Source organism: Pleurodeles waltl, chromosome 5 (genome assembly GCF_031143425.1).
Source record: "Pleurodeles waltl isolate 20211129_DDA chromosome 5, aPleWal1.hap1.20221129, whole genome shotgun sequence".
NCBI classification, from domain to species: Eukaryota; Metazoa; Chordata; class Amphibia; order Caudata; family Salamandridae; genus Pleurodeles; species Pleurodeles waltl.
The window spans coordinates 640,672,612-640,960,969 of record NC_090444.1 but is presented as its reverse complement, the minus strand read 5'-3'; the positions used below and the strand labels follow the sequence as shown (position 1 = coordinate 640,960,969).

Below are 288,358 nucleotides of genomic sequence, written 5' to 3'. Positions count from 1 at the left end.
AGTTTAAGAAGAGGAGGAAGAAAGTGGAAAAATCATTAGCTGAGGCTAGATGGGATTGGGAGCAAAAGGGATGGAGAATGGCAACACTTCAGGAGATTTAATTGTTTCCTGCCATTGCAGAGGGAGATGAGGCAGAGAAGGAAGACAGTGCAAAAGAAGATGAGAGTGGAGGAAGGAAGAAGAAGAGAAAGTCCTATGTAGATGATGATGATTCCGACGTTGAGGATCTCATTACGCAATTGTTGAGAGACAGACCTCCACCTTCAACCACCTATGCAGGTGGTCCAGGTACCAATGCTACTGCCCATACAGCTGCTCCGGCACAAGCCAAGGAGCTGAGGGAGGTGTACAGGTAGAAGGTGGGCAATTGCCAGGGGTACTACTACAGAGTACACCTAATGCAGGAACTAGAGCTGTAGTTCAGGCACAGATACCTTCAGTGCAGAGAATTTATCCGGATGTACCAGTTCTTGAGACAGTTTTGAATATCAAGGTACCAAGGGAGCAGGTGCTTCCGAAGCCAATGCTGATTCAGACAGATCTGACACCAATGTTATTGCCTTCAGCCCAAGCACAGGGTTTACCGAAGTTTACACCACTGACAGGAATGCAGTCAGATCTTACACCAGTTATGAATCAGGCAATGGGGGTGGCACTCACACAAGGTGCAGGTGCTAGAGCAGCCCCGGATGCAATATCGCTACCGATTACTGTTGATCCAGCTGTACCCTTATTTGCACAGAAGAAGTCAGAGACAGGAGAACAGAATTAAATGTCACAGAGTCTTGTGAGGAGGGGAGTGGGAGATCCCGCACAGTTATATCGTCTGCAGGACAAACTTTCAATGGACCTAGACCTTTAATGGATCTTAGTCCTCTTGTAGCACTTCCAGATGCAGTAAATGGCCTGAATGCAAGTCAGAGTTTGAGACTTCTGACTCCACAAACTTCAGGTACAGTGGTACACAGTTACCAGTGCCAAATGCAAGTAACATTTCATTACAGGGATTAACAGCTCAGCAATTAAGTGATTGGTTAGACAGTCTAAACACTCCTCAGAACATATCCAAAGGTGAAGGTCAGATAAATCGAGTGGGGTTGAATATAGAAGCAAATGAGTTAGTCGAGGGGACAATGGGGCTGAACAGATTAGAGTCTTACACAGAGGAAGAGCTGAGATACTTATGCCCATGGATCACAAAAGAAGTGAGTAAAATACATCAGAAGCTAGCCGAATTAGCAGAGAAATATGACATTGATATTAAGATGATGAAGCATCTGAGACGAAGTTTTAGACTAGATTTTGAGGCAAAGGATTTCAAACACATGAGATCAGCTGGGATGAAAGCACACTTGAGAGAACTACTGCAGAGTGTGCAGATTTGGGGAGCATTAGAGAAGTGGGAAGGTAGATGGACAATGAAGAAAGAAAAACGGAAACAAGATTTCTCAAGAAGGGGCGGAAGGTACTGATGAAGGGGCATCAGTTAAGATGCTTCCAATGAGGGAGATCCCAGGGGAGCAATTTGTTCATGTCCCGTGGCACAGGAGCGACATTTTATCTTTTACAGATGATTATCCTAAGCTGAAGGAAAAGCCAGTAAAGTGGTATCAACAGACAGAGAGGTTTGTGAAGCTTTCCAAATGTTTGTAGGAAGACTTGAACACATTATTGGAGATAGTCGTTCCAGCTGACTTGTGGGTCGAATGTAAGAGGGCAGTAGACTGGCCGACGAGTGAACCAGAGAGGGACAAGGTAACAGGTGCACCTTCACCCGAGGTAATGAAGAATTATTATAAGGTGATTGAGTTCCTGAAGACTAGAATCTCTCCCAAAAACATTGGTTGGCAACGGATTGATAGAACAGTCCAAGAGTCTAAAGAGTCAATACATACTTACTATGAGAGACTGTTGAAAGCCTTCAAGGAGTACAGTGGCAAGGAAGCAATTGAGCCGAAAGACATGTTGCATTTTGTATTCAGATCTGTTGAAGGCCTGAGACCAGAAGTGGGACAGATGATTAAGAATTATTTAATTTGCTGGCAGGAGGACCATTCAGCAGGATGCAGTTGGATTTCATTGAAATGCCTTTATGTGGTGGACTAAAGTACGTGTTGGTGATTGTGTGTGTGTTTAGTCATTGGATTGAAGCATACCCCACACGTAGAAATGATAGTCTTACAGTTGCAAAGCTGTTGCTCAGGGAATTGATACTACGGTTCGGATTTCGGATCTCTTTAGAATCAGATAGGGGAACGCACTTCAATAACGAAGTGATCAAACTCTTATGTGCAGCATTAAACATTGAACAGAAACTTCATTGTAGTTATCGCCCAGAAGCCTCAGGACTTGTAGAACAAGTGAATGGTACATTGAAATCAAGGATTGCCAAAATGTGTGCTGCAACAAACCTCAAGTGGCGAGATGCATTACCTTTAGTGTTGATGTCAATGCGAAACATACCTGACAGAAAGATAGGACGTCACCACATGAGATTCTCATGGGCTGAGCAATGAGATTACCAGCAATTCCAGCAAATGCTCTTGTCAATATTACAGATGATATGGTGTTGGACTACTTTAAAGGTCTGGCTGATGTGGTTCGATCTTTCTCTCAGCAGGTACAGGCTGTTACCCTGCCCCCCATCCATGACCCAAGTCACAACTTGAGAGCTGGAGATTGGGTCGTGATCAAAAAGCACGTCCGAAAGACTTGCCTAGAGCCACGTTGGAAGGGCCCATACCAGGTGGTGCTGACAACTACGACAGCTGTGAAATGTGCCGGTCTACCTAACTGGATACATGCGAGCCATACCAAGAGAGTGGTGAGTCCGCAAGATCATGAAGAAGTGTTATTGAGGACACCAACAGCAGCAAAACAAGTGGCCTTTCCTGAACCAGAACCGGAGCAAGTTGAGCCTGAAGTTGACCCAGAGTTGGTGGAAGATGGATCAATCACACCAGTAAGAGACGAAGGTGCAGGAGCACGAGAAACGGAACAAGAGCCTAACCCAACAGAGGCAACTGGAGAATCGAGCACAGGGGGGATTCTCCCAGAAGCAGACGGTGCCGAAGCACAAGCAGATTAAGTGCCAGACCAAGAGGGGGAAAGAGTCAAGACGGATCAAAGCCAAAGTGATCGACTCCTCCTGAACCCATTGCAGGTCCATCAAGAGAGAACACCATGGATAAGGGAAAGGAGAAAAGTCCAATCTTAAAAAGATTACTGACCGAAGGAACAAGGAAAGGGGACAACTGGCCTGAATCTCAAGTAGGCAAGAAGGAGGAATTGGTCATAAATGAGACAATAGAGGAAGAAATAGATACTACAAAAAAGACGAAATAAGTGAAGGAGAATTAGCAGGAGAACGAAGATTGAAAAGAAAGAGAGTAGCAAGTCGAAGATACGCAGGTCCTGAGTAGGCATATGGAGCAACAAGTGAATGGCAAAATGAGTTCATGTCCTTTAGCTTTGACAGAGACGTTCCAAATCAGTATTTTGATGCAACCTGAAGGGAATCAATAGACTGAGTTGTTGAGCTAATCTGAAGGAAATCCGAAAGGAAATTTTCTAAATAAACCCAGAGGAAGACAGTAATAACCTGATACCTGACAAAGGAAGAAAAGGATTCCTGTGTATGAAACTGAATTGTGAGAAAGAAACATATTTTTTATTTTTCTTCATTTTTAGGGTCGAGCCTATGTTGCATGCGCTCGCGCATGCGTATCGCAGCGAGAAGCTTTTGTATTTAGAAAAGGGCTCGGAGCCCTGTCAACTTCACGTCAGTGTTTTTTATTGGTTTGTGGGCTTGCCTAATAAAATCTGCTTGCTTTCATTAGTCGAAGGCACGCATATGTCATGCCTTTTCCAGTGGCTAGCCCTCCCCGATCGCAGCGACCAAGTACAGAAAACATGCGAGGCTCACTGTTTTCCATCGGGCTCGTGGAGTTCTTTTACTCTAATTTACGAGCGCGATTTCGCTTGGCAGAAGTCGAGCGCTTTACATAGTTAATTTCACTTTTTCGGGTTATGTACATAAATGCACTTTTGCCCGATAGGTGAAAAGTCGGGTTAGGAGTTTACAACGCGATCAGCTCTAACATGAGCAAACGCGAGACCCGTTGTTCCCGAGGGTAACCCAAGGCTCAGGATTACTTAAACGTAATCATTCTCTCGTACCAGCTTTATTCCTTCCTTTCTTAGCCCAATTAAGGAGCGAGGGACCACCCATCCCCGCTCTCTTATTCCTATCATGTATTTATTAATTTATTTAGTCGTTCTGTAAACCGCTAGATGTTTGGTCTGTCCTTCGCAACTTTTTGTTTCCTATCCGCTGGCCTGTTTCCTCGGTAAGACTCTCATCTGGTTGTTTACGGTCTCTCCTCAGATCACTGTGTATCTTTATATGAGTACAAGCTGTCTCACGATCTGCTGAGGTGCCACTGCCCTCTACAGTGCGAATGAGTAAAAACTCAACATTACTCAAAATGCGTGAGATGGCAGCAGGGAGTCACGCGAGTGCATCAGCGACTGGTGCGTGGTGGGAGGCAGTGATTAGAGAGCTGTAGTTCACGTTTGCGACTGGTGCGTGGTGTGAGGCAGTGATTAGGGCGCAGTCAGTGAATAGAGCGCTGCAGTTCACCTTTGCGACTGGTGCGTGGTGGGAGGCAGTGATTAGAGAGCTGTAGTTCACGTTTTCGACTTGTGCGTGGTGTGAGGCAGTGATCGTGGCGCAGTCAGCGAATAGAGTGCTGCAGTTTACCTTTGCGACTGGTGCGTGTGGGAGGCAGTAATTAGAAGGCTGTAGTTTACGTTTGCGACCGGTGCATGTAGGAGGCAGTGATTAGAGTGCAGGCAGTAACTAGAGCGGTGTAGTTCACTTTACGACTTGTGCGTGGTGGGAGGCAGTGATGAGAGCGCAGTGAATAGAGCGCTGCAGTTCATCTGTGCGACTGGTGCGTGTGGGAGGCAGTAATTAGAACGCTGTAGTTTACGTTTGCGACTGGTGCGTGGTGGGAGGCAGTGATTAGAGTGCAGGCAGTAACTAGAGCGGTGTAGTTCATGGTTGCGACTTGTGCGTGGTGTGAGGCAGTGATTAGAGCGCAATCAGTGAATAGAGCGCTGCAGTTCACCTTTGCGACTGGTGCGTGTGGGAGGCAGTAATTAGAACGCTGTAGTTTACGTTTGCGACCGGTGTGTGGAGGGAGGCAGTGATTAGAGCGCATGCAGTAATTAGAGCTCTGTAGGCTCCGCTTCCCTGCCGGGCACAGGGACCTTACTTCACTCTCGCTTCTCTCCTTTCTCATAGAGAAGAGATCTTCGAGCTCACCTTGTCTGCAGCTCAGTGGCCAAGTGCGGTTTATCTGGTAAGATAAAGGGCCAACGTGGGAGGGAGGCGGAGAGCTTTCAACTGGTGAGAAGCTACATGAGAAGAAAGCAGAGTGAGGAGGGGGCCAGAAGGGGTGTGGAGAGAGTACCTGGCGAAAGGGGGAGGGGAGGTGGACAGAGGGCCTAGAGGACCAGCGCTAGGAGCTGACAGTCTGCGGGTGAGCACGAAGACCAGATAGGGCATTTTCCTGAGGCAAGGTAGGTTATTGATAGAGAGATGTGCTTAATGATTAGGAGTGTGTATAATCGCTGAATTTTGCCCTTGTGAAATGTCACAACATTTTACCAATGTCTTGAAATGTGGTTTGCCTGTGACAGTTTTATGCAAGCCGTAAGTCACGCGAGCTACTGGTAGAGATGTCTCTCGGGGAGACATCTTCTGCTCAAACCAGTCTCACTCAAGAAAACAATGACTCACGGTTGTGCAATCCAACATTTGCAATTTTCACACATTTTCAGAAAGTAATTACAAGTCTGCACCGGACCAGTGTGGCCTTGAACTTGGATCTTAGGGATGCTGGGAAGACCACATGACCTGCGGCCTGAAAGATGAGGCCCTTGAAAAATAAATCAAGCATAAATGACAAAGAAAATACAGAACAGGCGCATATCTGTCAACTAGGCCCAAGCCAGCAACATGTAGTTCTGCCAAGAGCAGTAAGCATGAAGGGACTTTTATTTTTGCTTTCTCCAATCACAGTATAAGTCTTTACGTCAAACAAGTTTAATGCTGTTTGATAAAAAACAGGTCTGTCCCTCAGTCAATCTCGTGACTACTATCTGATTGAAAGCTATGTATTCAGACACATACCAGGGCAGTGAGGGACTAGAGACGGGTGAGACAACAAATCACAGGGAGGACCAAGCCACAGCCGATCCAAGGGACTGGTTCGGCTCCATGAGCCAGACCACGAGCCCAGGCATGGACATGTTTGGCTTGTAAATCATGCAAGCCACGTCGTGGAAATATATGATAAAGTCTGATAACAACTCAATGACGTGTATGTCTTTGACATGCGGAAACCTGTCACTTTAGTACAGAAACATGAACATGACCTAGATTCTTTTTATACATGGGCCAACATTAAATTAAATTAAATCAAGCACAAAATATATTTTTGTACTGTGCATATCCTGACCTCATGTATTTCAAGATGCTCAGGAAGCACAGTGAAATATTATATTTGTCAACGATCTTATAATTTGGTCATGCGGGAAAGCCAAATTGACCCCTGTTTTTAGGTCGTAGCCTACCAGACAGCACAAAGACATCTTGGGGACATTCAGAAAACTGACCTAGGATTGCTTTCTGCCTGTTGCTTACCATTGGCTTTGTGGTCTGTACCTCACATTTAACGTCTTTCAGTTTGTTGGCTTTATTTGCTTCATGTTGTTCAGCTTCAGTTCTCCCTCCTGTTGACCAAACTTTGTTCACTGTATTCTTCCACAAACTCGCTTTCTGTAAACAGGCCTTTAAATCTTGTTCTTATTTTGCCACATTTGCTGTGCATTCAAAGACAAAGGTAAAATGTCAGGCTCTCTCTTCCAGAAAGCTTGGTGTTTATTTTTCGTTTCCTGACTTCAAAGGGAGATATTTTATGTAACTGTCATGCTGAGTACCAATGTAAGACTAGAAGGGATGTTCTTTTTTCTCTAGCACAAAAATACAAGCATTGACAAAGCCAATGGGTCTTGCCTATGCAAGAGCTATTGACTTTGTCAGTATGTTTTAGCTATATTGTACACCAGCGTGGCTGGTGTTCAGCATGGCTAAACATTAGTGGGGTAAAGGAGAGTGGCATGGAATGAAGTGTTGTAAAGTTCAGTAGGGTGGAGTGTTATGGAGTGGTGTAGAGAGCAGCTTAGTGCCATGTAGAGAAGTGTCACGAAGTGGCGTAGAGTGTTGTGGAGGTTTGTGGAGGGAGTAGAGTGTCATAGTGGAGTGGCACAGAGTGTTGTGGAGGGGTTTAGAACAGAGTGGAGTGGCAAAGTGGGTACTGCCTGGAGTCAAGTAGAATGTTGTAGAGTAGATTGTCATAGAGTGGAGTCATGTAGGAGTTTGGAGTGGCAGAGTGGAGTGGAGTGTTGTGGCATAGAGTGGAGTACTGGAGTGGAATAGAGTGGAGTAGTGTGTCATAGAACAGAGTGGAGTAAAGTGGCATGGAGTAGCTTGAACGATTGAGTAGAGTGACGTAAAGTGGAGTAGTGTTATAGAGTGCAACAGAGTGGAGTGGCATAGGGTGGAGCAGAGTGTCATTTAGTAGAGTAGAAATTAATGGAGTAAAATGCCAGAGTGGAATATTGTGGAGTGGAGTGTTGTAGAGTAGAATGTTCTAGAGTGGAGTAGAATGACATAGAGTGAAGTGGGTTAAAGTACAGTGGTGCAGAGTAGACTGGCATAGAGTGCAGTGATGTAAAGTAGAGTGGTGTAGAGAGCAGTGGCATAGAGTGTGCAGAGTGGAATGCAGTGGCATAGATTATTTCAGAGTAGAGTGAAGTGGTGTAGAGCAGAGTGGTTCAGGGTAGAGTGCAGAAGTGTAGAGCATTCAGAATAGATTAGAGTAGCTTCGTGTGATGCAGAACACAGTGTTGCAGAGTGCAGTTGAGTGGCATTGACATGATGGTACAGAGTAGAGTACAGTGGGGTAGAGTGCAGTGGGGTAGAGTGGTGCAGATTAGAGTGGTGCAGAGTAGAGTGGCATAGAGTACAGTGGTGCAGAGTAGAATAGAGTGGCATAGAGTCCAGTGACCTAAAGCGTAATGGCAATGGCAGTCTTGCATAGCAGAGTGTAGTAGTGTGCAGAGTGACGTAGAGCAGAGTGGCTCAGAGTAGAGTGGTGCACAGAGTAAAGTGGTGCAGAGTAGAATCGAGAGACTTAGAGTGCATTGACAGACTGCAGTGGTGTAGATTGGGGTAGCGTGCAGTGGTGTAGAGTCTTGCAGAGTAAAGAATCAAAGTGGAGTGGCACAGAGAAGAGGGGTGTACCACACAGTGGTGTAGCATGCAGTGGTGTACAGTGTTGCAGAGTAGAGTATAGTAGTGTAGAGTGCAGTGCTGCAGAGTAGTTGGCATAGAGTGCAGTGGGTTATAGTAGAGTGGCATAGACAGCAGTGGCATAAAGTAGGGAGTGGTGTAGAGTGGCACAGTGTAGAATGAGCTGGCGAAGAGTGGAGTAGCACAGAGTGGAGTTGAGTGGAGCAAAGTGCAGTGGTATAGAGTAAATTGTTTCAGAGTAGAGTGAAGTGGTGTAGAGTGGAATGGTGCAGGGTAGAGTGCAGTGGCATATAGTAGTGGTGTAGATTGCAGTGACGTAGAGTGCAGTGGTGTGGAGTGGAGTAGAGTAGATTATTTCAGAGTAGAATGAAGTGGCTTAGAGTGCAGTAGTGCAGGGTATAGTGGTGAAGAGTAGAGTGCAGTGGCATAGAATAGTGGTGTAGATTGCACTGGCAAAGAGTGCAGTGATGCATAGTAGAGTGGGGTAGAGTGCACTGGCATTGAGTAAAGTGGTGCAGAGTAGAGCAGCATAGAATGAAGTGACATAAAGTGCAGTGTCATAGAGTGCCATGGTGCACAGTAGATTAGAGGGGTATAGAGTGCATTAGCGTACAGTACAGTTGAGTTTTGTAGAACAGAGTGCAGTGGCACAGTGTGCACTGGTATAAAGCAGAGTGTGTAAAGTTCAATGTTGGAGAGTGCAGTGTGGCAGAGTAGGGTGGCGTAGAGTGCAGTTGTGCAGAGCAGAGTGGCATAGAGTGCAATGCTATAGAGTGCAGTGGCATAGAGTGGTGCACAGTAAAGTGACATGGAGTGAAATGGTGTACAGTGCAGTGGTGTAGAGAGTTGCAGAGTAGAGCATAGTGGCATACAGTGCAGTGGTGCAAACTAGATTAGTGCAGAGTGTATTGGTTTTGTGTAAAGTGGTGTAGAGTGCATTTGCATTGAGTGCAGTGCCGTAGGGTGAAGCAGCAGCATAGAATGGAGCGGTTAAAGTTGTGCAAGGTAGACTGCAGTGTCATAGAGGGTAGAGGTGGAGTGCAGATTAGAGTGGATTTGGCATAGATTGCAGTGTTATAGAGTGCAGTGGTGCAGAGGGGGTTAGAATGCAGTAGTGTAGAGTGGAGCTATGTAGAGTAGTGGCCTACAGTGCATTGGTGTAGAGTGTAGTAGAGTGGCATAGAGTAGAGTGGTGCAGAATACAGTGTAGTGGTATAGAGTAGAGTGGTGCAGAGTACAGTGCAGTAGCTCAGAGTAGAGTGGAGCAGAGTAGAGTGCAGTGGCACAGAGTAGAGTGGTGCAGAGTAGAGCGCAGTGGCATAGAGTGTTCAAATTAAATATATAGTTTATTAGTTAATAAAAACCATAAACATACATAAAATGCACCAAGTGATCACCATACAATACTTATAATAAAACCAATAAATCTCTGCTTCAGGCAATCTAAACACCGTGTGGCCACACAGCATTGCCAAACCTAATCTTAAAATCATGAACAGAACAAGATAAAAAAAGTATGGGGGTTTTGTAGAATGGTATAGAAAGCAGTGGCCTGGGATACAGTGGTGCAGAGCAGAATAGAGAAGTGTAGAGTGCAGTGGTGTAAAGTGTTGCAGTTTAGAGTATAGTGGCATAGAGTGCGGAGGTGCAGAGTAGATTGGCCTAGAGTGCAGTGGCATAGAGTGCATTTGTTTTCTCAGTAAAGAGGTGAAGGGTGAATTGGCGTACAGTGCAGAGTAGACTGCAGTGGTGCAGAGTAGCGTGGAGAGGCACCGAGTGAAATGGCATAGAGTAGATTGTTTCAGAGTGGAGTGGAATGGTGCATGGTAGAGTACTGTGGCGTAGAGTGCAAATTAGATTAGAGTGGCGTAGAGTGGGTTGGCACAGACCTGGCATAGTGCACTGGCCTAGAGTGTAGTGGTACAGAGTAGAGTATGTTGGCTTGGAGTGGAGTGACAAAGAGTGCAGTGATGCAGAGTAGAGTGTCATAGAGTAGAATGGTGCAGAGTTGATTGGCGCATAGTGGAATGATGCAGAGTGAAATGGCACAGAGTGCAGAGGCGCATAGCAGAGTGGTGTGGTATAGAGTGCATTAGCATAGAATAGAGTGGTGTAGAGTGAAGTGGCATAGAGTGCAGTGGTGCAGTGCAGAGTGCAGTGATGCAGTGTGGCATGGTGTAGTGTGGAGTGGTGCATAGTAGAGTGGAGAGGGGTAAAGTGAAGTATGCATTTTGTGATAGCGCACTGCCGTTACAGACAACACATCTTCAATTGAAATGGCACAGACATACAGTTTTACTAATATAAGTTTACAGCACACAAACGATAATGTGTGGAATTAATGTAAACTATATGACAAATAAGACAGACAGGCCAACATTAGCCATAATTAACGTTTAGTCCTGTGTAGCACAGCTCCAAGTTAATTTCTGTTTTTCTCCTGGTGCTAGTTTTTAGGGTCGAGCAAACAAGCGCTCCGTCCCTGTTGTAATCTCTCTCTTTGGGCTTTTAACCATGCTCATTTAACACCTGTTACTTTCATTGGTTCGTGGGCTTGCCTTTTAAAATCCGCTTGATTTCGTTAGTGAAAAGCATGCATTTTCCGGTGTTTAGCCCTCCTCAAGCGCACCAGGCAACTACTGAAAACATACAAGGTTCCATGTTTTCAGCCTGGTTTCCAGACTACTTTATCTTTTTATTTTCCATGCAGCACAATTACGCTGGGTTTTTTGGTCTTCAATTTCAGTGCGATTGCATTGCGTTTTACATAACACAATCGTGCTCGTTTTTTTTCTTTCAATTTGTGTGGCAAGAAAAGTCCAGGAGGAGTTTACAACGCTAATAGCTCTAACTCGAGCAAATGTGAGACCCGTTGCATTACCAATGGTTGTTCATATTTGCCACAGCATATGCCTTGGTTAGTGTCTTAACTTGGGGCCCCTAAATATACTTACAGCACTAGAACAAAAAAAAAATCAATCGCTAAACAAAGAAGATGAAAAGCTACACAAGGTGCCCCAAGTCTCTGAATGCTCATAGATATCGCCTATCACTGAAATAGGAAGCAGGCGCAGTTCAGAGTTTCAAGGCACACATCTAAGTGACTCGCACCGTGATGGCTGAGCTCCATTTAAACTTATTAACCCATTTAAAGTGTGCCTCTCAGAAACAAAACATTCCTTCTCAGTGCGGCAAAAGAAGAAATATCACATGGAAAAGAAGCACATTACTGTTTCCACAGCATTTCAGATGCTTTGAGCAAACATGCCATATTTGTGAGTATCACTGAGAAGTCTCTACTGCTGTATTGCAGCCATGTGTAATTAAACATGCCATGTCTGTGGTGTGGTGTCCCGCAGACTCTATGAGGAAAGTAATCAGCATTCCTCTTTCCTGTAAATACTCTCACTTTGAAATCAGCATAAGCAAAGTAAACACCAACCTCCCTGGAAGACACAGCTTGACATTTGACCTCTGTCTTTGAATGCCCAACACGCTTGAATGTGACAAGATAAGAAATCAGATTTAAAGGCCTGTTTACAGGAAACAAGTTTGTGGAAGGACGATTTTGGCGAAGGGAGGAAATGAACCAGGATAGACTAAAGTAAATAAAGCCAGCAAATGAAAACCAAGAAAACGTGAATTACAAACCACAAAGCCAATAGCAAGCAGCGGGTGGAATGCAATCCTAGGTCAACTTTCTGAAAGTCCCCAAGATGTCTGTACGCAAACCAGACAGCCGCACTGTCTGGTAGGCTGCAACCTAAAAACGGACTGTGCTGATGTTTCAGAAAATATCAGAATTAGCACAAATGAAGCATATTTCTTTATAATTATGAAGTGTGGTGGAAACAAATATTTGATTATGTTCAAAATACATCAATGCACTTGGTGATTTTTGCACAGATTATCGTTTGTGTGCAGTACAACCATATTTTGGTGCAAATGTAATTGTCATTTTAATGGAAATGTGTTTCTCTAGTGGCAGTTTGTAACCACATTAAGCATACCCCACACTATGCCTCTCCACTCCTCCCTGTACCCTTCCACTCTCTGTCATGTCACTCCATTCTACAACACTCCACAACATGCCACTCCACTCTACGCCCCTCCATTCAAAGATACTCTGCGACACGCCACACAACTTGACTCAATGTCACTCCAATCTATGCCACTCACTCCACAACACAACACACCTCTCCACTCTCTGCCCTTCCACCACACACGTCTTACCCCACTCCACTCTATCACACTCCACTCAAGCTAACCCACTCCTCTCCAAGTCCCCTTCACTACATTCCACCCCAATCTACCCAACTCCACCCAGTATAACCCTCCCCACCCAACCCCACCTTAATCTACCCACCCCACCCCAATCTACCCCACACCACTTCAAACTACCCAACGTCAATCTTTCCCACTCCAACCCAATCTGCCCCACCCTAACTCAATCTACCCCACTCCAAACCAATCTATCCCACTCCAACCCAATATACACCAATCCAATCCACTAAAATCCAATCTACCCCAATCCACTATAATCTACCTCACTCAAATCTACCCCATACCACTCAAATCTACCCCACTTTATGCCAAATTACTCCACTCCAGTCCAGTCCACTCCTATCTCACCCAGTCAACCCCACCCCACTCCACTCTATCCCACTCCACCCCAATCTACTGTACTCCTCTCATATCTACCTGACTCTGCTCCTATCTACCCTAGTCTGCCCCACTCAACTCCAATCCACTCTAGTCTACCCCAATACATCCCACCCCAATGTACCCCAGTCCAACCTACTCCACTCCAATCTACCTGAATCCACTCCAAGCTGCCCCACTCCAAAGACTCCACTCCAATGTACCCCAGTCCAATTTACCCCACTCTGTTCCAATTTACCCCACTCACTCCAAGTTCCACTGCAATCTATCCAACTCCTCCCCACTCTATTCCCTCCAACTCCACTCCAACCTACCACAATCCACCACAGGGTATCCCACTCCAATCTATCATAATCTACCCCACTCCACTCCAGTGTACCACACTCCACTCCAATCTACCCCACTCCACTGCACCACACTCCAAACTACCTGTAGCTACTCCACTACAATCTACTCCACTCCAGTTTAATCTACACCACTTCACCACATGGCACTGCAATCTACCCCACCTCACTCCCCCAATCCAATCCAACCCACTCCACTCCAATCTACCCCACTCCACTCCAAACTACCTCACTCAAACTACCGACTCCAATCATCCCTCTTCAATCTACCCCACTCCAACCCAATTTACCCTACTCTAATCCACTCAATGTACCCCGCCCTAATCTACCCCACTACACTATACCCCAGTCTACCACACTCTATTCTCCTCTACCCAATCTACTTAACTCCACTTCACTCTAAATTACTACAAGCCACTCATATCTCCCCCACTCTATTCCAATCTAACTCAGTCCACCCCAATCCAATCTAACCTACCCCTACACCCAAAACTACCCAACTCCAATCTACCCCTTTCATCTGTCCCACTCTAATCTACCCCACTGTAATCTACTCTGCTCTATTATACCCCAATCTACTCCACTCCATTCTACCCAATTCCACTCTAATCTACCCGGTGTACTCCACTGCAAACTACCCCACTCCTGTCTATCTCACTCTAATCTACCCCACTCGATTCCAAACTATCCCACTTCGCTGCAGTCTACCTCACCATAATTTACCAAATCTATCCTACTCCAATTTACCCCAGTACATTCTACTCCACTACACCCTAATCTACCTTTTTAACCCTAATCTACCCCTATTCTAATCTATTCCACTCTGATCTCCCTCACGCTGATCTACCCCACTCAAATATACGCCACTCCAATCTACGCCAGTCCAATCCAATCTACTCCACTCCACCAGTCTACTCCACTGCATCTCAATCTACCCCAATTCTATATACTCCACTCCCCCATTCCGAAGTACCCCACTCCACTCTACCCCACTCTGCCCCACTTCACCCCACTTCAATCTACTCCAGATCACTCCGATCTACCCCTCTCTCCCAATCTATCCCACTCAACTCTACCACACTCCACTCTACCCAAATCTACCCCATTCCAGGCTAACCCACTCTACCCCAACCCCAATCTACTCCATTCCAATCTACTCTACCCCATTCTACTCCACTTCACCCAGAGACATTTTAAGACATGGGCAAGGTGGACTCTTGCCCAGGGCCCCAGCCTTTCAGGGGGGCCCTGATAGAGCCAGCTCTACTGTGCAGAGTCTTGCCCTGATGACCTTGAATAATTTGCAAACGTGTTGTTTTATATATCGTTTTCCTTTAATGTATTGATGTAGGTCATGTGTGAGAGTCAGTTACAGATACTTTGCAGAGAAATGTTGTGTTTATGTTTCATGTAACAGCCATTAAAAAGTTTCTTTAAGATCAGAAAGGACCTCTCATACAAGAAATGTAATAGAGAATATTTGCAGTAAAATTAGTGAGCTGCTGTTTTGTTACAATATTGAAAGCACACGTCGCTATCCCTGAATATTAGATGTGAACATAATTAGTATTTTGATGAGTATGCATGTGCGCTGTCAGTGACATGGCCAAAGAGGGCATGAAAGAGCTGAAACTGGATCATAAATTTGAATCTGTTCCAAACAGCGGCCCCAAAAATACATTTGTCACAGGGCCCCCAAACTCCTTCATATTTCCCCAACTCCACCCCACCCCACTGTAATCTACCCCACTCTGCCCAGCCCAAATCTACCCCACTCCAATCTGTCCCACTCCAATCTATCCCACGCTACCCCTCTCCAGTCCTGTCTACCTCACTCCAAACACCCATCTTCAATCTACCCCACTTTATTCCAATCTACCCAACTCTGATCCACCCAATCTATCCCACTCCACCATAATCTGTCACCCTACACTCAACTGTTCCCCATCTATCTCACTCCACCCTAATCTTGTCTCCACTTCAATCTATTCAATTCCACTCTACCCGAATCTACCCCACTCCAATCTCCCCAACTCCAATTCACTCAATCTACCCCCACTCCACTCTACCTCAGTCTACCACACTCCATTCTACTCTTCCCGATCTACCCCACTTCACTTCACTCCATACTACCACACGTCACTCAAATTCACCCCACTCCAGCCCAATCTACCTCACTTCACCCAAATTCACCCCACATCACCCCACTCCACCCCAAACTAACCTACTCTAATCTACCCCACATAATCTACCTACTACAATTTACCCCAATCAACTCCATTCCAATCTACTTCACTCCACTCCATTCTACCCCACCTTAACCCAATTTACCCCACTTCAATCTATCACACTTCAATCTATCCCACCACATCACAACCTTCCCTACACCATCCCAATTTACCCCACCACTTTATCTAACCCCCCTCCAACCTCCTCCACTGCAGCCTACCCCACTCCACCATAGTTTATCCCACTCCTCTCCAATCTCACCCAAACTAATCCATCCCAATTCCTTTTACCTCAAACCACTGCACTCCACTCTTCCCCAGTCTACCCCACTCCACTCAAATCTATCCCAATATATCCCATTCGAGTCAACCCTACTCCACTCCAATCTACCCCACTCTAATCTACCCCAGTCTACTCCACCCCAATTGACCCCACTCCACCCCAATTCAATCCGATCTACCACGCTAATCTGTCCATCTCCCTACTCCAATCTACCCCACTCCAACCCACTCCATTCTAACCCACTCTACTCTAACCCAATCTACCCTATTCCACTTTACCCCAGTCTACACCACTCCAATCTACCCAACCCCACACCACTCCGCACCACTAACCTTTAGCCATTCTGAACAGCAGTCACACTTTTGTACAGCACGGCTAAAACACAATTGCGTAAGAGAGATGTATTGTCTTTGTCAATGCTTGTTTTAGTTTAACATTGTGCAACCAGCTTCTAGATGGCCTCTTTCTCTCTCTCTTTCCTGCTTTACAACAATAGTTAACATTTGTCTTCAATTATTGGTGCGTTAGATTACAGCCTGGGTGACAGGCAGAACCACATGAAATCTCAGCTCGTTTTAGGTTTGAGGCTCCACGAGAAACTCGACCTGAACCTGGGGTAGACATCTGGCTCGAGTCTGCTCGAACTTTCAGTGGCTTGCCCACCTCTAGGGTTGACTAAAGAAGAGGGAGAGGCAAGGTTTGAAACAGGAGTAGCACATCATACTACATAGCTTGCTATAACGTACTTTATGTTTCAGGATTCCTTTTCCCGGAGGCTTGAGTACAGGAGAAGAACATCGAGTCAGGACACAGACAACATCAGGTGAGCTGGTGGGTAGGAGCCATCATAGAAAAGGTGTGAAAAACAAAGGGCAGGTCTTTGAGGTCAGTCGCCCCCTATAGTGTTGTACAGCTGCACCATGAGATGGTGCTGTGATGTGTAGCTGCTACCATGGTTTTGTGCATGGTAATAGTTGAAGTAAGTTGGTGGAGTACGATTAGAGCCATAGAATGGTGTAGCTTGGTTGGGCCAGTGGTTAATTTGTAAAAACAAAATAAGTGTAGGGGCCCAAAGTCTTTCTTACACCCTTGAAACATCCTCTCTGCTTCCCCCCCCCCCCCCTCCTCAGGACTGCTAAATGCCAGGAATACGCATACGGAGTAAAACGGCTGCCTAGTTTTGATTTCATCTCATGCCTCTTTCTTCCACCAGCCTACACCTCCTCTTGGTTTAGGTCATTTTTGCAGTGTTTTTTCTTTACTTCCTTCATTTGTCACTGTTTTCCAGTCTTTCTATAACTCATTTGTTCTCCTTTTTTGATCTTTTCTGTTTTGCACCGTGGCAAAGTCTGATGATGAAAAATAAGCGCCAGGGCCAAAAATGAGTGCCACTGACAACCACCAGAAACCACCAGCACAAATTAAGCACTGAAAGTAAATGAGTTCCATTTATTATATGCAAATGTATCATCTGTGAAAATTCAAAAAATCTGGTAAGGCTCAAGCCTTGATGTTGCATGCAGGAGTGTAAACGAGTTTGCCTTTGGTGCAACTTTGGTGCAACCTCAAGGCATTAGTGGCAACTAGGTAGTCGGCTAGGGCACCAAAAGACGGAAGCACCAGTTTGACTTTGGAATCACAAAAAGGCACTTTACCTACTGCAGAAAAAAGTCATGAAGCTGCCCCGCCTTTTGGTGTCCATCCTTTGTGTACATTTCAGTGCCATGCATTGGAGGTCTTTGGCTGAAGCCTCAGTGATGTCACCAGAATAAAGACACAGAGGCCTTTCTCTCTGTCAGAAGCTAAACAAGCCAGAATTAGTGTCATTTGCCCTTTAAGGTAAATCATTTATGAGCTAAGTAGAGTGTTTAGGTTGTGCAAAATTATTTAGCAGTATACTGACAGTCCTTTACTTTAGCCAAGGGCAAAAATTAAGAATAACAGACAACTTACTGTTTGGGTTTTGTTGGTGAAACGCAAAAGACACATTTTCTCTTTGTCTCCACCTCTGTTTTCCTTGGCAATAGAATCCATGGTGACAGGACTTAAATAAAATATTCAATTAGTGTCACACCACGTGGTTCTTTCCTTTTGCGCTTCTTCCAATTGGGTGAAAGACACAAAGCTTGTTTCTTGGTTGATGGATATTTGTGCAAGATTTGGCTGTGTCCTGTTGTGTGGTACCGCGCCATTGCCGCTTTATTTAACTAAATACATAAGACAAAAACAAGAGAGTAGCAGCAGCACATAACAGAATAGATATTGTCTGTATACAAAAGTCAGTATTTTACCTCTGAATTGATCCTCTGAGAATGAGGAGGTCCGAGTGCCTCATTTCTTACAAACATAAGTGATGGGGCTCAAAGTTTTTTTAGAGGTCCCCCAAAGGCACTGGCGGATATCAGATCCGCTGAACCCCAAGGCTCCCTCATCTTGATTCCAACTCTTGCCTCTTTCTTCGTCGACCTCAGGTTAGCTTCCTCTTGCAGGTTCTTTTCCATCTCTCCTTTGTCCCTTCGTCACTGTTTTCCTCTCTTTCTCCCGCTCCTGTCTTCCTCCGCTTACTCTTGGTCAAAGTCCGATGAAGAACAATGAATCCCAGTAACCAAAAATAAGTGCAGGCCACCAGAAACCACTGGTACAAACGAAGCATCGTCTGCGCTGAATGCAAAGTTTCATGTTTTTACTGGTGAATTGTCTACTATACTCCAAGCTCAGCTGTCCTCCGAGAGAATACCTTGGCCAAATTTAGTCCTAATGGTTTCAAAGTTCAGCGTCCCAACGTTATTTTTGTTTCCATTTGTCTCAATTTCAGTCCCATTTGCCTCCGAGTTTATTTTGATGTGCAGCCCGAGCCACCGGGAAGCCATAATCACACACATGTCCATGATAGGCTTTAAAAAAAGTGGTTCTATTCGCATATTTTGTATTTCCACCCTTGCTACCATCACCATTCAGTGCACTGTGAAAATTGGAGGGTTAAATGCAGAAACAGAGATACATGTTTTCTATGATTTCTGTATTTAACAGTTGACTTTAGGGTGATTTCAGTTGTTTTATTATAATGTTTCAGTTAAAAAGCACATCTGATAGCATTGTTCAGCGGCAATGAGACAAAAACAATCAGTGGTGACGTGTTTAATTGGATTGTACCACAGAATAGTGTTAGAGAACTGACCACGAAAAAAATAGTTTTCTTCAAATTTGAATTTTATCATGCTGTGTGATGTGAGGTACATTGTTGAAATCTGTGACATGCCGTACCTTTGTATTACACAAATAAATACCTTTGTGAGGAAAATGTTGTTAATTGCTAATTAGTAGGGTCGGACTGGCCACAAGGACAACAAGGCAGTGCCAGAAGGGCTGGTCTGACAGATCAGTGTATGCGTGGAGTTTTGCCTGTCTGGGTCTCTATTTCATGGGCTGTTGAGCGGTTTTTATTGTTGATTTTCCTGAATTTACCTCACACGTTGCCTAATTAGCAGTTATAAACTCCATGTTAAAACACAGGCTAGATATTGAGCAGAGCGATAAAAGGTTCCAATAGAATAATAATTTTCTTTAATCTTATCAAAAAGGCAGTAAATTTCGTTTGCCAGTTTGTTTGCAACTCGCTTATTACAATGAACAAGTGGCAGATGTTTTTTCTGCAAAGGAGTGCTTGCCATGGCCCTGTTCACTTGACCCCACTCGCCTTCCACCCAGGTTTGCAAGGGAGGGCGTGTGTTCCCCTTCCTACAAACCGGCGTCTTCTCATTCTCACGTCCCTGCCTCCGGTGAAGCTAGGCGTGTACATTTGCTTCATTTCTCTGATGAGCTCAAAGGAAGCATTTGTCGTGAATTAAGCGAAAAAGAGCGAATAAGTTAAAAGTGTAAGACTACAATACCGCAATTAAAGCTGCTGGATTTGTGGGATTCTGCTGCCATGGTGTTTTCCGCATACTCTTGTATTTAATGCTGCGCATCAAATATAGGTTTATGCCAAAACAAATCCACCATCTAAAGCATAATTAGCTGAGTTCCACACCGAAACTATTTCTAGCTCTTTCGATCTAAAGTTACTTTAAAAAACGGGCACACGCTGTACCACACAGTGGCTGACAATCTGGATAATGCTACTGGGGGCATTTTAGTTGCAGTGTATTGTATTCAGGTGTTACACTGGTAGTAATGAGGTGAAACATATGCACAGGCAGTATTAAATTGTTTTAATTTCAAATTAATATTGCCACACAATGTGCCATATTTGGCTACAGGATTTGGCTTTTGTTGCCACATAATTTAGTCCCTGGAACATACTCTGGTCTTTCTTTGCCACATCATTTTAGTTGCCTTGGCCATAATGTAGCCTATTGTCAAGGGAGAAATGTATAAATAAACCTGGAATTGCTTAGCCTCAGTTGAGGGAAACAATAAAGAAATGAGTCGAAAACTAGGTCATTAGAGCTCTGGCACCAATAGGATTGACAGCAGATGTCATTCTAGTGACAATCGTAATAATAATGGTAGTGTGGTATAAATGGGCAGGGTAAGAGTTGGGTTGTCATTGTAAAAAAGTGGTGAGGTAGGGTGCAGTCTGGTTTCTAGAGCAAAATGTTTAAGGACAAAGTCTCTCAGAATGTCTTGCCTGGGAGTTGTGGCACATTTAGGGGCATATTTATGAGCCTTGCATCACGTTTGCACCATGCAAAGTGGTACATGCATGACCCAAGGCTCTGAGTCAGATTCATGAAGCCACGCAAAGCCACATTGCATGATTTTGAGTGGCCTCATAAATCTTGATAAAGCAATGCAACGGAAATCGCTGTGTCGCCTTACTCTGCTGAAGGGAGGCGCTCCATGAGTATTGTCGTGTGGGTTCCCACCCAACTCCCATGGGTTTTGACGCATTCCCAGATTTAAAAGGGCCTGTAATCCTGGGAATGCGTCAAAATCTTACGCCTCCACAGGGCAGCCGTAACAAGGAGAAATATATTTATTTTGTCTCATTTTTTAGGTCAAGCCTAGGCAGTGGTTATGCTCTGTCTTGGAAGACATGGTGTATCTCTCTCTGTGGGCTTTCTGCACGCCCATCGATTCTCATTAGTTCCTTGTAGTGCCCTTTGTTCAATCTTGCATTTCTATGGTCCCTTTGTTGTCATTATCTCGCCTTTTGGTGTTTCATTCTCTCCCAGTGAGGCTGCCCCTGTTACATGTGGTCTTAATTGTTTGTTTATTTATCGTTTGTCTGATGCACAGTTTTTTTCCTTTATTAATGTTCATCATTGTGGTCCCACTTCATAGCTTGTGCTGTTTTGCCAGGATTCCGGGGAGCACATGAGGCATTGCAGCCCCTCCCACTTCTCCTTGTGATTCTTTCAAACTCGACCTCAAGATATTGGAGCACTTAACATGATTGTTTTCACAGGGCGATTAGGTTTTTTGCTCAATTTATGTGTTTTTGAGCCAATGCGGAGACTTGAACCTGGCCGCCCCTGCAATTTAACAATGCTTGGCACTTACAAAGGAATTGAGCCACTTGGCCTGTACCCTGTCATTAGGGTGACCACCCGTCCGTGAATTTCACGGACTGTCCGTAATTTCGCCCTGCTGTCCGTTGTCCATGATGAAAGCTTTAACGGACGGCATTTGTCCGTAATTTTAGCCTTTCACCTAAAGGGCAACGGAGGCAGGGCGAAATTACGGGCAGAGGAGTTTACCCAGCTGGGCTGGAAGGCAGGGGGTCTCCTGTGCTCTGAGGGAGGGGCAGACAGATAAGAAAAGGCCTTCTTGCCAGGGGGTCTCCTTCCCTAAAGACATGCAAATGTGGGCAACTGGTAAATCTGCAAATACAAAGGGGCTTGAAAACCTGCATTGACTTTACTAAAAGGAGTCACTTGAAGTTTTCTGGTGGCAAAGATATTTCTTTCAGAGAGGTATTGTAATGGTGTTCCAAGGTGAGCTGTGGAGTGTGTGGTTTTAATGGAGTGTTATAATTTTTTTAGCACTAGGTATAAACTGTATATTATTCAAATCTGTATTTGAGAAGCACTTTTTTTTTTATTTAACCGAAATGTATTTGCGCATTTTGTAGCAGCCTTTATTATGATGTAATTGTATTTTTCACAGTTCTTTCAGGTACCTCAGTACCTCATAGTACTAACAAACATTGGCAAAGCCAATAGGTCTCATCTACGAAAGAGTTATTGGCTTTGCTAATGTGTTTTAGCCATTAGCCATGTTATACACCAGAGTAGCTGCTGTTCAGCATGGCTTAAAGCTAGTGGCACAGTGGTGTGGAGTGGAGTAGAGTAGCATAGGAGCAGTGGCGTAGAGCCCAGTGGTGCAAAGTACAGTGCAGTGGGTTACAGTGCAGTTGTTTAGAGTGCGTTAGCGTAGAGTGCAGTGGTTTAGAGTGCAGTGGCATGGAGTGGCATGGGACAGAGTAGAGTGGCATAGAGTGCAGTGGAGTAGAGTGGCATACAATAGAGTAGCAGAGAGAGCAGTAGTGTAGAGTGGTGCAGTGGCATAGATTGCAGAGTAGACTCACATTGCAGGGAGTGCAGTGGTGTAGTGTAGAGTGGTGCAGAGTATGGCAAAGTGCTGTAGAGTGGAGTGATGCAGAGTAGAGTGGTATAGAGTGCAGTGGCATAGAATGCAGTAGTACATAGTACATTGGTGTATAGTACGGTGGTGGAGAGTGCAACACTGCAGAGTAGAGTGTCAGTGCAGTGATGTAGAGTGGAGTAGAGTGGCACAGAGCAGTGGCGTAGAGTACAGTGGTACAGAGTAGAGGGCAGTGGCATACAGTGCAGTTGTTTAGAGTGCATTGGCGCAGAGTGCAGTGGCATAGAGTAGCATGGGGTAGAGTTACATAGAGTGCAGTGGAGTAGAGTGGCATACAATAGAGTAGCAGAGAGTGCAGTAATGCAGAGTGGTGCAGTGTCATAGAATGCAGAGTAGACTGGTGGCATAGAGTGTAGTGGTGTAGAGTGGTGCAGAGTGTAGTGGTGCAGAGTGGAGTATTGTAGAGTGGTGTAGAGTATAGTGCCTAGAGTGCAGTGGCATAGAGTAGAGTGGTGTAGAGTGCAGAGTTGCAGAGTAGAGTGTCAGTGCAGTGGTGTAGAGTGGTACAGAGAACAGTGGCATAGAGTACAGTGGTGCAGAGTAAAGGGCAGTGCAGTTGTTTAGAGTGCACTGGTGTAGAGTGCAGTTGCATAGAGTGGCATTGGACAGAGTAGAGTGGCATAGAATGCAGTGGAATAGAGTATATTGGTGCAAAATGCAGTAGTACAGGGCAGATTGGTGTAGAGTATAGTGGCGGCCAGAGCAGTGTTGCAGAGTGTCAGCTTGCAGTGGTGTAGAGTGCATTGAACTAGAGTGCAGTGGTCAGAGTGGTATAGAGTACAGTGGCGTAGAATAGATTGTTTCAGAGTAGAGTGCAGTTGCATAGAGTGGAGAGGTGCAGGGTAGAGTGCAGTGGCATAGAATGCAGTGGCACAGAGTGCGGTGGCATAAAGTAGATTATTTCACAGTAGACTGAGGTGGCTTAGAGTGGAGAAGTGCAGGTTAGAGTGGAGTTGCATAAAGTGGCATAGAGTGTGAAGGCATAAAGTAGTGTAGAGTGCTGTGGCATAGAGTGCAGAGGTGCAGAGTAGATTAGAATGATGTCCGGTGTATTGATGTAGAGTGCAGGGGCATAGAGTTGAGTGTTACATAGTAAAGTGCATTAGCATAGAGTGTATTAGCTTAGAGTGCAGTGGCGTACAGTGCAGCGTTGCAGAGTGGCAGAGAGTGGAGTTGTGCGGATTAGATTGGTGTTGCCTAGACTGGAGTGGTATGGCGTGCAGACGAGCAGAGCGCAGTGGTGTAGAGAGGCGCAAAGTGCGGTGGCTTAGAGTAGATTAGTAGAGAGTAGAGAGGCATAGTGTGAAGTAGCATAGAGAGCAGTGGCATAATGTGGAGTGGTTCCGAATGGAGAAGAGAACAGTGGCATGGAGTGGCGTAAAGTGGAGTCATACAGAGTAGGGTGCAATTCTGATATATTCTGAAGTCTATTTAAATGTTGTCATGTGATAGAAAAAACTCTTTCCTAACCCCAGTATCCAGCAAGATTGTTGCATAAATCCTCTCACTTTGAAGTCAGAGAAAGGAAAGTAAACACTAAGGGGGTGATTACAACGCTGGCGGACGGTGTTAAAGCGGCGGTAAGACCGCCAACAGGCTGGCGGTCTTATTTTTGGAATTATGACCATGGCGGTTACCGCCATGGTCATCCGCCGCTTCTCCGTTCTGCCCGCCAGGGCGGAGACGACCGCTGGGCTGGAGACCTGGGTTTCCAGCCCGGCGGCCGTGACAATACCGCCGCCGGTATTTTGACCCGGCTTACTGCCGTGGATTTCCAGCGGTAGGAACCGCCATGAAATCCATGGCGGTAAGCACTATCAGTGCCAGGGAATTCCTTCCCTGGCACTGATAGGGGTCTCCGCCACCACCCCACCCCCACCCCGACTCCCTCTCCTACACCACCCACCACCACTGCCACCCCCCAAAGTTGGCAGGACCCCCATCCCCACCCCCGAAATTACTTTACACACACACCCGACACGCATGCAGGCACCACCAACACACATACACACACACACACCGACACACATGCCAACATCCACACACATAGGGGGTTATTCTAACTTTGGAGGAGGTGTTAATCCGTCCCAAAAGTGACGGAAAAGTGACGGATTTACCACCAGCCGTATTACGAGTCCATTATATCCTATGGAACTCGTAATATGGCTGGTGGTATATCCGTCACTTTACCGTCACTTTTGGGACGGATTAACACTCCTCCAAAGTTAGAATAACCCCCATAGTCAGACACGTACACCCACATTCACACATTCGCGCATACATCCACACAGACATACCTACATACATACACGCACTCATTCCCAAAACACGCAACACCCCCGCAAGCATACACGCACTCACACTCCCCCCTACATACACAGACGCACCCCCCCATGCACCCACACAACACCCCCCCACCCCCTCCTCTAACGGACGATCGACTTACCTGTTCCGTCGATCCGCCAGGAGGGGACGGGAGCCATGGGGGCAGCTCCGCCGACACCACACCGCCAACAGAACACCGCCGTGCAGAATCACAGGACGTGATTAGCTGGGCGGTGTTCTGTTGGCATGGCGGTGGAGGTGGAGCAACCTCCACTTCCCCGCCGCTCGCAAGTATGGCTGTTGGCGGCTCTCGGTCGGAAAAACGACGGAGGGCAGCCAACGGTCATAATACGCCGAGCGGCAAACCGCCACTACTGGCGGTCTTCCGCACGGCGGCCCCTCGGCGGTCTTGTTAAAAGTCCACCGAGGTTGTAATGACCACCAAAGTTCCCACCGAAGACAGAGCCTGACATTTGACTTTGTTCTTTGAATGCACAGCAAATATGATAAGATAAGAACAAGATTTACAGGCCTGTTTACAGAAAGGGAGCACTCGGCAGGATACTGTAAGTAAGGTTTTGGCAAGGGAAGGGACGAATTCAAGCTGCATAGCCTAAACAAATAAAGCCAGCAAATTGAAAGCAACAAATTGTGAGTTACAAACCACAAGGCCAATGGCAAGCAACGGGCAGAATGCATTCACAAGGAAGCACTATGAATTTACTTAAAGTGACAGCTGTGGGATACTTTGTGGGGAAAGTCCAGTATTTTAGTCCATATCTTGCAGAGGTTTGGCTACATCAATCACCCAGGTAGTATGACAAGAAGACCTGGAGTGGTTTCCATGTTGCAGGATAGGTCTGTACACCCATTCTATCAGTTTGCCACCATTTCCTATGGTACAGAGCTTCTGACACACCTCTTGTAGGGTTAGTGCTAGGTAGCAGACATGAAATAGGGCATTTAATTATTATTTAAGGTGGTTGTAAGTAAGGAGTTGACCGGGGGGAAGATGGTAGTCTGCCACAAGGGTTTGGAAATTTAGTAGCTCACTGTTCAGAAACAAAGTCCCTAATTTTAAAACACCTGCAACATGCCACTGGTGGAGTTGCTCTGAGCACAGCCATCCTGTGCGAGTGGGAAGGCTTAGCAAAGGTAGTGCAGGAGCATAGGGTTTAATTATGTCAGTGAGTTTACAGGTTCTGGCAAGGCAAGAGAAAGCCATGCATGTTAACCCCGGATGGTGATCGATAGAATGGTCAGTAGGAAATGATGAGCAGTGCATTAAGCCTTCCTTAAAAGTCTTTACTGGTAAACCCCATCTCATGCAGGGAGGTGGGCAGAAAGCCAGGGAGCCACCAATTGGACATCTGCAGCTGAATAAAAGCATTCTAAGTCCAGAAGATCTAATCCACCCGCAGTCACAGTTAGCTTTAGAGTGGAAAGAGCTCCCGATGGCGCTGCAGTGACTAAATCAGATGTGTGGCCTGTCTGAAGAAGGAATGAAGGACGAGCAGGGGAAGGTTTGCAAAATAATACTATCATTGGGGTAGCACACCATCTTCGCTAGTGCCACATGGCCTCTACAGAAAGCAGAAAAGACCAAAAAGCAAACTGGGCTTGGAGGGACCATTTGCTCTGCCGAGATTTTCATCCTGGAAATCAGTGTAAGAATGGTAGATATTAATCACTAGGTATCAAAAGGTAACTGGTTCCCTGTTCAATCTGAGATCTAATTGTGTAAGAAGGCAAAATCAGTGCCATATGTTAAAGAAACACTAATTAAATTTAAAAATGTTTAAATTTAGTTTGTGCAATTTACATCCCAAATATTTTGAAGATTCTATGTGTACTTGACACTTAGGGATAACCCAGATCTCTAGTTTGGCTTTTGCTCAATTGCAAAACCATATAAAGACATGGACTAAGCCAGCAATTGCCTTGCACAACCTTGCAAGGGGTCTGGCCCCTGCTCACCCTTCACAAGCACTAACAGCGAACCATTGCACCAGAAGAGTTTGCCAAGGTGGATGGGTGTTGATTGTTCAACCACTTGACAGTGCCCCTTCTGTTTCGCTCCTGTGTGCAGACAACTCCCCAGGTACCCAATAGCTTCAAATAGTCTTGGTGGACCCATCTTGTCTGATTTTAGGAATTATCCCACCTTGTTCTTCTCTTCTTTATTTATCCAGTTGTTAGCAACAACCCTTTGAATTACTTGCCGTGGATCTCCCATTTGATCTCGATTTCATCCTACTCTTTTATTATCTTTGATTGGTAGTCCGGGCTCCCATTTCTGAGATAAATGTAGAGTCCCAAACATACACTCTAGTGCAGTGAGACTACAGACAAGTTATGGGTACATCACATCCTGTCATTAGGTGTGAGACTGTCACCCACACCATCTGCCCTGCCTCTTTAAAAAAAATTAGGTTGAAAGTCCATGGGCGGTTGGGGTAAGCCAGATGTTTTTGTTCAATTTGTTTAAACTAGCATAAGGTTAATTACCTTAATGTTTCCCAAACTGTTTCCCAGGGATTTTGAAATGATCAGAAACATAATAACATTTTTGCTGTTACTTTCTCTTCAGGAAAGATCGGGTAGATTTGGGTAGGGGTGATGGCCTTGCCGTGAAGGGCATTAATTTACTACTGAACAAGGACGTAATGTGACACCTGAATGTAGCACACCAGGAGGCAATCACAAAAGGTCCACAGTGAATAAATAGTGCTATGTTAAAGAGTACATAAATGCGCTAACAACATAGTGAGGCATGGCCTCTCTTGCGTGTGTCTGTAAAACTGACATTTGTTCTTGAATTTTTGTCCTGAATTTTGACCCTTTGTCCTGAATTTCTGTCCTGGATTTTGACCCTTTGTCCTGAATTTTTTACAGTCCTGTCCAGAATTTGCCACAATGGCAGGTGGTCACCCTACCTGTCATAATATATGTCACTTCATCTGATAGCAATGATTGTCGAGGAATGTAGTGGTTACGGGATCCCTCGTCACGTTCCGGAGCAGTCCCGGACTCTACCTTGTTTTAATGTACTTCGAGACCACTGTCCAGGCTACACAAGTGGAGTGCATAAATCAAAGAAAGGCAGAAAGCTCTCAAGTTAAAATATATTTGAATGTTTGGTACTCATTTTAAAGCGTTTCCCAGTCTTTCTGTTTATTTTACTAGTTTTCAATATGTCAGTGTAAGCCTGAGTGAAGACGCGTTTTAAACCCCTTGTATTTCCTTAAGAAGAGAGGTAATTGGTTTGCGCAAGGAGTCCTGTCTCCATTGTGAATCGTGTTTTGGGAGAGTAGAAACCCTAAAGTGGAAATGGCTTAAGCCAGCTCATCACAGTACATCATGGCTGTGGGCCGTAGTATCTCTTGAGTGTCCATGGACATCATCCATTCCCTTAGTGACATAGAAAGGCTGGAGGGCGTGTACGCACAAATGTGCACGGAAGAGGTATTCACTTCTGCGTTGCTGCCCCTGATTACTGAGTGAGGACGTCTCTGTTTATCTTGTTGTCGACCTTCTAATCTAAATGAAATTGTACCATTGAGGTTTGAAAATGCTTTTTGTAAATTTCTATGTTGCTCCTCCTAAACTCCATATAATGCATCATGGTGATGTAGCAGTGCGTCCAATGTATCGCTTCACTGTCTCTCCTCGATATTTCTATATGTTCTTTGGTAATTTAACAGAGGTACCTACAGTGGGCTGCTTCTTTGTCACTCTTAGGTGGATGCCATATAATAAGTAATACTTCCTACCCCAAAAGATAACAAGTACCTGCAAATGTGGCTGCCATTTCTTCTCACGCTCTCTGCAACACCTATGTTATTGTGCACTGTGCACCCACCAGGTCCTCAAACCCCAGGAACGTCATATGCAAGTGGCTTAAACCATGAGCTTCAAACGATGCTCAGGAACCCGATGCAAATAGGAGGTTTTAACGACCTTGCCAGTGTTAAAGACTGCTATGGAATTATTGCAACCAAACTAGGGACTCTATTGCTTTAGGTCTCATAAAGGGTATGGAAAGCACTACCAAGAAACAAGGAGAACCACTTGTTTGCTTCACAAGTCCACAATAGTTACACTGCAATTTGGAGACAAGTGTTTGATAATCCTGAGCTTCACATATAAGAAATATGCATACAGCGTAAGCATTTCAGATACATCTGAATTCAAAGTTTGTAACTTCAGACATACAGGTCACTCCAGAATTTGTGCAACAGAAGCCGTGAGCTATCTACGTAAGAAAAAAGTTGTGACTTGAATGTTCCACAGCGTGCCTTGCAGCAATATTGGATTAACACAAACAAGAAATACTAAGGGCCTGATTCCAACTTTGGAGGACGGTGTTAAACCGTCCCAAAAGTGACGGATATACCACCTACCGTATTACGAGTTCCATAGGATATAATGGACTCGTAATACGGTAGGTGGTATATCCGCCACTTTTGGGACGGTTTAACACCGTCCTCCAAAGTTGGAATCAGGCCCTAAATGTACATATAACTACTGTAAAACAGAAACAACAGAAAAAGTCCCAAAGGAGAGACCTATTGGCTTTGCCAATGCTTTGCTTCTTTTTATGTGTACTGCAGATGCAGCACAAATAGAAATAGGAAAACGTCTCTAAGGATTGTTTCTGTGCAGGAAGGCGACCTTTCCTGCACGTAAACAATCCTGCCGACAACACAGGCACCCTTGCACTATGGTGCAGGGGTGCCTACATTATCACTGAGCTGCAGAAACGGTGCCAGCGCGGGGGGAACGACAGGAATCGCATACAGTGCTTCACAGGGCAGCTCAGTAAGGTGACTTGCTGTGCTTCCCTATGCAAAAAACCCATAAATTAGGGCCTTAGCTTTTGGTAAAAATGATGAGGGCTTTTTAATATTGCACTTGTGACCTCAGTTTAACAATTTCATAGTCCAGCAAATAGCATTACTGTTACACAACTTGGACACTTATGGATTGTGGGAATATGGGCCATTACAAGATTGTCCTTGAGAAACTGGAATGACACAGGGAATCAGTATTTCAGCACTTTTCTTGCATGTTACTTTCCACACGTACTGTTTTTCACCTGCCCATTTTGGCTGCTTTGGCCTTAAATGAGGGTCAAAATGTTGACCTTAAAAGGACAAAAGGCGGAGTTGCCCGCTTCGGATTTGAACCTGTGACCTACTAGTTACAAGAATTTCTAAGCAGCATATGCTTAAGTCAATGATGCATTTCATTGACACGAAGACGGGTGCGTTGGCAGGATTTTTAATGTGGTTATAGATTTTTGGGCAGGATTCGAGGCCTCGTTATTGGATTGTTCTGAGGCGCGTTTCCAGAACATTCCACTCTGCAGGCTGCGAGGCCAGGCGCGCTCCAGGGAGCTTGACTTGTCTTTCTTCTGGCGGTGCCAGAGTGTGCTGCTTCTGGTGGATTGTGAGTATTGTCTAAAACCTGTTGTTCTAGAGTATCAAGGAGAGGAAAGGGCATGACTCAGTGGTAGGTCGAGAGGGTTTTTCTGTTTCAGTTTATCTCAGTTTGTGGGTTAATCGGGACACAGTGAGTGTCACAGTGTTTATGTAGTGTAAAAGCCATTTATTTAGGACAGGATCGCCAGTTATACATAAAATTAGACATACTCAACTTCAAACTAACTTTTAAAACCCCACCCCTTTGAAACTTCTCCCCTGTCCTCCTTTTCACTCATTCCCTCAATTTGTCTCCGTTCACCCATACTCCACTTCAATTCACCCACACATCCCCCTTTTCTTTTCACCCCTTGCCTGCTTCGGGCATCTCCCACGCTATCTTCCTTCACCTGCTTCTTTCTCCCTCCTGGAAGGGTGACCAGGCCCGCGTCTGACTCTCCACCCTCTCCCATCTTCTGCCACACAAACCCTGTCAGCAACCTACCCTAACTGGCATTCACCCAACACCCACACGATCCACACAGCACCCCATCCTGAAACCTTTCCACATGTAGGGCGGGTAGGTGTCCAATCTTCCGACCACGCAATAGGCTGGCGCGGAAGAGGCCGGTCCATCCCACCTCACCCTATTTAACCCCTTGTCCCATTCCCACCCCTGCCACCCTAGCCCAATCCTGTCCCCTTGACGCCACTTCCCCTCCCGAAAGCTCCCGTGGAGGGACTAGACTGTGTCTGCTCTCCACGGGGCCCTCCAATGGCAAGCGGAGAACTCAACTGAACATTGGAGTGGGCCTGTGTTCACCCGAGTGTATGGGTGAGGAGACAGGTGATGGGTAATTTTGGGGAAGATTTAGAAAGAGTCAAGCGATGCACTGCTGAGTGCAAACCTGCTGCGTTGCATTGGACCAATGGCAAGAAAAATTGCGAATCATCTTATTTACAATGGGTTGCATTCCAATGATTTCATCGACCACATTAATGCTAATAAGGTCATGCGTGCGTCATGCTGAATACAATTTAGTCCTTTACAACACAGAAAACATGAGTGAAAATTTTTTAGGCTTACATGAGAACTGCAATCGAGGCACACTCCCGGTATAAGTTTCTTTGCACAGATATCCACCTAAGGTTCAGTCACATAATAGGAATAATTTACCTGTATTATGGGAGGAGAGATCACTTGTCCATTGTTTGTCCCTGCTTTCATTTGGTGCTACAATTCAGTACAATGCCAGGTTGAATTATTTGAAGGGACTAGCCACTATATGCAGTGCAGTACAAAAGTATGGGAACTGTGATGCTGCATGCAATGGGGTGAGGTCAGTGAGCGTGGGGGTCAAAGGTGTGGCTAAGAAAAACAAAATATTCTGTCAGTTTTTTTTGTTTTTTCACCACCAGGTAGCTACATATAAAATAACAGACAGCGGAAATGAAAAATACATTTTGAAAAATCAGTGGAAAATGCACTACAATACATTATGAAACCTCTACAAGTTACTGCACTGCAGATATCTGGAGAATAGTGACGTGTGTATTTTTAGTGCTAAGCGGTCTCAGAAATATGTCATTATTTTAAACTTGTATTACACACAGTATAATATACACTGCTACACAAGTCACAAAAAGATTTCAAATAAAAGAATGCTTCCTAAGCACACACTTCACAGCTCAGTTGTTCACTCTTTGGACTAGGCTCAAAAAGAATAAATCTTTGTCATCACATATAATTAGGTCGATTAAAGTCAGTATGCGCTCCAAAGCATCCTGTAAATCTGCGGATTAACCAGTTGCACACCTTTGCATTTTTTTCAGGCGAGAAGGCACCCTGGCAGGAAGGCTTCTTTAGCTGTCTGCCCGCCTTCGGTTTCACTACACCAGAGACTCACTGAATGACACTTTAGCTGAAGCGCGTTTTAAATTATTGGAAATGATGGCCCTGGACTGCTGTCTTTTTACAAAATGTACAGCTTTTCATAAATTAGAAAAGTAGGGGCATGCCATGCCCCTCCGAATCCGCACTCTTCGACCACTTTTTATATGGCATCCTAGAAGTGTTTGCCCTCCTTATGTCCACTGTACATGCATAGCTGCAAAGTTGCCCATGCATGACCTTCTGCACCAGGTCAGGGTTTTTTTTATTTTGAATTGCGGGGCTCGTAGTCCTGTTTAATAATAATGGCAATAAGCAAAACTACAGGTCCCAGAATTCAAAGAAAAAAGCTTGCCTGGAACAGCACATTACGCATGGACCTGAGAAACCTGGCAGGGCTGTGTACATGTGTTGCCTTGAGCTTCGACTTACGTGGTGCAGTGCCACTTAGAGGTGCACAGGCTTCAACTTTCAGCAAAAAAAGCCCAATTCTGTGAAAAAGCTGATAGATTATCATTAATGTGTCTTGCACAAGTGCTAAACTTCAGCCTGGATGGACCGAGAAATGAGCCTAATGCTATGGGTGCTGCGTCTGGGTGGAGGTGGGCAAACCTTGAAAGGTGCAAGATGTCTACATTCAAGGAGTGAGATTACTTTAGGTGAAGGAGAGGTGAGGCTGGCAGCGAAAGAGAGCGCCCACTACGGCGGTGGGGAACAAGCAGGTGATGCCAGGAAGTGGTGAGATAGCAGGCACAATCCTTCGGGTTTCAATTAATCTTTTGTAAGTGCGTGGTTTGATTATTTCTACTTTATTTTTGTTTTTCAGAGACAATGTAGTGAAACTTGTGCTTTATTATCAGCAGCTGAACTATGAACTCATTGAGGAGACCCCGGCCATGCAGGTGAGCCACTGAGACCCTGAAGCCATGTGCTGAATCTTCCCTCTCCATCCTCTGAACTCCAGATCCTGCTCTCTGTCCCTCACTCCCACAGCACCCCCCTGCACACACACACAAGCACACACCTCCTTACCGCAAGGGTACATCTCATGAACATGGCATCAAATATTTAGAACTTATTAAAAATGTTTCTTGCTATTAAATATTTTCAAGAAGAAAAGACACACTCACCTTATCAGAAATATTTAATCAATTTAAGCTTATTTGTTTTTCCTCTGTTGTCCACAGTTCATATTCCTTCCGTTGGTCTGGGGTTAGTCACCCTGTGTGAAAATGGCGTCTCTCTTCGCACTTAGGGCCAGATGTATCATGAAGGCCTTTTGCGATTCGGAAATAGCAATTTTTAAGAAATCGCAATTTACGACTCGCAAAATGCCATGTATCACATTTGCGAATCGGTAAGAGTGATTTCTTAAAAATCGCAAATGCTATTACCGAATCGCAAATTGCCCTATTCGCACCTATGGGCCTGTTGGCCCATATCTGCACATTTTTTGCATTTCCAAAATTGCGATTTCTTAACCAGAAATCGCAATTTTGGAAATGCAAAACCCCAGGGTGCTGGGGGCCTAAGGCCCCCTCAGCTGCACCCCAAAATTATTTTTGGGGACATGTAAGGTGCACACATGCCAAAAGGGCATGTGTGCTTTACATGTACATTTTAAAAATGCATTTAAAATGCATTTTTTAATTTTGCACATGTTTACCACCAGGTTCAACCTGGTGGTAAATAGCGATTCCTAAATGGCCAAATCGCATTTAGGAATGGCTTCATACATGTGCTAAGAAATCGCAAATAAGGAATCCTTATTTGCGATTTCTTATTTAGGGAGTCGCAATTTGCGACTCTCTAAACAGGGTCGCAATTTTAAGGAATCGCTATTTTAGCGATTCCTTAAAATTGCGTTCAGAATGTCTTTCATACATTCTGAACTGGCTTTTTGCATTTGCAAACGGGCATTCGCACCATTTGCGAATGCAAAAAATCTTGATACATCTGGCCCATAGTTTTCAGAATACAAGTTGACTACAACGCTTAACACAGAGTCGTGTTAACAGCAGTTGTGCCCGTATCACTCACCACTTTCAATCGTGCTGAAGTAATTAATGTGCACCAATGCAATTGCACCATGCAGGATTGGAGATTTTATATACTTAATTTAAATGTTGCAAGACAGTGGTTGTGTTTAGGCTTGTGTAGAGTTGTGGATGCAGGAGCCTTGAAACTTTGCAATTTTTAGGTCTTGTCTTTGAGAGAGCTTTAGCTGTTTCATTAGTCTACTGTTTTTGAAAAACATTAATACATAATGCACATACTCAGAAGGGCTTTTGGTCAGCAGGTTTCACACATTGGACTGTTCAACAGTCATTCACATTTTGTTTCAGCCCACCACAACATGGGACAACAGGTCAGCCTACTTTACCCATTGGCTCCCTTCACTTTGTTTTACTACACAAAGTCTGTGCACATAGTTCACAACCACCTAAAAATAGTTCCTTTCTCCTCAGTGACAAAGATGGTTCAAAATGTGATTTTTATTTATTTACCACCATTAAATACCAGAATACCTGATCCTCAGCTGCCCATTTGAATGGGGATTTATTATCCATCTGCTTTTTAAGTTGCTTTTATAAAGTGTTAAGGACCATTATACACTGTAGCAGCCTGCACTTTAGTGCTTTGTTAGGTTGAGATTAATTTGTTTCTTTCACAAACAATAGTACTAAAAATAATGTATGGAGCAGTTGGAAGGTCTGTTATTTAAAAAAAAAAACACAAATAATGTAGTCATATTAGTATTGGTTTTTACATTGCAATTATATAGGAACTGTATTATATGATGACATATTTTCTTTTTTACTTTTTGTGGCATATGATTGCAATAAATACATGTCCAAAATTGACCTTCATATCAACCTGTCAAGGCACACTTGCTGGCTTTGCCAATGCTAACTATGCCAGATTCACAAATGCCAGTGCCGCAGCAGTTTAAGTAAGCATTAGCAATGGCAATAGGTCTGGTTTATAAATGAAAATGTTTTTTCTGTCATTGATGGATTTAGGCACTTGATTGGTCACCATGGGTGCACTCTGGCACTCACTTTGTACTAATATATTAATTCATCCATCCACTAGCTCATTCTTGCATTCACCCACTTACACAACCACAATCAAACACAAACTCAACAATATATGCAAGGTAAATTAAAAGAACAAAAGTAGAAATAAGGAAACAGGCTGCTGTCTATACATGGAGGGCATATGCACATAATGACAAATACAATTAAGTATTGTAGTGGGTGGTCTTTTTGCAATGGCATTGTACATAATTTATCACTATTTTAAAGTTCCAGCATGGCTGCCACAATTGAAACCAATGCGTTGGCCAACTTGGAATGATAAAACACTGATACACAATGTTCAATACCATTCCAGAAAGGTTTCCTGATTTAGAGGAAGAGGATGGGTAGGATGTGGAGCACTGCAGATAAAATGAGCAACACACAAGCACCACTAACAGGGATGTTGTAGTAGTCTCTAAAAAATGAAAAAAAGGGGAAGAAAAGAAATGAGAAGGGGACCTATAAAAAGAGAAAATGGAAAACTAAAGAACTGGCTCATCAGCCCTATAACTGAGGTGCACTCATTTTTAGGTGCATGGACACCTGTGTTCAGACAAAGGCTGTCACTCACATGGCAAGGAAGCCAATGAAAGAGGTTGGCCGACTGATTTGCCCATGCATTTTGCTGCACAGATAGAAGCAGACTACAAAGGACAATCATACAGACCAGTCGCAGATGGTTGAACAAAAGTCGCTAAAGGCTTATTGTTTTTAACAAATGTATTTCATAACAAAAAAAATCAGGCCAACTGACTTAATCACAGATTTTCATTATAAATAGAGCAGACATATGACATCAGGAATACCTTGCCCAGTGGACCAATCAGGTTTACAGCTTGATCACTGGCTTTTCACCAGAACCAACTCTGACCTACTATATTGAGCTCAATCTTTCCAACAAGCCATCCACCGGGTATACTGTCATAAACACACATATATGTACAAAATTACAGTCTTTTAAACAACATAAAATCATCCTAAAACAGCTGGATAAGGATTTTCAAAGTGAAGATCTTCTATCCCCATGGTTTCTTTGAGTGGGACACCAAAACCACAACCCATGCCTACTACAATAATCTGTGAGAGTCCATGTAATAAAAAACCTGTGTACAGGCTTTAGCACAGTGTAATAAAACCACCTTTAAAAATCTATTGCCTTTAGCACATGTTTTGCACAACAAATAAGTTGGGCCCTCTGGCTTTGTCATATCTTTTCATAGTGACCCAATCAACTCTATTGAATCTGACATACCTTTTACCAAGGAACCAATGTGACCTACAGTACTTATCAACTGCTTAACACCATAACCCACAGCCCACTGAATTGAACATAAGATAGCAGCCATCATGTAAATAATTACAAACATGGGCAAAATTACAGCTGGTAAAACAATATGCAAACCCTCTCAAAAAAGCCTAACAAGAATCTTCACAGTAAAAATATTCAAACCCAAGGGTTTGTCAGAGTGCGTGACCAACACCAAAGCCCTTGCTTACTGTGGCATTCTTTGAGGTTACATGTCTACAGGCCATAACACATTGTGATCACAATCCTCTGTTAAATGCCTATTGACTTCAACAAATCTTTTTAACAATAAATAAACCAGTTCTACTGCCGTTGTCATACGTTTTTATTACAAATTGAAAAGATCTAGGGGATTCAACATACTTTTTCCCAATGACCCAATCAGGAATATAGCATTGATCATTGGCTTGTCACCATAACCAACACAGGCCTACTGTACTGAGTGTAAGCTATTCCACAAGGCAACCACGAGGCACACAGTCATACAATTACAAATGTGCAGAAAACTACAGCTAGAAGAACAAAATAATATGGGCCTCATGTATAAGGCCTGTGGCGCCGCCCTGCACCATCTGGAATGGGCATAAATGCACCGGTATCTACAAGCTACGGTGCATTTCTGTCCTCTCTCCCTGTGCTAGTGCACTAATTGCTGCCTAGCGCCAAAACAGGCGCAAACGCAAGCTGCACTGTGGGGATGATTGTTTTTTGTGCAGGAAGGGAAACCTTCCAGCACAAAAACAATCACAAACAGTGTTTTCCTCTTTCTATGTGTGCTGCAGAATGTGGCACACATAGAAAGAGGAAAAACAGGGAGAAATATTAAGTGGCATAGGAATCTGTGCATTCCCAGACTTGTAAATCAGTGTGCGGCTAGGGCCTCATAAATGAGGCTCTATGTCTAGGAGTACCTAACAAGGATTATCACACAGCCGACTGACTATTTCAAGCCTTGTTATGGGGTGACAAACATCAAAACCCTTGTCTACTAAGGTAATTTGTGAGATTCCATGTATAGGACACCTCTTTATAGGACTTAATAAAGAGTGATAGCAAATCCACCCTTAAATGCCTATTGACTTTCACATATGCTTTTCATAATAAATATGCCAGGCCTATGAAGTAACTTCTCATAATAAACAGACTCACACCTACAGCCATGACCAATAACCAACTCAATCCTGCAGTGTTGAACATAAGCATCCCCTCAAGTCAAAGAGTTAAATACAAGCACTATTTTTCTTTGGAAGCACATAACTTCAGGGAAACCAACACCTGGTCGGGGCCTAAGCTCCTGTCTCAGTGGTACTTCTGAAAGCTCTTCTGTTGATCATGTAGGGTATGACAGCAGCTACACTGTAAGCCTGTCCCATAAAAATGGGACAAGAAAGGGGCCATAAATTGCAGTGGGAACTTTCCCACTTCTGTGCATAGTTGGAAACATCAGTCTCTTAACATTTTTTGTCATCTCCTCTCTCCATCTCACTTCCCTTGATGTCATCAGGAAGGACTTCCTGAAGCAGAAAATGACAACGATGCAGCTGAGACAGCATCAGTGTTTCAAGGGAAACTCAAATCTCTTCAACCTTATGTCCCATCAAGCTGCATGAATGGATGAAGTTAAACAATGCCACCATCAAGCGAATTCAGGAAAACGCATGCATATTTTTGAAGTATGAAATTCCACAAATTAGTCAACTATGGGGCCGTAATTCAAACTTTGGACATTCCTAAATGTTTTGGAAAATCTAAACTAATGAAGAGCTGTAACAAAATTATTCCAAAAGGTTGGATTTTAGGGCAAAGATAACTGAGATACATGATCACCTGTTAGGGAAAATATTCAAATTGTTGAAATATGCTGTGAGTTTATTTCTAAAAATCAGTAGTGCAACGAAGAAGCACGTTCATAAAGTGCAAAGAGATTGTCAGGTTTTATAAACAGGAGGTAAGTTTTTCTGGTAAGTAGGGACATAAATTCTTTTGATTGCTGTGTGTCTTTGGCCACTAAGAATTTTTGTAAATGATCCAATGAAAATGGAGTGTGAGTTATACCACGATTGCACTCCTGCTCTCTCTTTTTTTTAACTTCATGCCAGTACAGTCCTGTTCGAGCTCTCACCCTCATTTTTGTCCACTCCCAAATGCCATGAGCCCACCTTTGATTTCTTTTCCCTCTTATTCCTCAGCTTGTGGATCTCGCCTCCAGCATTGGTGGTCTCGTGGGCCTCTGGATTCGGGTCTCTGTCTGTACTGTAGCCAAGTTTCTGGAGCTTTGCTTGAGCATCATCACCTTCAGTGTTCGCCAAGCCCTGTATCGCGAGGATGACTCCCCTCCGAACCCCTACACCATCTGCGATGCTGCCCTGCAGACTCCCGAGCTTAGTCGTTGCACGCCCAGCTCAGCTGTCACCCAGACCCCGGCCCATGATGCCACACCTCTACTGTGGTCACACCAGCCTGAGAAGCATCCGCAGGGTTGTGAATGCAACCCGTACATGGTCGACGACTTCTGAAGCCAGGAATGTGGCCCTTCTCCAGGACCAGTGCAGCAAATGTTCATGTCCCTGAGAGACTGGACAAGAAACTTCAAGTTTACAGATCTTGGAATTATTTGCTGGACCCTCCACTTTAATTTGGGCCTCATTTGATTTAAAATGGGATGTATGGATCTCGTCTGCATGGGTGATTCCAATCGCTAATAGCTCTAGCCTATCTTTCCGTTCTCGTCGTACGTTACTCCTAAATAATCTACTAAATACCCTACTAAAATGAGATTGTAATACTGTATCTTTCCCCCGTTCTAAGCTGTAAAACCTGGACTAGTGCATTTTTTCATGGTGCAAGATTTTCCAGGTTGAGCCTGGTGAAATTTATGTGGCAAAAAGTAAAATCACCAGGTATGTGAGATAATTTCACAGAAGTTATGATTCTGATTCGGACGCATTCACCCTTTTGAGTCCTAATCAGAATGATTACCACCCTCAGAATGAGCATGTGAGTCTTCCCTAGTTTCCGTCTCTGAGGATCCAAATGCAGCCATCCCTGACCTCCAAACTGAGAACGCCTTACCGACAAATGACACTGACCCCACAGTAGTGAACCTACTGGTCACCCGGCTCCACATAACTCACACAAAATGTTGTCAGAGTTACAGTACACCATTTTCCATTGTTTATGTTCTTCCGGTTGGAGTTAGCATGACCCCATATTAAACAGCATCCTTCTTTATCGCGTATGATTTTCTAATGTAACAACACGCTTGCACGCTGTTGCGCACCTTCATGACATCTGTCTTCAGCAAACATACTGTATCACCCACCAGTTCCGGTGAGCGATATAGAAATGTGTTGACGTCATGAATAAGAGTCAACGGAAACTGCAGATTGCTGCGATGAAATTTAGTTTGCTCTAATTAAATTTTGCAAGCGTGACGTTGTGCGGAGCACCTACCTGATAAGGCAGTTGTCTTTCTCCCAAAACTCACATTGAAAGTGGGTGATGCCAACGCAAGGGCAAGAGCGACAGCAAAAGCATGCCTTGTGGAAAGGTCATGAAACTCTGATACTGAAATATTTTGAGTGTCTTCGTTTACTTTTGAAAATCATTACCAAAGTGTTAGAAGGAAATCTGTTAATAAAATAAGACAGATCAATTTGACAAAGTAATATAGATTTAATTGATTTTCAGCTGGGAATGACAGGCAGTCTCAACATAGAGGCCATGACTGAAGTTCAAAGTTCTAGTTCACAAGCAGTGGTATTTATACTGTAAAAAATACAAAAAACTACGGTTACAAATTCAGCATTGACTTAAGCAAGAACAAGCAGTACAGATAAGATAATAGGGGAGAGGTACCTCTTGAAAAGAGCACATGCACGATTATTGGTCGCCTCATGGGTGGGTAAGTAACATTGACATCATTCAGCATCTCTATCTTTCTGCACGACAAGTGATTATATGTTACATGATGCTCATGGTAGCCCTACCTTGTGCAAATGCTTAACTGACCCTTACACAGTTCCCCTCACCAAGATATGAATGACATGTGGTTTTTAGGACCCTTGCGCTAAGGCAGGATACACCCTTTTGTTCCACCCTGTTCATGCTAAGTGAAGATTTTGAAAGTAACAGTTGGTGCAGCTTCAAAGAAAAACTCTCATTCTAATGTGGCTTAGGCCTCTTGTGTGTTTCAGCACAGCTAACTTAACAATGCAGCATGTGTATACGTTTCCTAAGTAATAAGTGTTTGTTTGTCCTAAATATGACCTGCCTTTTCTATTGAACCCACAGTCTGTCTTTTTTAACATGTCACGTATTAAGCCTTTCACTACTTACATTGGTCTACAACTATCTCTATCCTACAATGTTTGTATTGGGGTTTGAGAACTTGCATGTATGTGATGTATATGATGTGTTCCTATTCTTCCTACATCAAAAGATATAAAAGCAATTTTGGAACATACAAAAGTGTGTTATGTCATATTTCAGTGACAGGAGGTGAGTGCTGTTAGTATGAGAGTAGTAAGACGAAACATGTTCTGAATGTAAGTCAGTCACATTAGAAAGGGACGGTCTAGTAGGCATCCTAAAAGGTTTACCGGGAACAAAATGATGGAAAGCACGAGGAGAGAGATCCTTGTTCCACAGACAACAGAACGACAATGAGAAACACCGAGGTTGCTGGTGGTGCCAGATGGCAAAGTGTTGGGGGGAGGGAGCACGCAGATGAAGCATAGGCTTGCAAATAAGGGGAAAAGGGCTCTCTGATTCTTCTGTGGCTGCTTGGAAGTAGATGAGGGAATTACCGAATACCAGGAAATGTATGTCTGGGCGAGTCAATACTTGAGAGGTTGGCACAAATTTAAAATACAGATTGAGTGGAAGCCTATGATGTTGTTAGTACTTCACAGGCCTCAAAGGTCACTCATTGCGAGTGAGACTGGAAATGTAGAAGTTGATTTGAACTCTCACTCACGGGTAAATGTCACACCAATCACAAGGGCTAAAACCTGAACTTTAAGAAATCTGATTATGAGCCCAGCAGAAGAATTACAGTGTGTAGTTCCACTCCGCTTGATCAGCTGGCTTCCCACATCTGATTTTATCAGCCGTAAAATTGCTTGAGGCTTCTGGGGCAACAGCAGCCAAGCCTCAAAACCTGGACTTACTTGACCTTTTTCCTCTGGTATGAGGAGCATACAATGATCTGCCATGTCAGACCCAATATTAACCTTTAAGCCCCTGCCCTTGCTATGCCTCCCCTGCACCTCTGCTCCACACAACAGCTCCCGCAGTTACCACCTGCTTGGAGCAGGTGGTAAATGCATGCATTAAACCTCTCAAGATAGGGAATATTGTGTAGAATACCGCACAGTAATTCTGTGTCTGCACAGTTATTCCCCATTCTGGGGAATTTAACTCATAATTGCGCAAAACTGGTGGAGTGTTCCCCCATGAACAGTAATTATGTGTGTGGGGACGGCACACCACCAGTGCAATTCATTAATGTGACGCTTGCTCAGTGCTTTACTTTTTAATGGTGACCTTTTAGGCAATGTAGAGTCTTTAGGAAGCCATGTCATCAATTAGGGATCTCCTACACACCCCTTCAGTTGATGGTAGGAGCCATTTTGTATTTCTTAAGTGCTGCCCCACCACGTTTGTGAGCCAAGATGGTGAGGTTTTGGTATTATTTTATTTATTTACATTAATTTAGATTTGTTTTATCACTTTGCTGCTCTTAGCTCTCATATTGTCATTAATGTCAAAGGTTGTGTAACATCATTTCTAGTGATGTCATCAAATATGCTAATGGGGTCTCACTGCTAAGAATTTTCAAAACTTGAAAGTTCTGGTCCTGGGATGAGAAATCTGAGTCCTTGTTCTAAAATAAAAGCAAGTGCCTTGTGTACAGTTGTTTAAATTATGTGGGTTGCCATCTTGACTATTGTTTCATCATCAGTCTAACTTCCTCCACAAGTCATTGTCATAAACTGAAGTGAGATATTTACACCCTTGTAGAGGTCGATTCATTTAATTATACTGTAATGCAAATATGAAAAATATGAGACTAGCTTCTGTTTTTTTCAAGGTGCATTGCAGGAATTTTTTCAGAAAAATGTGATATACTTACAGCCTGATAAGCATACTGAAAAAAAAAAATAATTAAGACCACAATTATGGGGACTCTATCCCACCTGAAGCAGTAATCCAAGCAATAAGTTCATCACTCATCATTGTGAGTTGCCCAGTGTCTCCGAGTCTAGAATTAACGGGCCTGAAAACTCTGGACACAATAATTCGGGGCCAGAGTCACTGGACCCGGTATCACTGTGTAAGGATGCGCTCCTGGTGAAATTGTTGAAGGGACAGGGGCAGAAGCTGAGAGCAGGAGCACAGTCCACACCCTGCAGCATCACAGGGAGCCTGCAACATTCTTCCTGTCAGGCCCAGGCTTTTTGTGGATACCACTTCTATCCAGTACAACAAGACAGAATGGCCTTGTGGCCCCACCTCGTGCACAAGGTGTGAAGCCTACTTTCCTTCCCCCAAGGAGGCCCCAGACCCCTCTCTCGCCCCTCCCCGAAGAAAGAAAGCCCCTAGCCAATGACACAGGCTGAAGCTGTTTAAACCCTACCAGTCCTACCCCTGCCCAGAGCACAGCACAGGGGGACAGGCAATTTTCCCTTCAGTCTACTGTCACATATCATACACCCTCTCCCTGAGCCCCACCACCCTGCCTAATTACATTTTTTGCCTCCTGTGGACCATTCTGGCGCTAAAACTTGCAATTAGCAATTTTTGTTGTGGAAATGCCAGCAGTAATCGGACATTCCAGCTCCCAATATTCTCACACCAAAATCAGCAATATTCGTAATCGCCACTTAGTGTGTGCAGACTGGAATGTATAAAGAGCATGTGCAATGTAATAGGTCTTGCATTTTCTTGAGTTAAAGTTATTGGCATTGTAAATTTATAACTGGACTTTTCTTGCCACATAAATTGGTCAACCCTGCCTCATAATTTTGTCTTTTCCTGGCATATAATTCCAGTGGCCCAGCATTTAACTAAAGCAGTTCCATTTACATTCTTCCTCTATCTTAAAAAATATACAATTATCATATAAACCTTTACCAGAAATAAACTTTTGGCATTAGAGTGTAATGCCCAAAGCACCAAACACAAAAATATCACTTGGGATGGATAGAAGGGTAAAAGGAAAGAGGGAGTCGAGAGTAAAGATGGAGAGGACAATTGGCATGGTAACAGTGTCTTGGGCCCTGGAGTAAGAAAGGAAAATGGTTGAGTGCAATTTTTGTAGAAACATACAGCAGTAATTAGAGTTGAGTGAGGGCCATAGGTCTCTGGGCCCCAGTGCCACTGCACCTGTTGCTCCTTTGATAACTAGGGCTCAAGAGAGAAAGCAGATGAGGCAGAAAAATAGAAGCAAAAGGAATAAAACAGACAAAAGGAAGAAAGAGAAGGGGTGGCAAATAAATAAAGAAGGGAAAGAGATAATGAAAACACAACAAATTGCAAGTGGAGCCTAGCATGGCAGTGGCATTGCCTCTGAACCACAGAAGCGAGGAGTCCTGAAAGGCGTGTTTGTGACTCTTAGTATTGAGGAGAAATGTGCACTGAATGTTAGAATTTATGGGTTCTGGCGGAACAGTGGTGGTTCCCATCAACAGTGGCATTGCATGTTAGACTTAAGGTGCCCTGGCTGATCTGTGTTTTGTTCTTTTGGGTCCAGTATAGGCTTGGCAGTGGGACTGAATATTAGAACTAAGCTGCTGTAATGGAACTGAATGTAAGTGGGGTACCAATATAGGAAAGGACGTGACATCGCCGAGGTAGAACTGAGGTGCACTGATGGAACTGCATCTGTGGTCCCAGTACAGGGACACCAATGTACTGACTGTAAGAACTGAGGTGCTCTGGCAGACAGTGTGTGTGGGGTTCCTGGCACTGGCACGGCTGAGAGGCTTGGAATGTGTGAACTGAGGTGCACTGATGGAGCTGCGCCTGAGGTCCCAGTACTGGAGCAGCACAGTGTACTGAGTGGAAGGCTTGAGGTTCTCTGGTAGACAGTGTGTGTGGGGTTCCTCGCACTGGCACAGCTGAGGGCTTGGAGTGTGTGAACTGAGATGCACTGACAGAGCTGCTCCCGAGGTCCCAGTACTGGAGCAGCAGAGTGTACCGACTGGAGGAACTGAGGTGCTCTGGCCGAAAGCGTGTGTGGAGTTCCTGGCACGGCTGAGGGCATGGCATGTGTGAACTGAGGTGCACTTTTGGAGTTGCGCCGAGGTCCCAGTACTAGAGCAGTACTGACTGGAAGAACTGAGGTGCTCTGGCAACAGCATGTGTGGGGTTCCTGGCACTGGCCCGGCTGAGGGCTTGGAATGTGTGAACTGAAGTGAACTGATGGAGCTGCATGCAGAGTCCCAGTACTGGAGGTGCTCTAGCAGACAGAGTGTGTGAGGTTCTGGCACTGGTACAGTTGAAGGCTTAGAGTATGTGAACTGAGGTACACTGATGGAGCTGAGAGTGGGACCCCAGTATGGCGCAGAAATGGTCAATGTCTCTCAGGACTGTGGAGCCCTGGTAGAGCTGGGTGCCTAGGCTATATGCAACTACAAATGATCCTCCACCCTTTCTCAGCACTGGGGACCACAGGCAGGCACACTTGGTAAAGAAAATCCAAGCCAAAGAAGGGCGGAAGCCAGGCAGCTGAGAGAGGGTTCAGAGAGCACACACAGACCAAATGTGACCAAGATAACAGCCTGATTCATAGCCTTGTTTACAGCTGGGCTCAGAGCAAGAACTCTGCAACTGAAAAAATAAGCTTCCCTGGACAGGAGCAGGAAACAAAGGTAAAGAAAAAAGTCCCCTGCAGACCAGATAAACAGGACAAAGCAACATTATACAGTAGTTGGTCCCTGGTCCTACACAGAAGAAGGAGGAACAAAGAGGCATGACTGACCACTAGCAAGCAGTGATTTTTAAATGACACTGAAACTAACAAATGAAATGGCTGGAAGCTGGAGCAGGGGTGACATCACACACTTGCGGTAGCGGGACGCAAAAACCCTTTCAAAGTCAGCTGACTTTTAAATGGTCTTTTGGAAGCTTCCCCCTACCTTTGCCGCCTGCATCAATGTCTCTTCACTTTCCCTGATTTAAAGGTAAGCCCCCACGATCTGGTCCCCTATGCGTGGTCGGGGGGTGGTCAGGGGACCAGGGGGGATGTGTATAGTAATCAGTGCTTAATTTGTAAGTAAAAATGTGCCGGTGCCCAAATCCCTCCTCTTAAACATGCGGCTGCTGCAATTAAATGTGCGAACACAGGATACTGAGGCAGCGCAATCCTGAAGCCATCACGGGCCTCTTCAATCCATATAAAGCCACTCACTGCCCCTTCAGCTCTCTCTTGCAGCTTTCTACTTTCTCCCTTTGTGACGCTTTTTCATTTTTTTCTTCCTATGTCTTTCCCATATGGGTCTTTTGCTCGCAATAAATGCTTGAGGCAGAGAAATAAGCGCCGGGCCTAAAAAATAAGTGCCCGTGCTCTGCACAGGGAACAACAATCACAAATTAAGCACTGATCGTAATTCTAGTCTGCCTAATTTTTAATTATTTGCATTCTTAGAAACTGAAGCCTAACTGTAGTAATGGTGGTTGAAGTGCACAACAACTGCCGGTGTTCTGATGGGTTAATCTGCCAGTTTCATGCATCAGATTGCGGGGCAATAAGCGTGACTTCTGTATGTGTAATTATGTTTGAGTGTGCGTGCCTGTGATGCTATTAATTGTGTTTGACCAATGACTTTGTGTTTCACCACTGCGCATATTAGTTGCTCAGTGTTCACCAATAGCGCATTATATGTTTTGTTCAGTTTAGCTGCCTATTGGCTTTGACATGGCGTTAGCCATTACATTCTGTATTCAGTTTAGCTGCCTATTGGCTTTGACATGGCATTAGCCATTACATTTTGTATTCAGCTCAGCTGCCTATTGGCTTTGACATGGCATTAGACATTACATTCTGTATTCAGTTTAGCTGCCTATTGGCTTTGACATGACATTAGACATTACATTTGATATTTAGGTTAGCTGCCTATTGGCTTTAACGTGGGGTTAGACATTGCAGTTGAGACATTGCAGATGAGCGGTGTTTTTCCAAGCTGTGTTTTTCCACAAGATGGACCAAGCTGTTTTCTTCACACCAGACCTTAGCTGATAAGAGCACGTAGATTTTGTGTTTACCTCGCAATCCAGTCTGAGAGCGGGGGCTCAGGAGAATTGGCCACTCTCCACGGTTCTTGGGCTCTCACACTGAGTTTGCTTTTAAGGATGACTCTGGGCTACAGAGAGGTAGATTAAATCTGCTTGACTTCAGACAGGAACTAGACATCAGTTGCCTGTTTCCCGTTTGGGTAGAGAATCTCTTTCTCGCAGTTGACTGGAGTCATCAACTTGCAGACCCCAGAAAGATGAAGCTGAGCTATAGGCCCTACAGTGATGAATTTTGACTTTTATGCTTTGCTTTGAAGTTATGCTATGATAAATGTCTTCTTTAAACTCAGAAGTGCATTCCAGAGAGGTTCTGTAAGCTCGGTTATGAGATAAGAGGGAAAGCAGAACAGTGCCCCTGATGTGCTTATATGTGTGCCTTCAAGTTTGTGGAGTGGAAAGAGGTATCTATACCTATGCTTCTGTTTCTGCGGGATTCTCGAGCACTGCATCTTTCCTAAAATATTTATGTGTAGTATTTTCCACTTGAAGTCCCATGAAAGCAGTAGTTCTTGAAGCATCTTTTTCGGGGAAAGCACCAGTAGAATTCTGGAACAGTGTGCCTTCTGACAAATTTCGTGTTCTTTTTACAGTGGCCCAGAAAGTAATTTGTATGTTTGGGTCAACATATGTTTGTGAAAGTTCATTTTCCACGATGGGACTGTTGAAGAGTAAACTCAGAGATAAGCTGACAGACTTATATCTTACTCCAACTCTTAAGGCTTGCTGTTTCAGACATAGTACCAGATTACAGGACACTAACAGGAGACATGAAGTGTAAAATAAATTCTTAGTATAGCTTTCATCGACGTACCTATTTTTCGGTCTCAGTTAAACCTGTGCTGAATATCCGCTTAGCGAGGATTACCATGCAATGCCTCTTAAGAATGCTATTGTATAATAAAAATGTATTGTCAAAATATCTAGTTTCGTACTTACATCTGGCTTCAAAATTCAGCATTGTCTAGTAATTGTTTTACACCAGTAGCCCAGTCCCTTGGCCCCACCCCTTGACTCCGCCAACCCCAAACAGGCCCATCGGTGCGGCCCTTGGACGCAAACCAGACTGTAATTTTGGCTCCCGGCAAAACGTTTGTGAGTACCCATGCGCTATATTATAATGGCATATCAAGACATAAGGCTTCATTTAGAGTTTGAAAAAAACTAAAAGTCCTCCATATTCTGGAGGAAACTAAATACAGAGTAGAATCCTCCAGCTGATATTTCTCCACCATATGGATAATGCTATGAGGAAATTCAGCCACTCGATTCTATAACGTTTTTAGAGATTCTACCAGGTACTAGGTACTAGAGGATTTTCATTACCCTCCAAGCTCCAAATAAACGTCATAGTTCATACTGACTGGGAAGAATCAGTCTTGAAAAGAAGCAAAACTTTGTGAATTTGGTTTAATGGCCGGCTTTTAATAAGAGCACAGGTCAATGTGTTTCTGGCACCATCCAATTATCACATACAACTAATTTGCAGAACCTGCTCACTCCTAAATAAACCCAAAAGAAGGAAAACTACTAGAACCCTTATTGCTATTAAAATTGATTACTTCTGTGAACTGCTGGTGTGGTCACCTAAAAGAAATCAAGAAGTGTTTGGTCCTGCAGAACTATGTAGCCAGAATTTTAGCCGAGATCCAAAAGCATACTCATATTTTACGTATACTTAGGGCAACACAATGGCTGCCACTGAGAAGAAACTGATTGAAGACCACAATGCTTATCCACAAAATATTGGTCAGGTCGTAAAGAACAGCTCCCTTCTTATGATCTCTGTATAACTGGTGACATAAGATTGCTCAAGTTTCATAGGTTTGGACGGAGCAGAGAAGGGTGATGGGTATTCCCAGTGAAGACCAGTGCTCCTTGGAATAAGTTACAAGACAACTTGAGAACTATAGAACAGAATATGACATTTCAGGAAAGCACAATAACGTGTTTTCTAATGCTTGATTTCCTTAGTTCCTGCAAATAGAACTTTAGGGCCAAGGGAACAAAGCGATATATAAATCCAGCTGCTCTAGTAATTTTACCTTAAGGAAACGGGATTGATGACAAAATTATAGTGAGATGAATGGCTGGCAATGAAAGAAAACATTAATTTCACCCAAAAGCTATTTCTGTTGTGGGGAGATTTTAATGGGAGGCTAAGGGAGACGGTCCCCAGTGTGGTTAATGCTGGTCACATCCTTCAGTCTGTTTTCACTTTACTGCGATCCTGCTAATTGTAGTGTAGCACCTACACTGAAAAAGGCCTGAGATGTGGCCCGTTATGTCTGTCTTAGATCCTGGTTCTGCCCTAAGCAGAAGGTTCTTGAGGCTTGTAGGAAACCACTGATAATATCATTTTTGACTGTACCAATTGGTTCCTGAGATTTTTGGTCTTGAAATGTCACTGGTACACCTCATTGTCAGCTACCACTTTTCCAGGACCCGTAGTCTCAGGGGAACCAAAATACTTTGACTGCAACTAGGCAGTTTTAGTTATGAGCCCATTAAAACCCAAGTACTCTCATAATACTTACAAACCCAACTGCAAAAAGGAAGTTCCCAACTTGAGCTCCAGGAAGTCATATAGATGCCTCAATAGACAGTAGCAGCACCTCTCCTAGCTCGTGGTTCTCTGACTTTTTCAATTGGATGACTTGACTGGACGTTTATTGAAGGTGACTGTAAGCCCTAAACTTAAAGGGACACAATTGTGTGATCTAGAAAAGTGCATTGTGCTATGTTTTCTACATCAATGACTGATTGGCGCAGCCCAGTCTTGACAGTAACCCCAATAAGCATTTGCAATGCAAACGTTCTTGCATTTACTTGAGTTGGAGCTATTGGCATTGTAAATGCATAACTGGTTTTTTTTGCCACAATAATTTGTCAACCCTGCTTCATATTTTGGTCCTTTCTGCCACACAATTCTATTGGCGCTGCATTTAACTAAAGGGCTAGTAGGCCTACTGGAATATTTTTTTTAAACACGACCCTTAAAACACAAACCACTCCCAAGTGCAATACATATTTACTTGGCAGGTGGTACATGCGACATTGCCCACTGGGCAATGAATAAATAATTGTAGTCCAAGAATACCAGTTTACTGTCCCTTTACTGCAGTCTGGGGAGTCGAACAAAATGCCCAAGTTTGAGGAGAGCCACCTCACATGGAATGAATGATCCTCAGTCAGTCTTGAACTGAAATATTAGTTATAAAATATTGACCATTGTACAGCATAATCAACTGTAAGCTCTCCTCGAGGTTAGTATTATAAATACACGCACACACAGCTGATGTTTCACAGATTCAAATGTGTGTAGTTCATATAGTAAGGTTTCTGCTTTGTAATCACAGTTTGTATCACATTATAAAAATAAAACTACAAGTCCCAGAATTAATATGTATGCTGCAAAGAACGTGTGATAAGCAGATCAGAGTGCATATAATGTCAAAAAGTCAAAATAACCTTGGCTATTCATGTTCTTTTTGGAGAGAGAATATACTTTTGTCTAATGGAAGCTTTAACTCATTATAAGGTAGAACAGAGATTTAGGGCCTGATTACAACTTTGGAGGAGGTGTTAATCCGTCCCAAAAGTGACGGTAAAGTGACGGATATACCACCAGCCGTATTACGAGTCCATTATATCCTATGGAACTTGTAATACGGCTGGTGGTATATCCGTCACTTTACCGTCACTTTTGGGACGGATTAACACCTCCTCCAAAGTTGTAATCAGGCTCTTAATGTTCTTTCTGGAGAGAGAACTTACTTTTGTCTGGTGGAAGCTTGGTCTAATTATAAGGTAGCGCACAGGGTTAAAATGCCTGCTGCAAAGAACGTGTACTCAGCAGATCAGAGTGCATGTAATGTAAAAATGATGCCACCGATCGAGTTCGTGCTCCGAGCCCTGTAAGCGCCATGGCAGTCAGGAGAATGTACTTTTGTCTAGTTGAAGCTTGGGGTCATCAAAAGGTAGCATACATGGTTAATGTTCCTGCTGCAAAGAATGTGTACTAGGCAAGTCACAAAGTGTACGTAATGTAAAAATGTCAAAGTAACTGGTGATTTATGTTCTTTCTGGAAAGAGAACGTACTTTTGTCTAGTGGAAACTTGGAGTCATCATAAGGTAGCCCACAGGGTTAATATGCCTGCTGCAGAGAACGTGTACTGAGCAGATCAGAGTGCATATAATGTAAAAAAGATACAGCCAATCGAGTTTGCGATCTGAGCGGTGTGAGTGTCATGGCAGCCAAGAGAACATACTTTTAACCAGTGGAAGCTTGGAGTTATCATAATGTAGCGCACAGGGTAAATATGCCTGCTGCAAAGAATGTGCACTAAGCAGATCAGAGTTCATATAATGTAAAAACTACACCACTGATTGAGTTTGCGTTCTGAGCGCTGTGAGTACCATTGCGGCCATGATAACATACTTTTGTCTAGTGGAAGTTTGGACTCATTATAAGGTAGCGCACAGGGTTAATGTTCCGGCTGTAGAGAATGTGTACTAAGCAAATCACAACGGGCATGTAATGTAAAAATGGCAAAATAACTCTGTCGATTTATATTCAGAATGTGCTTTTGTCTAGTGGAAGCTTGAAGTCATCATAAGTTATCATAAGATAGCACACAGGGTTAATATGCCTGCTGCAACGGGTACTAATCAGATGAGAGTGCATATAATGTAAAAAAAAATACTGCTGATCGAGTTCACGCTCTGAGCACTGTGAGCGTTATGGCAGCCAAGAGAACATACTTTTTTCTAGTGGAAGCTTGGAGTCATCATAAGGTAGTGCAGACACAAAAAGTGTGTGGGGGATATAAAGAATAGGTCTCTTATAGCCTATTCAGGGTTCCGTTACCTTCATGGACATAGAGGGTGAGAGTGGCAGTTGGGTGTGTGAGGAAGTTCCCTTTACGGACTAGGTGGTCTCACACACATTATAGTGTCATGCTTCATCATATGACCACCTAGCCCCACCCAGGTAAGATGATACTACCTGGGCGGACTCAACCGCGTTGTTAAAAGAACTCTGAGGGAGTTCTGAAATTTTATCTTGCTGGATAAGTCAAGGGATCCAGCTGAAAGGTGTGATAGATAAAAAATTACCTTACAAATCACCTGTTTGATATAAGAATTTATTATAAGTGTTTGCAGGTAAGGTTAAAAGAACAGTGGGGACACCTTTGAGTTTAATGATTCAAAATGCCTTAAAAAAGTGGGGTCATCATAAGGTAGCGCACAGGGTTAATGTGGGTGCTGGAAGAACGTGTACTAGGCAAATCACAAAGTGCATGTAATGTAAAAATGTCAAACTAACTCTGGCGATTTATTTTCTTTCTGGAGGGAGAACGTACTGTGGTCTAGTGGAAGCTTGGAGCCATCGTAAGGTAGCGCACAGGATTTATGTGCCTGCTGCAAAGAACATGTACTACGCTAATCATAAAGTGAATGTAATGTAAAAATGTCAAAATACCTCTGGCGATTTATGTTCTTTCTGGAAAAAGAACGTACTTTTGTCTAGTGGAAGCTCGGAGTCATAAAAAGTTAGCCCACAGGGTTAATATGCCTTCTGCAAAGAACGTGTTCTAAGCAGATTAGAGTGCACATAATGTAAAATCGATATCGCCAATCGAGTTTGCGCTGTGAGCGCCATGGCAGCCACGAAGCGCAGACAGAATTCACAAATACCAGTTGCATACTAAGTTATAAAAACATACACCGGCTGCCTGAAGTGTTCAACATTCATTTGAGGGAGGCACACACATACCAGTTGCATACTAAGTTATAAAAACATACACAAGCTGCCTGAAGTGTTCAACATTCATTTGAGGGAGGCACAACATCTGTAGCATTCAATGCAGGTTAATCTTTGTGTTCATTCAGATTGCAGAAGAGGATAGTGGTGAATATGTTGGCGCTAGTTTCACTATGACACTGTGAGTCACGATGTTTATGCAATGTCTTTGAAGAAGTACATTACATCGTGTGCAATTGAGATGAGAGAGTACAGGAACACAGTGCCGGTGTGTTCTACAAATTACTGCAGCATATTATCTTTGTTGATTATTTAGGTGTTGTTCGATTTCACCTGACCTGTCTTGTGTCTAATTTAGTCTCTGTTTCAACAGGGGCAACTTTTTGTCACAGAGACTGGATTGCTGTGCCTTGAATCTTGTTTAATTGAACCGCCAACAGTTCTGGACTTAAGAGATGCAGCTGTCCTGAGCATCCAAGCGCAAACCATTGGGGTTAGAGTCACCATTTTTCTAAACATCAATCTACAGCGAGACATGTTTTCATTTTACTCCTGGAATAAAATGACCTAATGAAAATGATAGCAGATTAACATAAGAAACAGCTATGTTGGTCAGGCGATAAACTTTACTTTTCACAAGGATCACCAACATCAGGAAAGGAAATGTTCCTTAATATGAGACCTACTTTGAAAGCAGTAAATGCTTTTCATTCATGTATCTTTAAACAAACTACAACTTATGGCGACCCAGCTAATTTCAGAGACTTTATTATATAAAACATAAAACATCAAGAGCATAGAGTCCTTTTGCATGGTTTTCAGAGAAGTGTTGATTGTTGTTCCGGTGTTGTTGATGTCCTGACCTCTATGTTACCAAGTACAAAATACCGATGTCAGTCACTCATTCGTCCCTTGAAGATCAGCCGACATCCCGCAGAAAAAATCAGGACAGTGGGAAAACCCCAAATGGAAGGGGAGAAGGGGTTTGAAGACCTGGACTGCAGTTGCAAGACCAATAGTAAAGGCAAAGTCTAGGATGAAATAGAGGGACTGTGGCTTTGCTGCAAAAAGGGGAAGAGCACAAGATAAATAAAGAAGCATGAGTAAATAAAGACATGGAGTAGAGCAGGCATATAAAGATTTGACTTTCCTGGTGTGGAGTGCAGATAGTCTGTGACTAGCCAATAGGCAAATCAAGAATATTGCCCAAGAACTGAAGTAGAATTGATGAACTTCTTCAGCACCAGTCCAGTAAATAGATGTTTGCAAGAAGGGAAACACACATCAAAGTCACTACAAAGAGGAACAGAGGGACCGATGAAAGAGAGAAATAACAAAGGTGCCGGAATGAAAGGCCGGATGGGAATTATAGCGAAAGGGAGGGAGTTTGTAACAACTGCTCACTTGGGGAGAACTTTAATTTAATCTAGATTGATATTAAAAGGTTCTTCACTTTGGCCACCCAAATAGAGGCTGCTGTGGCTGAGTAAACTAGACTGCACCGGAAGTGTTTGTCCTGCAAATTTGTAGTTTCTACTGTCTTATTCTCCATCTCCTCCACATATAAAGTCTTGTAGGTCTCTCCTAAACTTGTGCATTTAGCGACCTGACAGCAGATTGTTAAGTAAAGTTATCTTTTTTTATAGTTTAAATGTATACTAAATCATTTATTTTCTGGTTTATTTATACAGGCTTGTCATCTTTGTTCTTCCATAGTTTTGTGTGCAGTTTATTGTCATGGCGTGTCTCAGGAAGTACCTGATTCAGTCATGCCTTTTACTTTCTATCTTTCTATTACTATTGCTCTCTTTATTGTCTTTCTTCCCTCAAATGTCTCTTTTGGTGTGGCATCTATTTTTTTTCTTTTTTTACTTCGATTGCTGTTTATTGTTTGTTTTTGTTATTCTTTTCTTCAGAATATGTTAGATATGTAATGTGCTAGTTGATTACTTTCTATTTATAGATATTCAGGGTAACTTCATTGAATGTTACGAGGTTAGCAAAACTTGTGAAAAGGCAGAATTATGTCAAATCTATTTTTATTACATGTGTGTATTGTCTTTATACAAATTCACACTATCAGAAATCAAAGCAGCTAAGCATAGGAGAAATTGGTTTGGAAACAATTTCACTTCATGATTCTTATGGTAGCTAAATTAAGCTAGCTATGAAGAATACATATAGGCCCTCATTCCGGAGGGCAGAAGAAGCACCGCCAACAGGCTGGCGGTGCTTCCCAGGCCATTCTGACCGCGGCGGTAAAGCCGCGGTCAGAAAAGGGGAACCAGCGGTTTCCCGCCGGTTTTCCCCTGGCCCAGGGAATCCTCCATAGCGGCGCTGCTTGCAGCGCCCCCACAGGGATTCCGAACCCCTTCCCGCCAGCCTGTTCCTGGCTGGCGGGAACGGGTGTCGTGGGGCCCCTGGGGGCCCCTGCACTGCCCATGCCGCTGGCATGGGCAGTGCAGGGGCCCCCTAACAGGGCCCCACAAAGATTTTCAGTGTCTGCTTTCCAGACACTGAAAATCGCGACGGGTGCCACTGCACCCGTCGCACCGCTGCAAATCCGCCGGCTCCATTCGGAGCCGGCTTCCTCTTTGCAGGGGCTTTCCCGCTGGGCCGGCGGGCGGGCCCAGCGGGAGAGTTGTAATGACCCCCGCGGTCGGTCTTTTGGAGGCTTCCGCCCGGCGGGCGGCACCCGCCGCCCGCCGGGGTCGGAATGACCCCCATAGTCTTATAAGTATTTTTAATGTTTATAGGCCAAATCAATCTGATACAAATTTTTGGAAAGTTATTGGTTCTAAATTGATGAAATACGCTGAAATTAACCTGGTTTTTGGAAGAGGTTGAAACCAGACTGCAGATGCCTTTCTAGACAGGAATTCCAAATTTACTTTTAGTCCTAACAAAGAGGAAACAAACTGTTTGAAGAATCATTTGCCAAAATTCCCAGGTTGATTCCTGGAGGATTTGGAGAATCCAGAGAAAGAAGAGTATTACTTTTATGCTCCTTTTTATAAATCCCATCAAAGACCGACAATATTTGTATTAGTAAACAGTTGTCTTAGTCCTTAATAAATGGAGAGATTGGTTCCATTTTAATACTCAACCATGCACCACTCAGAACTGACATTGGTTTTGATCTATCCAAAAGGGTTCTTGTAAATGGAGATTTAAAATTCACTATGGATGGATTTTGATTTGTCCTATAGCTTCCAAGCATTTTGTGAGAAGTGTCTTGCATTTAATATAACGAGATACTTCTTTCCAAATACTTTGGGATTCATTTAAGGCAGCATCAAAAGATCTGAAAAACTAGAGAAATTGGAGCATACATAGAAACCCACAAATTCTACAATGGCATCAGATCATTTGATACAAGCTAAAATTCAGTTTAACAAGATTACAACCGAAAATGCTTATGATTTTCTTTCTATGGCAAATGCAAGATATAGTGGAAAACAAGAGCTAATTGAATGTCAACAAGACTGCCCTTTAGCTGAATCATTGGTGGTTGAGGAGGGCAGGAGTGTTTTGTAAAAATGTAAAAAGATGTAAAAACATTTCAAATTATATTCTGAAAAATTATATAGCTCTTTAGTCACAAGAAAATGTCTATAGTAAGGATAATATTTGTCATTATCCTCAACCAATAAAGAAAATCACACGTTAATATATCTTTATTGAGCAAACTATATCTTTAGCAGATATTGCTAAGGAAGTTCATATGTTTTAAGAAAGGAAAACACAAAGTCCCAGGTGATTGTACTACCTCTAGACGATATCACTGTTTTTTAATTTGATTTTTTAAAAGTTATTCACAAATTGTATGATCTATATAGTTTTCTAGAACAGAAAATACAGCTGATGGTATTTTTGTGAAAGTCACAATATGTATCTTAGCAAAGGATGGTAGAAGCTGTAAGCTCGGTAAGAATTGTAGGCCTGTGTCACTTATAAATGTTGATTGTAAGGTTTTTGCAAAGTTGTTTGCCATGTGCTTAAAAACATATTTCCCACTGTCTGCTGTAGCAGAACAAGCTGGATATATAAAAGACATACTGGGCCTCAATACGACTTTGGCGGTCTTTTCGCAAGACTGCTGCGGCTGCTGAAAGACTGCCATGTTAGCGGTATTCTGACCGCCGTATTAAGAGTCAAACACTGAAGGCCGCCAAAAACAGGAACAAATCTGACACCGCCAGGACTCTGGAGGGCGGGAAAGAGGCGGTGCCTCCACCAGCACCGCCAGCCCGACAACCTTCCACCCACCAGATTACGACGAACAATTCAGCACAGCGGTTCTTCCATGGTGGAAAACCATTGGCAGTGCTAACCGCCGCGCTCAAAAACTCACCTCAGACAGAACACACCACCACATTGGACAATACGAATACCCCACACCTGACACACATACACACACCAGACGCACCTACTGACTGCATTATGTAACACACCCCCACACAACCCACAATCCTTTGTGACAAAAATCACATACAGAGACAGCGAGGACCTACAAACTTATAACTTAGCACTTATGCACATATACACTTCACACTCTGAACACACCACACAACTGCACGATCAACACTATGCACACATTACTACTGCACCCAAAGACCACAACCAAAGAGCCCCACCCCACAAATCACCCTAAACTACACCCTACACACACAACACCCACCCACACCCACAACACAATCACCATGTCCAGTCAAAAGCACCCACGTTTCAGAGACGATGAGTTGAGGATCATGGTCGATGAAATCATCAGGGTAGAGCCACAACTGACTGGAGCACAGGTACAGCAAACCTCCATTGCCAGGAAAATGGAGTTATGGAACACAATTGTCGACAGGGTCAACTCAGTGGGCAACAATCCATGCACTAGGGAGGTCATCAGGAAGAGGTGGAACAACGTACGGGGGAAGGTGCGTTCCATGGCATCACGCCACCAAATTGCCATGCTGAAGACTGGTGATGGGCTCCCACCTCCTCCCTGTGAGTTCACATCATGGGAGGAGAAGGTCTTGGACATCCTGCATCCAGAGGGCCTGACTGAAATACCCAGAGGACTGGACTCTGGCCAGTAACTAACACTCCCTTGGCACAAATCGTCTGGTCCAGCATGCTTCCACATCACTCCCCAACTCATCCTATCTTCCACTAAACCTCCCACCTAATCCCCTAATGCCCCTCCCCTGCATTTCACACCACCACCAAGCCCCAATGCCCACATAGTCCCTGCCAAGTGCACGGATAGCACTGCCAATCACAATCACTACTACTCCCATAATGCATCTGCCCATCACCATCAAAACCTGCAATGTGCACATCACATCTCTTGCATGTATGACCATTGCACCAGCTACACCAACTGGATACTTCGACTGAGGACCACTACATGGCAATGAAAGCAATGCTATGGCACAACACAATGCCAAACAAACCAAACACAGACACAGCACTGTCACAAAACCTAAGGGACAGCTATCCAGATCAACACCCCTGAAATGGAGTGATCATGGCCATGAAAGTAAGAAGGTATACTCCATGCACAACATGCACAGACAGGACAAGCAATCCTGCATACACAGTACCCTCCCCCCACTTGGACACCATGCAGAAATATACAGCCATGCCCACTCTCAGCTAGCAAGCCTGAATTGCCATCTGCTAACAGGGCACACCTGTCATGTGAAACATCACACAGGAACCGAACCCACCCATCGAGCTAAAGTTGCCAAGGCTGACCGATAACAACCCCTATGGTGCATGGTACATATGTCACAATCCACTACCCACAAACTGTGTTAACAGTGTTGCACCTGTCATAGCCATTGCTGGGAATCAATTCAAGCCACTGCATGCATCAGACAAAGAGACAACTATTCACGCCTCCACCATTTAACCCTCTCTTATTCCATCCACAGGTACCCCTGCCAGTGCCACCATAGAGAGGATACCAGAGACTGCCCTCCTCAGGATGAAGGCCCCAGTAAGGACAACGCCGCTGGATGTCTGGACAGTGACGACCTACCTGGCCCATCTGAGACCCCTGGTCAGTCTACCAATCCCTGCCTCAATCTGCCCACATTAAATCCCCCCTTCCAACCTGTGGCACCAACATCACAACCAACCCTTTTCCCCAAATCTGCGTCCCAAGGACTGTTCAATCAATTATGTGCCCCACAGTACAGGAACCTGAGTCGACCCCTCACACTGTAGTTCCCCACCTAGTTGCCCGTGCCCGCTCACCCAGGAGGGTAGGTGTCTCCTTCTCCTCAGGCACCTCTGCCCCTGCCCCAGTCAGCCCTGCTGCCCTCAGTGAGGAGGCTATTGACCTCCTGAGGTCCATCTCTGTGGGGCAGTCCACCATTGTGAATGCCATCCAGGGACTGACAGCTCACGTACAACAGAACAATGCATTCCTGGAGGGCATTCACAGTGCCGTGGCTGGCCTACAGAGACCCTTTCAGGCTCTGGCCTCCACTCTGATGGCAGCCAGTGTCCCTTTGTCTCTCGTCCCCCTTACACCTACCTCTTCCAAATCCCAAACCCCTCTCCCCAGACCCATCCAAAACACACCTAAACACAGGCATGCGTCCACCTCAAAAGAAAAGGGTAGCTCAACAAACACAAGCACTACAAGACCCACCACCGGCATGCACACAGGCAACAGCCATCTGCAGACACACCAACATCCACTCCGTGCACTGACTCCCCCGCCACCCACTCCTTCACAGACATTACACCAGACACACCTGCAACCACCACACCATCATTCACGGATCCAGCCACCAGACCTATCTTAACCACAGTCAGCACAATAGCAGACCCGCAGACATCCACCCCAGTCACCACATCCACAGCCACCACAACCACCAACACCCCCACATGCAGCACAAGTACCATACCTGCAGACACCACCCCAACAGACAGTCACCCATCCACCACAGCATCTCCCAGAACCTCCACCCAAAACACCGAAACACCCACACTCACCCACCCAACAGACACCCAGCACCCACAAGCATTCCATGCATGCACTTGCGCCCAAGACATCCATGAAGACACATCTTACAACCACTCCCAAAATATTTTGCCATGACCAACCCCAAGTGTCTAAGAAGCATTTTCTCTCTGAGTTTTCCCTGTTCCCTACCCCTCTCCCACCCCTTGATACCTCCAAGCGCTCTGAGTCAATCCCCAAGTCCAGCCCTTCCACCTCCAAGTCCTCCCCTGCCCCCCCGGTAGTGGCCATGCCCCTCCACCACCAAGAAGGCTACCCCCCAAGCCCAGGTCCAATGGCCCCCCTCCAAAGCCCAAGCCCAAGGACCCCTCTCCCAAACCCAAACCTAAGGCCAAGGACCCCCCCCCTCCCACGCCCAAACCCTCCCCCGTAATCCCCTCACCCCTGAGGTACCTACCTGCCCCCTTGATGCCCCTACCCTGTGAAGGTCATTTTGCAGTCAGGGGCACAGTGGAGTGCCATTTGTGCCTTTGGCAACATATACATTGGACTGTCCAGTGGTCTTGTGATTATAAATAGTTATTTATTTGAATTCCATTTCACCTTTGTAATACATCTGGGCCAACCTGGTGTTGAATTCGATCGAAACATACTTGTCCTGCCTTTCTTTTTAATTGGCTGTTTAGTGTTTGTGGGCTTTGGTTTGTGTGGGTGTGTGACGTGTGCGTGTGAGTTGGTTGTGCTAGTGTTGTGCCTGGGCTGCATGTGTGGGTGTGGCCCTGCCATTAGTCCGCTGTCATTGATATGTATTGTGTGTAGGGTATGTTTGTGTTTGGTACATGCATGCATGTAGCTAAATTGAGTATTGCTTGTGTTGTCATGTGTTATGGTGGAGTTGTGTGCCCTTGTGTGGTTGTTGTGTGTACGTCCGTGTGTGTGGTGATGGCTATGTCACACTCATTGTGTGTTGTGTGGGTGTGGTGTGACATAGGGAAGGTTGTATGGCAGTGTGGTAGTGCTGATTGGTTGTGTGGTGTTGTTACCTGTTGTTGTCAGTATGTGTTGTTATGTGTAGGTGTGTAGTGACATTGTTTGCCGAAGCGTTTGTGTAGTTGTGGTTGTGATGTCATTGTGTGACTCGGTGGTGTTGTGTATGATTGTGTTAGACAGTGGCTGTGATGTGTGCGTGCGAGCTGGTGTGTGTATGGCACATATGTGTTGGCCGTGGTGTGTGTAGTTTGGGTGTGCATCTTTGTAGTATGTGTGTGTGTGTGTATGTAGGTGTATGTGTGTGTTCGTATGGGTGTGTGGTTACATGTGTGTGAGGCCGTCACAAGCCTTCTTACAGTTGTTGTCTTTATCGTTGGTTCCGGAGTCATTGTACAAGCAGGAGCAGTGGGAGGACTTTGAGTTCAGGTTCCATGGGGGCTCTGAACGGGTATGGCTTCCAGAATGTGTCTCCTTTTATTCTGTTGGTTTCTGCCAGGATTTTGCTGGCAGTGCGACCACAGCGGAAGCCTTGGTGGTGTGCAGCCTCGTAATGTGTCCAGCGGAAACATGGTCCCCGCTGGTCTGACGGTGCCTACTGCCGTCTGCGGCGGCCTGACCGCACTGGCCGTACTGGCGGACGCTTGGCTGTGTTCTATTGGGAACACTGCCATGGTCATAATTTGGCAGTCTTCACCACTGGGCAATCGGCGGTGTGACCGCCGCAGCCAACATGGCGGTCTTGAGACCGCCAAAGTCGTAATGACCCCCACTGTCTTTACACAATCTGGATTTATAAAAGGTGGTCTGTCTTATGATAACACATGATAACATTTTTCATTTTTTTTAAGCAGGGCTATTAAGATTTTACACCCATTCGCTGCTATTGCAATGGATGAGGAGAAAGTGTTTGGTCATTTGAGTTGGAGTTTTAACTTAAAATTCTTGAATTAGCACAGCTTTGGTTTCATATTTTTTACCCTGAATTATTTTCTATACTTCTTCTCAAGAGTCAGTTTTTGTTAATGGCCTATTTCTTCCATATCTTACACTTCGTAGAGGTACTAGAAAGACCTGACCCCTTTTTTAGGTCGAGCGCGCAAGCACTTTGATCTGTTGTAAGAACTGTGGGCTTTTAACCATGTCCACCACGCCCACTGCACACCCATCACTTTCACTTGGTCCTGCTTCTTGCCTTTCAAAAATCCTTTGTTATCGTTGGTAAATTCTTAATCTTTGTCCCTCTTTGGGGTGGTTTTGTTACCGCCTTGCAGGCGGCCCCTGTTACATGGACAATTACACGATTGCCAATACGTTTGATTACAAGCAAACTTCTTTTTCTTTTTGTGTCTCTCCTTCAAGCTCATTGCGGCCATTGTGCTTTGAATCGACTCACTTATGTCAACTGTTTTACTTTTCATTTTCAATTTAACTGACAAGAAAAGTCCAGTTAGGAATTTACAACACTAGTAGCTCTAACTTGAGTAAATGTGAGACCTATTGCATTGCAAATGCTTGTTTTTTTTGTTATTTAATCAGTCACTAGAACACTTTTGTGCTAGAAGTAGGCAAAGTAATAACTATGGAGATAACTACATTAAAATGCTAGTTTATGTTGATGATATAATTTACGTTTTGAATTGAGATAAAGCCATGCCATGTTTCTTTTGTGAGATTAATTATTTTTTAGATATTTCATAATATGTGAAATCAAGATAAATCAGAAATATTATCACTTAATAAACTCTTTAAATTGATGTTTGATTCCTATGGATGATCATGGATTAACATAAGGAAACCACATGGTTTGTAGTTTGATGGACAGGCTACTCTGCTACAAATTTGGTGCAATACCTGCCCATCAAACCGTCAGCCCATCCACTGTATTTTGAGTCACAGTGACTATCAGGTTATCATTGGTGGTCCCAAGCATAAAAAATTCTAATGATCTCTAAACCCTGTGAGACAGCTCCTGGGGTGTCAATTTCATTTACATTGTGTCTTTCAAAAACAAATCCTTGCTTTGGGAATTTGTTTATGAAAACCAAAACAGTTTGGTGAGTGGCTACCTGAAACATGGCAGCCACTTACTATATGTACTGTTCCTTCACAGGAGCAGTTGGAGCAGCAGCTCCTCTGAAGACAGAAAGATCACTATAGTGCCAGCGACAGTCTCAATAAGGCAAGCAGTAGTCCATCATGGTGGCTGATGTAATGTCCTTTCACCAGCCTGATGGACAGCAGACCGTCACCAAACAATAAATCCGGCCCTAAATCTTTAGTTTAATGCTGCAATCCACTTTTATTTATCTTGTGGGCCTACTTAGATGTAAAAAAAACAGCTACAGTAGTATGGAAGCACTTATTTATGATTCGACTCAATATAACAGAAACATTTTTCAAGAAAATAAATTCCATTTTAACTAAAATTGGGTAGCATAATAAGAAAGTCCTTGTTTGTTTACTGATAGGAGTACATCTACGTTTTTAACCCCTTCTGTGCCGCGGACGTAGTGGTTACGTCCTGCGGCACAGTGCTGCTGTGCCGAGGACGTAACCACTACGTCCTCGGCACACAGCCCAGAGGGAGCGCTCTCGCTCCCTCTGTGGGGTTCCCCCCCACCCCCCCAAGTCAGGGATGGAAGGCGAAGCCCTTCCCCTCCCACCCCCGACCCCCCCAACCCCCCCTGTGACGTCAGCGCGCGAGCGCGCGCTGATTAGTCACAGGGTCTCCCCCATCGCGCTGGAAGCAGAGCTTCCAGCGCGATTGAAAAAGAAATGCTTTTGCATTTCTTTTTCAATCCCATGGGGGAGGCCCCGAGAGGCTTCAAAGGGAAGGAAATGTATTTCCTTCCCTTTGAAGTCTCTCACAGGTTTCAAAAGCTGGATTGCTTGCAATCCGGCTTTTGAAACCCCACTAGACACCAGGGATTTTTTTTTTTTTCTTGAAATTGGCAAAAGGGAGCGACCCCTTGGGCAAGGGTCGCTCCCAGGGGGGCATTTTTTTAGGAAGGCCTTTTCTGCCCCCCCTGGGGGCAGATTGGCCTATTATTAGGCCGATCTGCCCCCAGGGGGGGCAGAAACCTCTAGGCACCAGGGACCATTTTTTTTTTTTTTTTTTTTTTTGTGATGAATTCTTTTTTTTTAGGTGGGGAGCGATCCCTTAGGCAAGGGTCGCTCCCCTACGGGGCAATATATATTTAGGCCATTTCTACCCCCCTTGGGGGCAGATTGGCCTATTTTGATAAGGCCAATCTGCCCCCAAGGGGGGCAGAAACCATTAGACACCAGGGAGTTTGTTTTTGCGCGCGAATGTCACGCAACAAAGCGACCCCTTTGGCAAGGGTCGCTCCCAGGGGGGGCAATTTTTTGGGAAGGCCTTTTCTGCCCCCCCTGGGGGCAGATCGGCCTATTATTAGGCCGATCTGCCCCCAGGGGGGGAAGAAACCTCTAGGCGCCAGGGCAAATTTTTTTTTTGTGTTTTTTTTTTTTTTTTTTTTTTTTTTTTTAGAGATGGGGAGCGACCCATCAGGCAAGGGTCGCTCCCCTGGGGGGCAAATTGTATTTAGACCATTTCTGCCCCCCTGGGGGCAGATTGGCCGATTTTAGGTCAACACCACTAGGCACCGGGGATTAGTTTTTTGGCGCCAATGTCACGCAGGGGGAGCGACCCCGTAGGCAAGGGTCGCTCCCGGGGGGGGGGGTGGGGGGCAAATTTATTTTAGGCCATTTCTGCCCCCCCGGGGGACAGATCGGCCTATTTTTAGGCCGAACTGCCCCCGGGGGGGGGCAGAACACTCTAGGCGCCAGGGCAATTTTTTTTTTGTGTTTTTTTTTTTGTTGTTTCTTTTTTTAGAGATGGGGAGCGACCCATCAGGCAAGGGTCGCTCCTGGGGGGGCAAATTGTATTTAGACCATTTCTGCCCCCCTGGGGGCAGATTGGCCAATTTTAGGTCAATCTGCCCCCTAGGGGGCAGAAACCACTAGGCACCGGGGATTTGTTTTTTGGCGCCAATGTCACGCAGGGGGAGCGACCCCGTAGGCAAGGGTCGCTCCCAGGGGGGGGGTGTGGGGGTTGGGGGGGCAAATTTATTTTAGGCCATTTCTGCCCCCCCGGGGGACAGATCGGCCTGTTATTAGGCCGAACTGCCCCCGGGGGGGGGGGCAGAACACTCTAGGCGCCAGGGCAATTTTTTTTTTTTTTTTTTTTTTTTTTGTTGTTTCTTTTTTTAGAGATGGGGAGCGACCCATCAGGCAAGGGTCGCTCCCCTGGGGGGGGCAAATTGTATTTAGACCATTTCTGCCCCCCTGGGGGCAGATTGGCCAATTTTGGGTCAATCTGCCCCCAAGGGGGCAGAAACCACAAGGCACCGGGGATTTTTTTTTTTTTCTTGAAATTGGCAAAAGGGAGCGACCCCTTGGGCAAGGGTCGCTCCCAGGGGGGCATTTTTTTAGGAAGGCCTTTTCTACCCCCCCTGGGGGCAGATTGGCCTATTATTAGGCCGATCTGCCCCCAGGGGGGGCAGAAACCTCTAGGCACCAGGGACCATTTTTTTTTTTTTTTTTTTTTGTGATGAATTCTTTTTTTTTAGGTGGGGAGCGATCCCTTAGGCAAGGGTCGCTCCCCTACGGGGCAATATATATTTAGGCCATTTCTACCCCCCCTTGGGGGCAGATTGGCCTATTTTGATAAGGCCAATCTGCCCCCAAGGGGGGCAGAAACCATTAGACACCAGGGAGTTTGTTTTTGCGCGCGAATGTCACGCAACAAAGCGACCCCTTTGGCAAGGGTCGCTCCCAGGGGGGGCAATTTTTTGGGAAGGCCTTTTCTGCCCCCCCTGGGGGCAGATCGGCCTATTATTAGGCCGATCTGCCCCCAGGGGGGGAAGAAACCTCTAGGCGCCAGGGCAAATTTTTTTTTTGTGTTTTTTTTTTTTTTTCTTTTTTTTTTTTTAGAGATGGGGAGCGACCCATCAGGCAAGGGTCGCTCCCCTGGGGGGCAAATTGTATTTAGACCATTTCTGCCCCCCTGGGGGCAGATTGGCCGATTTTAGGTCAATCTGCCCCCAAGGGGGCAGAAACCACTAGGCACCGGGGATTTGTTTTTTGGCGCCAATGTCACGCAGGGGGAGCGACCCCGTAGGCAAGGGTCGCTCCGGGGGGGGGGTGGGGGGGGCAAATTTATTTTAGGCCATTTCTGCCCCCCCGGGGGACAGATCGGCCTATTATTTGGCCGAACTGCCCCCGGGGGGGGCCAGAACACTCTAGGCGCAAGGGCAATTGTTTTTTTGTGTTTTTTTTTTTTGTTGTTTCTTTTTTTAGAGGATGGGGAGCGACCCATCAGGCAAGGGTCGCTCCCCTGGGGGGGCAAATTGTATTTTAGACCATTTCTGCCCCCCTGGGGGCAGATTGGCCAATTTTGGGTCAATCTGCCCCCAAGGGGGCAGAAACCACAAGGCACCGGGGATTTGTTTTTTGGCGCCAATGTCACGCAGGGGGAGCGACCCCGTAGGCAAGGGTCGCTCCCGGGGGGGGGGGTGTGCCGGTTGGGGGGGCAAATTTATTTTAGGCCATTTCTGCACCCCCGGGGACAGATCGGCCTATTTTTAGGCCGAACTGCCCCGGGGGGGGGCAGAACACTCTAGGCGCCAGGGCAATTTTTTTTGTTGTGGTTTTTTTTTTTTGTTGTTTCTTTTTTAGAGATGGGGAGCGACCCATCAGGCTAGGGTCGCTCCCCTGGGGGGGCAAATTGTATTTAGACCATTTCTGCCCCCTGGGGGCAGATTGGCCAATTTTAGGTCAATCTGCCCCCTAGGGGGCAGAAACCACTAGGCACCGGGGATTTGTTTTTTGGCGCCAATGTCACGCAGGGGGAGCGACCCCGTAGGCAAGGGTCGCTCCCGGGGGGGGGTGTGGGGGGTTGGGGGGGGCAAATTTATTTTAGGCCATTTCTGCCCCCCCGGGGGACAGATCGGCCTATTATTAGGCCGAACTGCCCCCGGGGGGGGGGGGCAGAACACTCTAGGCGCCAGGGCAATTTTTTTTTTGTGGTTTTTTTTTTTTTGTTGTTTCTTTTTTTAGAGATGGGGAGCGACCCATCAGGCAAGGGTCGCTCCCCTGGGGGGGCAAATTGTATTTAGACCATTTCTGCCCCCCTGGGGGCAGATTGGCCAATTTTGGGTCAATCTGCCCCCAAGGGGGCAGAAACCACAAGGCACCGGGGATTTGTTTTTTGGCGCCAATGTCACGCAGGGGGAGCGACCCCGTAGGCAAGGGTCGCTCCGGGGGGGGGGTGTGGGGGTTGGGGGGGGCAAATTTATTTTAGGCCATTTCTGCCCCCCCGGGGACAGATCGGCCTATTTTTAGGCCGAACTGCCCCGGGGGGGGGGGCAGAACACTCTAGGCGCCAGGGCAATTTTTTTTTGTGGTTTTTTTTTTTGTTGTTTCTTTTTTTAGAGATGGGGAGCGACCCATCAGGCAAGGGTCGCTCCCCTGGGGGGGCAAATTGTATTTAGACCATTTCTGCCCCCCTGGGGGCAGATTGGCCAATTTTAGGTCAATCTGCCCCCTAGGGGGCAGAAACCACTAGGCACCGGGGATTTGTTTTTTGGCGCCAATGTCACGCAGGGGGAGCGACCCCCGTAGGCAAGGGTCGCTCGGGGGGGGGGTGGAGGTTGGGGCGGCAAATTTATTTTAGGCCATTTCTGCCCCCCCGGGGGACAGATCGGCCTATTATTAGGCCGAACTGCCCCCGGGGGGGGGCAGAACACTCTAGGCGCCAGGGCAATTTTTTTTTTGTGTTTTTTTTTTGTTGTTTCTTTGTTTTAGAGATGGGGAGCGACCATCAGGCAAGGGTCGCTCCCCTGGGGGGGGCAAATTGTATTTAGACCATTTCTGCCCCCCTGGGGGCAGATTGGCCAATTTTAGGTCAATCTGCCCCCAAGGGGGCAGAAACCACTAGGCACCGGGGATTTGTTTTTTGGCGCCAATGTCACGCAGGGGGAGCGACACCGTAGGCAAGGGTCGCTCCCGGGGGGGGCGGTGGGGGTTGGGGGGCAAATTTATTTTAGGCCATTTCTGCCCCCCCGGGGGACAGATCGGCCTATTATTAGGCCGAACTGCCCCCCGGGGGGGGGGGCAGAACACTCTAGGCGCCAGGGCAATTTTTTTTTTTGTGTTTTTTTTTTTGTTATGTTTCTTTTTTTAGAGATGGGGAGCGACCCATCAGGCAAGGGTCGCTCCCCTGGGGGGGCAAATTGTATTTAGACCATTTCTGCCCCCCTGGGGGCAGATTGGCCAATTTTAGGTCAATCTGCCCCCAAGGGGGCAGAAACCACAAGGCACCGGGATTTGTTTTTTGGCGCCAATGTCACGCAGGGGGAGCGACCCCGTAGGCAAGGGTCGCTCCCGGGGGAGGGGGGTGGGGGTTGGGGGGGCAAATTTATTTTAGGCCATTTCTGCCCCCCCGGGGGACAGATCGGCCTATTATTAGGCCGAACTGCCCCCCGGGGGGGGCTGAACACTCTAGGCACCAGGGCAATTTTTTTTGTGTGTGTTTTTTTTTTTTGTGTGTTTCTTTTTTTAGAGATGGGGAGCGACCCATCAGGCAAGGGTCGCTCCCCTGGGGGGGCAAATTGTATTTAGACCATTTCTGCCCCCCTGGGGGCAGATTGGCCAATTTTAGGTCACTCTGCCCCCAAGGGGGCAGAAACCACAAGGCACCGGGGATTTGTTTTTTGGCGCCAATGTCACGCAGGGGGGAGCTGCCCGTAGGCAAGGGTCGCTCCCGGGGGGGGGTGGAGGTTGGGGGGGCAAATTTATTTTAGGCCATTTCTGCCCCCCCGGGGGACAGATCGGCCTATTATTAGGCCGAACTGCCCCCGGGGGGGGGGCAGAACACTCTAGGCGCCAGGGCAATTTTTTTTGTGTGTTTTTTTTTGTTGTTTCTTTTTTTAGAGATGGGGAGCGACCCCATCAGGCAAGGGTCGCTCCCCTGGGGGGGGCAAATTGTATTTAGACCATTTCTGCCCCCCTGGGGGCAGATTGGCAATTTTTGGTCAATCTGCCCCCTAGGGGGCAGAACCACTAGGCACCGTGGGGATTTGTTTTTTGGTGCCAATGTCACGCAGGGGAGCGACCCCGTAGGCAAGGGTCGCTCCCGGGGGGGGGTGGAGGTTGGGGGGGCAAATTTATTTTAGGCCATTTCTGCCCCCCCGGGGGACAGATCGGCCTATTATTAGGCCGAACTGCCCCCGGGGGGGCAGAACACTCTAGGCGCCAGGGCAATTATTTTTTTTTTTTTGGTGTTTTTTTTTTTTTTTGTTGTTTCTTTTTTTAGAGATGGGGAGCGACCCATCAGGCAAGGGTCGCTCCCCTGGGGGGGGCAAATTGTATTTAGACCATTTCTGCCCCCCTGGGGGCAGATTGGCCAATTTTAAGTCAATCTGCCCCCAAGGGGGCAGAAACCACTAGGCACCGGGGATTTGTTTTTTGGCGCCAATGTCACGCAGGGGGAGCGACCCCGTAGGCAAGGGTCGCTCCCGGGGGTGGGGTGGGGGTTGGGGGGGCAAATTTATTTTAGGCCATTTCTGCCCCCCCGGGGGACAGATCGGCCTATTATTAGGCCGAACTGCCCCCGGGGGGGGCAGAACACTCTAGGCGCCAGGGCAATTTTTTTTTGTGTTTTTTTTTTTTGTTGTTTCTTTTTTTAGAGATGGGGAGCGACCCATCAGGCAAGGGTCGCTCCCCTGGGGGGGCAAATTGTATTTAGACCATTTCTGCCCCCCTGGGGGCAGATTGGCCAATTTTAGGTCAATCTGCCCCCAAGGGGGCAGAAACCACTAGGCACCGGGGATTTGTTTTTTAGCGCCAATGTCACGCAGGGGGAGCGACCCCGTAGGCAAGGGACGCTCCCGGGGGGGGTGGGGGTTGGGGGGGCAAATTTATTTTAGGCCATTTCTGCCCCCCCGGGGGACAGATCGGCCTATTATTAGGCCGAACTGCCCCCCGGGGGGGGCAGAACACTCTAGGCACCAGGGCAATTTTTTTTTTGTGTGTTTTTTTTTTTTTTTGTTTCTTTTTTTAGAGATGGGGAGCGACCCATCAGGCAAGGGTCGCTCCCCTGGGGGGCAAATTGTATTTAGACCATTTCTGCCCCCCTGGGGGCAGATTGGCCAATTTTAGGTCAATCTGCCCCCAAGGGGGCAGAAACCACTAGGCACCGGGGATTTGTTTTTTGGCGCCAATGTCACGCAGGGGAAGCGACCCCGTAGGAAAGGGTCGCTCCCGGGGGGGGGATGGGGGTTGGGGGGGCAAATTTATTTTAGGCCATTTCTGCCCCCCCGGGGGACAGATCGGCCTATTATTAGGCCGAACTGCCCCCGGGGGGGGCAGAACACTCTAGGCACCAGGGCAATTTTTTTTTTGTGTGGTTTTTTTGTTGTTGTTTCTTTTTTTAGAGATGGGGAGCGACCCATCAGGCAAGGGTTGCTCCCCTGGGGGGGCAAATTGTATTTAGACCATTTCTGCCCCCCTGGGGGCAGATTGGCCAATTTTAGGTCAATCTGCCCCCAAGGGGGCAGAAACCACTAGGCACCGGGGATTTGTTTTTTGGCGCCAATGTCACGCAGGGGGAGCGACCCCGTAGGCAAGGGTCGCTCCCGGGGGGGGGGATGGGGGTTGGGGGGGCAAATTTATTTTAGGCCATTTCTGCCCCCCCGGGGGACAGATCGGCCTATTATTAGGCCGAACTGCCCCTGGGGGGGGGCAGAACACTCTAGGCACCAGGGCAATTTTTTTTTTTTTTTTTTTTTTTGTTGTTTCTTTTTTTAGAGATGGGGAGCGACCCATCAGGCAAGGGTCGCTCCCCTGGGGGGGGCAAATTGTATTTAGACCATTTCTGCCCCCCTGGGGGCAGATTGGCAAATTTTAGGTCAATCTGCCCCCAAGGGGGCAGAAACCACTAGACACCGGGGATTTGTTTTTTGGCGCCAATGTCACGCAGGGGGAGCGACCCCGTAGGCAAGGGTCGCTCCCGGGGGGGTGGTGGGGGTTGGGGGGGCAAATTTATTTTAGGCCATTTCTGCCCCCCGGGGGACAGATCGGCCTATTATTAGGCCGAACTGCCCCCGGGGGGGGGGGGCAGAAACCTCTAGGCGCCAGGGGAATTTTTCTTTTTTTTCTTTTTTTTTTTCTTTGTTTTTTTTTTTTAGAGATGGGGAGCGACCCATCAGGCAAAAGTCGCTCCCCTGGGGGACAAATTGTATTTAGGCCATTTCTGCCCCCCTTGGGGGCAGATTGGCTGAGTTTAGGTCAACCTGCCCCCAAGGGGGCAGAAACCACTAGGCACCGGGGATTTGTTTTTTGGTGCCAATGTCACGCAGGGGGAGCGACCCCGTAGGCAAGGGTCGCTCCCGGCGGGGGAGGGTGGGGGTTGGGGGGGCAAATTTATTTTAGGGCATTTCTGCCCCCCCCCCCTGGGGCCGGCTGAGCTACAGGCCAAACACCACAGGTAGGCACCTTGCAAAAAACACCTCTGTTTTCTGTGAAAAAATATGTTGTGTCCACGTTGTGTTTTGGGCCATTTCCTTTTGTGGGCGCTAGGCCTACCCACAGAAGTGATGTACCATTTTTATCGAGAGACTTAGGGGAACGCTGGGTGGAAGGAAATTTGTGGCTCCTCTCAGATTCCAGAACTTTCTGTCACCGAAATGAGAGGAAAAAGTGTTTTTTGGGCCAAATTTTGATGTTTGCAAAGGATTCTGGGTAACATAACCTGGTCAGAGCCCCGCAAGTCACCCCATCTTGGATTCCCCTGGGTTTCTAGTTTTCAAAAATGCACTGGTTTGCTAGGTTTCCTCAGGTGTCGGCTGAGCTACAGGCCAAAATCCACAGGTAGGCACTGCTTTTTATAAAAAAAATTGATGTGTCCACGTTGTGTTTTGGGCCCTTTCCTTTCGTGGGCGCTAGTCCTACCCACACAAGTGAGGTATCATTTTTATCGGGAGACTTGGGGGAACGCTGGGTAGAAGGAAATTTGTGGCTCCTCTCAGATTCCAGAACTTTCTGCCACAGAAATGTGAGTAACATGTGTATTTTTAGCCAAATTTTGAGGTTTGCAAAGGATTCTGGGTAACAGAACCTGGTCCGAGCCCCGCAAGTCACCCCTCCTTGGATTCCCCTAGGTCTCTAGTTTTCAGAAATGCACAGGTTTGGTAGGTTTCCCTAGGTGCCGGCTGAGCTAGAGGCCAAAATCTACAGGTAGGCACTTCGCAAAAAACACCTCTGTTTTTTTCCAAAATTTAGGATGTGTCCACGTTGCGCTTTGGGGTGTTTCCTGTCGCCGGCGCTAGGCCTACCCACGCAAGTGAGGTATCATTTTTATCGGGAGACTTGGGGGAACGCTGGGTGGAAGGAAATTTGTAGCTCCTCTCAGATTCCAGAACTTTCTGCCACAGAAATGTGAGGGACATGTGTTTTTTTAGCCAAATTTTGAGGTTTGCAAAGGATTCTGGGTAACAGAACCTGGTCCGAGCCCCGCAAGTCACCCCTCCTTGGATTCCCCTAGGTCTCTAGTTTTCAGAAATGCACAGGTTTGGTAGGTTTCCCTAGGTGCCGGCTGAGCTAGAGGCCAAAATCTACAGGTAGGCACTTCGCAAAAAACACCTCTGTTTTTTTCCAAAATTTAGGATGTGTCCACGTTGCGCTTTGGGGTGTTTCCTGTCGCCGGCGCTAGGCCTACCCACGCAAGTGAGGTATCATTTTTATCGGGAGACTTGGGGAAACGCTGGGTAGAAGGAAATTTGTGGCTCCTCTCAGATTCCAGAACTTTCTGCCACAGAAATGTGAGTAACATGTGTATTTTTAGCCAAATTTTGAGGTTTGCAAAGGATTCTGGGTAACAGAACCTGGTCCGAGCCCCGCAAGTCACCCCTCCTTGGATTCCCCTAGGTCTCTAGTTTTCAGAAATGCACAGGTTTGGTAGGTTTCCCTAGGTGCCGGCTGAGCTAGAGGCCAAAATCTACAGGTAGGCACTTTGCAAAAAACACCTCTGTTTTTTTCCAAAATTTAGGATGTGTGCACGTTGCGCTTTGGGGTGTTTCCTGTCGCGGGCGCTAGGCCTACCCACACAAGTGAGGTATCATTTTTATCGGGAGACTTGGGGGGAACGCTGGGTGGAAGGAAATGTGTAGCTCCTCTCAGATTCCAGAACTTTCTGCCACAGAAATGTGAGGGACATGTGTTTTTTTTAGCCAAATTTTGAGGTTTGCAAAGGATTCTGGGTAACAGAACCTGGTCCGAGCCACACAAGTCACCCCTCCTTGGATTCCCCTAGGTCTCTAGTTTTCAGAAATGTACAGGTTTGGTAGGTTTCCCTAGGTGGCGGCTGAGCTAGAGGCCAAAATCTCCAGGTAGTCACTTTGCTAAAAACAGCTCTGTTTTCTGTGATGTGTCCACGTTGTGTTTTGGGGCATATCCTGTCGCGGGCGCTAGGCCTACCCACACAAGTGAGGTATCATTTTTATCGGGAGACGTGGGGGAACGCTGGGTGGAAGGAAATTTGTGGCTCCTCTCAGATTCCAGAACTTTCTGCCACAGAAATGTGAGGAACATGTGTTTTTTTAGCCAAATTTTGAGGTTTGCAAAGGATTCTGGGTAACAGAACCTGGTCCGAGCCACACAAGTCACCCCTCCTTGGATTCCCCTAGGTTTCTAGTTTTCAGAAATGTACAGGTTTGGTAGGTTTCCCTAGGTGCCGGCTGAGCTAGAGGCCAAAATCTACAGGTAGTCACTTTGCTAAAAACAGCTCTGTTTTCTGTGATATGTCCACGTTGTGTTTTGGGGCATATCCTGTCGCGGGCGCTAGGCCTACCCACACAAGTGAGGTATCATTTTTATCGGGAGACGTGGGGGAACGCTGGGTGGAAGGAAATTTGTGGCTCCTCTCAGATTCCAGAACTTTCTGCCACAGAAATGTGAGGAACATGTGTTTTTTTAGCCAAATTTTGAGGTTTGCAAAGGATTCTGGGTAACAGAACCTGGTCCGAGCCACACAAGTCACCCCTCCTTGGATTCCCCTAGGTCTCTAGTTTTCAGAAATGTACAGGTTTGGTAGGTTTCCCTAGGTGCCGGCTGAGCTAGAGGCCAAAATCTACAGGTAGTCACTTTGCTAAAAACAGCTCTGTTTTCTGTGATATGTCCACGTTGTGTTTTGGGGCATATCCTGTCGCGGGCGCTAGGCCTACCCACACAAGTGAGGTATCATTTTTATCGGGAGACGTGGGGGAACGCTGGGTGGAAGGAAATTTGTGGCTCCTCTCAGATTCCAGAACTTTCTGCCACAGAAATGTGAGGAACATGTGTTTTTTTAGCCAAATTTTGAGATTTGCAAAGGATTCTGGGTAACAGAACCTGGTCCGAGCCCCGCAAGTCACCCCTCCTTGGATTCCCCTAGGTCTCTAGTTTTCAGAAATGCACAGGTTTGGTAGGTTTCCCTAGGTGGCGGCTGAGCTAGAGGCCAAAATCTACAGGTAGTCACTTTGCTAAAAACAGCTCTGTTTTCTGTGATATGTCCACATTGTGTTTTGGGGCATATCCTGTCGCGGGCGCTAGGCCTACCCACACAAGTGAGGTATCATTTTTATCGGGAGACGTGGGGGAACGCTGGGTGGAAGGAAATTTGTGGCTCCTCTCAGATTCCAGAACTTTCTGCCACAGAAATGTGAGGAACATGTGTTTTTTTAGCCAAATTTTGAGGTTTGCAAAGGATTCTGGGTAACAGAACCTGGTCCGAGCCCCGCAAGTCACCCCTCCTTGGATTCCCCTAGGTCTCTAGTTTTCAGAAATGCACAGGTTTGGTAGGTTTCCCTAGGTGGCGGCTGAGCTAGAGGCCAAAATCTACAGGTAGTCACTTTGCTAAAAACAGCTCTGTTTTCTGTGATATGTCCACGTTGTGTTTTGGGGCATATCCTGTCGCGGGCGCTAGGCCTACCCACACAAGTGAGGTATCATTTTTATCGGGAGACGTGGGGGAACGCTGGGTGGAAGGAAATTTGTGGCTCCTCTCAGATTCCAGAACTTTCTGCCACAGAAATGTGAGGAACATGTGTTTTTTTAGCCAAATTTTGAGATTTGCAAAGGATTCTGGGTAACAGAACCTGGTCCGAGCCCCGCAAGTCACCCCTCCTTGGATTCCCCTAGGTCTCTAGTTTTCAGAAATGCACAGGTTTGGTAGGTTTCCCTAGGTGGCGGCTGAGCTAGAGGCCAAAATCTACAGGTAGTCACTTTGCTAAAAACAGCTCTGTTTTCTGTGATATGTCCACGTTGTGTTTTGGGGCATATCCTGTCGCGGGCGCTAGGCCTACCCACACAAGTGAGGTATCATTTTTATCAGGAGACATGGGGGAACGCTGGGTGGAAGGAAATTTGTGGCTCCTCTCAGATTCCAGAACTTTCTGCCACAGAAATGTGAGGAACATGTGTTTTTTTAGCGAAATTTTGAGGTTTGCAAAGGATTCTGGGTAACAGAACCTGGTCCGAGCCCCGCAAGTCACCCCTACTTGGATTCCCCTAGGTCTCTAGTTTTCAGAAATGCACAGGTTTGGTAGGTTTCCCTAGGTGGCGGCTGAGCTAGAGGCCAAAATCTACAGGTAGTCACTTTGCTAAAAACAGCTCTGTTTTCTGTGATATGTCCACGTTGTGTTTTGGGGTATATCCTGTCGCGGGCGCTAGGCCTACCCACACAAGTGAGGTATCATTTTTATCGGGAGACGTGGGGGAACGCTGGGTGGAAGGAAATTTGTGGCTCCTCTCAGATTCCAGAACTTTCTGCCACAGAAATGTGAGGAACATGTGTTTTTTTAGCCAAATTTTGAGGTTTGCAAAGGATTCTGGGTAACAGAACCTGGTCCGAGCCACACAAGCCACCCCTCCTTGGATTCCCCTAGGTCTCTAGTTTTCAGAAATGCACAGGTTTGGTAGGTTTCCCTAGGTGGCGGCTGAGCTAGAGGCCAAAATCTACAGGTAGTCACTTTGCTAAAAACAGCTCTGTTTTCTGTGATGTGTCCACGTTGTGTTTTGGGGCATATCCTGTCGCGGGTGCTAGGCCTACCCACACAAGTGAGGTATCATTTTTATCGGGAGACGTGGGGGAACGCTGGGTGGAAGGAAATTTGTGGCTCCTCTCAGATTCCATAACTTTCTGCCACAGAAATGTGAGGAACATGTGTTTTTTTAGCCAAATTTTGAGGTTTGCAAAGGATTCTGGGTAACAGAACCTGGTCCGAGCCACACAAGTCACCCCTCCTTGGATTCCCCTAGGTCTCTAGTTTTCAGAAATGCACAAGTTTGGTAGGTTTCCCTAGGTGGCGGCTGAGCTAGAGGCCAAAATCTACAGGTAGTCACTTTGCTAAAAACAGCTCTGTTTTCTGTGATGTGTCCATGTTGTGTTTTGGGGCATATCCTGTCGCGGGTGCTAGGCCTACCCACACAAGTGAGGTACCATTTTTATCGGGAGACATGGGGGAACGCTGGGTGGAAGGAAATTTGTGGCTCCTCTCAGATTCCAGAACTTTCTGCCACAGAAATGTGAGGAACATGTGTTTTTTTAGCGAAATTTTGAGGTTTGCAAAGGATTCTGGGTAACAGAACCTGGTCCGAGCCCCGCAAGTCACCCCTACTTGGATTCCCCTAGGTCTCTAGTTTTCAGAAATGCACAGGTTTGGTAGGTTTCCCTAGGTGGCGGCTGAGCTAGAGGCCAAAATCTACAGGTAGTCACTTTGCTAAAAACAGCTCTGTTTTCTGTGATATGTCCACGTTGTGTTTTGGGGTATATCCTGTCGCGGGCGCTAGGCCTACCCACACAAGTGAGGTATCATTTTTATCGGGAGACGTGGGGGAACGCTGGGTGGAAGGAAATTTGTGGCTCTTCTCAGATTCCAGAACTTTCTGCCACAGAAATGTGAGGAACATGTGTTTTTTTAGCCAAATTTTGAGGTTTGCAAAGGATTCTGGGTAACAGAACCTGGTCCGAGCCACACAAGTCACCCCTCCTTGGATTCCCCTAGGTCTCTAGTTTTCAGAAATGCACAGGTTTGGTAGGTTTCCCTAGGTGGCGGCTGAGCTAGAGGCCAAAATCTACAGGTAGTCACTTTGCTAAAAACAGCTCTGTTTTCTGTGATGTGTCCACGTTGTGTTTTGGGGCATATCCTGTCGCGGGTGCTAGGCCTACCCACACAAGTGAGGTATCATTTTTATCGGGAGACGTGGGGGAACGCTGGGTGGAAGGAAATTTGTGGCTCCTCTCAGATTCCATAACTTTCTGCCACAGAAATGTGAGGAACATGTGTTTTTTTAGCCAAATTTTGAGGTTTGCAAAGGATTCTGGGTAACAGAACCTGGTCCGAGCCACACAAGTCACCCCTCCTTGGATTCCCCTAGGTCTCTAGTTTTCAGAAATGCACAGGTTTGGTAGGTTTCCCTAGGTGGCGGCTGAGCTAGAGGCCAAAATCTACAGGTAGTCACTTTGCTAAAAACAGCTCTGTTTTCTGTGATGTGTCCATGTTGTGTTTTGGGGCATATCCTGTCGCGGGTGCTAGGCCTACCCACACAAGTGAGGTACCATTTTTATCGGGAGACTTGGGGGAACATAGATTAGCAAAACAAGTACTATTGCCCCTTGTCTTTCTCTACATTTTTTCCTTCCAAATATAGGAGTGTGTGTAAAAAAGACATCTATTTGAGAAATTCCCTGTAATTCACGTGCTACTATGGTCACCCCGGAATTCAGAGATGTGCAAATAACCACTGCTCCTCAACACCTTATCTTGTGCCCTTTTTGGAAATGCAAAGGTTTTCTTGATAGCAATTTTTTACTCCTTAGATTTCAGCAAATGAATTGCTGTATACCCGGTATAGAATGAAAACGCACTGCAGGGTGCAGCTCATTTATTGGCTCTGGGTTCCTCGGGTTCTTGATGAACCTACAAGCCCTATATATCCCCGCAACCAGAGGAGTCCAGCAGACGTAACGGTATATTGCTTTCGATAATCTGACATTGCAGGGAAAAGTTACAGAGTAAAACGTAGAGAAAAATTGATGGTTTTTTCACCTCAATTTCAATATTTTTCTTTTTCAGCTGTTATTTTCTGTTGGAAACCCTTGTAGGATCTACACAAATGACCCCTTGCTGAATTCAGAATTTTGTCTACTTTTCAGAAATGTTTAGGTTTCTGGGATCCAGCATTGGTTTCATGACCATTCCTGTCACTGACTGGAAGGAGGCTGAAAGCACAAAAAATTGCACAAATGGGGTATGCCCCAGTAAAATGCCAAAATTGTGTTGAAAAATTGGGTTTTCTGATTCAAGTCTGCCTGTTCCTGAAAGCTGGGAAGCTGCTGAGTTTAGCACCGCAAACCCTTTGTTGATGCCATTTTCAGGGGGAAAACCACAAGCCTTCTTCTGCAGCCACTTTTTCCAATTTTTTTGAAAAAAACGAAATTTTCACTGTATTTTGGCCAATTTCTTGGCCTCCTTCAAGGGAACCCACAAAGTCTGGGTACCTCTAGAATCCCTAGGATGTTGGAAAAAAAGGACGCAAATTTGGCTTGGTTAGCTTATGTGGACAAAAAGTTATGAGGGCCTAAGCGTGAACTGCCCCAAATAGGCAAAAAAAGGCCCGGCACAGGAGGGGGAAAAGGCCTGGCAGCGAAGGGGTTAAAGGAGAAGTTAGATTTGCATATTGGTATTCCTATGATGCTTTAGACAGGATTTGTTGTGGCTTGTTGAATGTCAAATAATGTCCATCCAGTTAGGGTGAATATAAAATATTTTTTAAAAATTATTTCGTTTTTTTCTGTTAAAAAAGAGTCTAATGGCTCAAAGAATAGCCTCCATGTCTTTACTAGTGCGTGAAACATTTGAAACTATTTCTATGTCAGAATCTTTCAGAACGGATTGTGAAAGATTCACCTGAATGCAGATAGCAATATGGTAGATCAATATGGTATGATAACAGAACTTGTAAACAAAAAAATATTGATGATTGAGAAATTCATAGACAATGATTCTGTCACCTCCTTTTCTACTCTTTAAAATGCTTTAAGTTTACCAAGTTCATTTAGGAATAATTGTTCAAAGATGTCTTTTGTAATTCCAGATTAGTTGAATAAGTTAAATAATAATGCAGCGAGATATCACATAATTCAGAGTTTCTGGATATTTTATCTATGAATTCAAACTTTTCATTGAGTTATAAAAATTTTGAAATTAATAAAAAGGCTACATTATACTCTAATCATCAATAATTATTGAAAAATCATCTGAATATTTCTTGACACTTTATATTATGAAACAATGCCTGTATAAAAATCTAAAGCACATTTTGACTTGCCAATAGAACACAAATATCATTCTTTTTTTATAATAGATTATCAACTACTTTTTGTTCACTGTGTAACACTAACCAGGGAAATGACAGTAAAATATTATCTTAAATTGCAATCACTGGTAACTTGATGCTTTTGTTTCTCACTAGCACCCGGGTTTTTGATCTTGGCTAATAACATGGGCTTAGATTAATCTACTTTTCATACTAATTTTCATTTCTATTTTTCTAATGCTGTTTTCTGATAAGTACAACCACAGACTGTTATTTATTTCCTGTAAAGGAAAAATTATTTGATTTATTGTTGTTTGCTGCTTTTCAAAACATTTGTTGTAATTGGAAAAATGCATTCAATATTTCTATCAAAGCATGATGGAATGGGGTTTGCTAAAACCGTGGATCAGAGATCACACATGTAACTCCTATGAATTTGGCTATTAAAAGAGGTTTACTGTGGTTGCAAATCACATCTTTCCTAAACAATCTGCCTGTCATTGTAACTTACAACAGATTTACATTAGGGAAGTTCCTAAACCCCCTTTACTTTTTGTCCATAATATTTAGATATCTAATTTATAATTTATAATTTGACCTATACATTGTACACATGATTAATACTTCTCTTTTTAACCATGAAGATACATAACTTACTTGCTATTTAGGGAGTCATTTTTTTGTCATCCGTAGTACTGAAAATAAAATGTTTCATTAATATTGAACACCAATACCTTTCATTTTCCAATTCCCTCTCCTTCTTTTTTTCACTTTTGTAAATAAAAATGATGAGCATTAGAATATAGTTATATATTGACATGTTATTCTGTTATATAATTTCACTGCGGGTTGCTATTTATAAAGATGGTTTAATAGTATTCATTTGTATACTTTGACATAGCATCCATTTGCAACTTGTCACTAATTGTAATATTGAAAACACCAATAAAGCTTTCAAAATGGGGTGGGCATAACACATATAATTCAGTGTAGCGTAATCACACAAAATTATCTAAAAATTTTGTGAGATTATGCAGGATTTATGTGAGAAGACTAATTCTGCATTTAGCGCTGTTGTTTAGCACAAAGATGTCCCCGGGCATCCAAAATGGATGTGAGGATGCATTTTGCTCCAAGAAACAGTGCTAAATGCTCCAGAACCCAAATTGTGGGTGCGAGTGACTGCTCACACTTGCTAAATATGCTCTTGTGTTAGAATTTTCCCCTCATATTACTCTTAATTACACGAGGAAGGTTAATCACATAATTATCAGTAATTCCACATCAAAGAGTAACGCAGAATTGCCAACATTACTCCAAGTTTATACATATATATAATTGAAGTCCCACCTAGGTCTATTTTAAATTTATGAAATGATTGTGTTTGTGGTCCAACCTTGGCTACTGTAAGAATTAGAATTTGTTTTCACTATTGTATTCTGATTATTCTGTTATGTTTCTAAACCTGAATTAAAGAAGTATTTCTCACCAGAACATAGCTCTATCCTAACATTTCTCTTTATTAGGTGTAATAACAATTGTGCTACATTGAACCTGAACTCAAAACCCTAGTCACTGTCTAGAGTAAGCCTTGATTAGTTAGTCACAGCTTCTCCTGAAGGGTCAAGGGAAATAACAGAGTCTAGGCTAATCATTGCAAGGAACAGGACCCAAGCCTAATGTTTAGACACCACACTACTGAACACTGATACTGCCCAGTACTGCCCACTTGCATCAGGATCTTAAGAAATGCCTTTCAACCATTGTATGACCATATATAAGGTAGACAGCTAAGGAAGGCATTAAAAGAAGGAAACACAAGAAGACATTGTGTATTATCTGACTCAAACTGAGCCTTGTTGCATCATGTGTTGAAAATGTTCCATCACCTCAATTTATGCACTCTGGCTCAAACCTTTTAGGTCGCAGTCTACCAGGCAGCGCAGTTTTCTAGGTATGCAAAAGACATCTCAGGGAGTTTCAGAAAGTTGACCTGGGAATGCATTCTGCCTGCAGCTTGCTGTTGGCTTTGTGGTTTGTAACTCATGTTTTCTTGTTTTTCATTCACTGGCTGAGGGTCTCCAGGTTCACTTCCTCCCTCCTATGCCAAAACCTTATTTATAGTATAATTTCTGTAAACAGGCCTGTAAATCTTGTCTTATCTCCTCATATTTGCTGTGCATTCAATGACAGAGGTCAGATGTCAAGCTGTGTCTTCTAGTGTGCTTTTGACTTCAAAGTGAGAGCGTTTATAGGAAAGAGAAATGCAGAGGCCACTAGTGCCCCTTTTATGCTCAATTTATGAGGCTGTAACATGACCCTTAATTAGCACATCATGTAACAAGAGGATGACAAATTTGTTTTAGGCACTGAGAGATAAGTGACTTGCCCAGAATCACAGAATGTTGCAGGTGTGACGCAGTCCATGCTTGTTCTCTGCCTGACCCTTAGTGACTGGATCCACCCGAAACTTTGGCTTGGAAAGCGCTTCAGTTTGTTGAGAATCAACATGTATATAGGTAACAGAGTACAGGCCGAAATACGTGATCATCATATTGTCACTAGGATTTTGAAGCCTAGAAAAAAGGATTTGGTTTATTCGTTATAAGAAATAAAAGAAAAATCCCCTTATCTGCTATGGGGCATGATAAATCTAACGGTGCCAGGAGGAAAGGAGAGCAGGACGAGGATGATGCTGTAAGGGGGCACAAGATAAGTTGGCAGACCAAACTGTATGCTTCTGAGCAAAACAGTTTTTCTGTCACTCAGTTCATTTCTTTGCCAAAGTTGATAGCTTTGAAAACTAAACATGCTAGCACTGGGTGGGTTTAACAATGATATACATAAACATAAATCTCCTCTATTTGCTAAAAAGCAGCTTTTCTGTTGGCATATCATCGCCATTTGTGAGCAGCTGTTTTCATGCAGTTACAACCAGTGTTTTTATGCATTTATGTATCTAGTCAGCATCCCGCACTACGTAGGGTGCTACACGCCTGATAACACGCCTGGGTGAGGCTTGAGACGACTGGCCAAACACACATGTGCACTTCGGTGCACTCTCTCCTGCTCCATACCACCTCCCGTGGCCCAGCCCGCCCCTCCCTTCACATGTCGCTGGCTGAGCCAGCAGCTTAAAGATAAAACGATAATCAAATATCATTTTATCTTTCAGCTCCCGGCTTAGCCAGGGGGGTCACGCTCCTTCGCTATTTTGAATGAGCAGCCCCTGGTCGACAGCGCTACTCTTTATGCCAAAGCTAACAGGCAGGGCTGCGAAGCCCCCTATCTTGAGTCCTCTAACTTTGGTGGTTTTGGGAGGACTTTGTGTTTGATCGAGGCATCGAGGAAAATGTGCTTGTGAACGAATGACATTTTGTAGGAAGAATGGGAGGCCAGGCAGGAAGCAGCCTTTCACTTGAGCGCCATCAGTAATACCCCATCTGAGAGCGGCAGCCGACAGTGCACACCTCGGAAGAACTCATACGTGTGTAAAAGAATGTAAATTAACTTGATTTTTTCTCGTGTTGGGACAGTCAGGTCTTTGATGGTGGTCTCTTTGCGGGCGTAAGGGGCAATTCAGGGGCCAAATTGAAAAGACGCAGTTGCACCATTGCCATTTTCAAATTCTTGGCTGTAACTAGAATAGCTGGAAAGCTTTTGCACTGATCTTCCTGGGTATAAATGTGCTCTTTCATCCCATTACAAGCTCTAGCGCCTGGTGTCCCCTTGTGCGTATTCCACATACACGATAATCAGTGATATTGAAAACAAATCAACCAGCCCACTCAATTTTAATATTAGTGGGGGGGTAATTTATGGTCAATCCATGTAATCAGCAGAGTCAACCAATGGACATCCATCTGGCAAAGCCAGATTATCTGGGCGTCTATTTCATTGTTTCTTTTTTATTTCCTAACTAATCTATTTGACATGGTTTACCATCTAGCATCACCATTGAGGTCACTACTCCTGTGCAAGGTGGAACAGTCACCAGGCTTACTGTTAGCCAGGATTCTAAAGGTCCCTGAAAGGGTTCATGGATGCCATTGATTTTATCTCAATGCCAGGCTATAGTGCCCCGATAAATAACCTTGTAAACGCCTAAAATGTCCCTTTCTGGCCTATATTTTAACTTCAGTGGTGCTTGGAATCTCCCTGTAAATTTGCATTGCTTTGTTATTAAAGAGGACAAGTAGCAGCATATTGACTTACATGACAGCGGCTGAGCTTTTGCATCAGCTAACTTTGGTTCGCCCCTCCAAGTGTGGACATACAGTCCAGTGCAGATTATGTGTAGGTGCCCTTCCCATACACCACTTGAACATCAACATTAATAGAAGACAAAGATATTCTGTGGAGGAGAGAACACTGAAATGCTATACTTTCAAATATAATATGATATTTCATTCTTACCTGATGTAACAAGCCTAAAGTCATCACTTTATTGATGACAACTGTCCTTCTTAGGTCTCAGCCTACCAGACACAACAGCTGCCTGGCTTGCTAAAGACATCTCGGGGACTTTGAGAAAGTTGTATTTCCATTTAGCATTTATAAAGCTTGTTATGCCCATAGGCGTCAAAGCACTACCAGCAGGCAGAGGAAACCCTAAAGGAGGATAAAATTATAAGAGAGGAAAATAATCATGTCTTCAGTTGTTTCAGGAAAGCCATAGGGGAATCCAAGCTGGCTCTGTGAAGTGGCAGCATGTTCCCGAGTTTGGCAGCCGCTACAGAGAAGGTACTGCCGCCCCATCTGGTCTTCCTAAACTTAATTAACCGCCTCATCTGGTCTTCCTAAACTTAGGTAGCTTAGGTTAGCTTCCTCAGAAAGAAGGATCTTAATTGTCTTGAGGGACACTACACTGAAAAGTTGACCTCAGGGGAAGAGACCTTTGCTCTTGCACAGCCTTGTGTACCATACAACGGGCTTTAAAGTTCACCCTCTGTGCAATAGGTAACCAGTGAAGGGAACGCAGGCCTTCTCTCACCAAGAGATGTTCAGGTATTTTAGAAACAAATCTGGCTGCATCATTTTAAATCACCTGAAGTTTCTAAGAAAGAATTTGTTGCTGTTTAAATGTAGTGCATTGCAATAATCAAGCTGAGAAGTCACCAGGGCAATAGCCACTGCAGTTCTAAGTTCTGGTGGAATGAAGGAAAATATTTTTCTCAGTGTCTTAAGGATATAGAAACAAGAGCTAGTTGTCCTATTGGCCTGCAAGACAAAGATCAATCTGTTATCAAAAATAACCCCTTTGCTGTGACAACTGGGGTGGGTAGTTGGCCACATGTCTCTGGCCACCACAGCTCTGACCACACTGAGTGTTGAGCACCAAAGACCAGAACCTCTTTCTTTCTGCATTTACTTTTAAGCAATTCTCTTTCATCCAGCTACCAATGTCCAGCATACATTGTTTGAATTTTTCCGCCACAGCATGCATATATTCAAACATTGAAACAATGATCTGGGTATCACCTGCATGAGATGTTGCAAGTGGTGCCACATATAAATTAAATAAGATGGGGCGAAGGGAGGATCCTTGTGGAACTCTGCATGGAAGAGGGGGTGCCCTGTAGTTGCTTCAGCTGACCGTCTGGGTTCTGTTGGTAAGAAAAGATCTCAATAAGGCCAGTATGGCGTCCCTTTCCCCTGCCTAATGCAATATATGCACCAAGCAGGTTGGGGACACTGTATCAAATGCTGCAGATGATTTAGCATCACTAGGATTCTTGTGCCGCCCTGGTCCACTTGACATTGGATATGGTCTGCCGCTGCGACCAAGGCAGATTAAGTGCTAAGACCACTGTGGAAACCATTCTAAGAAGGATCCAGAAGGTTTTCAGTGGCAATCAATCCTGCCAGGGTCGGATTCATGTATTTTTCCAGTATTTTGGCTGGTGTAGGCAAGAGCGTGATGGGGAGTACATTTTTAAGGTCACCTGGCAGTCCATTTGGTTATTTCTAAGGTGGATAATGATAGCCTCCTTCCACAGTTGAGGAATGACTTCTGTTCTAATTACTTGATTTAGAACCTCTCCCAAGCAAGTGGTTATTAGATCTGGTTCTTATTGAAAACTGTCAGGAGGCAAGGGTCCTCTGGGGACCCTGATGTCAATTGCATTAGTTAAGTCCTAGTTTGTGTGCAAGTTATGGGGGAAAAAAGATAGAGTACCAGAGGTTTCTTCTATTTTACCTTTCTTTGCTTCCTATACAGGCGGAATCCCATCGTCTTTGACACTGAAATCTGAGACAACTTTATTAATTTTGTCTTAAAATAGGATACAAAACTGTTCCAAAAACTTTGTGAATGCTCCAGAGATTGCTGAATTGGAGGGTTAAAAAGCTATTTTACCACTTTGAATAGCTTGCTAGGGGTGTTTATTGCCGAGCGTGTTTTGCTTCTGTAGTAAGTAGATTAAGCCTCCACAAAAGTCTGTTTATAAATAGGTATAAGCTCTTAGCTATTTGTGTTTAGTTCTCTCCTCGTGGATCGGGGTGGCCCTCTAATTCTTGCCTACAGCAATGTCTTCTAAGAGCTTTTAATTTCTCAAAAAAAACATGGTGCAGATGCTTTAGATCTTGTGCAGATCTTATTTTTCAATGGGGCAATCTCTTAGACCGCCACCCTAATCCAGTCATTGAAATCTCCTGGCATAGCGTTCTGCATTATATTCCTTTCCTCAAGTGTTGTGCTAAGTGCAGCTTCTAAATCTGTATGGGTAATTCTATTCCAACCTCTATGAGAAGTAGGTTTACGAAGGATAGCTCCCACTTCCCTCTGCGATTTGACCATAAAGGTAATACAGTAAATTCAAAATAAAAATCAGTTAAAGCCCCCCAAAAGTCATGTCTTTGTAATTCAAACAATTAAAACTAGTTGTGGCTGGAGTTCTTACCGAGGCAGTTTGCCGTGCATCGGGCCACTTTTTATGTGAGCTTGAACACATCAAGTCAGCATTACACAGCTGACCTCCTGGCCGTGGCCCACCCAAAATGGCTGACGGAAGAGGAAAAATCTCTCTGCCTTCAATGAGGCATGCAGGAAGGGCGCAAGGGGGTCTCTAACAAGTTCCACTAAGAGTGCCCTAAGTAAAGTGCAATAATGTGCTAAAAACGTTCAAAAAGTAAATTCACATGCCAACAACAAATTGAAAATAGAAACTGGGTAAGTAATTTCACCCATTGGCTTTGTGGTTTGTAACTCACACTTTCTTGCTTTCCATTTGCTGGCTTTATTTGCTTTAGGCTCTCCAGGTTTAGTTTGTCCCTCCAGTTGCCTAAACTATGTGTTCTGTATCCTTCCACAAACTCATTTTCTATTAACAGGCCTTTAAATCTTCTTCTTATCTCGTCAAATTTGCTGTGCATTCGAATACCGAGGTCCAATGTCAGGCACTGTCTTCCAAAGGCACTTGTTTACTTTTCTTTCTCTGACTTCAAAGTTGGAGGATTTATGCGAAAATCTTGCTGGATACTGGTGGTGTAAAGAGTTTTTTTTAGAGCATGACAATGTTTTAATTAACTCTGTAAGTATTTCAGAATATATCAGAATTAGGAACACAAGTGAAGCACATTTTCTGTTATTCCTGAAGTGTGTTGGAAACAAATACTTTAATATGAACAAAACACATCATTACACTAGGTGATGCAATTTCCACACAGTTTTGTCTGTAAACTGTATAGTTGTATTAGTAAAACTGAATGCTTGTTCAAATGTAATGGTCATTTCAATTGAAAATGTGTTATGTTTAATGGTAGTGTGCTACCACACCATAAAAGCTCTACTCTACACCACTCCACTTTAACCACTCCACAACACTGTGCTCTACTCTGCACTAATCCACTTTACACCATGCCACTGCACTCTGCACCACTCCACTCTAACCACTGCACACTACGCTACTAAACAGTACGACTCCTTACTCTACCTTGCACCACTCTACTCTACGTCAGTGTACCATTTGCTGCTCCAATCTACACCACTACACTCTACACCACCCAAGTCTTGAACATGCCAATCTAGTCTGCACAACTCCACTCTGTGCCACTCTGCAAAACTGCACTCTACCCCACTGCACGCTATGCCAATACATTCTATAATCAATGCACTTTACTCTACAGCACTCAACTCTATGCCACTGTAATCTTCACCAATCCACTATATGCCACTCTAATCTACTCTGCACCACTGCGCTCTATGCCACTGCACTCTACACCACTTTACTCTACTCTGATGCAATCTACTCTATGCCACTCTACTCCACTCTGCGCCAATCCATTCTATGCCACTACACTCTATGCCACTCTGATCCTAACCACTGCACTCTACACCAATGCACTATGCACAAGTGCATTCTTTGTCACTGAGCTCTATGCCACTACACTCACCTCTCCATTACTGTACTCTTCACCACTGCACTGTATGCCACTCCACTCCACTCAACACCACTGCACTCTGACACTCTACTTTGCAACACATCACTCTCTCCCATGGATGTAAATTCACCAAAATGCTAGGAGAAGTGGAAGTGACATCACGTGCCCTTTGATCTCCATCATTGTTCACAGACACATAATTATTCATACACACAAATTCACATTTACCCACACACTCTCTCGCATAAACACACTCTCACCCACAAGCATGCACATAATATACATTTAGAAGCATTTTTACTTACCTCAGGTGCCATGGAAGGGCATGTTCACATTTTTATTTCACTAATAGTGAATAATATTTTATTTTCTCTATTAGTGTAATAAAAAGTTGAAGAAAAAACAAAGAGAGCGGATCCCCTACTGACGTCCATAAGGACGTGCTGCCAATTCGTTCCTGGCACTGAATTTGCCACCTCTGAAGCCAGTGGTTGCAAAGGCAGTACCAGGGGTCACAGAGGGAAAGTGACCGCTAAATTACATCCATGCTCTCGGCTACTGAAATCTAAGCCACTCTGGTCTGCCCTACTCCACTCTACAGCACTGCACTCTATGGCACTATACTCTACTTTGCACAACTCTGTGCTACTCTACTCTGCACTAGTCTACTCCACTGGACTCTATGCCACTGGACTCTATTCTAAACTTGTTACCCCTGCCCTCTATGCCACCCAAATCTACTCTGTGCCACTGCCCTCTGCATCACTCAACTCTATGCCACTCCACACCATTCTACGCCACTCTACACCACTGCACTCTGCGCCCCTCTACTCTGTGCCACTCCACTCTGCGCCACTCCACTCTGCTTTGCACCACTCTAATCTCCACCACTGCATCCTACTATGATGCATAGTAGGTCACTGAATTCAATGCCACTGCACTCTATGCCACTATACTCTACAATACTCTACGCCAATGCACTTTACACCACTCCACTCTACTCTATACCATTCCAGTGTATGCTACTCTACGCAACTCTACACGTTTCCACTCCAATACACTACACTCTCTGCCACTCCACTCTACGACACTCTACTCCACTCTTCGCCATTCCACTCTACGACACTCCACGCCACTTTCCTCTCTGCAGCTAACTTTAAGCCATGCTGAACAGCAGCCGCGCTGGTTGACAACAAGACTAAAACACATTGGCAAAGCCAAAAGCTCTTGCATAGGGGAGACCTATTGGCTTTGTCAATGCTTGTTGATCTTCTTGTTGCATCTTACTTAAGAGTTATTTCTGCTTTCTGATTCTTTACAGATCATGGCTAAATTAAATAATAACATTAAAGATATTAGGTATTGTAGATATTTGAGTGTTGGAGTGGCAATTATGTGTGGAATAATGTTTATAATATTGATTGTGGGAATGTCTTTTCATGAGATGAAAGAGGGTGCTATTATTCCTGTTCATGAGACTACTACACTAACAGCTTTAGAGGGGTTTAAGTTAGATGAAACATATTTGCATGATTATACTAATGCACGAGGAGAGCTTTCTTCTAATGTTTTCTATTGGTTGCTGAATGAGTATGTGGAGATGATGGATGCAAAGAATTGTCTTGTGTGTACAAAAATTCCTTCCTCTGTGGAAGAAGGGGTTACGTATCATAGTCTGCCTTTAACATATGGCATAACATGTAGTTTGCTACTAACCAGATTCTATAACCAAGAGTATATTCAGTATTTCTATTGAAACCACGACCTGGTGTTTCCCTTTGTTCCTATTGTTAGATACTTGAGTAAAATAGCTAAGGAGCATGATGTAGTATTGGTCAGAGGATTCTTTGAGTCAACCCTAACTTTTGGAAAGGCTTATGGTCACTGTAATAATTTAACCTGCTTATTAAGGCCAATGGAAAAGAGCTTCATAGGGCATACTGATGATAGGAGAAAAGCATTAAAGGAGAAATTAGAAAAAGGGCTGGAGAAAAGAACTTATAGAAATGACTATGCTTACACTGCTATTAAAACGCGAGGGAGATTAGCTTTGGCCGCATTACACGTAGGGAATCTTTGAAAATATATAGGCCAAAATCATGCACTGACACATTGTTTGTAGGAATGAGTGAATGTAGGCATGTGTTTTTGTTTCAGAGTAAATGGACTTTTATGCTGAATGGTGTGGACCCGGTGATTCCTGGGATTTATTATATTTGTGGACTTAATGCCTATTACCGTCTTCCTAGAGGATGGTATGGAACATGCTCTTTAGGGATAGTTTTCCCTAAGATTTATCAGATAGATGATTTAAAGAAAATACCGAAAGTGACTGAATTACATCAAGTGCGACAAAAGAGAGAAACCGCCTCTGCAATTGTAGGGGATATTTTTGGGACAATAATTCCTTCTGTAGGAGTTATTTTAAATGCAAATAAGATACGAAAATTGTCTACTACTGTGGATAATATGCTGACGAACTTTACAGAGGCAATACTTCTGTTAAATACTGAACTGGCTGCGGATAGAGCTATGACGCTTCAAAATAGGCTTGCTTTAGACATAATTTTAGCGAAAGATGGCGGAGTCTGTAAAATGATTAATGCCCGGCACTGCTGCTCATTTATCCCTGAAAATGATAAAGAGATAAAAGACTTACTAATTTAACTAATGCAAGCAAAGATTTTAAAGAATTAAAGGAACCAGGAGTTTGGGAGAAGGTTGGAAATGGATTTGTCTCTGTGGAGAATTGGTTTACTCAAATTTGGAATGGGATGTTATGGAAAATTGGCCAAGGGATACTAATTGTAATTCTTTCTATATTAGGATTGTGGGGTATGTGTAAATTGTGGCAAAAAGTTAAATTAAAGAGGGGTAAGAATGATCAAAGGAGGGAAGAACAACCTAGAAGAATGTATAGGAAAAATGCAAGAAGAAAACAAAATACATCTGAAACCAATTTGTGAAATGTTGACAAAGAAAGGTGTGATGACATATTTAGTCATCAGAGGAGGGACTGATGGAGCAGATATGCTAATTTGAGAAATTTCTAATGATTAATGCGTGTTTATTAATGAGAACATTTCATAGAGAAACTAATATTAGAAAATAACGTGTGTAAGCAAAATGTGCCCACGGGGAGTGGTCACCATATGTATTACCAAAATGCTAAATAATGAGAAAAATTCATGTAAAATGTATTAGTATATCATAAATGGATGTATAACCTATGTTTTATGATAATTTGCCCTCTTAACTTAGCCATAGTAGAAGGCCTGGTTTCACTGGGCCTTGCCTGCTTATAATGTGAAGACTCCACGAGTCTTGCGAGGACTGGTAACCGGAGTGAAGGACCTTGAACTATGCAGAGTTCAGATGGCTCTGCTAGAACATTCTGCAAATGTACCAGCGGACAGGAGATGATGAAGACAATTTGATACAATAATGTGTAATGTAGGCTAAGTGTACTTTCCCAGGCCTTGAACAATGGAAGCACTGACTAAAGACTTGTATGCAACAATTTTGTTATCTGAAGAGCCGGATGATGTTCTCATAACCAGGAGGACCAATCGAATTAATGGAATTTGAAGCCTGAGCAGACATGTAGATTCGGTAAACAAAAACTATAGGTTAGAGTCATAACTTCTGATAAGTTGACCAATTAGCAATTAGTGGGATGGACTGAGAGACCCTAATAAAAAGTCATGACAAGAGGAGCAAAATCAGAGCGGAGAGGAGAAAGTCGATGACGTCAGGAGATGCTGTCCGAAGTGCTGATAATTGGGCTTACAATCTGTGAGCCTGATACTTGGCTGATCACTGATGACCTGGGGACGAAGACTGACTCGTTGCTGATCCATCTTGGATAGGTAGCTATGAAAATGTGACTGACAAACTATTTTGCCTTTCCTTCTAGGTGCCAACTGCTGTTTTTGAGTAGATTTTCTCTCTCTTAGATTTTTCCAAATGAATGTTTTACCCAAAATTGTTTTTGCATTAAGACCCACATGCTGATGCTAATCTTGGTTAGGTAGTCTGACAGGAGGAGACGTTGACAGTGACAATTGACTGACGAATTTGCGTTGCTGAATTACTCCATTAATGATGACATTTGCTGATTTATACTTTGATTAATAAAGAGCAAAGAAAACAATTGACTAGATTAGTAATCACTAGGGAATAAAACAAAATCATTAACCTTTTCCAGAGAGTGATGGTTATTTTGTTTAGGGTTTTCTAATTAGTTTTGGTTATTTGACTGTTGATATTGAACTATTAATGTAGATTACTGAGTTTAAATCTATTGCATAACTAGAGTACTCCACGCAATTCAAAAGGTTCATCGGCCTATACGCGTCACCTTGTAAGTTTACTTGCTAAGGACCAGGCGCGCTATCACCATCTTACAGTGAAGACCACCCCAACTGCACAACGTATGTCTGGCCCTTAGCTCTGTTTTCTTACGGATGCGTTAACTTCCTCATCTCTACAACCCACAACATGTAGTACTTCTCAGAAAGCTTTAATGTTATCTTTTCTTCGACCTACTGAAGATTGGGCATGCGCCGCAGATCACCATTAAAAGTGCCACTACACTTCTATTAAAACCCGGTGTGTGTCGTGTTAGCATAGTAATGGGCTTGCTATTTCGGATACCTAGTGTCTGGTACTCTTAGTACATACGCAAATTCACTTTGTTGTTATCCCTCCTAGTGAAATAACTTTAAAAACATGGGAGTCTCGAAAAATAAAAAGAGACTGATATACACATATACATTATGTGTTTCTGTTGGACTGAACACTTAAGTAACGATTTGTATATCTTTATGAACGTGTGTAGTTTTGCCCACGCTGCTTTAAAGTTCCTTGACGAAAACTCTCCATGCCAAAATGGCCGGCGCATTCGCATGATAGACCTTGCTGTGCCTTATCTGCTTGCGGGAAGCGTGGATCCATGGTGGGTCTGACTTCATATTTGAGACCCGATAAGTTCAACCCCGAAATATCGATTGTCCTTTTATGTCCCTAGACTGCCTGCGTGGGCCTCGAATTTTCGTGTTATTTGTACAATAGTGTTGTGACACACTAGTGGCAGAGAGAGGTCATACACGCTTACCAAGCAGTTGTGTGGAATTCCAAGGGGCATACAAACCTAACCAGGCCAGTGCAATCGATGCCCGAGTGGCGGATGAGACGCTTTTCCTACTCTGGCTGCAGCCTGCTTGCCTCCTAGTCACTCTCTCCTCTGTGTGTAGCTGCCGGGCTCCGCCACCGCCTGCCTCGTGCCCCATGGACAGAGGCCGCAGACCATGACCGACTACCGGGAGGAACAGCGCAACGAGCTGGAAGCACTGGAGTCTATCTATCCGGACTCCTTCACAGGTAAGTGGAGAGCTAGTTTCCCACAGTTGATGCGCTCGGCAAAGGCAGTGCGAGCACACTTGAGGAACTCCATTGAGCATGGTTAGCAGTGAATACGCATGGTTTATGTACTGCCGAGCCATGATAAATTAGACTCTTTATGGAAAAGTTTCAAGTCGCCCGCAAATGACATGCTTCATCTAGCAGATCTAGACGGTATGAGAGCTACCCACGATTTTGACACTTCACAGTCAACTAAAAGGGGGGGTGGGAGGGGGTGGAGTGGGTCAGTGATCCAGACTATAACGGTGCAGGAGCCCAGGGCCAGTTTTACATGAGGTTGCTCTCTTCAGAGATCGTTATGCTGACCTCTGTGCCCAGTTAATAACAAGTATACATTGCAAACCAGTGTGTGTGTATGTTTGGGGGGGGGGGATTGGAATCCACACCATAGTATGTGACAGGCGGTTGTGTACCTCACGTGCAAGGTAAGAACCAGACGGCTACTACTTTTTTTGTAATTGAAGTAAGCTGTCAGACGTCTGGCCTGTAAATGAATCATCGTCAATATTTGTCAATTATTTTTTTCCCCACAAATTCGTGTAACCCACCATAAGTTGCAGTAACTACGTCCGTAGTGTAAAATATCCCCATATTCATCTAGTTGGGTCCATCTTTCTGGTTCACATCCATCTATGATGGGTAGTTATAGGAAATAGCTGCCCGTTTTTATCTTTAATTCTGTTACTTCCTTCCCCTCTGGCAGGAATTAAATAAGAGCTGCGTTCACAGGACTTTTGACACTACTAACCCTTTTCCATTCTCGCACACCCCACCTCGAGCTTTGTCTCAGTCTGATAGTCTGAGCTCACTGATGTATGTGCTTAGCTGAAGTGTTCAGAGGTGGGCCTCTGATGTGCTTTTCTGTTTTTCCAACTTTGCTGAGGACAGCATTGTTCTTTGGGCTCTTTGGAGTTGCCTTGTACAAATGTATTGTTTTAGTGGAATCACCGAGCTACTTGAAGAGATGGCAAATTAACCTTTAGAAATTTTTCTGGGTTAACAGCTGAGTCACCCAGGAATTATTTCCCAGTATTTGAAAAGAGCCACATGCGTTCTTGCTTGGATGGGCAGCAACCGTAACCTTTTGAGGATACGTTGTAGACAACAATATTTGGAGACCGCCTTTAAAATGGATAAAGGCTTTTAGTATGACTGAGTGCTGCACCCCGCAAGAGAGTAATAGGGAAATCACTGCTTGCCAAAGGAAACTTAAGTTATAGGGGTGTGTGTTGATGAAATTCCATACTTTGACTCTTTAATGAAGTCACACAGAATGTTATTGTATATATGTGACAGTTGTAGCAGAAAATTAAAGCCTGTGTGACTCCGCACAGTGGCTCTAACCAAGAAAACCAAGTAGTCTGATCGCCATTTGTATGAGTTTCTTTTATTAAGTTGCTTGACAATTTAGGGCTGCTAGACAGAATGACACACACCCTTTATTTAAGACAGAACTATCACATTAATAGGCATTCTGGTGAGAAGGCTTGTTTTTAATAAGTGCCCTCAAGGGCTCATCAAACCTGTAATCGCAGTCTCTTGTGGCACATTCTAGCACAGGCCTTGAATAATTATAAAAATGTTACTAGACCTGCAGGTCGAGTAACTTAAATAATCTATTTGACCCAACTGTAATGCACTTGACCCGTGAACGGGTCTCAAATTGTGTGATGCTAGGCAAATAGTTTACAGAGTTGCCTTTTTTTCATTCTCACATATGACTGCACCTTCAAGTATGTGAACTCAGCATTTCTGCAGTACAAAAAAAACTCTGATTGAATAGACTAAAGTTTGCTACATGTAGCACTAGAATCTAGCCCACATATAGGGGGATACATAGCCCATGACTTTTAGTTTACTAACAGCATTGCCATCAGGGCAGGAGTGTGTCTCAGTTTGTTTAAACACTCACTTTTAATAGCTATATTAAACTATGATGTGGTAGCATATTGTCATCTACACACAGTAAATTTCCAAGAAGTGTCCAAAAATCTTCCCACTAACTTGCAACTTTACTGATAAAACTCTATAATGTATTAACAATCTGTGAAAAATGGATTTCAGAAATCATATTCTTTGCACATCAACACGTAAAGTATTCTGATTTGTTTTCATCCTTTTTATTTTTTATTTTTTTATTTTTTATAAATAATTTTATTTTGAAGATGCACAATGTACAGAAACCAAAACAAAGAGAAGGCTGAATAAATACAATAAATACGTTGTATAAATACACATCATTACATATGTTTGTTTCATCAATCTGCAGCAGACAGCAAGACCACTAAAAAGGGATTAGAGACCTTAAAGTACAAATAAAGTGCAAAAGTTGAACATGATTAAATAGATAAATCCCCTACAAACATGACTCAGTTATTACCTAACCATTGTGCAAACGGGGCCCAGATAGCTTCACCCATCCGTTTGCGCGTGCGGCCCTTGCACGCATAAGAGCCCATCTCTAGATAAAACATTGAGCACATCCGAGCCAGCCAATGGTTAAAGGTTGGTGGGGTCGACTCCAGCCAATCAGATGTAATACAGCAGCGAGCCACAGACATAGCTAAAAACAAGAACCTCTGCGAATATTCTAGGTACACCACTCCATTAATTCCCAATAATACTAGTTGCGGCGTAATTACCACCTCCTGATAAATAAGCCTAGTTAAAAAATTGGCCATATCAGTAAAGAATTCATGTAGCCTGCTGCAGCTAAAAAACATATGTACCAAGTCGGCCGATACACTCTTGCATCTGGGGCACACCACCCCCCTTGAACTGCCCCAATTGAATAGTTTAGCGGGGGTATAATATAGATGAAAAACAGTTTTATAATGTTGGGCTTGTGGCCCAGCGGCTAATCTAAATCGCTGTGCCATATCTAAAGAGGTCCGTAATGATACTTCAGAAACTCCAATATTCCGAGCCCACCTCTCCGCCTGTTCGCTCAAATCATCTGACATTAAATTCAAAAAAAGAGGATAAAGCGAACAGACCCGCCATCTAATGGGGTTATGAACAACCTCCATAACTGGGATTCTATCCCCCAGCTACCCAGCTGCTGATCTAGAGTTTACCCCCCAAAAGTGTCTAATTTGCAAATATTTAAAAAAATCCTTCGTGTCCAATGAAAATTAATTTGTCAATTCTTCAAAAGATTTAAGGTGGGTGTTCCCATAGAAACACCAATGCGCCGGGCACCCAGCTGAGCCCACCTGGCACAGTATTCATCCTTAAAAATATCAGGAAGTACAGAAGAGTTCGAAATTGGGGTATAAAAATTAATCCGGCCAGTTCCAATTTTTTTTTTAAACATTGGTCCACACCTTAAATGCAGCCCAGACAGTCTTGAACTTAACTTTTTTTAAATAACTAGGCTCCACTGTTCTCAGAAAATCTGCATTGGCATATCTTCCCCAAATCATATTATATATAGTAGGACAGGTTTCACCAAAATCTCTATTATCAGCCTGTTGGCTAATTAATGGTTGAATATATTGTAGTGCAGATACCCAGTAATAAAAAAGAAAGTGAGGGGCCGCCCCCCCCCCCCCCCCTCTCTGGGTAACACGAAGTACTTATATGCCCGCCGTACTTTTTTAAAAGACCAAATAAAGCTACTCGCTAAATTCTCCATGTGTTTGAACCAGTCTTTGCTAATTTCCAGCGGGATAGTGCGGAAAAAACATAAGACCCTGGGTAAAAAAATCATTTTAATAAGATTGCATCTACCAATAATCGTTAAATGTAAGTTGTTCATATGATGCAACTCTTTCCTGGTTTTAGCTAAGACAGGGGCAAGATTACTCTCCACTATCTGGTCCAAATTGGCCAACACTCTGACACCTAGATAAGTCACTTGATTGGCCCTCCTGTTGTCTTCAATAATGGCCCACTCATTGCCCAGTATTTGGCATTTACTCCTATTTAATGCATAGCCTGAGATCTCGCCGAACTCCGCGGCTAGCTTCTCTATTTCTTCAATCGCCCTCCCTGGTTCAGGAGTAGTGACAGCTATATCATCAGCATATGCCAAAATTTTAAACCTGCCCTCCGCCATTACCATGGGCGAGATCAAAGTACTTTGCAATAACTTCCTAATAAAAGGGTCTATATAAGTGCAAACAGTAAGGGGGAGCAGGGGGAGCCCTTTCTGGTTCCTCTTGTAATATAGAAGGGTTCTGAGGTTGCCCCGGCTAGTTGAATTCGAGCAAGGGGCTTCTGATATAAGCCTTGTATAGCCCTGATAAAACCAGTCCCTATATTAACTTTACTAAGCACTGTCCATAAATATTTCCAACTCACCCGATCGAAAGCCTTTTCGGCATCTAATAATATTAATGACATAGGGGCCGCCATAACCTGAGATGCATCTAGCATGGTATTAACACGCCTAACATGTTCGGCGGTCCCCCGCCCAGGAATAAACCCATGTTGCCAGGGGGAAACAAGCCCACTAATAACTCGACTGAGCCTAACTGCGAGTATTTTGGCATACCATTTGGCATCCGCGTTTATCAATGAAATAGGTCGGTAGGAGCCTGGTAAAAGTGGGTTCTTCTCTTTTTTTAAGAATATAACAATATTGGCCTCCAGCCATGAGCCCGGCACCCGCTCTCCAGCCTGCACTGACGTAAAGAGTGACATAATATCATCCTTCAATTCCTCAAAAAAAGTTTTAAAGAATTCTATTGGGATCATATCAGGGCCAGTGGCTTTCCCATTAGATAAAGCAGTTAAAGCCGAGATGATCTCATCCAACTCAATGGGGGCAGTCAGTTGACAGTCCTCATCTTGCGTTAACTTTGGACATGGGATATCACTCAAATACTGAGTAATCCTTTCGTCTCTGTCATCCGAGAAGAGATTTTCCTGCTGGTACAATACAGAATAATATTCTTTAAACACCTGTAGTACCAACGCATCTCCACACACAACCTGCCCCAGCCTATCTTTAATTGCCAAAATGGCGCTCCGAACCGCCTTCTGTCTAGTCTTATATGCAAGCACCTTACCCACCCTCTCACTAAACTCATAACATTCCTGCCTGCGAGTCTGGGCTTTGATAATGTCTTGATCTAGATGCAGCTGAGTGATCTTGGCCTTCATGGCCGCAATCTTATCCAAAGTATCTTGTATTGGAGCATTGTTCCTTGCCAGCCCCACTATCTGACTCTCCAGAGAAGCCAATTCAATCTGGGCCGCAGATATAACTAGGTGACGTTGTTTCTCCCGCCTAAGGGCATAGCTCAGGGTTTCCCTGCGGATAGCAGCCTTTAAAGCATCCCATAGCGTCCCCGGTGGGACCGTGTCCCTGTTAAAACCCAAAAATTCCGTTATCCATGCTTTCATCCGTGACACATAAGCTGAGTCAAGCAGCAAACCCCGGTCAAAAGACCAGGGTTTTAAATGTCGCTCTTTACGCAAGTCCGGAAATTGTACTACCAAAGGATTATGGTCAGATATGACCCTAGGGAATTTTTCCACCAAAAGTCCTTCACATAGCGATGGCGACAAAAAAAAATAGTCTAACCGGACAGACTTTCGGTGCGGATAAGAGAAGAAAGTGTACCCAGGATCCATAGGCATACAATGCTGCCATGCATCTACAAGGCCATGAGTCTGCACCAGCGTTTTTAAGGCGCGAAACACCTTCGGTTTCCGTCCCAAATATGAATCCTGGTTCTGTAAGGGGATATTAGTCTCAATATGTATATTAAAGTCCCCACATATAATAAGCGGTAAGGCCCAAAGCACAAGTTCAGTATTCAGCATATTAATACCAGCCGGATCATCAAAATTGGAACCATAAATAGAGCAGACAGTAAAATTCGATTGTCCCATAGCACATTCTATTATAACCCATCGGCCCATGTTATCAACCCTCTTCTTGACCACCTTAAGAAGATCTCGCCGTGCAAGTACTGCAACCCCTCTAGTGTTAGTTTCTTGAGTGGTGTACGCCACTAGTTGGAAACAAGGAAAGTCCAACAGATGCTTTTTAGTCGGGGTAACATGCGTCTCTTGCAAACAAATTATATCCGCCCTTAATGTTTTGAGCTCATGAATGGCAAGGCGTCTTTTCTTGGAATCATTTAGCCCACATATATTTAAGGTGGCCACCCGCAGAACATTACGGTCCCCCATTGAAGGTTCTAACAAATACACCCAAACTTACATCTTGTTTCATCATACACCTAATAAACTCCTGTGCCTTCAAATACATATTTCTGTGCATCTCCCATGCAAAACCTACCCAACCCCAAACCACCCCACCTGTCGCCACCCCCCACCACAAAGAAAAACCCTACCTCAACCCCCAACCCACCCCCCACCCTACCAAATGAGGCTTCCAGACTGTAGTCTGTAAGATGGACAAGCCCCTACCCCCCCCTTTTTGAGGGCTCCTGCGGCGACTCCTAAATTAAACAAGTTCACTAGCAAAAGCTGTTTCCCCTAGAGACATAGCCCCCATAAGCCTGCCATTTTAAGAAGAGAATCCCTCCTCCTTCTCTTCCCGAGCTGCCCACCCCATCACCCCCCTTTTCATTTTTCTTTTTTGACCCTGCTCCTCTTTTTTTTTTTCTAAACGTTTTTTATGAACCACATGTAGACAATTAAGTCAAAGACTGCAAGTACTCCTTAGCTTTGATCTCGGATGAGAACACTCGTATTGACCCTTTATATATTGTCTTGAGTCGGGCCGGGGACAGTAGATAAGCTTCGGCTCCCTTCTCCTGGAAGGAGCTGATCAGTTGTCTCAAGCGCCAGCGTCTCTATACCGTAGCATGACAGAAGTCGGGGCGGAAGAAAAAAGTACAACCCTCACAGCTAATCCTTGCATCAGGGCGGGCTTTCTCAAAAATTATTTGGCGCAGCAAGTAATTACCAAAGTAAACAATAAAGGCCCTAGGCTGTTGTTGGGCTGTTCAATTTGCTCCTGCTAGTTGTTGATTCCTCAGATGTAATGGAAACCGATGGGCTCTCTGTATTTCCTTCTCCCACTCCCATCCAGTCTGCTCCGGAAATGCTGCTTTAAGCAATCTGATTATAAAGGCCCTTGAATCCTGCCCTTCTACTCCTTCTTGTATCCCTATTAAGCGCAAGTTGTTGCGACGTTGCAGATTTTCAAAGTCCTCTACTTTCCACTGATTATCAGAGAGCTGAGTCTCATGCATAGCAGCTTGTTTTGTGACTGCCCCCAGGTCTGACTCCAGCACGGCACTCAATAGCAGCAATCTGCTCCCCAATTTCAGTGCATGACTTCGCAACCTTGCTGACTGCAACTTGTAGCTGCTTCGTGGCCACCCTGGCTTTCTTGCTGTCCCTCTGCGTTTGCTTGTGCTGTGCCGTGATGGTCTGATAGATAAGATGCAAAGAAGGAGAGGGGGGACACAGTCTCTGCATTCAGAGCGTTGGCCTCTGACCGGGCTGGAGCCACCGAGAGATCATCCATACTGTGCAGTAGCTGTTGTGTTCCTGTATAATCCCAGGACATAGCTCTCGTCCTACACGTCGTCTTCTTTTTTTTTTTCCTCTTCTCACTAGACTCTCCAGCTTTGTCTGATCTAGGTATCTCACTCTGTCTTGGTCGACATTTAATTGCGGTACCCCTCAGCACAGAAATAGGAGTTAAAGGGGCTGGAGAGCTATCACATGTCTCTGAGTCTATGGAGGGGCTGGTGCTGGCCTCGTCCGAGTCTCGAGATTGATCCGACAGAGAAAATAAATTCTCCCCAACTTCGCCCTGAACTAACGAGTCCTCCCTGCCCTGCCGGAAATCACGGATCGCCTCCAGAGTACAAGCCAGAGTTGGCGGGTCAGTACTTGGCAATAAGTATGCTGCTGCTGCTTGCTCGCAATACCCTGCCCCTGTCACCAATTCCTGCGCAAGCCTTACATTACCCTGATACCCCGGGGCATGTAACGGCTGGTCAGCCTCCCCTTCAGATGCTGCTGCAAGACCCTTACCCTCGACACAAGGAGCAGAAGCCTGTGAAAATCCCCCAGCAGTATAACTTACAGTTCTGTGTGTATCCAGGGATCGACTGCCACCAACATCGACTTCCACCTGAGGCAAACCCCCACTATCTACAGAAGCCAGACGTCCTGGGCCAGTGCTGTGACCATCCACAGTCAGTGCCGCCGCATCTCGTGTAGATCCAAAATCAGAGTCCTTTATAGTGATACCGCCCCCATTAGGGGCTGAATTGTGAGGAATTTTAAACATCCGGGGTATAGTCACCCCTTCCTCCTTTTCTCCAATCGGTTTTGCGCCATTTTTCACCCTGTGCGCCTGCCCCAGGGCCGCGGAGCTCCCTGGAGCTGGCTGTCTGCCCTCAAACGCACTCTCACAGCTGCCGGCATTTCCAAAGCTGCTGTTCCTGGATATCCCCCCCCCCCCCCGAGCGGGGGGCTGAGAGTCCAAAGGTCGCCGATCCTGCGACCCTGGTTTTAGCCGGTTGCCGCGTGCAGCCTTCGGGGCCATCCGCCGCAGTTTGCCTCGTGGGGCTAAAAAGATGACAAAGGTCAAAACCACGAAACCGTGGCCGTTATGGCCAAAATCACCGAGGTCGACCAGGGAGCTCCTGCTGCTTCCGCGCGTAATGCCGCTTGACGGGTAATTACCGCAAGTGTAGGCGAGCGTGCCCCAGTCAGAAACCGCCCGCATAATCCTCTCCGGGAGCGGGGGAAAACACAAAACGCCAAACAGGAGCCTGGGGGGAAGAAAACCTCCGACCGCTAGAGACTTTTGGCCTCTGTCTGTGAACACAGCAAATGTGACATAAGAACAAGATTTAAAGGCATCTTTTATTGCCCCTCCAATTTTCAACTGAACAGAACACCTGTCCTTTGTCAACTCGCCAGAAGGAGCGAGTAAGTCCTAAAAATAGCTCGACCTGATCAAATAAGACTCGCCATAGCGAGTGGTCAAGTAGAATTTACGAGCCCTTTAACAGCATTCAGGCTGTTGAGAATTGTGGAAATAGTTTCACCCAGAGAAGTCTACAGATGCAAGATAGCCCCCAGTTGACTTATGGTGTAGCTCAAGGGTGAGAGTATTACCAATGAGTTCAGGTCTTGAAAATCATAAAAACGTTACCAAGCCTGGAGGTTTAGTAACTCAAATAATCTACTTTACCCAACTGCTATGTACTTGACCTATAAACATGTCTCAAATTGTGTGATCCTTGGCAAATATTTTATTTCAGTCTCCTTTTCCTCATTGTCACATAAGTGAACCTTCAAATATCTGAGTTCAGCATGTCTGCTGTACAAAATAACTCTTTGATTTAATAGACTAACATTTTCCTTCATGTATAAAATAATCTAGCCTACATATAGGGTATACATGACACTTGGCTTGCCTCTTAGTTCACTAATAGCATCGTCATCAGGCCTGGAATGTTTCTCAGGTCACATTTAAAAACTCTCATATTTAGTACATACATTGCCAAAGCACGATGTGGTAGCACACTTTCATTTATAGAAAGCATATTTCCCTTGAAATGTCCATAAACTTTTCACTGACATGCAGTTTTAGGGATAAAACTATATAGCTAGCAAACGATAATGTGTGGAAATCGGGTTCAGCTTATTTTGATTCTATTAAAATCTTTTTCCATCATATTTCATGTGCTTTTCAAACTGTTGATATCTTTTGAAATATTTGTACAGTTTATTTCTGAGCTGTATTAAATGTTTGTTAGAAAAAGCTGACACCCTACACCATTTCATTTCACTCTCACTGTACCGCAGCACAATTGTCAGATAGTTCATTTTACAAAATTCTCTAACTTTGCAGTTAGAGAAAGAAAATTAAACACCAATCTCCAGGATAAATAAGCAAATAGGCAGCAATTTGTAAGAAGACATAATCTGGCATTTGACCTCTATCTTTGCACGTAGAGAAAATGTGACAAGATAAAAACTAGTTTTCAAAGCATTTTTATGGGTCGTTCACTTTCTGAATGAACAGAACACTTGTTCTTTGCCAGTTCAAGCTCTTGCCCTAACTGACCAGCAGGCCCTAAACAAATAGCTCTCCCTGATAAAATCTGCCTTGCCATAGCGAGTGGGAGAGTAGATTATTAGAGACCTGTAGTCTAGAGTTCCTCCAATGTCAGCCTCCCAGGAAAGGGCATCATATAACCACAAGTCATTGGATCCTGTAGGAAAAACCCTAAACCCTTATGAGGTGTGATTTGGTGATTAAGTTGAGAAGTGTCCACAAGAACCTCTACTTGAGCATCAGTATTTGATGAGTCAGGCTTCTTGGTCTTGTCTACTTTCACTCCACAGTTCCCTTTTCCTGAGGAAAATTGTAATTTAACTCCTTAAGAACAACCTTGGAATCTGTGTTGATAATTTTTTTTTTGTTGGTAAAATCTCTGCCTAAAGTTCAAATTAACAAACGAAATTGGTGGGGGGGTATGGTTCATGTTGCATAGAACCTATGCTTCTTCATTGCTAACCCAAACTAAAGAACTAATTCATCACATATCATTTTTGATCCCATTAACCTTCCACACAGCCTTTGAGAATGACAAAGCAGTTGTATGTTATGTTATATATTTTTTGTATAGCGTATGTTCACCAATTACTTCGGTCATTAGTGCCTTGGTGCAGGATTTGTCTGCGGTTGTGTGTTTGTTGACAGAAGTGGGTGTTCCATGGTGAAATGATGCTGACATTGTTTTAAAGAGCGTGCAATTATCCAAAAACATGCCCTGGCTCTCACCAGAACAGGTGGCATGTTTGCAGAGACAGCCAAAGATAACCGGAAAAGATAGGTTGTCAAGACTTTTCGAAAGCCAAAATGTTATGTAGAATGCAAATGGACTGAGGTGGCACGTTACAGTGTTTGGGCCTTAAGTAAGACGAGGTATGTCCTCCACATATGAAGGGTAGATCTTAGGGACCACCCTAATATGAATGGAAGAAGAGCATATCAAACAAATACTTTGGTAGTGGAGGATTCTGTATTTGCAGGTAATGGGGACCAGCACCATGAATGACAGACTTCTTTGAACAAGGAGAGTTTGTTGATCACTAGCTGCTGCAGACTAGTCAATATGTGCGAAACCAGAGAATGCCAAGATAGATTGAATTGGAGGCGAGCTCCAGCATTTTGAACTAGTTGCAATTGGACTTTAACGCAGCATGGAAGACCCAAAAAGAATGAATTCCTGTAATCCAGGTGGAATAACACCACTTTCTGGATGATGTTTGTTTTTCTCAGGATCACAAGAAGAAAGAGAAAAATGTGTCTGTGGTGTTGCGTGTAGTAGGATTAAGCATCAGATAAGTTAGAGACATGTAAAGGAAAGGAGAAAATTTTTTTTATAAGAAAACTTAAATTGCAAACTATAAATGAAGGAGTGGGACCAAGTTCAGATGGCCAGTAGTTGGAAAACAAAATAAAAGGCATGCCACCAACCAGCTGGACTTCTGATTTATCCAAATTATGTTAAATACAGTTGATGTTCGCCCAAGTAGCAATGCTAGAAAGGCAAAGTCTAAAATTATCAGTGCTGATTTGGTTGTGATCGTTCAGACCATAAGGTGTCTCATTATCATCTGCATGCAATGTAAGTTGAAGTCTGAAAAATTTAATTATATGTGCAGAGAGCTGATGTAGATATTAAATGGGTGATGTAGAGTAGGTCTTAAAGATGAGCCCTGCTACATAAGAGGCTTGAATTTGAAAGAAAAAAAAAAGTTGAATATATATGCTCTCAATGTAATCAGATAGGATGATGAGAACCAGGTCAAGGCAGGTCCATGAATTCCCATTTGATGAAGATGGTTAATCGCAAAGAATGGGACACCATATCACATCCAGCAGGATCAGGGTTGCATTGCCACTCTCAACCAGGATCATATGAAGGTTGTAGGTTACTGTAAGAAGGGCTGTTTTAGTGCTGTGAGGATGACGGAAATTGGATTGAGAAGTATCTAAGATGGAGTGAGTTTCAAGGTAAGAAAGGTGTCCATTGATATGTTTTTCCCGACATTCTGAACCATAAGGAATAAATGGATTGGGTCAAAATGAGGTGACCAAAGAGGGTGCAGAAGCTTTTCATAAGAGGGTCACCATGAGAGCCAACATCTAAATGGATGGAACAGTGGCAGAAAGTAGAGGGGTGAGTGAGACTAGGAAGCACAGTAGTGGCAAATTCTGTAATAATAGGAGGAGGGACGAAGTCTAGACGGGATCCTGACTTGGCACTACAAGTAACATGACTAAACAGTCTGTGGAAAGTAAGGGAAAATCAGAAAAACTAGCTGAAATATTAGGAATAGTATCATTAATAGGAGCAAGGAAGAATCCTGTATAGAGGCAACAGGACTTGGACCAGAAATGGAGAAGAGGGCAGAATATCACATGGGAATACAGTGGAAGGGTTTGTGAAATTAGCCACCATTTTAAGATTTCTTATTAAAGGAATCTGATAGAGTTTGGCCTATATGCCTAAAGAAGGATTAAAGAGTTTATTACAACATGGCTGAATACGTTCTTGAACAGTGTTAAGTATTTCTCTAGTGGAATTATTGTTTGATTCAAATTTAGTGCAGCAATAAGCAGAGCAAGTGCTTCCGATAGCTTTTTTGAAGGCTTTAGGAGCAGTAAAATAGTTATGCCAATCAGCAGGAAGATTGTTGAGCTGCCTTAAGCACTCCAGATTTTGTTCCATGGCATTTGAATGTTCTAAGTTCCTTAGTATGCCAAGGAGCCATATGCTGTCCTTAAGTTTGGGGGATGTTCATGGGTTTTCCAAGGCTAATTGAGTAAGTGTTGTGTGGGATGATTGTGGAGTGTTTCCTGCTCACGGTATCTGTGCGACCTGCTACTCTAACCTGTGTGGAGCTGGTATATGTGTGTAATGTCTCTGTGGGGTGCATCACAATGTGTGTTGCCTAATGCTAGTTGGTTGTGGAATTGTAGCCCATTCCCCTGGGTCTCAGTGGACCAGTCAGCATGGTCTGGTTACTGCCCTTCTTATATGTTGGGTGACTGCTAGTGGTGAAGGTTCGGTGTGTAAAGCGACTTAGCCTATGTGTAGTTGTTTTTTGGCTGATATGCATGTGCAAGCTTGGAGTATATAGGTTAACATAGCTGATAAATATTTATTTCTTCAGTTTCTTTGTATTTATTTCTTGTTCTATTGATGTTTTTATTTTAGTGCTTTCAGATGCACCCGTAAGTTTCACAATCACTGTGACATCTGATCCAGGGGAAGATGATGAAAGTAAGTTGATCGTATAAATGAAATGTAATGTGATGTACTTATTTTCTTATACTCTAAACACTATAGATTGCAGGAGTTGTATCACCTTAAATACTTTATACAAAATGTTTTAATACCTCCATGAAAATTGATGAATACCTCACATCACCATACAATCTAAAATAAAGGGTGATAATTTCAATCTAAATTATTGTCAGACTGGCTGTCATAGAAAGTGCACTCCTAAAATTTTAAAATTACTGTATATCAGATAACTGTACACTACCAATAATATCCGTCTAGTAGATTCATAGCTAGTTCCTGAGACAAGAGTCACTAGAGAATCAACCTAGATATCACTACATCTTTGTCCTGTTACAGCTGCCTATGAAGATTGCACTTCTAGTTAAGAACTAGAAGATTAATATATCTCACAAAAGGTTTCCACAGGAGTGGCTTTAATTTCTTCTGCTCTTAATAAAACAACACAGCATTCAGGAGTGCCTCACTTTGTTGTTGGATACAGATGGTAAGTACTTTAGTTGTTCATTAGACCTCTGTGATGAACCACAGTAGATCACTTGAGAGTCAAATGACACTGTTGCTGACGTTGGATGTATGTTTGAATCAGCATGCCAGGCTTTTCTTCTGACATAGATGAGGAAGGTATTTGAGAATTTATAGAAAATGTGTCCTCATTTCAGCTTTCTGGAGCCTAGAGCACTAACCATAATTTCTATGACATAATGAAACCTTTTGTTTTGTTTGTTAAGTGAACCCTCCTCTGTAGGTAATGCTTTCTGCTCTGACTCCACCAAAATGGCATTCAAGTGTGCCTCACATTTGAAATGAATATAGAATATGAACACTAGCTGTTAATTAGAATTCTTTGTGGAAGCTGCAGTACAACACTGCAGAATTAACAGGCAGATTGCTGTTGCAAGTAAATTTTTTGTTTTGCTCAACATGCCGATTTGTTTCTCACGTGGTGGAGAATATATTTTTGAATTTATTGAAAATGTTTACTCATTTTGGCATGGATCGCCTTCTATAACGTCTGTTAGAAAATCATGATGCAAATAAATCTCTCAAACATGGTTCATCCAGTCCCACCTTTTGGATCTGCTTTTTTACTGTTTACAATCACATTAGACCTCACCACAATTACTGAAATTATTGTAATACCACCAACAAATTATTTAAAGTGGGACTAAAATCTATTCTTAATCTTTACACTTGTTTCTTTTTGTGACTCTCAAAACTAGGAATTCATTATTGTGCATTTCAGGAGGGCAAACGTGGCAGAGCATTGTAAAAATATATAACTGCAGTACAGTTGCAGTACTTTTAACTTTCTACCTTAGTAGACCCAATTAGCAAACAGGTTTGTGAATTTCACCCCAATCTTTATTGGTCTGGTTTGCCGTAACAATATTGTTCAAGGGGGCAAGGCACTCCATATTATTTATTGACTAGGATGGAGTAGGGCCCTCAGCTTTGACCTGGGACGTTCTGTCTCTACCTGGGAATGCCCTCCCCCTTTGATAATATTGCTTAATTATAATTAGTGGGTGGTCATGACCAAGATTGTGACTGAAGTGGACATGCAGTGAGGGAGTACCACTCTTTAAGCCCTCAGGACACCACGTCTCCACCCTGTGCTGGTGGGACTAAGACAGCCACAGACCCTGCCGACTTGGGGGACCGGCTGGGGACACGGGGCTAACAGGGCACTGGGGCCATGGCCTATTGCTTTGACAACCACTCACTGAATTGGGCTCCCTCGAATATGGACTCGGATTTGCTCGCCCGCCCATCGGTGCTCCCATCGGATGGCCTATGGGGGCCATAGGACTATCTACAAGTCTTCCCATCTAGAGGCTGGCTGCCCGAGTATTGTGGCCTGCCCGGCATTGAGGTGGCGGACTCCAGCACTACTTAGTCTGGCCTGTGCTGCACTTCAGCAGTTGCGTCCTATGGTATTGCAGCACAGCGTGTTGAGCCGCGAGTTCTTGCAAACAGACACTGCCTGCTCAGAGACCGCGACCTGCCCGAACCTGGAACTATGGTATCAGTGCTCACCACACCGGCACCTGCAGAGCCACACTAAAGTGCTGCCACTGCTGAGGAGAGGTAGCTAGAACATTGCCTGACGGACCACATCCCCTCCACCCCACCCTGGTGACCGAGAGATTGGCCAGTGGACGGTGCTTGGGAGGTGAACCAGCATGACGGGGAGCTCGGGGGTGCCGGGTGAGGGGGTAGAAGAGCAGGGGACCACCCTGTTGCCCTGTCCCTTCTGGCGGTGGTGGAGGCTCCTTCTTGGCAGCCACTGGGGTCGGTCACGTCCTCGACATTTCTGTGCTTTCTGTCTCTGCAACCCTCATTGATGGGGATCTGGGATTCTGGTGGTTTGCGGCATCAATGGCCTTGCTACAAGTCTTGGCCCTGAGGGAGGACTGATTTTGGGGCCTGCAGACTTCTTGGTAGGAAGTGCACAAATTCACCACATATCCTGTTGTTTCTTTGAGGGAAGCCCTGAGAGAGTAAGCGTGGAGAGTGAGGTGAACCTGGAACTCATCCGTCAAGATCTCTTCAATAGCAAACATAGGGTCTCCGAAGTGGAAAGTCGGCTGTCTGAGACTGAGGACATTGTTAAGTCGCATGAAGAACGTTTGTTGCAATGGCTGGTGAGTCAGCTTTAAGCCAGAGCTGAGGACCCGGAGAGGAGGTCCAGAAGGAACAACTTTAGGGTCGTGGGCATCCCGGAGGGTGCAGAGGACTCCTCTCCTACCAAGTTTATGTTGGCCTGGCTGGCGAGCTGGGTTCCTAAAGAGGAAGGATCTGCCTGCTTTTTTGTTGAACTTTATATGTGCTCACAGGGCCCTGACTGCTAAGCCACTGTGCTAAGCTTGTGCCCACCGGCGCGAAAAAAGATATGGCCACTTCGTCGACTGGACCCACATCCCGAGAAGATGTTGCAGGCTAGAAGTAGGAGCCGTTGCTCACCTCACAAACCAAAGACTGAGCCAATTTGTGGTTGATCTATTTCAAGTTTGTGTCTACAAGGGGGGTTTGTAGTCTAACAGGACTAGTAGCTATGTTTCCTTTTGTGTTGGGGTTGGATTTTGTTTGGGAGGGTTGTTCAGGCACAGGGCATGATGCACATCACATGTGAGCCCAGTTGGCAAGGTCCCTAGTCGCTTCACAACATGTACGTATCATTCACGAAGTATGGGGAGGGAGTGGTCGGGAGTTTGGGCGTGGGGGGGCTCCTTTTTAGGTGTAGGTGTTGAACACAGGTGCACCTTACATACACATGGGAGATGTGGAATGTGAATGGGTTATTAGATAAGATCAAGAGAGGGGCGGTCCTTAGAGCAGCTATGAAAACAGGCAGACATTGTCCTGTTCCAAGAAACCCATCTCCTGGGCAATAGATGTTCTTTCCTGGCACGTAGGGGGATATTCCCAGGTTTACCATGCAGGCTTCCACAGGGTATCCAGGGGCATAGCCATTTTGATTAGGAAATGTACTCCACTGGTAGATTCCAGGGTATGGCAGGATGACCTGGGCCGTTATGTGGCAGTTACAAGCTCCTTGCGGGGCCTTCCCTGTCCTTGATATGTGTATATGCCCGCTCCCTCTTACAGAGGGCTGTCTATATTGTGGTACTTGGTGAGAGAGTTGCCGGAGGCCCCATGGATGCAGGATGGAGATCTTAATGGGGTAAGTGATGTGAGTCTGGATCGCACCGCAGCAGGGGTTGGGGGTGGAGCTGTACTCCCATGCCTTGTGACTTTTGCACGTAATTTCAATTTGGTTGACCTGTGGAGGGCACACCACCCTCCTGATCAGGACTGCACCTTCTATTCCGGGGCTCATCAGTCCCTCTCCCAGCTGGAATATTTTTTTATGCATAGATGGGAGTGTTATAGGGTGTTGGATGTCAGGCACCTTGCCAGGAGATTGTCTGGCCACTCACCAGTGGAGATGTTTGTGGCCTGGAGCACAAAAGGCATGGGGAGCAGGTTGGAGATTGGATCGATGGTACCTTCAAAAGGATGACTTTAGGGACATGTGCCAGCATCAGAGCCAGCAGTTTCTCACTGAAATCGAACTTCAGTGTCCTCCCCAGGTGTGCTGTGGGAAGCCCAGAAGGCCTCCTGAAGAAGCCATATTCTCAGCTATGCTAAAGACCGCAGGGAGAAATGCAGCCAGAAGGTCAAAGATCTAGAGGATCACATTTTAGATCTAGAGGGTCGTTTTGCAAGCTTTTGACAGTAGTCCACATTAAGGGACTCCTTGCACACACAAACACTGCTTCGGCAGGAACTCAAGCATGAGGCGAGGGAAGCTTGGATGGCCACTTGCAGCAGAACCTACCAATGGAGAGACAAAGCCAGCAAACCCTGCATTGGCTCTGCACTCTGAGTGACGGCGGCCTCAGTGGCTTACCTGTTGTCAAGCGATGGGTCTCGGGTGGTGGGCAGTGAGCCCATAGCGCGGGTCTTTGCATCCTATTATCAGGAATTATATCAAGCTGACCTCCGAAGTCCATGAGAAGATCATCACCAATTTGTGCTTGATCTGCTGATGCCGTGTCTGCCGCCGAGCGACTGGGACTCCTTAGATGCTGATGTCACTGGTGATGAGCTCCATGTGGCCTTGGCCCAACTGCATCTGGGCAAAGTACCCTGCCCTAATGGGTTCCCACCGGAGTATTGGCGCTTGATGCGGGCCCACTGCTGCTGGAGATGTTTCAGGAGGCCCTCAAGAGGGGTGAACTACCTCCTGATCACAGGGCAGCCGATATTGTAGTACTCCTAATGCTGGGTACAAGTGGCATGCGTTGTGATGTCTTGTGACCAATTTCGCTCCTGAATACAGAAGTGAAAATATGGGCCAAGGTGTTGACCAGTTGTTTCAATACTCAGTAAAGTTATTGAGCGTCTTGTTCATCCAGACCAATCCGGATTCATGTCGCGCCTGGCCACTCGCCACAAACTGAAGCTGGCGCATATTGAGATAGCCTTAAGTGAATCAGCGGGGGAACATAGAGCTCTAAGGTCTGTCAATTTTCAGAAGGCTTTCGACTCCGCTGATTGGGCCTACCTGTTTGCTCTTGTTGCTAGAGCCAGATGCCATTCCAAATTTATAAGCTAGGTTAGTCTCTTGTATACCAATCTTCGTGCCACAGGGCACTTGTGGGGGAGTCCCTGTAATAAGGGCACTCATCAGGGTGCCCTTTGTCTCCCCTGTTGTTCGCGGTGGTGATTGAGCCCCTGGCGGCTTGGGTGAGAGTTCAGGGGTTCCAGTGGGAAGACTCAGCGAGTGATTTTCCTCTATGTGGACAATGTCCTTTTGTTTTTCGAGAGACCTGGACTCATCAGAGCCTGGGGTACTGCGGATGCTGAATGTTTTCTGTGCCTACTCCGGCCTCTGGATCAGCCCTGGAAATCAGTGATTTGCCCCATAGCCCCCTGCCAAGTCGATATGCCATGGGCGTAGGTAGGAAATACCAGTTCAGTCTTCTGAGTTTCAATATCTTGGGGTGTTTGTCAGAGGGAATGTGTGTGTGTGTGTGTGTGTGTTGGTGTTTGAGATGGGCATAGCCACGCAGGACGTTTTTTTGCATTATTGGGGATTCCATCTTCTTATCATAAATTTAATGGTGGTTTGAGGGGTTAGTGGACCTGGCCTATGGCCTTGAGGGGAGCACTATGGGTCTTTAGGGCCTTCCGTATCTGCTCCACAGGAGTGTCGCATCATGGCTCTCATCCCGACCACCCAGCTGGTACTGGAGGTTTGGGTAGCAGCTAAGAAGGCTACCGGATGGATAGACAGACAGGCTAAAGCTGGAGACTCCGCTCAGGGGATGAGCAAGATGAAGCAGTCTTTCAGCAGTTCCAGGCACTTTATCATCATTCTAATGGATTCCTATCAAAGTGTCTTGATGCAAGGGATGAAGGCTGCTGAAGATGCTCCAAGGATGTTGTTGGTGTGATGTGGTTGACAGGGTTTTCCTACAGGGATTCCTCTGTCCATGAAGATGGTGAGGGGGTCCTGTTTGCAGTGTCTTCGTCCCTTGAAGTCTTCTATGGTCTGGCTAAAGTCTAGTTGCTTCTGGACAACCTGTCGCCCATTGTCGTGCTCACAGCCCAATCCTTCCTGGGTCGATAGCTTCCCTTCTGAGGGCCCCAGCAATTCTCCAACAGCACTCCTGGGTTCAGCGAACTCTGGGACAACTCTGTGCCTCGGGTCTTGGTCCTTGGTGCTGCACGGCGGCAGCGGTAGCGGATTGAAGACTTTGGGCTGCCAAGTCTTGCCCCAGAAGTCTTCTTCAGCTGTTGTGTTACTGTGCTACAAACAGGAGGCCAGTCAGCTGGCCCTCTGAGTCTCTTGGGTTGTCTAGGCTTTGGAGAAAGCTTCTCAGGTGCAGTGCTCGTCTGTGTAGCCTCTTTTTGCTGGTCCCTCAGTGCAGCAGGGCAGTCCTTCTTCGGCCTTCTTCCAAGTCGGTCGAGATCTGATGTCTGTGTGCCCTCTTTATGCGCAAAAGTGCCTTCAGGGCAGGATGCGATTGGTAGCCAATGGGCTACCAGGTTCCCTTCAACCTGGTGACCACTTCCTTTGAAGTGTGGTGTCTGGCTATCCCAGGATGCACCATTCTGCCCATTCTCAAGATGGTGAGATCCCTCTCTCTGTGGTTAGATCTCCCTAGCCCACCCAGGGGGTGTGGCTACTAAAGGGCTACACCCCCTCTGTGGAAACCGATTTGTCAACAGGTTTTCCCCTCTGCATCTCGTGCCAGTCTGTCTACCTAAACAATAAGGCAGCCCTTCCTCCTAGTGTTATACATCTTCTCTTCAAAGGTGGCTTCCCATTTGAAGCCTGCCTTTTCGGGCTAAGACCCAAGTGGCTTCCTGATAAAGGGAAGCGACTTCTCCCTGGCCTGCAATCCTTCTTTGTTCTCCTTCCTGGCAGTCGTTAGCACGTCTCTCCAGGAGGGCAGAATGCTCTCTCTTAGAGCAGGCTTCATGTGCGCCCTTGGAGGCGCAGGAGTTTTAAAGGCAACAAAGGGTCAGCTTTGCTAATTCTGCACACTGCAACCAATTAAATTAATTTCAACTTGAAATACAGGTCAGGCTTAATGTAACGATTGTATGATATCTTGGAGTGCCCACTATGGTTGCAGGGTTCAGGAGTTAGCACAGCTGAGGGCTCAGCGTGTAACCCTGTACCCGCCAATTGGGCGACCACGTTTTTCCACGGTAAAACAGTAGTTTTGCTGATTTTACTGTCTGTACATGTACAGTACATTCCCTGCCTGTGTCATATATTTTGCACCCTGCCTTTAGGACTCGGTATGCCTGCCAAAGGGTTGAATTACACACATGCATGGGGAAGGGGTGGCCTTGCCGTTGCTTTTAATGGCAAAGTCTGGGTAGCAATACAGAACTACTCTCCCAGTCTGCATTGGCAGACTGAGGGACATGTTTTACTGGGGACCTCCAGGGTGGCACAACCAGTGCAAGTCCTGGGGTACCCCTATAACTTACATGCCCTGAGTACCAGGGTACTATTTACTAGGGACTTACAGGTAAGTTAACCATTTTTAATTCGACGTACACTTTAGGGTCAGGAAACTGCCACTGAGGTTTAGTTAGCAGGCCTCAGTGTCAGAGGCGAAAAACCAGCATCATCAGTCAAAAAAACCTGGGGGTGACTATACAAAAGAGTAATTGCCTTACAAACTATACATTTCCTTAATTTACACTTTTAAACAATATTCGTTTTTTTTTGTTTTTTTTTTTTTTTTAAATCTCTGCCCAGACAAAAACAGTATGTGCATTATGTAGGAAACTGGGGTTTTATTGCAGTGCCCCCCTCTCTCCCCCCCCCCCCCCCCCACACACATACTTTTTGCCTGGTATATTGATGAAATTTTGACTGGAGTGCACTGGGTTCCTAACCAGGTCCCCAGTCCCAATGTTCTTTCCCCAAAACATGGTTATTGGTCAGTTGATTCCCAGCTGGCAAGGCCTTTAGCACCTCTGTAAGTCATACCCCTGGTACCTAGGGTATATATACTAAAGAGGGTCACTAAAAGCTGCAGCATATCTTGTGTCACACTCTAAGGGACCCAGCACCAAATTCATGTAGATTGCCACTGGAGGCTGCGCGACAAGGTGCTCTAAAAATTGAAAAAACATGACACACACCCTGTGTGCCATGTCCCCTAACACTGCATGGAATATTTGTAAGTCACCCCTACAGCCGGCCTTACAGTCCTGAGGCAGGATGCATTATATTACAAGTGAGGACATATCTGCACGAGCACAGATATGCCCTTGTGCTGGTCAGTTCAATTACTAACTTTAAAACCCATTTTTAATGTATGTTCTGGGCACTGGTCAAAATGAGTTTCCCAGCTACATAGTGGCTCCACTGAAACCCGTGGTGTTTGGTATCAAACACCTCATTTTAATAAACCCACACTGATTCCAGTACGTATCTTAGGGGTACCCTCTGAAAACCTATTGACCTCTAGTGTATTGGCTGACTAGTCCTGTCTAGCCTGCTACCACAGACTGGTTTCTGACCCCCTGGAGGTGAGAGACCACTCTTTGTGGTCAGAAACGATGTCCCCTCTGACAGGAGGTATCCCAGTCCAAGCAGGATGACTGGTAATCAGCATGTCAAGGCAGGAGGCTTCCAAGCCCCCCCCCCCGCCTTAGATATGCAACCCTGGCTTCTCCCAGACAGGGGAAATGCCACCCCTTGCCCAGGGCACATTTGGCACCAGGACAGGTGAGACAATTAGCTAGTCAGGAGGTGTGTTCGCCCTCAGGCTAGTACAACCCCTAAAGTGCACATGACTATGAAAACTCCACCATCTGGGTTTTTGGTTGAATTAGGTCCACTAGGTCAGGGTTATGGCAACCTCCCACACAGGAATTGAGGGTGTAGTGAACCTAAAGGTGGGTGGCCCATTGGCTACTACCTGAAACTCCGTGTAACACCTGTGAATACAGCATCTGGGTGGCACCCCTGATGCCAGGACCTCAGATTCGTTGGATCAAAGAAGGAGGACACCGAAGCCGCAAAAAGAAAGAACTGAGGAGCAGTAACTTACTTGGCTTGCCTGCTATCCTCTACAATTGCAGCAAAGTTGACTGATCTTGCTGCTGCTCTGCCTCCAAAATCCTGGGAGGACTGCCAGCACTTCATGGAACAGCCAGCATCTACAGTGGAGTAGCTGAGCTTCTTCCTGCACCTCGCAGGCACCCAAGAAGAACGTGCGAGCCCCGGACCGCAGAAAACACAACACCAAAAAGCACCACCGGACCCGAGCCCTCCAGACCGGGTCGAAGTGGATCAATGGTGCCAACAAGGTCCTGAGACACTCCAGAGCTGAACCCCACCTTGGGTTTAGTGGACTGGTCTCACAGTCACTGCCTGCAGCCTCTTTTGTGCAAAAAACAAGAACCACAAGGAGTCTTTACAACGCCACCCTGCCGGACAAAGACCCACTGCAAACCTGCACCCCATCTTGAGTTGCTGTGCACTGATGGTGTGCCTGCATGCCCAAGACCCTCGAGACTTGAGCCCCGCTTTGGGTTCACCCAGTCCACACTTGCAGCTTCTTTTACCCAGGTTTGTTTCCCATTAAAGTGAATGGGACATCTAACGCTGTAAAGTACCTCTGCAACTGGATGCCCCAGTGCTTCCTGAAGTGACCTATTGGTGCTGCCTTGGACCTGGCCCCATATTTTCCCTAACTCCAGAAGATTGGCCTTGTAAGTCGCTGCCAAGTACCCATATGCAATTTATATCCCTCTTCCCATAGGATGACATTACAGCATTAGAGTCAATACAAGTGTATATTAAAGTGACTTAATAATTGATAACTTAAAAAGTACTTACCCGATTATGATGATCTATGTGTCTAAATGGATCTAAAAATCTGTTACTTTCATAAGTTGGTGTTGGATTTCTTTATCGAGTCTGTGACTCACTTACTGCCTTTGTGTGTACAATAAATGCTTAGCACTACTCTCTGATGAGCCTACATCCTGACCCATGCTACCACAAAAGAGCATTTGGAGTATGATTTTTGCATTTATCTATACTTTGTACACAGTGTACCTCGTTTTGCTACACTATATAAAGAGCCAGCTTAATACAAATTACATCTTGCACCATGACATTGCAAAATTGACAACTTGGTTAAACTATATGCAATTCCATTTGTCAGCTCCTGGAAAGGAAGCAACCTCAAATTTAAAGTTCATAAAAATTCTCCGAACTTGCAGACAGTTTTGCTTTTAAAACAACTGCACTATTCCATATCTAAAAAAGTTAGTTATTTGCAATCTTGTAATTTTTCTGTAGTAATCTAAATCACTTTAACTGTTATTCAAATTCACTATTTATTTATTCTTATTATAAGACAAAGATTTGATTGAATTGTGTGCAAATACCTCTTAAGAGATTTTATTTCTTGGCAGCACTAAAATAATTATTTTGTTAAAAAAAAAAGTGTAAGCCTTATTTAAATCTTGTGTAAAAACATGACAGATGTATCTATGAAGACACTTTTTTGGGCTAGAGACTAGCCGATACACACAATGTAAAATCTGATCATATGCTGTAATATTGATGCATGTAAAGGGCAATTCTAATAGAATAAGTTCAGTCGAAACAGACTGCCCCATACCTAGATAACATTTCCATAATTTCGATTGACTACCTTTTCATGGCAGAGCTTGAATGCAATTTTGCCGCATAAAAAGCTACATGAGGAATTTTGGCTGCACAGATCTGAAGTAGAGAAGGAGAAGGTTTCTACTACTGATAGTTCTAAAGAACTTCTGTAGGCCAAACCCATTTGCTGTTGCTTTAGTAATTTGCCCTTCATATGATTTGCCGAAGTTAAGCTGCGAATAATGTTCATCCCTAGATAGTTGTAAGCTTTTACAGTTTTCAGTTTGGAACCGTTAAGATACTAATAATTTTGAGACTTCAAAGCACCGTTACCAACATTTTTGTCTTTTGCTTGTTTACTGTTAGGTTGTGACTCTCTGGGAAAGCCCTAATACCTCTGTCTTTGAAGGCCAATAGGAGTAAGAAACATCAGGATTAAGCCATTGGCGTACAATAATAACAAAATGATGTCACTTCCTAACTTTGGGGGAGGAGCGCTCCACTCTTTAATCTTTTTTGGGAGATCAACAAAATAAAGTGAAAATAACAGGGGGAACAATATGCACCTCTGCCTCAGAAAGTTTGGAAGTGTATTCTGACTCACAACTTAATAATTTTTCAGCAACAATCATAAAACATCATATTATGCACCACTGAACATCCCTCTTGGAAACCACATTGTTTGAGTGGATGAAGATCATAAAGTTTAGCCCAGGTAGATGAGCTTGCTAAAATGCATTTTGCATAGATTGTTCCTGTTACTTCTGTGATGGTTATTAGTTGGTAACTTTTAGTGTAATTCCAGTCTCCTTTTTAATATAATTGTATAATTTTATGACCCTTCCAGGACTTTGGAATTATGCCACTGTTTATACAGAAGTCAAATAATTGCTTAAGATAGATTGCCCAGAGGTTCAGACAAGATTTTCATATATCGAGAGAGATTCCATCTGGGCTTACTGGTCTAGATGTTTTCAGCTCCATAATTACCGTACTAATGTTTTCTGTTTATGTATCTTACCATACAAAGTTGTTAGACAATGGGTTCATTAATTATAAAGATGGAAAATACACACTGCTTACTGTAAACAACATCTCTATATGAACCTGCCAGTGCTTTCATCTAATTGAGGTAGTTTCTTATTGTGAGCTTTTCCTAAACATTTTGCTATAGTTCACCAGAACTGATTGATATTCCTTGTTGTAAGGGCAGTTTCAATAGACCACCATAATTTGCATTGATTCTTTTCTACTTTTTGTATTGCTTTAGAAAGAAAAAATAATAATTTCAAGGCATCTTTTCAGATGTAAGCATTGACTGAGCTCTAGTCTTCGAGCTCATTAGTAAAGTTTGAATAAAACAGATAGGATTTTCAAATGTGGATATGTTTATAATATCTAGAAGAATCTACAGCAAGTTGTAGTTTGAACCGTGTTGACTCATCTGAAACTTTCTCCTTATTGTAACTTCTATTTACACAAAATGTTATAGCCACATTAGTGTAGGGCATTCTTCTAATGATTTATCTTGTAAATAAATTCCTATATTGAACTGACAATAATCGTTCCATAAGTTCTCGCTTAACTCGAAATTAGCATTAATTTTGAATCACAATAATGTATAAAGGCATAATCTAATAAAGATTTTAAATATCTGCTGTGCCAAGAGAGACTCTGAATGGGCTAAGCTTTAAATCTGCCATTAATTAATGCCAAGTTTAATTCCATTCCCCAATTTAATAATATTGGAACACACTTATCTTCCCTTTTGTTCAGGAAAGTGGGATCTTATAATTCCCTTAGAGTCTGACTCACTAAATCACTCTTCTTATAAACATTTGAGGTCATTTGGTGTTAAAACCCCCACTACTAGTAAAATAGCACATTGGAACAAACTTTCTGTGTTTAAAATAGCTTCTTGAAGTTCTGACAGTTCAGTAGCAAAATTAAAAGATGGTGAAATACATTGCACACAAGACTTCTAGTAAACTGCCATTCATATCTTGAACAGTAAATAATCAATGTACAATTACAGCAAATGTCAATCTCCTAGACCACCAATCCATACCACCTTTTAGTTGAGTCCATAAACGCCCTTTTAGTGTGCTTCTCACTCTACACCTGGGAACAGCAGAATGTGGAAAAAAACACTTAAAATCATCCACTTCAAAATCTCCATGTATCCATTTCTCCTACAAACAGATTATCTAGGACAAATTAAGTACAGAAACATAATTTGGATAAGCAAACACATTTTTGAGGCCTACTATATTTAAACTACGCAATGACCAACAATATCTTATGTCACCAGGCCAAATTTAAAACTCTGGGGTGCCACAAATACAGAGCACAATCCACACCTTAGTTGTAGACAAGAATGGAAGACTTTTTAAGGAATTGCCTACACCCATTTTGATGATGGACTGTAAAATGTGCTGCCTATGTTTTAAAATGTAATGGATGAGCATATTGAAACATAGGTATATTTTTGTATTTTTTACTGATTTCTTTGATCATTGCGAGTTCAAAGATGCATCTATACCCTCTTTATATAAGGCTTGCCTTTTCAGAATGTGTAGCTGTAGCATTTGAGAAGAGCACTGTTGTCTCAGTATACATTTGAGCGTTTATACATTTAGAGGAGATAATGGCCAGATCAATATCTCTTGATGTTATAAATCTCATAAATGTTGTAAAACGTTTTAGACTATTGCATTGATTTAGTGAGTAATTCCCCTTCTGTATAGAAAAGAGTTCCATGAAGGTTATAGTACACTAGGGTGGCTGTACAGGCAACAGAGACTTAGAAGAACAATTGGTGTGCATTATGTCAGAAAGACCTTGTTTAAGAGAGGATGTTAAACAGAAGGAAGGAACATGTAAATTTAATTGTAAATGTTCCTTTCCAGTGGCCACTTTCAACTGAGGTTCCTGATCTGAAACCACTGCTTAACTTTCAGGTGCTGGAGCCAAGCATATCATGAGTTGGACTTTCCTTAATTGTTGGATCCTCTACCAAACAGTAATTGTTTTGTGTGTAATCCACTTGATATGAAAGGTTGATCTGGTAGTCTAAATTCCTTTCAATCCTTTGTAAACATCTTCAAAATGCATTTTTCCTTGCACATTTCTTTTTATGCTCTGTACTGCAATACACGTATTGTTGTTTTGATTATAACCCCTGACTTCTTTAGACAGATCTGATTTTCTTTTTCCTGATTCCTATCAAGTCTATAGATATAGTATTTGAGGAAACCGTATCTATAATTTGAGTGGTATCTATCTTGTTTAGTAATTTTCCTTTTTTTCCCAAGTGTGTTAACAAGTGATCAGAGTTAGAGTTAATTGAAGATGTAACCTTTTTTTTTCTTTAGTACAACCTACTAGGGACAATTTTTCCTTTTGATTAACAAGTGACATTACCTGCCCAAGATCTCTCATCACTGGATTGGTACCATTTCTTGTGAATATTGATTTTCTATTCTTGCAAGCACTCTGATCTGTTGTAAGCACCTTTAGTATGAGGGAAGGCACTGAAAGCAATTGTTCCTAAACCATCAGCTGTTTTTAGTTAACGTTAATATTGACAACAAAAAATATGTGGAAGACATCCTAAATAATATGGGAGCATCAGCTACTTGTGGCTGAAAGATATTCTTTGATTTCAGTAATGAGACCCTACTTAACTTTATAGACACATGTCTCATTAAGAATGGATCTGTGTTCAGTCGATCATCATACAGTAAATTACAGGACTCCTCATTTGTAATTCAAGCTAAAGAGCCATCAAATGTTTGTGAGTCATTAAATAATGACATTTATCCTCTAATCGGAGTTATCTGAGTAGGGGTGCCATGCATTTTCAGACTTTCTCGTAAACTCCTTCTTTAATATTCGTCATTCTAAAAAGTAGACTTCAAAACATAATAACTTCTCCCACTTTGGTATAAAAATCCCCTTGTAGGGAGATTCTTTTTCATTGTCCCTACTGTCACCTTCTATGGTGGAAAAATAATTGATGCTAATAATTTTTTTTTTAAGTGTGGATACCTCCCTTACTGAGTGCTCTTAGACCACTGACTCAAACCAGGCCCATGCTTCCCAAAGTGGAACCAGTGCCTTAGAGAGAGAGAGAGAGAGAGAGAGAGAGAGAGAGAGAGAGAGAGATAGATATACACTCACACACATATACACACCAATTTCCTGCTCCCCTGGTGAGAAACAGGACAGTTGGTACGCGAGAAATGGTAGAAGCCAGCGGGTTGGACACTTCATCTGACACTGGTCTGGTCTCTACTCCTACCATGGCTACAGAGGAAGGGGGCCTTTGTTGTGGTGTGTAGGGCGGCTGAGGACTTGGACCTTCAATGCCAGTGGTGGTAGTCAATTCATCGCCTTGATAGAGGCGATTCAGCTGGGAGACACCCCTTTTGAACCACTGCTCATTTTTAATGAAGTACTTACAGACGTCCTGGTCCAAGCCCTGCAAAGGGGCTCCTGTGCACTGGGCGATTGTCTGCTGTCATCGCCCTGCTCCTGTAGACCCCAGTTTGCTTACCCATCATCCCACTCCGGAGGGCCTGGTTGTCCAAGCCTTCACATCCATAATTAACCCCGGCTCATACCCTACCACTTTACCGGATAAGAAATCCAAGAGGCTGGGTACCTTCGGTAAGAGAATGTTCTCTTCTATCATCCTAGCCCTGAGGTCGTTGAACACCACGTGCCTATTGGGTTGTTACTCCCATACTATATGGGACTTGGTTGTGTAAGAGCTACCTGTGGTCTCAGAGGAGGCCTGATCCATACTCACCCACGATATTGCTGATGGGAGGGATGCAGCAAAGTTCACCGTCCGGTATGGGCATGACACAACAGACTTACTGGTAAGAGCGATTTCATAGTCTATGGCCTTGTGGCTTCACGCCTGGCTGAATATGACAGGCTTTTCTCATGGGCAGTGCCCTTTGATGTATCTTGTCTTTTTGGAGAGAAGGCAGGCTCAGCGCTGGAGCACTTTAAGGACAGCAGAGCTATGGCCAGATCCTTGGGCTTACCTGAGGTCCCTCATCACCCCCAGTGGGCCTTCTGCCATGGAAGTAGCCTCCAACCACATCAGTATTCTCCCAGCCACAACGGCCCATTGGTTCCCAGCCTTTTTGTGTCCGAGGACGTGGGTCGCACAAACCACGCGGGACAGGTATCAAGCAGTCGGCCAGTCTACTCCTCCTCCACCCCATCACCGCCAGCAGCCACTGCTTCCAAACATCTTTAGTTTGCCCTCTGACTATCGTAGGCATCCAGTTAGAGGCAAAATACGCCAACACCTACCCAACTGGCAGTTAGTGACATGTGACAGCTGGGTCCTACAGAGCATCCAAAGGAGCCACACCAAGTTCAAAATGAGACTGGATTGTAGCATTGGATGACCATTTCCACAATCCTGTCCTGCCTACCCACAGACATTCCCAGATATTCACAGTATTGCCAAGAGCACTCCATTTGCCGTGCTCCCTTTTGGCCTCTTGATGGCAGTGGTTCCAGTCATCTGTGGAAGTCTGTCTTCTCCACCTCGACAATTGGCTGTTGAAGGCTGGCTCGCTGCAGGCCTTTATTCCTTCAATCAGGGAAAGACTGGTGCAGGTGTTCAAGGGTAACACCTCTGCCGTGTAGTACTGCAACAAAAAGGGTGGGTTTGAGGCATGGACCCTCTGTCAAGAGGCCCTTTGTCTCTGGAAATGGCTTGAATGTCCTGGCATTTCCCTGGTGGTTCAACACTTGGAGGGCTCTCTGAACGCCAGAGGGGACAAACTTAGCCAAAGATGCCTAGCGGATCACGATTGCCATCTCCTTCCAGAGGTGTCGCAAGGTCTCTTTTAGCAGTGGGGAGAGACTTGGGTTAGATCTGTTTGCCATTGCTGATTACGAGCAGTGTAGGCAGTTTGCGGCCCGGAGTTTCAAAGGAAACTTGCTCCGAGAAGCTTTTTACCTCGAGTGGAGCTCCAGCCTTCTGTATGCCTTTCTGCCAATACCACTCCTGCCAAGAGTTCTCAAGAAGATCAGGAACGACCAGGTGATTCTTGTGGCTCCAGATTGGGCATGGAGAGTCTGGTATCCCGAGCTGCTGAGCATGACCATCGATCCTCCAGTCAGGCTGCCTGCTTGAGAGTCTCTTCTGTCACAGCAAGAGGGGAGGGTTCTGCATCTGTACCGGAGCACCTTCTTCCCGAAGTCTGTGATGTAATTCTGGCAGCAATGTGTCCCTCCACCAGGTCGGTATACACCTGCCGTTGGGATATGTCTCATAGTGTACTTACCACAACATTAGCCCCCTTTCCGCACCCTTATCCAAGGTTCTTTTGTTTGCTTTATCTTTGGAACCAGCAGGGCTCTGCTTGGGTACAGTTAAAGGTTATCTTTCTGCCATTTTGGCATTTTTTGCAGTTACCGGACAAACCTTCTGTGTTTAAGTCACCGGCTGTTGCTAAGTTCCTAAAAGGCCTACAGCATGTTTCCCACCACCTCCTTCATCATGCCTCAGAGGAACCTTAACCTTGTCCTTAGCTTTCTGATGTGCACATCATTTGATCTTTTGTACAATTGCCCTCTTAGGCTATTGACCATCAAAACTGCCTTTTTAGTGACCATAACATCGGCCAGGCGGGTCAGCAAATTGCAGGCGCTCTTGGTACACCCTCCCTACTAGTCCTCCAGGCACATGTCTCCTTCCTTCTTAAGGTTGTGACTCCCTACCGTGTAGGAAAAGCATCACCCTGCCTACCTTTTTTGCTTTGCCTCATCCCTCCGAAGAGGGGGAGAGACTCCACTTTCAGGACTCAAAAAGAGCTTTGTCATTCTATTTTAACCACAAAAAAGAGTTCCGGATGGACTATCAACTCTTTGTGGGCTATGTAGGAACTTAAAAAGGAAAGGCTGTGCAGACACACCATCTCAAGATAGATCGTTCCTTGCATTAAGATCTGCTATGCATTGGCCACTCTATCACACCGAACCCTGACTCCCCAGGCCCTCTGCCACCTACTTTCTTCTTCACTTGCTTCCTCCCTGCTTCTTCTGGCTCCTTGATGCTCCTGCACTCCAACTCCAAGTCCGAGTAAACTCCACCAGTAGCTAACACTTACTCTGTCTCACTAGTCAAGTTATGTAGGTGATGACTATTCTTTTATTTTTTTCCCTAGTTCTCTGTGTCATATACCCACAATCCGTCTCTCATGCTGCTTGTTTTTACTCTGGGCGATGCTTCATAGGCCTGTTTGAGGCCCTTTCTAATGTAGCCAATCCAGCCCTTCCTTTTCCTATTAAATAATGCCCCATTTCTAAAAGGACTGTTCTTTACAGTTAAAGAAAAGATTATCTTTTTTGCAACTTCAAGATGGGGTAGCAACCTTCACCACTGAGACTTTGCACTGGCTTCCTGAAGTACTGAGAGCCAGAGCAACATTGTGAGGCAGTCAATGCACTGTTTGTCTACATTCATAACTTATACTTGGTAGCCAAGTTAAGTCTTCTCCAATGCAGACGTTGTGATCGAGGAGAATTCAAGATCCTAGGCGCCAGCTTTTCACACAAAATGTGAACTTGAGTGACTGCAAATTGCAGCTGAAGATGACTGGTGTCTTTCTTATTAGGGTTTGTCGTTAGAAGCCAAGTCATTCTGCAGATTCCTTAAGTGGCTTTGCTTAGCAGCATGTAGCAAAAAGAAGAGTTAAACATCTAATCGTGAAAGCGAACACAATAAGTTTTTTCCAGGAAATAGAAGCCATATTTTTGGTCTATGCAATTAACTTTGTTTATTTCTGAAACTGTTTTTCTGAGTTGTGAAATAATATTCAGAATAAACAAACAGCCTAAAGTTTGCTACCCCTTTTAGTATGTTGCTGAGTCTGGAGTAGGCCCTATGTGAAAAATGTGACGTCACCATTTACACGGTATCGCTGTTTGGTGACTGCATAAGAAATCACCATATTGTGAGCTTCCTTTTCTGTACCACCGCAAAGAGATGAAAACTAAATCTTTAACAAAGACAGCCTGTGGATTTCCTTGGCAGGAAACCAAAATGTGCAGTAAAAACTGCAACCTTTTTATTTTCCTATGCTCTGTCTTCATTATTTGGCTTCTGAAGGTGGGATTATGTTTTCAATGTAGTTTTACAGGAAGATTTGTTGTGAGATATTGGTGTTGGGCAGTCTCCCAGAGGTTCTTGTTGTAAAAGTTCACAAAACCCTTTTTTCTGGATATTATTATTATTATTATTTTGTTTTTATCAGGTTCAATCTTTTCACTTATTTGACCCCTCTTATCCCCTTCTCGTACCACAAGGACATTTTATAGCAAGTTATAACTTCATGCCTTCATTAGAGGTATGTTTGTCTTCTAAAAATAACTTACTATAAAATGCCTTGACTGCTTCTACTGGCGCACTGCTCTTAGAGGGGCCAGTTGACTTGTATTAGAGTGTAATGCAGTAACACCCACTTTGTCTACGTTTTAGATGATAAAACAAAATGTTCCTGTTTTATTAAAGCAACAATCTCTTTCCATTTGGTTCTTTTACTTAGCCAAATAGTGTAAGCATATTTCATTTCTGGAGTGTTATCCTTCAATGCTGAATGCTTTTTAGCATTTTTTATTTTTATTCTTTTCCAGGGATGCGGGCTATATATGCTAATGATCTATAGGTCTACGTTATCTTTCTTGGGTTGTGACAACATCTACATTGCCTCAGTATCTGCGACATACCCACAATATCACCTTGATATTTCATCTCTTCAGGAGGATTCTAGCCACTCCATTTTTTGGGTCAAAGCCTACCCGACAGCACAGCTGTCTGGTTTCCAAAAGACATCTTGGGCACATTCAGAAACCTCCCTGAGAATGCGGCTAGCAGACAGTCCAGCTGTCTGGTTTGTAAAACACTTCTTGGGGACATTCAGAAACCTCCCTGGGAATCTCCAACTCCACATCTGACCAAGCTGATGTCTCTAAATCATTTCCAAGTAGACAGTCTACAGGTAAATCTGAGGCAACCACAACTTTCTTTGGACCAGTAACCCCCCCCCCAGTTGAGATTTACAACAGCCATGGGGTGGCTAAGTGTGTTTTTTGTGAGCATCGGTTACTTGGTACTGGTGACCAAGTAGGTGTTGTTCAGGGTGGACCAGTTTCTCTATTACCATTGTAACACTGGCACCTGTGTCCCTGTAGGCCTGAACCTCAACACCATTTATTAGGGGTAGTTGCTTGTACTTATCCATGTTAAGGGGACAAGCAACTAAGGTGGCTAAATCAATAGCCCCCTCAGAGACTAACACAGCCTCTGTGGTCTCCCTAACAAGACCAACCCCAACTAAGTTACCAAAAGTGAGCCCAGCTGCTCCCTTGGATTGGCTATTAGTAGGTTTGCTCCCACCACCACTGTTATTAGTAGGGACACTAGGTGTATCAGTAGGGGTTGTAGTGGTAGGAGGCTTGGTGCTTTTCTTTGGACAACTGGGATCTGTTGTCCAATGGCCTTTTATTTTACATAAATAGCACCATGGTTTATTTTCTTTGTTTTGATTTGAAGAGGATTTGGACCCACCACCCCCACCAGATGGGCCTGATGAAGACTAATTTTTAGATTTGTCCCCACCCTTGTCAGAAGACTTACCATCCTTCTTCTTGTTGCCATCTTTGTCACCCCCTGTATGAACATTTATGTTCACCCTTGTTCTGACCCATTTGTATGCCTTCTTTCCCAATTCTTGGGGAGAGGTCAGATCAGAGTCCACCAGGTACTAGTGCAACAAATCAGACACACAGTTATTAAGTATATGCTCTCTCAGGATTAAGTTATACAGGCTTTCATAATCAGTAACTTTACTGCCATGTAACCACCCCTCCAAGGCCTTCACTGAATGGTCAACAAAGTCTACCCAGTCTTGTGAAGACTCCTTTTTGGTTTCTCTGAACTTCATCCTGTACTGTTCAGTGGTTAAGCCATAACCATCTAGGAGTGCATTCTTAAGAACTGCAAAATTATTGGCATCACTTTCTTTTACAGTAAGGAGCCTATCCCTACCCTTTCCACTAAATGATAGCCATAGGATAGCAGCCCACTGCCTTTGAGGGACATCCTGTACAACACAGGCCCTCTCAAGTGCAGCAAACCACTTGTTAATGTCATCCCCCTCCTTATAAGGGGGAACTATCTTGTGCAGATTCCTGGAATCATGCTCTTTTGCAGGATGACTATGGGGAATACTGCTGCTGCCACCATGGGTTTCTAAACCCAATTTCTTTCCCTTTCCACCTCTAAGGACTGCCTATCCAAATCCAGCTGTTGCTTCTTGAGCTTCAGTCTGGTTTGTTCCACTCTCAATCTATTGAGCTCCCTTTCTAACACTCTGTCATCAGGGTGGGTGGGTGAGGCATGTCTAGAGACAGAAGTATGCTGAGATAGAACAGAAGGAGACCTGGCCCTAACAGAAGGCACCCTAATAGCTTGACTAACAGAAACAGCACTTCTACTATGATGAGAAGGGATACTCTTACTGTGATGTGAGACCACACTATCAGTATGGTGTGACTCTACATCAGTACCAGCTATGCTAGGTGGCTTGCTAGGGGGCAGGCTTGGAAGTTTCCCTCCCACCTCTTTTGCTAGGGGTGCCCCAGAATCAGAGTGGGAACCATCAGCTAACTTTTCAACAGGGGTGCCAGCTCTGGCCGTATCCTGTTCAACAAGCATATTTACCAACAATTCTCTAGAGTTATTCTTCCTTACACTTAAACCTCTTTCTATGCAGAGACTCCTTGCTTCTTTCCAGCTAAGGTTATCATAAGCAAGTTTGGACAGATCAACAGTTTGGCCTGTGCCAGACATTTTAGAAAGTGTTTAAGTGATAGAAAAAGTGAGAAAAAGTGAGAAAAAAGTTTTTCAGAACTTTTGGAAAGACAGAAAAAAACTTTTAAAACTTTTTAGAAAGTTAGAGGTACTTTTCAGCACTTTAGAAAAGAAGTGAGAAAAGAAATGCAAAACTTTTTGGTTAGGTGTACATACACTGAACTTGTTTTGTATATTTTTCTCTTATGAAAAGTACAACAACAAAAGTGGTAAGTAGTTACAAAGCACTTATCCCACCACTGCACAACCAATGTAGGCGGCTGGACTGGCTTGTAGTGAGTACCAAGGGGTACTTACACCTTGCACCAGGCCCAGGTATCCCTTATTAGTGTATAGGGTGTCTAACAGCTTAGGCTGATAGATAATGGTAGCTTAGCAGAGCAGCTTAGGCTGAACTAGGAGACGAGTGAAGCTCCTACAGTACCACTAGTGTCATATGCACAATATCATAAGAAAACACAATACACAGATATACTAAAAATAAAGGTACTTTATTTTTATGACAATATGCCAAAAGTGTCTCAGTGAGTACCCTCAGTATGAGGATAGCAAATATACACAAGATATATGTACACAAGACCAAAAATATGCAGTATAGTATTAGAAAACAGTGCAAACAATGTATAGTTACAATAGGATGCAATGGGGACACATAGGGATAGGGGCAACACAGACCATATACTCCAAAAGTGGAATGCGAACCACGAATGTACCCCAAACCTATGTGACCTTGTAGAGGGTCGCTGGGACTGTAAGAAAACAGTTAGGGTTAGAAAAATAGCCCACCCCAAGACCCTGAAAAGTGAGTGCAAAGTGCACTAAAGTTCCCCAAAGAGCACAGAAGTCGTGATAGGGGAATTCTGCAGGAAAGACACAAATCAGCAATGCAACAACGATGGATTTCCAAACGAGGGTACCTGTGGAACAAGGCGACGAAGTCCAAAAGTCACAAGCAAGTCGGAGATGGGCAGATGCCCAGGAAATGCCAGCTGTGGGTGCAAAGGAGCTGCTACTGGACAGTAGACGCTGAAGATTCTGCGGGAACGACAAGGGCTAGAGACTTCCCCTTTGGAGGATGGATGCCCCACGCTGTGGAGAGTCGTGCAGAAGTGTTTTCCTGAAGAAAGACCGCAAACAAGCCTTGCTAGCTGCAAGTCGTGCGGTTAGGGTTTTTGGATGCTGCTGTGGTCCAGGAGGGACCAGGATGTCGCCAATTGCGTCAGGGGACAGAGGGGGCGCCCAGCAGGACGAGGAGCCCTCTCAGAAGCAGGCAGCACCCGCAGAAGTGCCGGAACAGGCACTACGAAGAGGAGTGAAACGGTGCTCCCCCGAAGTTACACCAAGGAGTCCCACGTCGCCGGAGGACAACTCAGGAGGTCGTGCAATGCAGGTTAGAGTGCCGTGGACCCAGGCTTGGCTGTGCACAAAGGATTTCCGCCGGAAGTGCACAGAGGCCGGAGTAGCTGCAAAAGACGCAGTTCCCAGCAATGCAGTCTGGCGTGGGGAGGCAAGGACTTACCTCCACCAAACTTGGACTGAAGAGTCACTGGACTGTGGGAGTCACTTGGACAGAGTTGCTGGATTCAAGGGACCTCGCTCATCGTGCTGAGAGGAGACCCAGGGTACCGGTGATGCAGTTCTTTGGTGCCTGCGGTTGCAGGGGGAAGATTCCGTCGACCCACAGGAGATTTCTTCGGAGCTTCTAGTGCAGAGAGGAGGCAGACTACCCCCACAGCATGCACCACCAGGAAAACAGTCGAGAAGGCGGCAGGATCAGCGTTACAGAGTTGCAGTAGTCGTCTTCGCTACTTTGTTGCAGGTTTGCAGGCTTCCAGCGCGGTCAGCATTCGATTCCTTGGCAGAAGGTGAAGAGAGAGATGCAGAGGAACTCTGATGAGCTCTTGCATTCGTTATCTAAGGAATTCCCCAAAGCAGAGACCCTAAATAGCCAGAAAAGAGGGTTTGGCTACCTAGGAGAGAGGATAGGCTAGCAACACCTGAAGGAGCCTATCAGAAGGAGTCTCTGACATCACCTGCTGGCACTGGCCACTCAGAGCAGTCCAGTGTGCCAGCAGCACCTCTGTTTCCAAGATGGCAGAGGTCTGGAGCACACTGGAGGAGCTCTGGGCACCTCCCAGGGGAGGTGCAGGTCAGGGGAGTGGTCACTCCCCTTTCCTTTGTCCAGTTTCGCGCCAGAGCAGGGCTGAGGGGTCCCTGAACCGGTGTAGACTGGCTTATGCAGAAATGGGCACCATGTGTGCCCATGAAAGCATTTCCAGAGGCTGGGGGAGGCTACTCCTCCCCTGCCTTCACACCATTTTCCAAAGGGAGAGGGTGTAACACCCTCTCTCTGAGGAAGTTATTTGTTCTGCCTTCCTGGGCCAAGCCTGGCTGGACCCCAGGAGGGCAGAAACCTGTCTGAGGGGTTGGCAGCAGCAGCAGCTGCAGTGAAACCCCTGAAAAGGCAGTTTGGCAGTACCCGGTTCTGTGCTACAGACCCGTGGGATCATGGGATTGTACCAACAATGCCGGATGGCATAGAGGGGGCAATTCCATGATCTTAGACATGTTACATGGCCATATTTGGAGTTACCATTGTGAAGCTACACATAGGTAGTGACCTATATGTAGTGCACGCGTGTAATGGTGTCCCTGCACTCACAAAGTCCGGGGAATTGGCCCTGAACAATGTGGGGGCACCTTGGCTAGTGCCAGGGTGCCCTCACACTAAGTAACTTAGCACCCAACCTTTACCAGGTAAAGGTTAGACATATAGGTGACTTATAAGTTACTTAAGTGCAGTGGTAAATGGCTGTGAAATAACGTGGAGGTTATTTCACTCAGGCTGCAGTGGCAGGCCTGTGTAAGACTTGTCAGAGCTCCCTATGGGTGGCAAAAGAAATGCTGCAGCCCTTAGGGATCTCCTGGAACCCCAATACCCTGGGTACCTCAGTACCATATACTAGGGAATTATAAGGGTGTTCCAGAATGCCAATGTAAATTGGTAAAATTGGTCACTAGCCTGTTAGTGACAATTTGAAAGAAATGAGAGAGCATAACCACTGAGGTTCTGATTAGCAGAGCCTCAGTGAGACAGTTAGTCATAACACAGGTAACACATACAGGGCACACTTATGAGCACTGGGGCCCTGGCTGGCAGGGTCCCAGTGACACATACAACTTAAACAACATATATACAGTGAAATATGGGGGTAACATGCCAGGCAAGATGGTACTTTCCTACACAACATAATCTCTTTCCATTTGGTTCTTTTACTTAGTCAAATAGTGTAAGCATATTTCATTTCTGGAGTGTTATCCTTCAATGCTGAATGCTTTTTAGCATTTTATTTATTTATTCTTTTCCAGGGATGCGGGCTATATATGCTAATGATCTATAGTTCTACGTTATCTTTCTTGGGTTGTGACAACATCTACATGGCCTCAGTATCTGCGACATACCCACAATATCACCTTGATATTTGATCTCTTCAGGAGGATTCTAGCCACTCCATTTTTTGGGTCAAAGCCTACCCGACAGCACAGCTGTCTGGTTTGCAAAAGACATCTTGGGCACATTCAGAAACCTCCTTGAGAATGCGGCTAGCAGACAGTCCAGCTGTCTGGTTTGTAAAACACTTCTTGGGGACATTCAGAAACCTCCCTGGGAATGTTTTCCGCCCGTTGCTTGCCATTGGCCTGGTCGTTTGTAACTCACATTTTCTGGCTTTCTATTTCCTGGCTTTATTTGTTTTCCGCTGTCCATGTTCAATTCAACCCTCTCAAGGGGCAAACGCCTTTTCACACTACCCCTCCTTGTATTCTTCCGTGAGTGCCCTTTGCTTAACCAGGCCTGTAAATCTATTAGTAAAACGTATTACTGTGCAAACATAATGGTACTTTCAATTGAAAATGTGCTGTCTGTAATGGCATTGTGCTTTCACACCATGCATACTCCACTCTACACCACTCCATTCTACCCTGCACCTCTCCACACTACAACACACTTCTCTGCACTACTCCACTTTACACCATACCACTAAGAAACACTGCAGTCTACTCCACTTTGCACCACTGCACTTTGCCTTTGCGCTCTGTGCCAATTCACTCCACTCTGCATCACTCTGCTCCATGCCAGGACACTCCACTTCACTCTACGCCTCTATACTCTGCACCACTCTGCTCTATGAAGTACACTTTACGCCAGTACACTCTAAACTGTACCACTACACTCTATGCTTGTGCACTGTATGCCAATCCAGTATACGCCACTCTATTCTGCACCACTCCTCTCTATGCCACTGCCACATACACCCCTGCACTCTACCCTGTACCCCACCACACTACTTCACTCTACACTACACCATTCCGCTGTACACCACTTCACTCTAGTCAACGCAACTGCACTCTATGCCACTCACTCCACACCAGTGCAGTCTTTGCCACTGCACTCTACTCTGTACCACTGCACTCTGTGCCACTATACTCTGCGCCAGTGCACTCGGCGCCACTCTACGAAACTCTCCTCTGCAACACCGCACTCTACGCTACTCTACTCTGCACAACTGCACTCTCCGCAACTGAACTCTACACCACTCCATACTAAGGCACTCTAAGCCACTGCACTCAGCACCACTTCACTCTGCACCACTCTAATCATCACTGCATTCGACTGTGCCAAATTGTACATCACTGAATTCTATGCCATTGCACTCCATGCCAGTGCACTGTGCCAGTATACTCTGCACCACTCTAGAACAGTGCACTCTGCACCAGTCCATTCCACAATATACCACTGCATTCTATTTTGCACAACTCTGTCACTGCACTACTCTACCTTACGCAACTGCGCCTTATGCCACAGCACTCTACTTTGCACCCCTGTACTCCATGCCACTTCACTCTTCTCAAATCTATGCCACTGCACTCTTCGTCAATGTACTCTCCGCCACTGCATTCTACAACACTCTACTCTGCAACACAGAACTCGACACCACTGAACTCTACCCCATTTTACTCTGCACTGCTGCATTGTGTGCCATTGCACTCAGTCACTGCACTCTGCATTACCCCACTCTATGCCACTGTGCTCTATGGCACTATACTTTACTCAGCCACTTCACACCACTGCTCTGCACCACTCTATGCCACCCTACTTTGCACCACTTTACGCCACTGCACTCTATGTAACTGTATGCGACTCCACACTGCCCCACTGCACTCCACGCCATTATACTCTGCAATACTCTGCCAGTGCACTCTACACCAGTCCACTCTATGCCTCTCCACCTTATGCCACTCCAACACATTATGCCACTATATGACTCTTTACTTCACTCTCCTTTACGCCACTAGCTTTTAGCCATGCTGAACACCAGCCATGCTAATGTACAACATGACTAAAACACATTGACAATCAGTAGCCCTTGCGTAGGCCCGACCTATTGGTTTTGCCATTGCTTGTTTTTATCTGTGCCATTCAAAGCTAGAACAGCTTGTGTTGCTGTTTACTCACATCTTTCATCACTATTAGTTTCTTGAAGTAGTGCAGTGTCACACTTCAGACTGTTCAACTATTACAGCATCGTTTTATTTAAACATTTTACATTTAGTGCTGTTAACTGTAAACTAACCATTTCGTTATACTGAAGTGTTACAGAATCATTCATAAGTACTGAACTTAGTCCTGTATCAAGCACAATTTTCCAGTATATTTTTTTTATAATGACATTTTAGCAACTGTTTAAGCTTAGAAGAATATATGGAATTGCCACATCAAAACAGGCAAAATCAAGAATCCCAAATCTTCTCGAACCCTCCCACCACCAACCCCCATCACTAACAGCCTACATAGGTGTTGTGGGAAGTTACAGCCAAACAGTCAATTCCCTCCATCCCCCACACTCCTGTCAGCAGAATCAATACAGATTTTCAGAAAGTATAACATAGTAATTCCAGGGAAGCTGCAAGCTGAGGCAAACAAATTTAAATAACCAAATTACAATAAATAAAAAATGAATCTCGCCTAGCATAAAGTAACACAGTAAAAGGTGACATCAGAGAGTATGTTGTGAGCCTAACTTTACATTTTAATTTATGTACACAAGCTGGGTTTGCAAAATGTGAGCAAATAAACATGGGAGTTACAAAGTAATATAATGTTGTGCCTGTGAAAATCCCACCATGTGGCAGAGTGAGTAAATGGTGCAGTGTTTAAGTTCTCTGCGCTTCGGGCACCATAGACACACAGCAGGAAACAATACCATTCTGCCCTCCATCTCAAGTGAGGGTCCCTGCATTGACCAGCTGTCTCAGCAGAGAAGGCCAAATGTTGTTTTGTTAAGGACAACTGGAGAGGAAGCATCACACATGACCCGGAGCTGCTGAGGCAGACCAGGGCTGCAGACTCAATGCCACATTGAGCTTGATCCACACACCTCCTCAATTATAATGCCAGTCATGTGTTAGTCTGGACATGGAATGTAAAGGTATCACTTTGACTGAGGCAGTCGCATCAAGGAAAACAAGCATTTGCAGTGCAATGGGTCTCGCATTCATTCGAGTTAGAGCTATTAGAGCTTATAACCGGACTTTTCTTGCACATAAAATGAAAAGTAGAACAATTTCACATAAGCGAACCGACGGGCGCCATTAGCGTGAAGGAGGCACACAAAAGGAAACAGAATTTCAATCGCAGTCAAACGTATAGGCAAAAGTGCAATTATCCATGTAACCCATAAAAGTGCAATTATCCATGAAACCCATAAAAGTGCAATTATCCATCTAACAGGGTCGATGTCATGCAAAGCGCTGGACAACTGCCCAGCAAGATCGTGCTGCGTAGGAAAGAAAAAGTAGTCCAGAAGCCATGCGGAAAACACAGAGCCTCGCTTGTACTGTTTTTCAGTAGTTTACCAGTGCTCCCGAGGAGGGCTGAACACCGGAAAGGCATGTTCTATGCTTGCCTTTCACTAATAAAATCAAGCGAATTTTAAAAGGCAAGTCCATGAACCAATGAAAGTGACGGGCGTGACATGGGCGTGGTTAAAAGCCCACAGACCCTAAACATAGCTGCCACCCTCGGCCAGAGTGAATGCCAGTGGGGGCCAATCACAGTGGGGCAAGGAAACAACAAGAAGCACTTGGGTAGTTCGGAATTCTTTATAATCACAGAGACACTTGGTGTATGCTCATTCTCAGCTTCTGGCTGATGTCAATTGTTCCCTTGCATGGTGCCATAGTTCATCATGGTATGTGTATTAAATTTTCAAGAATATCAAGTGCCATTGCTAAGTAAATAAGTGATATGATCACTCTGCACAGCGCACTCATTGCCAGCGGCGTTGACTGTTTATGTGCAGCTCTCGTAGAGCACGCCTCATGGCTGGTCAAGGGTGCTAGAATTGAGAAACTAATGCATTTTAGTGCGAGGATGCAGACACCAGCACTAAAATGCGTTAGTTTAACCCCCAAAGCATGGTACTTGTTAGGACTCCCAGTGAGGATAAGACCATCCAACCTGTAAGCGAACACATGCTTGGCAGGGATGATAATGTAGAGCATCTTAGTTATCCATACAGTGCTACCTTGTTAACTGGTCTCAAGCACTTCCTGTGTCAAGTTGGCCTTTCTCCTGGGTGCCCAGAAACATATCTACCTCTTCTTGAAAGAAAAGAAAAAAAAAAAAGGAAGTCTGCCATGTATTATGTTTTCAAATGAGAGGGCCCTGCAAAAATAGTTTTTCCTGGTAGTTTTTCTAGGTTTTAAGTAATTCTTTCCTGATTTTCACTGTTTTTTAGTATACTATTAAACAAGTTAAATTAACTTATGTTGTTGATTTCTGATTGTTGCTTGTATTATCATGACTGAATGCTGATAGCTCAAGGGTTTAAAAGTCAGCACTCAAGTATTTCACATCTTTTTGCTGTTTGGTGGTCACTGTGAACTCTGTACCTCCTTCTTCTGCAAAGGACAGATTTAAAAGTGAGGGGTTCTGTTTTTTTCAGAATCTGTTCTTTACAGATAATCTTTTGCGGTGTCTGTGGGAGACCAACATTTGCAAGATGCCTCTCCGGTTCTTGCTTTAAAAATCAAACACAGATTTTTCTAGGGCACCCACCCCTCTCTTCGTGGAGCTGTTGGTCTTTTTCTGTACAGCGTAAACATCTTCTAAATTGCTGATATGTTATTCTGTATCTGCCTGCCTCTTATTTACTGCTTAAATTTTGTTATGACTGCTAATATTTTCTGCATGAAGTAGATTGGTGCACGTGTGTAGATCAAGCCTTCTGGAGAGCGAATGTGCTGATTGTTGCAATATATATTGTTGCTTACCAAGAACATAGAGAGGCAGGGAACTCGCAATTGCTTGCCGTTGTTTGGCGCACCTGTAACTCTTGTTTACCTGCTTCTTATGTGTGTCCCATCTTGTTAATCGTGTGTTTGTTCCTCTCATGAAGCATTGCCTATTTCCAGTCTCTTTGATTGGCTGGCACCCCTACCCCGGCTGCTTGCTTTTCAAGCACTACTTTTTTTCTTTTGTGTTAAGCACTCCATGATGGTGCATGTGTTTTTGAGCTGACTCCCTCTCCTCCTTTGTGTCCCCCTGCACTCCTGTTGCTCTGTCATTTGTGTGCTTCTGTCCGCCCACTCTGTCACGCTCACCTGTGTGCTTCTCCCCATTGCATCCCCGCACCCTCCCTGTTACTTTTCCCACCCACATCCTCATCTCTCCACTTTGTTCCCCGCCTTGTACCCTTTGTGTTGCTTTAACTCAACCCAGATGCTGTTTCCACATCCTCCCTGCCATCCCCTGTGTTATTTATGTATCCTGTGTTGCTTTGCTCTCCCCACTGTTGATTCAGTGTCCTTCCAACCCCCGTTGCTTCTACTCCCCCACCCAATAAAAATAAATGGATAGCCATATTAAAAGCATTTTTTTGTTTTTAAAATTTTAGCTATGCTGCACCTCATAGGGGATTGGCTTATTAACAAATGTCTGAGAAGAATATTCCATTCCATTTTAGGATAAGGATGTGCTAGTCAATTTTGGTTAATGCCATTTGGGTAATGAGGTGCACACCTAGAGGACTCATACAACCCACTAATTGTGCCACAGCAGATTCTTGCAGCACACACCTTCTGGGGGTGAACAAATGTAAAATATACAACACACAATAAAAACTTGTAATGTGTTGATTAAACTGTGAATGTGCTGCTGTTCTGTGTTCACATAGCTTCACTTCTTTTTGTTTTTGTTTGCAGCTGTCCAATCAACAGTTAAGTTTTCCTATGTAGAAAAATACCCAGACGAAGCACCACTGTATGAAATTGTGTCTCAGGAAAACATTGAAGACGAAGACGCCAGAGCGATAATAACATGTTTAGATCAGCAGGTACATTTGCATTCTTTTGAAATGGTGTTAAAAAAGCAGCTCAAAGTACGCATGACCATTTTGTGCACGCCTACTGTATTTTATTAGGTCACCAAACAATGCAGTGTGTCTTCTGATTACATTCTATCTTACGCGTGCCGTTCCACTCCTACTACTTCTGTCCAGAGAATGGGCCAATTCAGTATCTCCTTTTGACTGCATAATCTTTTTACATGGTTATGTGGTTAATCAGTTAGTTAAAAATGTTCCTATCCGGATTCAGTTTTTTACTGTTCCTTTACTGTATGCCATAATAATTAATTTATAACAAGGAACTGAGTGAAGACCTCTGGTTCCTGGAATGGAGAGTTGGTGAAAGTAAGCAAAAATATGTTTTTAGCATGGGTGGCAGTATCAGAAAATGAGCATTAGGAAAAAAATATGTTTATGGGAGGAGTTTGTAACCTGATTATGGATCCTCATTTAGATAGGAGGTCATTGAAATATGTCCCTAATGAAATGCTTAAGTCTTATCAACAACTGATTTTTAACCAGGGATTAACAGACGCCTTTAAAAAAAAAAAAATCCAGATCTTCTAAGATATACCTTCTTTTCCCTGTGCCTCACTGTGTCTCCAGAAAATATATTTCTTATTAATCTAAATAGGTTCTATATCCTGCTGAGATTGGAGAAATCCTTATTTCAAAATAGATTTCTCAGCATCAACTTGAAAAGCTAATAGGTGGCACTTTAATAATACATTGTTACCTGATAAGATCTCCCTTAATACATTTTGCTACAGAATTTTGTTATCCTCAGTACCATAACTCTCTCCTATACATACAATTTGGAATTCTTCCAAGGCTGCTGTGTAGGGATTTATTATTAATTATGCAACCTGTAAGGAAAATGGAACTCTTAAAAAGCAGGAAGAACTACTTAGGCAAATTAAAATCTAGAAGTGGGGTATTAGGTATCTAAACAGAAAATAAATAGTGACCCATATCATTAAAGCCAAAATAGAATATAATAAAACTTCTTTGCAGCAAGCTTGTGGCACTTGACATAAAGTTAACACAAAATATTATGGTGGACTGAACAAATTGAGGCAAATGCTTGCCAATTATGTGAAAATGAAAAAAACAAATCTCTTATTGGAAATATTATTGATACTGCTGGTAATAACCTGCATTATGATTCGGATATTTTGGATTGCTGTGTGCATCTTATTAAAGATTTATATTCTCATGAACACACCCTGTGCAGAGGGAATTTGGATACTTTTTTGAGTCCCTTCCCAAATGCCAAGATCAGATTGATGTATCAAGACTAGAATGTGATCTTGAAATTAATGAAATTCATTCTGTTTCTGCTAAGCTCTGAAAAAGAGAAAGCTATAAGCATTGATGCATTTCCCATAGATATTACTTACAATTTTCAAAAGTGTTGTTCCCTAATTTTTTTTCTTTCCCCTTTTTCAACACTTTTCATCCAAAGGGAAAGCAGAAGATTCTTTTTTAGATGCCAGGTTTTGTTTAATACCCAAGAAAGATAGAGATCCTACGCCCTGTAAAAATTAATTTATACCACAATTCATGTGCACGGAACAGTCCGGTTTTGTTACACAGGGCTTTATTTTGAAATCTGTCTTTATTGGTTTACAATAAAACAAGTCAGCAGCAACAGTTCAGGCTAATAGGTCCAAATATTCTTTGGGCTGAAATAAAAATACATGTTTTTAACATGATTCATGGCGCTTCTAAATTGCCTGATGCCATGGTTGCTAGTACTCTCAATGCTGAAAAATCTTTTGACCATGGATTTGGTAAAAAACAAAATACAGCTAATCAAAGTATTCTATTCCTCTCCAAGAACTTTGTTTTTATAATAGACAATCTTCATGTTTCTCTCTACATTGAGCAACGACACAGGGTTGTTCCCTTTCCTAGTTACTTTTTATCTTGTCTTTAGAGCCCTTTTTAGTAACAATATGTAGGTCCCAGGAAATTACAGGATATAAATCTGCTAATGGAGATGTGAAACTTTATCCATATGTTGATTTACTGCTTTATATCAAATTCACAAATTTCACCTCCAGTGTTCGTTGAAATTTTAAAGTAATTTTCAAAAGTCTTTGTATTTAAATTAAACATTGATATGTCTCGAATAATGCCACTGAATACATTTTGAGAATTTGGTTTCATGTGAAATGCTTTCAAAATTTAATGTTTTGGTATTTGGTATGCTAATTTCAGTAGACAAACACTTCAATGAAACAAAGATGAACTTAAAGGTAAACTTAATTATCTGTCCAATAAATGACTTCCCCATTTTTAGGATCAAGCATGCAAGCGCTCTGGCCTGGTCTTCTCTCTCTGTGGGCTTTTAACCACGCCCACTCTTGTTATTCATTCTTTGTCGTGCCTGTTTTAAATGCTTTATTTTTATTGGTGCATTTTGTGAAATGTCCTTTGTGTGCTGAATAAATATTTTTGTTGGCCATTACACTACATCACACTCCCTCCTGTTACAGCGTGTGATGGCCCCCTCCTCCGGGTTTGGTTTGCCTTTCATCCCAGCTGCGTTCATTTCTAGACATTCACACAGGGAGCCAGTAACTCTCACGCTCATGGCTGGCCGTGGCACTTTGAATTGACTTGCTTCTGTCAACTGTTTTAGTTTTCATTTTCAATTTATGTGGCAAGAAAAGTCCAGTTAGGAATTTACAATTCTAATGGCTCTAACTAGAGGAAACGTGAGACCCATTGTATTGAAAATGCTTGTTCTTTTTCTTTCTTGGTGGGGCACACGCAACACACTATGGGGGTCATTACAACCCTGGCGGACGGTGTTAAAGCGGTGGTAAGACTGCAAACAGGCCGGCAAAAAAAAAAAAAGGGAATTATGACCGTGGCGGAAACCGCCAACAAAGACAGCCACTTTAACACTCCGACCGCCACGGCGGTACAGACAAGCAGCGCGGCGGTCACCGCCAACAGACATGCGGAAGACAATGTACTGCCCACAGTATTACATCAGGCCAATCCGCCACCTTTTCCGTGGCGGATTCACCGTGGATAAAAACACAGCGGAAACAGACATTTCAATGGTAAAACTCTCACCTGAACAAACTCCACGAGGAAGGAGGGCACCATGGAGCCGGAACTCCAAATACTCCCTGCGCTTGTCTTCCTGCTCCTCTATGAACATCAGCAACGGCGGCGCCGAAGACAATGGTGAGTACTGCACCTACGACATAGGGGAGGCAAAAGTCACGGACACACACATGCAACACCCCCACCCCCAACCCTCACCCACTACAACACACACACCAATGCATTTCCGAACATCACAGTAACAACCCCCAACCCCCCGGAAGAATGCTAAGACAAAAGGAAATGAGTTCAACCATTGTAATGTATCAAAAAACAGTTAGCTCATATATACATTGTAAGGAAATGCCTCCTTGGCATGGTTACCCCCTGACTTTTTGCCTTTGCTGATTCTATGTTTTGAATTGAAAGTGTGCTGAGGCCTGCTAACCAGGCCCCAGCACCAGTGTTCTTTCCCTAACCTGTACTTTTGATTCCACAATTGGCACACCCTGGCATCCAGGTAAGTCCCTTGTAACTGGTACCCCTGGTACCAAGGGCCCTGATGCCAGGGAAGGTCTCTAAGGGCTGCAGCATATCTTATGCCACCCTGGGGACCCCTCACTCAGCACAGACACACTGCTTACCAGCTTGCGTGTGCTGGTGAGAACAAAACGAGTAAGTCGACATGGCACTCCCCTCAGGGTGCCATGCCAACCTCACACTGCCTATGCAGTATAGATAAGTCACCCCTCTAGTAGGCCTTACAGCCCTAAGGCAGGGTGCACTATACCATAGGTGAGGGCACCAGTACATGAGTACTGTGCCCCTACAGTGTCTAAGCCAAACCTTAGACATTGTAAGTGCAGGGTAGCCATAAGAGTATATGGTCTAGGAGTCTGTCAAACACGGACTCCACAGCACCATAATGGCTACACTGAAAACTGGGAAGTTTGGTATCAAACTTCTCAGCACAATAAATGCACACTGATGCCAGTGTACATTTTATTGTGAAATAGACCCCAGAGGGCACCTTAGAGGTGCCCCCTGAAACCTTAACCGACTATCTGTGTAGGCTGACTGGTTCCAGCAGCCTGCCACAACCGAGACATGTTGCTGGCCCCATGGGGAGAGTGCCTTTGTCACTCTGAGGCCAGTAACAAAGCCTGCACTGGGTGGAGATGCTAACACCTCCCCCAGGCAGGAGCTGTCACACCTGGCGGTGAGCCTCAAAGGCTCACCCCTTTGTGCCAGCACCGCAGGACACTCCAGCTAGTGGAGTTGCCCGCCCCCCCTCCGGCCACGGCCCCCACTTTTGGCGGCAAAACCGGAGGAAATAATGAGAAAAACAAGGAGGAGTCACTGGCCAGTCAGGACAGCCCCTAAGGTGTCCTGAGCTGAAGTAACTCTAACTTTTAGAAATCCTCCATCTTGCAGATGGAGGATTCCCCAATAGGATTAGGGATGTGACCCCCTCCCCTTGGGAGGAGGCACAAAGAGGGTGTACCCACCCTCAGGGCTAGTAGCCATTGGCTACTAACCCCCCAGACCTAAACACGCCCTTAAAATTAGTATTTAAGGGCTTCCCTGAACCTAAGAATTTAGATTCCTGAAACCTACAAGAAGAAGAAGACTGCTGAGCTGAAAAACCCCTGCAGAGGAAGAACAGAAGACACCAACTGCTTTGGCCCCAGACTTACCGGCCTGTCTCCTGCCTTCCAAAGAAACCTGCTCCAGCGACGCTTTCCAAGGGACCAGCGACCTCTGAATCCTCTGAGGACTGCCCGACTTCAAGAACGACAAGAAACTCTCGAGGACAGCGGCACTGCTCCAAAAGACCTGCAACTTTGTTTCAAGGAGCAGACTTAAAGACCCCTGCAACTCCCCGCAAGAAGCGTGAGACTTGCAACACTGCACCCGGCGACCCCGACTCGACTGGTGGAGAACCAACACCTCAGGGAGGACCCTCCGGCGGCTCCAAGACCGTGAGTAACCAAAGTTGTCCCCCCTGAGCCCCCACAGCGATGCCTGCAGAGGGAATCCCGAGGCTCCCCCTGACCGCGACTGCCTGAACTCCATTTCCCGACGGCTGGAAAAGACCCTGCACCCGCAGCCCCCAGCACCTAAAGGATCGGAACTCCTGTGCAGGAGTGACGCCCAGGAGGCCCTCTCCCTTGCCCAGGTGGTGGCTACCCCGAGGAGCCCCCCCCCTTGCCTGCCTGCACCGCTGAAGAGATCCCTTGATCTCTCATTGAAATCTACAGAGAACCCGACGCTTGTTTGCACACTGCGCCCGGCCGCCCCCGCGCTGCTGAGGGTGTACTTTCTGTGTGGACTTGTGTCCCCCTCGGTGCCCTACAAAACCCCCCTGGTCTGCCCTCCGAAGACGCGGGTACTTACCTGCTGGCAGACCGGAACCGGGGCACCCCCTTCTCTTCATTGAAGCCTATGCGTTTTGGGCACGTCTTTGACCTCTACACCTGACCGGCCCTGAGCTGCTGGTGTGGTAACTTTGGGGTTGCTCTGAACCCCCAACGGTGGGCTACCTTGGACCCAAACCTGAGACTTGTAAGTGATTTACTTACCTGACAAAACTAACAAAAACTTACCTCCCCCAGGAACTGTGAAAATTGCACTGTGTCCACTTTTAAAACAGCTTATTGTGTTTTATGTAAAAAGTATACATGCTAATGTAATGATTCAAAGTTCCTAAAGTACTTACCTGCAATACCTTTCAAATGAGATATTACATGTAGAATTTGAACCTGTGGTTCTTAAAATAAACTAAGAAAAGATATTTTTCTATAACAAAACCTATTGGCTGGATTTGTCTCTGAGTGTGTGTTCCTCATTTATTGCCTGTGTGTATGTACAACAAATGCTTAACACTACTCCTTGGATAAGCCTACTGCTCGACCACACTACCACAAAATAGAGCATTAGTATTATCTCTTTTTGCCACTATCTTACCTCTAAGGGGAACCCTTGGACTCTGTGCATACTATTCCTTACTTTGAAATAGTGCCTACAGAGCCAACTTCCTACATTGGTGGATCAGCGGTGGGGTACAAGACTTTGCATTTGCTGGACTACTCAGCCAATACCTGATCACACGACAAATTCCAAAAATTGTCATTAGAAATTGTTTTTGCAATTTGAAATTTTTCTAAATTCTTAAAAGTCCTGCTAGGGCCTTGTGTTACTCCCTGTTAGCATTTCCTTTTAGAGTTTAAAAGTTTTGTAAAAGTTTGAATTAGAACCTAGAACTAGTTTTAGATTCTTAAAAAGTATTCCAACTTTTAGAAGCATAATGTCTAGTACAGAGATGAATGTGGTGGAACTCGACACCACACCTTACCTCCATCTTAAGATGAGGGAGCTAAGGTCACTCTGTACACTAAAGAAAATAGTAATGGGCCCCAGACCTTCCAAACTACAGCTCCAGGAGCTTTTGGCAGAGTTTGAAAGAGCCAACCCCTCTGAGGATGGCAACACAGAGGATGATGATAGTGACTTGGAGGGTGATTCCCCCCTACCAGTCCTATCTAGGGAAGACAGGGCCTCTTAAGCCCTGACTCCACAAATCATAGTCAGAGATGCTGGTTCCCTCACAGGAGGGACCAACCTCTCTGAAATCACTAAGGATAACTCCAGTGAAGAGGACATCCAGTTAGCCAGGATGGCCAAAAGATAGGCTTTGGAAAGACAGATCCTAGCCATAGAAAGGGAAAGACAAGAGATGGGCCTAGGACCCATCAATGGTGGCAGCAACATAAATAGAGTCAGAGATTCTCCTGACATGTTGAAAATCCCTAAAGGGATTGTAACTAAATATGAAGATGGTGATGACATCACCAAATGGTTCACAGCTTTTGAGAGGGCTTGTGTAACCAGAAAAGTGAACAAATCTCACTGGGGTGCTCTCCTTTGGGAAATGTTCACCGGAAAGTGTAGGGATAGACTCCTCACACTCTCTGGAAAAGATGCAGAATCTTATGACCTCATGAAGGGTACCCTGATTGAGGGCTTTGGATTCTCCACTGAGGAGTATAGGATTAGATTCAGGGGGGCTCAAAAATCCTCGAGCCAGACCTGGGTTGACTTTGTAGACTACTCAGTAAAAACACTAGATGGTTGGATTCAAGGCAGTGGTGTAAGTAATTATGATGGGCTGTACAATTTATTTGTGAAAGAACACCTATTAAGTAATTGTTTCAATGATAAACTGCATCAGCATCTGGTAGACCTAGGACCAATTTCTCCCCAAGAATTGGGAAAGAAGGCGGACCATTGGGTCAAGACTAGGGTGTCCAAAACTTCCACAGGGGGTGACCAAAAGAAAGGGGTCACAAAACCTCCCCAGGGGAAAGGTGGTGAGACAGCCAAAAACAAAAATAGTAAAGAGTCTTCTACAGGCCCCCAAAAACCTGCACAGGAGGGTGGGCCCAGAGCCTCTTCACAAAACAATTCTGGGTACAAGGGTAAAAACTTTGATCCCAAAAAGGCCTGGTGTCGTAGCTGTAGTCAGTCTGGACACCAAACTGGAGACAAGGCCTGTCCCAAGAAAGATACCACTTCTAACTCCACTCCAGCTAAAACTGGAATGGCCAGTCTCCAAGTGGGATCAACAGTGTGCCCAGAGCAAATCAGGTGTCACACTGAAGCTACATTAGTCTCTGAGGGTGGCGTGGATTTAGCCACACTGGCTGCCTGGCCCCCTAACATGCAAAAATACAGGCAGCAGCTCTTAATTAATGGGACAAGTGTAGAGGGCCTGAGGGATATGGTGACAGAGAAACTGGTTTCCCCTGGCCAATAGCTGACTGGACAAACCTATCCAGTCACCAATGCTGACAATCAAACTAAAGTACATCCCATGGCAATGGTAACTTTAGAGTGGGGAGGTGTCAATGGCCGGAAACAGGTGGTGGTCTCCTCAAATATCCCAGTAGACTGTTTGCTTGGAAATGACCTGGAGGCCTCAGCATGGGCTGAGGTAGAACTGAAAACCCATGCAGCCATGCTGGGTATCCCTGAACTGGTGTGTGTCAAAACAAGGGCACAGTGCAAGGCACAGGGTGAAAAAGTAGAGCTGGAGTCTGGAAGAAAGGCCCAGCCTACCAAGAGAAAAGGAAAGTCAGCTGGGAAACCAGCTGCAACACAACAAGAAAAAGAGAGCCTCTCTTCTCAGGAAGAAGTTCTGCCCTCTGAGGGAACTGAGCCTATGGAGCTGGAACCTTATCAGGTTGAGCTCTTGGGCCCAGGGGGACCCTCAAGGGAAGAGTTGTGTAAGGGACAAGAAACCTGTCCCTCTCTTGAAGGCCTTAGGCAGCAAGCTGCTGAAGAGTCCAAAGGCAAGAAAAATGGAACACATAGGGTCTATTGGGAAGATGGACTCCTGTACACTGAGGCAAGAGATCCCAAACCTGGTGCCACTAGGAGAGTGGTAGTGCCTCAGGGGTTCAGAGAGTTTATTCTGACCTTAGCCCATGATATTCCCCTTGCTGGGCATTTGGGACAAACCAAGACGTGGGAGAGGTTAGTCAACCACTTCTACTGGCCCAACATGTCCCAGAAGGTTAAGGAGTTTTGCACCTCCTGTCCCACCTGTCAAGCCAGTGGTAAGACAGGTGGACATCCAAAGGCCCCCCTCATTCCACTTCCAGTGGTGGGGGTCCCCTTTGAAAGAGTGGGTGTGGACATAGTGGGTCCACTGGAACCTCCCACAGCCTCAGGAAATATGTACATCCTAGTAGTAGTGGATCATGCTACTAGGTACCCTGAAGCTATTCCCCTTAGGTCGACTACTGCCCCTGCAGTAGCCAAGGCCCTCATTGGTATCTTTACCAGAGTGGGCTTCCCTAAGGAGGTGGTGTCTGACAGAGGTACCAACTTCATGTCAGCATACCTAAAACACATGTGGAATGAATGTGGAGTGACTTATAAATTCACTACACCATATCATCCACAAACTAATGGCCTTGTTTAGAGATTCAACAAGACATTAAAGGGCATGATCATGGGGCTCCCAGAAAAACTCAAAAGGAGATGGGATGTCCTCCTGCCATGTCTGCTTTTCGCTTACAGAGAGGTGCCTCAGAAGGGAGTAGGGTTCTCACCCTTTGAACTTCTGTTTGGCCACCCTGTAAGGGGACCACTAGCTCTTGTGAAAGAAGGCTGGGAGAGACCTCTTCATGAGCCTAAACAAGACATAGTGGACTATGTACTTGGCCTTCGCTCAAGCATGGCAGAGTACATGGAAAAGGCAAACAAAAACCTTGAGGCCAGCCAACAGCTCCAGAAGTGTTGGTATGACCAAAAGGCTGAACTGGTTGAATTTCAACCAGGGCAGAAAGTCTGGGTTTTGGAGCCTGTGGCTCCCAGGGCACTTCAGGACAAATGGAGTGGCCCTTACCCAGTGCTAGAGAGGAAGAGTCAGGTCACCTATCTGGTAGACCTGGGCACAAGCAGGAGCCCCAAGAGGGTGATCCATGTGAACCGCCTTAAGCTCTTCCATGACAGGGCTGATGTAAATCTGTTAATGGTAACAGATGAGGATCAGGAAGCTGAGAGTGAGCCTCTCCCTGATCTTCTGTCATCAGACCCTAAAGATGGCTCAGTAGATGGAGTGATCTATTCAGACACCCTCTCTGGCCAACAGCAAGCTGACTGTAGGAAGGTCCTGCAACAGTTTGCTGAGCTCTTTTCCCTAACCCCTGGTCAGACACACCTGTGTACCCATGATGTGGACACAGGAGACAGCATGCCTGTCAAGAACAAAATATTCCGACAGTCTGATCAAGTTAAGGAAAGCATCAAGGTGGAAGTCCACAAGATGCTGGAATTGGGAGTAATTGAGTACTCTGACAGCCCCTGGGCTAGCCCAGTGGTCTTAGTCCCCAAACCTCACACCAAAGAAGGAAAGATAGAGATGAGGTTTTGTGTGGACTACAGAGGACTTAACTCTGTCACCAAGACAGATGCCCATCCCATTCCTAGAGCTGATGAGCTGATTGATAAATTAGGGGCTGCCAAATTCTTAAGTACCTTTGACTTAACAGCAGGGTACTGGCAAATCAAAATGGCCCCTGGAGCAAAAGAAAAGACAGCATTCTCCACACCTGATGGGCATTATCAGTTCACTGTTATGCCCTTTGGTTTAAAGAATGCCCCTGCCACCTTCCAAAGGTTGGTGAATCAAGTCCTTGCTGGCTTGGAGTCCTTCAGTGCAGCTTATCTTGACGATATTGCTGTCTTTAGCTCCAACTGGCAGGATCACCTGGTCCACCTGAAGAAGGTTTTGAAGGCTCTGCAATCTGCAGGCCTCTCTATCAAGGCATCCAAATGCCAGATAGGGCAGGGAACTGTGGTTTACTTGGGACACCTTGTAGGTGGAGGCCAAGTTCAGCCACTCCAGCCTAAGATCCAGACTATTCTGGACTGGGCAGCTCCAAAAACCCAGACCCAAGTCAGGGCATTCCTTGGCTTGACTGGGTACTATAGGAGGTTTGTGAAGGGATATGGATCCATTGTGACAGCCCTCACAGAACTCACCTCCAAGAAAATGCCCAAGAAAGTAAACTGGACTGTAGAATGCCAACAGGCCTTTGACACCCTGAAACAAGCTATGTGCACAGCACCAGTTCTAAAAGCTCCAGATTACTCCAAGCAGTTAATTGTGCAAACAGATGCCTCTGAACATGGGATAGGGACAGTTTTGTCCCAAACAAATGATGATGGCCTTGACCAGCCTGTTGCTTTCATTAGCAGGCGGGTACTCCCCAGGGAGCAGCGTTGGAGTGCCATTGAGAGGGAGGCCTTTGCTGTGGTTTGGTCCCTGAAGAAGCTGAGACCATACCTCTTTGGTACTCACTTCCTAGTTCAGACTGACCACAGACCTCTCAGATGGCTGAATCAAATGAAAGGTGAAAATCCAAAACTGTTGAGGTGGTCCATCTCCCTACAGGGAATGGACTTTATAGTGGAACACAGACCTGGGACTGCCCATGCCAATGCAGATGGCCTTTCCAGGTTCTTCCACTTAGAAAATGAAGACTCTCTTGGGAAAGGTTAGTCTCATCCTCTTTCGTTTGGGGGGGGGGGGGGGTTGTGTAAGGAAATGCCTCCTTGGCATGGTTACCCCCTGACTTTTTGCCTTTGCTGATGCTATGTTTTGAATTGAAAGTGTGCTGAGGCCTGCTAACCAGGCCCCAGCACCAGTGTTCTTTCCCTAACCTGTACTTTTGATTCCACAATTGGTACACCCTGGCATCCAGGTAAGTCCCTTGTAACTGGTACCCCTGGTACCAAGGGCCCTGATGCCAGGGAAGGTCTCTAAGGGCTGCAGCATATCTTATGCCACCCTGGGGACCCCTCACTCAGCACAGACACACTGCTTACCAGCTTGTGTGTGCTGGTGAGAACAAAACGAGTAAGTCGACATGGCACTCCCCTCAGGGTGCCATGCCAACCTCACACTGCCTATGCAGTATAGATAAGTCACCCCTCTAGTAGGCCTTACAGCCCTAAGGCAGGGTGCACTATACCATAGGTGAGGGCACCAGTACATGAGTACTGTGCCCCTACAGTGTCTAAGCCAAACCTTAGACATTGTAAGTGTAGGGTAGCCATAAGAGTATATGGTCTAGGAGTCTGTCAAACACGGACTCCACAGCACCATAATGGCTACACTGAAAACTGGGAAGTTTGGTATCAAACTTCTCAGCACAATAAATGCACACTGATGCCAGTGTACATTTTATTGTGAAATACACCCCAGAGGGCACCTTAGAGGTGCCCCCTGAAACCTTAACCGACTATCTGTGTAGGCTGACTGGTTCCAGCAGCCTGCCACAACCGAGACATGTTGCTGGCCCCATGGGGAGAGTGCCTTTGTCACTCTGAGGCCAGTAACAAAGCCTGCACTGGGTGGAGATGCTAACACCTCCCCCAGGCAGGAGCTGTCACACCTGGCGGTGAGCCTCAAAGGCTCACCCCTTTGTGCCAGCACCGCAGGACACTCCAGCTAGTGGAGTTGCCTGCCCCCCTCCGGCCACGGCCCCCACTTTTGGCGGCAAGACCGGAGGAAATAATGAGAAAAACAAGGAGGAGTCACTGGCCAGTCAGGACAGCCCCTAAGGTGTCCTGAGCTGAAGTGACTCTAACTTTTAGAAATCCTCCATCTTGCAGATGGAGGATTCCCCAATAGGATTAGGGATGTGACCCCCTCCCCTTGGGAGGAGGCACAAAGAGGGTGTACCCACCCTCAGGGCTAGTAGCCATTGGCTACTAACCCCCCAGACCTAAACACGCCCTTAAAATTAGTATTTAAGGGCTTCCCTGAACCTAAGAATTTAGATTCCTGAAACCTACAAGAAGAAGAAGACTGCTGAGCTGGAAAACCCCTGCAGAGGAAGAACAGAAGACACCAACTGCTTTGGCCCCAGACTTACCGGCCTGTCTCCTGCCTTCCAAAGAAACCTGCTCCAGCGACGCTTTCCAAGGGACCAGCGACCTCTGAATCCTCTGAGGACTGCCCGACTTCACGAAAGACAAGAAACTCCCGAGGACAGCGGCACTGCTCCAAAAGACCTGCAACTTTGTTTCAAGGAGCAGACTTAAAGACCCCTGCTCCCTTTTACTTTCTGTTTCCCTTGTCTCGCCGCGTCACCCCCTCGCCGCCCGTTTTCCCGCCGCCGCGTCCCGGTAGCTCCGCCCCCTTGCACCTCATTGGCCGCCCTGCTCCCACCTCCCAGCTGCTCCTCCCTCCCTCTTCCCCTTGTATGGAGGCCGCGCAGCGGTAGAGAGAGCGACCTCTGACCCTGGTTCCCAGGCAGGTCGCTCCCCTCACCGCCACGCAGCCCCCAGTGTGACCACTCTCGCTGCCGTGCCCTGACTGCCTGTGCCTGCCTTCTGTGACCGAGCGCCAGTGTCCTCTCTGGTTTGTGCCCAGAGTGCCTGTGTCCGCTTTTTTTATTCTGTACCCAGAGTGCCTGTGTCCCTGGTATTGTTGCCCTGATTTGTTCTCCCTTACTTTTGTTGCCCTGACTGTGCTCCCTTTTACTTTCTGTTTCCCTCGTCTCGCCGCGTCACCCCCTCGCCGCCCGTTTTCCCGCCGCTGCGTCCCGGTAGCTCCGACCCCTTGCACCCCATTGGCCGCCCCGCTCCCACCTCCCAGCTGCTCCTCCCTCCCTCTTCCCCTCATATGGAGGCCGCGCAGCGGTAGAGAGAGCGACCTCTGACCCTGGTTCCCAGGCAGGTCGCTCCCCTCACCGCAACGCAGCCCCCAGTGTGACCGCTCTCGCTGCCGTGCCCTGACTGCCTGTGCCTGCCTTCTGTGACCGAGCGCCAGTGTCCTCTCTGGTTTGTGCCCCAAGTGCCTGTGTCCGCTTTTTTTATTCTGTACCCCGAGTGCCTGTGTCCCTGGTATTGTTGCCCTGATTTGTTCTCCCTTACTTTTGTTGCCCTGACTGTGCTCCCTTTTACTTTCTTTTTCCACCGTCTCGCCGCCCGTTTTCCCGCCGCCGCGTCCCGGTAGCTCCGCCCCCTTGCACCCCATTGGCCGCCCCGCTCCCACCTCCCAGCTGCTCCTCCCTCCCTCTTCCCCTCATATGGAGGCCGCGCAGCGGTAGAGAGAGCGACCTCTGACCCTGGTTCCCAGGCAGGTCGCTCCGCTCACCGCCACGCAGCCCCCAGTGTGACAGCTCTCGCTGCCGTGCCCTGACTGCCTGTGCCTGCCTTCTGTGACCGAGCGCCAGTGTCCTCTCTGGTTTGTGCCCCGAGTGCCTGTGTCCACTTTTTTTATTCTGTACCCCGAGTGCCTGTGTCCCTGGTATTGTTGCCCTGATTTGTTCTCCCTTACTTTTTTTGCCCTGACTGTGCTCCCTTTTACTTTCTGTTTCCCTCGTCTCGCCGCGTCACCCCCTCGCCGCCCGTTTTCCCGCCGCCTCGTCCCGGTAGCTCCGCCCCCTTGCACCCCATTGGCCGTCCCGCTCCCACCTCCCAGCTGCTCCTCCCTCCCTCTTCCCCTCATATGGAGGCCGCGCAGCGGTAGAGAGAGCGACCTCTGACCCTGGTTCCCAGGCAGGTCGCTCCCCTCACCGCCAAAGGCAAGCCTGTCTGCGCCTGGACCGCGCCCAGCGCCAGACCCCCTGGCCCCCGCCAGCCTACCCGCCGGACCTACGACGCCGCCACCCTCCTCGCACTCAACAGCAGCCGGATCCCCGGGTGCTGCCGAGCCGCCCCAAGACGCACCCTTCGCCTGCCAATCCTGCAAGTTCTCCTGCATCCGTCAAGCCAAGCACCAGCAGCAACCACCTGAAGTGCATCCTGCTCAACACCCGCTCCATCCACAGACACGCCGTGGAACTCTGGAACCTGCTCGACACCACATCTCCAGACGTCGCTTTCCTCACAGAAACCTGGATGAACGCCTCCTCAGCGCCCGCCATCGCCATCCCGGACGGATACAAGATCACCCGGAGGGACCGCGTCAACCAGACAGGAGGAGGCATCGCCATCGTCCACAAGAACACCATCCGCATCACGACCAACTCCGACGACACCCTCACAGCCGCCGAACATCTTCACTTCCAGATACACACCGACCCCAAGACCACACTCAGAGGCACCCTCATCTACAGACCCCCAGGACCCCGCACACAATTCAGCGAAGACATCGCAGACTTCATCAGCCCACATGCCCTCCCCTCCGCTGACTACATCCTCCTAGGGGACCTCAACTTCCACCTGGAGAAGAACAACGACAACAACACCACCACCCTGCTGGACAACCTCGCCAAACTCGGACTCAAGCAACTGGTGAACACCCCCACCCACTACGCCGGGCACACGCTTGACCCAGTCTTCTCCTCCAGCAAGTACATCTCCTTCAGCCACTCCACCGGACTCCACTGGACAGACCACAGCTACGTCCACTTCAGCTTCAGAAGAACCACGACTCACCACCACCCACAACAGGCTCCCCGCAGGAGCTGGAACAAGATCACCACCGACCAGCTCTCCACATCACTGAGCCAGAACCCTCCTGCCAGCTCAGCGGACCCCAACCAAGCAGCCAACAACCTCACACAGTGGATCACCAACTGCGCTGACAACCTCGCACCTCTGAAAACCCATCCCATCAGGCCCAACAGCAAGAAAGCCTCCTGGTTGAACAACGACCTCAAGAACTCCAAGAAGAACTGCCGCAACCCTCGAGAAAGCCTGGCGAAAAAACCCGACTACAGACAACATGACCGCCCTCAAGCACGCCTCCCGCAAACACCACCAGCTGATCCACACCACCAAGAAGACCGCATTCAAAGAACGACTAGACAACAACGCACACAACAGCAAGGAACTCTTCAGCATCGTCAAAGAGCTCTCCAACCCCAGCGCCGGAAACAACGACATCACTCCCTCACAAGACCTCTGCGACTCACTCGCCTCGTTCTTTCACCGCAAGATCGCCGACATACACAACAGCTTCGGCGCACAGACCACGCACCAAACCGACGCCCTCCAACACCATCCTCCGCGCCTGGACCCCGGTCAGCACCGAAGACACCATCCATACAATGAACACCATCCATTCCGGATCACCAACCGACCCATGCCCCCACCACGTCTTCAACAAGGCCAACTCCATCATCGCACCCCATCTCCGGGACATTATCAACTGCTCCTTCAACACCGCCACCTTCCCGGAGAGCTGGAAGCATGCCGAACTCAGCGCCCTCCTGAAGAAACCATCAGCAGACCCCACCGACCTTAAGAACTACCGCCCCATCTCGCTCCTCCCGTTTCCGGCCAAAGTCATCGAGAAGACAGTCAACAGACAGCTAGCCGCCTTCCTCGACACTAATGGATCCCTCGACCACTCGCAGTCCGGCTTCCGAGCCAACCACAGCACTGAGACCGCCCTCATCGCAGCCACTGACGACATCCGAGCCCTGCTCGACAACGGGGAAACAGCGGCCCTCATCCTCCTGGACCTCTCCGCAGCGTTCGACACTGTCTGCCACCGCACCCTAGTGCAGCGCCTCAGCAACATCGGAATCCAAGAGAAGGCACTAGAGTGGATCATCTCGTTCCTCGCCGGAAGAACCCAGAGAGTCCGCCTCCCCCGTTCAGATCCGAGGCCACCGAAGTCATCTGCGGCGTACCACAAGGATCATCACTCAGCCCCACCCTCTTCAACGTCTACATGAGCCCCCTCGCAGCCATCGCACGCCAACACAACCTCAACATCATCTCCTATGCCGACGACACCCAGCTGATCCTCTCCCTCACCAACGACCCAGCCACCGCCAGAACCAACCTGCACGAAGGGATGAAAGACGTAGCCGAGTGGATGATGAACAGCCGCCTGAAACTGAACTCTGACAAGACGGAAGTCCTCATCCTTGGATCATCACCCTCTGCCTGGGACGATTCCTGGTGGCCCCCTGCCCTGGGCAGCGCACCCAAACCAACAGACCACACACGCAACTGGGCTTCATCCTGGACTCCTCCCTCTCGATGACCAGACAAGTCAACGCCGTCTCATCATCATGCTTCAACATCCTACGCATGCTACGAAAGATCTTCCGATGGATCCCCACCGAAACCAGGAAGACGGTCACCCAGGCACTCGTCACCAGCCGACTGGACTACGGTAACACCCTCTACACCGGAACCACAGCCAAACTACAGAAAAGACTCCAACGCATCCAGAACGCCTCCGCACGCCTCATCCTTGACATTCCCCGACACAGCCACATCTCCGAACACCTGAGAGACCTGCACTGGCTCCCCGTCAGCAAGAGAATCACGTTCCGTCTCCTCACCCACACACACACAAGGCCCTCCACGACCTGGGCCCCAGGTACCTCAACAACCGCCTGACCTTCTACACTCCCACCCGCCAGTTACGATCGACCAGCCACGCCCTCGCCGCCGTGCCACGCATTAGAAAAGCCACCATGGGAGGAAGATCCTTCTCCTACCTGGCAGCCAAGACTTGGAACTCCCTCCCCATCCACCTCCGTCTGGCCCAAGACCACCTCTCCTTCAGGAAGCAACTCAAGACCTGGCTGTTCGAGCAGTAGCGGTTCCCCCTCCCCCAGCGCCTTGAGACCCTCCGGGTGAGTAGCGCACTTTACAAATTTCTTGATTGATTGAGAGTGCATCACTCACCCCGTGACGGTCCCTGTTGCGTCACTGCCCCTGCCGCTCATGGGCTAGCGGTGCTTGAGTTGGCGATGCTTGCCCTGTTCAGTGGTCCTTGCCATGGAGGTCTTTGCCCTGTTCAGCGGTGCTTGCCCTGTTCAGCGGTGCTTGCCATGGCGGTCTTTGCCCTGTTCAGCGGTGCTTGCCATGGCGGTCTTTGCCCTGTTCAGCGGTGCTTGACTTTGCTGTCTCTGACCTGTTCAGCAGTGCTTGACTTTGCTGTCTCTGACCTGTTCAGCAGTGCTTGACTTTGCGGTCTCTGACCTGTTCAGCGGTGCTTGACTTTGCTGTCTCTGACCTGTGCTGCGGTGTGTGCCATGGCGGTCCCTCATTGCCCAGCGGGGCTGTGGCTGCCGGGGCCCTCCTGGGCACTGACTCTGGCGGTGGTCTCCTGACCAGTGATGATGGGGCTGGTGGTGGCGTCTTGGGCAGTGGGGAGGATGGCGGCCTTCTCCGCCGTGCTGCTCTTCCCAGACTTTGGAGACTTCTTCTGCCCCTTCTCCACCTTGGGAGGAGTCACAGCTGACTCGACACTCCCCCGGGACCCTTGTGGGCGGCTTTGCTGGCAAGTGTCTTCCCCCCTCTCCCGTCGGGCACTGTCCAACTTCTGGTGCTTCACAGGGGGTGGACTGGCAGTGCTTTGGCTCCGTGTCACACTGGCTGCCCTGGTGCCCGGTGCACTCCACAAACCTCGAACAGGCACCACTGGTACCGGAATCTTTTTGGCTGAGGTGCTACTACAGGACCTATGAATTGGAGGGGGGGGGGTGATGGGACCGAGGTCAAGGTTGCTCAGGAAAAGTTTCTGACGAACATTGGGACGGGTAGCTGGAGGGGGTGTGGGAGTGGAGGAAGAGGAGGTGGTTGTAGGAGGTGTAACTTTTGGTGATTTGGGTGCAGGTGCATGTTCTGGAGGCTGTTGTGAGGTGGATGGATGTTGGGTGTGTGTGTGCCCGCGTTTGTGTACTTTGGGAGGGGGCGTCACAGACCCAGTGGGAGAGGACACAGGGGACGTGTAAATGGTAGTGGGGGTAGTGAGTGCATGTGAGCGGGGTGTGGTGCTGGGTGTTCTGGTGCGAGTCCTAGTGGCTGTTGTGGTAGTGCATGCAGGTGAGAGTGTAGACTACACTGGGAGGGAGGAGGGAGATGACGAGGAGGGGGACACAGTGGAGGCAGTGGATGTTGCTGTGTCTGTATGTGGGTGATGGTTGTGTGAGTGCCTGTGGGATGTGTGGTGCCTATGTTTGCCTGAGCTGCCCTTGTCTGTTGAGGTGTGTGCAGGCTGGTCTGATGGTGTGCTTGGGATAGGTTGAGGTACAGGGGATTGGGTCTGGGTGGAGGAAGTTGGAGGGAGGAGGCTAGACACAGGGACAATGGCTGCCATCAGTGCTGAGGCCAGAGATTGCAGGGTTCGATGATGGGCAGCCTGACCAGAATGAATGCCCTCCAGGAATGCATTGGTGTGTTGCAACTCCCTTTCTACACCCTGGATGGCATTCACAATGGTAGACTGCCCAACAGTGAGTGACCTGAGGAGGTCAATGGCCTCCTCACTGAGGGCAGCAGGGGAGACAGGGGCAGGGGCTGAGGTGCCTGGGGCGAAGGTGATGCCCACCCTCCTGGATGAGCGGGCACGGGGCGAAGGCTGAGGGGCTGCTGGGAGGCCGGTGCTGGTAGGGGGGGTGGCGGCTGTACCTGTAGAAGTGGGGGGCACAGATGGTGCCGCCACCACAAGGGAGCTCCCATCGGAGGATGAGTCTGTGTCGCTGTTTGCTGATCCGCTGACTGCCGTGAAGCTCCCCTCGCCCTCCGTCCCACTGGTGTATTCGGAGTCCGTGGTGTGGCCCTCCATGGCCATGTGGGACGCAGCCCCCTCGTGCTCCGGTGCCCCTGTACCTCCGCCTGATTATGCTGATGCACAAAAGAACAGGGAAAGCACAAAAAGGGGTGGAGAAACAGAAGAAAGACAGGTTGAGTGCATGGCTTAACGCTACTGTTGGTGGACAATACAGACACAGCTGCCCCCTGCACTACGCCGTGCTCTTGGCCTCTACAGATGCAGTTCCTGGGATATGGCCTACTTGCCTATGAGTGTCATCTGCCCACATAGATGACACAGGGGCATGTATACCTGTTTTTGGCACTCTACAGAGGTGGGGTGGAGTGGCACATTGCCTGCATTACGGAGGGGCCTAGCCTACGGAACTTGCCCTGGCCTAGGGAAACCCACAGCCCTCCTCCCCCACCCAGACCCCTCCACTGCGCGCAAAGTCATGAGAATGTGAGTGTACTCACCCCCTTGTGTCTGCTGTGATGCCCTCATGCGCCCATCCAACTCAGGGTAGGCCACTGCCAGGATCCGGAATATCAGGGGGGTCATGGTGCGACGGGCACCCCTCCCACGTTGGGAGGCCATCCCCAGCTGAGCCTCCGCCGTCTTCTTGCTCCAGCGGCGAATGTCCTCCCATCTTTTACAGCAGTGGGTGCTCCGTCTCTGGTGGACCCCCAGGGTCCGGAGTTCCTTGGCGATGGCACGCCAAATATCCTTCTTCTGGTGGGCGCTGACCTACATGAAATGTACAAGGGAAGAAGAGAAGTCATTAACAACTGCACCGTCGAAGTGAGTGGCCCACATCCCTACCCTTGCCATGTGGCACATGCATTCACAGTCCTTCATGCTCGCATAACTCTGCCCCCTTCCTACTTACATCCAGCCCTCTCCACCCAGGCATAGCCCGTACAACTTGCACCCTATGTACTCACCTGTTGGTCTGGAGGACCGTAGAGTAGCGTGTACTGGTGGAGGACCCCGTCCACGAGCTTCTCCAACTCCTGTGCAGTGTAGGCAGGGGCCCTTTCCCCAGACGCACGTGCCATTGTCTCTTCCAGACCGAGGTCACAGCAGCACTTGCAGTGTAGGTCCTCTCCTGTCGAAGATCAGGTATCGAGTGATTGAACAGATAGAAAATGGCGGTCACGTCCGCGGCGGTGACGTCCGCGGCGGTGCGTATCATCACCGCTGGCGCACTTCGTCATTTGCTCTTGGGACCCATAGGGTCCAATGTTAACCAATGCAGCATTGCGCCGCGGTCTTCGACCGCCTACCGCGACGGTATACAACGCCAGCGCAGTTACCTCACATCCCATTGTCCCACTTTAGAGGTCAGGCATCCGCCATTTCAGGGACCCACATGGCTTCATTTACAACTGCGTCACACATACCTAGGCCTGGACTCAACACACATACAGGAAGATTTTTGTATTTTGTGTCTTGTTCTGTGTAGCTGTGGGTACATACCTCAGAATTGGTTGACTCTGTGGTCGCTGTTGTCCTTCCTAGGCACCGTCAGCTGGGACATGTGAGGAGATGGCGGAATCCTCCGGTGTACCGACCGCTGGTGGACCTGTTGACAATGAAGGAGCGACATTTTATCATCACCTACAGGTTTGACTGTGCCACAATCCAGGAACTGTGTTCCCAGTTGGAGCCAGATCTGATGTCACCAATCCGCCATCCCACAGGTATCCCCCCTCAAGTGCTGTCAGTACTCCATTTCCTAGCAAGTGGGTCATTTCAGACAACAGTGGCCATGGCATCAGGGATGTCCCAGCCTATGTTTTCTAACGTATTGTCCAGAGTGTTGTATGCCCTGCTGAAACTCGTGAGGAGCTACATCGTTTTCCCTTAGGTGGAGGATTTGGCTACAGTGAAAGGTGACTTCTATGACCTGGGACACATCCCCAACATCATAGGTGCCATTGATGGGACCCATGTGGCTTTGGTCCCCCCCCACAGGAGTGAACAGGTGTACAGGAACCGGAAGAGTTATCATTCCATGAATGTACAGATGGTATGTTTGGCAGACCAGTACATCTCGCAGGTAAATGCTATGTTCCCTGGCTCAGTGCATGACGCCTACATCCTGCGGAATAGCAGCATCCCTTATGTGATGGGTCTACTCCAGAGGCACCGTGTGTGGCTATTAGGGGACTCTGGTTACCCCAACCTGTCATGGCTATTGACCCAAGTGAGGAATCCCAAGACCAGGGCAGAGGAATGCTACAGTGAGGCCCATGGGTGGACTAGGAGGGTGATCGAACGCACCTTCGGCCTCCTGAAGGCCAGGTTCAGGTGCCTCCATATGACAGGTGGTTCCCTATTCTACTCACCAAGGAAGGTGTGCCAGATCATCATCGCCAGCTGTATGCTTCACAATCTTGCTTTGCGACGCCAGGTGCCTTTTCTGCAGGAGGATGGTCCAGATGACGGTGTTGTGGCAGCTGTGGAGCCTGTGGACAATGATGAGGAGGAAGCAGAGGAAGAAGACATTGATAACAGTGACTCTGTCATACAGCAATATTTCCAGTGACACACAGGTGAGAACTATTTTTTTACTAATATATTTACTTTCACACTTCTACCTCTATCCTGTCTGTCAATTTGAAGCAGTATTTGCTAACTGAGTGGTACATTTCCATTACGGTTTCACAGGTGTGGTTACCAACGTGTGTCATCTGCTTGCATCCTTCATGGGCTTGTGATGTGTTACATAGGTATGTTGAAATTACATGTTCGATGGCATCTGTCGCTGTAGATACGCATGTTCTGCAATAGCTCGCCATCTGGTGTTGGGCCGGAGTGTTACAAGTTGTTTTTCTTCGAAGAAGTCTTTCGAGTCACGGGACCGAGTGACTCCTCCTTTTGTCTCCATTGCGCATGGGCGTCGACTCCATCTTCGATTGTTTTTTTTCCGCCATCGGGTTCGGACGTGTTCCTGTCGCTCCGAGTTTCGGAACAGAAAAAATAGTTAATTTCGGAAGATTTTCGTCGGTATTGTTGCGTTCGGGATCGGCGTACTTACATTCAACACCGCATCGAAGATCGAAGAGCTCCGGTGCCCTTCGGGGTAGTTTTTCGATCCTCCGTCGGGGCCTGGTCGGCCCGACCGCGTGCTGAGGAACGCCGATGGAACGGACCCCTTTCCGTTTCTGCCCCAAATGCCACAATAAATACCCCTACACAGACCAACACTTGGTCTGCAACCTGTGCCTGTCACCTGAGCACAGCGAAGACACCTGCGAGGCCTGTCGTGCGTTCCGGTCCCGAAAAACACTCCGAGACCGTCGAGCCAGAAGACTTCAAATGGCGTCCGCACCGACAGCCCGACGGGAGTTCGAGGAACAGGAAGAGGAAGGTACCTTCTCGATCCAAGACTCAGACTCCGAAGGATTCGACGATACACAAACCGTGAGTAAGACGTCGAAAACCACACAAAGAAACATTTACAAGGCCCAAGGGACGCCACTGCCACCAGGCCATGGCTCAACCCATAAAATCGGTGACCGACCGTCGGCACCGAAAAAGGCCCAAACGGTGCCGAGATCGTCCGACTCCGGTCGAGACACCGGCACGCAGCCTTCTCGGGACCGAGAAAGTGCTGGAGACAAGCCTCGACACCGAGATGCCGGTGTGGACACGGCTCGACGCCGAGACAGCGGCACCGAAACAGATCGACGCCGAGAGGTTTCGGCCCCGAAAAGAAAAAAAAGTCACCTCGGAGCCGAAAAAACACGCAGACAAAGTTTCCACGCCGAAACAAACTGCAAGCGACCCAGCTTCAGGCTCTTATACAGAAGAGCACTCGCTAACCTCCCAAATGCAGAAGCATAGGTTTGAGGAAGAGCTACAAGCAACTGATGCGGACCATACGCAAAAGCGTATCTTCATTCAGCAGGGGACAGGAAAAATAAGCACCCTTCCCCCCATTAGGAGAAAGAGAAGGTTGGAGTTCCAGACGGAACAAGCACCACAACCAAAAGTGGTGAAAAGAGTTACACCACCACCCTCTCCTCCGCCCGTGATTAACGTTTCACCAGCACAAACGCCATCACACTCCGCAGCTCACACCACCATGAGCCAGGGTGACCAAGACCAGGACGCATGGGACCTATACGACGCCCCAGTGTCAGATAACAGCCCAGAGGCATACCCTACAAAACCATCTCCACCAGAAGACAGCACCGCGTACTCTCAGGTGGTGGCTAGAGCAGCACAATTTCACAACGTAAGCCTCCACTCAGAACAGGTCGAGGATGATTTCTTGTTCAACACACTCTCCTCCACCCACAGCTCCTACCAAAGCCTGCCTATGCTCCCTGGTATGCTCCGGCACGCAAAAGACATATTTAAGGACCCGGTCAAAAGTAGGGCAATCACACCAAGGGTGGAAAAAAAGTATAAGCCGCCTCCTACGGACCCGGCTTTCATCACAACACAGCTGCCACCAGACTCTGTTGTTGTAGGAGCAGCTAGGAAAAGGGCCAACTCTCACACATCTGGAGATGCACCACCCCCAGATAAAGAAAGCCGCAAGTTTGATGCAGCTGGTAAACGAGTCGCAGCACAAGCTGCAAACCAGTGGCGCATCGCGAACTCCCAGGCACTACTTGCGCGCTATGTCAGAGCCCACTGGGACGAGATGCAACATCTCATTGAACATCTGCCCAAAGACTTCCAAAATAGGGCAAAACAAGTGGTTGAGGAGGGACAGGCCATCTCCAACAACCAGATCCGCTCCTCCATGGACGCTGCAGATACAGCTGCACGGACAATTAATACATCTGTAACTATCAGAAGGCATGCATGGCTCCGAACGTCTGGATTTAAACCAGAGATTCAACAAGCAGTTCTCAATTTGCCTTTTAATGAAAAAGAACTGTTCGGTCCAGAAGTGGACACAGCGATTGAGAAACTCAAAAAAGATACGGACACTGCCAAAGCCATGGGCGCACTCTACTCCCCGCAGAGCAGAGGGAATTACAGCTCATTCCGTAAAACGCCCTTTCGAGGGGGGTTTCGGGGTCAAAGCACACAAGCCAGCACCTCACAAGCCACACCGTCCAGTTACCAAGGACAGTATAGAGGAGGTTTTCGGGGACAATATAGAGGAGGGCAATTCCCTAGAAATAGAGGAAGATTCCAAAGCCCCAAAACCCCTACTACTAAACAGTGACTCACATGTCACTCACCCCCTCCACACAACACCAGTGGGGGGACGAATAGGTCATTATTACACAGCATGGGAAAAAATCACTACAGACACTTGGGTTCTAGCAATTATCCAACATGGTTACTGCATAGAATTTCTACAGTTCCCTCCAAACATACCACCAAAAGCACAAAATTTAACAACACACCATTCCAATCTCCTAGAGATAGAAGTGCAGGCACTATTGCAAAAGAATGCAATCGAATTAGTGCCAAACACACAAATAAACACAGGAGTTTACTCACTGTACTTTCTGATACCAAAGAAGGACAAAACACTGAGACCAATCCTAGACCTCAGAGTAGTCAACACTTTCATCAAATCAGACCACTTCCACATGGTCACACTACAAGAAGTATTGCCATTGCTAAAGCTGCACGACTACATGGCAACTTTAGACCTCAAGGATGCTTATTTCCATATACCAATACACCCATCGCACAGGAAATACCTAAGGTTTGTATTTAAAGGAATACATTACCAATTCAAGGTACTGCCTTTCGGATTAACAACCGCACCAAGAGTCTTTACCAAATGTCTAGCGGTAGTCGCTGCACACATCAGAAGGCAGCAAATACATGTGTTCCCATATCTAGACGACTGGCTAATCAAGGCCCATTCGTTAATAGAGTGCTCAAATCACACAAATCATATCATACAAACCCTCTTCAAACTAGGGTTCACCGTCAATTTCACAAAATCAAAAATTCTGCCACGCAAGGTACAACAATACCTGGGAGCCATAATAGACACATCAAAAGGAGTAGCCACTCCAAGTCCACAAAGAATTCAAAATTTCAACACCATCATACAACGCATGTATCCAACACAAAAAATACAAGCAAAGATGGTATTACAACTCCTAGGCATGATGTCATCATGCATAGCCATTGTCCCAAACGCAAGACTGCACATGAGGCCCTTACAACAATGCCTAGCATCACAGTGGTCTCAAGCACAGGGTCACCTTCTAGATCTGGTGTTAATAGACCGCCAAACTTACCTCTCGCTTCTGTGGTGGAACAACATAAATTTAAACAAGGGGCGGCCTTTCCAAGACCCAGTGCCACAATACGTAATAACAACAGATGCTTCCATGACAGGGTGGGGAGCACACCTCGATCAACACAGCATACAAGGACAATGGAACGTACATCAAACAAAACTGCATATCAATCACCTAGAACTTCTTGCAGTTTTTCAAGCACTAAAAGCTTTCCAACCAATAATAGTTCACAAATACATTCTCGTCAAAACAGACAACATGACAACAATGTATTATCTAAACAAGCAGGGAGGGACGCACTCCACGCAGTTAAGCCTGTTAGCACAAAAAATTTGGCATTGGGCAATTCACAACCAAATTCGCCTAATTGCACAGTTTATACCAGGGATACAAAATCAACTCGCAGACAATCTCTCTCGAGATCACCAACAGGTCCACGAATGGGAAATTCACCCCCAAATACTGAACACTTATTTCAAACTCTGGGGAACACCTCAGATAGACTTGTTTGCGACAACGGAGAACGCAAAATGCCAAAACTTCGCATCCAGACACCCACACAAACAATCCCAAGGCAATGCCCTATGGATGAACTGGTCAGGGATATTTGCTTACGCTTTTCCTCCTCTCCCTCTCCTTCCTTACCTGGTAAACAAACTCAGTCAAAGCAAACTCAAACTCATATTGATAGCACCAACTTGGGCAAGGCAACCCTGGTACACAACGCTGCTAGACCTATCAGTGGTACCCTGCATCAAATTGCCCAACAGGCCAGATCTGTTGACACAGCACAACCAAAACATCAGACACCCAGATCCAGCATCGCTGAATCTAGCAATCTGGCTCCTGAAATCCTAGAATTCGGGCACTTACAACTTACCCAAGAATGTATGGAAGTCATAAAACAAGCAAGAAGGCCATCCACCAGGCACTGCTATGCAAGTAAATGGAAGAGGTTTGTTTGCTACTGCCATATTAATCAAATACAACCATTACACACAACTCCAGAACATGTAGTGGGTTACTTGCTTCACTTACAAAAATCTAACCTAGCTTTCTCTTCCATTAAGATTCACCTTGCAGCAATATCTGCATACCTGCAGACTACCTATTCAACTTCCCTATATAAAATACCAGTCATTAAAGCATTCATGGAGGGCCTTAGGAGAATTATACCACCAAGAACACTACCTGTTCCTTCATGGAACCTAAATGTTGTCCTAACTAGACTTATGGGTCCACCATTTGAACCCATGCACTCCTGCAACATACAGTTCCTAACCTGGAAGGTGGCATTTCTCATCGCCATTACTTCCCTGAGAAGAGTAAGCGAGATTCAGGCGTTTACTATACAGGAACCTTTTATACAACTACACAAAAATAAAGTCGTCCTAAGGACCAATCCTAAATTTTTGCCAAAGGTTATTTCACCGTTCCATCTAAATCAAACAGTGGAACTTCCGGTGTTCTTTCCACAGCCAGATACCGTAGCCGAAAGGGCACTACATACATTAGATGTCAAAAGAGCATTAATGTATTACATTGACAGAACAAAGAACATCAGAAAGACTAAACAACTCTTTATTGCATTTCAAAAACCTCATGCAGGAAACCCAATTTCAAAACAAGGTATAGCCAGATGGATAGTTAAATGCATCCAAATCTGCTACCTTAAAGCTAAACGACAGCTGCCCATTACACCAAAGGCACACTCAACCAGAAAGAAAGGTGCTACCATGGCCTTTCTAGGAAACATCCCAATGCAAGAAATATGTAAGGCAGCCACATGGTCTACGCCTCACACATTCACCAAGCACTACTGTGTAGACGTGTTATCCGCACAACAAGCCACAGTAGGTCAAGCTGTATTAAGGACATTATTTCAGACTACTTCCACTCCTACAGGCTGATCCACCGCTTTTGGGGAAATAACTGCTTACTAGTCTATTGCAGAACATGCGTATCTACAGCGACAGATGCCATCGAACTGAAAATGTCACTTACCCAGTGTACATCTGTTCGTGGCATCAGTCGCAGTAGATTCGCATGTGCCCACCCGCCTCCCCGGGAGCCTGTAGCAGTTTGGAAGTTACCTTCAATTATTTATATATGTATCATCTCAACCTTAAATAAGTGCATACTTAGTCACTCCATTGCATGGGCACTATTACTACAATTCAACTCCTACCTCACCCTCTGCGGGGAAAAACAATCGAAGATGGAGTCGACGCCCATGCGCAATGGAGACAAAAGGAGGAGTCACTCGGTCCCGTGACTCGAAAGACTTCTTCGAAGAAAAACAACTTGTAACACTCCGGCCCAACACCAGATGGCGAGCTATTGCAGAACATGCGAATCTACTGCGACTGATGCCACGAACAGATGTACACTGGGTAAGTGACATTTTCATTTCGAACGGATTTTGTCATTGTCATAGATACTACACATTTTCAAAATCACAGACTGAGTCCAGATTCTTTTGTTGTTCAAGGGTGTTTATTGAAGTGCTAATTGTTGGAGGGGGTGGCAAAATGGTGATGGGTGACGGTGGAGGAATGTCCATGGCAGAGTCCAGTCTATTAGTCTCACAGGTGCACTGCCCATATGGGCATAGGAAGTGGAGCTGGGGCAGTTCCAATCTGGACAGGGTAACAAAGTGGGACAATGGGATGTCAATCAGGATGGTATCATTTCTTGGCGGGGGTCTTGCCATCGTGCTCTGTCCTGTTCCTGGATCTCAGGGACCGCTTGTGGGGTGGTTGTCCGTCTGCAGGGGCTGGTGTGGTGGTCCTGTGGCGGGGCGTCCTGTCCACTAGCGCCGGCGGAGGTGGTGGGCAGTTCATCGTCCAGGCTAGTGTCAGGGGCCCCTTGGAGTGCCACGGTGTCCCTCATGGTCTTCTGTATGTCCTTCAGCACCCCTACGATGGTGCCCAGGGCGGAGATGATGGTTCTGAGCTCCTCCCTAGACCCCAAATAGTGTTCGTCCTGCATGCGCTGGGTCTCCTGAAACTTGGCCAGGACCGTAGCCATCGTCTCCTGGGAGTGGTGGTAGGCTCCCATGATGGAGGAGAAGGCCTCATGGAGAGTGGGTTCCCTGGGCCTGTCCGCCCCCTGTCGCACAGCAGCCCTCCCAGTTCCCCTGTGTTCCTGTGCCTCCGTCCCCTGGACCGTGTGCCCACTGCCACTGCCCCCAGGTCCCTGTTGTTGTTGGGGTGGTGGGTTATCCTGGGTTCCCTGTAGTGGTGGACACACAGCTGATTGACGTGTCCTGGGTACGGAGGTATGGGCCTGCTGGGTGGGTGCTGTGCTGGTGTTACCAGAGGGTGGAAGGTCAGGGTTGGGCTGTGCCTGTGCGAGGGGAACCCATTGTTCCAAGGCCCACGATGGTCCGGGCTGGTCATCTGGATCCAGTTGGCCAGAGCTGCTGTCATCACTGTGGGCCTCTTCTGTGGGTGGGGTGGAGATGTCTGGACCCTCCTGTCTGGTGGCGTTAGGTAGTGGCCCTGCAGGGGTGTAAAAAGCATGATTATTGCATCTGTGTGTCTCATGGTGTGCAATGGGTGGGTGAGCGTGTACCCCTGTGCTAGCATTCCTGTGTGGGGGCTTGTGTGATGATGGTTGGGGGGTTGTTATGGGTATGAGCAGTGGGCATGCTTTAGTGATGGGTGTCCATGCTTTGTTGTGTCATGCAGGGCTTGGTGTTGGGATGAGTGGTTTGTGTTATTAGTACATTAGTGAGGAGTTGGAGTGATAGAGGAGGGGGTGAGGGTGGGGGTGTGTGATAGCATGCAGGTAGGGTGGGGGATATGATAGTTAAGATTAGACTTACCAGTGTCCATTCCTCCACCGACTCCTCCGAGGCCCTCTGGCTGCATAATGGTCAAGACCTGCTCCTCCCATGTTGTTAGTTGTGGGGGAGGAGGTGGGGGTCCGCCGCCAGTCCGCTGAATCGCAATGTTGTGCCTGGAGACCACTGAACGCACCTTCCCCCGTAGGTCGTTCCACCTCTTCCTGATGTCCTCCCGATTTCTTGGGTGCTGTCCCACTGCGTTGACCCTGTTGACGATTCTCAGCCATAGCTCCATCTTCCTAGCTATAGAGGTGTGCTGCACCTGTTATCCAAATAGCTGTGGCACTACCCTTACGATTTCCTCCACCATGACCCTGAGCTCCTCCTCCGAAAACCTGGGGTGTCTTTGGCGTGCCATGGGGTGGTGTAGGTGATGTGTGTGGGGTGCATGTGGTGATGAGTGTGGTGATGTGTAGTGGTGTGTGGTATTTTGTGCATGGATGTTGTGTGGGTGATGGTGTTGTGTGCCTCTGTGTGGTGGGGTTGCCTATTGCTGTGCTATCTCTCTGTCGCCTTCGTCTCTAATTTTTGGTCGTAGGGGTTTGTGGGTGATGTGGGTGTGTGTTTTATATTGTGTTTGGTGTGTGGGAGTGGTGTTTGTATGTGTATCAGGTGTGTGTATTTTGAATTGTCCAATGTGGCGTTGTTTTGGAGATGTGTGTGTATTTTGAGCGCGGCGGTGTGTACCGCCAATGGAATACCGCGGTTGAAAGACCGCCGCGTGGATTCGTGGGTCGTGATAGCATGGGCGTGTTTCTGTTGGCGTGACGGTGGAGGTTTTGTTTTCGCCAGTTTATCACTGACCTTTGGTGTGGCGGACTTGTGTGGGTGTCTGAGTTTCGGCGGATTCCGAGATGTGTGTCATAATAGCTGTGGTGGAATTCCGCGGCCGCGGCGGTGTATTAGCGGTCTTCTGCACGGCGGTAAGCGGCTTTTACCGCCTATGTTGTAATGACCCCCTATGTCTTTTACCCATTATTCATTTTTATTTGTCCACGTTTCCGGTTAAGGGTCCTCTGTTTATACAAAAAAAAAAAAATCTCTTGTAGCATAGCTACATTTTATTAAAGGAATAAAACTATTCATATCTATTTAAGTACACTTGAAAACTCCAGAATTCAAGGTGGTGGTAATTTACTAGCCCTTAAAAAATATCACTCTGCTTTTTATTCTTGTCAGAACCCCTTTCAGAGAGCCAGTGGGTAAGCAGGGGCTACTGGGCCCAACTGCAGTTGGTTGGGGCCTTTCACTCCTGAAGTCCAGGGGCCCCTCCTACTATGGATCATAGAGTGTAGATACAGGTGAGTGAACACAACTTGTAACTCAAACTACACACAGTACAAACAATAACAGTCTCCAGTTCAATACTTGCTTTTAGAAGAAAAATAAGTATTTTATTTCTAACTTTACACATTTGAAGAAATAACCACATTAATGAGCAATAACACAATCCCCTTGAGGTCAGGGCTCAAGTAGTTGTCAGGCAAATCCCTGTATCACCATTTTCCTTATAATTCGATTATTCAGCTCCCGGCTGGAGTCCAGCTTGAGTCTCAGCCGTCGTCCTCCACGGTCTTCAGGGAATCAGTTAGGTGAAGCTGTTGGTGTGCAGGCTTGACCTGCCGATCACAGCCGCAATCTTCTGGGGGGTAACAACTGGAACCTCTGTCAGTATGGGTACTGGCAGCCCGTTGTCACATATGGGGTTGCAGTGGTACTCCTAGCTAAAATGCAGACTGCTCCGGTACATTCACCCTCACCATGACCGCCCGTCTTGGCATACTGGGTCCCCAGTTAAGGCAGTGACAAGTCTCGACAGTCTGGCAAAAAAATAGTTCAGTGGTGGCCCCTTCTGGCATATGGGGGCCACTGCAATGAGGCGGTGCGGGCCATACGCTTCCCGCACAGCGCTTGCAATACAGTTCAGGTCATTGAGGTACTCTCTGGGCATATACAGGTTGTTTCTCGGTAGGGCTCCCTACTGGACTCTCTCCCTCCCTCTTCATCAATAGGCACACTGGTCTTGACATGCTGGCAGGTGCTGGTGCTCCAAGATAATTAATCTTGCTTCCCCAGCAGGGAAACTAGCAGGCCTTTGCCCCCAGTTTTGGTCACAAGCAAAAGTCTTGCAGTGCTTCCCCTTGTCAGACAGCCCTTCTGGCTGCTAGGCAGATGATAGGTTTTGGGGTCTCAACCTCCCCTTCTTGTAGTCCTTTTCTGGGCACAAAATGTGATTACGGGTCTGAGTCTTTGAAGTTTTATTTTGGAGTTCTACTTTTAAACTCCACATTTTTCCTTTTCTTTCCTCTTGAAAGGCTGTCTGTCACATCACAGCATGAAAGGCTGCAAAGTTGATAGACCCACACCTCAGTGCATGGGAGTGATCAGAGTTCACACCTGGATGTCAGCCACAGTGATATGTGCATCAAAACGTTAATCCTGGGCTCCTAGCCCTACTCTTTGATATTTATCGGCCCCATCTCCTTCCTGAGAAGTGTCTGCACCTTCTATCACTAAATCAAAGACCAAGTTTTTGAAGTGTAAAGGTGGAGTCTCTTTATCACTTCCTTCAGTGTGTGTGTGCCACCCAGCTCCCTTGATTGCAGCAATGCACAGGTCTGTGGGCGGATTCACCTATTCATGTCTTTACCAGGGAGGCCTGGGTTTCCTAAAATGGAACCAAGGGTCTTCCATGTAACTTAACATTGCAGGCACACTTGCACTCAGTGTATACAGAACAGATTTAACTTTAAGCTTTCGGTTCGTGCTTCACCCTTACCCTCGTTGGTATTGTTTTCAGATATGTATCCCATCTCACGTATCGATTTCTTAGAAAACTAACAGTCATTGGATCAACATGCTTTCTCAGCGGTTTTCAGGTCTTGCCCTTCGAGGCCTTACATTTCCATCACCTCCGACTTCATCAGAGAATGCCCTGCTTATGGAACGGTTGCCTTTTTGGTTCTGCCGGAACTGCCACGCCAAATATCTCTGGATCAATCTCTATCCGGTCTGTAACCTATGTTTGTCCCTGGAACACATGGAGGAGGATTTTGAGGCCTGAAGATCATTTCTGTCTACGAAGACACCCCAAGATCACTGTGCCTGTTGAAAGGAAATGCAATTGAGAGACATTGAAGAAACGTTTGACATCTTTGGCCAACACGATATTGAGGGAAAGGAACAGGAACTCTACAAGGCCTCTGCAGCGGAGGAGGAGGAGGCCGCCTTCTTTCAGGGCTCCGACTGTGAGCTCGAAAGTGACCTTGAGATGCAAGATGTTTCGCTAGGTCAATGTACCTCGAGTACAGAACCCCCTGTTCCTCACCTCAAAAAACATTCCACTTTCACCTAACAAAAAGCTTCTGGGCTGCCACTCCAAACTCGCCATGGTTGACACCAAAAAATCGATTTGGATCTCCCGCCGTCTGGCTCAGCGCTGAAACTTCAGCCAAACCTTTGAAGCCGACTCCTTCGACCCTGACATGCCCTTCCATGTCGAGCTGACTTGCTCCATCTATGACACCCGACCACTTTGGCGCTGAAACTAAAATCCATCGCTGCTCCAAAGCCTTCTAAACCGGCTCTGAGATCCGACCCTGGCACTTCAATGGATCTGGTCTTGCATAGACTGCAGGAAAAACTTGATGCTGGACATTGACAAAGCCACATACAGCCTCAAACGGGACGCCAAACTTTTGCTACCTACACCACCATCATCCAAGCGCCAACTTTCCTTTGGGGAAGCCATTGATCTGCCAATGCCATCGAAAAAGATGAGGTTGGATTAAGCTACCAGTCCTTTACCACCTCCTCCACCTTCCTCTCCACCACTTCCAACCGTCCCTTCACCACCTTCATGCTCTCCACTTCACTCTCAGGGTGATCCTTTAGACATCACACCTCAAGGTGGCTATGGCAAAGGACGGCATACACCATTGACCCTCAGAAAGACACAGATCCTGATTTATATCCAGCTATACCTTCTCTTCTGACAACTTTACCAAGTATCTGGAACTTATTGGTCAGTCAGCAACATTTCATGATGTGCTTCTACATAAAGAGCCTCTGGAAGAGGATTTCCTCTTCAAGACTCTCTCCAAAGCACTTAGGGCAAACCAATATTTCCCTATGCTTAAAGGTATGTTGACACTGCACAGGCCAGGATTATAACTTCCAGTGTCCCCATCTGACCCTTTTTACTTCAGGGGTTAAATTCCGCCTGACTCACAAGTTGTGACCAACACGAGTAAGAGGGCTAATTCCCAGCCTCCACCTCTTCACAAGGAGAGCAAATTAATCAATTACTTTAGCAAGAGACTAGCAGCACAGTCCGGCGATTGCAAATTCAATGGGGTTTTCTCATTATGACCAGGCCCACTGGGACCAAATGGAGGAACTCCTCCAATACATCCCAGAGGAGCTCAAAAAAGAGGGCAGCATCTTGTCACAGAGGGAAAGCTGAGTTCCAACACTTCCATCTGTTGTGCGTTGGATGCAGCAGATAGTCACTAGTGGAATCAATGCTAGCATTCTACTGCGGCGCCATGCTTGGCTCCGCATAGCTGGCGTTGAGCCAGAGGTTCAGCAAACCCTGAGCGCCCCTTTGGTTAAAGAACACCTTTTCGGTCCCCAGGTTGATTTAGTTCTAGAAAAGTTTTAAAAAAAAGATACAGAGACTGCAAAATCTATGGGTGCACTTTAAGCACTAGTCCTCATGGCACCTTTCACCACTCCACCTCCTGAGCAGTCTCTAAAACCACATCATCGGAAGCCTTGACCTTGTGTCAACATGGCCAAGGTCACCACTCTTCTCCCCAAGGTTACTATAGAGGCTCCTATAGGGGCGGCTAAAGAGCTTCCCCACATGGTGCTACAACCACCAAAAAATAGTGACTACCTTTGCCTCCCCCCCTCCCCCCCCAACCATTTAACACCAGGCGGGGGACAATTGGAGGGGTTCCTGCCCACATGGCAATCAATAACATCATACCAGTGGGTGTTAGACATTATCCAACATGGTTATTGTCTGGAGCTTATTACCACACCTCAAAACATTCCACCTCACACTCGCAGACTGTCTCTGGAACACCAAACACTGCTCAAACGGGACTTTCAAGCTCTCCTGCTCAAAGGAGCTATAGAACCCATCCTCCTACAACATCAAGGGTCAGGAGTATACGCCCTGTGCTTCCTAATCCCCCCAAAAGGACGGATCTCTACGCCGGTCTTAGACCTACGACCCTTAAATCATTACATCCTTTCAGAGCATTTCCATATGGTCACTCTTCAAGACGTGATCCCACTTCTCCAGCAAGGTGACATCCTCTCAGCTCTAGACTTGAAAGACGCCTGTTTTCACATTCCCATACATCCAACACATCACAAATACCTAAGCTTTGTGATAGCAGGAAACAATTACCAATTCAAAGTCCTTCCGTTCGTAGTGACTTCTTGTAGGAAGTTGGCTCTGTATGCACTATTTCAAAGTAAGGAATAGTATGCACAGAGTCCAAGGGTTCCCCTTAGAGGTAAGATAGTGGCAAAAGGAGATAATACTAATGCTCTATTTTGTGGTAGTGTGGTCGAGCAGTAGGCTTCTCAAAGGAGTAGTGTTAAGCATTTGTTGTACATACACACAGGCAATAAATGAGGAACACACACTCCGAGACAATTCCAGGCCAATAGGTTTTGTTATAGAAAAATATCTTTTCTTAGTTTATTTTAAGAACCACAGGTTCAAATTCTACATGTAATATCTCATTTGAAAGGTATTGCAGGTAAGTACTTTAGGAACTTTGAATAATCACAATAGCATATATACTTTTTACATAAAACACATATAGCTATTTCAAAAGTGGACACTTAGTGCAATTTTCAACAGTTCCTGGGGGAGGTAAGTTATTGTTAGTTCTTGCAGGTAAGTAAACCACCTACGGGGTTCAAATTGGGGTCCAAGGTAGCCCACCGTTGGGGGTTCAGAGCAACCACAAAGTCACCACACCAGCAGCTCAGGGCCGGTCAGGTGCAGAGTTCAAAGTGGTGCCCAAAACAGATAGGGGTTCATTCTGACTTTGGCGGGCGGCAGAGGCCGCCCGCCAAAGTCCCGCCGGCAGAATACCGCTGCGCGGTCAAAAGACCGCTGCGGTAATTCTGAGTTTCCTGCTGGGCTGGCGGGCGACCGCCAGAAGGCCGCCCGCCAGCTCAGCGGGAAACCCCCTTCCATGAGGATGCCGGCTCCGAATGGAGCTGGCGGAGTGGAAGGGGTGCGACGGGTGCAGTTGCACCGTCGTGATTTTCAGTGTATGCGTGGCAGACACTGAAAATCTTGGTGGGGCCCTGTTAGGGGGCCCCTGCAGTGCCCATGCCATTGGCATGGGCACTGCAGGGGCCCCCAGGGGCCCCACGACACCCGTTACCGCCAACCAGGTTCTGGCGGTCAAAACCGCCAGAACAAGGCTGGCGGTAAGGGGGTCGGAATCAGCGCCGCCATGGAGGATTCCCTTGGGCAGCGGGAAACCGGCGGTACACTGCCGGTTTCCCGTATCTGACCGCGGCTGTACCGCCGCGGTCAGAATGCCATGGGAGCACTGCCAGCCTGTTGGCGATGCTCCCGCGGTCGTTGGCCCTGGCGGTCCATGACCGCCAGGGTCAGAATGACCCCCATAGGCTTCAATGGAGAAGGGGGCGCCCCGGTTCCAGTCTGCCAGCAGGTAAGTACCCGCGTCTTCGGAGGGCAGACCAGGGGGGTTTTGTAGGGCACCGGGGGACACACAAGTCAGCACAGAAAGTACACCCTCAGCGGCACTGGGGCGGCCGGGTGCAGTGTGCAAACACGCGTCGGGTTTTCAATAGGTTTCAATAGGAGACCAAGGGGTCTCTCTAGCGATGCAGGCAGGCAAGGGGGGGGCTCCTCGGGGTAGCCACCACCTGGGCAAGGGAGAGGGCCTCCTGGGGGTCACTCCTGCACTGGAGTTCCGATCCTTCAGGTCCTGGGGACTGCGGGTGCAGGGTCTTTTCCAGGCGTCGGGATTTTGGATTCATACAGTCGCGGTCAGGGGGAGCCTCGGGATTCCCTCTGCAGGCGTCGCTGTGGGGGCTCAGGGGGGACAACTTTGGTTACTCACAGTCTCGGAGTCGCCGGGGGGTCCTCCCTGTAGCGTTGTTTCTCCACCAGTCGAGTCGGGGTCGCCGGGTGCAGTGTTGCAAGTCTCACGCTTCTTGCGGGGATTGCAGGGGTCTTTAAATCTGCTCCTCTGGAAACAAAGTTGCAGTCTTTGTTGAACAGGGCTGCTGTTCTCTGGAGTTTCTTGGTCTTTTGGAAGCAGGGCAGTCCTCTGAGGATTCAGAGGTCGCTGGTCCTGGGGAAAGCGTCGCTGGAGCAGTTTTCCTCTGAAGGAGGGAGACAGACCGGTAGGGCTGGGGCCAAAGCAGTTGGTGTCTCCGTCTTCTCTGCAGGGGTTTTTCAGCTCAGCAGTCCTCTTCTTCGTAAGTTGCAGGAATCTGATTTCCTAGGTTCAGGGGAGCCCCTAAATACAGGATTTAGGGGTGTATTTAGGTCAGGGAGGGCAGTAGCCAATGGCTACTAGCCCTGAGGGTGGCTACACCCTCTTTGTGCCTCCTCCCAAGGGGAGGGGGTCACATTCCTATCCCTATTGGGGGGATCCTCCATCTGCAAGATGGAGGATTCCTAAAAGTCAGAGTCACTTTAGCTCAGGTTGCCTTAGGGGCTGTCCTGACTGGCCAGTGACTCCTCCTTGTTTTTCTCATTATCTCTTGCCGCCAAAAGTGGGGCCGTGGCCGGAGGGGGCGGGCAACTCTACTAGCTGAAATGCCCTGTGGTGCTGGAACAAAGGGGGTGAGCCTTTGAGGCTCACCGCCAGGTGTTACAGCTCCTGCCTGGGGGAGGTGATAGCATCTCCACCCAGTGCAGGCTTTGTTACTTGCCACAGAGTGACAAAGGCACTCTCCCCATGTGGCCAGCAACATGTCTCGAGTGTGGCAGGCTGCTAAAACCAGCCAGCCTACACAGGTAGTTGGGTAAGGTTTCAGGGGGCACCTCTAAGGTGCCCTCTGGGGTGTATTTCACAATAAAATGTACACTGGCATCAGTGTGCATTTATTGTGCTGAGACGTTTTGTAGGAAGTTGGCTCTGTATGCACTATTTCAAAGTAAGGAATAGTATGCACAGAGTCCAAGGGTTCCCCTTAGAGGTAAGATAGTGGCAAAAAGAGATAATACTAATGCTCTATTTTGTGGTAGTGTGGTCGAGCAGTAGGCTTATCAAAGGAGTAGTGTTAAGCATTTGTTGTACATACACACAGGCAATAAATGAGGAACACACACTCAGAGACAAATCCAGGCCAATAGGTTTTGTTATAGAAAAATATATTTTCTTAGTTTATTTTAAGAACCACAGGTTCAAATTCTACATGTAATATCTCATTTAAAAGGTATTGCAGGTAAGTACTTTAGGAACTTTGAATAATCACAATAGCATATATACTTTTTACATAAAACACAATAAGCTGTTTTAAAAGTGGACACAGTGCAATTTTCACAGTTCCTGGGGGAAGTAAAGTATTGTTAGTTCTTGCAGGTAAGTAAACCACCTACGGGGTTCAAATTGGGGTCCAAGGTAGCCCACCGTTGGGGGTTCAGAGCAACCCCAAAGTCACCACACCAGCAGCTCAGGGCCGGTCAGGTGCAGAGTTCAAAGTGGTGCCCAAAACACATAGGCTTCAATGGAGAGAAGGGGATGCCCCGGTTCCAGTCTGCCAGCAGGTAAGTACCCGCGTCTTCGGAGGGCAGACCAGGGGGGTTTTGTGGGGCACCGGGGGGGACACAAGTCCACACAAAAAGTACACCCTCAGCAGCGCGGGGGCGGCCGGGTGCAGTGTGCAAACAAGCGTCGGGTTCGCAATGTAAATCAATGGGAGACCAAGGGGTCTCTTCAGTGGTGCAGGCAGGCAAGGGGGGGGCTCCTCGGGGTAGCTACCACCTGGGCAAGGGAGAGGGCCTCCTGGGGGTCACTCCTGCACTGAAGTTCCCATCCTTCAGGTGCTGGGGGCTGCGGGTGCAGGGTCTTTTCCAGCTGTCGGGATTTTTAGAGTCAGGCAGTCGCAGTCAGGGGGAGCCTCGGGATTCCCTCTGCAGGCGTCGCTGTGGGGGTTCAGGGGGGACAACCTTGGTTACTCAGTCTCGGAGTCGCCGGAGGGTCCTCCCTGAGGTGTTGTTTCTCCGCCAGTCGAGTCGGGGTCGCAGGGTGCAGTGTTGCAAGTCTCACGCTTCTTGCGGGGATTGCAGGGGTCTTTAAATCTGCTCCTCTGGATACAAAGTTGCAGTCTTTGTTGAACAGGGCCGCTGTTCTCGGGAGTTTCTTGGTCTCTTGGAAGCAGGGCAGTCCTCTGAGGATTCAGAGGTCGCTGGTCCTGGAGAAAGCGTCGCTGGAGCAGGTTTCTTTAGAAGGCAGGAGACAGGCCGGTAGGACTGGGGCCAAAGCAGTTGGTGTCTTCTTTCTTCTTCTGCAGGGGTTTTCAGCTCAGCAGTCTTCTTCTTCGGTAAGTTGCAGGAATCTGAGTTCCTAGGTTCTGGGGAGCCCCTAAATACTGAATTTAGGGGGGTGTTTAGGTCTGGGAGGGCAGTAGCCAATGGCTACTGTCCTTGAGGGTGGGTACACCCTCTTTGTGCCTCCTCCCTGAGGGGAGGGGGGCACATCCCTATTCCTATTGGGGGAATCCTCCTTCTACAAGATGGAGGATTTCTAAAAGTCAGAGTCACCTCAGCTCAGGACATCTTAGGGGCTGTCCTGACTGGCCAGTGACTCCTCCTTGTTTTTCTCATTATCTCTCCTGGACCTGCCGCCAAAAGTGGGGGCTGGGTCCAGGGGGCGGGCATCTCCACTAGCTGGAGTGCCCTGGGGCATTGTAACACGAAGCTTGAGCCTTTGAAGCTCACTGCTAGGTGTTACAGTTCCTGCAGGGGGGAGGTGTGAAGCACCTCCACCCAGAGCAGGCTTTGTTTCTGTCCTCAGAGAGCACAAAGGCTCTCACTGCATGGGGTCAGAAACTCGTCTCTCAGCAGCAGGCTGGCAGAGACCAGTCAGTCCTGCACTGAACAATTGGGTAAAATACAGGGGGCATCTCTAAGATGCCCTCTGTGTGCATTTTTTAATAAATCCAACACTGGCATCAGTGAGGGTTTATTATTCTGAGAAGTTTGATACTAAACTTCCCAGTATTCAGTGTAGCCATTATGGAGCTGTGGAGTTCGTTTTTGACAGACTCCCAGGCCATATACTCTTATGGCTACCCTGCACTTACAATGTCTAAGGTTTTGCTTAGACACTGTAGGGGCATAGTGCTCATGCACCTATGCCCTCACCTGTGGTATAGTGCACCCTGCCTTAGGGCTGTAAGGCCTGTTAGAGGGGTGACTTACCTATGCCATTGGCAGTGTGAGGTTGGCATGACACCCTGAGGGGAGTGCCATGTCGACTTAGTCTTTTTCTCCCCACCAGCACACACAAGCTGGCAAGCAGTGTGTCTGTGCTGAGTGAAGGGTCCCTAGGGTGGCATAAGAAATGCTGCAGCCTTTAGAGACCTTCCCTGGCATCAGGGCCCTTGGTACCAGGGGTACCAGTTACAAGGGACTTACCTGGGTGCCAGGGTTGTGCCAATTGTGGAAACAATGGTACATTTTAGGTGAAAGAACACTGGTGCTGGGGCCTGGTTAGCAGGGTCCCAGCACACTTCTCAGTCAAGTCAGCATCAATATCAGGCAAAAAGTGTGGGGTAACTGCAAGAGGGAGCCATTTCTTTACAAGTTTGATACCAAACTTACCAGTTTTCAGTGTAGCCATTATGGGGCTGTGGAGTTCGTGTTTGACAGACTCCCAGACCATATACTCTTTTGGCTACCCTGCACTTACAATGTCTAAGGTTTGGCTTAGACACTGTAGGGGCACAGTGCTCATGCACTGGTGCCCTCACCCATGGTATAGTGCACCCTGCCTTAGGGCTGTAAGGCCTGCTAGAGGGGTGACTTATCTATACTGCATAAGCAGTGTGAGGCTGGCATGGCACCCTGAGGGGAGTGCCATGTCGACTTACTCGTTTTGTCCTCACCAGCACACACAAGCTGGCAAGCAGTGTGTCTGTGCTGAGTGAGGGGTCCCCGGGGTGGCATAAGATATGCTGCAGCCCTTAGAGACCTTCCCTGGCATCAGGGCCCTTGATACCAGGGGTACCAGTTACAAGGGACTTACCTGGATGCCAGGGTGTGCCAATTGTGAAAACAAAAGTACAGGTTAGGGAAAGAACACTGGTGCTGGGGCCGGGTTAGCAGGCCTCAGCACACTTTCAATTCAAAACATAGCATCAGCAAAGGCAAAAAGTCAGGGGGTAACCATGCCAAAGAGGCATTTCCTTACTCTTCTGCACCTCGAATATTCAGAAAATGACTAGCAGTGGTAGCAGCGCATCTACGCAGACAAAACACCCATGTTTTCCTGTACCTCGACGTCTGGCTTATCAAAACCAGACCTCTACCTCTCTGTCAACAACACACTCAAACTACCATAATCTTACTTCATCAGCTAGGCTTCACATCATTTTCCAAAAATCTCACCTTTAGCCTTTACAGATCCCACTATATCTGGGGGCTATACTAAACACACAGGTGGGATTAGCCTATCCCAATACAGCACGAATACACAATTTTCAAACACTGATACCATGCTTCCAAGCCAATCAGCAAGTCGCATTCAGAACTGTCATGGACCCTCTGGGTATGATGGCCTCATGATTTACCTTAATGCTGCATGCATGACTACATGTGTCCAGCACAACAGTGGTCTCAGTCACAGGGTCTATTAAAAGATCTAGAGTTGATAGACAGCTCTTCCCTCTCTGCAGTGTTGAAACGTGAACAACCTGTTAAAAGGGCTGCCTTTTCTCGACCCTGTTTCCCACATCATAATGACAAGGGACGCATCACAGACAGCCTGGGGTGCTCACTTTAAGAATCTCACAGTCCAAGGTCTCTGGGATACCAAACATCAGGGTCTTCACATCGAATACCTAAAGCTTCAAGTTGTTCACCTAGTATTGAAAGCGATCACACCTCACCTGATCGGCAGGGTTGTCTTAGTCCGGACAGACAATATGACAACCATGTACTAATTACATAAACAAATGGGTTTGCTACAGTTATCACGCCTATCTCAGTCAATTTGGAATTGGGCTCTCCATCACAATATCCATCTGTTAGCGGGACACCTTCTGGGAACACACAACAATTGTGCCGACCTCCTTAGAAGGATGCAGCAACAAGTCTACGAGTGGGAACTCCACCCATGAGTCCTACTCTCTTACGTTCAAAAGTGGTGGCTTCCAGAAATAGATTTGTTCACAACTGCGGACAACACAAAATGCCCAGACTTCGCCTCCGTGTTCCCACGCCCCTTATCCAACGGGTATGTTCTATGAATGAACTGGTCAGGGATATTTGCCAACGCTTTTCCACGTCTCTCTCTTCTTCTGTTTCAGATTCAGAAGCTCAGACAAACATCCCTTATACTAATACTAGTGGCTCCCACTTGGACCCGACAGCCATGGTTCACACCAGTGCTAGAACAATCACTAGTTCCTCCCGGGAAGTTTCCCCTCAATCTGGATATTCTCCCTCTGAACCATGGAGCAATCAGGCACCCAGATCCCAAGGAACTCAACTTAGCAATTTGGTTATCTCGGGGTCCCACCTGAATGTATGACCATTCAAAAACAAAAAAAAAAAATAGCCCTCAAGCCTAGTACTAAAGCATGTTATGCGGCTAAATGGAAGAGATTTGTCTGTTACTGTCATAATAACAGTATTAATCCATTTAATGCAACAATGCAAGACATTGTTTGTTACATACTACATCTATAGCGCTCTAGCCTTGCAATCACACCCATACGCTTACATCTAGCAGTATGGCTGCCTACCTCCAAAATAGACAACGCCTTTCTTTATTTGAGATACCAGTCATTAAAGCCTTTATGGAAGGTCTTAAAAAAGTAATTCCACTGTGGTGTCCACCAGCAATCTACTTGGAATCTTAATATTGTTCTAACAAGACTTATGGGTCCACCATTTGAACCACCACATAATTGCTCCCTCCAATTTCTATCTTAGAAGGCTTAAAATTCCTTCCAAAGGTGGTCTCCCATTTCCACCTTAATCAGTCAGTGGATTTATCTGTGTTCTTTCCTCACCCACTCTGTTGCTGAAAGGGCTCTAAATACATTAGACGTTGAGAGGACTCTTATGTTCTTCATTGACAGAACTAAAGACTTTTGCAAAAACCTTTCATTACTTTTTTGCCCCGGCACAACGGAAAGCCAATTTTGAAATCTGACATTGCTAGGTGGATAGTTAAATGTATACAAACATGTTACCTTACAGTCAAAAGGACTGTGCCTGTATCTCCTGGAGCACACTGTACTTGCAAAATTGGGGCTACAATGGATTTCCTGGGCAAGTTACCTACACCTGATATATGTAAAGCACTTACATGGTCTACACCGCACACCTTCACTAAACATTTTTGTGTGGATGTTCTCGCACGCCAACAAGTTAATGAAGGTCAGGCATTGCTAGGCACACTTTTCCAAACAATTACAACACCCACAGGTTAGCCACCGCTTTTGGAGAGCACTGCTTTACAGTCTCTGCAAAGCATGAGTATTTACAGCCACACATGCCATCAAATGGAAAGTGTTAGCCAGTAAGCATCTGTTTGGGGCATGTAGTGCTGTAGATTCACATGCACCCACCCTCTTCCCCGGAACACCTGTGGCCATTGCCGTTCCTTTACCTTGTCATTTGTATGAACATCTCTTCACTTACAATTACTTAACACTCCATTCACACCCGCCTGCTGGAAAGCAATCTAACAATGGAGTCCATGAGCATTATCACCAAGAAGAGGAGTCACTCTACCTCGTGAGTTGAAAGAAAGTCTTCTTTGAAAAAAAAAAACTTGTTCAGTTCCGAACCTGACACTAGATGATAGGAGTATGCAAAGCACGTGAATCTATAGCACTGCATGCCACAAACAGATGCTTACTGGGTAAGTACATTTTTTCTTTCTATTGCTTGCTTGTTCATTCTGTGTATCAGAAAAAGTTATTTGACCCCTGATGAAAATGAATCCTGTCTTTCTTCTTGCAGGTGGAGGAGAATCTGGGAATGGTAATGATCTTCACTTTAGTGTCTGCGATTCAAGAAAAACTTAATGAAATAGTTGATCAGATCAAAACACGGCGAGAGGAAGAAAAGGTAAAGAAGGAGAAGGAAGAAGAAGAAGCTGAGAAGGTGAGCACAATTTTATTTCTGTTACTATGGGATCGTTCCAAATGCTGTTCTGCATGTTCTTCCATGCTTTGGGGCCACTGCACAAACCTTTTGTGCAAGAGTTCATTCTAAGTGCAAAAAGTAATCTGCTGTTGTTAACCCCACAGAATTGGTACTTCAGATATTTATGCAGTTTGATTAAACATAATACTATGGCTGTAGAAAATCAGCATGTTTAGTGGGTGTTGCTTGCCAATAAGTTCAGGGTTATTCCTGAAAGTGGGCAATTTGTAGTAGCTTTACAAAATGCATTTAAGCTCTCGTAATATTTTAGGTGTTCGCACACCAGGAATAAGGAATGTTTCCGGCCAGCATTTGGAAGGTAGCACCTCCGTAGTACATTGAGGTGTGAAGAATGATTCTTTTCATTTTTTTTATTTTTATTTAAATGAAAGAGTAAATGTATAGGAATTGAAGCACAGCCGCAGTTGTAAGACTTGGCAAGATTTCCAAGACAACTTTAAACTATAAAAAGTCATAAATCTACTTTAAATATAGCTGTGAAGTGAGTAGGTTTGTGAGGATTTTTTTTTAAACGCTTATGTTTTGATACAATCAAACCTGCTGTATAACGCATAGAAAGTGACTCATGTTGAATATATTAAATATTATGTTTTTGTGGACTAAACCTTCTGTATCCAGCCTAAATGCTTGATAATTTTCCTTGTGATGGAAAGAAATTCTTCAGTTACAATAAATGTAACAATATTTAAAAGTGTGTGTGTGTGTGTGTGTGTGTGTGTGTGTGTATATATATATATATCTCCACAAAACACGTTGTCGAAAAAACAGTCGAGAAACCTCTGTGTTAAGAAAACAACGTACTGTGACTCTTGTGCAACAGCATGTTTATTTATCTTTCAATAAACGAGAATCCTGACGCGTTTCGGAGCCTCCGCTCCCTGTTCACAGGTTAAATGTATACCATGCATATTCAATGGTTAAATATCTGCACTTTACTGCCTTCTCGAAACAAACACGGACAACAGACTACTGCTAACCCTTACTTATCTACATGAAAGTGTCGGCCATAGTGAAATGATGCATTGTATTATCATGCATATTTCAAACTATCTGAAAATTATATTAAAAAACACCGTAATTGTCACATCATGAACTTATACACGAAAATTCTACTTATAAGTTATCCAAATAATAAACATAACATCTTATATTGATTTTTACATATTCTTTTTCCATGCAATAACATGTTGACTTAAAAACGTCAGACTCTTACTGAATATAGCGTGAACATCATATTACTCCTAAAAATAACGTCTACTTCAACTTATCTCATTTTAAATTATATATATTAGACCTCCACTCATCATAAACCGCACTGACCAGTCCTTGATATAATAGCTCTCGTGCATTTAATCAATGTGCTTCCATTGCTACGAGGTCATACCTAATAATGAAAAAACAGACAAAATTGATCACAATCAACATTATTGACTCCAAAGCATATTCAATAAAAGTCCTATCCAGTACATAACATAGCAAAAAAAACTATTAATTGAAAAAACTAATTGCAAAAGAACAAGTTGTCCCAGAGAGCATATATACAATTCCACATTATGACAATGCAGACCAATAAACTATTCCAAGATGTCTATTTATGTCTCTGATTTATCCCACATGGACTGATAACTCTTCATCAAGGTTTAATCCTCTCGGAAAACTTGTTGAATATTTTATTATAAACTTGGACTCCAACCTCCTAAGTTCCTGTTCTCTGCTAGTCAGGACCCCAGTGCTCATAATGTATGCCCTGTATGTATTCCCTGTGTGGTGCCTAACTGTATCACTGAGGCTCTGCTAACCAGAACCTCAGTGTTTATGCTCTCTCTGCTTTTAAAATTATCACTGCAGGCTAGTGACTAATTTTACCAATTTTCATTGGCACACTGGAACACCCTTGTATATGGTACCTAGGTACCCAGGGTATTGGGGTTCTAGGAGATCCCTATGGGCTGCAGCATTTCGTTTGCCACCTATAGGGAGTTCAGACAATTCTTACACAGGACTGCCACTGCAGCCTGAGTGAAATAACGTCCAAGTTATTTCACAGCCATTTTACACTGCACATAAGTAACTTATAAGTTGCCTATATGCACAGAACCCGGGTACTGCCAGATTAACTTTCTGGGGTCTCCACTGCAGCTACTGCTGCTGCCAACCCCCCAGACAGGTTTCTGCCCCCCTGGGGCCTGGGCAGCCTGGTCCCAGGAAGGCAGAACAAAGGATTTCCTCTGAGAGAGGGTGTTACACCCTCTCCCTTTGGAAATAGGTGTGAAGGGCTGGGGAGGAGTAGCCTCCCCCAGCCTCTGTAAATGCTTTGATGGGCACAGATGGTGCCCTCTCTGCATAAGCCAGTCTACACCGGTTCAGGGATCCCCCAGCCCTGCTCTGGCGCGAAACTGGACAAAGGAAAGGGGAGTGACCACTCCCCTGACCAGCACATCCCAGGGGAGGTGCCCAGAGCTCCTCCAGTGTGTCCCAGACCTCTGCCATCATGGATGCAGAAGTGTGAGGGCACAATGGACAGCTCCGAGTGGCCAGTGCCAGCAGGGACGTCCGAGACCCCTCCTGATATGTGCTTACCTTCCTCCTCTGTGGGTTATTTAGGGTCTCTCCTGTGGCCTATTTCTCAGATAACGAATGCAAGAGCTCACCAGAGTTCCTCTGCACTTCTCTCTTCTACTTCTGCCAAGGATCGACCGCTGACTGCTCCAGGACGCCTGCAAAACCGCAACAAAGTAGCAAGAAGACTACCAGCAACATTGTAGCACCTCATCCTGCCGGCTTTCTCGACTGTTTCCTGGTGGTGCATGCTCTGAGGGCTGTCTGCCTTCACCCTGCACTGGAAGCCAAGAAGAAATCTCCTGTGGGTCGACGGAATCTACCCCCTGCTAACGCAGGCACCAAACTTCTGCATCACCGGTCCTCTGGGTCCCCTCTCATCCTGACGAGCGTGGTCCCTTGAACACAGGAGCTGGGTCCAAGTGTCTTCCACAGTCCAGTGGCCCTTCTGTCTAAATTTGGTGGAGGTAAGTCCTTGCCTCCCCACGCCAGACAGTAATCCTGTGTACTGCGTGAACTGCAGCTGCTCGGGCTTCTGTGCACTTTACCAAGACTTCCTTTGTGCACAGCCTAGCCCAGGTCCCCAGCACTCCGTCCTGCATTGTCCAACTCGCTGAGTTGGACTCCAACGTCGTGGGACCCTCCTTTGTGACTGAGTCGACCGCTGTCCTCAGATCTTCTAAGTGCCTGTTCCGGTACTTCTGCGGGTGCTGCCTGCTTCTGCGGGGGCTCTCTGAGTTGCTGAGCGCCCCCTCTGTCTCCTCCTCCAAGGGGCCCCAGCAACACCCAAAATCCTCAACCGCGACACTTGCAGCTAGCAAGGCTTGTTTGCGGTCTTTCTGCGTGGAAACAACTCTGCATCCTCCAGCACGCCGTAGGACATCTTCTGACCAAAGGAGAAGTTCCTGGCACCTTCTGTTGTTGCAGAATCTTCGACTTCTTCCACCCGGAGGCAGTCCTTTTGCACCTTCATCTGGGGTTTAGTAGGCTCCTCCCCCCCCCCCCCGGAGACTTGTCTGACTCTTGGACTTGGTCCCTTTCCCTAACAGGTCCAGGAATCCGTCTTCAGTGTTTTGCTGGCAGTTGTTGTTCTTGCAGAATCCCCTATCTCGACTTTACTATCTTTCTGGGGTAGTAGGGTAACTTTACTCCTACTTTTCAGGGTCTTGGGTTGGGGTATCTTGGACACCCTTAGTGTTTTCTAACAGTCCCAGCGACCCTCTACAACCTACACTAGGCCTGTGGTTCGCATTCCACTTTTGGAGTATATGGTTTGTGTTGCCCCTAGGCCTATTTCTACCTATTGTATTCCATTGTGATTCTACATTGTTTGCACTACTTTTCTGTTACTTATCTGATTTTGGTTTGTGTCCATATAATTTGTGTATATTAATTACCTCCTAAGGGAGGGTATCCTCTGAGATACTTTTGGAATATTGTCACTAAAATAAAGTACCTTTATTTTTAGTAACTCTGAGCACTGTGTTTTCTTGTGATATAGTGCTATATGATTTAAGTGGTATAGTAGGAGCTTTGCATGTCTCCTAGTTCAGCCTAAGCTGCTTTGCTATAGCTACCTCTATCAGCCTAAGCTGCTAGAACACCTCTGTTCTACTAATAAGGGATAACTGGACCTGGCACAAGGTGTAAGTACCACAAGGTACCCACTATAAGCCAGGCCAGCCTCCTACAGACGCTTGTCAATCCTTTTGCTTGAAGAAGACTCCTGGGGATCGAACGCCGACATCTTTGGAGAAGAACACACACAAGAGGAGTTGGCACATTACATGACCATTTAAATCGCAGACTCCGATTTGGATCGAGATTCCGATGTCGACAGCCAATCCATCCCACTGGCGCAGTACGTGACAACATCAGCCCATTCCTATCAACCAAAGACAACCAAAAAGACTTCAGCACTGGTTTTGGGTCCCCCACTGCTTGCCAGTCATGGTCGGACCAGAAAAATACAATTGGATGACCAACCCTCGGTTTTGGTGCCGAAACACTAGACCAAAGTGCATTCTGCACTGACCAAACAGCTTGCCACATCTGTTTCGTGATCAAGCCAAAAATATGAGACTTTCGTCTCGGAACCGAAAAAGCTAACAGCACTTTAGGAGCCAACTTTTTCGGACCGCTTCAAACATTCGGGATCCAGACTTTCGATGCTTCAGTTACTGTGGAGTCTTCTGAAAGAAGGCCCATATTAGAAATAATGGACGCTACATAGTGAAAAATTCATATACATAAGGACACAGGAAGAATCATAGCTTCACCTCCTCTAACAATCAAAAGAAAATTGACTTTCCAAGAAACTTTAGAAACTGGGCCTCCACCTGCTAAAATATTAAAACAAAAGGAGAAACCAAAGGCACCTCAACAGCCTGCACCACCACATTCTCCTTTACTTCCTGCTTTCTCCACCACCAGATATTCCACCACCACCCTTACCTGCACAATTTTCTCCATAATCCCCTATCTCCACACATGGGGATGATTTGTATGACCCTCACCAGGATATAGATCCATGGAACTTATATGATTGAGATTCCATCCCTCCTAATGATCCTGAATTATACCCCACAAAACCATCTCCCTCTGAAGATACCACTGCCTATAATCAGGTTATAGCTAGGGCAGCTGTGTATCATAAGGTACAATTACATACAGATCCCGTTGAGGATGACTTTTTATTTGATAGCCTAACATATACTCATAAGGAGCATCAGTGTCTCTATATGCTCCCAGACATGCTTACACATACAGTTGACATTTTCAAGGAACCGGTAAAATCTAGAATTATTACAGCAAGTGTAGATGAAAAGTATAAACCTGCGCCATCTGATCCTGTTTTTATTAGGGCTCAATTGCCACCTGACTCTGTAGTTGTTAGTGTAGCAAGAAAGAGAGCAAATAGCGAATATACAGGGGATGCTACTTCTTCAGACAAGAAAAGTCGTAAATTTGACGCAGCCGGAAAGAGAGTAACAACTCAAGCTGCAAACCATTGGAGGATTGCAAACTCTCAAGCACTGTTGGCAAGATATGATAGAGCTCATTGGGACCAAATGAAAGACTTGTTACAGTACCTTCCACCAGAACATCAAAAAAGGGCACAACAGATAGTAACAGGGCAGGGCATTTCCAATAATCAAATAAGATCTTCTATAGATGCAGGAGACACAGCAGTAAGAGCTATCAACCCAAGTGCCATCATTAGAAGGCACGCACGGGTAAGGGCTTCAGGGTTTAAGCCAGAAATTCAGCAGGCAGTGTTGAATATGCCCATTGATAAGCAACACCTGTTTGGGCCAGAGGTTGATACCACAGTAGAAAAACTGAAAACGACATTGATACAGCTGAAGCTATGGGTGCGCTTTATACTACACCCACTCAGGGAACTTTTCGTAGGCCACAGTTTAGGGATGGTTTCAAACCATCAACCTCAGAGCCATCCACATCCCAATAGAAACAAGGGCCACATTTTTATAACAGAGGCTCTTACAAAGGCAGTAAATATAGAGGGAAATGTAAATCGACCACCCCAAGAGGTTCTTCCACCTCAACCAAACAGTGGCTTTTTACAGATCCCCACACAGCATACATCTCCTGTGGGAGGAAGACTGGAAAAGGTTTACCCACAATGGCACAACATTACTACAGATCAATTGGTTCTATCAATTATCCAACATGGTTCTTGCCTAGAACTTATCTCTACCCCACATAACATGCACCCTCGCTCGCACAAACTTATTCTGGAGTATCTCAATTTAGGTACAGTCACTACTACTCAAAAGTGCCATAGAAATGGTACCTATATCCCAACAATGGTCAGGAGTGTATTTACTGTACTTCCTCATACCAAAGAAAGACGGTACTCTCAGACAAATCTTAGATCTCAGACGCCTCAATCAGTACATTCTGTCGGAACACTTTGATATGGTCACTCTACAGGACATCATTCCCCTCCCACAAAAACAAGATTACATGACCGCATTAGATCTAAAAGATGCTTATTTCCATACATTCAGCACATCATAAAATGCTATGGTTTGCCATAGCAAGGAAGCACTACCAATTCAAAGTACTACCCTTCGGATTCACAACAGCACCAAGGGTATTCACCAAATGCCTGGCAGTAGTTGCAACATTCCTCAGAAGACAACACTTACATGTCTTCCCCTATCTGGACGACTGGCTCATAAAAGCAAGTACAATTCCAACCTGTCAACAGCACACACAGTATACAGTGGACACCCTTAACAACCTAGGGTTCACTATCGATTATCAAAAATATCACCTGCAGCCAGCACAAATACAACCGTATCTAGGAGCAGTTCTGAACACTCAATCAGCATTAGCATACCCAAACACAGTGAGAAAGCAAGCTTTTCACAATCTCATATCTCAACTACAATGCAACCACACTTACACAGTGAAGTTGATCATGAAACTATTGGGAATTATGGCATCATGAAGAGCAATAGTACCCAATGCACGTCTACACATGAGACCACTACAGCAATGTATTTCGCAACAATGGTCTCAGGCACAGGGTCAGATTTAGGATCTAGTGTTGCTGGACCACCAGACTTATCACTCTCTGCAATGGTGGGATCACACCAACTTATTAATAGGATGGCCCTTTCAGGACCCTGTGCCACAGACCATAATCACAACAGATGCATCAATGATAGGTTGGGGAGCCCATCTCAACAACCTTACCATACAAGGGGAATGGGATTCAGTTCAACAAACTTCTAACATAAACCATTTGGAATTGCTAGCAGTGTTCCCAGCTCTCAAAGCTTTTCAAACACAAATCCCACACAAGACAATGTTAATAAGGACAGACAACATGACCACACTGTACTATCTGGAAAAACGGAGGGCACACTCATCTCAATTGTCCTTGTTGGCACAGACAATTTGGAAATGGGCAATTCCCAATCATATTCAACGATTAGCAGAGTATACTCCAGGGATACACAATCAACTAGCGGACCTCTTAAGCAGAACGCAGCAACAAGTACACGAATGGGAGATTCACCCACAAGTAATTCAACAATACTTTCAAATGTGGGAAACCCCAGACATAGACCTCTTTGCCACAAGCGAAAATGCAAAATGCCCAAACTTTGCATCCAGGTACCCACACCCTCAATCCAAGGGCAATATTTTATGGATCAGTTGGTCAGGGATATTTGCTTAAGCTTTTCCGCTTCTCCCACTAATTCCATTTTAGGTCAACAAGATCTGTCACATCTCCCTCACTATGATACTCCTAGCTCCCCCGCTGGGCACGTCAGCACTGGTACACAACACTTTTGGATCTGTCTATAGTACCACATCACAAACTACCAAGCAGACCAGACCTATTGATCCAGAACAAAGGTCAAATCCGGCATCCCAATCCCAGTATGCTCAATCTTGCGATTTGGCTCCTGAAGTCATAGAATTTGGCTTTTTACAACTTCCATCTGAATTTATGGATATTCTAAATAAATGAAGTACCAAGCCTACAACTAAACAGTGTTATGCAGCTAAATGGAAATGTTTTGTATATTACTGTTAGCCCAAAAACATCAACCCACTTATAGCTTCCATACAAGATATTGTCTGTTACTTACTTCATTTATAAAAAGCAAATCTTGCATATTCCTCTTTTAAAATTCATTTAACAGCAATATCTGCTTGTCTCCAAAACAGACAGCATACTTCTCTGTTTAGGATTCCTGTTATAAAAGCTTTTATGGAAGTCCTTAAAAGAATTATTCCACCCATAGCTCTACCAGCTCCTGCATGGAATCTTAACATCATGTTCACAAGATTTATGGGTCCACCATTTGAACCCATGCATCCTTCTCCAGTTTTTGGCATGGAAGGTTGCTCTCTTAGTAGCAATTACTTAATTAAGAATAGTTAGTGAAATTCAAGCATTCACTTTAGAAGAACCTTTCAAATTCGCAAGAATAATATAGTCCTTAGGACTAACCCTAAGTACCTACCAAAAGTAGATTCACCATTTCATATCAATCAGTCAGTAGAATTGCCCGTCTTCTTTCCACAGCCAGATTATGTTGCTGAAAGAGCTCTTCATACCCTTGATGTTAATAGGGCTCTCATATATTATGTAGATAGAACAAAACATTTCAGAAAGTCTAAACAACTCTTTGTGGCTTTTCAACAACCTCACAAGGGTAATCCTATTTCAAAACAAGGATTAGCCAGATGGATAGTAAAGTGTATTCAACCTTGCTATCTTAAAGCTAAAAGACAGCTACAAGTAACTCCTAAAGCACATTCTACTTGAAAGAAAGGAGCTTCAATGGCATTCTTAGGAAACATACCAATGGCATATATATGTAAAGCAGCCACGTGGTCCATACCACACACATTTACTAAACACTACTGTGTGGATATATTATCTCGCCATCAAGCACATTTTGGGCAGGCAGTACTTAAAATACTATTTCAAACTACTCCTACAGCCTAGCCACTGCTTATTTTGGGAGAGGACTGCTTCACAGTCTATGCAAAGCAAGTGTATCTGCAGCCACACATGCCATCAAACAGAAAATGTTACTTACCCAGTAGACATCTGTTTGTGGCATGTAGTGCTGCAGATTCACATGCGCCCTCCCTCCTCCCCGGAAGCCTGTAGCCGTTATGGTACTTAATTTCTAAATATGTATATACATTGCATGGACATCTTCTTTTCTCTCTCTCTCTCGCTCTCTCTCTCATATGTAATATATATATATGTACATATTAATTTCTACACTCTTCACTGCACCCTCCTGCGGGAAAACAATCTGACCAAGAACTCGATGCCCATGCGCACTATCCCCAAGAGGAGGAGTCACTCGATCTTGTGACTCGAAAACCTTCTTGGAAGAAAAACAACTTGTAACACTCCAAGCCCAACACTAGATGGCAGACTTATGCAAAGCATGTGAATCTGCAGCAGCACTACATGTAACAAACAAGTCTACTGGGTAAGGAACATTTTTGTGTGTGTGTGTGTATATGTGTGTGTGTATGTATATATATATATATATATATATGTTGAATGGCATGTGTAGCTGCAGATACACATGCTGTGCACTGTTCCTGCCATCTAGTGTTGGGCTCGAGTGTTACAAGTTGTTTTTCTTCGAAGAAGTCTTTTCGAGTCACGGGACCGAGTGACTCCTTGTAGGAAAGTACCATCTTGCCTGGCATTTTACTCCCATATTTCACTGTATATATGTTGTTTTCGTCTATGTGTCACTGGGACCCAGCCAGGCAGGGCCCCAGTGCTCATAAGTATGTGCCCTGTATGTGTTCCCTGTGTGATGCCTAACCGTCTCACTGAAGCTCTGCTAACCAGAACCTCAGTGGTTATGCTCTCTCTGCTTTCCAGATTTGTCACTAACAGGCTAGTGACTAAATTTACCAATTCACATTGGCATACTGGTACATCCATATAATTCCCTAGTGTAGGAAGTTGGCTCTGTATGCACTATTTCAAAGTAAGGAATAGTATGCACAGAGTCCAAGGGTTCCCCTTAGAGGTAAGATAGTGGCAAAGTAGATAATTCTAATGCTCTATTTTATGGTAGTGTGGTCGAGCAGCAGGTTTATCAGAGGGTAGTGTTAAGCATTTGTTGTACACACACAGGCAATAAATGAGGAACACACACTCAAAGACTTACTCCAGGCCCATAGGTTTTTATATTGAGAAATATATTTTCTAAGCTTATTTTAAGAACCACAGGTTCAAGATTTACAGTTAATACTTTAAATGTAAGGTACTTCACTTAGATACTTTAGGAACTTTGAATGAAAGCAATATCGCATACAGTCTTTGTAAAAATTTCAATAAGCTATTTTCAAAGTGGACACAGTGCAAAAATCAACAGTTCCTGGGGGAGGTAAGTAAAGGTTAGATTAGGAGGTAAGTAAAACACTTACAAGTCTCAGTCCTGGGGCATAGGCAGCCCACTGTTCGGGGTTCAAGGCAATCCCAAAGTTAGGACACCAGCAGCTCAGGGCCGGTCAGGTGCAGAGGTCAAAGAGGTGTCCAAAACACATAGGCGCCTATGGAGAACAGGGGTGCTCCGGTTCCAGTATGCCAGCAGGTAAGTACCTGCGTCCTCGGGGGGCAGACCAGGGGAGTTTTGTAGAGCACTGGGGGGGGGGGGGGGGGACAAGTAGGCACACAAAACACACCCTCAGCGGCACAGGGGCAGCCGGGTGCAGTGTGCAAAGCAGGCGTCTGGTTTCAGGTAGGAAACAATGGAGGGACCCGGGGGGACACTCTAGCGGTGCAGGCAGGCACAGGGGGGGCTTCTCGGGACAGCGACCACCTGGGCAAGGCAGAGGGTTGTCTGGGGGTCACTCCTGAATTGAAGTTCGGTTCCTTCAGGTCCTGGGGGCTGAGGGTGCAGTGTTGGTTCCAGGCGTCCGGTCCCTTGTTACAAGCAGTCGCGGTCAGTGGGAGCCTCTGGATTCTCTCTGCAGGCGTCGCTGTGGGGGCTCACGGGGGTCGTCTCTGGTAACTCACGGGCTCGCAGTCGCCGGGGAGTCTTCCCTGAGGTGTTGGTTTTCTGCAGGTCGAGCCGGGGGCATTGGGTGCAGAGTGTAGAGTCTCACGCTTCCGGCGGGAAACGTGAATTCCTTTCAAGTTGCTTCTTTGTTCCAAAGAAGTAGCTGGTTTTGAACATGGCCGCTGTTCACAGGAGTTTCTTGGTCCTGTAGTCCAGGGCAGTCCTCTGAGGCTTCAGAGGTCACTGGTCCCTGTCGGATGCGTCGCTGGAGCAGGTTTTAGAAGTTGGAGACAGGCCGTTAGGGCTGGGGCCAAATCAGTTGTCGTCTTGCTCCTTCTCTGCAGGCTTGTAGGTCAGCAGTCCTTCTTCTTCAGGTTGCAGGAATCTGCTTTCCTGGGATTTGGGGAGCCCCTAAATACTGAATTTAGGGGTGTGTTTAGGTCTGGGAGGGCATAAGCCAATGGCTACTGTCCTTGAGGGTGGCTACACCCTCCTTGTGCCTCCTCCCTGAGGGGAGGGGGGCACATCCCTATTTCTATTGGGGGAATCCTCCAAAATCAAGATGGAGGATTTCTAAAGGCAGGGGTCACCTCAGCTCAGGACACCTTAGGGGCTGTCCTGACTGGTGGGTGACTCCTCCTTGTTTTTCTCATTATCTCCCCTGGAGTTGCTGCCAAAAGTGGGGGCTGTGTCCAGGGGGCAGGCATCTCCACTAGCTGGAGTGCCCTGGGGCATTGTAACACGAAGCCTGAACCTTTGAGGCTCACTGCTAGGTGTTACAGTTCCTGCAGGGGGGAGGTGTGAAGCACCTCCACCCAGAGCAGGCTTTTGTTTCTGTCCTCAGAGAGCACAAAGGCTCTCACCCCAGGGGGTCAGAAACGCGTCTCTCAGCAGCAGGCTGGCACAGACCAATCAATCCTGCACTGAAGGATTGGGTAAAATACAGGGGGCATCTTTAAGATGTCCTCTGTGCGCATTTTTTAATAAATCAAAATAAAGTTTGATACCAAACTTCCCAGTATTCAGTGTAGCCATTATGGAGCTGTGGAGTTCGTTTTTTACAAACTCCCCGACCATATACTTAATATGGCCACACTGTACTTACAATGTCTAAGATTGGACTTAGACACTGTAGGGGCATATTGTTCATGCAGCTATGCTCTCACCTGTGGTATATTGCACCCTGCCTTAGGGCTGTAAGGCATGCTAGAGGGGTGACTTGCCTATGCCACAGGCAGTATTTTGTCTGCATGGCAACCTGAGGGGGATGCCCTGTCGACTTTGCCTGTTTCTCCCCACCAACACACACAATCTACAATGGCAGTGTGCATGTGTTAGGTGAGGGGTCCCTTAGGGTGGCACAACATATGCTGCAGCCCTTAGGGACCTCCCCTGGTCACAGGGCCCTTGGTACCACTGGTACCTTTTACAAGGGATTTATCTGTGTGCCAGGGGTATTCCAATTTTGGAACCAATGGTACATTTTAGGTGAAAGAACACTGGTGCTGGGGCCTGGTTAGCAGGGTCCCAGCACACTTCTCAGTCAAGTCAGCATCAGCATCAGGCAAAAAGTGGGGGGTAACTGCAACAGGGAGCCATTTCCTTACAGTATGGCTAACTCCAAATCACTATTTAGACCATACAGGAATTTGGTATTGAGTTCAATGATATACTGGGTCTACAGGAGTTTGAGTGTTGTTTTTCTCCCTTCCCCCCTGATGTTTGTGTTGGCCAAATGTAGGAGAGTGCCCCTTTTGACATGTTCACCTCCACTTTTTGCCTCTTATTTGATGCAATTTTGACTGAAGTGCACTGGGTTTCTGCTAACCAGGTCCCATGTGTCCGATCTGTCTCTAAAACTATGCAATGGATTCCCGATTGACAATACCTTTAGCAGCCCTGTAATTTCCTGGTACCTAGGGCATGAGTATTAAGGAGGGTCCCCAAGGGCTGCAGCATGTACTGTACAACCATAGGGGGACCCCTCACCACACTCATACAGTCTACCATTGCAGGCTGTTTGACATGGTGCAGACAAAAGTTAAAACACAACATGGTACACATCCTGTGTGACATGGTGCAGACAAAAGTTAAAACACAACATGGTACACATCCTGTGTGGCATACCTGCTGACACTGCATTCAATATATGTAAGTCACCCCTACAGTATGCCTTACAGCCCTACGGCAGGGTGCATTATACTACATGCGTGGACATATCTGCATGAGCAGCTATGCTTCTGATGCCGAAGTCAGTTCTTAAGACATTACAAGTGAACAGGGAAGCCATCTTAAGGTATGTACTGGGCAGTGGTCAAAACGAGTTACCGAGCTACATAATAGCTTCACTGAAACCTATGGTATTTGGTATCAAATACCTCATATTAATAAACCCACACTAATTCCAGTGATGGATTTATTAATACATGCACACGGAGGGTACCTTGGAGGTACCCCCTGAAACCTTCTAGTCCTCTAGTCTTCTGGATGACTAATATAGTTCAGCTTGCCACCACAGACAGGTTTCTGATGCCATGCAGTGAGAGCCCATGCTCTCTGAAGCCAGAAACAATGCCTGCTCCCAGAGGATTGTGTTCACGCCTCCTCCAGCAGGATGGCTAGAGATTTAGCATGCCAGGGGCTTCAAAGTCCATGCCGCTTTAATATGCGATCCGCCATCCCTCAGACCTACAGGATACAATCCCCTGCCCTGAGGACCATTGGCACCAGGACAGGTGGAAAATTAGCTATGCTCGGAGGCGTGGAATAGGTCAGACATACCCTTTAAGGTGAGCTGTCTGATGTGCCCCACTCTAGGAAAATTGTGCTATCTTGGTGATGGCAGAATTAGGAGCTCTGGGGTGTAGTGGCTACTACCCTTCGCTCCCTATTACTAAATCTAGTATTTAGGGAGGACCCTGGCACAGGAAAGGAGAAGCTACTAACCCAAGGCGAAGGAGAACACTGAAGAGCCGCGAGAAACGGGAACTAAGGAGCAGAGACTGACTTGGTGCCAACCCTGCTGGCACACCTGCTCTCCCTGCCAGATGCACAACAGACCACTCGTCCTGCAGCTGATCAGCCTCCAAATGTCTGGGAGTGCTGCCAGCGCTTCAAGAAACAGCAGCATCTCCTGTGGAGTAGCGCAGCTACTTCCCTGCACTTGTGCAAGCATCACAAATGACAGACACTAGAACTTCTGCAGTGTGAACCCGCTGGACAAACTGCACTGCACAGGAGCCACCCAGCCCGAGATGCAGTGAACTGACTGTGCCCCGTAGGCACAGAGACCCTCAAAAGCTAAGCCCCATCTGGGGTTTAGTTGAACTGCCCCCCAAAGTCCCCACCTACAGCTTTTATCTGCAGGACAGCAGGAACTGCAAGAGCCTCTGGACCACTGTGTGCACCGCTGCTCCAGAGCACCACAGCTTGAGGAGATGACAGACGGTGCCCTCGGTGTCCTGAGACCCTCAACAGCCGAACCCTCCCTTTGGGTTTGTCTTGACTTGTTGTCCAATATCTGCTTGCAGCCTGTTTTGCAAGCAACCAAAAACGAGTGCCAAAGGACAAAGCACCACTGCACTTGAGGCCCCCCCTCCCTGCCTGAAATGCCATTGATTCAAGCTAGCCTGGCTGATGAAGGGTGATACCTTGAAACCGGTCCCAGGATGCTTGTTTCTGGTCCAGGGAGGACCTGGCCTGGCAGTTCGGGCTGGACTGTTCCCATGGGGAACATGGTGAAGACTGATTTGCATATGGCTGGGTCTGAGCTGGAATGGCATGGCAAGCAAAAAAACTGATGGATAAAACCTAGATCTGTGACTGGGGGTGAATGTTTGATTTGCTCTGCATTCCGTCCATCTTCTGTTGTTTTTGCATTTGTCACCCCAAGTGGGAAGGGTATTCCCAGACGTGGGTCCCGTGCTTGCTATGCCTCCAGATTCAAGCTAGCCTGGCTGATGAAGGATGATACCTTGAAACCAGTCCCAGGATGCTTCGTTCTGGTCCAGGGAGGACCTGGACTGGCAGTTCGGGCTGGACTGTTCACATGGGGAACAGGGTCAAGACTGATTTGCATATGGCTGGGTCTGAGCTGGAATGGCATGCTAAGCAAAAAAAACTGATGGATTAAACCCAGATCTGTGACTGGGGGTGAATGTTTGATTAGCTCTGCATTCCGTCCATCTTCTGTTGTTTTTGCATTTGAAATGCCATTGATTGCCGGTTTCCCTGTGTGCCTAAGACCCTTGAGATCAGAGCCCCCCTGTGGGTTTCACTGGACTGGCTTCTCAGTCCTCACTTGAAGCCGCCGTTCACCAGGACCATTTCCCATTGAAATCAATGGGTCATCCTATGCTGAAAAGCAACTCCTGCACCTGGACACCCCAGATCTTACCAAGATGACCTGTTGATGCTGCCTTGGACCTTGCCCCATACTTACCTTAACTCCAGAAGAAAAGTTCTGTAAGTCGTTTCAAAGCACCCATATGCAGTATATGTTTCTTTTGCATAGGATAGCATTACAGCTTTAAAGTTACCAATGCAAGCGTATTTCTGTATACTTCAAAAGTGATAACTCAAAAAATGCTTACCCAATTTCAAAGTTTTTGGTGTTAAAAAAAATATATAAAAATGTGTATTTTTTTTAATTGGTGCATAGCTCCTTATTAAGTGCCTGTATCAGTTACTGACTCTGTGTTTGCAACAAATGTCAAACACTCCTCTGATGAACCTAGGGCTGCTCAACCACACTACCCCGATAGAGCACCTTGGGATTGTTAGAGCAAGCTCTTGCCCACATATAAAGGATACCTGGACTCTTTAAACAGCATACCTCTTTTTGGTGTACTATATAAAGAGGCAGGACTATATAAAGAGGCAGGATCCTACACTAAAATATTTCAGAAAGGCGTTATCCCCATTGTGCCTTAGATGAAAATGCCTAACCATGGGATAGTTAGGGTCATTGTGTTTTTATGGCACATAAATGTTCCAGAATGTGCTTCTTGACTGGCAGTTTAGTACTACCAACATACTGGAGGTCACAGGGACATTCCAAGATGTACACCACAAAACCAGATGTACTTATGATTATTTTGGAATTTTTAGTTTTCCCCGTGGGTAACTTGTAACAGTCTTTGTTGGTGCTAGATCTACAGGCTTTATGTGACCCGTATTTGTAGAGTCCTGCTGGAGATTTCATCCAAATTGCTGAGGCCTTGACGGGATTCAAATGACTTAGATTAACTGGAGACAATAACGTACTAAGCTTCCTATATGTGATAACAGGATGTTGTCCTACGTCATTTCCCATGATGGGATCTGCTGTCAGAAGATTCCAGTATCTTTTCATAAGCTTCCTCACCTTATGAGATTTCTTGTTGTAGGTGGTTATGAATATAGGGGACTCCCCGAAATTGAGTTTCAGCTTATTGTCTGTTTGCTATATTTTTTCACTTGTTTCTTAGTCGTCCCTTCCCCAAAAAGGGCTCGTTTGTGTTGCATGTTACTGATCCTAATGAGTGCCTGAAAAAGTGCCTTTTGTGGGTATCCATCCCCTTGATCTGAATCTCTCTACGATGTTCTGTTTTTCTATTTTTTTGAAAAATCTTTGTCATTGCTGCAATTATGGCGATCCCTCAGGAGCTCCCCATAAGGGATTCTCCATTTTAGGGTGCTCAGAAGAGAGCTTTTGGCATGCAGCAATCTGTTGCCCGTAATCTCCTTTCTGTGTAGGGATGTGATGATTTTGCGATCCTCTATTCTGATAGAAATGTCAAGATATTCACTGAGTACTTAATTGTTTTTAAATGTGAAAGCCAGGTTGAGATTATTCTCCCCAAGTAATTAAATACATTCTGGGGCCAGGGAGATGTCACCACCCCATATCAGGAACAAATCATCAATCCCTTCCTGTTGGTCCTTCCAAGTCTACAAAATTTAGCTGACCCTCGCAACAAACTGAGTACCAATATTATTTTATATATTTGATAAAAAGAAGAAAGGAGAATGCGCTGCCACTAAACAAAAATTATAATTTTTTTGTCTGTCTTAAATCTTATTTTGCTTAGAGCAATTGAAATTGAGTGTTTTTCTTCCACACTTATCACTATTATGCACAAATAGGGAGATCAATAACACCATTCATCAAAGAGTGAGTCAGAGCAAACTCTTGATTATTTTTTAAATAGTGAACTTTTATTCCTGCACTGATCACATAGACAAGCACAATTGTATTGCACAATAGTGTGTTGACCTTCAGACCAGAGGCTTGTTGGTTGCAATTTCAAGGTCGGAAATACTGAGCTGCACATATGTGGACCTCACACTACCAGCTACCAATAAGGTAACCTATATAGGGAAGTATAGATTTACTATTTTTAACACTACATTTACTCACATTGTGAATATTTTGGTAGATAATGGGTATGCTGTCAGTATTAAAACATCCATGTTGTGGCAAATCGCGGATGAGAACTTTGACTGTTTGACTGCCCCTACATAGATGGATTGACTGATCAAGACTTCAACATATTAACAAGCGTGCCATTGTAACCGGATTGTAGTTGTCAGTCTAAGCTGATTGGGCCTACATATTAATCACGAAAAATCCATTACAGTCTCAGTACAATCCTTTTATAACCTGTGAGCAACTTTGGGTACTGTAAACACAAAAGTATTACCCTCCGAAGAGAGATGATTATCTGTCCTTCATAAATGTTGCAATCTGAAGAGAACAGCCTATCCAACAGTGAGGCAAATATATTCTCTTCTAGATTCAATTATATCCTGCATTTTCTTACTACCAAATGCACACCTGAATGTGAAACCTCTGCAGCAATCTCTGAAGGACCAGTTTTCAAGCAAATGGAAAGACCAAGTGTAGGAAGTTGGCTCTGTATGCACTATTTCAAAGTAAGGAATAGTATGCACAGAGTCCAAGGGTTCCCCTTAGAGGTAAGATAGTGGCAAAAAGAGATAATACTAATGCTCTATTTTGTGGTAGTGGGGTCGAGCAGTAGGCTTATCAAAGGAGTAGTGTTAAGCATTTGTTGTACATACACACAGGCAATAAATGAGGAACGCACACTCAGAGACAAATCCAGCCAATAGGTTTTGTTATAGAAAAATATATTTTCTTAGTTTATTTTAAGAACCACAGGTTCAAATTCTACATGTAATATCTCATTTGAAAGGTGTAGGAAGTTGGCTCTGTATGTGCTATTTCAAAGTAAGGAATAGCATGCACAGAGTCCAAGGGTTCCCCTTAGAGGTAAAATAGTGGTAAAAAGAGATAATACTAATGCTCTATTTTGTGGTAGTGTGGTCGAGCAGTAGGCTTATCCAAGGAGTAGTGTTAAGCATTTGTTGTACATACACATAGACAATAAATGAGGTACACACACAAATCCAGCCAATAGGTTTTGTTATAGAAAAATATCTTTTCTTAGTTTATTTTAAGAACCACCGGTTCAAATTTAACATGTAATATCTTGGTTGAAAGGTATTGCAGGTAAGTACATTAGGAACTTTGAATCATCTCAATTGCATGTATACTTTTCAAGTTATTCACAAATAGCTATTTCAAAAGTGGACACTTAGTGCAATTTTCACAGTTCCTGGGGGAGGTAAGTTTTTGTTAGTTTTACCAGGTAAGTAAGACACTTACAGGGTTCAGTTCTTGGTCCAAGGTAGCCCACCGTTGGGGGTTCAGAGCAACCCCAAAGTCACCACACCAGCAGCTCAGGGCCGGTTAGGTGCAGAGTTCAAAGTGGTGCCCAAAACGCATAGGCTAGAATGGAGAGAAGGGGGTGCCCCGGTTCCGGTCTGCTTGCAGGTAAGTACCCGCGTCTTCGGAGGGCAGACCAGGGGGGTTTTGTAGGGCACCGGGGGGGACACAAGCCCACACAGAAATTTCACCCTCAGCAGCGCGGGGGCGGCCGGGTGCAGTGTAGAAACAAGCGTCGGGTTTGCAATGTTAGTCTATGAGAGATCAACGGATCTCTTCAGCGCTGCAGGCAGGCAAGGGGGGGCTTCCTCGGGGAAACCTCCACTTGGGCAAGGGAGAGGGACTCCTGGGGGTCACTTCTCCAGTGAAAGTCCGGTCCTTCAGGTCCTGGGGGCTGCGGGTGCAGGGTCTTTTCCAGGCGTCGGGACTTAGGTTTCAGAGAGTCGCGGTCAGGGGAAGCCTCGGGATTCCCTCTGCAGGCGGCGCTGTGGGGGCTCAGGGGGGACAGGTTTTGGTACTCACAGTCGTAGAGTAGTCCGGGGGTCCTCCCTGAGGTGTTGGTTCTCCACCAGCCGAGTCGGGGTCGCCGGGTGCAGTGTTGCAAGTCTCACGCTTCTTGCGGGGAGATTGCAGGGTCTTTAAAGCTGCTCCTTGAAACAAAGTTGCAGTCTTTTTGGAGCAGGTCCGCTGTCCTCTGGAGTTTCTTGTCTTTTTCGAAGCAGGGCAGTCCTCAGAGGATTCAGAGGTCGCTGGTCCCTTGGAAGGCGTCGCTGGAGCAGAGTTCTTTGGAAGGCAGGAGACAGGCCGGTGAGTTTCTGGAGCCAAGGCAGTTGTCGTCTTCTGGTCTTCCTCTGCAGGGGTTTTCAGCTATGCAGTCCTTCTTCTTGTAGTTTGCAGGAATCTAATTTTCTAGGGTTCAGGGTAGCCCTTAAATACTAAATTTAAGGGCGTGTTTAGGTCTGGGGGGTTAGTAGCCAATGGCTACTAGCCCTGAGGGTGGGTACACCCTCTTTGTGCCTCCTCCCAAGGGGAGGGGGTCACAATCCTAACCCTATTGGGGGGATCCTCCATCTGCAAGATGGAGGATTTCTAAAAGTTAGAGTCACTTCAGCTCAGGACACCTTAGGGGCTGTCCTGACTGGCCAGTGACTCCTCCTTGTTGCTTTCTTTGTTCCCTCCAGGCTTGCCGCCAAAAGTGGGGGCCGTGGCCGGAGGGGGCGGGCAACTCCACTAAGCTGGAGTGCCCTGCTGGGCTGTGACAAAGGGGTGAGCCTTTGAGGCTCACCGCCAGGTGTTACAGCTCCTGCCTGGGGGAGGTGTTAGCATCTCCACCCAGTGCAGGCTTTGTTACTGGCCTCAGAGTGACAAAGGCACTCTCCCCATGGGGCCAGCAACATGTCTCTAGTGTGGCAGGCTGCTGGAACTAGTCAGCCTACACAGACAGTCGGTTAAGTTTCAGGGGGCACCTCTAAGGTGCCCTCTGGGGTGTATTTTGCAATAAAATGTACACTGGCATCAGTGTGCATTTATTGTGCTGAGAAGTTTGATACCAAACTTCCCAGTTTTCAGTGTAGCCATTATGGTGCTGTGGAGTTCGTGTTTGACAGACTCCCAGACCATATACTCTTATGGCTACCCTGCACTTACAATGTCTAAGGTTTTGTTTAGACACTGTAGGGGTACCATGCTCATGCATTGGTACCCTCACCTATGGTATAGTGCACCCTGCCTTAGGGCTGTAAGGCCTGCTAGAGGGGTGTCTTACCTATACTGCATAGGCAGTGAGAGGCTGGCATGGCACCCTGAGGGGAGTGCCATGTCGACTTACTCGTTTTGTCCTCACTAGCACACACAAGCTGGCAAGCAGTGTGTCTGTGCTGAGTGAGAGGTCTCCAGGGTGGCATAAGACATGCTGCAGCCCTTAGAGACCTTCCTTGGCATCAGGGCCCTTGGTACTAGAAGTACCAGTTACAAGGGACTTATCTGGATGCCAGGGTCTGCCAATTGTGGATACAAAAGTACAGGTTAGGGAAAGAACACTGGTGCTGGGGCCTGGTTAGCAGGCCTCAGCACACTTTCAATTGTAAACATAGCATCAGCAAAGGCAAAAAGTCAGAGGGCAACCATGCCAAGGAGGCATTTCCTTACACAACCCCCCCCAAACGAAAGAGGATGAGACTAACCTTTCCCAAGAGAGTCTTCATTTTCTAAGTGGAAGAACCTGGAAAGGCCATCTGCATTGGCATGGGCAGTCCCAGGTCTGTGTTCCACTATAAAGTCCATTCCCTGTAGGGAGATGGACCACCTCAACAGTTTAGGATTTTCACCTTTCATTTGCATCAGCCATTTGAGAGGTCTGTGGTCAGTTTGAACTAGGAAGTGAGTCCCAAAGAGGTATGGTCTCAGCTTCTTCAGGGACCAAACCACAGCAAAGGCCTCCCTCTCAATGGCACTCCAACGCTGCTCCCTGGGGAGTAACCTCCTGCTAATGAAAGCAACAGGCTGGTCAAGGCCATCATCATTTGTTTGGGACAAAACTGCCCCTATCCCATGTTCAGAGGCATCTGTCTGCACAATGAACTGCTTAGAATAATCTGGAGCTTTTAGAACTGGTGCTGAGCACATTGCTTGTTTCAGGGTGTCAAAGGCATGTTGGCATTCCACAGTCCAGTTCACTTTCTTGGGCATTTTCTTGGAGGTGAGTTCAGTGAGGGCTGTCACAATGGATCCATATCCCTTCACAAACCTCCTGTAATACCCAGTCAAGCCAAGGAATGCCTTGACTTGAGTCTGGGTTTTTGGAGCTACCCAGTCCAGAATAGTCTGGATCTTGGGTTGGAGTGGCTGAACTTGGCCTCCACCTACAAGGTGGCCCAAGTAAACCACAGTTCCCTGCCCTATCTGGCATTTGGATGCCTTGATAGAGAGGCCTGCAGATTGCAGAGCCTTCAAAACCTTCTTCAGGTGGACCAGGTGATCCTGCCAGGTGGAGCTAAAGACAGCAATATCATCAAGATAAGCTGTGCTAAAGGACTCCAAACCAGCAAGGACTTGATTCACCAACCTTTGGAAGGTGGCAGGGGCATTCTTTAAACCAAAGGGCATAACAGTAAACTGATAATGCCCATCAGGTGTGGAGAATGCTGTTTTCTCTTTTGCTCCAGGTGCCATTTTTATTTGCCAGTACCCTGCTGTCAAGTCAAAGGTACTTAGGAATTTGGCAGCACCTAATTTATCTATGAGCTTATCAGCTCTAGGAATTGGATGAGCATCTGTCTTGGTGACAGAATTGAGCCCTCTGTAGTCCACACAAAACCTCATCTCTTTCTTTCCATCTTTGGTGTGAGGTTTGGGGACTAAGACCACTGGGCTAGCCCAGGGGCTGTCAGAGCGCTCAATTACTCCCAATTCCAACATCTTGTGGACTTCCACCTTGATGCTTTCCTTAACATGGTCAGACTGTCTAAAGATTTTGTTCTTGACAGGCATGCTGTCTCCTGTGTCCACATCATGGGTACACAGGTGTGTCTGACCAGGGGTTAAGGAGAAGAGTTCAGGAAACTGTTGTAGGACTCTCCTACAATCAGCTTGCTGTTGGCCAGAGAGGGTGTCTGAGTAGATCACTCCATCTACTGAGCCATCTTTTGGGTCTGATGACAGAAGATCAGGGAGAGGTTCACTCTCTGCCTCCTGATCCTCATCTGTTACCATCAACAGATTCACATCAGCCCTGTCATGGAAGAGCTTAAGGCGGTTCACATGGATCACCCTCTTGGGGCTCCTGCTTGTGCCCAGGTCCACCAGGTAGGTGACCTGACTCTTCCTTTCTAGCACTGGGTAAGGGCCACTCCATTTGTCCTGGAGTGCCCTGGGAGCCACAGGCTCCAGAACCCAGACTTTCTGCCCTGGTTGGAACTCAACCAGTGCAGCCTTTTGGTCATACCAAAACTAATGGAGCTGTTGGCTGGCCTCAAGGTTTTTGGTTGCCTTTTCCATGTACTCTGCCATTCTAGAGCGAAGGCCAAGTACATAGTCCACTATGTCTTGTTTAGGCTCATGAAGAGGTCTCTCCCAGCCTTCTTTAACAAGAGCAAGTGGTCCCCTTACAGGGTGGCCAAACAGAAGTTCAAAGGGTGAGAATCCTACTCCCTTCTGTGGCACCTCTCTGTAAGCAAAAAGCAGACATGGCAGGAGGACATCCCATCTCCTTTTGAGTTTTTCTGGTAGCCCCATGATCATGCCTTTTAATGTCTTGTTGAATCTCTCAACTAAGCCATTAGTTTGTGGATGGTATGGTGTAGTGAATTTGTAAGTCACTCCACACTCATTCCACATGTGTTTTAGGTATGCTGACATGAAGTTGGTACCTCTGTCAGACACCACCTCCTTAGGGAAACCCACTCTGGTAAAGATACCAATGAGGGCCTTGGCTACTGCAGGGGCAGTAGTCGACCTAAGGGGAATAGCTTCAGGATACCTAGTAGCATGATCCACTACTACTAGGATGTACATATTTCCTGAGGCTGTGGGAGGTTCTAGTGGACCAACTATGTCCACACCCACTCTTTCAAAGGGGACCCCCACCACTGGAAGTGGAATGAGGGGGGCCTTTGGGTGCCCACCTGTCTTACCACTGGATTGACAGGTGGGGCAGGAGAGGCAAAACTCCTTAACCTTCTGGGACATATTGGGCCAGTAGAAGTGGTTGACTAACCTCTCCCACGTCTTGGTTTGTCCCAAATGCCCAGCAAGGGGAATATCATGGGCTAAGGTGAGAATAAACTCTCTGAACGACTGAGGCACTACCACTCTCCTAGTGGCACCAGGTTTGGGGTCTCTGGCCTCAGTGTACAGGAGTCCATCTTCCCAATAGACCCTATGTGTTCCATTTTTCTTGCCCTTGGACTCTTCAGCAGCTTGCTGCCTAAGGCCTTCAAGAGAGGGACAGGTTTCTTGTCCCTTACACAGCTCCTCCCTTGAGGGTCCCCCTGGGCCTAAGAGCTCAACCTGATAAGGTTCAAGTTCCAAAGGCTCAGTTCCCTCAGAGGGCAGAACTTCTTCCTGAGAAGAGAGGTTCTCTTTTTCTGACTGTGTTGCAGTTGGTTTCCCAACTGACTTTCCTTTTCTCTTGGTAGGCTGGGCCATTTTTCCAGACTCCAGCTCTACTTTTTCACCCTGTGCCTTGCACTGTGCTCTTGTTTTTACACACACCAGTTCAGGGATACCCAGCATGGCTGCATGGGTTTTTAGCTCTACCTCAGCCCATGCTGAGGACTCCAGGTCATTTCCAAGCAGACAGTCTACTGGGATGTTTGAGGAGACCACCACCTGTTTCAGGCCATTGACCCCTCCCCATTCTAAAGTTACCATTGCCATGGGATGTGCTTTAGTTTGATTGTCAGCATTGGTGACTGTATAAGTTTTTCCAGTCAGGTATTGGCCAGGGGAAACCAGTTTCTCTGTCACCATGGTGACACTGGCACCTGTATCCCTCAGGCCCTCTACACTTGTCCCATTAATAAAGAGCTGCTGCCTGTATTTTTGCATGTTAGGGGGCCAGGCAGCTAGTGTGGCTAAATCCACCCCATCCTCAGAGACTAGAGTAGCTTCAGTGTGGACCCTGATTTGCTCTGGGCACACTGTTGATCCCACTTGGAGACTAGCCATTCCAGTGTTACCTGGATTGGAGTTTGGAGTGGAACTTTTCTTGGGACAGGCCTTGTCTCCAGTTTGGTGTCCAGACTGACTACAGTTTCGACACCAGGCTTTTTTGGGATCAAAGTTTTTACCCTTGTACCCAGGATTGTTTTGTGAAGAGGCTTTGGGCCCACCCTCCTGTGCAGGTTTTTGGGGGCCTTTAGAAGACTCTTGACTATTTTTATTTTTGGCTGTCTCACCACCTTTCCCCTGGGGAGGTTTTGTGACCCCTTTCTTTTGGTCACCCCCTGTGGAAGTTTTGGACACCCTTGTCTTGACCCAATGGTCCGCCTTCTTTCCCAATTCTTGGGGAGAAATTGGTCCTAGGTCTACCAGATGCTGATGCAGTTTATCATTGAAACAATTACTTAACAGGTGTTCTTTCACAAATAAATTGTACAGCCCATCATAATTACTTACCCCACTGCCTTGAATCCAACCATCTAGTGTTTTTACTGAGTAGTCTACAAAGTCAACCCAGGTCTGGCTCGAGGATTTTTGAGCCCCCCTGAATCTAATCCTATACTCCTCAGTGGAGAATCCAAAGCCCTCAATCAGGGTACCCTTCATGAGGTCATAAGATTCTGCATCTTTTCCAGAGAGTGTGAGGAGTCTATCCCTACACTTTCCTGTGAACATTTCCCAAAGGAGAGCACCCCAGTGAGATCTGTTCACTTTTCTGGTTACACAAGCCCTCTCAAAAGCTGTGAACCATTTGGTGATGTCATCACCATCTTCATATTTAGTTACAATCCCTTTAGGGATTTTCAACATGTCAGGAGAATCTCTGACCCTATTTATGTTGCTGCCACCATTGATGGGTCCTAGGCCCATCTCTTGTCTTTCCCTCTCTATGGCTAGGATCTGTCTTTCCAAAGCCAATCTTTTGGCCATCCTGGCTAACTGGATGTCCTCTTCACTGGAGTTATCCTCAGTGATTTCAGAGGTGTTGGTCTCTCCTGTGAGGGAACCAGCATCTCTGACTATTATTTTTGGAGTCAGGGTTTGAGGGACCCTGTTCTCCCTAGATAGGACTGGTAGGGGGGAATTTTCCTCCAAGTCACTATCCTCTTCCTCTGAGTTGCCACCCTCAGAGGGGTTGGCCTTTTCAAACTCTGCCAAAAGCTCCTGGAGCTGTATTTTGGTAGGTTTGGGGCCCATTGTTATTTTCTTTATTTTACAGAGTGACCTTAGCTCCCTCATCTTAAGATGGAGGTAAGGTGTGGTGTCGAGTTCCACCACAGTCACATCTGTGCTAGACATTTTGCTTCTAAAAGTTGGAATACTTTTTAAGAATCTACAACTGGTTCTAGAATCTAATTCAAACTTTTACAAACTTTTAAACTCTAAAAGAAATGCTAAACAGGATCTAACACAAGGCCCTAGCAGGTCTTTTAAGAATTTAGAAAACTTTTCAAATTGCAAAAATCAATTTCTAATGACAATTTTGGAATTTGTCGTGTGATCAGGTATTGGCTGAGTAGTCCAGCAAATGCAAAGTCTTGTACCCCACCGCTGATCCACCAATGTAGGAAGTTGGCTCTGTATGTGCTATTTCAAAGTAAGGAATAGCATGCACAGAGTCCAAGGGTTCCCCTTAGAGGTAAAATAGTGGTAAAAAGAGATAATACTAATGCTCTATTTTGTGGTAGTGTGGTCGAGCAGTAGGCTTATCCAAGGAGTAGTGTTAAGCATTTGTTGTACATACACATAGACAATAAATGAGGTACACACACTCAGAGACAAATCCAGCCAATAGGTTTTGTTATAGAAAAATATCTTTTCTTAGTTTATTTTAAGAACCACAGGTTCAAATTTAACATGTAATATCTTGGTTGAAAGGTATTGCAGGTAAGTACATTAGGAACTTTGAATCATCTCAATTGCATGTATACTTTTCAAGTTATTCACAAATAGCTATTTCAAAAGTGGACACTTAGTGCAATTTTCACAGTTCCTGGGGGAGGTAAGTTTTTGTTAGTTTTACCAGGTAAGTAAGACACTTACAGGGTTCAGTTCTTGGTCCAAGGTAGCCCACCGTTGGGGGGTCAGAGCAACCCCAAAGTCACCACACCAGCAGCTCAGGGCCGGTTAGGTGCCGAGTTCAAAGTGGTGCCCAAAATGCATAGGCTAGAATGGAGAGAAGGGGGTGCCCCGGTTCCGGTCTGCTTGCAGGTAAGTACCCGTGTCTTCGGAGGGCAGACCAGGGGGGTTTTGTAGGGCACCGGGGGGGACACAAGCCCACACAGAAATTTCACCCTCAGCAGCGCGGGGGCGGCTGGGTGCAGTGTAGAAACAAGCGTCGGGTTTGCAATGTTAGTCTATGAGAGATCAACGGATCTCTTCAGCGCTGCAGGCAGGCAAGGGGGGGCTTCCTCGGGGAAACCTCCACTTGGGCAAGGGAGAGGGACTCCTGGGGGTCACTTCTCCAGTGAAAGTCCGGTCCTTCAGGTCCTGGGGGCTGCGGGTGCAGGGTCTTTTCCAGGCGTCGGGACTTAGGTTTCAGAGAGTCGCGGTCAGGGGAAGCCTCGGGATTCCCTCTGCAGGCGGCGCTGTGGGGGCTCAGGGGGGACAGGTTTTGGTACTCACAGTCGTAGAGTAGTCCGGGGGTCCTCCCTGAGGTGTTGGTTCTCCACCAGCCGAGTCGGGGTCGCCGGGTGCAGTGTTGCAAGTCTCACGCTTCTTGCGGGGAGATTGCAGGGTCTTTAAAGCTGCTCCTTGAAACAAAGTTGCAGTCTTTTTGGAGCAGGTCCGCTGTCCTCAGGAGTTTCTTGTCTTTTTCGAAGCAGGGCAGTCCTCAGAGGATTCAGAGGTCGCTGGTCCCTTGGAAGGCGTCGCTGGAGCAGAGTTCTTTGGAAGGCAGGAGACAGGCCGGTGAGTTTCTGGAGCCAAGGCAGTTGTCGTCTTCTGGTCTTCCTCTGCAGGGGTTTTCAGCTATGCAGTCCTTCTTCTTGTAGTTTGCAGGAATCTAATTTTCTAGGGTTCAGGGTAGCCCTTAAATACTAAATTTAAGGGCGTGTTTAGGTCTGGGGGGTTAGTAGCCAATGGCTACTAGCCCTGAGGGTGGGTACACCCTATTTGTGCCTCCTCCCAAGGGGAGGGGGTCACAATCCTAACCCTATTGGGGGGATCCTCCATCTGCAAGATGGAGGATTTCTAAAAGTTAGAGTCACTTCAGCTCAGGACACCTTAGGGGCTGTCCTGACTGGCCAGTGACTCCTCCTTGTTGCTTTCTTTGTTCCCTCCAGCCTTGCCGCCAAAAGTGGGGGCCGTGGCCTGAGGGGGCGGGCAACTCCACTAAGCTGGAGTGCCCTGCTGGGCTGTGACAAAGGGGTGAGCCTTTGAGGCTCACCGCCAGGTGTTACAGCTCCTGCCTGGGGGAGGTGTTAGCATCTCCACCCAGTGCAGGCTTTGTTACTGGCCTCAGAGTGACAAAGGCACTCTCCCCATGGGGCCAGCAACATGTCTCTAGTGTGGCAGGCTGCTGGAACTAGTCAGCCTACACAGACAGTCGGTTAAGTTTCAGGGGGCACCTCTAAGGTGCCCTCTGGGGTGTATTTTGCAATAAAATGTACACTGGCATCAGTGTGCATTTATTGTGCTGAGAAGTTTGATACCAAACTTCCCAGTTTTCAGTGTAGCCATTATGGTGCTGTGGAGTTCGTGTTTGACAGACTCCCAGACCATATACTCTTATGGCTACCCTGCACTTACAATGTCTAAGGTTTTGTTTAGACACTGTAGGGGTACCATGCTCATGCATTGGTACCCTCACCTATGGTATAGTGCACCCTGCCTTAGGGCTGTAAGGCCTGCTAGAGGGGTGTCTTACCTATACTGCATAGGCAGTGAGAGGCTGGCATGGCACCCTGAGGGGAGTGCCATGTCGACTTACTCGTTTTGTCCTCACTAGCACACACAAGCTGGCAAGCAGTGTGTCTGTGCTGAGTGAGAGGTCTCCAGGGTGGCATAAGACATGCTGCAGCCCTTAGAGACCTTCCTTGGCATCAGGGCCCTTGGTACTAGAAGTACCAGTTACAAGGGACTTATCTGGATGCCAGGGTCTGCCAATTGTGGATACAAAAGTACAGGTTAGGGAAAGAACACTGGTGCTGGGGCCTGGTTAGCAGGCCTCAGCACACTTTCAATTGTAAACATAGCATCAGCAAAGGCAAAAAGTCAGGGGGCAACCATGCCAAGGAGGCATTTCCTTACAAAAGGTATTGCAGGTAAGTACTTTAGGAACTTTGAATCACTACATTAGCATGTATACTTTTTACATAAAACACAATAAGCTGTTTTAAAAGTGGACACAGTGCAATTTTCAGTTCCTGGGGGAGGTAAGTTTTTGTTAGTTTTGTCAGGTAAGTAAATCACTTACAAGTCTCAGGTTTGGGTCCAAGGTAGCCCACCGTTGGGGTTTCAGAGCAACCCCAAAGTTACCACACCAGCAGCTCAGGGCCGGTCAGGTGCAGAGGTCAAAGAGGTGCCCAAAACGCATAGGCTTCAATGGAGAGAAGGGGGTGCCCCGGTTCCGGTCTGCCAGCAGGCAAGTACCCGCGTCTAAGGAGGGCAGACCAGGGGGGTTTTGTAGGGCACCGGGGGGGGGACACAAGTCCACACAGAAAGTACACCCTCAGCAGCGCAGGGGCGGCCGGGTGCAGTGTGCAAACAAGCGTTGGGTTCTCTGTAGATTTCAATGAGAGATCAAGGGATCTCTTCAGCGGTGCAGGCAGGCAAGGGGGGGGGCTCCTCGGGGTAGCCACCACCTGGGCAAGGGAGAGGGCCTCCTGGGGGTCACTCCTGCACAGGAGTTCCGTTCCTTTAGGTGCTGGGGGCTGCGGGTGCAGGGTCTTTTCCAGCCGTCGGGAAATGGAGTTCAGGCAGTCGCGGTCAGGGGGAGCCTCGGGATTCCCTCTGAAGGCGTCGCTGTGGGTGCTCAGGGGGGACAACTTTGGTTACTCACGGTCTCGGAGTCGCCGGAGGGTCCTCTCTGAGGTGTTGGTTCTCCACCAGTCGAGTCGGGGTCGCCGGGTGCAGTGTTGCAAGTCTCACGCTTCTTGCGGGGAGTTGCAGGGGTCTTTAAGTCTGCTCCTTGAAACAAAGTTGCAGTTCTTTTGGAGCAGTGCCGCTGTCCTCGGGAGTTTCTTGTCTTTCGTGAAGCAGGGCAGTCCTCAGAGGATTCAGAGGTCGCTGGTCCCTTGGAAAGCGTCGCTGGAGCAGGTTTCTTTGGAAGGCAGGAGACAGGCCGGTAGGACTGGGGCCAAAGCAGTTGGTGTCTTCTGTTCTTCCTCTGCAGGGGTTTTTCAGCTCAGCAGTCTTCTTCTTCTTGTAGGTTTCAGGAATCTAAATTCTTAGGTTCAGGGAAGCCCTTAAATACTAAATTTTAGGGCGTGTTTAGGTCTGGGGGGTTAGTAGCCAATGGCTACTAGCCCTGAGGGTGGGTACACCCTCTTTGTGCCTCCTCCCAAGGGGAGGGGGTCACATCCCTAATCCTATTGGGGAATCCTCCATCTGCAAGATGGAGGATTTCTAAAAGTTAGAGTCACTTCAGCTCAGGACACCTTAGGGGCTGTCCTGACTGGCCAGTGACTCCTCCTTGTTATTCTCATTATTTTCTCCGGCCTTGCCGCCAAAAGTGGGGGCCGTGGTCGGAGGGGGCGGGCAACTCCACTAGCTGGAGTGTCCTGCGGTGCTGGCACAAAGGGGTGAGACTTTGAGGCTCACCGCCAGGTGTGACAGCTCCTGCCTGGGGGAGGTGTTAGCATCTCCACCCAGTGCAGGCTTTGTTACTGGCCTCAAAGTGACAAAGGCACTCTCCCCATGGGGCCAGCAACATGTCTCGGTTGTGGCAGGCTGCTGGAACTAGTAAGCCTACACAGATAGTCGGTTAAGGTTTCAGGGGGCACCTCTAAGGTGCCCTCTGGGGTGTATTTCACAATAAAATGTACACTGGCATCAGTGTGCATTTATTGTGCTGAGAAGTTTGATACCAAACTTCCCAGTTTTCAGTGTAGCCATTATGGTGCTGTGGAGTCCGTGTTTGACAGACTCCCAGACCATATACTCTTATGGCTACCCTGCACTTACAATGTCTAAGGTTGGGCTTAGACACTGTAGGGGCACAGTACTCATGTACTGGTGCCCTCACCTATGGTATAGTGCGCCCTGCCTTACGGCTGTAGGGCCTACTAGAGGGGTGACTTATCTATACTGCATAGGCAGTGTGAGGTTGACATGGCACCCTGAGGGGAGTGCCATGTCGACTTACTAGTTTTGTTCTCACCAGCACACACAAGCTGGTAAGCAGTGTGTCTGTGCTGAGTGAGGGGTCCCCAGGGTGGCATAAGATATGCTGCAGCCCTTAGAGACCTTCCCTGGCATCAGGGCCCTTGGTACCAGGGGTACCAGTTACAAGGGACTTACCTGGATGCCAGGGTGTGCCAATTGTGGAGACAAAAGTACAGGTTAGGGAAAGAACACTGGTGCTGGGGCCTGGTTGGCAGGCCTCAGCACACTTTCAATTCAAAACATAGCATCAGCAAAGGCAAAAAGTCAGGGGGTAACCATGCCAAGGAGGCATTTCCTTACACCAAGTAACCAAAACAACACATGCAGTGTAATCGCTCAGTTGGTGTTGTCTTCCACTAAGTCTGCTCACAGGAATGAGTCCCAACACAGACAGTAGTAATGAACGCCTACCTATCAGTTTGCACCCTCCTGTGCTATCAGAAAGCTAATAAACTTTACCTGGTAGACAAAAAGCCCACCCGTCCAGAGGTAAATCTGATTTGGCTGCATTACTAAGAGATATTTCAGTCTCCGAGATGTGGGAGGCATTAACCAATACGCTGTTACCTTGATTCAGACTCTAGAGCAAATGCCCTTTAAGGAATATCTATGTTTAGGTCTGTTCCTTTTCTCTTATCCTTCGCAGCTTATGGGATGAGCAAGCTATTCTACTAAGTGGTTATGATTATCAGTAGAGATCCCGCCCGAAGGAGAATGAATGGGTTTCTTAACTGTAATCCTAGTACTAAAGGGCAATCTTCATTGAAATCATAAGCCACCCTCTCGCCTCTCTTGATGAAAGAAGAAAAAATCGACGTATACTTAAATTTTTACTTGCAGTGTCAAAAAGAACTGAGTTAACTTCCACCTGCGGGGCATGATGGGGCACTGGAGGACTAGGTACCATTAAAGGCACAGTGTCCATTGTCATATTACTATAGCTGCAGCCTATAGAGTTCCGCTGCCCTGTCCTTTTTCTTTCATTCAAAAAACAAAAAATCAAAGGGGGCTGTGAAGGATGTTTTTAAAATGTCACTTTTCTTCCTTTCAAGTGACTTTTCAAGAGGTTATGAATTTACCCTGCTTTTAATGTAAATTAATAGAATTGAAAATATGGCCTTTTTTAAGGCTGCTAAATTTATACATTTGTGTTGCATGACTTTCCTGACTTCTCCGAAGTAAGGCACAGATGTTAGACAAAAAGTGACTGTGGTAAAAGTGCTCTGGCAGCCTCAAACATGGATGGAACTATTCAGTGCTTATGATTTCAGTGAAGATTCCCTTGAAGGAAAACTCTAAATATATATGTAAGAAACCATTTTTATTTGCTTCAATCCAAAGAGGAAAGGAGTTGTTTCCTTTGCTCAAGGATGCTGCCCTCTGCTCTACGTTCAGGTGTTAGATTTATTTAAATGCAGATGAAAGATGAAACAAGGGCACAAGCTTGTTGAAGAACAGTATGAAATATGTTTGACTAAACATACTGTTCAGAGGTGTAATTAACAAGACTGGGGTGATTCCCTCAGACATGCCCTCCCCTTAGTGTGGCTACAGAATTGTGAAGGTAGGCTGGTGACCTTGTGCTGTTAAATGATTGCTATGGTACTGCGATGACCAGCATAGTTCCCATAGTTTTGAGTCCATGCCAGATTTTCTACATAAAATACATTTACTCCAAATTAGTTTAAAATGAATTCATTTGAATAGTACTTATTCCAAATATGTTGAACATCCTTGTGTTAAAAGAAATTGTGACATGCTTTTGATCCTCCATAACCCTCATTTTTTTATGCTAGGTTGTTTTCCATGGCACTCCAGTAACAATCGAAGCCTTTTTGAGTTGGAAAGCTAAATTTGAAGCAGAATTAAATGAAATTAAACGGAAAAGACAGAAGGAAGAGGAACAAGCGGGAAAGAATAAACTCTCAGGTAATGAAGATTCCCTGAAAAAGTGTGTCTGTGGGTGATCCTGTCTTACACCTGTCATGATGTTGTGTAAGCAAGTTAAGCGTTTCAGCTTGCAGCACCTAATACAGTTGCAGTGCTTATACTGTGCTTTGATAATGTTAATCACCGAAGGATTGCATAAAAACCCTGGCCATGGGATTCCTGCTTGGTAGGTTTGAACTATTCTTTCTGGCCTTTGTGCAACAGCTTTCTGGAATGATAAAATTGTGCCATGCATAATTTCAACTTATGAAGGTTAAATCCACTTATATTTGTTAGAAATGGGGTCAAATAGTGTAAGGAAATGCCTCCTTGGCATGGTTGCCCCCTGACTTTTTGCCTTTGCTGATGCTATGTTTACAATTGAAAGTGTGCTGAGGCCTGCTAACCAGGCCCCAGCACCAGTGTTCTTTCCCTAACCTGTACTTTTGTATCCACAATTGGCAGACCCTGGCATCCAGATAAGTCCCTTGTAACTGGTACTTCTAGTACCAAGGGCCCTGATGCCAAGGAAGGTCTCTAAGGGCTGCAGCATGTCTTATGCCACCCTGGAGACCTCTCACTCAGCACAGACACACTGCTTGCCAGCTTGTGTGTGCTAGTGAGGACAAAACGAGTAAGTCGACATGGCACTCCCCTCAGGGTGCCATGCCAGCCTCTCACTGCCTATGCAGTATAGGTAAGCCACCCCTCTAGCAGGCCTTACAGCCCTAAGGCAGGGTGCACTATACCATAGGTGAGGGTACCAGTGCATGAGCATGGTACCCCTACAGTGTCTAAACAAAACCTTAGACATTGTAAGTGCAGGGTAGCCATAAGAGTATATGGTCTGGGAGTTTGTCAAACACGAACTCCACAGCACCATAATGGCTACACTGAAAACTGGGAAGTTTGGTATCAAACTTCTCAGCACAATAAATGCACACTGATGCCAGTGTACATTTTATTGTAAAATACACCCCAGAGGGCACCTTAGAGGTGCCCCCTGAAACTTAACCGACTATCTGTGTAGGCTGACTAGTTTTAGCAGCCTGCCACAAACCGAGACATGTTGCTGGCCCCATGGGGAGAGTGCCTTTGTCACTCTGAGGCCAGTAACAAAGCCTGCACTGGGTGGAGATGCTAACACCTCCCCCAGGCAGGAATTATCACACCTGGCGGTGAGCCTCAAAGGCTCACCTCCTTTGTGCCAACCCAGCAGGACACTCCAGCTAGTGGAGTTGCCCGCCCCCTCCGGCCAGGCCCCACTTTTGGCGGCAAGGCCGGAGAAAATAATGAGAAAAACAAGGAGGAGTCACTGGCCAGTCAGGACAGCCCCTAAGGTGTCCTGAGCTGAGGTGACTCTGACTTTTAGAAATCCTCCATCTTGCAGATGGAGGATTCCCCCAATAGGGTTAGGATTGTGACCCCCTCCCCTTGGGAGGAGGCACAACGAGGGTGTACCCACCCTCAGGGCTAGTAGCCATTGGCTACTAACCCCCCAGACCTAAACACGCCCTTAAATTTAGTATTTAAGGGCTACCCTGAACCCTAGAAAATTAGATTCCTGCAACTACAAGAAGAAGGACTGCCTAGCTGAAAACCCCTGCAGAGGAAGACCAGAAGACGACAACTGCCTTGGCTCCAGAAACTCACCGGCCTGTCTCCTGCCTTCCAAAGACCCTGCTCCAGCGACGCCTTCCAAAGGGACCAGCGACCTCGACATCCTCTGAGGACTGCCCCTGCTTCGAAAAGACAAGAAACTCCCGAGGACAGCGGACCTGCTCCAAGAAAAGCTGCAACTTTGTTTCCAGCAGCTTTAAAAGAACCCTGCAAGCTCCCCGCAAGAAGCGTGAGACTTGCAACACTGCACCCGGCGACCCCGACTCGGCTGGTGGAGATCCAACACCTCAGGAGGGACCCCAGGACGACTCTGATACTGTGAGTACCAAAACCTGTCCCCCCTGAGCCCCCACAGCGCCGCCTGCAGAGGGAATCCCGAGGCTTCCCCTGACCGCGACTCTTTGAACCTAAAGTCCCGACGCCTGGGAGAGACCCTGCACCCGCAGCCCCCAGGACCTGAAGGACCGGACTTTCACTGGAGAAGTGACCCCCAGGAGTCCCTCTCCCTTGCCCAAGTGGAGGTTTCCCCGAGGAATCCCCCCCTTGCCTGCCTGCAGCGCTGGAGAGATCCCGAGATCTCTCGTAGACTAACATTGAAAACCCGACGCTTGTTTCTACACTGCACCCGGCCGCCCCCGCGCTGCTGAGGGTGAAATTTCTGTGTGGACTTGTGTCCCCCCCGGTGCCCTACAAAACCCCCCTGGTCTGCCCTCCGAAGACGCGGGTACTTACCTGCAAGCAGACCGGAACCGGGGCACCCCCTTCTCTCCATTCTAGCCTATGTGTTTTGGGCACCACTTTGAACTCTGCACCTGACCGGCCCCGAGCTGCTGGTGTGGTGACTTTGGGGTTGCTCTGAACCCCCAACGGTGGGCTACCTTGGACCAAGAACTAAGCCCTGTAAGTGTCTTACTTACCTGGTTAACCTAACAAATACTTACCTCCCCTAGGAACTGTGAAAATTGCACTAAGTGTCCACTTTTAAAACAGCTATTTGTCAATAACTTGAAAAGTATACATGCAATTTTGATGATTTGAAGTTCCTAAAGTACTTACCTGCAATACCTTTCGAATGAGATATTACATGTAGAATTTGAACCTGTGGTTCTTAAAATAAACTAAGAAAAGATATTTTTCTATATAAAAACCTATTGGCTGGATTTGTCTCTGAGTGTGTGTACCTCATTTATTGTCTATGTGTATGTACAACAAATGCTTAACACTACTCCTTGGATAAGCCTACTGCTCGACCACACTACCACAAAATAGAGCATTAGTATTATCTCTTTTTACCACTATTTTACCTCTAAGGGGAACCCTTGGACTCTGTGCATGCTATTCCTTACTTTGAAATAGCACATACAGAGCCAACTTCCTACATTGGTGGATCAGCGGTGGGGTACAAGACTTTGCATTTGCTGGACTACTCAGCCAATACCTGATCACACGACAAATTCCAAAATTGTCATTAGAAATTGATTTTTGCAATTTGAAAAGTTTTCTAAATTCTTAAAAGACCTGCTAGGGCCTTGTGTTAGATCCTGTTTAGCATTTCTTTTAGAGTTTAAAAGTTTGTAAAAGTTTGAATTAGATTCTAGAACCAGTTGTAGATTCTTAAAAAGTATTCCAACTTTTAGAAGCAAAATGTCTAGCACAGATGTGACTGTGGTGGAACTCGACACCACACCTTACCTCCATCTAAAGATGAGGGAGCTAAGGTCACTCTGTAAAATAAAGAAAATAACAATGGGCCCCAAACCTACCAAAATACAGCTCCAGGAGCTTTTGGCAGAGTTTGAAAAGGCCAACCCCTCTGAGGGTGGCAACTCAGAGGAAGAGGATAGTGACTTGGAGGAAAATTCCCCCCTACCAGTCCTATCTAGGGAGAACAGGGTCTCTCAAACCCTGACTCCAAAAATAATAGTCAGAGATGCTGGTTCCCTCACAGGAGAGACCAACACCCCTGAAATCACTGAGGATAACTCCAGTGAAGAGGACATCCAGTTAGCCAGGATGGCCAAAAGATTGGCTTTGGAAAGACAGATCCTAGCCATAGAGAGGGAAAGACAAGAGATGGGCCTAGGACCCATCAATGGTGGCAGCAACATAAATAGGGTCAGAGATTCTCCTGACATGTTGAAAATCCCTAAAGGGATTGTAACTAAATATGAAGATGGTGATGACATCACCAAATGGTTCACAGCTTTTGAGAGGGCTTGTGTAACCAGAAAAGTGAACAGATCTCACTGGGGTGCTCTCCTTTGGGAAATGTTCACAGGAAAGTGTAGGGATAGACTCCTCACACTCTCTGGACAAGATGCAGAATCTTATGACCTCATGAAGGGTACCCTGATTGAGGGCTTTGGATTCTCCACTGAGGAGTACAGGATTAGATTCAGGGAGGCTCAAAAATCCTCGAGCCAGACCTGGGTTGACTTTGTTGACTACTCAGTGAAAACACTAGATGGTTGGATTCAAGGCAGTGGTGTAAGTAATTATGATGGGCTGTACAATTTATTTGTGAAAGAACACCTGTTAAGTAATTGTTTCAATGATAAACTGCATCAGCATCTGGTAGACCTAGGACCAATTTCTCCCCAAGAATTGGGAAAGAAGGCGGACCATTGGGTCAAGACAAGGGTGTCCAAGACTTCAACAGGGGGTGACCAAAAGAAAGGGGTCACAAAGACTCCCCAGGGGAAGGGTGATGAGACAACCAAAACTAAAAATAGTAAAGAGTCTTCTACAGGCCCCCAAAAACCTGCACAGGAGGGTGGGCCCAGAGCCTCTTCACAAAACAATGGGTACAAGGGTAAAAACTTTGATCCCAAAAAGGCCTGGTGTCATAGCTGTAAACAGCATGGACACCAAACTGGAGACAAGGCCTGTCCCAAGAAAGGTTCCACTCCAAACTCCCATCCAGGTAACACTGGTATGGCTAGTCTCCAAGTGGGATCAACAGTGTGCCCAGAGCAAATCAGGGTCCACACTGAAGCTACTCTAGTTTCTGAGGGTGGGGTGGATTTAGCCACACTAGCTGTCTGGCCGCCTAACATGCAAAAATACAGACAGCAACTCTTAATTAATGGGACTAGAATAGAGGGCCTGAGGGACACAGGTGCCAGTGTCACCATGGTGACAGAGAAACTGGTTTCCCCTGGCCAATACCTGACTGGAAAAACTTACACAGTCACCAACGCTGACAATCAGAAAAAAGTACATCCCATGGCAATGGTTACTTTAGAATGGGGAGGGGTCAATGGCCTGAAACAGGTGGTGGTCTCCTCAAATATCCCAGTGGACTGTCTGCTTGGAAATGACCTGGAGTCCTCAGCATGGGCTGAGGTAGAACTAAAAACCCATGCAGCAATGCTGGGTATCCCTGAACTGGTGTGTGTGAAAACAAGAGCACAGTGCAAGGCACAGGGTGAACAAGTAGAGCTGGAGTCTGGAAGAATGGCCCAGCCTACCAAGAGGAAAGGAAAGTCAGTTGGGAAACCAACTGCAACACAGCAAAAGAAAGGGAACCTCTCTTCTCAGGAAGAAGTTCTGCCCTCTGAGGGAACTGAGCCTTTGGAGCTTGAACCTTATCAGGTTGAGCTCTTAGGCCCAGGGGGACCCTCAAGGGAGGAGCTGTGTAAGGGACAAGAAACCTGTCCCTCTCTTGAAGGCCTTAGGCAGCAAGCTGCTGAAGAGTCCAAAGGCAAGAAAAATGGAACGCATAGGGTCTATTGGGAAGATGGACTCCTGTACACTGAGGCCAGAGACCCCAAACCTGGTGCCACTAGGAGAGTGGTAGTGCCTCAGCTGTTCAGAGAGTTCATCCTAACATTGGCCCATGACATTCCCCTTGCTGGACATTTGGGACAAACCAAGACGTGGGAGAGGTTAGTCAACCACTTCTACTGGCCCAATATGTCCAACATGGTTAAGGAGTTTTGCCTCTCCTGCCCCACCTGTCAAGCCAGTGGTAAGACAGGTGGGCATCCAAAGGCCCCCCTCATTCCACTTCCAGTGGTGGGGGTTCCCTTTGAAAGAGTGGGTGTGGACATAGTTGGTCCACTAGAACCTCCCACAGCCTCAGGAAATATGTATATCCTGGTAGTAGTGGATCATGCTACCAGGTATCCTGAAGCTATTCCCCTTAGGTCGACTACTGCCCCTGCAGTAGCCAAGGCCCTCATTGGTATCTTTACCAGAGTGGGTTTCCCTAAGGAGGTGGTGTCTGACAGAGGTACCAACTTCATGTCAGCATACCTAAAGCACATGTGGGATGAGTGTGGAGTGACTTATAAATTCACTACACCATACCATCCACAAACTAATGGCTTGGTTGAGAGATTCAACAAGACATTAAAAGGCATGATCATGGGGCTCCCAGAAAAGCTCAAAAGGAGATGGGATGTCCTCTTGCCATGTCTGCTTTTCGCTTACAGAGAGGTGCCACAGAAGGGAGTAGGATTCTCACCCTTTGAACTTCTGTTTGGTCATCCTGTAAGGGGACCACTTGCCCTTGTTAAAGAAGGCTGGGAGAGACCTCTCCATGAGCCTAAACAGGACATAGTGGACTATGTACTTGGCCTTCGCTCTAGAATGGCAGAGTACATGGAAAAGGCAACCAAAAACCTTGAGGCCAGCCAACAGCTCCAGAAGTTTTGGTATGACCAAAAGGCTGCACTGGTGGAGTTCCAACCAGGGCAGAAAGTCTGGGTTCTGGAGCCTGTGGCTCCCAGGGCACTCCAGGACAAATGGAGTGGCCCTTACCCAGTACTAGAAAGGAAGAGTCAGGTCACTTACCTGGTGGACCTGGGCACAAGCAGGAGCCCCAAGAGGGTGATCCATGTGAACCGCCTTAAGCTCTTCCATGACAGGGCGGATGTGAATCTGTTGATGGTAACAGATGAGGATCAGGAGGCAGAGAGTGAACCTCTCCCTGATCTTCTGTCATCAGACCCAAAAGATGGCACAGTAGATGGAGTGATCTACTCAGACACCCTCTCTGGCCAACAGCAAGCTGATTGTAGGAGAGTCCTACAACAGTTTCCTGAACTCTTCTCCTTAACCCCTGGTCAGACACACCTGTGTACCCATGATGTGGACACAGGAGACAGCATGCCTGTCAAAAACAAAATCTTTAGACAGTCTGACCATGTTAAGGAAAGCATCAAGGTGGAAGTCCACAAGATGCTGGAATTGGGAGTAATTGAGCGCTCTGACAGCCCCTGGGCTAGCCCAGTGGTCTTAGTCCCCAAACCTCACACCAAAGATGGAAAGAAAGAGATGAGGTTTTGTGTGGACTACAGAGGGCTCAATTCTGTCACCAAGACAGATGCCCATCCAATTCCAAGAGCTGATGAGCTCATTGATAAATTAGGTGCTGCCAAATTTCTAAGTACCTTTGACTTGACAGCAGGGTACTGGCAAATAAAAATGGCACCTGGAGCAAAAGAAAAGACAGCATTCTCCACACCTGATGGGCATTATCAGTTTACTGTTATGCCCTTTGGTTTAAAGAATGCCCCTGCCACCTTCCAAAGGTTGGTGAATCAAGTCCTTGCTGGCTTGGAGTCCTTTAGCACAGCTTATCTTGATGATATTGCTGTCTTTAGCTCCACCTGGCAGGATCACCTGGTCCACCTGAGGAAGGTTTTGAAGGCTCTGCAATCTGCAGGCCTCTCTATCAAGGCATCCAAATGCCAGATAGGGCAGGGAACTGTGGTTTACTTGGGACACCTTGTAGGTGGAGGCCAAGTTCAGCCACTCCAACCCAAGATCCAGACTATTCTGGACTGGGTAGCTCCAAAAACCCAGACTCAAGTCAGGGCATTCCTTGGCTTGACTGGATATTACAGGAGGTTTGTGAAGGGATATGGATCCATTGTGACAGCCCTCACTGAACTCACCTCCAAGAAAATGCCCAAGAAAGTGAACTGGACTGTGGAATGCCAACAGGCCTTTGACACCCTGAAACAAGCAATGTGCTCAGCACCAGTTCTAAAAGCTCCAGATTATTCTAAGCAGTTCATTGTGCAGACTGATGCCTCTGAACATGGGATAGGGGCAGTTTTGTCCCAAACAAATGATGATGGCCTTGACCAGCCTGTTGCTTTCATTAGCAGGAGGTTACTCCCCAGGGAGCAGCGTTGGAGTGCCATTGAGAGGGAGGCCTTTGCTGTGGTTTGGTCCCTGAAGAAGCTGAGACCATACCTCTTTGGGACTCACTTCCTAGTTCAAACTGACCACAGACCTCTCAAATGGCTGATGCAAATGAAAGGTGAAAATCCTAAACTGTTGAGGTGGTCCATCTCCCTACAGGGAATGGACTTTATAGTGGAACACAGACCTGGGACTGCCCATGCCAATGCAGATGGCCTTTCCAGGTTCTTCCACTTAGAAAATGAAGACTCTCTTGGGAAAGGTTAGTCTCATCCTCTTTCGTTTGGGGGGGGGTTGTGTAAGGAAATGCCTCCTTGGCATGGTTGCCCCCTGACTTTTTGCCTTTGCTGATGCTATGTTTACAATTGAAAGTGTGCTGAGGCCTGCTAACCAGGCCCCAGCACCAGTGTTCTTTCCCTAACCTGTACTTTTGTATCCACAATTGGCAGACCCTGGCATCCAGATAAGTCCCTTGTAACTGGTACTTCTAGTACCAAGGGCCCTGATGCCAAGGAAGGTCTCTAAGGGCTGCAGCATGTCTTATGCCACCCTGGAGACCTCTCACTCAGCACAGACACACTGCTTGCCAGCTTGTGTGTGCTAGTGAGGACAAAACGAGTAAGTCGACATGGCACTCCCCTCAGGGTGCCATGCCAGCCTCTCACTGCCTATGCAGTATAGGTAAGCCACCCCTCTAGCAGGCCTTACAGCCCTAAGGCAGGGTGCACTATACCATAGGTGAGGGTACCAGTGCATGAGCATGGTACCCCTACAGTGTCTAAACAAAACCTTAGACATTGTAAGTGCAGGGTAGCCATAAGAGTATATGGTCTGGGAGTTTGTCAAACACGAACTCCACAGCACCATAATGGCTACACTGAAAACTGGGAAGTTTGGTATCAAACTTCTCAGCACAATAAATGCACACTGATGCCAGTGTACATTTTATTGTAAAATACACCCCAGAGGGCACCTTAGAGGTGCCCCCTGAAACTTAACCGACTATCTGTGTAGGCTGACTAGTTTTAGCAGCCTGCCACAAACCGAGACATGTTGCTGGCCCCATGGGGAGAGTGCCTTTGTCACTCTGAGGCCAGTAACAAAGCCTGCACTGGGTGGAGATGCTAACACCTCCCCCAGGCAGGAATTATCACACCTGGCGGTGAGCCTCAAAGGCTCACCTCCTTTGTGCCAACCCAGCAGGACACTCCAGCTAGTGGAGTTGCCCGCCCCCTCCGGCCAGGCCCCACTTTTGGCGGCAAGGCCGGAGAAAATAATGAGAAAAACAAGGAGGAGTCACTGGCCAGTCAGGACAGCCCCTAAGGTGTCCTGAGCTGAGGTGACTCTGACTTTTAGAAATCCTCCATCTTGCAGATGGAGGATTCCCCCAATAGGGTTAGGATTGTGACCCCCTCCCCTTGGGAGGAGGCACAACGAGGGTGTACCCACCCTCAGGGCTAGTAGCCATTGGCTACTAACCCCCCAGACCTAAACACGCCCTTAAATTTAGTATTTAAGGGCTACCCTGAACCCTAGAAAATTAGATTCCTGCAACTACAAGAAGAAGGACTGCCTAGCTGAAAACCCCTGCAGAGGAAGACCAGAAGACGACAACTGCCTTGGCTCCAGAAACTCACCGGCCTGTCTCCTGCCTTCCAAAGACCCTGCTCCAGCGACGCCTTCCAAAGGGACCAGCGACCTCGACATCCTCTGAGGACTGCCCCTGCTTCGAAAAGACAAGAAACTCCCGAGGACAGCGGACCTGCTCCAAGAAAAGCTGCAACTTTGTTTCCAGCAGCTTTAAAAGAACCCTGCAAGCTCCCCGCAAGAAGCGTGAGACTTGCAACACTGCACCCGGCGACCCCGACTCGGCTGGTGGAGATCCAACACCTCAGGAGGGACCCCAGGACGACTCTGATACTGTGAGTACCAAAACCTGTCCCCCCTGAGCCCCCACAGCGCCGCCTGCAGAGGGAATCCCGAGGCTTCCCCTGACCGCGACTCTTTGAACCTAAAGTCCCGACGCCTGGGAGAGACCCTGCACCCGCAGCCCCCAGGACCTGAAGGACCGGACTTTCACTGGAGAAGTGACCCCCAGGAGTCCCTCTCCCTTGCCCAAGTGGAGGTTTCCCCGAGGAATCCCCCCCTTGCCTGCCTGCAGCGCTGGAGAGATCCCGAGATCTCTCGTAGACTAACATTGAAAACCCGACGCTTGTTTCTACACTGCACCCGGCCGCCCCCGCGCTGCTGAGGGTGAAATTTCTGTGTGGACTTGTGTCCCCCCCGGTGCCCTACAAAACCCCCCTGGTCTGCCCTCCGAAGACGCGGGTACTTACCTGCAAGCAGACCGGAACCGGGGCACCCCCTTCTCTCCATTCTAGCCTATGTGTTTTGGGCACCACTTTGAACTCTGCACCTGACCGGCCCCGAGCGGCTGGTGTGGTGACTTTGGGGTTGCTCTGAACCCCCAACGGTGGGCTACCTTGGACCAAGAACTAAGCCCTGTAAGTGTCTTACTTACCTGGTTAACCTAACAAATACTTACCTCCCCTAGGAACTGTGAAAATTGCACTGTGTCCACTTTTAAAACAGCTATTTGTCAATAACTTGAAAAGTATACATGCAATTTTGATGATTTGAAGTTCCTAAAGTACTTACCTGCAATACCTTTCGAATGAGATATTACATGTAGAATTTGAACCTGTGGTTCTTAAAATAAACTAAGAAAAGATATTTTTCTATATAAAAACCTATTGGCTGGATTTGTCTCTGAGTGTGTGTACCTCATTTATTGTCTATGTGTATGTACAACAAATGCTTAACACTACTCCTTGGATAAGCCTACTGCTCGACCACACTACCACAAAATAGAGCATTAGTATTATCTCTTTTTACCACTATTTTACCTCTAAGGGGAACCCTTGGACTCTGTGCATGCTATTCCTTACTTTGAAATAGCACATACAGAGCCAACTTCCTACAAATAGGGTCTCTAGTTGGCAGTCGGTTTGCACCCCGTCCAAATAGGGACCCTCACTCTAGTCAGGATAAGGGAGATACCCAGCTCAGATAACCCCTGCTCACTCTAGTTAGCTTGGCACGAGCAGTGTGGCTTATCACAGAAGCAATGTGTAAAGCTTTTGCACAACACACAGTAAATACAGTGAAAACACTACAAAAGGACACCACGCCAGTTTTAGAAAAATAGACAATATTTATCTGTGTAAAACAAGACCAAAATGTGAAAAATCCAACATACAGTAATACAGATATACATTTTTCAAGAATTAACTTAAAAATACAGTTCCTTTAAGTCAATAGGTCCGCCTGGGGCGATCACGGTGTTGAGAGCAACAAATCCAACAGTTCAGGCTGGCCGCAGTGCTGCAGTCACCGTAGTGTTGGGAAGACTGGCAAACAGTACCTTTGAAATGTAGGGTGTTGTGATCCTCGCGATGAGATCCAGAGTGCAGCATCGCTGATGTCACAGCGGTCTGTTCCGAAGGTCGGTGCGGGCGTTGTCGGGCCCTTGAAGTCACACGTGTTGCAGATCGAACTCTGGGCTGATGACTAAGTCAGGAGCTCTGGAGTGGATGGCGTCGGGGCTGCAATGCGAATCTGGCCGATGTGACGCGCAGTGCCCACAGGTCACGGTGCAAGCAGCGGCTCGGTGACTGCGTCCTGCGGCGTCAATGAGACCTGGGCTGCGGAGTGAAGCGTGTCGATGCGATGTGCGGTGTCTCCTGTTCGCGGTGCAAGCAGCGGCAGCGCCATTGCTGAAGTGCTGTCGTCGGTAGGCCCAAAGCGGCAGTGCGGGGTGGGCTCCCTGTGGCGCCCATGAGTCGGGGTGCAAACAGGGGCGTCCGTTGATGATACTGAAGTCGATGGCGTTGGTGAACCGGGGCTCCGGTGTGGGGCGAGACAGTGCATCGTGTACCTCAGGAACGGTGTCCTCAGGCCACGGTGCAGGCAGCAGCGTCTGTGTCAGCGTGGAGCAGCATCTCCAGAGATGCTAAGATTGCAGTGTGAGCAAGGTGATGCGGAGTGTGGGGGCCCCACAGGTCACGGTGCAAGCAGCGACTTGGTGGCGGCAGCGGTGAGACCAGGGTTGCGGTGCAAGGTGGGGCACAGCTCTGTGTGGCATCGTCCGGCCACGGTGCAGGCAGCAGCGTCGTTGACGGCGTTGCAGTGGTTTTTCTTCTGCTGCAACACAAAACACAGTTCCAAGTGCTGTAGGTAGATGAAGCTGAAGTCTTTGATGTCCCTGAGACTTCCAACAGCAGGCAAGCTCTACTTAAAGCCCTTTGAGAAACTTCACATGCAGGATACACAGCAAGGTCCAGTCTTTGTTCTCTTTAAGGCAGAAGCAGCAACTGCAAGCCAACCCAGCAAAGCAAAAACAGCAAAGGGGCACTACTACTGCTCCAGCTCTTCTCCTTGGCAGAGGTTCCTCTTGATCCAGTAGTGTTCTAAAAATCTGTGGGGTTTCGGTCCACTACTTCTACCCCTTTCTGCCTTTGAAGTAGGCAAACTTCAAAGGAAAGTCTCTGTTGTTCACAAGATCCTGCCTTGCCCGGGCCTGGCCAGACACACTCCAGGAGGCCAGAGACTGCATTGTGTGAGGACGGGCACAACCCTTTCAGGTCTACATGTCAGCTCTTCCCTCCCCAGTCTAGTCCAGGAGACTCATCAGGATTTGCTGGCTACACCCCAGCTCCCTTTGTGTTACTGCCTAGAGGGAATTCACAATAGCCCAACTGTTAGTCTGACCCAGACGTGGAACACACACACAAGCAGGCAGAGGCATAGAATGGTTTAAGCAAGAAAATGCCCACTTTCTAAAAGTAGCATTTTCAAACTGACAATTCAAAAACCTACTTTACCAAAAGGTGTATTTTCAAACTTTAAGTTCAGAGACCCCTAACTCCAGATCTCTATCTGCTCCCAATGGGAAACTGCAGTTAAAAGATATTTAAAGGCAGGCCCCATGTTAACCTATGAGAGAGATAGGCCTTACAACAGTGAAAACTGAATTTGGCAGTATTTCATTGTCAGGACATGTAAAACACATCAGTGCATGTCCTACCTCTAACACACACTGCTCCTGCCCATGGGGCTACCTAGGGCCGGCCTACCTTATGGGGTGACTTACATGCAGTAAAAGGAAAGGTTTGGGCCTGGCAAGTGAGTACACTTGCCAGGTCGATTTGGCAGTTTTTAAAACTGCACACACAGACTCTGCAGTGGCAGGTCTGAGACATGTTCACAGGGCTACTCATGTGGGTGGTGTAGGAAAGTACCCTCTTTTTGGCATGGATAACCTAACGTTTTGCCTGATGTCAATGTGTTTTGACTGTGTTTACTGGGATCCTGCTAAGCAGGATCCCAGTAACTGTGCTCTCTCCCTCTGGATGTGGCTGTCCCTAACTTTTTTACACCCCACAATTGGCATAGTGGTGCCCCCATATAAGTTCCTAATATATGGTACCTGGGTACCCAGGGCATTGGGCACCAGGGGTTCCCCATGGGCTGCAGCATGTATTATGCCACCCATGGGAGCTCATGCAAAGTGTGTCTGCAGGCGTTTCTTTGCAGCCTGCATGAAAGGGTACATGCACCCTTATCACCACAGGTCACTGCATCAAGTCCTGGTAAGTCACCCCTATGGCAGGCCCTCCTAGCCCAGAGGGCAGGGGGCAGGTGCTTATGTGTGAGTGCACCTCTGCATGAAAAGAGGTGCCCCCACAAACCCCAGCTCCATTTTCCATTACTTCATGAGTGCGTGGAAGCCATTTTAGCTGTGTACTGGACATAGGTCACTACCTATGTCCAGCTATATAATGGTAACTCTGAACCTAGCCATTTTTGGTATCAAACATGTCAAAATCATATCCCAATACTGTTGTCAGTATTGGTTGTATGATTCCATGCACTCTGGGGGCTCCTCAGAGGACTCTCAGCTTTGCTCCTACCAGTTTGCAGGGTTTTCCCAGGCAGCCTGCACTGCTGCCATCCTACAGACTGGTTTCTGTCCTTCTGCTGCTTGAACAGCTCAAGCCCAGGAAGGCAGAACAAACGATTTCCTTTGGGAGAGGGAGGCAACACCATCTCCCTTTGGAAATGAGTGTTATGGCTCGTGAGGGGTAGCCTCCCCAAGCCACTGGTATGCTTTGAAGGGTACATTTGGTGCCTTCCCTGCATAAAACAGTCTGCACCAGTTCAGTGACGTCTGGTCCTTGCTCTGGCGCAAAACTGGACAATGGAAAGGGGAGTTACCACTCCCCTGTACATCACCACCACAGGGGTGGTGCCCAGAGCTCCTCCAGGTGGCCACTCGGTTCTGACATCTTGAAACAAGGTGGACTTAGGCCTCTGGGAGCATCTAAGTGGCCAGGTCAGACAGGTGACGTCACAGCCCCCTCCTGTTAGGTGGTCACCTTGCCAGATGACCAACCACCCTTCCAGGCCTATTTAGGGTCTCCCTCTTGGATGGGTCCTCTGATTTGACGTGCAAGATTCCAGTAGGACTCCTCTGCAACATTTACTTCGACTTCTGGCCGCTGAAACCGCAACTGGACTTCACAGGAACCTACAATCTGCAGCTTTCACGATGACTCCGCTCTGCAACATTGTTTCGCCAGCTCCTTACTGCAACATTTCCCCAGCTGTGCATCCTCTGAGGACGGCAAGTCTTCAGTCTGCACCAAGAAGTAAGAAGGAATCTCCATGGAGTGAAAGTCACTCCCCTGCATCCGCAGGCACCAACTGCAATGACGACCGGCTGCGTGGGTTCTCTCTCCTGCAACTCTGCATGGATCCTGCAGCACAGGTGGTGGGCTGGAGTGGCCCCTTTGATCCCCTCTACCAGCTGTCCAACTTTGGAGGTGGCAGCTCTGCAACTCTTCTTCTGCAACTCTTGCCCTTGCCAAGACTTGTTGGTGTTTTTTCCACACCACTGTTGGACTGCAACTCTTCTTCCGACGTGGGACATTGACTGCATCACTTCTGGAACTCTTCCTCTGCGCCTGTTCTGCATATCCGACTCCTAGTCCTCACTGTCGACCTGGTCCTGCAACTCTAGAAGGGTGGGTAGTGGCACCTGCCCCAACCGGACACTCAACTGGAACTGGACTTGGTCCCCTTCATTTGCAGGTTCTCTTCTGTCTGGATCCGTCTTCTGTTTCTTGCAGTCTTGCTTGGGTCTTGCACAGTCCTTTCACAAAGTTTCTCTGTGGGTTTGGGAAAAACCAGGTACTTACCTCTTTTCTCCTGGTTGCTGGGGGCACCCTGGTACTTACCTTTTTGGATTCCTAGTTCCTCCAGCTCCCCTCTACAGATTTCAATTACCTGGGCCGGGGGCCATCATTCACATTCCATTTTTTAGCATATGGTTTGGGCTCCCCCTAGGGTCACTATTATCTATTGTTACTGCACTGATTTCTAGAACTTTCTATGCTCATTCCTGACAACTAAGGTGTATGGTAATAGTGTGTTTACTCACCTGCTTATAGAGTATTGTCTATATAGTAATTTGGTATTTGTAAGACTAAAATAAATGTACTTTATTTTTGTAACACTGTGTGGTTCTTTCATGTGTGTAAGTGCTGTATGACTATAAGTGGTATTGTATGAGCTTTGCATGTCTCTTAGATACGCCTTGGCTGCTCATCCACAGCTACCTCAAGAGAACCTGACTTCCTAGCCACTGACTACACCTCACTAATAGGGGATACCTGGACCTGGTATGGGGTGATGACAACATACGTGCTCACCACACACCAGGCCAGCTTCCTAAAGGTGGAACAATCAGTGCTGCAGGCCTACTAGTAGCATTTGATTCATAGGCCCTGGGCACCTTTGGTACACTTTAATAGGGACTTACCAGTAAATCAAATATGCCAATAATGGATAACCCAATCGCCAATACAATTTACATTGCACTTTAGCACTGATCAGCAATGGTAAAGTGTGCAGAGACAATAACCAGCAAAAACAGATCAGAAAAATAGGCGGAAGAAGGCAAAACGTTTGGGGCTAACCCTGAAAAAAGGCTATTTCCAACAGACTTGTATAAGAAAATGAGGCTAGAGCGTGTGGCTTTTTTTGTCCTTTTTTTTTTTTTTTCACAGTTTGTTACTGATTTACTTGAATCAAGCTGTCTTACTGCAAGGCAGAAATTTGACACACACATTAGGTTCTCTCGTAGGGGATTTCCATGTATAGTCATAAGCACTGAATAGTTCTGCACGCGTGCGGGGACCCCGAAGCACTGTTCTGAAATGTGTTCTTAAGTGTAGATGTTTGCCTTTCTTGAAAAAGGCCTGTAAAGTCACTTAAGAATATCAATGTGCAGCCTAGAGGAAAAGCTACAAAGGTCAAATTGTTCATTCTTTTGGTTGAAAAAAAAAAAGGAAACTGTAGTACAGATATACCTTTAAAACATATTTATTCTAGAAATGTAGTAGAAAACATCTTTTCCAACCTTTTTTACAACTTCAAAATAAGGATGAAACAATGCAGGGCAGTGTAGCCCATAGGCTGCCATTATACAGAATGTAAATAGAGCTGCGCCTTTAAGAACAGAAAGTCTTCCTGTATCCCATCATGCACAGCAAAAGGCAGTTGCCTCAGTTCTTTTTTCTGGCTCCTTCTGACAGGACCCTAAAGCATTGAGCTCCACCTATTATAGGTTTTTTTGACTAAAATTCAACAAAAATCCTTTGGATTTCAATTTCACTAGACGTTTTTCAACCAGAGTGAATGTTTTCTGTTTTTTTTTTGTCAAATTCTGACAGAAATTTGAGGCTTTTTTCCACCAGCATGCCTTCTCTTTTTGATAAGTGCCCTAGCTGTGGCAGGAAAAAGGCCAAAACAGACCCACATCAAGTCTGTATTATTTGCCTGCCTTCATCTCATAAGCCTGATGCCTGTGACATTTGTAAAACCTTCACCAGGCGCACCCTTCGTGACAGGGAGAAAATCTGCCTTCAGGCCAAGGAGGACAGTAGACGGAGAGGACAATCTACCACAGAGCGAGGAGAAGGTCAGTCTTCTACCAGGGCTCTCACTTTGTCCTCTGGAGCAGCTTCCAGATCTGCTCAGAAGCGTCACCGGTCCCCTACGACGTCGAGAGCATCGGCGTCGAGACAAGGAACGGCACCGACATGCTCGCCGTCGAGAACCAGCTCGCCGTCTAGGAAGAGGCATCGCTCGCCGTCGAGAGCGTTATCATCGTCGAGACGGCGTAGACATTCGCCGTCAAAGTTCCCGGTCCAGGTCACCGTCGACGCGAAGGGGAAAATCGATGTCGGTAGACAGTACTCACCATCAGAGACGATCGCCGTCATCCCACCGACGTCGAGGGAGATCGCCGCCGAGGGGCTCTCAACGGCGAGAGGAGTCAACGCCGAGAGGTACTCGTCGGCGTCGTACTTCGACGTCGAGAAGCTTGTCCGCGTCGAGAAGGCTCTCAAAGAGACCAAGGAGGGTCTATACCACCTCAGAATCCTCGGCTTCTCTCATTCTCTTGCCACCTTCGCCTCAGCCTTCTCCTCAGCCATCTCCGACACCTCTGGCACCTACAGCTCCTCCGCCGGTACCTCTTTCAGAGGCCGCCCCAATGACTCCTGCAGAATCCACGAGGCAATCTCGACATTCTTCGAGACGCTCCTCTGCGTCTAGACACCGTCATCGGCATGACTCGGATCATAGGTCTCCTCGTTCTCACCATAGGCACTGATCTTCATCCACAAGAGATTACTCTCGACGTTATCTGACTCCCCGTCTCCGAGAGTTTCTCCCATAGATGATGTGAACACTTTTCAAGAGGTACTAATTTGCGGTGCTACCAAGCTGAACATCCCTCTGGCAGTACCCTCTCCAACAACCTCTGTCATTTTTGAGACACTACACCAGCGTTCTTCCTCTAGACCATTATTACCGCTGGTCCCAGGGTTACTTGAACCGGCAATGGGCATTTTCTTAACCCGTCCACAACGAAGACTGCTCCTTCCAGACTCATAAAGAAATATCGTCCTCCGGAGCAGGACCCTTTATTTCTGAGAGCGGATCCAGTGCCCGATTCAGTGGTAATGGTGGCTGCTAAGAAGTTGCATTCTACATCTCCGTCGTCTTCTTCTCCACCAGACAAGGAGAGTAGAAAAATTGATGCCGCAGGCCGCAAAGTTTGCTCAACTTCAGCCATCACCATGAAAGCGGCTAGTGCCACTGCTGGGCAGGTATGATCGCGCCCTTTGGGATTCTGTGCTACAATTTGCAGAATACCTTCCTAAAGACAAAAAGGAGGATTTCTTGGAGATTGTAAATGAAGGCGCCATGGTCTCCAACCAAGTAATAAGCGCAGCTGCAGACTCCTCTGTGTTATCTGCACATAATTATTCTCATGGAATATCCTTAAGAAGACATTCCTGGCTACGCCTTACTTCACTTAAGCCAGAGGTGCAACAGAGGATACAAAATCTTCCTTTTTCAGGTTCCACTTTGTTTGGTTCTCATGCTGACGACGAAATGTCGAGGATGAAGACAGAATTGGACACTCTGAAGGCAGTGGGCATCGAGAAGCCAAGAGAACAACAGAAAACATTCCGTCCCTACCACTGTAGATTCTTCGCTCAAAGGCTTCAAACACCGCAGTGGATGCCTCCGAGATCCCAGCAACACCAGAGACCCTTTTCGACCCAGCGAAAACAAACAAGGGGTCGCTCCACACCACAATCCGCCCAAACAGATCGTCAAGCATCGGCGTCTAAACCCTGAATCCTCACTTCCCCCTCCTCCGTTACCCACTCCGATAGGGGGAAGTATTTCACATCATCTGGAAGAGTGGCAACGCATAACATCAGACGCCTGGGTTTTGAATATTGTGCAGAATGGCTACTGTCTCAGGTTCATAAGCCCCCCCGCCTTCTGTTCCATCCAAACCGGTGAATTTCCATCTCAACGCTCTCAAAGTGGAGGTAACAACCCTATTACAAAAGAAGGCGATAGAACCTGTCCCTATGAACCAGCAGGGAAAGGGGATCTACTCGAGGTACTTCCTGGTACCAAAGAAAGACAAACACGAGTTCCGACCCATTCTCGATCTAAGAGTAGCCAACAAATGGATTCGCAGAGAAAAGTTCAGAATGCTATCCTTACACCAAATCTATCCCCAACTTCGTCAAGGGGATTGGCTCTGTTCAATAGATCTCCGCAACACTTACTTCCACATTCCTGTGGTCAAAAAGCATCGGAGGTTTTTAAGATTTCTCGTCGGAAAAAGTAATTACCAATTTACAGTGCTACCCTTCGGCCTCAAGTCAGCACCGAGGACGTTTTCCAAATGCATGGCGGTGGTGGCAGCCCATTTAAGGAAACATCGTATCTTCGTCTATCCCAATCTAGACGATTGGCTCATAAAAGCATCCACATACCTAGAGGCCCAACAGCACTTCAGTTGGACTTACCAACTACTCCAGAGACTGGGCCTTCAGGTCAACCTCTCCAAGTCCACGGCAATACCTGTACAGAGGTTGCACTACTTAGGCGCCATCATCGACACCACTCAAGCAAAGGTGTTTCCTTCGGAGGAACGACGTGTTCGATGGCATCTGTCGCTGTAGATACGCATGTTCTGCAATAGCTCGCCATCTGGTGTTGGGCCGGAGTGTTACAAGTTGTTTTTCTTCGAAGAAGTCTTTCGAGTCACGGGACCGAGTGACTCCTCCTTTTGTCTCCATTGCGCATGGGCGTCGACTCCATCTTCGATTGTTTTTTTTCCGCCATCGGGTTCGGACGTGTTCCTGTCGCTCCGAGTTTCGGAACGGAAAATTAGCTAATTTCGGAAGATTTTCGTCGGTATTGTTGCGTTCGGGATCGGCGTACTTAGATTCCACACCGCATCGAAGATCGAAGAGCTCCGGTGCCCTTCGGGGTAGTTTTTCGATCCTCCGTCGGGGCCTGGTCGGCCCGACCGCGTGCTGAAGAACGCCGATGGAACGGACCCCGTTTCGTTTCTGCCCCAAATGCCACAATAAATACCCCTACACAGACCAACACTTGGTCTGCAACCTGTGCCTGTCACCTGAGCACAGCGAAGACACCTGCGAGGCCTGTCGTGCGTTCCGGTCCCGAAAAACACTCCGAGACCGTCGAGCCAGAAGACTTCAAATGGCGTCCGCACCGACAGCCCAACGGGAGTTCGAGGAACAGGAAGAAGAAGGTACCTTCTCGATCCAAGACTCAGACTCCGAAGGATTCGACGATACACAAACCGTGAGTAAGACGTCGAAAAACACACAGAGAAACATTTACAAGGCCCAGGGGACGCCACTGCCACCAGGCCATGGCTCGACCCATAAATTCGGTGACCGACCGTCGGCACCGAAAAAGGCCAAAACAGTGCCGAGATCGTCCGACTCCGGTCGAGACACCGGCACGCAGCCTTCTCGGGACCGAGAAAGTGCTGGAGACAAGCCTCGACACCGAGATACCGGTGTGGACACGGCTCAACGCCGAGACAGCGGCACCGAAACAGATCGACGCCGAGAGGTTTCGGCCCCGAAAAGGAAAAAAGTCACCTCGGAGCCGAAAAAACACGCAGACAAAGTTTCAACGCCGAAACAAACTGCAAGCGACCCAGCTTCAGGCTCTTATACAGAAGAGCACTCGCTAACCTCCCAAATGCAAAAGCATAGGTTTGAGGAAGAGCTACAAGCAACTGATGTGGACCATACGCAAAAGCGTATCTTCATTCAGCAGGGGACAGGAAAAATAAGCACCCTTCCCCCCATTAGGAGAAAGAGAAGGTTGGAGTTCCAGACGGAACAAGCACCACAACCAAAAGTGGTTAAAAGAATTACACCACCACCCTCTCCTCCGCCCGTGATTAACGTTTCACCAGCACAAACTCCATCTCACTCCCCAGCTCACACCACCATGAGCCAGGGTGACCAAGATCAGGACGCATGGGACCTATACGACGCCCCAGTGTCAGATAACAGCCCGGAGGCCTACCCTACAAAGCCATCTCCACCAGAAGACAGCACCGCGTACTCTCAGGTGGTGGCTAGAGCAGCACAATTTCATAACGTAAGCCTCCACTCAGAACAGGTCGAGGATGATTTCTTGTTCAACACACTCTCCTCCACCCACAGCTCCTACCAAAGCCTGCCTATGCTCCCTGGTATGCTCCGGCACGCAAAAGACATATTTAAGGAGCCGGTCAAAAGTAGGGCAATCACACCACGGGTGGAAAAGAAGTATAAGCCGCCTCCTACGGACCCGGTTTTCATCACTACACAGCTGCCACCAGACTCTGTTGTTGTAGGAGCAGCTAGGAAAAGGGCCAACTCTCACACATCTGGAGATGCACCACCCCCAGATAAAGAAAGCCGCAAGTTCGATGCAGCTGGTAAAAGAGTCGCAGCACAAGCTGCAAACCAGTGGCGCATCGCGAACTCCCAGGCACTACTTGCGCGCTATGACAGAGCCCACTGGGACGAGATGCAACATCTCATTGAACATCTGCCCAAGGACTTCCAAAATAGGGCGAAACAAGTGGTTGAGGAGGGACAGACCATCTCCAACAACCAGATACGTTCCTCCATGGACGCTGCAGATACAGCTGCACGGACAATTAATACATCTGTAACTATCAGACGGCATGCATGGCTCCGAACGTCTGGATTTAAACCAGAGATTCAACAAGCAGTTCTCAATATGCCTTTTAATGAAAAAGAACTGTTCGGTCCAGAAGTGGACACAGCGATTGAGAAACTCAAAAAAGATACGGACACTGCCAAAGCCATGGGCGCACTCTACTCCCCGCAGAGCAGAGGGAATTACAGCACATTCCGTAAAACGCCCTTTCGAGGGGGGTTTCGGGGTCAAAGCACACAAGCCAGCACCTCACAAGCAACACCGTCCACTTACCAGGGACAGTATAGAGGAGGTTTTCGGGGACAATATAGAGGAGGGCAATTCCCTAGAAATAGAGGGAGATTTCAAAGCCCCAAAACCCCTACTACTAAACAATGACTCACATGTCACTCACCCCCTCCACACAACACCAGTGGGGGGAAGAATAGGTCATTATTACAAAGCATGGGAGGAAATCACTACAGACACTTGGGTTCTAGCAATTATCCAACATGGTTATTGCATAGAATTTCTACAATTCCCTCCAAACATACCACCAAAAGCACAAAATTTAACAACACACCATTCCAATCTCCTGGAGATAGAAGTGCAGGCACTATTGCAAAAGAATGCAATCGAATTAGTGCCAAACACACAAATAAACACAGGAGTTTACTCACTGTACTTTCTGATACCAAAGAAAGACAAAACGCTGAGACCAATCCTAGACCTCAGAGTAGTGAACACTTTCATCAAATCAGACCACTTCCACATGGTCACACTACAAGAAGTATTGCCATTGCTAAAACTACACGACTACATGGCAACTTTAGACCTCAAGGATGCTTATTTCCATATACAAATACACCCATCTCACAGGAAATACCTAAGGTTCGTATTCAAAGGAATACATTACCAATTCAAGGTACTGCCTTTCGGATTAACAACCGCACCAAGAGTCTTTACCAAATGTCTAGCGGTAGTCGCTGCACACATAAGAAGGCAGCAAATACATGTGTTCCCATATTTGGACGACTGGCTAATCAAGGCCCATTCGTTCATACAGTGCTCAAATCACACAAATCAGATCATACAAACCCTCTTCAAACTCGGGTTCACCGTCAATTTCACAAAATCCAAAATTCTGCCACGCAAGGTACAACAATACCTGGGAGCCATAATAGACACATCAAAGGGAGTAGCCACTCCAAGTCCACAAAGAATTCAAAATTTCAACACCATCATACAACGCATGTATCCAACACAAAAGATACAGGCAAAGATGGTATTACAACTCCTAGGCATGATGTCATCATGCATAGCCATTGTCCCAAACGCAAGACTGCACATGAGGCCCTTACAACAATGCCTAGCATCACAGTGGTCTCAAGCACAGGGTCACCTTCTAGATCTGGTGTTAATAGACCGCCAAACTTACCTCTCGCTTCTATGGTGGAACAACATAAATTTAAACAAGGGGCGGCCTTTCCAAGACCCAGTGCCACAATACGTAATAACAACAGATGCTTCCATGACAGGGTGGGGAGCACACCTCAATCAACACAGCATACAAGGACAATGGAACGTACATCAAACAAAACTGCATATCAATCACCTAGAACTGCTAGCAGTTTTTCAAGCACTAAAAGCTTTCCAACCAATAATAGTTCACAAATACATTCTCGTCAAAACAGACAACATGACAACAATGTATTATCTAAACAAGCAGGGAGGGACGCACTCCACGCAGTTAAGCCTGCTAGCACAAAAAATTTGGCATTGGGCAATTCACAACCAAATTCGCCTAATTGCACAGTTTATACCAGGGATACAAAATCAACTCGCAGACAATCTCTCTCGAGATCACCAACAGGTCCACGAATGGGAAATTCACCCCCAAATTCTGAACACTTATTTCAAACTCTGGGGAACACCTCAGATAGACTTGTTTGCGACAAGGGAGAACGCAAAATGCCAAAACTTCGCATCCAGGTACCCACACAAACAATCCCAAGGCAATGCCCTATGGATGAACTGGTCAGGGATATTTGCTTACGCTTTTCCTCCTCTCCCTCTCCTTCCTTACCTGGTAAACAAACTCAGTCAAAGCAAACTCAAACTCATATTGATAGCACCAACTTGGGCAAGGCAACCCTGGTACACAACGCTGCTAGACCTATCAGTGGTACCCTGCATCAAATTGCCCAACAGGCCAGATCTGTTGACACAGCACAACCAAAAGATCAGACACCCAGATCCAGCATCGCTGAATCTAGCAATCTGGCTCCTGAAATCCTAGAATTCGGGCACTTACAACTTACCCAAGAATGTATGGAAGTCATAAAACAAGCAAGAAGGCCATCCACCAGGCACTGCTATGCAAGTAAATGGAAGAGGTTTGTTTGCTACTGCCATATTAATCAAATACAACCATTACACACAACTCCAGAACATGTAGTGGGTTACTTGCTTCACTTACAAAAATCTAACCTGGCTTTCTCTTCCATTAAAATACACCTTGCAGCAATATCTGCATACCTGCAAACTACCTATTCAACTTCCCTATATAAAATACCAGTCATTAAAGCATTCATGGAGGGCCTTAGGAGAATTATACCACCAAGAACACCACCTGTTCCTTCATGGAACCTAAATGTTGTCCTAACTAGACTTATGGGTCCACCTTTTGAACCCATGCACTCCTGCGACATACAGTTCCTAACCTGGAAGGTGGCATTTCTCATCGCCATTACTTCCCTGAGAAGAGTAAGCGAGATTCAGGCGTTTACTATACAGGAACCTTTTATACAACTACACAAAAATAAAGTCGTCCTAAGGACCAATCCTAAATTTTTGCCAAAGGTTATTTCACCGTTCCATCTAAATCAAACAGTGGAACTTCCAGTGTTCTTTCCACAGCCAGATACCGTAGCTGAAAGGGCACTACATACATTAGATGTCAAAAGAGCATTAATGTATTACATTGACAGAACAAAAAACATCAGAAAGACTAAACAACTCTTTATTGCATTTCAAAAACCTCACGCAGGAAACCCAATTTCAAAACAAGGTATAGCCAGATGGATAGTTAAATGCATCCAAATCTGCTACCTTAAAGCTAAACGACAGCTGCCCATTACACCAAGGGCACACTCAACCAGAAAGAAAGGTGCTACCATGGCCTTTCTAGGAAACATCCCAATGCAAGAAATATGTAAGGCAGCCACATGGTCTACGCCTCACACATTCACCAAGCACTACTGTGTAGACGTGTTATCCGCACAACAAGCCACAGTAGGTCAAGCCGTATTAAGGACATTATTTCAGACTACTTCCACTCCTACAGGCTGATCCACCGCTTTTGGGGAAATAACTGCTTACTAGTCTATGCAGAACATGCGTATCTACAGCGACAGATGCCATCGAACTGAAAATGTCACTTACCCAGTGTACATCTGTTCGTGGCATCAGTCGCAGTAGATTCGCATGTGCCCACCCGCCTCCCCGGGAGCCTGTAGCAGTTTGGAAGTTACCTTCAATTATTTCTATATGTATCATCTCAACCTTAAATAGGTGCATACTTAGTCACTCCATTGCATGGGCACTATTACTACAATTCAACTCCTACCTCACCCTCTGCGGGGAAAAACAATCGAAGATGGAGTCGACGCCCATGCGCAATGGAGACAAAAGGAGGAGTCACTCGGTCCCGTGACTCGAAAGACTTCTTCGAAGAAAAACAACTTGTAACACTCCGGCCCAACACCAGATGGCGAGCTATTGCAGAACATGCGAATCTACTGCGACTGATGCCACGAACAGATGTACACTGGGTAAGTGACATTTTCATTATCAATCCTCCAAAAGTGCCAGCAGCTCGAGAAAATTCCTCAGGCCACTGCAAGAGCGATATCCTCTCTCCTGGGGTCGATGGCGTCTTGCATCTACCTCACTCCCAACGCTCGCCTCCATATGAGACCTTTACAGGAATGCCTAGAAAATCAATGGTATCAACTAGTAGACGATTGAGAGAACAGCATCCTTCTTTCTCCCCATGCCATTCCATCCCTCAAGTGGTGGTGTTCTCCGAACAATCTTCTGAAAGGGATGCCATTCCACCAACAGCCTCCAACTCAGACCATAGTCACAGATGCATCGCTGCTCGGATGGGGAGCGCATATTGATCACCTTCAAATTCAAGGCTCTTGGTCGCAGAGAGAACGACTATATCACATCAGTCTCTTAGAGCTACGTGCAGTCCATCTTGCACTCAAGGCCTTCCTCCAGGCACTGACTGCGAAAACTCTGCTTCTCCAAACAGACAACATGGCCACCATGTATTACTTGAACAAACAAGGGGGTACCAGATCCAGGACTCTGTCTACGGAGGCCCAAACAATCTGGCGCTGGCTTCTAGCCAGGAACCTAACAATAGTGGCAACTCACCTTCCGGGCATACAGAATGTCCAAGCGGATGCCCTCAGCCGAGCAATGAACGAAAACCACGAGTGGGTTCTGCACGACGATGTCATCCACTCCATCTTTTCCATGTGGGGTACCCCTTCTATAGACCTATTCGCAACCCCAGAAAACAAAAAATTTCAAGACTTCGCCTCCAGGTACTACCATCCAGGAACATTGGGGAATGCCCTGTGGATAAACTGGTCAGGAGCATTTCTTTACGCCTTTCCACCGCTTCCCCTGATAAAACGATCCTCCTCAAGCTGTCCCACTCCAGCACCAAGATGATTGTCATCGCCCCAGAATGGCCACGCCAGTGGTGGTTTCCAGACCTCCTTCACCGATCACTCAGTCCACACATCAGATTACCTTGCTGCCCGACCTTCTCACGAAGTTTCGAGGCCAGATGAGACATCCCAACCTCTCGTCTTTGAATTTGGCAGCATGGCTCCTGAGCCTAGTGCAGTATGGTCACCTTAATCTTCCTCAGGACTGCATGGAGATTCTAAGGGAGGCGAAACGCCCTTCCACAAGAACAACTTATGCCTTCAAATGGAAAAGATTCTGCATGTGGACTTCGGACAAGAACTTTGACCCAATAACATGCAGAGAAGAAGCTATTCTTCCATATTTGTTAAACCTGGCGAAGTCTGGCTTACAGTTGTCATCAATCAGAGTACACCTGGCAGCACTAACAGCATATAGGAAAAGTCCTTCCCAATCCTCTTTCGTTAAGATTCCAATCATAAAAGATTTCCTAGAAGGTTTAAAAAAGGTTTTTCCTCCTATTAGACGTCCATCTCCTCCATGGGAGCTTAATATAGTCCTTTCACGTCTGATGCTACACCCTTTTGAACCAATGCACAAAGCATCCCTCCAGCATCTTACCTGGAAAACTGCTTTTCTGGTTGCAGTCACTTCAGCTCACAGGGTTAGTGAGATCCAGGCCCTTTGCGCTCAGGAACCTTATACTGTTTTTCATTCCTCAAAAGTAGTAATGAGAACACATCCTAAATTTCTACCTAAAGTCATTTCAGACTTTCACGTAAACCAGACCATCTCCTTACCGACTTTCTTCCAAAATCCATCTACTCCTGGTGAGAGAACCCTACATTCTCTCGATGTAAAGAGGGTTTTAAAATTTTACTTGGATAAAACAAAATCTTTGCGCAAATCACAACAGCTGTTTATTAACTATGGCCCAGTTAGAACAGGTCTGGCCACCTCCAAACAATCCTTATCCAGGTGGATTGTCTCATGTATCGTATTCTGTTATCAGTTCGCAAATAAATCCCTCGATGGCGGGCCTAAAGCCCATTCCACTAGGGGCAAAGCAGCAACTGCTACTCTGATGAGAAACATTCCGTTAGCAGAAATATGCAAAGCGGCTACCTGGAGATCTGTCCACACCTTTACTAGCATTACTGTCTTGATTCAGATGCTAGGACAGATGCTCAGGTTGGACAGGCCTCTCTTAAGAACCTCTTTGCGTGATTTATTGTTTCTTTATTGTTCTGTCTACTCCACTGCGGTTATTTGGATGGGCTTGCTAATCTATTCAGTGCTTATGACTATACATGGAAATCCCCTACAAGAGAAGGAATAGTTTCTTACCTGTAACTCCAGTTCTCTCGTAGGGGTATTCCCATGATAGTCATAAGCAACCCTCCCTCCTCCCCGGTGGAGTTGACATGATAATAACTATAATTAGAATGATATTGATAATGAAAGAGATAGTCAGATTTCTTCATGTCATATTACAAGCCTACAAAAAGAACTGAGGCAACTGCCTTTTGCTGTGCATGATGGGATACAGGAAGCCTTTCTCTTCTTAAAGGCACAGCTCTATTTACATTCTGTATAATGGCAGCCTATGGGCTACACTGCCCTGCATTGTTTCATCCTTATTTTGAAGTTGTAAAAAAGGTTGGAAAAGATGTTTTCTACTACATTTCAAGAATAAATATGTTTTAAAGGTATATCTGTACTACAGTTTCCTTTTTTTCAACCAAAAGAATGAACAGTTTGGCCTTTGTAGCTTTTCCTCTAGGCTGCACATTGATATTCTTAAGTGACTTTATAGGCCTTTTTTAAGAAAGGCAAACATCTACACTTAAGAACACACTTCAGAACAGTGCTCCGGGGTCCCCGCAGGCGTGCGGAACTATTCAGTGCTTATGACTATCATGGAAATACCCCTACGAGAGAACTGGAGTTAAAGGTAAGAAACTATTCCTTCATACATATAAACACACACAAATGACTTCACACTACCACCAGCCTTAAGAAAACTGAATAGCTTCTTTAGCATTATTTTTAACAGGTAAAGTCAACACTATACCAAACGTGTAACGCTGCAATGTTTTGTCTGGTTATAGATGCACTGTGTGTTTGCGTGTGAGTGTGTACTTTTATATGCAGTTTATCACATTTTTCCTCCTTATGGAATCTTTAGCAATCAATATATAATTTTTGCTTAAAGGTTTTAACTACTCATTCATTGCAATAAAAACGTTGATACTGGTGCAAGAGACTTTTTCTAATGCGTTTTCAATCCATAATGCATCTCTAGTAGGTAAGTTTGCTAAGCATCAATGTAGGTCGCAGGCTAATTAATATGTAAATGTTTTTTTTGGTAGACATTATCTTGCAAAGATATTATAACATGTTATGTCAGTAGATGCTGCCAAATGTTATAGTTTCAATTTAGTACCAGAAACTAATCATATAAAATACACATTGGGCACCGGAAAAAGTGTGTAAATAAATGGAATCAATGGCATTGGCTGAGGAATGTAAACTTAGCGTTTAGAAATTCGATTTTTCTCCTCGGGAAGAGGGGCACTGCAAAATATATATATATATATATATATATATATATATATATATATATATATATATATATATATTCGATGGCATGTGTAGCTGCAGATACACATGCTGTGCACATCCCGCCATCTGGTGTTGGGCTCGGAGTGTTACAAGTTGTTTTTCTTCGAAGAAGTCTTTTCGAGTCACGAGACCGAGGGACTCCTCCCATTTCGGCTCCATTGCGCATGGGCGTCGACTCCATCTTAGATTGGTTTTTTTCCGCCATCGGGTTCGGACGTGTTCCTTTTCGCTCCGTGTTTCGGGTCGGAAAGTTAGTTAGAATCTCTGAAAAATCGTCGGTATTGTTTGCGTTCGGTATCGGGTTAGTTACAACAGATCGACACCGACTTTGGAAGAGCTCCGTTGGCCCTTCGGGGTTTTTTTCGATCCCCCGTTGGGGCCTGGTCGGCCCGGCCACGTGTCTCTTCAAGGCTGATGGAACGGACCCCATTCCGCTTCTGCCCAAAATGCCATAACAAGTATTCATATACAGATCAGCATCTGGTCTGTAACTTGTGTTTGTCGCCGGAACACAAGGAAGATACTTGTGAAGCCTGTCGAGCGTTTCGGTCCAGGAAGACACTAAGAGACCGAAGAGCAAGGAGACTGCATATGACGCCGACAGGACAAGAGCGTTTCGAGGAGGAGGAAGAAACATTCTCCATCCAGGAATCGGACTTGGATGAGATCGATCCCGAAGAAACGCCGAAAACCGTGAGTAAGACGTCGAAACACAAAACTCACGAAAAAAACACTAAAGCCCAGGGGATGCCACCGCCAACAGGCCATGGCTTAACCCGAAAAATAGGTGACCGATCATCGGCACCGAAAAAGGGCACGCTGGTGGCGAAGTCATCCGACTCCGGTCGAGATACCGCCACACAGCAATCTCGGGCCCGAGATAGTGGCTCCGAGCAGGTTCGGCACCGAGATAGCGGCACCGAAATGGGTCGGCACCGAGAAACCACGACTCCGAAAGTAAAGAAGGTTTTGTCGGAACCGAAAAAAGCAGCCGAAAAGGTTTCGATACCGAAACATCCGGCCTCGGAACCGAAAACAAGTTCCTACACTGAGGAACAAGCACTGTCCACACAAATGAAGACACATAGATTTGGACAGGAATTGGAAACAATTGAGCCAGACTATACACAAAGAAGGCTCCATATCCAAAAAGAAACAGGGAAGATCAGTACTCTCCCTCCGATTAAAATGAAACGCAAACTTGCCTTCCAAGAAAAAGACAAGCAGCCACAGACAAAGGTGGCTAAACAAGTAACCCCGCCACCATCTCCACAATGCTCTCCGCAACCATCACCGGTAGCCACTCCACCAATGATGCAATCCCCAACTCATACAGGAATGAGTCAAGATGACCCTGACGCATGGGACCTTTATGACGCACCAGTGTCAGATAATAGTCCTGAATGTTATCCAGCTAGACCATCGCCACCAGAGGATAGTACAGCCTACGCACAGGTGGTGTCGAGAGCAGCAGCATTTCATAATGTCAGCCTGCATGCTGAGCCCATTGAAGACGACTTTCTTTTTAACACACTGTCGTCCACACACAGCCAGTATCAAAGTCTTCCTATGCTACCCGGAATGCTAAAACACTCCAAACAAGTGTTTGAAGAGTTGAACCCCACCCTCCTTGGGCGCATGCCTCGGTCTGCTGAGGGGGGCCTCCGCTACTACTGGAGTCTGGCCACCTTGCATTTGGTGGCATGCTAGATTAAAAACCCCTTGCAGGAGAAAGAAAAAGCCCTTCCTAGCAACACTAAATAAATAACCCAGTGACTGAGCGAAGGCTATAATTATTTGCAACCAGGCAAAAACCTCACAAGGCAACCGATAGAAACTGGTCCCCCAAACAAGCACTAAACATACAATATGTTGGGAAAAAACAGAGTCCATTACTGAGGAAATCCCCAAGATGTAGCTGTCAATTGTGAACTAACACTGCCATCTACTGGCCAGATAATATACAGGAAAATTAGAACAAAATTATGGCATGTACAAAAAACAGAAAAATCAGTATGAAAAATGCTTTTTAACCCTGCTGCCCCGATAAGCCCACTGCCCTCCACCCTGCAAAAACCCTGTCCACTCAGGCACACAGCTATGCTCCCCACCACGGAACTCAGCCCACCACCTTACCTTGTCTGCAGTGCCACCCCTGATCTTAACAATGCCGGGGCTGCAGGGCAGGTGCCCCAAAGGTCAAATCAGACCTTTAATCCCTCAGGGTATTTCCCCGCCAGCCACCACGCCCGAGGCCAGGGAGAGGTCAAGGCAGCATGCCAAGGGTGTTTCTGTACAGGGAAGACACCTGCAGACAGGGCGAGGCGGGAAGAATGCAGGATCCAGGCGTCCAAGTCCAAAAGTGCATTGTTATTAAAAAAAAAAAAAACCTACGTTGTCCTCCCGAGGTGAGGGCACACCAACGGTCGTCAGGTGCAGCCAGGCAAAAACCAGGTGAAATTGTTTGAAACTTAAAGGCCCTTTTAACCTTGCCCGGCTGCCCCTGTCAACCGCCCCAGGCGCCCCCCACCACGTGCCCACCAGCCATTGGGCTCACCCCGTGGGTGAAAGCGATTTATTTTAAAAAAAAAACACGCTGCTCCCACGGTTGGGCCGGAGCCAGTCAGATCCGGCCTCCCCCTCACCCCCCCTTGTCCAGAGGCTCCAGAATTAATCACGCCAGCTCGGATTTTCAAGCAACATGGTCTCATCTCATCAGTCTGACATTGTCTTTTGAAGTTCTTGGTTAGTATCTGTAGTGGCATGCTCTGCTGTGATAATTGAGGATTTTGTACTTTTAACTTTTATACTTTTAAGTTCTGACACCAGAGAGTCCAACATGATAGACGTATCCGTGGAACGCAGTGGTTTCTCTCTTTTCTTGCGCCACCCGTCAGGACTTCTGAGAAAGAAAATTGTCTAGCATTCTTATGCTTGGACATTTATAGTAGCCAAACGGAAGCCAATTGCTCAACCATGGGTGCTCCAGTACATTTATAACTTCTGAGAAAATAATATTTGCAGGCAACAGCAGCAAAGAGCAGGTCGTTGTGTCAGAGCTAGGAGGGAATAGCACAATGTTTATCCTTGTGTAATAGAGTGTCAGTCTGAGCAAATCGCCAGCTGTTTGCATAGTTCTCTACAAGGTTGGTTGTATGTCAGTACCAATGCAAGCCTTTAGTGCACATTCCTATGTGTATATTATATAGAAAAAAAAATTGGGGAGGGAATACTTCCCCAACCCCCCTCTTTTGTTCCTTAAATGTACTCATAACCACCCTTTATCACTACACACCACCCCTAAACCCTAAAAATACACATTTGTGTTCGCTGAACCATAACTAACCTTTAACTGAGTATTTGCATCAGCATAATATATATGTGTATAAAAAAAGCATAATTATAATGTGCTTAGTAATAAGATGCTCTGTGTTCTCAGACAGGAAACAGTTTTTTTTCTGTTTTGCTGCACTGTGGTGATACACTTGAATTTGACCTTTACACTGCAGTATTGGTGTCTGTGAATGTGCGTTAATTGTTGCAGCTGCTCCAAAAATCATGTATACGGCCACATTTATTTTCACTGCCAGTGCATAATGAGTGCATCTGCAGATGCACAGAGTAATAGGCTATTTATTTCCATTGTTGAGTTTGAGGAAGGGCCATGCCCGACTTACTCGAGGCTAGAATACTACCCACATTTGCGCGGTGGAAGAATTGCTGCTTGATGTGCTTCCATAAGGGTTAACTCCTCAATTTTCCAAGAATCATGCACTTACAGTCTCCTAAAGCATTATTGGAAATTGATTAAAAAAGTTTTTTGACTCTTACTTTCATGTGACTAACTCCTGACTTTGTATAATGCATGACGAACGGGGCTCGTATTGTCTGTAACTCAGTATTCCTTCAGCCTTAAATTAATCCTTAAATCTCACAACTCTCCTTTATGTTAATACTATCACAGGACTCTAAATATTTTTTGTAATTTTTCTCTTTTGTTTTTAGGTAAAAAGTTGTTTGAAACGGACCATAATCTTGATACATCCGACATTAAGTTCTTGGAGGAAGGTAATTACTTCTGTTACTTTTCAAACAGTTCTTTAGATACCTATCACTTTACCTAAAACACTGCTCAGCTCTACTGTTGTTCCTCACTTTCGTATGTGATCAAACATGCACACACCCCTCCTAACCAGTTTCTACTAAACTGTGAACCACAGACTTTTACTCATTTGCCATCTTAAGAAGTTTCTGGACTAATCATGAGCCAGTTTGGATACTCAATGAAAAACATTCTGTTAAGCTGAATAAGTAGATTAAAAACAAAGTATACAAAAATACTCTTACGACCTGGCTCTGTACATTCCTTATTTTCTACCATCCGTGTGTATTGGGTACTGCTCGTGAGAATGTAAATGCCTGGTGAATCTTCACGTGGGCAGCTACAATGAGCATTTAATGATTTTCAACAGTCTGCCACCCTCTCGTATTTTCGATTAATTCTCTGGACAGTCAGTTGGTTTGTAGTAATGTATTTAGGAAGTCGGATGTGGCACTAAATCAGAACTCGTTCCCTAGTCACTTTTTGGGTGCCAAGAATTTAGGAATGCACTCAATCCCATTGGTTCATACGAGAAGCAGATTCACTTAAATCATTTACGAAAAATCTCCTTTGGACAATTTATTTTTTGAAAAATTAATTGTCCCTAACTTCGTATGCTGTATTTGGAATGTATCAGTGTAGGAAAGTACCATCTTGCCTGGCATGTTACCCCCATATTTCACTGTATATATGTTGTTTTCATCTATGTGTCACTGGGACCCTGCCAGGCAGGGCCCCAGTGCTCATGAGTATGTGCCCTGTATGTGTTCCCTGTGTGATGCCTAACTGTCTCACAGAGGCTCTGCTAACCAGAACCTCAGTGGTTATGCTCTCTCTGCTTTCCAAATTTGTCACGAACAGGCTAGTGACAACATTTACCAATTCACATTGGCATACTGGTACACCCATATAATTCCCTAGTATATGGTACTGAGGTACCCAGGGTATTGGGGTTCCAGGAGATCCCTATGGGCTGCAGAATTTCTTTTGCCACTCATAGGGAGCTCTGACAATTCTTACACAGGCCTGCCACTGCAGCCTGCGTGAAATAACATCCACGTTATTTCACAGCCATTTACCACTGCACTTAAGTAACTTATAAGTCACCTATATGTCTAACCTTCACCTAGTGAAGGTTGGGTGCAAAGTTACTTAGTGTGTGGGCACCCTGGCACTAGCCAAGGCGCCCCCACATCGTTCAGGGCAAATTCCCCAGACTTTGTGAGTGCGGGAACACCATTACACGTGTGCACTGTACATAGGTCACTACCTATGTACAGCGTCACAATGGTAACTCCGAACATGGCCATGTAACATGTCTAAGATCATGGAATTGTCACCCCAATGCCATTCTGGCATTGGGGGGACAATTCCATGATCCCCCGGGTCTCTAGCACAGAACCCGGGTACTGCCAAACTGCCTTTCTGGGGTCTCCTCTGCTGCTCCTGCCAACCCCTCAGACAGGTTTCTGCCCTCCTGGGGTCAAGGCAGCCCTGGCCCAGGAAGGCAGAACAAAGGACTTCCTCTGAGAGGGGGTGTAACACCCTCTCCCTTTGGAAATAGGTGTGAGGGCTGGGGAGGATTAGCCTCCCCCAGCCTCTGGAAATGCTTTGGGCACAGATGGTGCCCATCTCTGCATAAGCCAGTCTACACCGGTTCAGGGATTCCCCAGCCCTGCTCTGGCGCGAAACTGGACAAAGGAAAGGGGAGTGACCACTCCCCTGACCTGCACCTCCCAGGGGAGGTGCCCAGAGCTCCTCCAGTGTTTCCCAGACCTCTGCCATCTTGGAAACAGAGGTGTTTGTGGCACACTGGACTGCTCTGAGTGGCCAGTGCCAGCAGGTGACGTCAGAGGCTCCTTCTGATAGGCTCTTACCTCTCTTGGTAGCCAATCCTCCTTCCTTGGTAGCCAAACCTCCTTTTCTGTCTATTTAGGGTCTCTGCTTTGAGGAATTCTTCAGATAACGAATGCAAGAGCTCACCAGAGTTCCTCTGCATCTCCCTCTTCACCTTCTGCCAAAGGATCAACTGCTGACTGCTCAGGACGCCTGCAAAACCGCAACAAAGTAGCAAGACGGCTACTAGCAACCTTGTATTGCTTCATCCTGCCGGCTTTCTCGACTGTTTCCAGGCGGTGCATGCTCTGGGGTAGCCTGCCTCCTCTCTGCACCAGGAGCTCTGAAGAAATCTCCCGTGGGTCGACGGAATCTTCCCCCTGCAACCGCAGGCAACAAAAGACTGCATCACCGGTCCTCTGGGTCCCCTCTCAGCACGACGAGCGTGGTCCCTGGAACTCAGCAACTCTGTCCAAGTGACTCCCACAGTCCAGTGACTCTTCAGTCCAAGTTTGGTGGAGGTAAGTCCTTGCCTCCCCACGCTAGACTGCATTGCTGGGTACCTCGTGATTTGCAGCTGCTCCGGCTCCTGTGCACTCTTCCAGGATTTCCTTCGTGCACAGCCAAGCCTGGGTCCCCGACACTCTAACCTGCAGTGCACAACCTTCTGAGTTGTCCTCCAGCGTCGTCGGACTCCCATTTGTGACTTCGGTGGACTCCGGTTCACTTTTCTTCTAAGTGCCTGTTCAGGTACTTCTGCGGAAGCTGCCTGCTTCTGTGAGGGCTCCCTACATTGCTGGGCGCCCCCTCTGCCTGCTCATCCAAGTGGTGACATCCTGGTCCCTCCTGGGCCACAGCAGCATCCAAAAACCCTAACCGCGACCCTTGCAGCTAGCAAGGCTTGTTTGCGGTCTTTCTGCGTGGGAACACCTCTGCAAGCTTCTTCACGACGTGGGACATCCATCCTCCAAAGGGGAAGTTCCTAGTCCTCTTCGTTCTTGTAGAATTCCAAGCTTCTTCCAACAGGTGGCAGCTTCCTTGCACCCTCAGCTGGCTTTTCCTGGGCTCCTGCCCACTCTCGACACTGTCGCAACTATTGGACTTGGTCCCCTTGTCTTATAGGTACTCAGGTCCAGAAATCCACTGTTGTTGCATTGCTGGTGTTTGTTCTTCCTGCAGAAACCCCCTATCACGACTTCTGTGCTCTCTGGGGGTAGTTGGTACCCTTTTACACCTACCTTTCAGGGTCTTGGGGTGGGCTATTTTTATAACCCTCACTGTTTTCTTTCAGTCCCAGCGACCCTCTACAAGCTCACATAGATTTGGGGTCCATTCGTGGTTCGCATTCCACTTTTCGAGTATATGGTTTGTGTTGCTCCTATACCTATGTGCTCGTATTGCAATCTACTGTAACTTTACAGTGCTTGCATTACTTCCTTTTGCTATTATCTGCATAATTTTGGTTTGTGTACATATATTTTGTGTATATATCTTATCCTCATACTGAGGGTACTCACTGAGATACTTTTGGCATATTGTCATAAAAATAAAGTACCAGTGGTATAGTAGGAGCTTTACATGTCTCCTAGTTCAGCCTAAGCTGCTTTGCCATAGCTACCTTCTATCAGCCTAAGCTGCTAGAAACACCTCTTCCACACTAATAAGGGATAACTGGACCTGGCACAAGGTGTAAGTACCTCTGGTACCCACTACAAGCCAGGCCAGCCTCCTACAATCAGTTAATTCCATCCATTAATAAAATGTCATAGCCTTTAGGACTTGTTCGTGTGTAAGTGTAATGCAAAGGTAAAACATTGCTTGTCAGATTAGTGAGTCGGGCCATGTACCATCCGAAACAAACTGCAGGTACCAAGTTTTGGAGTGTTTTATACACCAGATAAATTACTTTTTGTAATCATAATGCTATATTTAACTATATGGGCTCATTATTGTCTTGCATAATACATACACGTGCATAGGCAATGTGCTGAAATCGCTACCGACCACCTTGTGATTAGCTTTGTTTCTGAACTTTAGGATTGTTTTCACTGAAAGAAAAATTGTTAAATATGTTTTACTACATATTTGCTAACTTTCAGCGCTTCTGTTTGTTATGAGAAGCACCAGAAAGAACCTTTTGAAATGTGAGCGTCTGTCTTTTTTTTTCTTGCATTGCTTTGATGATGTGCTTGCCTGTGAAACTACACAAGAGGGCAAAGTTTGCCTTTAAGAAAGGGCAGCTGCTAATGAAAATGTGCCTAGTATTGTGAAAGCGTGTACGTGATTTTTTGTTGTTGTTGTATGGAGTTAATCACCGAGCCATCAGAAACTATTTTGAGATTAACAATTTAATTCCATACTGTTCACTTCAGAGGTTCCATACATTAACATACAGGCCTTTGTGAAACTGGTATCGTGAACTGAAAGGTTCTTCAGCACCACGGGTACACTTTATACTTCTGCTTAGTTCTTTGAGATGCTCGACTATATTGTTGGCTGTTATCTAAAAGCATGAGCAGGTTACATTAAAATGAGAACTCATCTAGGATTCTCACAAGAGCTGTTCTCATAAACGTTAGTTTGCACTTCATTCACATTAGCGGTGGGAAATATGAAAGTAGCGTGGAGTTGAAGAAGTATTCTAGCACTGGAAAAGTGTTTTAGTAGTTCAGTTTGCCAGAAATCTCCCCCGTCTTCAAGTCGTGGCTGTTTTGGGTTTAAGAGCATGATTTTCCAAGAAAACAAGTTTCTTCTAGATGCATCCCGCAGATTCCTCATCTTCCAAGCATCATTCTGGTATGCAACACTTTTTCTCAGCAGTAGACCTCCAGTGCTCTCAGTAGACCTCCAGTGCTCTCAGGAGGCCAACAGTGTTTCAACAGTGCTCTGCTGCTGGATATGATGATGTTATCGCGCATATTAGACCCCAGCTATCATGCTGACACCAGTTCCTGGTTTTCCATGCCTTTTCAAGGTGGGTAAGGAGGTATCCGTGTTTTCCCACTGAGAATTATTTTACAGCTGTAAAATGCGTACTCTGAAAACATTATGGGTGCCTGTAATAAGATGTCTTTTTTTGAACCAACATGGCATCTGCATGTGGTACCTGGGCTCCCACCGTGACTCAGATGCACCCGAAGCCCATAAGAGGAGAAGGTGTTTATAGTCAAATCCCGCAGTGACATACCAAATCCCTTCCTCGCTCCTTCAGGTATGTCTTCTGACCAGGGACACTCTTCCAAGAGATCTTCCCTCAAAATTTCAGTGAAAAAGATTCAGCCAGAATTCCCTGTTCCATCTATGGACCTTGAGCAGCCCTTATTTCTGGTCCAGTTTGAGTGTTCAGGACATCTCTAGGACACTCCCCAAGAGTGGATCTGATTCAGTGGGTTTGGCAACTACAGTGGCTGTAACCCTGACACCTCCTGACTCTGCCGGTCTTCAGGCTTTGTCCTCAGCCATTAAGAAGAAATCTTTGCCCAAGGTGCTGAAGCCTGTTTGTCCTACAACAAAAAAACACACTGGTCCCTACTAAGAATACTCAGCCTGCAGTGGGAAGTAATTTCAGCATGTGTAGTCTGTGTCTCAAGATTGAGTGCTGGATTACTTCACAAGACTCGAATCAGCCCAAACATTGAGGTGCACTGGTAGTGCTGACTGGCAGTATTGAGTCATTTACAGAGAATGATTTTTTGGGCTGATTCGAACACTGTGAAGTAATCTGGCACTCAGTCTTGAGAGCTAGACCCCACATACCGAACACACGTTCCACTGCAGCCTGGTTGGAGCCCCCATGGGTAGCAACTATATTTCCAGCTCAGCCATTCCTGGCCACCCTAGTCTCGGTTTGTCACTAGGGACCCCCTACTTTAGCAACCCTATAACCCTTTGTAAGAGCTCTGTCGGACTCTTTGTATCCCTCTGAGTGCTGATGATGATCTTGCCATTTTTATTTGGATCGAAACACCATCACCTTTAAAAACACAGCCCCTATATTATCGTTGAGAACTTGCTGTAACAGGCCGTGTTTTTCTTCAGGTTTGTTGATGTACTTTCACTGTTCCTTCTGTTGATCCAAGCAGGTCTTCTGTCTGGTCTTGTTCGATGCAGGACATCTCCAGCACCTTCTGGTATACTCCCCAAGAGCAGACCTTATCATAGGGTTTGGTAACTTCGGTGTCTCTAATCACGCGTCTCTCAGTTTCGCCTTTAATTAGTCCTTGTCCTAAGCATTTAAGGAGAACCTTGGCCCAAGCTGCTAGTCTCGTTTTCTCTGGCACTGTCCATGTCGTCATCCTGAAGACTGACAAAAAACGTTATCTATTTTTGAGCTTAATTCTGAAGCTGGCAAGTATTTTCACTTTCAAAGCACGTGACTTGGATAGATCACCAGAGGGAGATATTTCTAAATCTTTGGGTCAGCAATGGTACAAAAAGCATTGGAAGCATTACTGTTTACTTTGCGCCCTTAGGAGGCAAAATCTAATTTTGATAGAAATCTTGCTTCCTTCCTCAGTAGTTACTAAGCTTTTGCTTGCAACACAAGATTAGTTCAACCAATCCAACCTGCCTTGGAAAACGTTTATTTTTTATTTTATTACAGACATATTGCCACGTGACATGGACCAGTTCTAGGAGACCCAACGTTCTTGTCATCACACCTGTTAAATACAGCCTAGTGGTCCAAGCTTCCTCCTCAAAGAGAAACCCAAATACATTTACACAGCTGTTTCAGGTAGGGAGTGAAAATAATTGGACACCGTTGGAAGGAAAGCCTTAGGTGCCAGAAGACTCTTGCACTACATGGTAAATGCTACTTGACTTTTGGGCCTCTCTGTCCTCCTTCTGTGGGGATTGGTGAAACTGGCCAGTGTCTGAGAACATATGAAGTAGCTATTTTCCATCTTGGTGGATGACAGTTTGAATGCTTCTAAGCAGATCTTGAATTGTGGCCTGTACAATGTCGATGCTGCAGCTCTATCCATGGACAGGGCATGGATGTGTTCCACATATTTTACAGGAGATGTCCAGGCAACTGTCATGGACATGACCTTCAAACCAGAGTGGCATTCAGGTAGAAGACCGACTCCTCCCTGGAACGTTTCAAGAACAGGAGAGCTTTAGACTTAGGGCAGCTTGCCCAGCAACACAGCTCCACCAGTAATATAAATAATTTGGAGGCTGTTCCTGGGCAATGCAGTCCCAGCAGAAACTACAGTCTGAGCTGATCCATACACAGTAACATTATGTTCGATGGCATCTGTCGCTGTAGATACGCATGTTCTGCAATAGCTCGCCATCTGGTGTTGGGCCGGAGTGTTACAAGTTGTTTTTCTTCGAAGAAGTCTTTCGAGTCACGGGACCGAGTGACTCCTCCTTTTGTCTCCATTGCGCATGGGCGTCGACTCTATCCTCGATTGTTTTTTTTCCGCCATCGGGTTCGGACGTGTTCCTGTCGCTCCGAGTTTCGGAACGGACAATTAGCTAATTTCGGAAGATTTTCGTCGGTATTGTTGCGTTCGGGATCGGCGTACTTACATTCAACACCGCATCGAAGATCGAAGAGCTCCGGTGCCCTTCGGGGTAGTTTTTTCGATCCTCCGTCGGGGCCTGGTCGGCCCGACCGCGTGCTGAAGAACGCCGATGGAACGGACCCCGTTTCGTTTCTGCCCCAAATGCCACAATAAATACCCCTACACAGACCAACACTTGGTCTGCAACCTGTGCCTGTCACCTGAGCACAGCGAAGACACCTGCGAGGCCTGTCGTGCGTTCCGGTCCCGAAAAACACTCCGAGACCGTCGAGCCAGAAGACTTCAGATGGCGTCCGCACCGACAGCCCAACGGGAGTTCGAGGAACAGGAAGAGGAAGGTACCTTCTCGATCCAAGACTCCGACTCCGAAGGATTCGACGATACACAAACCGTGAGTAAGACGTCGAAAACCACACAGAGAAACATTTACAAGGCCCAGGGGACGCCACTGCCACCAGGCCATGGCTCGACCCATAAATTCGGTGACCGACCATCGGCACCGAAAAAGGCCCAAACAGTGCCGAGATCGTCCGACTCCGGTCGAGACACTGGCACGCAGCCTTCTCGGGACCGAGAAAGTGCTGGAGACAAGCCTCGACACCGTGATGCCAGTGTGGACACGGCTCGACGCCGAGACAGCGGCACAGAAACAGATCGACGCCGAGAGGTTTCGGCCCCGAAAAGTAAAAAAGTCACCTCGGAGCCGAAAAAACACGCAGACAAAGTTTCGATGCCGAAACAAACTGCAAGCGACCCAGCTTCAGGCTCTTATACAGAAGAGCACTCGCTAACCTCCCAAATGCAGAAGCATAGGTTTGAGGAAGAGCTACAAGCAACTGATGTGGACCATACGCAAAAGCGTATCTTCATTCAGCAGGGGACAGGAAAAATAAGCACCCTTCCCCCCATTAGGAGAAAGAGGAGGTTGGAGTTCCAGACGGAACAAACACCACAACCAAAAGTGGTGAAAAGAGTTACACCACCACCCTCACCTCCGCCCGTGATTGACGTTTCACCAGCACAAACTCCATCACACTCCCCAGCTCACACCACCATGAGCCAGGGTGACCAAGATCAGGACGCATGGGACCTATACGACGCCCCAGTGTCAGATAACAGTCCGGAGGCATACCCTGCGAAGCCATCTCCACCAGAAGACAGCACCGCGTACTCTCAAGTGGTGGCTAGAGCAGCACAATTTCACCACGTAAGCCTCCACTCAGAACAGGTCGAGGATGATTTCTTATTCAACACACTCTCCTCCACCCACAGCTCATACCAAAGCCTGCCTATGCTCCCTGGTATGCTCCGCCACGCAAAAGACATCTTTAAGGAGCCGGTTAAAAGTAGGGCAATCACACCAAGGGTAGAAAAAAAGTATAAGCCGCCTCCTACAGACCCGGTTTTCATCACTACACAGCTGCCACCAGACTCTGTCGTTGTAGGAGCAGCTAGGAAAAGGGCCAACTCTCACACATCTGGAGATGCACCACCCCCAGATAAAGAAAGCCGCAAGTTTGATGCAGCTGGTAAAAGAGTCGCAGCACAAGCTGCAAACCAGTGGCGCATCGCGAACTCCCAGGCACTACTTGCGCGCTATGACAGAGCCCACTGGGACGAGATGCAACATCTCATTGAACATCTGCCCAAGGACTTACAAAATAGGGCAAAACAAGTGGTTGAGGAGGGACAGGCCATCTCCAACAACCAGATCCGCTCCTCCATGGACGCTGCAGATACAGCTGCACGGACAATTAATACATCTGTAACTATCAGAAGGCATGCATGGCTCCGAACGTCTGGATTTAAACCAGAGATTCAACAAGCAGTTATCAATATGCCTTTTAATGAAAAAGAACTGTTCGGTCCAGAAGTGGACACAGCGATTGAGAAACTCAAAAAAGATACGGACACTGCCAAAGCCATGGGCGCACTCTACTCCCCGCAGAGCAGAGGGAATTACAGCTCATTCCGTAAAACGCCCTTTCGAGGGGGGTTTCGGGGTCAAAGCACACAAGCCAGCACCTCACAAGCCACACCGTCCAGTTACCAAGGACAGTATAGAGGAGGTTTTCGGGGACAATATAGAGGGAGGGCAATTCCCTAGAAATAGAGGAAGATTCCAAAGCCCCAAAACCCCTACTACTAAACAGTGACTCACATGTCACTCACCCCCTCCACACAACACCAGTGGGGGGACGAATAGGTCATTATTACAGAGCATGGGAGAAAATCACTACAGACACTTGGGTTCTAGCAATTATCCAACATGGTTATTGCATAGAATTTCTACAATTCCCTCCAAACATACCACCAAAAGCACAAAATTTAACAACACACCATTCCAATCTCCTGGAGATAGAAGTGCAGGCACTATTGCAAAAGAATGCAATCGAATTAGTGCCAAACACACAAATAAACACAGGAGTTTACTCACTGTACTTTCTGATACCAAAGAAGGACAAAACACTGAGACCAATCCTAGACCTCAGAGTAGTGAACACTTTCATCAAGTCAGACCACTTCCACATGGTCACACTACAAGAAGTATTGCCATTGCTAAAGCTGCACGACTACATGGCAACTTTAGACCTCAAGGATGCTTATTTCCATATACCAATACACCCATCGCACAGGAAATACCTAAGGTTTGTATTCAAAGGAATACATTACCAATTCAAGGTACTGCCTTTCGGATTAACAACCGCACCAAGAGTCTTTACCAAATGTCTAGCGGTAGTCGCAGCACACATAAGAAGGCAGCAGATACATGTGTTCCCATATCTAGACGACTGGCTAATCAAGGCCCATTCGTTAATAGAGTGCTCAAATCACACAAATCATATCATACAAACCCTCTTCAAACTAGGGTTCACCGTCAATTTCACAAAATCCAAAATTCTGCCACGCAAGGTACAACAATACCTGGGAGCCATAATAGACACATCAAAAGGAGTAGCCACTCCAAGTCCACAAAGAATTCAAAATTTCAACACCATCATACAACGCATGTATCCAACACAAAAGATACAAGCAAAGATGGTATTACAACTCCTAGGCATGATGTCATCATGCATAGCCATTGTCCCAAACGCAAGACTGCACATGAGGCCCTTACAACAATGCCTAGCATCACAGTGGTCTCAAGCACAGGGTCACCTTCTAGATCTGGTGTTAATAGACCGCCAAACTTACCTCTCGCTTCTGTGGTGGAACAACATAAATTTAAACAAGGGGCGGCCTTTCCAAGACCCAGTGCCACAATACGTAATAACAACAGATGCTTCCATGACAGGGTGGGGAGCACACCTCGATCAACACAGCATACAAGGACAATGGAACGTACATCAAACAAAACTGCATATCAATCACCTAGAACTTCTAGCAGTTTTTCAAGCACTAAAAGCTTTCCAACCAATAATAGTTCACAAATACATTCTCGTCAAAACAGACAACATGACAACAATGTATTATCTAAACAAGCAGGGGGGGACGCACTCCACGCAGTTAAGCCTGCTAGCACAAAAAATTTGGCATTGGGCAATTCACAACCAAATTCGCCTAATTGCACAGTTTATACCAGGGATACAAAATCAACTCGCAGACAATCTCTCTCGAGATCACCAACAGGTCCACGAATGGGAAATTCACCCCCAAATTCTGAACACTTATTTCAAACTCTGGGGAACACCTCAGATAGACTTGTTTGCGACAAGGGAGAACGCAAAATGCCAAAACTTCGCATCCAGATACCCACACAAACAATCCCAAGGCAATGCCCTATGGATGAACTGGTCAGGGATATTTGCTTACGCTTTTCCTCCTCTCCCTCTCCTTCCTTACCTGGTAAACAAACTCAGTCAAAGCAAACTCAAACTCATATTGATAGCACCAACTTGGGCAAGGCAACCCTGGTACACAACGCTGCTAGACCTATCAGTGGTACCCTGCATCAAATTGCCCAACAGGCCAGATCTGTTGACACAGCACAACCAAAAGATCAGACACCCAGATCCAGCATCGCTGAATCTAGCAATCTGGCTCCTGAAATCCTAGAATTCGGGCACTTACAACTTACCCAAGAATGTATGGAAGTCATAAAACAAGCCAGAAGGCCATCCACCAGGCACTGCTATGCAAGTAAATGGAAGAGGTTTGTTTGCTACTGCCATATTAATCAAATACAACCATTACACACAACTCCAGAACAGGTAGTGGGTTACTTGCTTCACTTACAAAAATCTAACCTAGCTTTCTCTTCCATTAAGATTCACCTTGCAGCAATATCTGCATACCTGCAAACTACCTATTCAACTTCCCTATATAGGATACCAGTCATTAAAGCATTCATGGAGGGCCTTAGGAGAATTATACCACCAAGAACACCACCTGTTCCTTCATGGAACCTAAATGTTGGCCTAACTAGACTTATGGGTCCACCTTTTGAACCCATGCACTCCTGCGACATACAGTTCCTAACCTGGAAGGTGGCATTTCTCATCGCCATTACTTCCCTAAGAAGAGTAAGCGAGATTCAGGCGTTTACTATACAGGAACCTTTTATACAACTACACAAAAATAAAGTCGTCCTAAGAACCAATCCTAAATTTTTGCCAAAGGTTATTTCACCGTTCCATCTAAATCAAACAGTGGAACTTCCAGTGTTCTTTCCACAGCCAGATACCGTAGCTGAAAGGGCACTACATACATTAGATGTCAAAAGAGCATTAATGTATTACATTGACAGAACAAAAAACATCAGAAAGACTAAACAACTCTTTATTGCATTTCAAAAACCTCACGCAGGAAACCCAATTTCAAAACAAGGTATAGCCAGATGGATAGTTAAATGCATCCAAATCTGCTACCTTAAAGCTAAACGACAGCTGCCCATTACACCAAGGGCACACTCAACCAGAAAGAAAGGTGCTACCATGGCCTTTCTAGGAAACATCCCAATGCAAGAAATATGTAAGGCAGCCACATGGTCTACGCCTCACACATTCACCAAGCACTACTGTGTAGACGTGTTATCCACACAACAAGCCACAGTAGGTCAAGCCGTATTAAGGACATTATTTCAGACTACTTCCACTCCTACAGGCTGATCCACCGCTTTTGGGGAAATAACTGCTTACTAGTCTATGCAGAACATGCGTATCTACAGCGACAGATGCCATCGAACTGAAAATGTCACTTACCCAGTGTACATCTGTTCGTGGCATCAGTCGCAGTAGATTCACATGTGCCCACCCGCCTCCCCGGGAGCCTGTAGCAGTTTGGAAGTTACCTTCAATTATTTATATATGTATCATCTCAACCTTAAATAGGTGCATACTTAGTCACTCCATTGCATGGGCACTATTACTACAATTCAACTCCTACCTCACCCTCTGCGGGGAAAAACAATCGAGGATAGAGTCGACGCCCATGCGCAATGGAGACAAAAGGAGGAGTCACTCGGTCCCGTGACTCGAAAGACTTCTTCGAAGAAAAACAACTTGTAACACTCCGGCCCAACACCAGATGGCGAGCTATTGCAGAACATGCGAATCTACTGCGACTGATGCCACGAACAGATGTACACTGGGTAAGTGACATTTTCATTACTGTGTTTGTTTTTGTGGGCATGTGTTGATTTTGGCAGATATAGTTCCTACCATCCTCTGCCAACTCTGCTATCTCAGACCGCTGACTTTCCTTCCACACCTTACACCACTATCCTTCTGCTCCAACTGTTCATTGTTCTTCGGTGCTATTTGAATTTTGTGTTCACTTTCTTACTGTCATCTTGTTCGAGAACATGCACAGTTGCCTGTTTCGACGACTTACTTTGAAGATGTTATTGCTGGTGACGACAACCTTAGCCCCTAGGCTCAGACCACTTTACACCTTTGCTACTAGTTAATCTTTCACAGTTTACCTTGATTCTTCATAACCTACCCAGCCTTCCCACTTAAGCTAGTGCTACCTTTTACATGAATCAGTCCATTATAATTTCATCCTACTGCCCTTCTGATTCCACCAAAGAGGAGGAGTGACTTCATTGAGTGAATCCCAGCTGTGCAGTGTCCCACTGCATCAGTCGCACTTGACTGGGCAGAGCTGATGACCAGCTTTTTGTGGACTTAGCAAGAGCAAAGAAAGGGAAGCCAGTGACTAAAGGCACCATTTCTTATTGGGTCATCCTCTGTAGCAAGATCTGTTACACCTTTGCCAAGAAAGTTCCTCATTCGTGGCCACCCTACTGTGGCTGCAGCTGCTTCCACAGCTCTTTCCATGAGCTATCTGTAGGCAGTGACCTGGTAATTCCTACATATTTACACCAAACTTTACTGCCTCGCAACACACGCCTACGGTGGTGAGTACATTGCCACGTTTGTGTTTGTGTTGCATGCTCTTCTTGGTTAACTTGCACAATTCAGTCCCACAACCTGTGTGTGTGTGTATATGTATATATATATATGTGTGTGTGTATGGGTTTATATATATATATATGTTTATATATGTCATGGATGTGGAATTCCTATCGCCCGTCGCCCGAGACATCGTGTTTGGGGTCAAGGGCAACAAGTTTTTATGTTTACTTTGTCCTTGGGACAAGTAGGCCCAACCCTCTGCAGCACAAAGCCTTTGGCTGCCTGTTTACGTTGAGGTAATGTTTCCAAAAGATAATTCTGTTCGAACTTGTATTTATGGTTCATTATTTGAAAGCCTTCATTATTAGGGTGAGTGCTGTAAATAAATGTTTTAAGGTCACACTTCACTACTGACGCTGGTTCCAGTACAAAAAAAAAACGTGTATACACATGTTTGAAAAGTTTAGGCTATGAGGCTAAGTATAATGTTCCCAGAATGCTCTCTGATTAGATGCAAATGAAGTGTAATTTAGTAAAATGTTTTGATGCATGCTAGTATTTCCCAAAAATCTTTCTAATGGAAAATCAGTGTAACCATTTTCAACACGATTATGGGAAGCATGAAAATAAACAAACACTGACAAAGCCAACTGATCTGACATATTTTTTATAAGTCTTTTAGTTTCATCAATGCGTGTCTTGTTTTGACATGGCTTTTGTAACACTTTATTGTTGTGGGAGCTACCAGGCCCTCAACATTGTAACAAACACTGGCAAAAAAAAAAAAAAACGTTTTTGAACTCTAAAAGCACACGTTGCCACCAGTGGCATAACAAAGGCCCCGCAGCTGCCCTCCAGGGGGCCCCTTCAGCACAGCACCTGCCCTGAGTGAGTCTAGAGAGGGGGCTCCTCCATGTTCTTTGCAAAGGGGCACCCTCCAGTTTTGTTACGTCACTGATTGCCACTTTAGTTCCTGACACTGAACAAAACTACTTTGTGTGCCAATATGCTCCTTGTGGAAGAGCAGAATGCGATCACTCACAGTAAAGCCAGCCGAAAGAGAGAGAAATAGAAGTTTAATAAAAACAAAATGTCTTTGTTAACACCAGACCTAATTAGGGACCAAGACCCACATATAGGTAGCTTTTTGCATGTCGCAAACAGCAACTTTTGCTGTTTGCGACATGCAAAAAGCACATTGCGATGCACAAACCCAGTTTTGCGATTCGGTAACCTGGTTACCGAATCGCAAAACGGGTTTGCGACTCGCAATTAGGAAGGGGTGTCCCCTTCCTAATTGCGACTCGCAGTGCAATGTAGGATTGTTTTGCGAACGTGGGCGCAAACCAATCGCAGTTTGCACCCATTTCAAATGGGTGCTAACACTTTCGCAAAAGGGAAGGTGTCCCCATGGGACCCATTCCCCATTATAAATATCACTGTAAACATTTTTTCAAAGCAGGCAGTGGTCTGCATTACAAAAAAAAAAATGCTTTATTGAAAAGCAGTCACAGACATGGTGGTCTGCTGTCTCCAGCAGGCCACCATCCCTGTGAGGGCCGCCATTCGCAAGGGGGTCGCAAATTGCGACCCACCTCATGATTATTCATGAGGTGGGCATTTGGAAAGGCCATGCGAGCCACAGATGGTGTCAGGGACACCATCCTACATTCGGATTTGCAACTCGCAATTTGCGGGTCGCAAATCTGAACCTACCTACATGTGGCCCCAAATTCTTAAAGAAAGTCACAAAAGTGCACTGTCGTACCCCTATAAAATATTTGTGAACTGTATTTTAGCATGGGTAAATACCATGTGTAGATTTGCTCATGTGAAAATCTATTGAGCATTTGCAAGCTCATTTTCCCTCCAGCCACTTTCTTCCCAACCCTGGAAGAAGTTCTAATTCTGCCATTGTCAGGAGTAAATGTCCAACCTTTCTTATTATGGGAAAATATTAGAGAGAAGCTGGTGAACGTCTTTAAAACATGCAGGTTAGTAGGTTTGCAGACTCAAAGGCATTCCAGCCCTGGAACTATTGCTTACTGCCTCCTCCAGCCCCAGTATGCAGATCTGCAGAAAGGTGACAAAATAAGGAAATTGCTACAGTAGGGATTGAAACTGCAAGTATTCAAGCCCTACTATGGTAGTAGCCCTGGCATAATTAGAGAGGCTATTATCAGAGCTCTTACATAATGAGATTGCTGCCATAATTTGGCACCACACTACATGGCACCAAAGGGACAAGTAGATCTTTTTACAGGACCAGTAGATTTGAGAAGCAACCTGTCCCCTGGACAAGTAGATATTTTAATAAATTCCACACCCCTGTATGTGTATGTGTGTGTATATCTCCTACTGGTGATCGCCAGCAGGTATAGTTAGGACCATGTCACTTAAAAAAAAATAAAGACATAGGTTACAGGGACATTATAGTTAGGTTCTGAATTTACCCGTACAAAACCATAGAAATTCAATAGTTACAGTTTGTTATTTCAAGTAACTATAACTCACACCCTAAGTTAACTATAACTCACGCCGTCACCATGCACTGCTAATTACCCCAGACATTACAGCACTCATGACAACTTCTATAACATCAATAAAAATATAAATGTAAAACTAGCAGTCAAATTATTGAAGAAAAAACAGTGCATGGAGGGGGCGCGGGTTACAGTTACATTAGGGCACAAGTTATAATTACTTGGGATTAGGGACCACCACGGGTTTAGGGAATCAGTCCGATTGTGAGAGAGGATAAAGGAATAAGGTTTTGGAACTTTTGTGAAAATTTAGAAGAATTAGACACACTAGAGATTTAATGCCCACCCAGGGCTTTATTAGGTATGAGTGAGGTCGCCAGGAATAAATTAACCCATGAAGGGCTCTCATGTGATTAATGTTGTCTTTCATGTGAATAATGTTGAATGTTTGGTTGATGGATATCCACATATGAAAGCATTCGATGATTAATTATAGCTCACATAGGGGTAGTGGTTTTAATGTGCATGTCACATGAAATATGTCATTCAAAAAAGCGACACTTTTTGATGAACAAGTGCTCTTTCCTCCCTTCTAAATTGACTTATGATTTGACAGATGAATCGCCGTTATAAGAATTGTAGCATGTGAAATGTATTATGAAATGTGGGGTCTGGAGAAGGCGATCACCTTTGCATATTATATATACTGAATATGGTATGATTTATGAATGAAGTAGAATGTTTTCTAAAATAATTTTTAATTTGGTAAGGGAAGTATTTTGAATTTCATTTGAAATATGTCATTTGAAAATGTGAATGACTTTGCAAGAAGCTTTCCCCATTAATTCATGCATTATGGGGTTTGACTAATGATGATGACGTATTTATGCAAACGTCCCTTCTGGGCTGCTAACATTGAGGTAGACGCATGCCGAAACGTTGTCTGTTGTTTCAGTGGTTCAACTAAACGAACAAACTTCCTTTTCCGAGAGAGAGTGCTGTTCTTTTTCTTGAAGATTCAAGATATATATATATATATATATATATATATATATATATATATATATATATATATATATATGTTCGATGGCATGTGTAGCTGCAGATACACATGCTGTGCACATCCCGCCATCTGGTGTTGGGCTCGGAGTGTTACAAGTTGTTTTTCTTCGAAGAAGTCTTTTCGAGTCACGAGACCGAGGGACTCCTCCCATTTCGACTCCATTGCGCATGGGCGTCGACTCCATCTTAGATTGTTTTTTTTCCGCCATCGGGTTCGGACGTGTTCCTTTTCGCTCCGTGTTTCGGGTCGGAAAGTTAGTTAGAATCTCGGAAAAATCGTCGGTATTGTTTGCGTTCGGTATCGGGTTAGTTACAACAGATCGACACCGAATTAAGAAGAGCTCCAGTGGCCCTTCGGGGTTTTTTCGATCCCCGTCGGGGCCTGGTCGGCCCGGCCACGTGTCTCTTCAAGGCTGATGGAACGGACCCCATTCCGCTTCTGTCCAAAATGCCATAACAAGTATCCATATACAGATCAACACCTGGTCTGTAACTTGTGTTTGTCACCAGAACACAAGGAGGATACTTGTGAGGCCTGTCGAGTGTTTCGGTCCAGGAAGACACTCAGGGAAAGAAGAGCAAGAAGACTGAAAATGGCGTCGGCGCCGACAGGACAAGGGCGTTTCGAGGAGGAGGAAGAAACATTCTCCATCCAGGATTCGGACTCGTCGGAGATCGATCCCGAAGAAACGCCGAAAACCGTGAGTAAGACGTCGAAACAAAGAACTCCTGAAAAGACTGCTAAAGCCCAGGGGACGCCACCGCCAACAGGCCATGGCTTAACCCGAAAAATAGGTGACCGTCCATCGGCACCGAAAAAGGGCGAGCTGGTGTCGACGTCATCCGACTCCGGTCGAGATACAGGCACGCAGCAATCTCGGGCCTGAGAGAGTGGCTCCGAAAAGATTCGCATCGAGACAGCGGCACCGAAAAGGGGTCAGCACCGAGAGGGCACTACGCCGAAAGCAAAAAAGATTTAGTCGGAGCCGAAAAAAGCAGCCGAAGAGGTTTCGGTAGCGAAACATCCGGCCTCCGAACCGAAAATTAGTTCCTATTCAGAGGAACAAGGACTGTCCTCACAAATGAAGACCCACAGATTTGAACAAGAATTAGAGACAATAGAGCCAGATCACATGCAAAGGCGGCTCTTTATTCAAAAAGATACATGGAAGATCAGCACTCTTCCTCCAATCAGAATGAAACGAAAACTTGCCTTCCAAGACGAGGACAAGGACAAACAGCCACAAGCAAAAGTGGCTAAACAAATAACACCACCACCATCCCCACATCACTCTCCACAACCATCACCGGTAGCCACTCCACCAATGATGCAATCCCCAACTCATACGGGGATGAGTCAAGATGACCCTGACGCATGGGACCTTTACGACGCACCAGTGTCAGATAATAGTCCTCAATGCTATCCAGCGAGACCCTCGCCACCAGAGGATAGTACAGGCTACGTTCAAGTGGTATCAAGGGCAGCAGCATTTCACAATGTCAGCCTTCACTCAGAACCCATTGAAGACGACTTCCTTTTTAATACAGTGTCGTCTACGCAAAGTCAATATCAAAGTCTGCCGATGTTGCCCGGAATGCTAAAACACTCCAAACAAGTGTTTGAGGAGCCTGTCAAAGGGAGAGCCATTACTCCAAGAGTAGATTAAAAAATATAAACCGCCACCAACAGACCTAGTGTACATCACACAACAGCTATCACCAGACTCTGTTGTAGTTGGAGCAGCGCGCAAAAGAGCCAACTCTCATACTTCAGGAAACGCGCCACCTCCAGATAAAGAGAGTAGAAAATTCGATGCAGCAGGCAAAAGGGTGGCGGCACAGGCAGCAAACCAGTGGCGTATTGCAAATTCGCAAGCTTTGCTAGCCAGATATGATAGGGCCCATTGGGACGAGATGCAACACCTTATTGAACACTTACCAAAGGAGTTCCAAAAAAGAGCGCAGCAAGTGGTAGAAGAGGGACAAAATATCTCCAATAATCAAATTCGATCAGCAATGGATGCTGCAGAAACAGCTGCTAGAACTGTCAACACAGCAGTAACAATAAGGAGGCATGCATGGCTGCATACATCAGGATTTAAACCAGAGATACAGCAAGCTGTGCTGAATATGCCATTCAACGGACATCAGTTGTTTGGGCCGGAGGTGGACACTGCAATAGAAAAACTTAAAAAACACACTGACACGGCCAAAGCTATGGGCGCACTCTACTCCCAGCAGAGCAGAGGCACATTTCGAAAAACACAATTTCGAGGGGGGTTTCGAGGGCAGACCACAGAAGCCACAACCTCACAAACAAAGCCCACTTACCAGAGCCAGTATCAGCGGGGAGGTTTTCGGGGACAATATAGAGGAGGACAGTTTCAAAGAAACAGAGGAAAGTTCCAAAGTCCCAAAACTCCTCAAAACAAACAGTGACTTCAAGGTCACAAATCCCCAACACATAACACCTGTGGGGGGGAGACTAACCAAGTTTTACACACATTGGGAGGAAATAACAACAGACACTTGGGTCTTAGCAATTATCCAGCATGGTTATTGCATAGAATTTCTCAAATTCCCTCCAAACGTCCCACCGAAAACACACAATATGTCAAAACAACATATAGATCTTCTAGGACTAGAAGTTCAGGCATTGCTACAGAAAGAAGCAATAGAATTAGTACCAAAGGAACAATTAAACACAGGAGTTTACTCACTGTACTTCCTGATACCCAAAAAAGACAAGAGCCTGAGACCGATACTAGATCTCAGAACATTAAATACCTACATCAAATCAGACCACTTTCACATGGTTACTTTACAAGACGTAATCCCACTGCTCAAACAACAAGACTACATGACAACACTAGACCTAAAGGATGCATATTTCCATATACCAATACATCCTTCACAAAGAAAGTATCTAAGGTTTGTATTCCAAGGGATACATTACCAATTCAAAGTGTTGCCATTCCGAATAACAACTGCGCCAAGAGTTTTTACAAAATGCCTAGCAGTAGTAGCTGCACATATCAGAAGGCAGCAAATACATGTGTTCCCATACCTAGACGATTGGTTAATCAAAACCAATACGCTAAAACGGTGTTCAAAACACACAAAATATGTCATAGAAATCCTACACAAACTAGGTTTCTCAATCAACTACGCAAAGTCACACCTGCAGCCGTGTCAAACACAGCAATACTTAGGAGCAACAATCAACACAGCAAAAGGGATTGCTACTCCAAGTCCACAAAGAGTACAAACATTTCACAATGTAATACAGGCCTTGTATCCAAAACAAAGAGTACAAGTCAAAATAATAATGAAACTACTAGGCTTGATGTCCTCATGCATAGCCATTGTCCCAAATGCAAGGTTACACATGCGGCCCTTACAACAGTGCCTAGCATCACAATGGTCACAAGCACAGGGTCAGCTTCTAGATCTGGTGTTGATAGACCGCCAAACATACATCTCGCTTCAATGGTGGAACAGTATAAATTTAAACCAAGGGCGGCCTTTCCAAGACCCAGTGCCACAATACGTGATAACAACAGATGCTTCCATGACAGGGTGGGGAGCACACCTCAATCAACACAGCAGCCAAGGACAATGGGACATACAGCAAAAACAGTTTCACATAAATCACCTAGAACTGTTAGCGGTATTTCTAGCGCTGAAAGCATTTCAACCCATGATAACCCACAAATACATTCTTGTCAAAACAGACAACATGACAACAATGTATTACCTAAACAAACAAGGAGGGACACACTCAACACAGTTGTGTCTCCTAACACAGAAAATATGGCATTGGGCAATCCACAACCACATTCGCCTAATAGCACAATTTATTCCAGGAATTCAGAATCAGTTAGCAGACAATCTCTCACGGGATCACCAACAGATCCACGAATGGGAGATTCACCCCCAAATACTGAACACTTACTTCCAAATTTGGGGAACACCACAAATAGATCTATTTGCAACAAAGGAAAACTCAAAATGCCAAAACTTCGCATCCAGGTACCCACAACATCAGTCTCAGGGCAATGCGCTATGGATGAACTGGTCAGGGATATTTGCGTACGCTTTTCCCCCTCTCCCACTCCTTCCATATCTAGTAAACAAGTTGAGTCAAAACAAACTCAAACTCATACTAATAGCACCAACATGGGCAAGGCAAACTTGGTACACAACACTACTAGACCTGTCAGTAGTACCTCATGTCAAAATACCAAACAGACTAGATCTGTTAACACAACACAAACAACAGATCAGGCATCCAAATCCAGCATCGCTGAATCTAGCAATTTGGCTCCTGAGATCCTAGAATTCGGACACTTAGACCTCACACAAGAATGTATAGAGGTCATAAAACAGGCTAGAAAGCCTACCACTAGACACTGCTATGCAAATAAGTGGAAAAGATTTGTTTATTACTGCCATAATAATCAAATTCAACCCTTACACGCATCTACAAAAGATATAGTAGGATACTTACTACATTTGCAAAAAGCAAAACTAGCTTTCTCTTCCATAAAAATACATCTTACTGCAATTTCAGCTTATCAGCAAATTACGCACTCAACTTCATTATTTAGGATACCATTCATAAAAGCGTTTATGGAAGGCCTAAAGAGAATTATACCACCAAGAACGCCACCAGTTCCTTCATGGAACATCAACATTGTCTTAATACGACTCATGGGTCCACCTTTTGAGCCCATGCACTCTTGTGAAATGCAATACTTAACGTGGAAAGTTGCATTTTTAATTGCCATCACATCTCTAAGAAGAGCGAGTGAAATTCAAGCGTTTACCATTCAAGAACCATTTATTCAAATACACAAAAATAAAGTTGTTCTACGAACAAATCCTAAATTTTTACCAAAAGTAATCTCACTGTTCCACTTGAATCAACCGGTAGAATTACCAGTGTTCTTCCCACAGCCAGATTCTGTAGCTGAAAGAGCACTACATACATTAGACATCAAAAGAGCACTAATGTACTACATTGACAGAACAAAACTAATTCGAAAGACAAAACAACTATTTATTGCCTTTCAAAAACCTCATACAGGAATTCCAATTTCAAAACAAGGCATTGCTAGATGGATAGTTAAGTGCATTCAAACCTGCTATCTTAAAGCTAAAAGAGAACTGCCTATTACGCCAAAGGCACACTCAACCAGAAAGAAAGGTGCTACCATGGCCTTTCTAGGAAATATTCCAATGAACGAAATATGTAAAGCAGCAACATGGTCTACGCCTCATACATTTACCAAACACTACTGTGTAGATATGTTAACTGCTCAACAAGCAACAGTAGGTCAAGCTGTACTAAGAACATTATTTCAAACTACTTCAACTCCTACAGGCTGAACCACCGCTTTTGGGGAGATAACTGCTTACTAGTCTATGCACAGCATGTGTATCTGCAGCTACACATGCCATCGAACGGAAAATGTCACTTACCCAGTGTACATCTGTTCGTGGCATTAGTCGTTGCAGATTCACATGCGCCCACCCGCCTCCCCGGGAGCCTGTAGCCGTTTAGAAGTAGATCTTAAACATTTGTACATTTGTAAATATATTACTTTAAACTTATGTACATACGCATTCACTCCATTGCATGGGCACTATTACTAGCATACACAACTCCTACCTCACCCTCTGCGGGGAAAACAATCTAAGATGGAGTCGACGCCCATGCGCAATGGAGTCGAAATGGGAGGAGTCCCTCGGTCTCGTGACTCGAAAAGACTTCTTCGAAGAAAAACAACTTGTAACACTCCGAGCCCAACACCAAATGGCGGGATGTGCACAGCATGTGAATCTGCAGCGACTAATGCCACGAACAGATGTACACTGGGTAAGTGACATTTTCCATATATATATACATACACACACACACACACACACACACAAACACCCCCCCATAGAATCCTCTCACCTCTCCTGCCGAGTTAGTGCAGTGAACAATGTAATAAGATCTTAGGATATAAAAACTTGTTATGTGCTGTAATTGTCGCTGTTGCCGATGCTGTCTCGGTTCCTCTCCGCACATATTTCGATAGAGCTCAGAAAAAGTATCAGGGACTGATGCCATTTGGCCTCTAATATTAGCTGATGTTGTCACGTCCCGTTGGCAAGTTCACAGCCTAAGTTCTGTTTCACCACCTGGCAGTGCTAGATTGCTGGGGAAAAGTTTTGAGAACTAATCTGATTTCCTGGTACAGATATTGTAAAGGTGAGGAATATGTAGGAAGATCATTTATCCACCAATATATATTGTTACTGATTGTAATCTTTTCTTCTTGTCCCCACAAAGTATAACCTTCAGTAAAGTGGATGTATGCCATTAAATGAGATATGCTCCTCTTTTCTTAATTCTACAGCTGGGAACAGTGTCGAAGTCGATGAGTCTTTATTCCAAGATATGGACGACCTGGATCTGGATGATGAAGATGACCCAGACTTTAATCCTGCTGATTTAGAGAGCGACTAACTTTTTTCTTGGACTGTCATATTCTTGGAGGCTGGAAAGTCACAGCATCTGTGACTATAACGAGCATACTTTTTCTTTTTTTTAAAACAAGAAAAATGTTTTAATTTTCAGGAGAATACTCTTCTGAATATCCATCACTGTTGCTTAATAAATCTGCTTAATAATCTGTGCTGGCAGCAAATGGATCCTGTTTTGCAGCTTAGTTTTCAAAATTCTTCATTATTTTGTCTCCGAAGTTCCAGCTTCCCACACACAATTATAATTTTCAAGATAAAGAGTTCACCTTGTCTCCCGACAGGTTAGAGCACACCAACTAGTGAGAATATTTGCTTGCGCAAGGACTGCATTGAGCCATTTGTACCAAAGTCACACATTTTGTTTTCCGGTCTAAGGAAGCTGTGCATTGCCCAAGAGTTTTTGCTCTTGAACTTGAAATGTGTCCTCTCGGGCCCACAAATAATTGGCATAAATACTATGCTCATGCTAAACCCCTGTTACGTTGTAGGAATTACATGGCCATGTTATCAGTTGACCACCTTTATTTTTAGAGCTGCAGCTTATCCGGTGATAATGGCTATTAGACCAAGACTGGTGCGAGCCTATAAGTCAGGTCACAGAGCAGCAGTGACATGGAAGCATGGTTTGCTACCTAGGTAGACCTTCTGAGCTTTTCATGTTGTGATTTAATCTGTACTCTGGTGCCTCTAAAGGCACCCAGCCTCTAGAAATTGACTAATATCTATTTGCCTATGAACATTTCATTTCTGTTTTCAAACTAAATTTGGCTGAATTAACCCATGCAGTGAAAAGTTCCGATTTAAGTTGGAGCCTTGAGTGAACTTGTAATTTACTTTGACCCTTTTTTCAAGCATTTTTACAGGTTTCTTGATTTGCAGGCAGGCTTTTAATATTACCTTACAGTTCTTTCATAAAGTCTAGGTTTGTTGTGACCCATTCAGATTGCAACCCGCTAACGTACTTACAGAAAACGTCCCCATATTTTGGGTGAGCGTCACCTCATCATTTTCCATTTCAACCTTTTAACCAGAATGCCACCACATGAATGATCTCAAACAAATCTCCCTACAGTCAATAAAAAAAAAAAACATAGATGAGCAACACTTTATAACCTGTGCATAGAAAAACAGTCCCTTAGGCCCATAAAAAGTTAAAGAATCTAAAAATAACAGAACTGGGTGCCCAACACTCTAATGGAGAAACCATAACATGGTATATAAATCCTGACTGTAAAAGTACTCGTTAATCTGGGTCAACAGCGCATAATCCCTATTAAAGGAACAACATAGGATCCTCTGAGAATTATGCATTCTGAAGACATCCAACTGCCTATGCAGAACACTAAGAACAAAGGCAACACATCTGACTTCCTTCTTACACCTCTCAGATACCAAGTTCACTGATTTGTTCAACAAAGAAGGAGCATTCTCTGGGACAGTCTTCAAAGACACCTTACTTCCCACATCTGCTGCCTCTGCAGAAATAAATATTCTCAACAAATTCCCAGAATCAAGTACTTTGCTCTCCAGAATCCAGACCTCCTTCATCAGACTGATTATCCAAATAAATAAAACCTTGATCCATTAGTCCCATTAGTGTGATTATATGATCTGCCATGTGGCTCAGTCATCTCCCCACTCTTTATTCAGCCTCTTCCTCCCACACTTGTCACATCTGATAGGCTGCAGAAGTGATTGTAAAGACAAACAATCCTAAAACTTGATAACTCTTAGGATCTAGAATCGAGACCAAGACATGATTGCCTCAGTGCCATTAATTAATGGATGCCGACGAGCCAGCTTAAGTTCAATTTATCCAAAACTACCAACCTGCAATAATCGTATCCAAGAAACTAGAGGCCCAGCTATCAATATCAAAGAAGTTAGAAAGCTTGGACTGATTGTCTCCAATTGTACTCTGATCTTTGAAGTGAATCAAGTCACAAGAACTTCCTTATATGTAAAGCGCACACTCTGTGGCTTCTTCTCACACCTAGACTATCTGCAGAAACAACAAGTCATTATAATTGTTGTCATGTTGTACATAGGCAGTGCAAATAGTCTAAACCTAAGGGCACTGATCTTGCTGCTTAGCAAACTGTAACCGGTTCCAAATTGTTGCAGCAAGACAGCTCCTGCATCTTTACCCATGTGACTGCATCATGTCTGTGTTTAAAACACGTGATTGGCTTCCTGTATCCAAACACCGTAATACAAGCCAAAAGATTTTGCTCTCTCTAGTCCCTATGAAGTTTTTCCTTAGTCCGTCGTTGATGACATTTCGGCTTACAAAACAGGAAAAACAAAGTGTCTCACTGGCCCACCTGTGGGCTTTATCACTGGGACGGGTCAGTATGAAGACTATGCCTAAAGTATGAAGACTATGCCTACTGCCTAGAGTGACTGGTTTATGTAGAGACCCCAACGTGGCGCTGAGAAGTCAAGTATTATGTGATGATGATGAATATGATGATGATGACGATGATGTAGTTAAACATATATATTATTACTCATTAAGCCATAGTTTAAAAAATGAAAATAAATTAGTGTTATGATAATTTCCCCTTTAGCCAAGATACGTAGGCCAATAGAATTCTGCTCCTCCTTTACTGCCATTCAGTAGATGTATACCCAGTTCCTCAAATACATTTTCTAGTTGTTTGCATCCACATTCATGGTATATCACTCTTTTGATCCTTAGACATCATACCAGCAGTGTTCCCAATTACAAATCCAGAGGAATGATATTCCAGGATGGGCTACAACTCCTCCCGATCACGATTAGCTGTGTTCCCAGACCCCTTCCGAGTACTGTACAGCTCACAGTCTGCCACATAGAACAGCCCTCACTTGCAAGTAAAACAAAAGGTCCATATACACCGTTTCACAGAAAAAATGTGAGGTCCTCAATTCTCATGCTGTATATGGGAACGCAGTTTGTGAAATGTACACGTGCAGACCAGTGGGAATATGTTATGTGAATTGTATATTCCCATAATATATTGCCACTGATCTACACATGTACAGAGCACAATGCAGCCCTCTACCTTTAATAACTAAAATATTTAGTAATTATTGCTTCGATATATATATAAATAAATGTATACGAAAGCATACGAAAAACATTATGTAACAGCACATTTGCATAATAGAAAGACAGTGAACAAAAAACATACCATAGTACTCTTACAACGGACAAGGGTCAGACATCCTAGTTCATAACCCATAAGTCAAACATAAAATCTGTAACATCCAGATGTAAGTTTTTCGGAGGCTTGGAGATATTTAAATGAAAAACAGTAGTGAGCATATGCGTATATGACACAGTACAGAGCAGTATTGTCTTTATTACCCGCTTCTAGTGTAGTGAAGTGTAGGCGATGTAATGTTTCGGAGAATTCACCTTAATTTGTTTTCGGATTGATGGCACATCAAATTTCCTAGAAGCCAGCAGGAAAAAGTATGACGTGCAAATAACAATTTACAAAAATATGGGGGCACTAGCTGTAAAAACAATGAACATAAAGTGAGCAACGGCTAATGAAGATGGATTGCAGTTGCAGCAGCCAAAACAAGTCCTCTCTGCACCAAAGACCAGGTTTATTTTCGCTCAGTGCAGACTGTGGGCCCAAAAACCAAAAGGCTATACTTCGAAGATTAATTTAGGAAGAAACAGTAAAAACTTTGCATTGCAGTTATTGGAACCATGATTTTACCAAAAAGGCTGTGCCCAGCAATGGCACCAACATTTAAAATTCAACTACCAAACCTGATTTTACTGGATAAGTTAATCCTGTTCCTTGGGCAGTCTGCAGGATCTATAGACAATACTACAGAATATGTGTTCTTAGCACTGTCTTGTGACATGAAGATTATAGAGGATTTTGGTGTGACTGCCTCATAGTTGGGAGACGATGACTTGACATTCATCACGATGGATGGAGCCACCAGCAAGCATCATTTGCCAAGTAAAGTTTTGCAGTCACTCAGAGTAATGTAAAACGTGATTTGAGTTTCATAGTGACAGTAAGTCAAAAGAGATTAAGGACACTGACAGTTCCAATTTGTGGCAATTAAGGGTATAGGTTTTGAAAATGTCTTTGAGCAAGTCCACACGAATGTACAGATGAAGCATGCTTCCATAACTTTGCATTGCAGAAGTGTCAAATATAGTGTGAGTGGGGCCTGGAAGCCTTCATTATGGTGTTTTTAAAAGGGCAGCTCCCACCCACATAACCACAATCCTCATTATTCCTTCTGTACTTCGGTATCTTATCCACCAGGACATAAGGAACCAGGGGGCAGTTGGGCCAGTTTATGAACCTTCTGCTGCCTTGCAAAGGTGTGGATTGCCAGAGATATTGACCAGTAGAGGTGAAGTATGCATGTCAGGCCAGAAGTCCGGACCTGGGTAAGGTTTACAAGTGGCCTGCTTGGAGAGACAGTTTCAAGTCCAGGAACATGCGGAGCAGATTGGGGCACCAGAGAAATCCTGCTACTAGTGGCGGATGACATGGAGTCAACAGTGAAGAGTCTATTGTCTCCCCCATCGCTGGAAGATTGCCTGATTCTTTGGCCTGCTGCACCATTGGCAGGAACAGTCACCAGAGACAAGACTGCCTCTTTTGTGGGGTGCAGCTGGCTAAAGTAGGAGACATGGCTTTTGGGAGATACAGTTGACGGCCCAAAGACTCTGTGTTGGCTAAATCCGGAACTGCGTGCCAGGTGTGGTTGTACACCTGTCTAGGGACACTGCTCTGTTGAAGTTGGCAGGAGATTTAGAGATCGGGCAGGTGGATTGAAGGAGGTGTGACCTGATGCCTGACCTTGCGCCTGACCTTTCGAATGGCCAGCGTTCCACTGGGCAATATCCCAGGAGACTTTAAAAGTTTTGATTCTCGGCAGGAGTGGGGTGGTGCTCCAGATTGAGAAGCTGTGGTGCCCTGGCCTGGGCTTATGGGTGGAGAAAACTGCATGCCTGGCACTGCTGAGCCATGGTTATGGGATTTTGGAGACCGTCGCTCTCTGTTATGGTCGCCCTGCTGGGTAGAGGTGCTGACCGGGAGCTGTGGCCCTCACCTGAGGAATGCTGATCCGGGGGCTGAGCCCGCACATTTATCACTACTGCTGCACCCTTGGATGACACAGAGAGGGGTGCAGCTGATTGAAGTGCTGATGCAGAGGGAGTGGCCCAAGCTGCAAACACTATGAGCTTTTTGCTGGTCATTGAGAGCACCACACAGAACCTTGAAATGGATAGGGGAGGTGTGATCCAATGTTACCACCCTGAAACAATACCTCCGATACACAGTGGACAAAGCCACTGAGGTGGAAGAGAGAATTGGAGAGTTGGTGAGCTCAGAAACTTGAAATATGAAGTTCGCTGACTATCCTCTTCAAACAAGACCCTGTTATATAGGGCAGAGGGATAGAGAATAGACCCTTCCGTAATAATGTTAGTCAAGCAAGGTTTTTCGGAGAAGGTAGAGTACTTTTTGCTCCAGTGGTTTTAATCATGGATACTTAGATACTCTTTTTACCATCTTTCATCATCAAGAGGGAGGTATTGTGCCCTTCTGGCGAGACTGCTGCCTGGGGCTCCAGTCACAGCCAGAATCCTTAACCATAAAGATGGGGACCCCAGCCACCAAGAGGCCCTGAAGTGTGGCCACCTCTCATATGACTCTGGGAGAATCATGATTTTCTTGTCCTACACTGCCCTCGTACAGCAACAATGAAACACATCTGAAAAGGATAAGCACAAACTCCAGGCTATGAACTTAGCCTACCCTCTCTACTTCCCAACCAAACTAAAAATGTTTTGGCAATCTAAATACTTATTTTTCGAGACTCTAAAGGCGGCATGGGAGTGGGTGGTGGAACATTGCACTTTGAAGAGGCCTCACCCCTTAGAGAGTTGGACTTTCATTGATGGCATGTCACAGTCACAACAACCCATAGAACAAAGACAAGGGTGTTGTAGTTGCAGTAGGAGGTAGGTGACTTTGAAAGAGCCCAGATGGGATTCTGACTTCCGAGACAGACCCAACAACACATGCCATAAAATCAGCTATGACTCCCTGAACTTTGTATGGGATCAGAGGTGTGGTATGTTTTTTGACATGGACTCATGCAGAATCAACCGCCTTATGCTCGTAGTCGGCTCTGGTGGAAAGGCCTAGGATTGTGCCTGGTTGAGAAAGCGTTATTTAAATGGCCAGATACTAGTATTCCTCGAGAATATCATCTTGTTAGAAGGGATGCTCCACCTTGATGATATCTCCTCACATTTCTCAGGGGCAGGACTCCGTCCATGTTACTGGTTCTGGTTTGTAGTGTACTGGAGCTAGTTAAAGGGGTTGTTTAAGTCTGTGACTTGAGGGACAGATGCTTCCGGGTGGGAAGTATAGGTGTGGGAGGGATTGGGAGGCAAAGCTTATGAATGGGTTTGTTACAGTTTATAGCACACCACGCTGATTAACATTTTTCACTGTCACTTGAACATGGGTGGGTTTGCACAAACAGATTAGAATAATAATCTAGAACGGCACTGGGATCCTTGCTAGAATATAATGAGGAGCGGTGCTACAACATATTAAGAGATTGGCGCCAGAGATCATGCCGTTGCAGCAGATCCACATTTTGGGTACCACCTGTAGTGTCTTAGGTAGATATGGGTTTACTAGGATGTACCACACAGGTTTTACTAAGGGGTCCAGAGGTGTAGCAATACTCATCCATAAATCCCACCCCCTGGTAATCATGAAAACCCGTACAGGCGGAAAACCTCTGTTTCATAATTATAAAAGGTTCATTGGAGGGATCCCAGAGGTAATTTGTAGTGTCTACGTAGCTCCTACAGTGGTAACTCCCATTTAGCACACCTTCGCATACGCTTCACAGTAGGTACACTGATAATAGATGGTGCCTTTAATGCTATTACTGATAACATCTTAGACACCACTTCTACCTCAACCACTCCCAGAAATACCGGCCCTATTTAATGGATGACATCAATAGGACAGGACGAGGTATGGCTCACTTGGAATCACTATGACTGTCACTTTACACTGTCGTAGTTGGGCTCTCACTCTTAGACAAGACTACTGGTTTAGGGATGACAACACATTTGTTTGTAGGTGACTAAACCAATACTACAACAAGTTGCAGCGGTACCTCACCAAAAACCCAAACAATAAAAGGTGATTTCTGGCAGCCTTACGCAAGAACTCTTGAGTGCAACATCTCAGGGGAGTCGTGGTGGAACGGAAGTTATCCCTTTTCTCTGGTTAGCAACAAGTCTCAGTCACACACAGGCATTAAAGGAGATGCAGGAGAATTTCAATATATTTATTAAAGAGACTGCAATCTGCAATAAAATACATGGGCTTCAATGATTATGATAAACAATAAAAGAAGCAGAATGGTGAAGATGAGAGTTGTGAATAAGAAACCCCCCACCATATTGCAAAAACTTGAGATATAAAATCCCTGGCAAAGGAGAAGCTAATTCCTACCCTAGTGAGAGCTAGGTGTGATTAACCTAATCTGCCAGTGCCATGTCCATAAGAAACACCAACCCAAGCCCATCCCTCCACCCCTCCCCCTCTCCCCCCAAACCTCATTACCTTGGAATGAGGTCTCTCAGTGAGACTCCTTGGTGACATGTGCAGCATAGGTAGCGCTGGTGGCATCTGGAAGGAACCCCTCTAATGACCTTGTATTTATATGGATCGTGTCTGACCCTTGACGCAGATATGTTCCCAAACAATTGATAAGAAGGCAGACCTGTGGCTGCAAATATATAAACAATCCCTGACAAGTGTACATTTTGTTCCTATCAAACGTGGGTGATAAGGGGTCATGATGATAATAACTACGTACATCATTGTTTATTACGCTGATAGTGATGCCGCCACAGAGTGGCACTGATAATGTAAATCAAAACTTTTCTGTACCCATAAACAATGGCAGCCATTTTAAAAGAAATAATAAAATTAATGGCATAAAACTAAGCAAACTAAGTAGGTTAAAAGTCACAATGTGACTGGGACACAGGCTTGCAAGCCAAAGGCTAAGCTAACTCCTGAGTCCCAATAAAGATTAACATGGATTCATCACAACACATACCTAGGTCGCTCACCATTGCAGCTCGAAAACTGACTATATTATCTCATCTGTTGTTATGCCCTCAGTGAAGGGTACCTGTATTCCCCCCAGAGGTATCTTGCATCATGAATCAGTGGATTACTCATAAAGGCCCTGACTTGGGTCAGAAGGGTATATGGCACCTGAGTACTTAGAGGCTCAAAGATGAGTCCCTTGTGGAACTCCTGTGTCGCTGCATAACAGAATGTTTGCCCACAAAACTGATTTGGCATCCTCTCTAGCCTGGCTCTGGAAGGCATTCAAGAAGTTGTTGTGTGGCGAGGCCTTTGCTGCAGTACAAGACAGAGAGTAAGACAGGGAGCGAGATGTAATGGAGCTGGAGGCCCAGATCTTACACCTTGAACAGGGAGGTTGCGGTGACCCAGCTTGGAGATCTTGTATACAGTTGATTGAGTTGTGCGAGACCTTGCAGCAGAAGCTGCTCGACATGGCTACAGTGCCCCAACCCAGACTCCATGAGAATATTAACAAAGTGGGAAAATCGCAGTATTGGTTGTCATAAAAGGAAGCATATTTCAGAATTATTACGCATATGTATCGGACAGCTGTCTTCTCACTGAGTCCATGGAGATAGTGGGGGTTTTACCACATACTAAGGTAAGCTTTATCGCAGTGTCCCTGTACCCCTTCTTGAGATGCTACATGCATTTGCTAAAAACCTCCCGGTTAGAGCCTTTTCTTGAGCCAAAAGTAAAAAGCTCGAGAAGCTGCTAACAGTAGATGGAATACAGACAGTAATAATGATCTCATCTTTAGGTAAATCCCCAGGCCCGAATGGTCTTCCAATTGAGGGTTTTTTTTTTTTTTTAATCATCTCCCACTTTACTCCACATCTCCTCACCCTATTTCAAGATATTAGTCATACAGGTATATTACCCAGGGATATGCTGGGTGCCACCCCATGCACAATTATTAAGCAAGGTAAATCCCCTGAAAACTGTTCCTCGTGTAGGCCAATCTTACTCTCAAATGTTGAAATAAAGCTTTTGCCTGAAATAGTTGCCACCAGGTTGGCGAGAGTTATCCGTTCGCTGGTCCATGTGGACCAGAACAGCTTCATGCCGGGGAGAGGGACATGACATTTCTTGCGGAGACTGCAGATGGTACTTTCGAGAGCTAACTAGCTGCATGGCCCTACAGGGCTACAATTGTAAAAAATAATTTGATAATGTTCATTGCCCCTTCATGTGGTAAATATTACAGAAAATGAATACTGGCCTGAAATGTATTTCTCTCCTGAAGGCCCTGTACGATGCCTGAGGGCACAATGTAGAGGGAGTTGGACACACTATAGAGCGTGGCACACAGCAGGTATGCCACTTCCTCCTGTCTTGTTTCCCTTGATCATAGCGCCCCCTGCGGAGTGGATCAGTATGGATACGCTACTGTGGTTTCAGCTAAACTAATGGTCACGATGACAGGGTGGCGCTATATGCAGATTATATTTTCCTGTTTCTACAGTATCCATAGGCCACTTTGCCTTGGCTGACTCAGATGTCAGTGGTGTATAGGGCGGCTTCCTGCCTTACGGTCAGTATGGGAGAAGACGACCTATGTAGACATGAAGGGTTTACGGCCTTCACTTTATCCTGGAGTCCAGTGCCGAGTAATATGGCAGCTCATTTCGATACCCCGGCATGTGCGTTACACTGGGTTGATAACCAGCAGGGAGCATTAACATTACTGAGCACCTGCTATATTACAATATTGAAAACACACTTCACAGTCGCTGAATATTAAACATAAACAGATTTAGAATTTCTACGAGTGTGCCTGTGCACTGTTGGTGACCTCGCTAAAGAGGGCATGAAAGAGCTGAAACTGGATCATAAATTCAAAGCGGTTCAGAACAGGGAGGGACCCCTAAAAAACCTTTGGCCCAAGCTGCCCAAAATCCATCAGATGTCCCGAAAGACTAGAACCCCATTCCCAAGGATCAGAGGTGTTGTCAGTGTTCCCAGATACCTTAAAGGGTATATTATCAAAGCAGTATTTTTAGTCATTGATAATGTTTTTATCAGATCTGCTGGTTTCTGACTGTTGCTAGACTGGATCCTGAAAACATTTCATGAGCAGTGGTCCTGCATGCTGCAAGGTGGGTCTAGTCTGCTCCACATTGGTTCAGTGCTGCCCTGAAAGTGACGGGGCAAAGTTGCATATAAGCGCTAACTGTGCACTTTGATGGCAGTTTTTGTTTCCACGTCTTCCTACTCCGATCCAGAGTTTTGCTCCCAGTTTCGTAGTTCAGACAAATTCTAAAAAAGAATCCCAGTGTGCTATAGAACAATGTCCCATCCAGATCTACAGACTTCAAACCATGCCTTGACTGCAGAAAACAGATGTCAGTCCCAGACTTGCACAACATGAGTATCTGGTGTCAGGGCTATGCCACATCTCAAAGTTGTGCTACACGTGCCCTCATGGACTCAAAGGCGGGCTAACCTCTAGCTCACCTAATACAAGAAGAAGGTATGGCCTTCGTGAAAGTATTGCTCCTGCTCTAATTTTCGGGAATGGCTCTCTTCCACTCCTTAGGCCATTCCCATGAAAGGTCAATACTGCGCTCAAAATCCTCCAGTAAATCAAAGTCCAAGCACAAACATTAACAAAAGGCAGGACTTGATCTCATCCCACCCCTCTAGATACAAAGAGAAGGCAAGGACTTCATGATGTGAATCATTCACCTTTGAAGCCTCTGGTTGCAGATCTGATTTCTCAGCTGATCCGGAATGGGCCCGAGTTTCCAGAGCATTGCAGACTGAACTGTTTAGGTAGGCCATGCAGCCGATTTTTTGTGAGCTTCTTATTCCAGTAGTGCACCTTTCATCCATAAGGAATCGTAGAGGCCCCCAGTTAGGGTAACAGTAGAGGACCCCTGCCAAGCCGTTTCCACACCAATTAAAAAGCAGTGGCCACTACATGCTGATGTGGCATGGGGTATCATCCAACAGTGGGGAGAACACTGGCTAGATCTTGTTGCCACCATCGAGCATGAACAGTGTTGAATGTTTTGCACTTTGGAGTGTCTGCAACATCACGTTTTAGGAGTTGCGTTCCTGACTCCATGAATTGCATGACTCCTGTAGGTCTTCCTGTCCTTTCTTCTCCTGGCCAGAGTTTTGAAAAAAAGAAAAAAGTGACTGAAGTCAAGTCATCTTAGTGGCTCCCGATTGGGCCAGGAGAGTATGTTCCTCGGAACTTCTGGGCATGAACATGTTCCCTCCTGATTAGACTATCATTTTGCATGGATATTCTATTGCAGCAAGAGGGCAAGGTCCTCCACTTGAATCTTTGCAATTGAGACCTACATGTGTGGAGATTGAGCAGCGGCAACTGGTTGTGTTTAATCTGCTATCAACAATTTAGAGAATTACCTCTTTTACTAAGGCACAGGGGATTGGGTTCAGCTAAACCAATACAAAAGTTTTCCCCCTGGACTTGTTGAATTCAATCTTTCGCAATGTGGCTGCTTAATTATCAACTTAAGAAAAACAGATATAACTTTGATGTAAAAATTAACCAATTACGCTCCAACCACAATGTTTAGGATCTCATAAATTAATAAAATACACATAAAATACAGTTGACATTTGTTAATAGTATTTATCATCCATTGGACTAGATACATCATCCGAAATGTTTAGTCCAAAAAGACCACAAAACACAACTATGCACAATCAAAGTATTAACGTTTTAATTGTTGACACAGCATTTTGGTGGTTTCTTGACCATTATCCTACCTTCTTCAGGACCAATATCTGAATTACAACTAGGAGAGAACATAATATACATGCCTCCTTAAAGACAGTTGTTAAACAGATATCTAAACACATATGGTTTAGCATACAGTGTTCTTACTATAATTATTTTATACATACTACATATTAAGACAAAAAAGGCATAATTATCAAAGTCATGTATATTTATGTATATTATATATATCAAGCATCAATAGACATGGTGTAGGAAAGTCCCTCTTTCTGGCATGGTAACCACCCTCCATTTATGTCTGTTGTCAGTGTGCTTAGACTGTTTTCACTGGGATCCTACTAACCAGGACCCCTGTGATTGAGCTCTCTCCTTAAATTTGGTTGTCTTTGTACTCTTCACACCCCACAGTTGGCATGCTGGTGTACCCCTGAAAGTCCCTAGTATATGGTACTTCGTACCCAGGACATTGGTACACCAGGGGTCCCCCATGGGCTGCAGCATATATTATGCCACCCATGGAAACTGTGTCTGTAGGCTGGCCATTTGCAACCTGTGTCAAAAGGTGCATGCACCTTTATCACTGCTGGTCACTAGACTGTAAGTCACCCCTATGGTCGGCCCTTCCAGCCCTAGGGGCAGGGTGCAGGGTGCAGGTCCCTGTGTGTGGGCACTCCTGCTGGTGCAGAGGTACCCCTATCAACTTCCAATTCAGTGGACTTCGTAAGTGCGAGGAAGTCATTTCAGCTATGTACTGGTCATTGGTCACTACCTATGGTCCAGCTACATATTGGTAACTCCGAACATGTCTGAATCATACGCCAATACTAATGCCAGTATTGGTGGCATGATCCCATGCACTCTGGGAATTCCTTAGAGGACCCCCCCCCCGTATTGCTCATACCAGTCTTTTCAGGGTCTGTGAGCAGCCCCTCAGACAGGATTCTGCTGTTTAACCAGATCAAGCAGGGAAAGGCAGAGAAAAGGATTTCCTGTGGGAGAGGGGTGCAACCTCCTCTCCCTTGGAAATAGGCGTTACAAGGCTGGGGAGGGGTAGCCTCCTCCTGCCACAGGGTTGCTTTGGAAGGCATAGTTGGTGCCCTCCTTTCATAATCCGGTTTGCACCAGTCGAGGGACCCCAGTCCCTGCTCTGGTGCGAAACTGCACAAAGGAAACAGGAGTGACCACTCCCCTGTCAATCAACAACCCAGGGATGGTGCCCAGAGCTCCTCCAGGTGGGCACCTGATTCTGCCATCTTGAAAACAAGATGGGCAGAGGCCCCTGGGGCATCTGACTGGTCAGGTTAGGCAGATGGCATCAGTGACCCCTCTCTGATAGGTGGTCACCTTGCAAATTGACCAAGCCCCTTTTTGGGCTATTTAGGGGCTCACATGTGTTTGGGTCCCCAGATTTGGCATGCAGGACTCCACCATGACTTCTCCGCAACAACCTCTTCTGCTCCTGGCCACTGGAACCGCTGCTGGACTTCACAGGAACCGAACAAGACTGCAACACAGAGACAACCTCTCCTTGCAACATTGTTTCCGTGGCTCCTGTCAGCAACTTGCAACATTTCCACGGCTGTGCATCCTCTGGGGTCGGCAAGACTTCAGCTGCATCAAAGAAGCAAGAAAGAATCTCCCGTGGAGTGGAGTCACTCAGCTGCATTCGCAGGCACCTAAGACAACGACGTCCGGCTGCTAGGATCTCGTGTTCTCTGGACCTGCTTAGATTCTCCAACACAGGTGGTGGTTCTAAGGTTTCCTTGGGGTCCTTTCCTCTCTGCCTTCTGTCCAACTTAGAAGACAGTGAGTCCTTGCCTCTGCCTTCAAGACAGAACCCCTGTTCCACGACTGTTGCAGCAACCAAAGCTTGTTGACTCCTGCTTTGAGGGATCTTCAGGCTCCAAGTAGCCCCAGTGCACAGTCTCCTCTCTGCTGCTCCAGCGACATGGGACTCCTCTTCAGGTGTGCTGACTGGGCCTCACTGCGACTTACTGTGCCTGCTGCCAGTGGGTTGCTCGTGGGGGTGCCGGCTGCTTCTGCTGACTCCTGTCTTCGGAGGGTCGGCCCACACTTCCCTCCAAGGGTCGAATCCCTAAGACCTTGCTGGTCCTATTCAGCTCTGCAAATCTACAACAGCTCCAGTTGCATTTGCTTTTGCTTGTTGGTGGTCCTCCTGACCACTGACCTGTCTGCAGTCCGGCGACCAATGGATGGACAGCTCCTAGATGACTTCAGGGACTCCTCTGCAGCTCCTGGACCCCGCAGCTGGACCTCATCCCCCACCGTCAACCTGGATCTTCACCCACAGAAGGGTGGGCATTGCCTTCTGCCCTACCTGGATGCTCCTGCATAGACTGGACTCTGTCCCCTTCTTTTGCAGGTCCTCTTCATCCAGAATCCACTGTTGGGTTCCACTGGCCAAAACCAGAAAGACAGTTACCCATGCCCTCGTCACAAGCTGTCTGGACTACGGAAACACCCTATACTCAGGAACCACCGCAAAGCTACAGAAAAGTCTTCAACGCATACAGAACGCCTCCGCACGCCTCATCCTCGACATACCGCGCCACAGCCACATATCCGCCCACCTGAATCACCTGCACTGGCTCCCCGTCAACAAGAGGATCACCTTCAGGCTCCTCACCCACACACACAAAGCTCTCCACAACATGGGCCCCGAATATCTCAACAGCCGCCTCTCGTTCTACACGCCCACCCGTCAGCTTCGCTCAGCCAGCCTCGCCCTCGCCACCGTCCCACATATCCGCAGAACCACCGCAGGAGGTAAATCCTTCACCTACCTGGCAGCCAAAGCATGGAACTCCCTCCCCGATCACCTAAGAACTACCCAGGACCATCTGGCCTTCAGGAAGCACCTCAAGACTTGGCTTTTTGAGCAGCAGTAACCCTCCCTAGCGCCTTGAGACCCTTGCAAGTGGGTAGCGCGCTCTATAAATGAATTGATTGATTGATTGGCCTGGTCCTGTTCTTGCAATGCTCCATTTACGAATCCCCATGTCAGCCTATGGGACAACCAGGTAACTTACCTCTGCTCTCCTGTTCGCTGGGGGGGTACTTCTAGATACTTCCCTCTCGGGTTCCACTCTCTCCCAGCCCTTGGCTAAATACTTAATATCCTCTGGGGGGGTCCATTCTCGCATTCCACTATTTTAGTATATGGTTAGCCCCCACCCCATTGGGCCCTTGCTATTTTTGTGCTATTTCCCAATACTTACCTGTGTATATTTTGTGTTTACTTACCTCCAGATGGGGGGGGTTTGCCCATAGTAATCTAGTTTGGTATTCCTGTAGTAAAATACCTTTATTTTTGCAACACTGTGTAGTTCTTTTCATGTGTGATAAGTTACTGTGTGATTGCTGTTGTATTGCAAGTGCTTCACACTCCTCCTAGAAAAGACTTGGCTGCTCACCAGAACTACCATTAGACAGCCCTGGCTTCCTAGGCACTGTAAAACTATCTAATAAGGGTTGCCTGGACAAAGTATAAGGTGTAACACCATAGATGTCCACCACACACTGGGCCAGCCTCCTACACGTTTTTTTTAAAATAAATTATTCTTTGCAATGTCTAATCTCATAAATATTTAATATGCTCAGCGTATATTATCACTGTGAGTATCCCAAAAAAATCCTAAGGGACATCATTCATTTACTTTTTGACTTAATATACCATTATTCTTACCCATTATTACTTTCCACTATTTTATATCATGTATATTGAAGGTGCTGTGTTTTTTTTTTTTTTTTTTTGTCCCTCACTCATAATAAAACGAATTGTCAGTTTATTTCCCAATGAGATAAAAACCTTAGGAATAAAAGGCTTTTTAATTTTTTTTCATAATGACAATAATAAATTATTAATGATCCATATATGTCGCTCTTGGTTTTAGCTAACATTTATGACTTTGTTATTTTAAAACATGCAGCTCAAATTTCACATGAGTAAACCAACTTTAGCAAATCTACTATTCCTTTCTTACCACGAACAAGACCGCCACTATGATAACGCAGTCAGTAAGTTGCTTTAAAGTGTCATTTTAATTACCTGCACAAAGTAAAAACCCATTTTACAACTCAACTTATGACATGAAGTCAGTACTCTATAATAAAAGCACCATAAATCTTCCTATTTATAACTTATAACAAAAACCTGACCTGTCTATTCATTACAGTTTACACAGCGTATTACATCTGCTGGTTTACGAACCAACAAAGATCTTGCAGGCTGCCAATACAATGACCCTGGGTTTCTAAAAACACATACGAGCATATTTAGTTTAATACTATCTTAAAGGTGACCTATTTGGAAATTTGGAAATCATTTCTACTTAATTAGAGCTTACCTTATTGAAGTCAGGGTCAAACACGAACACAAACCGTCATTCCTTTTTAAAAATAAAAAATAAAATCCAGGACCTATTGCTATCATTGGTTTATACAGGAAGGTGGTTTCCCATTGGTCTCTCACCTATCCAATCTCTACCATTATCTTTTTAGCTTGTCTGTTTTTGTCCTTATATCTTCATGTTAATAACAGGCTCTCCTTATACCCAACTTTTTTTTTTTAACCAGTTTGATTAGATTTCATCAGTTATTCACAAACCCGTCAAGTACCATTGTATCTGCGTAACACATAAAGCAATTATATACCCATCCTAGGTTTTGTACTTGCATTGTAATACAGGTTGTATGGCAGAAGACACTGGTCCTCATTTTAAACATATGAACAAATAAGAACAGCAGCTCATAGTTGCTATATTCTCTTGGAAGAGATGAATGTGTTAGCAAATCTGTCCTCTTCCCCTTAGATAGAGGAATGTGTATAGTTCCCAGTGAAGGTGATGTGAATCAACCATGAGGTGTTGTGGCAGGCAATTAGGGTGTAGTGGAAACAAGTATGAATTGGCCCAGTTCACTCCTAAGTCAGGGGCTGCTCAGAATTCTGATAGGATGTCCCTGATTTCTGATGTTAAATTCCGGACATCACAGATGTAGATTAAAATATCGTCTACGTGTAGTGAGAATCTGTGTTACTCCTTTCAGAGGAATGCCCCACACTTGACCTTGTTGTTGGAGTCACTGCTCTAGCTCAGAGGGCAGCCTTGTCGCATACCTCTGCTCACCGAGAACGGGAGTGGGGAGAGATCTTAACTCGGGCAATGGACTCTGTATAGAAGAGTCGGATGAGTCTTTGGAGTCTCCCGTGATGCCCAAGGAGTTTTTTTTTTTAAACAGAAACTTTGTGACAGTCAGTTCAAACTTTATTCACTGCATTTCTGCAGCATAAAAAACAAAGATAAAAAGACAAATAAATATAAACAGTAGGCTATATTCCAACATGGAAACATAGTAAAAACCTGCACACTATAAAAATCTTAGGGAGAACCATAAGAGATCACCATTAAAAGATGCAGTACAAAAAAATTAGGCAACGCAGCATCTGAAGTAAACACCTTTCAGTTGTACAGACTCCTTTTAGATTTCAATAATTGCCAAATGAAATTTGCTACTGAATGACACACCAAGGGAGACCGTAGCTGCTGGAGAAATAGCAGTGCAGGTTTATGCTATCTGAAATGAAGGTGCTTAAGGAGTGGGTACAGGAATTTTTCCTAGGTGTGGAATAAAAAGGGCATAAAAACATAATGTGCATGGTTGACTGGAAAGTTTTGCCATCGCATAGGACAAAGGTCAAGCTCTATGAAGGAATTACACTTGGCTGGGTATCTCACCATTATTGGGATATAGTTCAAACGAAATCTGGCGCTAATATAGCGGTTATGATGATTCTGAATTTCAGGCAAGTATGTTTAGACCCCTGCCTTAGGGAATAGCTGCTTGTTCATGTATACTGTTGATTTATGCCAATTAGCCAGTTCTCTAGCCGACCTCATTACCCCCAGGTACTTCTCTTTTAGAATACGTTTGGAACAATTGTGAGACGTACTTGGGCGTAAAAACAGCTCCGGTAGCGCAGTCTCCTCTAGAGTCACTTGAATGTATGCAAGCCAAGGAATATCCAAAGTTCCAATGAGGTTTAAGCACTTAATTATAACCAAACAAGTCAATGGGGTTGACTCCCTTGCCCAAATGGCACGCCATAAGAAAAGTGGGGCTAGTTTAATTTTGTTCCAAATATAGGGCATGCCAAGCTACTCATGGGAGAGTAATGTGGAACACCCACACAGGACTGTTAACAAGATCCTGAGGAAGGTGTTTTCTACTCTGTGGACCCTGCCCGTGTCCACCATACTTTAAATGCCTGCCCCTTACGACAAGACCCTTACCACATCAGATGGGTGGGGGTTGTTCATTTATCAAGTTGGGGCTGACCCACAGCCATAAGCGGGGCTTCACCGGGTGACCCACAGCCATAAGAGGGGGCTCACCGGGTGACCTAATAGTCACAACTGGGTGGGGAAGCTGTAATCTTAACAGATCATTA

The 288,358-nt window shown here is 46.0% G+C and overlaps 1 protein-coding gene across 1 annotated transcript; it reads left to right on the top strand.

Moving 5' to 3' along the window:
* Positions 1–92,459: 92,459 nt before the first annotated feature.
* RWDD1 (RWD domain containing 1) lies at positions 92,460–270,158 on the top strand. The gene is made up of 7 exons (XM_069234513.1): positions 92,460–92,700; positions 105,930–105,995; positions 136,853–136,983; positions 180,387–180,530; positions 213,200–213,332; positions 246,105–246,167; positions 269,883–270,158. Exons 1-7 carry the CDS (start codon positions 92,628–92,630, stop codon positions 269,990–269,992), a joined length of 720 nt encoding a protein of 239 aa, XP_069090614.1. The 5' UTR covers positions 92,460–92,627; the 3' UTR covers positions 269,993–270,158.
* The last annotated feature ends 18,200 nt before the right edge of the window (positions 270,159–288,358 follow it).

Coding starts and splice junctions, on each gene's coding strand:
- RWDD1 (XM_069234513.1), top strand. CDS start 92,628: ATGACCGACTACCGGGAGGAACAGCGCAACGAGCTGGAAGCACTGGAG. Junction 92,701..105,929: donor CTATCCGGACTCCTTCACAG/GTAAGTGGAGAG, acceptor TTTTTATTTTAG/TGCTTTCAGATGCACCCGTA. Junction 213,333..246,104: donor GGGAAAGAATAAACTCTCAG/GTAATGAAGATT, acceptor TTTTGTTTTTAG/GTAAAAAGTTGTTTGAAACG.